General features: G+C 53.4%; 28 protein-coding genes across 53 annotated transcripts; 16 read left to right on the top strand and 12 right to left on the bottom strand.

Moving 5' to 3' along the window:
* Positions 1–2,308: 2,308 nt before the first annotated feature.
* On the bottom strand, positions 2,309–3,591 carry NDUFS5 (NADH:ubiquinone oxidoreductase subunit S5). The gene is made up of 2 exons (XM_056509293.1): positions 3,214–3,591; positions 2,309–2,536 (listed from the first exon to the last, which is right to left on the bottom strand). Exons 1-2 carry the CDS (start codon positions 3,427–3,429, stop codon positions 2,432–2,434), a joined length of 321 nt encoding a protein of 106 aa, XP_056365268.1. The 5' UTR covers positions 3,430–3,591; the 3' UTR covers positions 2,309–2,431.
* A 1,365-nt stretch (positions 3,592–4,956) lies between these two features.
* Positions 4,957–12,642, bottom strand: AZIN2 (antizyme inhibitor 2). Its single transcript, XM_056509003.1, has 11 exons — positions 12,380–12,642; positions 11,835–11,940; positions 10,578–10,738; positions 10,329–10,502; positions 9,531–9,703; positions 8,996–9,127; positions 7,905–8,070; positions 7,632–7,794; positions 7,448–7,560; positions 5,809–6,023; positions 4,957–5,501 (listed from the first exon to the last, which is right to left on the bottom strand). The coding sequence occupies exons 1-11, from the start codon at positions 12,395–12,397 to the stop codon at positions 5,360–5,362; spliced, it is 1,563 nt and encodes a 520-aa protein (XP_056364978.1). The 5' UTR covers positions 12,398–12,642; the 3' UTR covers positions 4,957–5,359.
* A 1,123-nt stretch (positions 12,643–13,765) lies between these two features.
* AK2 (adenylate kinase 2) lies at positions 13,766–20,460 on the top strand. 2 transcript variants are annotated; one of them, XM_056509002.1, is made up of 7 exons: positions 13,766–13,927; positions 14,225–14,350; positions 16,106–16,216; positions 16,319–16,413; positions 16,955–17,027; positions 17,556–17,751; positions 19,662–20,460. In XM_056509002.1, exons 1-7 carry the CDS (start codon positions 13,814–13,816, stop codon positions 19,667–19,669), a joined length of 723 nt encoding a protein of 240 aa, XP_056364977.1. In that variant the 5' UTR covers positions 13,766–13,813; the 3' UTR covers positions 19,670–20,460. The 2 variants fall into 2 exon arrangements, with proteins under 2 accessions (XP_056364977.1, XP_056364976.1); XM_056509001.1 differs by lacking the exon at positions 19,662–20,460 and having other exon boundaries at positions 13,770–13,927; positions 17,556–17,968.
* Positions 20,461–22,614: 2,154 nt separating this feature from the next.
* RNF19B (ring finger protein 19B) lies at positions 22,615–49,384 on the top strand. 2 transcript variants are annotated; one of them, XM_056509083.1, is made up of 10 exons: positions 22,615–22,632; positions 35,871–36,541; positions 41,824–42,029; positions 44,664–44,808; positions 45,550–45,712; positions 46,116–46,230; positions 46,682–46,822; positions 46,983–47,190; positions 48,096–48,227; positions 48,625–49,384. In XM_056509083.1, exons 2-10 carry the CDS (start codon positions 35,982–35,984, stop codon positions 49,085–49,087), a joined length of 2,133 nt encoding a protein of 710 aa, XP_056365058.1. In that variant the 5' UTR covers positions 22,615–22,632; positions 35,871–35,981; the 3' UTR covers positions 49,088–49,384. The 2 variants fall into 2 exon arrangements, with proteins under 2 accessions (XP_056365058.1, XP_056365057.1); XM_056509082.1 differs by lacking the exon at positions 22,615–22,632 and adding an exon at positions 31,660–31,886.
* Positions 49,385–50,477: 1,093 nt separating this feature from the next.
* Positions 50,478–52,251, top strand: TMEM54 (transmembrane protein 54). Its single transcript, XM_056508911.1, has 6 exons — positions 50,478–50,490; positions 50,992–51,185; positions 51,453–51,512; positions 51,630–51,818; positions 51,890–52,024; positions 52,159–52,251. The coding sequence occupies exons 1-6, from the start codon at positions 50,478–50,480 to the stop codon at positions 52,249–52,251; spliced, it is 684 nt and encodes a 227-aa protein (XP_056364886.1).
* Positions 52,252–52,486: 235 nt separating this feature from the next.
* HPCA (hippocalcin) lies at positions 52,487–55,677 on the bottom strand. Its single transcript, XM_056509032.1, has 4 exons — positions 55,624–55,677; positions 53,938–54,369; positions 53,287–53,392; positions 52,487–53,054 (listed from the first exon to the last, which is right to left on the bottom strand). The coding sequence occupies exons 2-4, from the start codon at positions 54,313–54,315 to the stop codon at positions 52,957–52,959; spliced, it is 582 nt and encodes a 193-aa protein (XP_056365007.1). The 5' UTR covers positions 54,316–54,369; positions 55,624–55,677; the 3' UTR covers positions 52,487–52,956.
* An 8,887-nt stretch (positions 55,678–64,564) lies between these two features.
* FNDC5 (fibronectin type III domain containing 5) lies at positions 64,565–77,712 on the top strand. Its single transcript, XM_056509031.1, has 6 exons — positions 64,565–64,647; positions 72,584–72,699; positions 73,006–73,204; positions 74,842–74,934; positions 76,871–77,004; positions 77,628–77,712. The coding sequence occupies exons 1-6, from the start codon at positions 64,569–64,571 to the stop codon at positions 77,667–77,669; spliced, it is 663 nt and encodes a 220-aa protein (XP_056365006.1). The 5' UTR covers positions 64,565–64,568; the 3' UTR covers positions 77,670–77,712.
* S100PBP (S100P binding protein) lies at positions 68,991–91,618 on the bottom strand. Of its 5 annotated transcripts, XR_008842071.1 has the most exons (6): positions 91,521–91,558; positions 88,972–90,085; positions 88,684–88,781; positions 88,016–88,120; positions 77,931–79,237; positions 77,336–77,848 (listed from the first exon to the last, which is right to left on the bottom strand). XR_008842071.1 is itself a non-coding variant. In XM_056509019.1 (5 exons), the coding sequence occupies exons 2-5, from the start codon at positions 89,989–89,991 to the stop codon at positions 69,143–69,145; spliced, it is 1,341 nt and encodes a 446-aa protein (XP_056364994.1). In that variant the 5' UTR covers positions 89,992–90,085; positions 91,521–91,618; the 3' UTR covers positions 68,991–69,142. The 5 variants fall into 5 exon arrangements, 4 of the variants coding, with proteins under 4 accessions (XP_056364994.1, XP_056364995.1, XP_056364993.1 ...); XM_056509019.1 differs by lacking the exons at positions 77,336–77,848; positions 77,931–79,237 and adding an exon at positions 68,991–69,260 and having other exon boundaries at positions 91,521–91,618; XM_056509020.1 differs by lacking the exons at positions 77,336–77,848; positions 77,931–79,237; positions 91,521–91,558 and adding exons at positions 68,991–69,260; positions 91,242–91,318 and having other exon boundaries at positions 88,972–90,129.
* YARS1 (tyrosyl-tRNA synthetase 1) lies at positions 91,387–96,536 on the top strand. Its single transcript, XM_056509011.1, has 14 exons — positions 91,387–91,713; positions 91,812–91,876; positions 92,289–92,435; positions 92,528–92,703; positions 92,829–92,958; positions 93,208–93,288; positions 93,563–93,655; positions 93,853–93,988; positions 94,148–94,233; positions 94,593–94,728; positions 95,040–95,134; positions 95,244–95,437; positions 95,579–95,720; positions 95,874–96,536. Exons 1-14 carry the CDS (start codon positions 91,698–91,700, stop codon positions 95,982–95,984), a joined length of 1,608 nt encoding a protein of 535 aa, XP_056364986.1. The 5' UTR covers positions 91,387–91,697; the 3' UTR covers positions 95,985–96,536.
* Positions 96,537–96,700: 164 nt separating this feature from the next.
* KIAA1522 (KIAA1522 ortholog) lies at positions 96,701–119,495 on the bottom strand. 2 transcript variants are annotated; one of them, XM_056509008.1, is made up of 7 exons: positions 118,780–119,495; positions 102,660–102,815; positions 102,400–102,455; positions 101,189–101,306; positions 100,620–100,736; positions 97,702–100,539; positions 96,701–97,518 (listed from the first exon to the last, which is right to left on the bottom strand). In XM_056509008.1, the coding sequence occupies exons 1-7, from the start codon at positions 119,471–119,473 to the stop codon at positions 97,397–97,399; spliced, it is 4,101 nt and encodes a 1,366-aa protein (XP_056364983.1). In that variant the 5' UTR covers positions 119,474–119,495; the 3' UTR covers positions 96,701–97,396. The 2 variants fall into 2 exon arrangements, with proteins under 2 accessions (XP_056364983.1, XP_056364984.1); XM_056509009.1 differs by lacking the exon at positions 118,780–119,495 and adding an exon at positions 111,460–111,686.
* On the top strand, positions 119,225–130,421 carry SYNC (syncoilin, intermediate filament protein). 3 transcript variants are annotated; one of them, XM_056509016.1, is made up of 7 exons: positions 119,225–119,299; positions 120,174–120,308; positions 121,365–123,684; positions 123,768–123,996; positions 126,276–127,581; positions 128,757–128,881; positions 129,874–130,421. In XM_056509016.1, the coding sequence occupies exons 5-7, from the start codon at positions 126,283–126,285 to the stop codon at positions 129,935–129,937; spliced, it is 1,488 nt and encodes a 495-aa protein (XP_056364991.1). In that variant the 5' UTR covers positions 119,225–119,299; positions 120,174–120,308; positions 121,365–123,684; positions 123,768–123,996; positions 126,276–126,282; the 3' UTR covers positions 129,938–130,421. The 3 variants fall into 3 exon arrangements, with proteins under 3 accessions (XP_056364991.1, XP_056364990.1, XP_056364989.1); XM_056509015.1 differs by having other exon boundaries at positions 120,907–123,684; XM_056509014.1 differs by lacking the exons at positions 119,225–119,299; positions 120,174–120,308; positions 121,365–123,684; positions 123,768–123,996 and adding an exon at positions 124,843–125,002.
* Positions 130,422–130,794: 373 nt separating this feature from the next.
* RBBP4 (RB binding protein 4, chromatin remodeling factor) lies at positions 130,795–138,388 on the bottom strand. 3 transcript variants are annotated; one of them, XM_056509028.1, is made up of 12 exons: positions 138,158–138,388; positions 137,010–137,157; positions 136,644–136,789; positions 135,527–135,700; positions 134,778–134,893; positions 134,514–134,674; positions 134,300–134,426; positions 134,126–134,203; positions 133,028–133,104; positions 132,860–132,917; positions 132,655–132,765; positions 130,795–131,905 (listed from the first exon to the last, which is right to left on the bottom strand). In XM_056509028.1, exons 1-12 carry the CDS (start codon positions 138,171–138,173, stop codon positions 131,840–131,842), a joined length of 1,278 nt encoding a protein of 425 aa, XP_056365003.1. In that variant the 5' UTR covers positions 138,174–138,388; the 3' UTR covers positions 130,795–131,839. The 3 variants fall into 3 exon arrangements, with proteins under 3 accessions (XP_056365003.1, XP_056365004.1, XP_056365005.1); XM_056509029.1 differs by having other exon boundaries at positions 137,010–137,154; XM_056509030.1 differs by lacking the exon at positions 138,158–138,388 and adding an exon at positions 137,836–138,060.
* A 40-nt stretch (positions 138,389–138,428) lies between these two features.
* On the top strand, positions 138,429–144,453 carry ZBTB8OS (zinc finger and BTB domain containing 8 opposite strand). Its single transcript, XM_056509033.1, has 8 exons — positions 138,429–138,753; positions 139,784–139,963; positions 141,160–141,184; positions 141,754–141,875; positions 142,051–142,133; positions 142,395–142,447; positions 142,618–142,654; positions 143,273–144,453. The coding sequence occupies exons 2-8, from the start codon at positions 139,876–139,878 to the stop codon at positions 143,357–143,359; spliced, it is 495 nt and encodes a 164-aa protein (XP_056365008.1). The 5' UTR covers positions 138,429–138,753; positions 139,784–139,875; the 3' UTR covers positions 143,360–144,453.
* Positions 144,454–145,547: 1,094 nt separating this feature from the next.
* LOC130262171 (zinc finger and BTB domain-containing protein 8A-like) lies at positions 145,548–154,172 on the bottom strand. Its single transcript, XM_056509024.1, has 4 exons — positions 152,463–154,172; positions 150,569–151,521; positions 148,582–148,751; positions 145,548–146,638 (listed from the first exon to the last, which is right to left on the bottom strand). The coding sequence occupies exons 2-4, from the start codon at positions 151,491–151,493 to the stop codon at positions 146,306–146,308; spliced, it is 1,428 nt and encodes a 475-aa protein (XP_056364999.1). The 5' UTR covers positions 151,494–151,521; positions 152,463–154,172; the 3' UTR covers positions 145,548–146,305.
* Positions 154,173–154,586: 414 nt separating this feature from the next.
* On the bottom strand, positions 154,587–162,636 carry ZBTB8A (zinc finger and BTB domain containing 8A). Of its 2 annotated transcripts, none has more exons than XM_056509021.1 (4): positions 160,497–162,636; positions 158,486–159,453; positions 157,801–157,970; positions 154,587–157,403 (listed from the first exon to the last, which is right to left on the bottom strand). In XM_056509021.1, exons 2-4 carry the CDS (start codon positions 159,423–159,425, stop codon positions 157,071–157,073), a joined length of 1,443 nt encoding a protein of 480 aa, XP_056364996.1. In that variant the 5' UTR covers positions 159,426–159,453; positions 160,497–162,636; the 3' UTR covers positions 154,587–157,070. The 2 variants fall into 2 exon arrangements, with proteins under 2 accessions (XP_056364996.1, XP_056364997.1); XM_056509022.1 differs by having other exon boundaries at positions 160,520–162,636.
* A 10-nt stretch (positions 162,637–162,646) lies between these two features.
* ZBTB8B (zinc finger and BTB domain containing 8B) lies at positions 162,647–172,317 on the bottom strand. The gene is made up of 4 exons (XM_056509027.1): positions 172,242–172,317; positions 170,657–171,511; positions 167,835–168,013; positions 162,647–167,171 (listed from the first exon to the last, which is right to left on the bottom strand). The coding sequence occupies exons 2-4, from the start codon at positions 171,507–171,509 to the stop codon at positions 166,860–166,862; spliced, it is 1,344 nt and encodes a 447-aa protein (XP_056365002.1). The 5' UTR covers positions 171,510–171,511; positions 172,242–172,317; the 3' UTR covers positions 162,647–166,859.
* On the top strand, positions 172,312–177,585 carry BSDC1 (BSD domain containing 1). 2 transcript variants are annotated; one of them, XM_056509026.1, is made up of 11 exons: positions 172,312–172,396; positions 172,954–173,014; positions 173,597–173,713; positions 174,236–174,406; positions 174,503–174,557; positions 174,828–174,943; positions 175,040–175,108; positions 175,238–175,319; positions 175,741–176,262; positions 176,758–176,861; positions 177,103–177,585. In XM_056509026.1, exons 1-11 carry the CDS (start codon positions 172,386–172,388, stop codon positions 177,133–177,135), a joined length of 1,341 nt encoding a protein of 446 aa, XP_056365001.1. In that variant the 5' UTR covers positions 172,312–172,385; the 3' UTR covers positions 177,136–177,585. The 2 variants fall into 2 exon arrangements, with proteins under 2 accessions (XP_056365001.1, XP_056365000.1); XM_056509025.1 differs by lacking the exon at positions 177,103–177,585 and having other exon boundaries at positions 172,340–172,396; positions 176,758–176,927.
* A 2,388-nt stretch (positions 177,586–179,973) lies between these two features.
* Positions 179,974–197,801, top strand: KPNA6 (karyopherin subunit alpha 6). 2 transcript variants are annotated; one of them, XM_056509012.1, is made up of 14 exons: positions 179,974–180,051; positions 187,421–187,530; positions 188,152–188,247; positions 188,915–189,014; positions 189,299–189,393; positions 190,273–190,404; positions 190,618–190,706; positions 191,588–191,687; positions 192,439–192,602; positions 193,240–193,318; positions 193,398–193,523; positions 194,047–194,174; positions 195,298–195,476; positions 196,282–197,801. In XM_056509012.1, exons 1-14 carry the CDS (start codon positions 180,048–180,050, stop codon positions 196,464–196,466), a joined length of 1,587 nt encoding a protein of 528 aa, XP_056364987.1. In that variant the 5' UTR covers positions 179,974–180,047; the 3' UTR covers positions 196,467–197,801. The 2 variants fall into 2 exon arrangements, with proteins under 2 accessions (XP_056364987.1, XP_056364988.1); XM_056509013.1 differs by lacking the exon at positions 179,974–180,051 and adding an exon at positions 180,184–180,288.
* Positions 197,802–198,307: 506 nt separating this feature from the next.
* On the top strand, positions 198,308–209,724 carry TXLNA (taxilin alpha). Of its 4 annotated transcripts, none has more exons than XR_008842102.1 (12): positions 198,308–198,535; positions 199,686–199,817; positions 201,385–201,723; positions 203,025–203,116; positions 204,787–204,957; positions 205,557–205,751; positions 205,841–205,960; positions 206,707–206,781; positions 207,054–207,146; positions 207,378–207,473; positions 207,829–208,153; positions 208,283–209,724. XR_008842102.1 is itself a non-coding variant. In XM_056509443.1 (11 exons), the coding sequence occupies exons 2-11, from the start codon at positions 199,709–199,711 to the stop codon at positions 208,099–208,101; spliced, it is 1,563 nt and encodes a 520-aa protein (XP_056365418.1). In that variant the 5' UTR covers positions 198,308–198,535; positions 199,686–199,708; the 3' UTR covers positions 208,102–209,724. The 4 variants fall into 4 exon arrangements, 1 of the variants encoding a protein (XP_056365418.1); XR_008842101.1 differs by having other exon boundaries at positions 198,308–198,557; XR_008842100.1 differs by having other exon boundaries at positions 198,308–198,557; positions 208,262–209,724.
* Positions 209,725–209,815: 91 nt separating this feature from the next.
* On the top strand, positions 209,816–212,856 carry CCDC28B (coiled-coil domain containing 28B). Of its 2 annotated transcripts, none has more exons than XM_056509449.1 (6): positions 209,816–210,231; positions 211,130–211,342; positions 211,421–211,575; positions 212,165–212,319; positions 212,398–212,420; positions 212,767–212,856. In XM_056509449.1, exons 2-6 carry the CDS (start codon positions 211,188–211,190, stop codon positions 212,816–212,818), a joined length of 540 nt encoding a protein of 179 aa, XP_056365424.1. In that variant the 5' UTR covers positions 209,816–210,231; positions 211,130–211,187; the 3' UTR covers positions 212,819–212,856. The 2 variants fall into 2 exon arrangements, with proteins under 2 accessions (XP_056365424.1, XP_056365425.1); XM_056509450.1 differs by lacking the exon at positions 209,816–210,231 and adding an exon at positions 210,247–210,714.
* A 68-nt stretch (positions 212,857–212,924) lies between these two features.
* Positions 212,925–216,185, top strand: IQCC (IQ motif containing C). 2 transcript variants are annotated; one of them, XM_056509446.1, is made up of 6 exons: positions 212,925–213,014; positions 213,115–213,258; positions 214,058–214,331; positions 214,422–214,531; positions 214,645–215,704; positions 215,866–216,185. In XM_056509446.1, exons 1-5 carry the CDS (start codon positions 212,925–212,927, stop codon positions 214,744–214,746), a joined length of 720 nt encoding a protein of 239 aa, XP_056365421.1. In that variant the 3' UTR covers positions 214,747–215,704; positions 215,866–216,185. The 2 variants fall into 2 exon arrangements, with proteins under 2 accessions (XP_056365421.1, XP_056365420.1); XM_056509445.1 differs by lacking the exon at positions 215,866–216,185 and having other exon boundaries at positions 214,422–215,865.
* TMEM234 (transmembrane protein 234) lies at positions 215,894–219,852 on the bottom strand. Of its 2 annotated transcripts, XR_008842103.1 has the most exons (6): positions 219,816–219,848; positions 219,569–219,720; positions 218,123–218,189; positions 217,882–217,974; positions 217,174–217,433; positions 215,894–216,339 (listed from the first exon to the last, which is right to left on the bottom strand). XR_008842103.1 is itself a non-coding variant. In XM_056509451.1 (5 exons), the coding sequence occupies exons 1-5, from the start codon at positions 219,826–219,828 to the stop codon at positions 217,372–217,374; spliced, it is 387 nt and encodes a 128-aa protein (XP_056365426.1). In that variant the 5' UTR covers positions 219,829–219,852; the 3' UTR covers positions 217,142–217,371. The 2 variants fall into 2 exon arrangements, 1 of the variants encoding a protein (XP_056365426.1); XM_056509451.1 differs by lacking the exon at positions 215,894–216,339 and having other exon boundaries at positions 217,142–217,433; positions 219,816–219,852.
* Positions 219,838–224,834, top strand: EIF3I (eukaryotic translation initiation factor 3 subunit I). Its single transcript, XM_056509444.1, has 11 exons — positions 219,838–219,923; positions 220,103–220,195; positions 220,287–220,374; positions 220,919–220,984; positions 222,023–222,172; positions 222,252–222,379; positions 222,970–223,080; positions 223,351–223,440; positions 223,866–223,939; positions 224,089–224,181; positions 224,478–224,834. The coding sequence occupies exons 1-11, from the start codon at positions 219,921–219,923 to the stop codon at positions 224,557–224,559; spliced, it is 978 nt and encodes a 325-aa protein (XP_056365419.1). The 5' UTR covers positions 219,838–219,920; the 3' UTR covers positions 224,560–224,834.
* Positions 224,835–225,930: 1,096 nt separating this feature from the next.
* On the bottom strand, positions 225,931–233,163 carry LOC130262358 (myotubularin-related protein 9-like). Of its 5 annotated transcripts, XM_056509437.1 has the most exons (12): positions 232,756–233,160; positions 232,132–232,324; positions 231,910–231,969; positions 231,631–231,739; positions 230,673–230,798; positions 230,114–230,287; positions 229,409–229,626; positions 227,713–227,874; positions 227,493–227,634; positions 227,196–227,416; positions 226,328–226,479; positions 225,931–226,242 (listed from the first exon to the last, which is right to left on the bottom strand). In XM_056509437.1, exons 2-12 carry the CDS (start codon positions 232,311–232,313, stop codon positions 226,088–226,090), a joined length of 1,701 nt encoding a protein of 566 aa, XP_056365412.1. In that variant the 5' UTR covers positions 232,314–232,324; positions 232,756–233,160; the 3' UTR covers positions 225,931–226,087. The 5 variants fall into 5 exon arrangements, with proteins under 5 accessions (XP_056365412.1, XP_056365410.1, XP_056365413.1 ...); XM_056509435.1 differs by having other exon boundaries at positions 231,910–232,324; positions 232,756–233,163; XM_056509438.1 differs by lacking the exon at positions 231,910–231,969 and having other exon boundaries at positions 232,756–233,159.
* Positions 233,164–233,811: 648 nt separating this feature from the next.
* FAM167B (family with sequence similarity 167 member B) lies at positions 233,812–235,424 on the top strand. The gene is made up of 2 exons (XM_056509448.1): positions 233,812–234,219; positions 234,512–235,424. Exons 1-2 carry the CDS (start codon positions 233,929–233,931, stop codon positions 234,773–234,775), a joined length of 555 nt encoding a protein of 184 aa, XP_056365423.1. The 5' UTR covers positions 233,812–233,928; the 3' UTR covers positions 234,776–235,424.
* A 489-nt stretch (positions 235,425–235,913) lies between these two features.
* LCK (LCK proto-oncogene, Src family tyrosine kinase) lies at positions 235,914–248,074 on the top strand. 2 transcript variants are annotated; one of them, XM_056509440.1, is made up of 13 exons: positions 235,914–236,492; positions 238,818–238,924; positions 239,018–239,099; positions 239,182–239,272; positions 239,359–239,457; positions 240,304–240,407; positions 240,489–240,638; positions 241,405–241,557; positions 242,843–243,022; positions 244,083–244,159; positions 244,249–244,402; positions 245,141–245,272; positions 247,458–248,074. In XM_056509440.1, the coding sequence occupies exons 2-13, from the start codon at positions 238,823–238,825 to the stop codon at positions 247,658–247,660; spliced, it is 1,527 nt and encodes a 508-aa protein (XP_056365415.1). In that variant the 5' UTR covers positions 235,914–236,492; positions 238,818–238,822; the 3' UTR covers positions 247,661–248,074. The 2 variants fall into 2 exon arrangements, with proteins under 2 accessions (XP_056365415.1, XP_056365414.1); XM_056509439.1 differs by lacking the exon at positions 235,914–236,492 and having other exon boundaries at positions 238,726–238,924.
* A 445-nt stretch (positions 248,075–248,519) lies between these two features.
* On the top strand, positions 248,520–259,039 carry HDAC1 (histone deacetylase 1). The gene is made up of 14 exons (XM_056509441.1): positions 248,520–248,641; positions 251,806–251,918; positions 252,188–252,305; positions 252,478–252,552; positions 253,475–253,613; positions 254,621–254,762; positions 255,499–255,591; positions 256,553–256,661; positions 256,747–256,887; positions 257,053–257,161; positions 257,248–257,378; positions 257,994–258,140; positions 258,227–258,293; positions 258,542–259,039. The coding sequence occupies exons 1-14, from the start codon at positions 248,593–248,595 to the stop codon at positions 258,567–258,569; spliced, it is 1,461 nt and encodes a 486-aa protein (XP_056365416.1). The 5' UTR covers positions 248,520–248,592; the 3' UTR covers positions 258,570–259,039.
* A 2,553-nt stretch (positions 259,040–261,592) lies between these two features.
* MARCKSL1 (MARCKS like 1) lies at positions 261,593–263,827 on the bottom strand. Its single transcript, XM_056509447.1, has 2 exons — positions 263,681–263,827; positions 261,593–263,102 (listed from the first exon to the last, which is right to left on the bottom strand). The coding sequence occupies exons 1-2, from the start codon at positions 263,741–263,743 to the stop codon at positions 262,527–262,529; spliced, it is 639 nt and encodes a 212-aa protein (XP_056365422.1). The 5' UTR covers positions 263,744–263,827; the 3' UTR covers positions 261,593–262,526.
* Between the last annotated feature and the right edge of the window lie 28 nt (positions 263,828–263,855).

The following is a 263,855-nucleotide window of genomic DNA, read 5'->3' as shown; positions in this document are numbered from 1 at the left end:
CCCCAGCTCCCATTCCTGGAGGATAAAGGTTGTAGGAAAATGGAAATGAGGGGCTGGGGGGAGGGATGGGGCTCTGCCCTCAGCAGCTCCTGCCCAGTCCATGGCAGAAGCAGCTCCCCATGGAGATCTCCCACCCCGGTGCCTCCCACCCAGCTGGGACGTGGCATCACCCCGTGCCAAAAAAGTACCAAAAAAGGCAAACAGCAACATATAAATTTGGAACTACAACAAGCTGGATACGGATCCTGTTCAGGGCTCTGTGGTGAGCCACACTGTGGAGCTGAGGATGCTCCAAATCCCTTTGCCCAGGGAAACTCAGGCAGGTACATCAGATCCATTTTCGATCCCTGCTGCTCAGCCAGAGCCTGGGCCTCGCTCTGCTCCCAGCAGAGCCAGGAGGTGTTTTTTTAATCTCTCATGAATTTGAGTTTTCATCAGGTCTTTGATTATTCCCTTTATTGGCTGAAATTCCTGACAGAGCTTTTAACTCCAGGGAAGGGATGCTGCTGGCTGCAGCCCTGGCTGCGATAACGCCGATCTCCGCAACAATTCCATTCTGAGCGGATCTAAAGAGCCACTCGGGAGCCACGAGCGCTCAGATGCATCCCAACATTTCCTCTGACATCTGGACAGCTCGGTGGGATGAGTCACTCTCCACACCAGCCAAGCTTTTTGCTGAGTCTGTTGGTTTTTTTTTTCCCCTCATCTCCCTGGAAAAGCAACACTTCCTAATCAGAACAGGGTTTTTTTTTCCTGGCCCGTGCTGCTCTGGGTGCCACCAGCCCTCACATCCAGCCTGGGAAAAAGTTTTGATGTCACTGGCAAAGTTTCCACCAGAAAAGTCATCCCCAAAATCTTCTCTGCATTCCTGGTGCCTCCACCAGCACACATCTCTTTGGGAAAGGGAAGGATAATTGATAATAATTAATGATCATACATAATGAGTGATTGCAAGTGTGGAAGCTTGTGAAGATTTTACCTCCTGGCTGGCTCTGCTTTCCAAATTTCCATCCATGGGAGAATGCCAGGGAGTGACCCTGGGGAACTGCAGTGTGGTTTGGTGAGGAACCAGCTCCTGGAACAGCTCAGCCCTGCTCAGACTTTCTGGGCGTTCCATGTGGGTCCCCAAATCAGCCCCACCCCCTCCCTCACTCCTCCTCCCCAAATCCCCCCAGGACAAACCACTGAGGATAAATAACTCTGATGGCTCCATGGCACCACTCCATTTCCATCCCCAGCATTATTTCTCCCTCTTTATCCATCCTTTATTTGTTCTGGCAGCTCCACAGCCTCCCCCTTTCCACCTGAAGCCATTCCCTTTTCCTCACATGGCTCTCATATTTTCCCTGTGTTTCCCTCCTCCTTGCCCACATTCACAGCTGGAGTGCTGAGATCCATGGAGCACTGATATCCTGATGCTGGTTTTCCAGAGTTTTCATATTTAAAACAGCAACCAGAATCCCTGAGGATTGTCAGACTCCATCAGCTACTGCAAGGACAGCCAGGAATTAGCCAGGGTCCAGCCAGGATGGGGTCTTGGGTCAGTTATTCCTGCTTTGGGCAGGAAACAGGAGAAAAATTAAAATAGACATTATTTATAGAGTTATCTAAAATAGAGGGAACACACATGTCAGAGTGTGAATCAGCAGTGCCAAACAAGGGAAATAACAGAGCTCTCCTGGCTCAGATCCCTGCCCTGGACACCCTGGGATGGCTCAGAGCCCCCAAAAGCAGCACCCAGCTGTGACCCCTCATGTCCAAGGGCACAGCAATGCCAGGATCTGCCTGGATCAGGGACCCATGAGACTCCTCTCCTGTGCCCACCATGGGATTCACACCCTAGGAACAGCACAGATCCCTCTGGGAGCAGGGCAGGGGTCTGGAATGTCCCCCCTGGAATGTCACATCCCTGCCCCCCAGGTCACAGCCTTTGGCATCCCAGCTGGGATTTGCTGGGATCAGGAGTCTCACAGCAAAAATCCAGTATTAACTCCACCTCCAGCAGTATTAAAAGCATGGATTAAAGCACAGAGCTGGCCACTCTCCACTTCCAGGGATTCACCTGCTTCAGTGCTGCTCCAAAACTGAGGGAATTTGGAGGGAATGGGAGGAAAAACTCTCCTTGGGAGGAACAAACATCCTGGGACTCCATGGATCCTGCTGGTTTATGGGATTTCAAAGCCCCCAGTGAGGAAATCTGCCTCCCACACACTGAAAAGCCAGGAGAGATCCCAAATCTTCCACTCTGAATCCATGTGGAAACGAGGTGTTTTCCCCAAAACAAAAAAAGACAAGACAGAGCCAAGGAGACATTCCAAAGGGATATTTACTGTCCAAGTGATGCTCCATCTCAGGTTGTTCCCCTCCAGCCACAGCAGGGCCCCTGCCCTGTGCTCTGGGGGTTTTCTTCCAAGAAGAATTCCAGTGGGAATCACGGCCTGGGCTCCTCCTTGCCCATGTGGTAGGGGGGGGGTTTGTATTTCCCTTCTTTCATCAGCTTGTCCCGCTGCTCCAAGATGGTCCGGAGCCGTTGGGCCTGGCAGGGACACAGGGGGGCTCAGGGATCCCTCAGGGGGTCCCCAAAACAGATGGCAGATGTAGAACCCACACCAACCCCACCCTAAGGCTCCTCACTCGAGTTTGAGCCTCTTCTCAAAGATTTTGGGGCTTTCAGGATGTTCTGTACTAATGATATTTGGATTTCCAGCCCAATTTTCTGAGCAGGGTTTTGTCCTGGATGTGGATGCTGCTGGAGAAGCGCTAGGGGCAGGGAAAAAATCCCGCCCCAAAACATGGAATATTTGGTTGGGAGGGAACTAAAATCCCATCCAGTCCCACCCCCACGGGCAGGGACACCTCCCACTGATCAGGCTGCTCCAACCTGGCCTGGAACACCCCCAGGAACGGGGCAGCCACAGCTTCCCGGGGCTCCTGCAGACACACAGCCTCGGGGAAGGGGCTGCTGCAGGGCAGGACCCCCCTCACACTGGGAACGACCAGGCAGCGCTCCCACCCCGGGCTGGAGCCCCCAAACCTTCCCCAGAGCGTGGCCAGGGCCCTCTGCACCCCCACCCGGAGCTGGTGTCCCCGCTCTGTCAGGATCCCCACGCCCCGTGTCCCCCCAAAGCCCCCTGTGTCCCCCCAAAGCCCCCTGTGTCCCCCCAAAGCCCCCTGTGTCCCCCCAAAGCCCCCTGTGTCCCCCCGCCCACTCACCAGCTTGGTGCGCTGCATGCACTCCACGAAATCCTCGTACTCCAGCTGGCACTCGCGGCGGGCGCGGGTCTGGCCCAGCCCGTGCCCGCACTCCACCCACTCGCGTTCGAAGGCGTGGCAGAGCGCGGCCTGCCCGTGCGGCTGCGGCATGCTCTGCCGCACCAGCCAGCTGTCCACATCGATGCCCAGCTGCTTCTGCAGGCCCCAGAACGGCATGGCTGCGCTCCTGTCGCGACACAGCCGCTGTCGCGCCGCCGACACCGCCGCCCCCCCTCACGGACCCGCCGCCGTCCTTCACGGGCCTTTCGCGACGCTCCTGCCGTCAAGCGCAACCCCCGTCGCGACAGCGCGTCGCGCTTTGCGGCTGGGCGGGGAGAGAAGAGCGGCACGAGCGGCTCCCCTGCGCTCTAGCGCCCCTGGCGGATTGGAGGACTGGCTGCGCGCCGCGCCCCAGCGCCCCCTGGCGGCCACGGTGCTTAAGGCTCCCCCAGTGCTCCCAGTGATCCCAGTGTCCTCCCTCTGTGCTCCCCCAGTGCTCCCAGTGATCCCAGTGTCCTCCCTCTGTGCTCCCCCAGTGCTCCCAGTGTCCTCCCTCTGTGCTCCCCCAGTGCTCCCAGTGCCCCAGTGTCCTCCCTCTGTGCTCCCCCAGTGCTCCCAGTGTCCTCCCAGTGTCCTCCCTCTGTGCTCCCCCAGTGCTCCCAGTGTCCTCCCAGCGTCCTCCCTCTGTGCTCCCCCAGTGCTCCCAGTGTCCTCCCAGTGTCATCCCAGTGTCCTCCATCTGTGCTCCTCCCAGTGCTCCCAGTGTCCTCCCAGTGTCCTCCCTCTGTGCTCCCCCAGTGCTCCCAGTGTCCTCCCAGTGTCCTTCCTCTGTGCTCCTCCCAGTGCTCCCAGTTCCCCAGTGTCCTCCGTCTGTGCTCCTCCCAGTGCTCCCAGTGTCCTCCCAGTGTCCTCCCTCTGTGCTCTTTCCAGTGCCCTCCCAATGCTCCCAATGTTCTCCCTGTGTGCTTCTCCCAGTGCCCAGTGTCCTCCCAGTGCTCCCAGTGTCCTCCCAGTGGCGCAGTGTCCTCCCTCCATCCTCCTCCTAGTGCTCCAGTGTCTCTCCAATGCTCCCAGTGTCCTCCCAGTATAGTCCTCCCAATTCTCCCAGTGTCCTCCCAGTGCTCTGAGTCCCCAAACCTGGAAATCAAGGGTGATCTGACCAATGCACACCCCACCCTCAGTGCTCCCAGTGTCTCCACCTCAGTGTCACCCAGTGTCCCATTACTCCTAGTGCATCCCATTCCCACGATCCAAGGTCCTCCCAGTGCCCCCCAGTTCTCCCAGTCCTGGCCTACAGGGCTGTACCCAGGGCAGGAGCCTTTGTGAGGTCTGACAGGACCTCAGGAACCAGGGAAATACCACAACACCCAGGATTTCCCCCCAGTGTCACCCACAAAACCCAAACCCACCCCCTATTTCCTATTTCCCAAAATCCCCGGGGTCCCTCTGGGTGCCTGAGCAGAGTCCGAGGTTTGGGTGAGCAGCCCCGCCCTCCCTAAGCAGCAAAGCCTCATCAAATGGTGATTGCAGAGGGATCCTGCAGCACCTCGGGCACAGGGTGGGGAGGAAGAGCCCGGGGCTCCCTCACCTGACCCCTCAAGCCATGCTGGGCTATCAATTATCACCAGCACTCCTGAAAACAGAGCCCAGACCTGCCAAACCCCTTCTGAAGGCACGCACACCACACGAGCTGGAGGAGCAGGATTTGTGGGACAGGATTTATTCCAAGGCCATGGGAACAGAGTGGGGCAATGCCAGAGGCAGGATGGCACCTTCCCCTCCCTGGCACTGCCATGGGATCCCTTCCCTCTCTGGTACCATCACAGGACCTCTCCCTTCTGCTACTACCATGGGATTTTTCCCACTATGGTACCACTGTAGGATTTTTATCCCCCCAGTACCACTGTGGGACCTTTTCCCCTGGTGCTGCCATGGGATTTTTCCCACTATGGTACCACTGTAGGATTTTTATCTCTCCAGTACCACTGTGGGACCTTTTCCCTGGTGCTGCCATGGGATTTTTCCCATCCCAATACCATTATGGGACATTTCCCCTGCCAGTACCACCACAGGACCTTTCCCACCGTGGTTCCTTCTCCCCCAGTGCTCAGATGATGCCAGCTGGAGCAAAGACAGGGGTGACACAAAGTGTCTCTGCCATCTCCCAGCCACAGGACAAGGGGGTGCAGAGGCTCTCACGGTCATCTTCTGTCTGGGGTGGCTTTTCCTGGAAGAGCTGGATGGCTTTCCTGCAAGTGGAGACACCCAAAGGGGAGCCAGGGGAAGGAGCAGCCCCTTGAGAATGGGGAAGGGGACGCTCCAGGGCTCTCCTGTCCCCCAGAACAACAGCCAGAGGTGAGCTGGCTCTCTTTATAATAATAGTAATAATATTAAAATGTTAGTAATATTAAAAATATTTTAAAAATAGGATTTTTGCCTCATTAATTTTCTATTTCTGGGACTCAGGTTTCCCCCTCTCACTTTGACCATGATGGAAGAGAAGCCAGCACCTCCCAGGGGATGCAGCCCTGCCCTCCCACCCCGCCCATCTCTTACCAGGCCATGCGGGACATGGTGTAGCTGACCCGTGGCTGGGGCCCTGTGCTGAGCAGGGGTGATGTTGGCATGCTGTAGGCTCCCATGTTCCCAAAAAGCAGCCAGTCCCCCACGTGCAGCAGGGGCAGCTCCAGCCCGTCGGCGATTCGATCCTCGCCGTGCCCCCGCGGGCCCCGCAGGCTGCAGCTGTGCCAGGGCTGCTCTGGGCAGGGTCTCTGCGGGTAAAACACCCAGCAGACACTGGTGTGATCATTGGTAAATCGTTCGTGGTCATCACAGAAGGTTTGGAGTTTGTATAAACCAGAATACTTAAAATAAGAAAAGAACGTGGACCTAAATAAAGGGAGATATATTATTAAACCCACTCTGTTTAAATCTCCCTGTTATGAATATTGTGTTTGTAAAAGAGAAAAAAAAAGGGGTTTTCTATAGTCTGAAAGGTTTTTTGCAGAATCAGATTTCCTGCCTTTGTGTAATCAATCCCAAACTATCTGCTAAAGATCAACTTCCCACTTCTGTCTTTTTCCTCCCAGATGGTTCCATGACCAATGTCCCAAGAGCTGTCCCAGGGCAGTTTGGAAGTTTCTTTGACCACCACTGCTCACCTTGCAGAATTACTACAACAAAACAATAAAAATTATTGATCACTACAAGGAAAACCAGACTATAAAAAGGGAGCTGCAAACCAAGTTCTGTGGAGCATGGAGTGGGCACTGACCCCTCACATTTTCCCCAGCGCTGCTTGCTCTGTCTATATAAAATAAACCAATCGAAATTTTGCTGAATATTGAGACTTTGTTTCTCATTTATAACACTGGGATGAGGGTGTCCCATGTGAAGAATAAATCCTTCAGAGAAAGTTTTCCTACAAAGGTGTCCACTTAGTCACTTACAGTGGTTAGTGTTGCATGTTTTGATAAATGTTCTTGGTTGACTGTTCTTTTCCTTCGAGCCTTACTTTGTGCTGGTTCTTAATTAATGTTATTTGTTAATATTAAATTATTGGCCTCACTCTGTTTTGGTCCCCAGTTGTCTCACCCATATCCCCTTCCCTTCCCATTGGGTAATTCCTCTGCTGCTTCCCTAAAGTGGCTCCTGTGACTGGGAGAGGAGTGATGTCAGAGAAAATATATGCAAAGGATGCTGGGACACTACTCAGAGTTAAAACCCCTAAAAACAATGAGCCCAAATAACATTAGGTACTGAAAATAGTGTTCCCAGTTTGAGAAAAACAGTAGAGAGCATAAATTTACCATCCCAAGCTGCTTTGTCCTGTTGCTATAAACAAACAGCACCCGGTAAAAATGACATCCCCTGACAATAATTTACTTTTTCCTGCCTTGGGATTCTCACAAAGATGGAAGCCCCAGCTCTGCCTACAGACAAAACTGCACTCCTCTTTTGATTCATTGACTGGGAGCAGCAATAGCAGTGCATGGGATTCCTCAAGCTTCCCACCCAGAGCTGATCTTTTAATTAATGCCTTACAAAGGACCTGGTCTCCTGGCCCATTCATTTCATCACAGTGACCCCCAAAGCTCAACCCAGAGGCTGGGCACAGCTTCCCTCTGTGCTGTGGGGCTGGCTGAGGTGATCCACCCGAGGTGAGGGACGTTCCCCAGGGCAGGGGAGCTCTCACCCTGTGCAGCCCAGGCCTGGGGCAGGGGCTGTCGAACAGGAGGCAGCTGAAGGCGCCGTAGACGCCGTCACTGAGGTGATACACCAGGCTCTTCTTGCTGCCACACTCTTCCTCTGCAAGGGAGAGGGCACAGGGCTCAGGGGGGCTCAGGGAGGCAGGGGACACACCCTGCTGTCACACCCACCGTCAGAGCCAGGCTGCTCCACGGGGGTCTCCTCCAGGGCAGTGATGCTGACAGCCAAGGTGAAGGCAGAGGTGACATAGTAACGCCCAGGCCTGGCAACAATGTCCACCCCACTGCCCTCAGGGAAGTACAAATCCAAGGCAGAGTTTATCCCAGCAGCAATCTGTGAGAGAAGAAAAAGAACCTTCCTCTTGTTCAGCTGGGAATTCTGCAGGGAGGCTCATTCCAAGCTCCTTCTCTGCCTGCTGAGGGCAGCTGTTGGGAGGTTTGTACCTCTTCCAGCGGGGCTCTGGTGTCCTCAGTGCCAGGGAAGCCCCCCCCGATGTCCAGGAGGTGCATGTGATGTCCCAGCTCCGTGCCCATGTCAAACACCAGCTGTGCTGCAGCCACAGCCTGGGCCAAGGCCTGGGGCTCCAGCCCACGGCTCCCAAGGTGGAAGCTGAGGGCACAGAGCCTGTCTCAGCAGGGTTTGGTCATCCCCAGGGCAGAGGGGACACAGCACTGCGATTGTCACTCACTGGGGGCAGTTTACCACACACCATCCCAAAATCTGCATGTGTCCCAACAAGGTCAAATCCCTGCCTTCACCTCCCTCCCAAGCAGAGCAGCTGGATCACTGCATTGTTCCAGCAGGGAAAAGCTCCCAGATCCCCATCCAAGGAAAAGCTCCCTAGATCCCAATCCAGGAAAAGCTCCCCAGATCCCCATTCATGAAAAGCTCCCCAGATCCCAATCCAAGGAAAAGCTCCCCAGATCTCCATCCAAGGAAAAGCTCCCCAGATCCCAATTCAGGGAAAAGCTCCCCAGATCCCCATCCAAGGAAAATCTCCCCAGATCCCCATCCATGAAAAGCTCCCCAGATCCCAATCCAAGGAAAAGCTCCCCAGATCCCAATGCATGAAAATCTCCCCAGATCCCCAATCCAGAGGGGAGAAAAGCTCCCCAGACCCCAATCCATGAAAAGCTCCCCAGATCCCAATCCAAGGAAAAGCTCCCCAGATCCCCAATTCAGAGGGGAGAAAAGCTCCCCAGATCCCAATCCAGAGAAAAGCTCCCTAGATCCCAATCCGTGAAAAGCTCCCCAGATCCCAATCCATGAAAAGCTCCCCAGATCACCATCCAAGGAAAATCTCCCCAGATCCCAATCCAGGGAAAATCTCCCCAGATCCCAATCCATGAAAAGCTCCCCAGATCCCAATCCATGAAAAGCTGCCCAGATCCCAATCCAGAGAAAAGCTCCCCAGATCCCAATCCAGAGAAAAGCTGCCCAGATCTCAATCCATGAACACCTCCCCAGATCCCAATCCATGAAAAGCTGCCCAGATCCCAATCTTCTCCCTATGGAAGAAGGCCCCTGGCTGTACCTGATGCCAACAACCTCCACTGCCTGTTCCTTTGCTGTCTCCAGCAGGTGCCGGCAGGATTTCAGCGTGGTCCCAAAAGTCATGCTCGGGTGGGCAGAAGGGATGGAGTCAGCAGTGATCCCCAACAACAGCCTGAAACAAAGTCACAATGTGTTGAGGGGTCTTGGAATAACAGGATCATGAATTGAGGGCTGGAAAAACCCTCAAAGATCGCTGAGTCCAAATATTAACACGAACTATTAAGTCCAGCACTAAACCATGTCCCTGAGCACCACACTTAAAAGGTTTTTGAATGTTTCCAGAGATGGTGATTCTATCCCTTCCCTGGGCAGGCTGTGCCACTTCCTGATCACCCCTTCAGTGAACAAATTTTTCCCCAAATTCAGTCTAACTTCCCCTGGCACAGCTTAAGGCCGTTTCCTCTTGTCCTGGCACTTGGGAAAAGAGACTGACACCCACCTTGTACAACCTCCTCTTGCCCTCCTGCCCATCCCCTCCTCCTGCTCCCACTCCAGTGGCACTGCCAGACACCCACCTGGCACGGGGGTGGCTCCTGGCCACCTTGCTCAGCTCCACCTCGTTGTCAAAGGCCATCAGCCTCACGCCGTGGGTGGCCGCGTACCTGATGTGGGCGACCTGCTTGCAGGGGCTGCTGTAGAAAATCCTGTCAGCTGGGACCCCAATGCCTTGAACCCTGCTGATCTCTGCCTGCAGGGAGAAGGGGACACCTGCAGCAGGTCCCCAGGAGCTGGGTGTGGATCAGCCACCAGCTCTGGGTCTAGTTTGTAGTGCTGAGGAGGGAAAAGTGTCAGTGTTGCAGCCTGGGCTTTTCCAGAGAAAAGGTACCAGAGCTCGAAGGGATCACAGTGGACTTTGTCCTGGCATGGACAGGTTTAAAAACATCATGAAAATGGGAGAGGAAACAAGTGGGGTTAGCAGGCCTGGGGCTGACCCCTGCTCTGAGCTGTGACAACTCTTGCACTTTCTCCTCCTGGAAAACACATCCTGTTTAATTACATAAAAGTGATTTCATTTTGCCTCCTCTCTGGAAATCTGGCTGTTGCAAATGACAAGCAGGAGGGAGCAAAATCTTTAGGCTCAGCCCTAAGGACACCAAGAGCTGGAGAGCTGTGGCAGTGCTGTGCCAGCAGCCAGGACAGCAGCTCCAGGGACAGGAATGTCATTCAAAGGGACAAGGATTTCTGGGCTGGGACAGCAGAGGGAGACTCCTGCCCCTGCAAATGTCACCTAGAGCAGAGGCTTAGGAAAGCAGGCTGAGCTCTGCCACTCCCCCACACACATTTCCCCTGGAGCTGTCCTCCCACAGCCCCACCTTGTTGGCACAGGCGAATCCTGCCCCCAGCTCTGCCAGCAGCCGGATCACCCCTTCGCTGCCGTTGCATTTCACTGGGAAATAGGGCTTCACTCGGGGCAAGGCCTTCAGGAAACGCAGGTGTTTCTTCACTATGTCCCCAAGGTCTGCCACGAAGAAGGCCTGCTGCTCGCCCTAGGGGACAGCTGGAGTGAGCAGCAGCTCCAGGAATGCCTTTTCCAGAGGCAGCAGCAGAGCAGCAGCCCTCACCTCTTGGCACAGCTCCCCCAGGAGGTTCTCCAGCAGGTCTCTGGTGGTGAAGCCTTCCTCCACCATCAGGAAATTGGATTCGTTCAAGTACCCGTTCATGGTGTGGTTTCTGAGCTCTGAAGGCTCCTGGAGTAGGGGATGGATTCTAAGGATGAGACACACTGTAAAAATGAAAGGAATATTAGAGGAAGTGTCCAGAAGCTCCATCAGCATGGACCACTCAGCCCACAGCCTGGGGTGTCACTGGTAGAGCTCTGTGCTGCTCTGCTCCAAACCAGCAGCTCAGCAGAGCCCTGCTGTGGTTACAGCATCTTCCCCGGGGGAGGAGACACATTTCTCTGCAGTTCAGAGCTCTGTTTTGGCACACAGCAGCTTTGTCTCCATCAGCAGGCACCAGCACAGTCAACAACAAAGCCAACTGCACCACAAAGAGCAGAGATGCCTTTCTAGGCCAGGACAGGCCCCTTCCTGCTCTGGAATGCAGCTGGATCTGCCGAGTGCTCAGTGGGGTGAACATCCCCTGTGGGTTCCAAATAGCTGAAGCTTCCTGGACCCACTTGCCCAGTGGGAAGCCCCAGGACAAGGGAGGCACAGCACAGGCTCCCCTGACACCATCCAACCTCAGGGCAGCCTGGGTTGGTGCTGTGGGTGCAGTTCCACAGCTCTCCCCTGACACAGGGTGTGGAACAAGGGGACAATTAAGCAGCACAAAGTTTTCTGGCTCATCCTAGCAGAGCTTTAGCTTTGAGCTCGCACCCTTAGCTTTAACAATCTCCTGCCCTGGATCCAGCCCAGCCCATAACCCAGGGAGCTGATGAACTAGCAGGGAACATTTCCACTCCAATAATCCAAATCTAGCTCCAGGGCTTTTCCAGGAGCATGGTGTCTCTGATTTGAAGTGAGCAGAAGGCAGAGGTTTCATTTCTCAGAGCTGCACACCCCCTCCTCCCCACAGAGACCTCCTGACTGCATTCCAGGGGGCACTGGGAGAAAGACCACGCTGACCCCAGAGCAGCAGGATGTTGTAATGCATTGAGCAAGCACCACCAGCAATTCCAGAGATGGGGAATGGGATGAAAAAAACATGTTTTGAAGCTCTTAGAGCTTCGTAATCAGGAAAGGAGAGCAACTCCTCCAGCTTTACCCTTCACTCCCCATCACCAAACAGCATCCAGCCCACCCTGGCTGGGCACAGAAGGGATGGATGGGTCATTCCTGCTGGAACTCGTGCCCCAGCCTGGGACATCCCCTCCTTACCACGGTCCAGTTGTCCCTCCCAGGTGTCCTGGTGTGCTGTCAGGGGGGTTCCCTGAGGAATGCTGAGCTCCTGCAGCAGCCCAAGGTGTGCCTGGGGGTCCAGGGTCTCTGGGGAGAAGCAGTGCAGGGGCTGAGAGAAGGAGAGGGGCACTGCCAGTACGATGCCCTTCACCCCCATCCCCAAATTCAGCAACCACAGGCACTCTACAGCTCCCATCTCACTGTGCCAGGCAAAACAGCCCCCCCACAGCCCTCCCAAAAATCCCCTTACCTCAGAAAGCATTTAAAGAGATTCTGCCATGGGTCTCCCAAGAGAATAAACCGGCCCCAGGGCCGGCTGCTTGTCCTGCCCCAGCTCCTTGCAGAGGATGGGGGGGCTCCGCACCCCTTCTCTTCCAGCACTGCCTCCCAACCGTAGCCATGACAACCAAACCCAGCCACCCCATTGGCTGAGCCGCCTCCGAGCATCCTTCATCCCTTTTGGAGAACGCTCCCACCCTCTCCCGGGGCTGTGGCTGCCCCGTGCGGTCACCCCGGGCTCTCACCGAGTCCCCGCAGCTCATCCCCGGCCCCGCTTCCCGCGGCTGCGCATCCCGAGCACGGGGACCCTCGCGGGGAAAGGAGCCCGGAATCCCGCGGTAAGGCTGCTGCCAGGGAAACCGGCCTTCCTGCGGATTACAGGCTGAGCGCTGTTTGGCTGGGACTCCGGAGAGGGGGAGGGAGCTGGGAAGATGTCAGGGACTGATCCTGCCCTTGCTGAGCTGCTGCTGGTGTTGGTGGGTGCCCCGGGGGCAGATCCAGCTCTGCCATCAATGCTCTGTCTGATCCGTGAGACCTGGATCTTGGAAGTGGTGCCACTGCTCCACCCCACAGACAGGATGGGCTCAGCAGGGTTTTTTAACTCTTCTTGTTAAATGTGCAGGTCCCTCTGGTGTTGCTGAGGAGCCAATGTTCTGTCTGTGGAGAGGTGGCTGTCCCCACTGAGGGGGGAGTGAGAAGGACCAACTTATCCCGGGTTTCTGTATTCAACACTGTGGTCTTGGCTTTGCCACAGACTCTCCTGGCAACCAGGGCCAAGGAAGCTCTTGTCTGCTGTGAGATCCTGGCCGGTTCTGCCTGTGCTCTGGCCCATCACCAGCGCTGGACTGTGCTGTGTGGGATGTGGGGACCATGCAGAGAGGCTGGGAGAGCAGAGAGATGCAGAGCCCTGCACTGCCAGTCCCTCCTGGATGTGCTGGGCAGTGTTGTGATGCACAGCCCACGCAGAGCAGGGCACTGAGCCCATCCCACAACGTCAGGGCAAGCACAGCTCAGAATGACAGCGGGCTGGAGAAGATCTCTGAGATCACGAAGTCCAGCTGTGACTGGACCATAGCACCAAGTGCCACGTCCAGTCTTTCCTTAAATGCTCCAAAGGTGGAGACTCCACCACCTCTCTGGGCAGCCGGTTCCAATGTCCAATCTCCCTGTGAAAAAATTCTTCCTAATGTCCAACCTAAACCTCCCCTTGCGTAGCTTTAGACTGTGTCCCCTTGTCCTGTCACTAGCTGCCTGGGAGACAAGCCCTACTCCCACCGGCTCCAAATTCCTTTCAGGAAGATGCAGAGAGCGATAAGCTCACCCCTGAACCTCCTTTTCTCCTGGCTCAGCCCCTCATCAGACTCGTAGTGCACCCCGCTGCCCTTCCCTGGACATATTCCAGTGCTCAACGTGTCCTTCTTGGACTGAGTGACACAACTGGACGCAGCACTTGGGGACAACTCGGGGCAAGCGCGGCGACACCGAGCGACCCACGTGGCGCCACAAAGCCCCGCCCACCGCACTAACCACGCCCACACCACGCATAACCACGCCCACTCAATAGAAAATAAACGTGTGGTTACATAGCCCCACCCCTCATTAGCATAGCCCCGCCCCGGCGCCGGCCCCGCCCACGAGGCGCGGCGCGGGCGCGCAGTCGGTCGGTGTCGGTGTCGGCCATGGCTCCGAGCGCGCAGGCGGGGGGCGGCCGCGGGCAGGCCCCGGCCGCGGGGATCCGCCACGGCATCCGCGCCGTGCTGCTGGGCCCGCCCGGCGCCGGCAAGGGCACGCAGGTGAGGGGATGCGAGCGGCAGCGGCAGCGGGAGCGGCCCGCCCGGCCTTCCGCACGGCCGGCGCTCCGCGTGTGACCCCCGCCTGCGGGGGCGCGGGTGTCCGGCCTCCTTTTGGGGGGTGCGGTGTGTCTGTGTGGCTCCGCGGCTTCTTTCCGCCGCGGCTCGGCCGTGTCCCGCTCGCCGGGGCTCTTTGTCCCGGCCGCGGGGAGCCGGTGTCGCCGGGGCTCTGAGCCGGCTCGTGCCACGTGCTGGCCGCTCAACGACTGTCCCCGGGCTCATCTCTGTCCTCTCCCGCAGGCCCCCAAGCTGGCCGAGACCTACTGCGTGTGCCACTTGGCTACCGGCGACATGCTGCGGGCCATGGTGGCCTCCGGGTCCGAGCTGGGCAAGCGGCTCAAGGAGACGATGGATTCGGGGAAGCTGGTGGGTCACGGGGAATGTGCTGGGAGGGGACACGGGCTGGCAGCGCCTGGAATGAGAGCAGACAAAATCCACCTCCTAATTAGAATTGTCTGATTAGTGTAGGAAGGCAGATTGCAGGGTGAAGGCAGATTGCTGGGTGAAGGTAGGGATGGGGTGGGGGCTTTCCTTATATCACCCTGCAGCAGAAGCATCCTATACAAACATCCTTCCTCTTCAAAATTACTATTTGCTTACCAGCAGCCTGTGGCCTTGGGTTGTTTTCATCTTTTAAGGGCTGCAGTCTGGCTGGTAATTTTCTGGCTCCTGAACACTGAGGTGACAGTGTATCCTTGGAGCTGCAGGTGTCTCTTCACCTGATACCTGAGCTCCAGGTATCACTTCAGAGGGTTCATCTGCATCCCAGCTCTTGCATAAACTCGATTCACCTGTAACTATAAGGTGAAAATAAACCTAAAGGTGTTGCTGTGGTAGTTACAGCAGCTGCTGTGTGAGAGAGACACTTTGGATCCCCAAGAGACACGAGTTAGAATCTCTGACATTCATTTTCTGAGGGTCTCATTATCTCATCCTGACGACTGCAATATCTCAGGGAAACTCAAGGGACCACAAATTGCAGTGACTTGCCCCAATGTGGGGCAGATCTTGAGCATCACTGTGGCTGCCACGGGCTCCTAACACCCTGGGGAGAATCTGCAGGCCCCAGATGGGGAGAGCAGTGTTATCTCACTTTTGCTCAGAGTTCATTGCAACACCAAGCCTGCAATACCCAGCTGGTTATGAAAGATAGGGACGTTATCTGGCCAGGCTGGTGGTATCTGCCACGTGTGTGTGTGTATGTGGCAGGCAGCTCCACGCAGCTCTGTGATAACTCAGCTGGGAGCACAGCAGCATTTCAGGATGGGCTTTATGCTCAGGCTCTTTTTTTCTCCAAGGGGTGTAATCAGGGAGGCACAGAAGTGACTTGTTGCTTGCCCCCCTCCACCTCCAGGGCTGTTTGTGTGTTGTCACAGTCTGGTCCCCAAATCCTGCTGGGTCCCAGCTGTGTGTGCTGGAGAAAACAGCGCTGCTGAGGAGAGCTGCTCCCAAATAAACAGCTATTGTTGGGGCTGCAGCATCTGTGAGTGCTGCAGTGTGGAAAAGGCACTAATCCCAGTGGTATGCTGAGACTGTTAGATGGGAAAAAACTACCCAGTGAAGCCAGAGCTTGTCAGCAACTACTGGGCTTTTACCTTCATGTGAGGTTTATGGGAGTCAATGAGCAACCCGCTGCTCTGCCCTTCCTGCCCGGGCCTGCCTCCCGAGGGGGATGTGTAGGTGAAGGTACAAAGTAACAGGAAATCAAGGTTGTGTTGATATTTTGTATTGTGATCTGGCTTTAAAAAAAATATCATAATCTAAGGAGTTTGAGCTGACAGTGTTCCTTGCAATGCAGCAACCTTTGTAACAGTGAGGTTGCAGAGCTGGTCCAAGTCCCTGCACAGGCTGGAGTGTCCCTGGAGTGAAATGTGGCATTGCCTATGTCCTGGTGTTGCAGGGAGTGCTGCCCTGATGTGGGCAGGTCTGAACAGGCAGCCTGAGCATTGACATGAATCATGGAATCACAGAATATCCTGAGTTGGAAGGGACACACAAGAATTATCGAGCCCTTGGCCCTGCATGGGACAACTCCAAAAATTCCACTCTGTCCACAAGGGCAGCAGCTGTGTGTAAATTCAGAGTGTCCTTCCTGACAACACACCTGTCTCATCTCTGCAGGTGAGTGATGAGATGGTGGTGGAGCTGATTGAGAACAACCTGGACTCTCCTCCCTGCAAGAACGGGTTCCTCCTGGACGGCTTCCCACGCACGGTGAAACAGGCAGAGATGGTACGGGAGCCCCTGCTGGGGGGCTGCTCCAGCACCTCCTTCCCTCAAAACCAGGGGTCCCTGCTCCCTGTGCCCCTCTGAGATGGGTGTTTGCTGTTGCAGCTGGATGAGCTCCTGGAGAAAAGGAGAGAGAAGCTTGACTCTGTCATCGAGTTCAGCATCCCCGACTCCTTGCTGATCCGGAGGATCACTGGACGGTAATTCTTCTCAGTGCACGGGTTGGGATTTCCTAGTTTATGCAACAGCATCCTAATTTCAGATCCCAGGTTGTCCTCATGATGCTTAGGCCTGGCAGTGATGCTGGTCTCTGTTTCTGCCTATTCTATGCCTGCACCAGCCTTGAGCAGAGCCCCTTCCTTGCCCTATAAATCAGGGATTTCTATAGAAAATCTCAGCTCACCCTTTTAAGTTCCTCCCTCTCCAAAGCTATTATTGCTCCCTTACACAGGACACTGACATTTGGACACTTCCTCCAGGGTCAGGAGTGTGTTCTCTTGCACTGTTGTCCAGACCTCTTTCCCAGCAGAGCAGGAAGTAAAACTCCCCTTCTCCATCTCCCAGCACAGCTGCTTTTCCAAACTGAAGAGGCCCTTGGTACAGAAATAACTGGAGAGGATTTTCTTACAAGTGACAGGCTAATGGTGCTGCTGTGGCAGATGTTTCTGTGCTGATGAATGGCAAGTTCAGGAGATCTTTTCCTGACTGGGCTGCTTTGCTGACACTTCTTTTCTGTCTCAGGCTGATTCACCCAGCGAGTGGCCGCTCGTATCACGAGGAGTTCAGACCCCCGAAAGAGCCCATGAAGGACGATGTATGTGAGCTCCCGAGGCTGCAGCTTTCCTTGCTTTGGGTTTAGCTGGTGCTTTGCAGTCTCTCCCAGGAAAAACTCATTCCTTTCCTTCTCTTGTACCTTCTTATCTTGGCTTTCTGGGGAGCGTGGGGAGCTGCTTGGGCAGCCTGAGCCGACGGCACTGCGGGGAGCGAGGCCTGGAGGGATGGATGGATGGATGGATGGAAGGATGGATGGATGGATGAAGGGCATGACCATTCTGCAGAGCCTCACAACTTGTTGAACTCTGTCCACAGCTTGAGTTGCAGTGGGTTGTGACCAGCTGTAGCTGGTGCCTGGTCCCGAGGCTCCTTTTAGCAAGCAGAGTGGTGTGTGGGGGAAAAAGACCACGGTGCTGAGCCCTTCTCTCTTCAGTGACCGCTCTGGGACTTGTTCCCTGCACACCTGGGGTCTCCTCTCCAGCACTGCCTTGGAGGAGGGGAGCAGGCAGACAAGGAGGGAACACCCCAGGCTGCAGCTGGCTGGAGAGTGTCCCCTTGCTTCTCCCAGGTCACTGGAGAGCCCCTGATCCGCCGCTCGGACGATAACGAGACGGCGCTGAAAACGCGCCTGAAGGCCTATCACACCCAGACCTCCCCCCTGGTGTCCTACTACAGCAAGAGAGGGATCCACACGGCCGTGGATGCCTCCCAGTCTCCCGACGTGGTGTTTGCCAGCATCCTGGCAGCCTTCACCAAAGCGACATGTAAAGACCTGGTTATGTTCATTTAAGGCTCCGTCCCAGGATGGGGCTCTACCTTTTTTTTACCCCTTTCTCTCTTTCTCTGTCTCTGTCTCTCTGGGGCCAAGGAGGGTGAAGAGCTGAGCAGAGTAGAAGGGGAAGGGAAGAGGTGATGCAGCCCAAGGCAGGGCTGTGCTAATTCTCTAATTTAATTAAACGAGCTGTTAACGGTCTCGATGTACATGTGAAAGTCGGTCTGTGTGTGGATGTTGGGATTTTGGCCTCTAGAGGCCGCAGCGAGCCCAGGCTCCAGCTGCCCAAAATGGGCTCTGCACTCCTTTGGGTCAAAAAAGCCTTTGTTTCGTCCTAGAAATGCACCTCCCTGGAAGGAACTGTACTTCCAGCTCCTCCTGGCTACCCCACAGGTGCCCTGGAGAAGGTTGGGGATGTGGGGGAAGGATTTCACAGGAGATGTGAAGCTGCAGGATTGAAACCTGGGGTTGCTCTGTGTGTCTGCTCAGGGCTGAGTGACAATGTGTTCTCGTATGTGTTTTATTCCCTGTGGGGTGGCAGGTTCCTGTTCTGATGGCATTTGGTGAGACAGAAAGAGGGTGGGGGGTTTCAACCTTTATTTATTTGTGGGATTTATAGCAAATTAGTGAGATGATTCTTGCTCTTTTTAGTGTGGTATCTATGGTCAGAGTGTGACAGTGTGGCAGGTTGTGATGTCCTGGGGATAAGAAAAGGACTTGGGTTTTATCTCTTTGCTCTTGCCTTGGTTTTGACCAAGGAGAGGAAGATGCATTGAGCTTCTCCTGATCCCAAAGTCTAAATATAATAAAGCCTTATTGCAAAACAAATGATTTCTCAAGGCTCGAGAGACAGCGTTATTAACCACTGGCTCCGTGTGCCCTTGAGCTAACGACCTTTGCTGTGAGCTCATGGAAATGCTCCTGTTTCTTGAGCAAATGCAGCAGCTCTGTCAGGCTGTGTTTGAGGACACTGTGTGTGCAGGGCATTGTGCTGCTGTGTGGTGACACTGCAGGGCTGGCACTGACCTTTGGCCAGGAGGGATTCCAGCCCTTCCTAGAGGACCCTGCTGTAAATATGGATTGGCCCAGATGAAACTTTGTCCTCTGGCATTCCGTGCGTGTTTACTGACTGAGTGTTACTGACTATCCTCCTCTCTCTCTCTCTTTTGGGATGTCCCTCCATCCTGTGCACTGAGCTGCTGGGAGCTCTCTGCCCAGAGCAGATGTTTAATCCTCAGGAATCCCTTGCTCTTTTCCTTGATAATTTCTCTTTTGCCTGACAATCCTCTCTCTGTCCTCATACATCCTTTCAAGGGACAGAACATCTTCCCTTCCAGCAAACTGGAAATAACACTGGGAACCAAAAGCAGTGGACTTGTTGCTCTAGAAAGCACATGACTGAGGAGAAAGGCTCTGACAGTAAACAGGGCTGGTTTTGCCAGCAGCCTGTGGTCCCCTGGGATTCCCAGACAGCACTTGCTCTGTCTCTGGGTTTCCTGTGGAAGAGTAACCTGGAGCTGGCGAGCTGGGAGGTCGGGATAGCATTTAGGATGGGACTGGTGTGCCCCAGGGAGTGGGAGAATGTGGGTTACAGCTGTCCTGGCATCTTGGTGACTAAAAAAAAGTTCTGTGTTTTATTTTGAGAGAGTCAAAGGGAGAGCTGCAGCCCTCTACACTCTGGGAAGGGTTCCCAGAGTTGGCATTCCTGGATTTGGTCAAGGTTTTACTCTACAGCAAGAGCAATGTTCCCCCACTCTCCATTCCTCTCCTCCCTTATGCTTACTTCACATCCAGCTCACCAGCCTTTTTTTTAATTATTTTTTTTTGCCATAAACCATGCTTAATTTTTTTGTTTGTTTTTCCCTAAATATTTTTTTTTCTTTCTGTTCCCATTTATTCCAGCTGAGTGACTCCATCAAGCAGATGAGACACCACCAAAGGCTGCACACTCTGCTACATCACCCATTGCAGCCCTTCCCTGAGTGCAGGGAGGGCAGCTGGGAGGGGGGTATGATTGATGGGAGGGGGGGAAGGAGGTGGTAAACAAGGGGTTGGGGGGCTGATTTGGTTGGGTTTTGGTTGGATTTCTTATTTGGCAGAATCATTGTGAAGAGGAGGTGGCCTTCTCCTTAGAAATCATGTTTGTGGAGAGGGAAATGTCTCTGAGTGACCAGCAGGTCCTTGACCTGTTGGAGGGCAGGGCTAGATGTTATTCCAGGCTTCTCCAGGACTTTCAGGGCTTGTCTCATGGGCTCTTGGTACTCTGAGACCACTGAAAGGTTTGCTGTGATTTTTTTCTAATGTTGCTTCTTATCAGCGAGGACCAAAACAAACAAATGATTCATCATGTCTGAAATGGAAAGGAAAAAGAGATTCCATGGTCTTTTCCTGGAAGTTTTGTTTTTCTTGTTCTGCTACATTCCTAAACTCTGGCATAGAGACTTCTCAAGGATTCTGTGCTGCTGAACAGAGGGGCTGTGGCTCTAGTCCAAACCTGCCTTACTTGAGAATGGGGTGGCTTTTCTGTGATCATGACCAAGCTGGAATTCACACAATGCTGAAGAAATGCAAAAGAGACTTTTCTTAATTGCCTGCAAAAATAACACTTAATTAGGGGTGGTTTTTTTGCATTTCTTTTTAGATCAAATGGTGCCTTGTCTAACCTCTGAATCAATAATAAAATAACCCCTTTACATTTGTATCTGGTGCTGTGTCCTCTTTGACCTGCAGACAGCGTGGAGGATGAGGAGGCAGATGACAGCATCAACTAACAATTGAGCTGGGTGGATCCTGGGGCCTGATCCTATCTCAAGGATGTTCTGTGCAGCTGGAAATGGGGCTTTTATCTCTTCTCCTTGCTGAGTGTGTCCAATGCTTTAGATCACCATAGCAATTCTGGTTTTTTGCTGGTTCTCTCTCCTGTTTCTTCCTGTGGGAGGCTGAAAGCACCAAGCCCCTGTGTATCCTCTCTGTCCAGAGCTCCTTGCAGTGTTTTAACTGATGTAATCCCTTTTTTCCTCCTCCCTTTGAATCTCCAGTGTGTGGAGGAGCTGATGTTATTTCCTTCTCCTGCAGCAACTGGAAGCCACATTATTGTGTCTTCTGTTTCTGCCTTTCATTCTTTGCTGCATCCCTTCCTCTCTCTAAATTCACAGGGAAAAATCTGTCCTAATGCAGGGAATGAGAACATTTCCTGGCCTCCATTTCTCCTGCCTCCACAGGGATTCTGACCCTCTGTGCTATCCCAGAGGAGGCTGTTCCTGATGGACTGATGGAGGTTTGTTGTTTATCCATGATTCTTGCAGCCCTGCATGTGCTCAGGCACCAGAAAGGGTTGGGCTGCATGTTCCCATTTCCTGCAGAAATTATTGGTTTTCCACATAATTGGGCTCTCCTGCTCCTCCACCATTCTGTCTGTGCTCAGGTGTTTTCATTACCTCTCTGTACCTCCCATTGCCATTCTTGTGCCTCTCTGGCCTTTGTGGTGTTCTTCCCTTGTTCCTTTTGGTGGTGGATATTCAACTGTGCTCTCCCTCCTTGTCTGGGATTGTGTCCTCTGCTCCTTGCCTGCTGCTGTTTTAAAAACCTGTTCTGCCTGCTCCTCCTGGCTTTCTGGTCTGTGGAATGGAGGAGTTTTGGCTCCTCTGAGCTGGGCTGCCTCTGTTTGATCCTTACCCAAGTGTGGAACATGAAATTTTTGGGGAGCTGTGGGGAGGCTGCAGTGGGGTGAGCTCAAGCCTGGATCCTCTGGAGCTGGATCTGTGCTGTGACCTTTCTCTCTCAGGCTGACCTTGAACGTTTTCCACAGCACACGATTCTCTGCAGGTGCTGTAAATTCCTTCTGCTCAACCATTTCGTTCCAGCAAGCTGCTTATCAGGCACTCTTTTGAAAACTGTGTTCATATTTCATACACACAATTATTCAGCAACTATAAAAGGGAAAATTTCCTATTTATAGCACAAGGACCAGCATCAAATAGGACACTGAATTCTCACTGATAGAGGAAGTGACCTGTTCTCTAATGCAGCAATATTTCTGCTGAAAAGAAACAGCTTCTTGAATGGGGGGAGGGATGAAAGCCCTGGGCCATCTCTTTCCATTAAAAATGTGCTGCAGTCCTAAAAATGTATCTGCCCTTCTCCCTTCCCAATGAAAGCACTGGCGACAGGGATTGCAGGAAAACCTTCCACTGTGGATTTGTGGTTAGTGCTAATGAGCCCACCGACTCCTGATGGTCTGGTTTGGAGCTGGTCTTAAGTTTCTGATCAATAACCTGATCTCTGACCTCGATGTGGGGGCGAGGAGGAGGCGCTGCAGAGATGTCTGTGGGGAGTTTGTGCCATCACACATCACACAGCCCCGAAGGAGCGAGCACGTGGGGCTGAGGAACAAAGACCTGCCTGGGAGCGGGAATGGAGGGAGTGGGAAGGTGGGAAGAGCTCGGGGGACACGGGTGAGGCGAGAGCCTGTTTGCTCTGAGCCTGGCTGCCTCTGCCCTCCCTTCCAGGTACGCTGAGCCGCATGGCCATCACTGGCCGCTCCCTGCTGCTGTCCCCTGCTGTCCCCTGCTGTCCTTCTCTTCGGGAAGAGCTGCAGTGGGTGATACCAAGCGATGCCCTGGGAGGTGGAGGAGCAGAGGATGGGATTCCCCCGCTGTCGCTGTGGCAACGCCGGGCAGGGAAGCAGCAGCAGCAGCAGCAGCGGGGTGCGCTGGGCGGCTGCGTGGCGTGGAGGGTGCGCTGGGGAGGCTGCGGGGGCCGGGCTGCGCTGACATCACGGGGGAGGTGGCGCAGAGGGAAGGGGAGTGGGAAAGGGAGAGCGGGGAGACTGCGGAGGGGACAGCACGACACCGGCACTGGGCTCCGGGGACAGGTAAGGGGTGCCCCGGGGCAGGGGGGGCTCCACGAGCTGCCTCGGCATCTCTCGGGCTGATGCGGTGCTGGGGGATGGCTCCTGGGAGTATTATACAATGCCTGAACAGCCTGGCACAGCAGGGCTTGGCCGTGGGACAGTGAGAGTAGGTCAGAGCCCAGCTGGCAGGTGCAGAAACTGGTGCAGATGCTTCTCCCCAGGATAGCAGTGTGTGTGTGTGTGTGACTGGAGCTGTACTGGGAAGAGCCACGAGTAGCTGCACTTCCAGAACGGGATAAAGGGACTGGACAGCAGCCCTGGCTGGAGAAGGGGAGCAGAGCTCTCCCAAGGGATTAGAGCATGGATCATTGATGAAATGAATCAGAAGTTTGGGACTCCATCCCCTGAGCTGCATCTATCTTAGAGGAGGCTGTGAGCAGGGCTGGTGCACTGGGACCGAGCCCAGCAGCGCGTTTGTGGTGGGAATCCTAAACTGCACTTCCCCTGCCTGAGCAGCACCAATAGTTCTGGGGAAGGCAGCCAGGTGCAGGGGTACTGCCAGGAGCTCTCTGGATGTGGATCCTGAGGATCTGCAGACCTGGAGGGCAAAATAACCAAGTCCTTGAAGCCTCTCTGGATGTGTTGCCTTTTAGCACAAGGGTTGCATAACAGGATCTGTTTTGTTAGCAGAGGGAGCAAGGGTGATGGTCACAGCAGCCCAGCAGTACCTGTGTGCTGTGCTGGCCCGTGGTCCTGGGGGGAATTTCATCTTTTTTCTTAATCCAAGAGTTGGGTTTGTTCCTTGCTGCTTGTGGGTTCCCAGCTCTGATCCCACAGCAGCAGGGTGTAGGGACTCTACACCTACACTCAGGCTACGCAGCCTTAGCAAACCAGAACATGAGTTTGTGAGCACCCCACTCACCTGTGCTGACCTGATTCTGGCCCGTCAGGATTCTCAGCGTGTACCTGACCGAGGAAAACACATTTGAGGTCAAAAGCCCAGTGTTTGTGACCCCTGTGGGTGTCTGAAACCAGTATGGGGCAGAAATGGAAGATGCAAAAAGTAGAAACCTTGCTTGAAACCCAAGAACAGGGAGAAGCCAATGCTCCTGTCACCACCATTCTGTTGAACCAACACATTTCCTGAGGCATTTAAGGGGCTGGGAGCCATGACCCCATGGAGAAATGCAGCCAGGAGTGCTTGACAGCATAATTGCAAGAAGCACAAATCTGCTTTAGTTAGGGAAATGATTGCTGTGTGATGCACAATCCTTCCCCACCAAGGCACAGATGCTGGGTCTAGTGGGACCACTTGGGAGTGGCCCAGGTGGCCATACTGCTGCTTATGGGATGGAAACTGCCAACAGCACCAGCTTGTGCTGCTCTGTGGGGCTTCTCTGGAGCAAAGGGTGGCAGCCCCGTGCCTGGAGGGTGACAGGCAGTGCTGTCACCCAGGTGGCTGCAGGGCCAGCTGCATTCCAGACCTCTGGCAGGGGCAGGCAGGGAGGGGAGAGCCCATCAGCTGCTCCGTGCCAGCCTCAGCTCTGCCCAGGGCAGCTGTGCTGGGAGGGAGCCAGCTCAGGAGGGGCCCCAGTGCTCCAACTGGGACCTCTCTGGGCACAGCCTGAGCTGGGCTCCCAGGGTCAGTTTGGGAAGGGTGCAGGGAGGAGTTAACACTGCTGTTCTGCAGTTTCATCCCTGAGATTGTGGTTCTGCATGACTAGCAGTGGGACTGCTTCAAAGTCATGTTCCAACTTGATTTTTTTTCAAGGTTATTCAAAATTCAGTGCAGGAATGGCACCAGGACCTCTCATAAACACAAAGGCCAAGCCAACCCCTCCTAGTCCTTGACCTTCTCCGTGGCTCAGCTGGCTCTCCTTGCTTTCCCCCACACTTGCCTACACTGCAAAAGGGATGATCATGTGAATATCACAAAGCCTGGCATCTGCACATCAGCTGCAGCAGCTGAGGCTCTGCCATGCTCCCTGTGCCTTGGTGTGACCCTGTCCCCTCAGCCATGCTCTGTTACCTGTGTGTTCAGTCCCCACCTCAGGCTGTCACTGCCAGAAACACAATAACACAGAAATACAACAACTGGGAACTCGTGCTCCCTCCTGGGAGAAGTGCTATGGATCTGTGAGCCTCTGCAGAGACCCAGAGCATTGGGAGGAGATGCCTTTGTGCCAGTGTCCAGAGAAGGCCCTGGAAGCTGAGCCAGGTTCTGGGAGACATTTTAATCCTTCCCATTTCACAGCCTATCTTGGCCATGACTCCACTGCAGTGAACATTTTCCCTTTCCTTTGTTAGGGGCACTCACAGGCAAACCTTGTGTTTGTTTTCACTCCTTATCTGGTGCCACTGGGAGCAGGCAGCAGTGCAGCAAGGAGACTCAAGGAGAGTGGGAATACACATCCCCACTATTGCCTGGCCACCCTGGAGACCTCTCAATCCTTTCCCTAAAGCCAGGCTGAAATTTCTTTCTGCTGAGGTAGCTGTTTGTTAAATAGTTGAGGTTTCTTGAGTAATCAATAGTTCTCTGGTTCCCAACAGAAATATTAGCTCTTTGGCCAAATCAGCTTTTCTGTCTTTGCCATAAACCTGCTCTTGACTCTCAGCTCTTGAAGGATCAAGGCACATTCCTGATTTACCTGCACAGGTAAATTTACCTCTTCTTTCCTCCTGTCAGCACCACTTTTTCTCTTTGAGGTAAAGCTGTAAAGGCTGGAAGCACACAGAGAAACTTCTGGACTCTTCAGTCTCAGCCCTTCTCTTGGCCCTGCCCCAACAGCTCCTTCTCTGTGCTTGCTTCTCTAAGGAGAGAGGTGAGAGTCAATGGGATCCTCGTGGCCAAGGGCATTGCTGACATAATTCCCAGTCCATGGACTCCAAGACAACTTGGCTCAGCTGCTGCCAGCTGAAGAAAAATTGTTCCCATCCCACAGCAGGAGCTGTATCCCAGAGAACCAGGGCTGGAAGGCAAGGCGCCCATAGTGAGGTTCCATGGCTGCACATAAATTTTCCTTGCAAACAGGCAAAGGCACCGACTCCCAGGAGCTGGATTTCTGGTTCCACCCCAGCAGCCAAAGGCTGGGCTGTGGCTCTGGGCTCCAATTTCCTGCGACTGAAGGAGGCCACGAGGTTTGTGCTGCTGCTGGGGCAGTGGAAACAGCCTTGCTGTGCATTGTGAGCATCTCTGCACATCTCTGTTCTTCCCAAACCAGAAAAGGTCACAGAGACCCAAGAGAAACCCACTTCCCTCCTTCACTGAACTCCTGCCTCGCACATGCTTTTGTTGCCATCCCTTGCTTGCCAAAGGCAGGAACAAGCCCTGGGGTTTGGCAGGGCTCAGAGCCTTGGCGTGGCGGATGGGAAAGAGGAATTCTTGGTCCTCAGCCCGGGGACAGGGCTCTGCTCCACAGCCACTGCCAGATTTTCCAGCTGCGATTTCATCCCGTGCTGAGGGCGCCGTTCTGGGGATAGGGAGCACCCCTGGGTGCTGGGCTGTGAATCCTGCAGGAGATCCATGCAGGAGGGGAGGGAATAGCTGGAGCAGGACCCAGGGCTACGTGAACCCCTGAGCCACACATCCAGAGGGAAGCGCGGGAGTCGGCGCTGCCCTGAGAGGCTTTTCCCAAAGAACGCCTGATTCCAGGGGAGCAGGGAAAGGCAGAGGGAGGCCATGTAAAGCCAGGCTGTCTCTGCTCTGGTTAAATAGGGCTGGTTTTGCTGACAGCTCCTCCTGAGAGACTGCAGGGAGGGATCCTGTAACTCAGGGGCAGCTGAGAGGCTCTTGGCAGCTACTGCTGTTTCAGTGTCAGGCACTGGACTTTTCCTGGTGCTCAGGGGAAAAGGGATGGCAGCCCAGATCAGAGATGGCAGGGCTGGGCAGATGAGAGGCTGCTGCCTCCCTGTTAGAAAGATGCTCTGGGGCAACAGCAGGGCCTGATTTCACAGAAGCATTTGAGGTCTCAGTGCACACTGATTGCCCCAGAAACCTCCCACTCAATTTTCTGCTGTGCACAGCTCAGCCTGAGGCAGCACAGGGGGCAGTTTGCTCAAACACTGGTTAAAGACAGCCCACACATGACAAGCCCCAGAGAGGCCTTCAGTGTTTCTCATGGTGGTCAAGGGCTGAGAGAGAGGAGGGAGGGAGAAGAGGAATTTCCTGGTTGTGGTAAAGTGGGTTGTGCTTAAAGTTAGAGAGAATGGGCTTATGGTCATGGCATCAGATTGGGGGAAGGAGGGTGTAGGTCAGCAGCAAAACCCAGCAGAACAGCCCAGGAATGAATGACAAACTACAGCTCCCCTCTCCCTTTGCCCACCCTGCTCTGCTGCAGAGAACAGAGCAGAGGGGGAACAGCCCTGGACTGAGCTGGGGGCAGGGGCCTGGCAGCAGCCAAGGGTCAGACTGGGGATAGATCTCAGCTGAGACAAGGGAACCCTGAGCAAGCACATGCTCAGAGTGAGAGGCTCATACATTCCCCACCTGGTTAATGCTGGCTCAGCCCTCTGGAAAATGACACACGTTTTCCTTGCTGCGGGGCCAGAGGGCTGTGCTGGGAGCTCTCTGCTGTCCCAGCCTGGCTGCAGGCGAGAGGTGCTGCTGGCAGGGTCCACAATCACTGTTCTTTCCCCTTTTCACAGCTGTTGCTGGTTATGAAAATGGGAATGTTCCCCAGGCAGTTCTCAGCAGGAACTGCCCTTTCCAGGGCTGACCGCACGGGCTCTTTCTTCCTCTTCCCATCTCCTGACAGCAGTCACAGCTTTGGGTACGTTCTAGTCTTGGCAAAGCACTGCCCTTCCCTGCTCCTCTTCCTCACATGACAGGAGAGAGAGGCTGTGGGCTGTGGAAGGGGAATGTTTGCTCCTGGACTGAGATCAATACAATTCTTGAGCCAGGTCTCCTCCAAAACCTCAAAGGGAGAAAGAAGAAAATTTGGGATCAGTCTCGTGCGGCGGGGATTTACACCCCAAAGTTCAGTCTGTGTCTAGCACAGAGATCCTGACACCAGCTCTCCTTTTCCCAGTGCAGGATGTGGGGCACAGACCAGGAACACCAGGGCATGTGGTGGAAAGTCATGATTTATTGTCACATCTGATGCAGAATGTCCACAGCACAAAGGAACACTGGGCAAAGCTTAGGGAAGGCAGGAAGGAGCCAGCAGGGCTTGCTGAGGGTACAGAGCTCAGCAGAGGGGTCAAACACCTCTGCAGGCAGAGAGACTGTGCAGGAGTTACCACAGATTCAGGGGTTGAGAGCTTAAGCCAGTTTCTAAAAGAAAAGAGCAGGACTAGCAGGGAAGGGAATGACTCCAGGCCAGCTTTCTGGCAGTGCTGGATACTCAGAGGACACTCATGGCACAGAAGGGGGTGGATTTGGGCCACATCCTAGCCAGGAACTTGGGAGTTCTGTGGAAAACCCAAATAATGCAACTGAGCTAAGTCAGAAAGAAGTGGTCTGGCTAAGGCCAAGGTCAGTCTGAATAATTCATTCCACTCTCTCTTCCGCTTTTGTGCAGTGAGGCAGGAAGCTGAAAATTCTCTGGCTGGTTTTGGGAGTCCAGAGGTCAGTGAGCAGTGATAATCCTGGTTCTGAGGAACAGATAAGTGTGGTAGCACCCAGCCCTGCACTCAGCAGCACACAGCCACAGAATTTCCTGGCTTTTTGTTTCAGAACTCAGGGAAAATTCCTGCCACCAGCACTGAGTTAAATTAAAAGTTGGTAAATTCAGGAGGCTTCTTGCAACAAGGCACTAACCTTTGGAATTGCCTCAAGAGTTGGTAAAGTCAAATAATAACTGGCTTGGAAAATCCTGATGGTTTTATGATCTTTCACAATGTCTGCACTTCTGTACCCAGACAAGGGTCACCACACTGCTCCAAGACATGGCCAGAGGGATAAAGGAAGAGTTCTCTTCCTGTCTTTCCCTGTGCTGGTGTGATGGCCATTGCTCAGGTCTGTAAAGCACAGGAATTATCCCAGGCCAGAGCAGCATGGCTGGAGTGCTGAGCCTGTTCCCATAAATCCCTCTTTGGGATGACAATTCAGGTCTCTCCACGACCTCCTGACAGTGAAGGAATGTGGATGTGGCCATTGCTGAAGGGGCTTCAGAAGACCCTGCTGAGGGCAGTTGTGCTCTCAGAAGTTCTGCTGAGACTTTTCCCTTTCCAGTTGCTTCATGGGATTGAAGCTCAAATCTCCTTGGAGGCCAAGCAGCAACAGGGAGAGGCTCCATCCACCACCTGCCCATGGCAGCAGGTCCCAGTGGTGCTCAGCTCACTGCAGCTTTCTCCCACTAGCAGGTCCCTGTGAGCAGTGGATTATGCCCTGGCAACAGGGACACTGCAACATGCAAGCCCCGAAACTGCAGCGCCTGCTCCACTACACAGCAAAATAGGTCGTGCATCAGCAAATGAAAAAGGACAGATGGTGTCTGCTAATACAGCTTAGTTTATGGCCTGCAGGATTAACTCACTAGTTGTCATGTCTGCAGAAAATAGGAAATGGGTGGGTCGGCTGGAGGAAACGTGTGGTGTGCCCAGCCCTACCTGTGCTGTGAGATGCACCAGCTGGAGAGGATGTCAGAGATCCTGTGGGGTTTTGAGATGTTGCTGAAGAGCTGTCAGTGCCTTTTGGGGGCTCTGGGCACTGGAGGTAGCTCCTTGTACCAAGCCTTCCTGTGCACCTCGGGTTCCCACAGTCCCAGTCGAAGGTCAGCGCTGCAGGGATTGACGCTGAGCTGAGCAGGGATCTCCAGCTGAGACAGGGACTCCCTCTGTGGTCTCTGCTCCAGCAGCTCTGCAGGAGGAGCCCACAGCTTCCTGTCTTCAGCCAGCTGCAGGACAGCCTCCAGTTCAGCCTTTTGAACTCCCAAGCACCCACGTGTCTGCAGGAGTAAGACCAAAAGCTGAGGCAGAAGCCTCAGGACTTTTCAATGCCTTCTCTGTGACACACTGTTCTCCTTTCCTGGAAACCAGGCCAGTGCCTCACTCTGTTCTCCTTGCAGAAATCCAAGTTCATGCCAGAGCTCTGCCTTGTGCATCTGCTCTCTGAAGGGCAGGACAAACTCTTCCTTAGCTTTCCATGAATGCTCCTCCTGAAGATTTCACCTTGATCTTGCTGCCTCTGCTGTGGCCAGGTTTGCTCATGTCCTGCAAGATGCTGAGCATCCCAAAAACCAGCTGGCATCAGGGAGGTACACCAGAGCCATGCCATGCCATCTCTGTGCCTCTTGGCCTTCTGCTGTCACAGATGTTTGTCACCACCACCTTCAAACCACAGCCAGCCATCACAGGCACTGAGGTTTTCTCCAGTGACTAATTTGCCTGTGTTTATGCCAACACCAAACACTTAATTGTCTATTTAATGACTCAGGTGAGGAGGGAGTCTCCTTCCTCCTGCTGTAGGGATCTGGCCAGCCCTATCCTGATGGCAGCACCCTACAGTGCTAAACCTTCTCAGTTATAAATCCCCCATCATTAAGGGCAGCAGGTCACTGGTGAGAGTGACTTGAGAGCGAGGATCATTGTCACTTCTATCCCCAAAGCCGTTCAGTGAGCGTGGAGGTGAATAAAGAACACAGAACAGCCTGTGCTTTTATTACAAAAGGAAATGCTGCTTTTTGTGGAGGGGAAAAGCATGTCAGATTACTATTATAAGTAATTGCTTAATGATCCCTACCTTTGCGTCACTGCTGAGGTACATCCGAGTCCCTTTTCGGGGTCTCTCCTCGCTGGCACCTGTGTCACCAACGGGGCCGAGCCCGTGGCCATCCTGGCTGTGGGAGCCCTGCAGGAGACAGGATGGGGGAGCTGTGTGGGCACGAGAGCCTCCACATCCATCCCCCTCGAAATCTCCCCACCTCCCACCTCTTTTATCAGCTGCTGACAAGACTTGCCATGTGTGTAGGCGGCTCCCAAGCTTCCAAGATGATTCCCCCCCACCTCCCATCCGTGAGAGGAGCGCTCAGGATTTCGGGGAGGGGGAGTGCCGCGTTCCTCCGGCTGCCGGCCTGTTCTGATGCTTTCAGAGAGCTCCATGTGGTAACTCTCTGCCAGGATTTCACATGACAGCCTCTTCCCCAGAAAGTCACAGCAGGGAGTGGAAGATTGCCGTGCGTGTGGGTGTTAGGAGGGAGCAGAGTGGGATGGGGAGATGGAGGGGAGAGGAGGTGTAACCACAGACTAAACCAGAACTAATCCTCTTGGAAGAGCCTTGCATTTCTGATCCCAAGGCTCCCCATCTCCTGCCTCTTCCTCTTCATTTAAAAGAAAGTCAATCCTTGTTAAACCCAGCAGAGAAAAGAGGAGTCAAGCAAAATCATCTCCTTGCTTCCCTGAACACATCTCAGGGGACCAGGAGAGGCAAACAGAACACGAACTAACTGGATAGAGGCAGAGATGTGCACACTGGGGAGAGCCCTCCCCAGCCACGGGTGTCTTCCCTGGAGAGACATGAGCGGCTGTTAATGACATCTCCATCTGACAAACGATCACAGTGCATGTCATTATGACCCAGTGCTTCCCCTGGCCCTGGCAGAAATGACCCCAATGAGCTTCAGTTCTTGCAATCACAGCTGCTCCCCTCGAACGTTCGGCGTCCCTCTCCGCACAGCTCCGGGCTCTCGGGGTTAAGCCTCCCCGAATGCCTCGGGCAAGCCGAGATTGACATCCCTGCTCTGGAGCTGGGACTCCTAAAAGAGAAGCAGGGAAGCCCTCGTGCCCCTGGCACAGCTCTCCAGGGCAGGGGGCTGAGGGGAGACCTCGCACTGCATTTCTGAGAGGTTTAAAACGATCTCTGTGCTACTTGAATCTGCCTGTCCCTCTCATCTTCCTCCAGATGCTGTGAGTGCAGCACATCTCAGCTGGGTGGGTCCTCAGCAGAGAGACCCCTAAAACTGCCATCTGCATTTTGGCATCCTGATGCACCTGGATCCCTTTTACAGACCTGGCTGTCCCACCTTAATAGGGCCAAAGGTCTCACCCTGCCCAGCAAAACCAGAGCTGAGTCATTCCTGAGTGTCCCTGTGCAAAAACAAGGAAGAATTCCTGGTGTAAAGCTGCTTCCCTCCTTCCCGCATTTCATCAGCAAGCAGCAACACGAGCTGGGTTTCCTCTGAACTCCATCTGCTCTGCAATGCAGCCTATGCCCTTTGAATAATCACCCATCCCTGCCTGGGAAAATGGGAAAAACCCTGAGGAGACCCACGGACTTCTAGAGAAGTCCATGCTGGGGAGGGGCTCACACCTCAGTGCCTGCATTCCAGAGGTCTAAGGTAGATTGGATCTTTTGTGTCCTGAAGCAGCTGTTTCAACACCCCCTGTGTCCTGCAGGCCAGGGAGGAGAGCAACAGGCAGGTATTTCCCATATCAGTGATATTTGTGTAACCAGGAGGGGGGGAAAGGTGAACAAAAGGGATGTGGTAAGAGGTGGAATTTCAATTTCATCGGCTGCAAACGCAAACCGAAGTGCCTCCTTGCCAGTGTCCCACCGCAGACACTCCCGGCCAGGCACACCCCAGTTCCTCCATGCAGTCTGAGTTTCACAATCCCTTCCCAGCAGCCCAGCCTCTGCTTTCACTCTCTGAATTACCAAGGGGAATTTTCATTACATCACCAGAGGCTCTTCCTCCTCGACAGCGACAGAGCTGTCACTCTGTTTGCAGGGGGTTTTGGGGGTGTGGGTGACGAGGGTATTTCTCTGGAAAGAAAAATACCTCCCAAAAGCAGGTCCAGCCCAGCTCAGCCTCCCCCAGTGGCTCCATCCAGGCTGGGAACGGCACTGGGCAGAGTGTGGTGGCTCCAACCGGTGTCTGGACAAAGCTTTCTCCCTGGAAGCCTTCCTGGGGGATACGGCGCTTTCAGGCAGCTTTAAAAGTCGTCTGTGCCAAATCCAGCGAGGTCGGAAGTCAGCAATCTTCCAGCTTTCTGCCAGCGTAAGCAAAAGCAAATTTTGCCTATTGGAGCTGGGATTTGCAGAATGATTCGCTGCAGCGTTTGAATCCCCCACGCCCCCGCCTTCTGTGTCTTTTTTGTTTGTTTGTTTTGGGTTTATCTTTTCAAATATCCCCCAGTTTAACGGTCAGGCTTGGTGGCAGCTTCCCCGCAGCTCCGGGGAGGGGCTGATCTCATCTCACTCCCAATCCGGTGACTTTCCAATCAGCCTCTTTCCTTTCCTCCCTGGCAGCTTGCTTTCCTGCCCTCTCCTTCCAGTTCCTGGCTGTTTGTTTTGGTTTGATTTTTTGGTTTTTTTTTTTTAAATCAAAACAAACTACCGGGTTCAAACTGCTTGTCAGGAACACGCTGAGCAGGAGCCTCTGCTCCTGGCAAGGGCTGTGGAAATTCGCCATGGAGAAACACCTCAGCCACGGAGAACTTGTTTTTAAGTAGCTGGGATGTCTGGACCACAGCAGGGTCTGGACAGTTGGAAATCTGTGTCTCAGAGCTCCATAAAAGCACTGAGTTCCCTCAAATATATAACCACTGGCAAGAGCTGTGCACAGCTTGGGAGCAGGGAAGTGGCTCTGGGATTTACCCAGCCTTGCTGGTATTGTGATTCCTCATATAAGGCAATGAAGAGTCATTTCTGCCCCATCAGCCCATCCTCTCCCAGGAGCTCCAGATGGTTTTGCTCTCTTGTCTCTCTGTCTGCACTACTGGTAATTCAGGCCTGTCTCACATTAGCTTTTGAGCTGAAACCTTCCCACAATTAGAGTTCTGTGCTTCTGTGCTGCAGAGGACGTAGGGCTGAGCTGGCAGAGCGCTGTCTGGGAGATCCGTCCCACACACGAGTCCTGTTCAGGTTTCTCTATTTCAGTCAAGAGTGTGATTTTTCTAGTGAAATCATCAAAGCAAGACAGTCTCTGCTACAGATGGGCAGCGACAGCCATTTGAACATGCCTCATACCTGGCTTGTCTCAGACAGAGTAGTTAATTTCATTATCATCTCATTTTACTCTCCCTTCTTCATCTGGCCCTCCTTTCCCAAGGAAAAGGGTCTTTTTGCTCTGGGAGCTCCACACCACAAGTGTCAGGGAAAGCTTCATGCCTGCCCAAGGACCACAGCTCAGAAAATCACTGCTCAGGAAAATGTGCTCCACAGACACCCTTGAAGCATCCCTGCTTCCCTTGGAGCAGAGCTGTTTGGCCCTTGCCAAATTAACTTGCTAATTAACAGGGTTTTTGATCCCAGGCAGAAATTTACCACTCTGAAGCCAAACCCAAGTGTGGTCCAAAACTTCCAGCTGGTCCAAAGCCCTGTGTGCTGTGGCAGGAATGTGAAGAGCTGACAAATGTCTGGGGAATGCAATCTCTGGGGAAGGACTTGGGTGTAGCAGACATCTTGGGATAAGCAGTGAGAGAGGCACAGAATTAATGGAGAAGGAGCACAGGGAAAAGCAGGATTGCTGCAGGGCGTTTAGGAGAGGAGGAAGCTTCATTTGTGCAGGTGATTTACACCTTCTGTGCCTTCATTCTCCCATCAGACAGGGAAGTGTCATCATTATCCCCGCTGTGCCCACAGATCTGGGGTCTTTGCCTACAGCAATCCAGCAGCACCAGCACAGAAATCCTGGTTCCCTGTTGCCATCCCAGCTCTTGGAAGGATCCTGGTAATAATAATCATGCAGACAGGCTTTGCTGAGAAAGACGATTTCAGGAATGGTGATAGCTGGGAGACAGTGATGGAGCTACACTTGTCACATGAATAACCACAGTCTGTCCAGCCAGAGCTGACAGTCTAAGGCAAGGCAGCTCCTTCTGTGCTGGTTTAAGAGGCTCTTCGTAGACACAGCAGATCTTTCTGCTTCACCGCCCCTACATAATAAGAAGCAGCATCTTTCCTGTTAGTTTATCTGCCTTTGGATGGGATACGAGGCTGGCAGACCCCTCTGGGCACGGGGGAACCCTGGAAGGAAGCGGAGGCTTTTAACTTTCTGCATGAGTGCAGTGAGAATGTGGGTTGTAGTTTCAGTGCCTCTAAGCCTGGCACTCGGGGAGGAGTTCCCAGCTGAGTAAATCTTTATGTGATCTTCAGAAACGTTATCAAGGAGGGACACACAGTGAGGGACAAGGTGCTCCACTGGGATGGATGAATTTAGAAGGGGTCCTGAGGTTATAGACACCCCTCTCCAACGAGAGATGTTAAAAAGCACACTGCACAGGGTTTTTTTTAAATGGAAACATTTTTTACTGCACATTTCAGCCAGAGGATTCCCCCTATTCCAGGCCTTGGGTGAGGCAGCCATGGCAGTGCTGAGGGAGGGATGTTGAGGAGAAGATGTAAAGCTGAAGGGAGAATCACAGAACAAGCTGAGTGGGAAGGGACCATCAGGATCATCGAGTCCAACTCCTGGCTCTACACAGGACACCCCAGGAATGGCACCATGGGCCTCAGAGTGTTGTCCAAAGGGAGATGGGACATGGAGGGAATCAGAGAGCTGAGGGAAACTGAGTGCTGAGAGGAGCCAAGGCGCCGAGGGGAAATGGGGAGCTGAAGGGAGACAGGGGTATTTAGGGGACATGGGGGCACTGAGGGGAGCCGGGGGTGCTGATGGAACCGGGATGCTGAGGAGAGTCAGACACTGAGGGGAGCAGGGGCTGAGGGGAGATGGAGGCACTGAGGGGAGATGGAGGTGCTGAGGGGAGATGGAGGCGCTGAGGAGAGCAGGGGTTGAGGGGAGATGGAGACACTGAGGGGAGCAATGGCGCTGAGGGGAGATGGAGGCGCTGAGGAGAGCAGGAGTTGAGGAGAGCAGGAGTTGAGGGGAGATGGAGGCGCTGAGGGGAACAATGGCGCTGAGGAGAGCAGGGGTTGAGGGGAGATGGAGGCGCTGAGGGGAGATGGAGACACTGAGGGGAACAATGGCGCTGAGGGGAGCAGTGGCGCTGAGGGGAGCAATGGCGCTGAGGGGAGCAGTGGCGCTGAGGGGAGATGGAGGCACTAAGGGCAGCAATGGCACCGAGGGGAGATGGAGACACCGATGGGAGCACAGGCTGAGGGGAGATGGAGGCGCTGAGGGGCGGGGGGCACTGATGGGAGCCCAGAAGCAGGTCGAAGCCTCAGCTCTACCTCGCTGAGACGCTTCAGAGCCACTTACAGACACCGCAGCCACGGGACGGGGACACGGGCGGGCACCGCGGGCTCCGGGGCTGCCCGGGGGCGTTGCCCACAGCCGAAATGGCGGCGGCGGCCGCGCCCGCTGCGGGGCGGGACGAGGCGGGGCCGCGCTCACCCGGCCCCGGCGCCGCTTTCGTTACAGCGCGGCCGAGGCAGCGCCCGGCGGGACGCGGCGCCCGGAGCCCCCGGACTGATCCGCTGCCTCCACCTCGGAGCCCGCCGCCGCTGACACCGCCGAGCCAACCTCGCCGCCATGGGCTCCGAGCGGGACTCCGAGTCGCCGCGATCCTCATCCATCCACTCGGCCGCCGCCAAGTGCCCCAAGCCCGGCCGCCGCCGCCGCCTCTCCTTCCAGAGCGTCTTCTCCGCCGCCGCCGCCTCAGCCGCGGGCGGCCGCCGCCGCGCCAAGGCCGAGCCACCCCCGGCCGCCCCGCCGCCGCCCCCCGCCGCCCCGCCAGCCCCGCCGCCGCCGCCGCCGCCGCCCCCCGAGGAGGCTCCGGTGGTCCCGGAGGGCGAGGAGGAGTTGGAATGCCCGCTGTGCCTGGTGCGGCAGCCGGCGGAGAACGCGCCGCGGCTGCTGTCGTGCCCGCACCGGTCGTGCGGGGCCTGCCTGCGGCAGTACCTGCGCATCGAGATCACCGAGTCCCGCGTCAACATCTGCTGCCCCGAGTGCAGCGAGCGCCTCAACCCCGCCGACATCCGCCGCCTGCTCCGCGACTCCCCGCACCTCGTCGCCAAGTACGAGGAGTTCATGCTGCGCCGCTGCCTCGCCGCCGACCCCGACTGCCGCTGGTGTCCGGCCCCCGACTGCGGGTGAGTGCTGGGGGCGACGAGGGGTGGCGGTGGGATGCTGGCACTCCGTCCTGGGGCAGCTCGGGCAGCGGGGGATCTGCTGGTCCCTCCATCCTGGGACACCTTGGGGAGTGAGGAACCCAGAGGATGCTGTCCCCTCCATCCTAAGACTCCTTGGGGAGTGAGCAACCCGCAGGATGCTGTCCCTTCCATCCTGGGACACCTTGGGGAGTGAGGAACCCGGAGGATGCTGTCCCCTCCATCCTGGGACACCTTGGAGAGTGAGGAACCCGGAGGATGCTGTCCCCTCCATCCTAAGACTCCTTGGGGAGTGGGGAACCCGCTGTCCCCTCCATCCTGGGACAGCTAAACCTGCTGTCTCCTTAGGCTGCTGCTCCATGTGTCTGTCCTGTCTTGGGGAAGGTGGAACCGCACCCTGCGGGGATGCTGCCTGTCCCCACCACGTGCTGGGATAGCTGGGTGAAGTGGAACCCACCGTGGCTTGCTGCCCAGCCCCAGCAGCTCCTGCGGGTTGCATCCCTGCAGGGATGTCCCTGGCACTCGTTGTCCTGCCCGTCCCCACGTGGGGTGGCACAGGGAGGGGTGGCTCGCTCTCTGTAGGTGCTGCTGCTACACTTCTGGTCCTGCTGTGTCCCATGAAGAGCCCTCGCTGCAGGGGTTCTTTGCTTATCTACAGCCTGTTCAGGATAGCTGATAGGCCTTGGGTGCCACAATTCCATCTATCCCTATTATCTCTCCAGAGCACCAGGATTTGACCTTGGGGATTGTGAAAACACAGACAAATTATGTAGGAGTGATATGACTTGAAGGGGGTTTTAGCAGAGCCATTGCTTCCCTGATTTAACAGAAACCTTTTTTTTTTTTTCTGCACCAATGGTAAGTGTGGACTTTCCCAGCTGTGTGTTTCACTGCCAGTCCTGGGGACAGTGCATGGGGACAACGCTGCAGCCTCCAGTAGTGGGAAAGAAGGAACCATAACCAGTCACTTTTTCCCAGTGAGGACGTGAATATATGGCAGAGAGGAGTGATGTTGACTCACTGTCCATTGCCCAAGTGAGGAAACGTCTGTCTGTCCAGAAGTCAGCCCAGCCAAGCCTGATGACTGTGTAGTTATGAACAGTTGCTTTCATTTTCTCTTCCCTTTTCTTGTAAACGAATTCTGTTAGGTTTCTGTTTTGGGTGTGAGCCAAAGCTGCCTGGAAAAGGGCTTTGTCGGGGAACTTAAGAGAAGTGCTGTGAAGTTGAGCTACAGCTCAGCTTGGATGGCAATTCTGGGTAGCAAAAACATGAAAGGAAAGTCTGACCTAGCAGTCGGAATGGAAAAGGTGGTGGGAGGACTGTGAAGATTTAATCAGAGCCTTGTAATAGGCATCCTATGCAAATCAGTGAACCTGGCTCAGGTTACCCGTTTCACGCCTCTTGAGCATCCTGTATGAGGGCTTGTTCCTTCAGAGGGTGAAGTTAGCAGCAAACAACACCTTTGCTCCTTTCTGAAGCCAAATCAAGTGCAGGATCTCGACATTTCAGCAGCGCTGGGGATAAGATCAGGGAGATAGAGCAGGTTGTGCTGCCACGGAGGGAATGCCTCAGCTGCTAACTGGCTGGAGAAAATCCGGTTCCTGCTCACCGAATCTCAGCTCCTTGGCTGTTGTGATGTTATCTGTGCCCAGAATAAGGTGTACAAACAGCGACGTCACCCGGGCTGGCTGGTTGGAAGGAGCCAGCTCCAGAGCGGAGGGCGTTGCCTCTGTGACAGCCGAGCCTGATCCCTTCTCTGGGGGGGTTCTGGCAGGCTGGTGTCACACACGGCTCTTTCTCCGAGCTAAAACCTCCTCCCTGGTTAGTCCGGGAGCAGGATGAGCCAGGTGACTTGCTGGCAGCCTCCTCCCAGCTGCCCAGAAGAGCAAGAAGCAACCCCGGGGGGCAGTTGGAGATGTTGGAGACAGCTCTGGTGGACCAGCGCTGCTGGTGTGTCTGTAGCGCTCGAACAAAGGCTGTTGGAATCAGCCCTCCGGCAGGGAGAGGAATTAATCACCCTATTCATTCTTCCCAGCAGAGCTTGTGTGGCTGTGCTTATGTAAAATCAGGCTATGAATTATTTACAGCGGGCTTTCCCCGCTGTAGTAGTGCTGGAGTACGGGATGCTGGGGGCATGGCAGAGTGATGCTCGGCACTGAATGTCACCCACCGCTGTCACCCAGACTGAGACTCTCCAGCAACATCATTTCAGTGTCAGAGAATCAAGGCATTACTTTATTCTGGCCAGAACGTGCAACAGAAATCATTTTATCCACACGTGCCCGGCTTGTGCAGTGAAAATCCTTCCATCCCACCTGGTTCTTCACCAGGCTTTTCATGTATTTATACAATGAAAACCCCAAAGAAATTAATGTTCATTAGTCCTAAATTGCACAATGATTTGATCCCCTTGATGCTAATTCAGCCCTCATTCTTTAATTCTCTTATTGATCATTTCCCAGACCAGGTATCTCCAGCCTCACCAGGGGTGATAGTTGTTAATGTCTGTTTATTTCCTCTGCATTTTCTGGCTCCTCCCAATCTGTTGATGTCCAGCTTTTGAAGAGAAACTTCAATTCCCCTCCCCCTGGGCAAAGTCGAGCAAAACCCCTGAGTGAAGTTACAACAAAAATCCTAAAAATTGTATCGTTTCCAAAACCACCAAGGTGGTGGCATCACCCTGGGTATCATCCCTACCGAGGTGGTGGCATCAAGGCTCTGCAGGGCTGTGACAGGACCCTAAAAACATCCTGTGCCTTCCTCACATCCCTCAGTGTTTCCTAAATGAAAGAGCCTGGCTGTGCTGCCCAGGAGAGGAGGAGGAGGAGGAGGAGAACACAAACACCGATGCGTGTTGCCATGGAAACCCTGGTCAATTGATGCGCCATCAATTGCAAAACAAATCATTTTCTGTGTTTGCAGCTTCGGGTTTTTGTTGTTGTTTTTTTTTTTTTCTTCTTTTTCCCAATTGCTACAATCAGGTGGTATCACTGTCTAGTGTTTGTCAGCCTTCCCAAAAGCTTGGGAGAAAAACAGAACCTTTAAAGAGAACGGAGCTGTGTGGGCTGGGATCCGTGAATGGGCAGGAGGAGGGACAGAGGAAACTCGTGGGGGGCTGGAAGAGGAGCTGTGCAGTTCCTGGGGGCTCAGGAAAACACTCACACTGCTTTGTGAGGAAAACTCAGGGAGGAGAACTCAGGTTTCCCTTCTTACCTGCTGGGATTGAGCCTGAAAATGGCCATTTAAGCCAGCAATATGTTAGAGGTCAGTGGAAGAGCAGAACCAGGTCCTGCCATGACTATTCCTCAGCATTTCACTTCAAAACCCGTTTTCTCATTGACCTTGATGTGGAGATGTGTTATATCTTTCCCCACTAGACAGTCCTGGAACTTCTTTCCCCACAGCTGTGGGCTTGTGCATGATATTTGTCATTTCAGCTCCAGCAATAAAATATAAATGCTGATGATTTTAATTTCTTGAGTGTTTAAAAAAAACCCCAACATTTTGAGCGAGGAGTTAATTTAGAGTGTGGGGTTTCTTAATATATTACACTGAGCTCTCCCAGGCTGCTGGTGTGGTTTGAAATAGCAGTGTCACAACACAGCTGGGCAGATGAAGCTTTTCCTTTCTGTTTTGCCAAGGGCAGGCTGGAGGGTAGTAGCAGAGGAAATTTAGTGGGATATTCCTTAGACAAGGTACACAGGAATCAAATCCATCCCTCCCAGCTCTCTGGGCCGTCTGCATCACAGAATTATCATATAAGGACAGAGTGGTTTGAGTTGGAAGGGACCTTAAAATTCATCCAGTTGTGGGGCTGGGGACACTTGCAGGGATGGGGTTTTCCCTTCTCTCCCCCTGCTGGGCTCAGGGGCAGGCGTGTGGATGCACAGGTAGAGCTGCAGTCGTGCCTGGCAGCCCTCAGATGTTGTTTCTCTGGCGATGCTGGCGTAGCCTGGCAGGATGAAGTGGCTCAGAACTCCCACGGGATGTGAATCATTGTGGTGTGACACATTCAGCCGTTCTCACGCTGCTGCTCGGAGAAGAAGAGGCAAATACAACTCCAGCCACACGAGCTCTAAATATGAAACCTCAAATAGGAGCTATTTTCCTCTGACCACTAACAAAAATACTGAGGATGAGCAACAAAAATACCCTTTTGCCATATGGGTGTTGCAGGACTGGGAAGGCACTTGTGGAATTGCTCATGTCAGCCCCTGCCAATGGAAACAGCTTTATCCTCAGTGGCTGTCAGTCAGATTTCTGCAGCACTGCTTGCTGCTGCTGCTTAGGCTTCTGTGTACACAAGACACTTCCTTCTGGGAGTGTCACACTGTTGTCACAGTGGGCTGCTTGAGCTTGGCCTCTCTGTCTTGCACAGTTGATTATTTTGCTCCAATTTTGGCTTGTTCCAAATGCAGGGCATTGTTCTTCACCACTCTTTGGAAAAGGAAGCTCTGTGGAGATTGTTGGGAGCTGACTTGTTGACTTAGCTACATATGGAACTGTTATTCCACCTTTTTTAGAATAGAAGTGCCCAGGACAAGCTCAGCTTTCCTCTGGACCACACAGCATCCACCCATAGATCTGTCCTAAGGAAATGAGGAGTGTGTGTGCCTGGAAAGAGCAGCCAGAGCCCATCCTGGGAGGAAACAGCAAGGAGTTAGCTGGGCACACTGGGCCAGACAAGTGAATTGCCAGTGAGAACTGCCAGCAGTTACTGAGGAGAGAACAGCTCAGCATCTCAAGCTGCCTGCATGAAAGGTCCCTGCCCTGAGTAACCCAATTAGCAGTGCTTAATTTCAGGCCCTGCAGAGCACAGGAATGTGTCTGGAGTGGAGGCTGCAGTCCCAGTGGTCAGGAATGAGATGGAGGAGCTGGGCTGGTGGCTCTGTTTGCAGAGAGTGGCAAATAATAACAATTTCAAAAGAAGCACTTTCTTGAAAACCCAATCTGTATTTATAGGATGGTTCCCAAATCTCAAGTGGGACAATAGGAGAAAACATCCCCTGTCATGTACATCACACGCTGTCCTACAGTCAACACCAGGTGCTAATCTCTATTTATTAATTCCTTTCTATTTACAAGAAAGCTGTCACCCTGGGAAAGATTCAGGCTGGAGCGGGGAAAGTGTCTGTGAGAAAAATCCTTGGAACCTGAGAGAGAGAAAAAGACTCAGAGAGAAAGACTCAGAATGTGAGAAAAGGCCTGGCTGACCCAAAGCCCCCTCCCTCGGTGACCCGTGTTTCAATTCTCCCTCCCCCCAGGTACGCGGTGATCGCCTACGGCTGCGCCAGCTGCCCCAAGCTGACCTGCGAGAGGGACGGCTGCCAGACAGAGTTCTGCTACCACTGCAAGCAGATCTGGCACCCCAACCAGACCTGCGACATGGCGCGGCAGCAGCGGGCGCAGGCCCTGCGCGTGCGCACCAAGCACACCTCGGGGCTCAGCTACGGCCAGGAGTCCGGCCCAGGTATGGCTTTGCCCACTTTCAGCAACCAGCCCCAGCTGGGATGTTGGCAAGGATGAATCAGGAAAACCTTCTAAATATGGTTGCCTGGCAAAAGATTTTGGGAATGTGGAAACTGTGAGATTGAAATGAAAGCCATCTTTGAGATACCAAAGCTTTGTTACTAAAGAACTAGAAGACAATAGTAATCCCCTCTTGATAGAACAATGGTCCAAAGGTCAGAGAAGACCCTGCTAGCTTGGCAGAAGGGGTCCAAAGAGTAGTTTTCAGGGTTTAAAGTATAACACATTATGGTAATGTAGTAATTCTTATAGGCTGTATGTAAATGCTATAGGATTTGTATCTTGTATTAGGTTGGTTAGTGGAAATTAGAATATTCAACATAGAAGATTTATTGGATTGTAAATGACAAAATCACTCTCTTACTTCCCTCTCTTACCACTCTCTTACCTCTTAGAACGCTTACTACCCCCCACTTTCTTTTTGTCCTGCTCCAAGCTGCTGCAGGGCCCTTTTTGTCCACATCCTATGCAATAAGCCACAAGTTTCAAGACCTGGTTATAGAGATCTCTCTGTCTGTCACAACCATCCTGATCACTGTCACATGGAACAGTCTCCTACACTGGGACAGACCCACTAGGCTCCAGCTCTTTGCCCTGCACAGGACAGCCCCAAGAGTCACACCCTGATTTTTTGGTTACTCAGCTCTGTGTGCTGAGAAGGAGGTACCTCTGCAAACCTCCTCCCCTCAAAGCCCTGAGAAACTCAGAGTCATTTTCCCTCCTCCTGTGTGTTAGAGCACATCTGATCTCTTCCAGCAGCACCAAACAGATCAGTAGGTGATGATGTGTTTTGTGTCACAGCAGCTCCCCTCATCCGCCCCAGCTCTGCCTGTGGCTCTTTTGATCTTGGATGTTCAGCTTTTTTGCTGATCTAAACCCTGAACAAGCAATCACTTTTTTACTGTTGCAGCTTCACAGTTGCCTGGTGCTGTTGTGAAGAGCAGCATTTATGGCCAGCTGAGTGTGGGGAGCTCTGCTCTGTGCACTCTTAGGTCTTGCTAATGGCAGGTACTAAAAAAATGCCAACCCACAGAACTCCTCCTCTGCCTGGTAGGAGCTGCTGTGTCTGCTGAGTTTGTGTTCCTTAAAAATAACTGTATTGACTCTGGAAGTGGGCAGTGAGGCTGTTTTTTAAAGCCCCAAACAAAATACCTTGTTTTTCCTTCTGTGTGAGGAGTTTAAATATTAATTCACTCTGTATGAAGCTGTTGTGGGTGGTTCTGGAGTGGCTTAGTGGTGTGTTGATGTCCAGCATGCCCCAGTTTAGAGAACCATAAGAACAGGCAGCATAGATATCTGCCCCAGCCAGCAGAAAAACCCAGTGCATGAATTCTCCTATCCTGTTAAACAGATCCCTGCCAGGAAGGGCACTTAGCCACGGGAAGGGAGGTTTTTGAGACAGTGGTTTCTCCCCACCCCGCCGTGCTGGATCCAGCCTGGTGATTAATAAGGTGTGAGCTGGGCTCACAGCTGGATTTCATCTTGCTGAGCTTTGCAGGGGCCAGCAGAGCCCTGAACCACGGCACAGCCATTGCATAACCACGGTCAGATGATGCCTAAATGAAGGAAGGGATAAAAGCCCCTTATCCTGCTCTGCCAGCAGCAGGCTGGGGCCTGGGCAGCCTGTGCAGCTGTGTGGCTGCAGCCCCTGCTCCCCTAAAGGCCAGGCTGGGGCTTTCTCCAGTGCCTGTTCTCCCTGTTGTTGTGTTGTTCTTGGCCCATGAATCACCTCCGTGGAGCAATTCAGTAATGGCTCCTTGTGCTGGGCAGGTATGACTTGTTCCTTGTGTTTAAGCATGAATTCTGGAATATATCCCATTCAAGCTTTTAAAAGTGGCTGTTGTTCCCAGTCCCTGCTGTTTGCTGGGGTTTGTCACATCAAAATTACCTTCTCTGAGATGAAATTAAAGACACACCACCCCGTGTGAGCAGCAAAGGTGTTCTGCTGAAGGATTTCAATCCTTGGTGAGAATGCCCTGGCTGATTCCTCACTTGTTGGGAAAGATGTAACAGGAAAGCTTTAATTACTGAATTACTATAAGACAATAGGATGGCCTGCTGAAGGTAATCCTCTCTTGATAGAACAATGCCCTCTGCCAGAGAGCAAGCCCAAAGGTCCAAAAACTAATTTTTTTTAAAGTTGAAAGTGTAACACTCTATAGTAATACAAGAATTCCTATAGGCTGTATGTAAATGCTACAGAATTTGTATCTTGTATTACATTAGTTAGTGGAAATTAAAATATTCATCATGGAAGAAGATTTCTTGTATTGTAAATGGGAAATCACCCCTTTTACTCTCCCTCCTGCCTTTGCTCTCTCTCCCTCTCACCTCTGTCTCTCTTACCCTCTTTACTCTCTCTCCTATTACCCCACCACCCTTTTATCCCATTGCTCTTTCTCTTCCCCCTTTTATCTCTTTGTCCTGCTCTGGGCTGCACTGGCAGCTCTTAGCATGGCTTTTACAATAACCTGCAAGTGTAACTTTTAGCTTATACAACGAATTTAGTCCCTGGCAACCTGCACTCAGTCTGAGAGCAGAGATCCCACCTGCCCTGCTGGTTTCCTCCCCTCAGCTGATGACATCAAGCCGTGCCCTCGCTGCAGCGCTTACATCATCAAGATGAACGACGGCAGCTGCAACCACATGACGTGTGCTGTGTGTGGCTGCGAGTTCTGCTGGCTCTGCATGAAGGAGATCTCAGATCTGCATTACCTCAGGTGAGCAGGGCAGCCTCCCTCAGGCTGCCTGCAGGAGTTCACTGCCCCTCTTGGACTTTCACCCTCCTCCTCCTCCAGCGATCAGCCAGCGAAATTTTATAGTTTCTGACCCAAAGAGTGAACTCTGCTCCCACTTTACAGCATTCAGGTGTTCTTCCCACACCAAATAATAATTACTTTTGAGAGCTCTTGGAGTATTAAACATAGACCCAATAGTGTGATATTCACCTTTGAGGGAAAAAAAGATAGAAAATTTATCTGTGTGCTTACTGAGTTTTGGGTTTTATTCATGTGCAAGTTGAACTTGGGGTTTTCAGAGCTTATAGGAATTGCTGGAGTGCTAATGGATTTTTTTCCCTCCCATGAAGCCCCTCAGGCTGCCTGCAGGAGTTCACTACCCCTGTTGGACTTTCACCCTCCTCCTCCTCCAGCGATCAGCCAGGGAAATTTTATACTTTCTGACCCAAAGAGTGAACTCTGCTCCCACTTTACAGCATTCAGATGTTCTTCCCACACCAAACAAAGCTCCTGATATAATTACTTTTGAGAGCTCTTGGAGTATTAAACATAGACCCAATAGTGTGATATTCACCTTTCAGGGAAAAAAAGATAGAAAATTTATCTGTGTTGTCTACCTGCTTCCTGAGTTTTGAGTTTTATTCATGTGCAAGTTGAACTTGGGGTTTTCAGAGCTTATAGGAATTGCTGGAGTGCTAATGGATTTTTTTCCCTCCCATGAAGCCCCTCTGGCTGTACATTCTGGGGAAAAAAGCCATGGAGTCGTAAAAAGAAGATTCTCTGGCAGCTGGGCACGTTGATTGGAGCTCCTGTGGGCATTTCCCTCATTGCTGGCATTGCCATTCCTGCCATGGTCATTGGTATCCCTGTGTATGTTGGGAGGAAGGTGAGTGTGGGGAGCACAAGGGTTTGGGGTGTTCTCTGTGCTGAGCAGAAATTTGGAGCAGATAGGAAGGGTGGATCTTGTCACAGAACCCAAATTCAGTTTTCTCTTCTAAAGCTTCTCTTATCTGCTGGGCTTTGTGTGGGCAGGGGGAAGGTGGTGCCTGATAGCCCTGGTAGCCCTTCAGGCTCAAGTCCTCCCAAATGCATTTTGTATTTCTCTTTTGCCTCTGCCTTGACCCAGGAGCACCCAGGGGGTCCCTTTTGATTGTCCCTGTGATTGTGGTTGCTTCTTTTTGCTCTATGAGGAGATCTGTGTTCAAAATGAGTTTCTGCAGCTGGCAAGGCTGTAAAATCACTTTTTTAATGTGGCTGCTGTGCTCACCTGGTGCTTTTTCTTTCATCAGATCCACAGCAGGTATGAGGGGAAGAAAACCTCCAAGCACAAGAGGAACTTGGCCATTACTGGTGGAGTCACCTTGTCTGTCATTGCCTCCCCAGTCATTGCTGCTGTCAGTGTTGGTGAGTGGGCTCAGCCCTGTCCCTTCTGCTGCCCCAGTAGCCACTGACACAAGCAGGTAGCCCAGCCCTGTGCCATGGGGGTGGCCAAAGGCAATTTGCAGTTTGTGTGGGTTTGGGCTCAATGCTCTGTCTCACATCCTGATGTGCTGGAGCTGGCCCAGAGCCAGCACAGGGCTTGTCTGGAGCAGCAGCTGGCTGTGCCACAGCCCACCCTGGAGTCCCTTGTCACACAGAGCTGTCTCCTGTCATCATTTACTGGCTGATGTCCTGGGGGTTCAGTGCTCTTGGGGCTCCCCCACTCAGCACAAAGGGCTCCTCCACTATCTGCAAAATTATGAACTGGGACCTTTAAAAGCTACAAAAACATGACTGAGAGAGTCCCTAAAAAATCTTTTCTGTCTGCCCAACACATCTTTAAGCTCCTCCTAACCCACCTCATCCTCCTCTCCAGGAATTGGGGTCCCCATCATGCTGGCCTACGTCTATGGGGTCGTGCCCATCTCGCTGTGCCGGGGTGGTGGCTGTGGGGTCAGCACAGCCAATGGAAAGGGGGTGAAAATCGAGTTTGATGAAGATGATGGACCCATCACAGGTAATAACTGGTGATGGGAAGGGGGTGAAGCAAAATGCTCTTGTTGTTGCCTCTTGCAATGAGATGGTTTGAGGTCCTGATGTCTCCCAAATCCAGACGAGACATCACAGCCGAGCGCTCCCACTGCCAATTCCAACCCCTGTGCTCTCCTTCCCTGCAGTGGCCGATGCCTGGAGAGCCCTGAAGAACCCCAGCATTGGGGAGAGCAGCATTGAGGGGCTGACCAGTGTGCTGAGCACCAGTGGCAGCCCCACAGACGGGCTCAGTGTCATCCAGGGCAACTACAGCGAGACCGCCAGCTTCGCTGCCCTGTCCGGGGGCACCCTGAGTGGGGGGGTCCTCTCGGGGAGCAAGGGCAAGTACAGCAGGTAACTGGGCTGGGGGAACAGCAGACAGCTTCCCAAGGCCTCTCTGGGTTCAGTGGGTTTGTCCTGGGGAGCTTTCCAGGAGTGTGAGTGAAGCTGCTTTGATCTAGGAGTTGTGTCGTGGAACCCAGAGCCACCCCAGGGTGGGGAGACACTGGCACAGGTTGCTTTGAGGGTTGTGGGATCCTCCCAATCATTGGAGATGTTCCAAGACCAGGTTGGATGGGGCTCTGAGCAGCCTGGTCTAGGGCAAAGTGTCCCTGCCTGTGGCAGGAGGTTGGAACTGGATGATCTTTAAGCTCCTTTCCAACCCAAACCATTCCATGATTCTGTTTCTGGACTCAGTGCCAGTCTAGTTCTTTCAAGGAGGACAGATCCCTACTGAGCTCCTTGAGACCACAGAGCTGATGCTTCAGTTTAATTTGGAACAGCATAGAGCTCCTGCCTGCCCTGCTTAAAGCTATTCCAGCCCTGTTATCCCAGCCTGGAGGCTTTGATGCTTCCTGTTCTGCAAGCAGAACATGGTTCTCCAAGTCAGGAGGTTACACCACAGTTTTCCTCCTAACTTGCCTGTGAGTCAGTTTACTGGGTAATTAGAGCCACGTGTTGATGTGGCAGCCAGGATGTAATCAGGGCTCTGTGCGAGATCCATGGAAATCAGCTCTTCACAGGAATCGTGTGAGTCATGGATGTAAACACTGCTTCACCTTCGTCATGGAAAACTCAATGGATTTGCCTGAATGGAGCCAAAACTGAGCCCAAAAGAGAGCAAGCACTGGGGTTAAACTGCTGTCACGCTGAGCTGTGCCAGCTCACGGGGATTCTTGCTTCCCCATGAGGAGCAGGGATGGTTGCTGCTGCTTGGGGGCCATCTGAAGCGTTTCTGAGGCTCCTCCTCTTCCCTGCAGGCTGGAAGTCCAGGCAGATGTGCAGAAGGAGATTTTCCCCAAAGACTCGGTGAGTTTGGGGGCGATCAGCGACAACGCCAGCACCCGAGCCATGGCTGGTTCCATCATCAGCTCCTACAACCCCCAGGACAGGTAGGAGGAGGTGGAGTGCTGAGAAGAGCCTTGGTGGAGGCAGTCCTGGAGAAGTGCACACTCTGCTGTGGGTGGTGGGATGGCTGTGTTTGCACCAGGGGTCCTTCTCCTGGCAGGGGAGGAGGGCTGGGGATGGTTTGGGAGCCACCTCCATGTGTGGTGTGGAGGCTGGGGAGGGGATGTGCAGCCCAGCAGCCTCAGGGACTGTTCTGGCAGTTTGAGGGGACTCTGGAGCTTTCCCAGCTCAGCCCCTGGCTCAGCCTGGGGTTGATCTTGGCTCTGTTAGGAGGATTCAAGCTGTGGGGTGATGAGCAGCATTTTGCTCATTTTTGGGAGGTGTGATCCTCCCAGTACAGCCCAGCTGAACCCAGTAACATGAGGGTGGTTGTTCCTGCAGGGAGTGCAATAACATGGAGATCCAGGTGGACATTGAAGCCAAGCCCAGTCAGTACCAGCTGACCAGCGGCAGCAGCACCGAGGATTCCCTGCACGTCCACACCCAGATGGCAGAGAACGAGGAAGAGGAGGAGGAGGAAGAGGAGGAGGAGGAGCAGAGGTGCAAACACCAAAGCTGTGAGCAGAAGGACTGCATTGCCAGCCAGACGTGGGACATCAGCCTGGCCCAGCCCGAGAGCATCCGCAGCGACCTGGAGAGCTCGGACAGCCAGTCGGACGGCGTGCCCGACATCCCCTCGGACGAGTGCGAGTCCCCGCTCTGTCAGACTGCAGCAGGCTGCCCACACACCCCCAGGGCAAGGGCTGCCCAGAGCCCAAGTGCCCACCTGAGCCACTGTGCCCCAGCCGAGGGCTGCAGGCTGGATGAGATGCTCCAGCTGGAATGCATCGAAGCCAGAGTGTGAGCTCAGCACACTCCCTGTCACTGCAGCTTCTGGGCCGGGGTCGTGTCCCTGTTGGCTTCTGTTTGCCATCCTCCAGTTGGCTCCCCCAGCCTTGCCTTGGGGCTGTTTCTTACATGACAGAAAAAAAGCCCAACAAAGGAAAAAAAAAAGAAACCCCCCCTGCCCTCTTTTTGTTTTAATTTATTGGTTCAAACTCTGTGAGGTGTGTAAGAGTGTAAATATGTACGTGTGTCTGTATGTCTGCAACCATCCTAAGGGACTCTTGGAATAAAGACTCTGGTTGTCATTCGACCTGAATCCAGCTCATCCTTTCCAAAGCTGCAGGGAAATCTTCCTGGAAAGCTGCCTTTGCCTACGTGAATGCTGTTCCCAAAGGCTGGGGAAGAGGGGAGGTCTCTCTTCTCCCTCTCCTTGTGCAGCAGGGCTGGGTACAGGTGAAAGGAGGGGAAGAATAGGGGAAAAAAGCAAATTTCCAGCACTTCTGGGTGTGTAGGAGCTGAGGCTCAGGTGGGACATTGGGGTCAGTGCCTTTCCCCAGAGCAGTCCCAGGAACCAGGACTGTCCCTGTCATTAAACTGTTGGATCCCCAGCCCCTCGGTGTGAGCTGAGCTGGGGGCTCCTTCCACAGCCACCCCAGCAAGGCCCTGTCCCCATCCTATCCCCTGGAACTTCCCTGGAAGCTTCCTGAGGGCGATGGCCACCAACCCTGCTCCTCTGAGTCACCGTTTGGCCAGGCCACCACCCGCCCTGACCCCCCTGCTGTGCCCTGTCCCTGCAGGTCAGTGCTGCTCAGTGTCCCACCCCCAGGGGCTGCCCCTTCCCAGCCCCTCATCCCACATCCATGGCTGGATCCCACCCTGCTGCTGCGGCTTTGGGCTGTGCTGGGGGCGTGGGGATGGATGGGGAGGGGGATGAGGAAGCAGGGGATGGTGAATTGGCACGGCATGGCACGGCTCAGCATGTCCCGGCACGGCTGCTGGCTTGGCAGCGAGGGGAGGGCAGGGGTGGGACACGAGAGAAGGTGGAGTCATCCCTTTGTCCCGGGGAGCTGGTCTGGCCGGAATTGGAGCGGCAGGAGGGCGGCTCTGGGTGGCTCTGGGCGGCTCTGGGTGGCTCTGGGTGGCTCTGGGCGGCTCTGGGTGGCCCTGGGTGGATCTGGGTGGCCCTGGGTGGCTCTGGGCGGCTCTGGGCGGCTCTGGGTGGCCCTGGGTGGCCCTGGGTGGCTCTGGGTGGCCCTGGGTGGCTCTGGGCGGCTCCGGTGTCCTGGTCCTGCCCCTTCCCAGCCCTGCTCCCTCCCAGACCCCGATGGATCCTCAGCCCGGGGGCTCAGGGCAGGGCAGGGCCCCGGGGCATCGAGGGGCTCGGGTGGTCTGATCCCGGCTCGGTGAAGATGTGCCAAGGGGGTGAGTCCGGCTCTGGCGTGGGGATCACAACAGGAGGGCTCCATCTCTGCCCTCCTGCAGGGGAAACTGAGGCAGGGAGGGAGGGAGGGGAGCTGAGGGGCTGGGATGGGGCCAGGGAAGGAGCTGGGAGGGGCACTGGGTGGTGATGGGGGTGTGAGGGGGGTTCAGAGCGGGAACAGCTCCACAGTCACTCCTCGAAGCGCTGGTGCCAGAGCCCAGCCCTGGAGCTGCCGTTCGGGGACAGCTCTCCCAGAGCTTCCTCTCACTCCGAGGAGCCCCACAGGGACCCTGCCCCATGGCCACTGGCCCCACACCTTTGCTCCAGTCCAGGAGAGCTGCCTGGACCGGTGGTTTACATACCTGGGCTACCGGTGGCTTCCACATCACCTCCTGCCTCATTGCCCTGCCAGCTCTGGGCACGTCTTCTGTGTCCAGCCCCAAATTCCTGTGCCAGGCAGGGACAGCCCGGCCACCCCACACCCTCCTCTCCCCTCGTCTCAGGCCGCCTCGACCCCGGCAGCCACCGAAAGGTGCTGATGAAAACGGGGCTCATCCTCCTCATCGTCGGGCACCTCAGCTTCATCACCGGGTCCCTCGTCCACGGCACCGTCCTGCGCTTCGTGCTCGCTGCCCGCGATGCCACCTCCCTGCACTACGGGGTCACCAACAGCGCCTCTGTCATCGCTGCGCTGCTGGTACCGCTGGGAGGGGGCTGGGGACACGGCGGGGACGTGGGGAGGGGCTGGGGGGAGGGATGGGCACTGCTCTGTCTCCCCTTCCCCACTCTAAACAAACCTTTCCAGCACAAACCCAGGGAATTCAACACTCCGGGGGTTGTTACTGGGTGAGGCTGCGGGAGATGGAGCGCTGCCCCTGGATGAGCTCCCAGGGACAATGGCAGCAGGGAGAGGGGACCTGGGGCAGGGGCTGCTCCTCGCTGAGCTCGCTGTGCTCCCTCGCAGACCATCTCCTGCGGAGTCTCTGCTCTGCTGCTGTCCCGTTTCCTCGGCCCTGCCGCCCTCGTAAGCACCCCCAGCCCCTTCCCCAGCACCCAGGGGGCTGCAGCCCCCAAAACCCCTCTCCGGGCTCCGTCCTGGGGAGGGGACATCCCCGCGCTGCCTCTTCTCTCCCTCCTGCAGCAATGGGCGCTGCTCGCCCTGAGCGCCTGCAGCAGCCTCTGCTGCCTCTGCTGCCTGCTGGGGCTGCTCGTGGCCATCGGGCTGACCCTGGGCAACCAGGGCCGGGTGTTGCTGGCCCCCTGCTCCATCGCCAACACCGCCCTCGCCCCGCTGTCCCGCGAGTGCCCCTTCGATCCCACCCGCGTCTATGTGAGTGCCCGCGGGCTGGGGGTGGATGAGCCGGGGATGGGCAGGGAGCTGATGCTCCCCCTGTCTCCCAGAGCTCCACGCTGTCCCTCTGGGCCATCTCCCTCCTGCTCGAGGCCGTGGCGATCTTCTTCAGCACCCGCTGCTTCCTGCTCAGCCTCGACCTCCTCCGCCTCGGCCGCTGCTGCCGAGGGATGCTCCGGGTGAAGGTGATTCCTGATTTCTGGGCTCAGCTCCAACCCCTCCCCTGCAGGGCTGGGACAGGCCCGGCTGGGCTCAGGGCTGACTTGTGGATGCAAAGCTTCCACCCCTCTGGTCCCTCATCATCCTCTCCGGCTTCCAGGTCTCCCTGCAGGCGGCCCCTGCTCAGAGCCCCGGCCCCGGGCAGTGCCTGGCCTTGCTGAGACTGGACAGCGTGGAAATCGCCCGGCTCTGAGCAGGGCCCGCGGGATAAATGACCCTGTGGATGTGTCCCGGCCGTTCCTGCCCCATTCCAGAGCCCCGTGAGGACTCTGCCTCCTCCCAGGATGTGTGGACACATCCCCTGGAACACGAGCCCATCCCATGGCCTTGGGTTGTCTGGGGCTGCAGCGAGGGATGAAACCGGGCTGGATCCCGACCCTAAAGGGAGGAACTTTCCCCGAGGGTTCCGTGTCCCCTTTCCCAGCACGGACTGCACTGACACAAACTTTATTTTGCAGATATTAAAGATCAGAAGCAGGGCCCCCTCGGCCCCACCCCCTGCACTGGCCGTGGGGAGGGGGCTGCCCCAGCCCTGCCCCTGGCAGTGTCTTCATGCGGGGCTGGGCGCTGGGGACCCCGCGGCCACCGGGGCTTTGTCCCCTGGGCCGGAGATGCAGCGGTGGCTTGGCCACCAGCCTGTCCCACTTGGGCTGTCCCCCGCTCCAAGCCCCGTGCTGGGGGCACTGTCCTGGCTCAGGGCAGAGCCTGCCTCCATCCTCCCACCAGTCAAACCAGTGCAGGAGCCCCCCGGGGATGGGGACTGTCCCCTGGTATCGGCCGGGCTCCAGCTCTCATCCCACGAGGGGCTGTGGGGGCGCACGGGGACCGCAGGGCAGGGGACAGTGGCCATCTGCAGGGTCGGGGGTGGCGGGGGGAGCTGCGGGGGTCCGTGGGGCTCTCAGAACTGCATGGGCCCGCTGGGGTCGCACTGCAGCAGGCGCACGATGGACGGGTCGCTCTTGGCGCCTGTGATGAATTCCTCCAGCGAGAGCTTCCCTGCGGGGAAGGGGACACGGCTCAGCCACTTCCCAGGAGCAGAGACCGCCCACGGACACCCCCCCAACCCGGGAGGAGCACCCCGGGGTGCCCAGCACCCTGAGCCCCTCCGGCCAGCGGGGCCACGCCAGCGGGCATGAGCCATTTAATCAGCGTGCGTGCCGCTCCTTCTAAGAGCCCCGGATTTAGCCATGAGACCTTTCCCTAATCCCCTCCGGCTCCTCTCATTTACCGTCGTTATTAGTATCCATCTGTCGGAAGATTTTGTCCGTCCTTTTCTCCGGAGTGGATTCGTCTTCAGGCATGTTCATCACAGAGGAGACCATTTTGTAGATGGCCTGGGAGAAGGAGAGGGGGTGAGGGTGTGTGCGGGGTTGGCATTGCCCGCCAGGGACAGGGACAGAGCTCCGGGCTTTGCCTCCCTGGGAACGGGGCTGGCGTTTCACACCCTTGCCATGGGATCAGGCTCTGGGGGGCTTCAGCTCCCAGCACAGCCAGGGCTGGAGCTGCTCCTGCAGGGAGGATTTGACCACTGGGGTGCCACTGCAGTGGCCATGAGAATCCCAGGGCTGGGATTTGGGCAAGCAGAGCGATTCTTGCCCATTTTCCAACACCACCAGGCGCGCTGGGGGACACCTGGAAGCACGGGAAGAGTCGCGGGATGGGGTGACAAAGGGACAATCCTCAGGCAGGGAAAGACTCGGGATGCTCCAGCATAAAATCATCCCCGCAGCCACATCTGCAGCAGCAGCGAGTTCATCCCTGGTTCTGAAAAACCCCATCCCGGGGGTCGCACGGGGTGAAATCCCCAACCCACCCTCACCCCGGGAGGCGACAGCGGGGACAGCCGGGGACACGGCGGGGCGGGCGGGGCGCCCGGTACCTTCACGATCTCCAGCATCTCCTCCCGGCTGATGTAGCCGTTGCCATCCAGGTCGTACATGCTGAAGGCCCACATGAGCTTCTGCTCCAGCTTGCCGCGGGAGGTGACGCTCAGGGCGATGATGAACTCCCTGAAATCGATGGTGCCGTCGCCGTTGGTGTCGAAGGTGCGGAAAACGTGCTCGGCGAACTTGGAGGCGTCTCCGTAGGGGAAGAAGTTGGCGTAGATCTTCTTGAACTCCTCCACGTTGAGCATCCCCGAGGGACAGTCCTTCAGGAAACCTTTGTACCAGCCCTGCAGCTCCAGCTCGGAGAACTCCGTGTTTTCCCGCAGGTCCTGGAGCATCTCCGGGCGCAGTTTGCTGTTCTGCTTCCCCATCCCGCTGGGACGAGCGCTGCAGGGGTCTGGGGGGGCTCGGGGGGTCCCTGTGCGCTACAGGAGGGGAGAGGGACCGGGCAGCGCTCCCTGGCAGCCCCCGGACACCCGGCCGGACGCCGATGCTGCTCCCTCCATCCCCGCTGGCCGCTCTGAGCCGTCGGGGCCAGCCCCGGGGACCACCCAGCGCCAGGCAGCGCCAGCCCCCTCCTGTTTGCGTAATAAGCCCTTAGAGCTCATTTGCATAATATATAGGTGATATATAGGTGGGATCAGCGGGGCAGAGCGGCCCCGAGGAGGGGAGGGGCTGGGTTCAGAGCGCTGCCTGCGGTTCTGGGTCCAGCCCAGCTTCGGGCTGGCCGGATCTGGGTCAGATCCCTCGGAGCAGGGTTATTTTCAGCTCCTCCGCAGTCTCCGTTAATATTTGATGCCTCCGGCGGGCACTGGAGCCCCAGGAAGGGCTGGGGGCGGCAGCTCCGGGCTCGGGGCTCTCTCCCTGCCCCAGGGTCCCCAGCCCGGGGGTCCCAGCGCAGCCCAGCCCCGAGGAGCTCACAAGGGAGGGTGTCCAGCACCCGGTGCCCACCCTGGACGCTCTGTGGTGACCTTGACCCGCTGGGGTGTCCCCCAGGCTGTGTCATGACCCCTCCATGGGAGAGGATGAGCTCGGGGGCTCCAGGGCTGCAGTGGGGGCTTCAGTGCCTGAAGCTGGCCCCAGACTCCCCAAAGATTCCTTTGGATCCCAGGGCAAACAGGACTCCCCAAGAGGAGCAGCCAGGTAGGGCTGGACCCCCCAGTTACGGGGGATGGGACCCCGCAGAGTCTCCCCATCAATCCCCCAACACGGCTCCAGCCCCGCTCCAGCAGCCCGAGGAAGGATCTGCGTGTCCCCACCCCACTCAGGGGTCCCCGGGGCTGGCACGACCCCCACCCCAGTGCTCGGGGTTTGTGACCCCTCCCCACTGCCCGCCGCTGAGGAGGGGACCCGTGGGGGGCTCAGCACCCCGAGAGGGCTCTGCAAGGACCCCCCTAAAGCCGTGGGGGGCTACAGGGGATTCCCCCCAAACCGGACACTGGGATTGCCGGGGACACACCCAAGGGAAGGTCCCTCCCGTGGAGAGGCATTACCGAGCACCCCCGAAAGAAGCGTCGGGAGCGCGGGGGACACCGAGCACCCCCGAAATCCGCGGTGGGGCGGGGGGGGCTCCGCGGGGGCTGGGTCCGTGCGGGTGCCGCGGGCTCTGCGCTTCCTCAGTGCCCCCCGCTCGTCTGTGTGCGTGTCCCCCCGGTCCCCTTGTCCCCGCCGCCTCCTACCTGCCCGGACGCGGCCGCTGCCGCCGCCGCCGCCGCAGCCCCGGAGCGCCCGCCGGGAGCGGCCGCAGCAGCGGCGGGCGGCGGGGGGGCACCGGCACCGGGGGCAGCAGCGGCAGCGTCCCCCGGGACCACCCACCCGCCCCGGGACATCCCCACGGGGAGGAGAGCTCGGGGTGCAGCCCCTGGTACCCCCGGAGAAGGGTCTGGGGGGGCTCTGGGAGCACTGGGAGCACTGGGAACATTGTGAGAACAGGAAGGTCTTGGGGAATGGGAAGACTGAGAGCACTGGGAACACTGGGTGGACTGGGAGGTCTTTGGGCACTGGGAGCACTGGAAGCACTGAGAACTCTTGGGGGACTGAGAGCTCTGGGAGAACTGGGAGCTCTGGGAGCACTGGGAGCACTGGGAACATTGTGAGAACAGGAAGATCTTGGGGAATGGGAAGACTGAGAGCACTGGGAACACTGGGAGGGAGCACTGGGTGGACTGGGAGGTCTTTGGGCACTGGGAGCACTGGAAACACTGAGAACTCTTGGGGGACTGAGAGTTCTGGGAGATCTTGGGGCACTGGGAGCTCTGGGATCACAGGGAGCTCTGGGAGCACTGGGAGCACTGGGAGCACTGGACATGCTGTCTCCACTGGCCCCCAGAAGGTGCTAAGCCAGGATTTTGGGGCTAGAAAGGGACATTTTGGGTTGATCGTCCCCAGGACTCAGATGAGGGTAGCAAAGCATCCCCAGTCACCCCAGCGAGGAGCCGAGTGGCTTTCAGAGCACTGGGAAAAGCCTCCAGAGGGGACAGATGCTCTCCAGAAGGAGGTGCCGCTCCCAGCAGGTTCCCCAGGGTCCCTGCACCAGCTCCCTCCGTTTGCATCCCCGTGGGGAGCAGATGGCAGGGGCAGATGGGAGCGAGAGCCACTCCCCCGGAATTACACAAACAAAAATGCATCAAGTGATTAAATCCTCGGCCCCACCGCTGGCCTGGGGGGAACAGGAATGTGCTGGGGTGGCTGATCCAGGATGGGGAGCTGGGGGAAGGAGCCAGCCCGGGGATAATTCAGCCCAAAATCTCCTGGGTGTTAAAAAACTGTGGCTGCCCCCTCCCTGGAAGTGTTCAAGGCCGGTGGACGGGGCTTGGAGCAGCCTGGGAGAGCAGAAGGTGGCTCTGCCCATGGCAGGGGTGGCACTGGGAGGGTTTAAAGTCCCTTTCAACCCAAACCTGTCCATGACCAGTGAGACCAAGGAGCTTTGGGCACCCACTGAGGGAGACCTGGCACCTCCAAGCCTAAAAGTCCAGGCTGAAGCAGGGCAGGAGACAGGGACCAGTCCTGGCAAAGCATCCAAAATCCAGAGGTGTGTTCTGGAACACTCTTGACCAAACAGAGGTCGAGAACAGGAGCAGCCCAGGCCCTGAGGACCACAGGGATTTGACACACCACAAGAATTAATAATTCCTTCTAATTAACCTGGGAATCCTCGCTGAGCTCCAGGTAGAGGGTTGAGCACTGGTATCAAGCCCAGTGGAGTGTGTTGGGAATGGGATTGGGCTGGAAACACCTGAACAGGAGAGGGGAGATGCTGCAGGGATGTTTTCTCCTCTCCTGTTTCAGAAAGAGATTTGGAAAGGGGGTGAGATGGGATATGAGAAGAAAGGTGAGGAAAAAGGAGACGTTTGTGCAGTTGGGAAGAAACCCTGGAGGGCTGGAGCAGAGCACCCCAGAGGCAGCAGTGCCAGGGCTGGGGGACAGTGGAGCCCCCAAGGTGGGGGTGCCACCTCCCCTCGGATAATCTTCATATCTATTTTAATCCTCCAGGGCATGAGTGACAAAGGCACAACTGACGCAGGCTGATTTGAAAGCATCCCATTTCCGACTCCAACCCGACCCTAAACCCACCTAATCCCCACGCTGGAAGGGATTGCAGGAGGAGAGGGAGGATAATGCCCAGGAGGGGGGCACAGGCAGGGACATCAAACCCCCAGGGATGAACAGGGTCCCTGCACTGGGGGCAAACCCACAGCTCATCCTGCCTGTCCCCCACCCTAAAATATCGGGGTTTTGTGGCCTCCAGCACCCCTTGTCCGGGGATGGGCAGCACAGCTCGTGCTGCTCAGGTGTCCTGGGGGTGCCAGGGCTGGTCCGGGGCGGGTCCCGCTGGCCCTTGGTGCTGCCAGGAGGATTCTGAAATAGCCACGAGCGCCGCTGTGGCATCTTCCCAAAGCTGCTGGGCACAGGCGTGGGGTGCTGGTGATGCCTGGCTGGGAGTTCCTCCTCGTTTTCTTTCCTCGTTTTCCTTCTCCTCCTCCCTGCAGGGATTTCTGTGGGAATTTCCTGCGTTGTCATGGCAGCCGTGAAGCCCCCGAGGCTTCGCTGCTGCAGAGAGGGGTGGGGTGGGGCTGCGGGGACACCCCGGGAGGGGACACCGCGGTGTCCCTGTGCCCCAGGGCTCCCAGGGTGTCACCTCTGGGTGTCCCGGGCACTGTGTGATGGTCTTGGCTGTGGTCCCCAGGCTGATGGGGCTCCATGGTGCCCAGAGCTCTGTGATTTTGGGGTCCAGCATCAGCCCCGAGTGCCCACGGGAGCATCCTCGTGGGTGCCCACACAGCCAGGGTGGCACTGAAGGAGCCCAGGTGTGTCCAGGATGGCTTTGGGTGTGTTCAGGGATGCTCAGCACACATCAGACACCATCCCCCGAAGCTTCTGGGATACTGGGGCAAACTGGGAGAAGGCAAAGCAAGAGGGGCTCAGCCCCTCGAGGTACCTGTGAACACAACCAGGGTGTCCCCAAAACCCCACAGACCTCTCCCTGCTGGCCCACGCTGTCCCCAGAGGGTGTCCCTGTCCCCAAAGCGTGTCCCTGTCCCCAGAGCGTGTCCCTGTCCCAAAGCGTGTCCCTGTCCCCACGCCCTGGCCCGGTGGAGGACACGGGAAAGGTAAACGGGGCAGGGTGGGGCAGGGGCTGCGAGAATAGCCAGGGATTAAAAACAAATACCCAGATAATGAGGATCTTTGGTAAAAAGCCCATTTGTATAATTTAAACCTCTAATAGGCTTCCTGGAAAACAAAGCCCTTTGTGATGCCCCATCTCATCTGGATCAGGAGCCGCTCTCTCGCTAAACCTTGACTTAGCGCCGCGGGGATGCGGGGACGTTTCATAACATTTCATAACGGAGCGGCTCCATCCCACGTCCCCGTGTCCCCACGTGTGTCCCCGTGTCCCCACGTGTGTCCCCGTGTCCCGCGGTGCCGCCCCGCAGCACGTCCCGCTCACCTCTCCCAGCCGGCCCAAGGTCGGGGCTCCTGGGGACACCGTGCCGGTGCTGGCACCGGAACACGTGCGCTCAGCAGCGCCGTGACACCGGCCTGGGGCGGGTTTTGGGGTGCTTTGGGCACAGGAGTGTCCCTGACCCCAGCCAGGGGTAGCCCCAGCTCCCCCAGCTCCCCCAGTTCCCCCAGTTCCCCCAGTTTGGCTCTGCTGGAGGGTCAGGACATGCCCAGGGCTGGCTGGAGGCTGCAGCTCGTCCCTGTGGTGTCCCAACCTGGGGGCTGAGGGCTGAGGAGGTGGCACTGCCATGCCGGGAATGGATGGTGACATTGCCATCCCATGCAGGAATGGATGGTGACACTGCTATGCTTTGCAGGAGTGGTGGCACTGCCACCCCGGGATGGATGGTGACATTGCCACCCCGGGAATGGATGGTGACATTGCCATCCCATGCAGGAATGGTGACACTGCCACCCCGGGAATGGATGGTGGCACTGCCATGCCGGGAATGGATGGTGACTCTGCCACCCCGGGAATGGATGGTGACATTGCCACCCCGGGAATGGATGGTGACATTGCCACCCCGGGAATGGATGGTGACATTGCCATCCCATGCAGGAATGGTGACACTGCCATGCCATGCAGGAATGGTGACACTGCCACCCCGGGAATGGATGGTGACATTGCCACCCCATGCAGGAATGGGTGACACTGGGGGGATCTGGAGCTGGGAGAGAACCCAGACGGGTCTGACTCAGACTTGTCCCTTGTACCCCTGCTCTCCTCAAGGAACAGAGCGGTTAAACGTCATCGCCAGTGCCACCAGCGCCACCAGCGCCACCAGTGGCAATAGCGCCACCACTGCTCCCAGTGCCACGGCCACGCGCGGGCCCCGGGCTCCCTCTCGTGGCTTCTTTCCCCATCTCGTGGGGTCAGCGAGGGACCCTGGGGGACGCGGCAGGCGGGACAGCGGGGCCGGGGGGCCTGGCCGGGGGTCTCCGAGCCGGGGGGCTCCGAGCGGGGAGACCCCAGTCCCCTCCTGGCCGACCCCGGCTGCCCCCAGCCCCCTGCGGCAGAACCCCCGGGACGCGCCCGGGCGGGGGCCGGAGTGCGGCTCCTGTCCCGGGGGTGCCGGGGGGATGTTGGGGGGTCCCGGCTGTGCCCCCCATCCTCGCCCGGAGCTCCGCGGGCCGGACCCGGCGCGGTGTCGGCAGATGGCAGCAGCGGCTTTCGGCAGCGCCGGGATGCGGGGGCTCCCCGCGCCTCCTGCAGCTCCTGAACCCCCTGAACCCCCTGAACCCCCTGTATCCCGCACCCCTTGTACCCCCTGAACCTCCTGGAGCTCCTGAACCCCCTGAACCCCCTGAATCCCGCACCCCTTGTACCCCCTGAACCCCCTGGACCCCCTGAACCCCCTGTATCCTGTACCCCTTGTACCTTCTGTATCCCCTGAGCCCCCTGCATCCCGCACCTCCTGCAACCCCTGCACCCCTTGCATCTCCTGTACCTCCTGAACACCTTGAAGCCCCTTGAACCCCCTGTATCCCACACCCCGTGAACCCCCTGCACCCCCTGTGTCCCGCACCCCCTGAACCTCCTAAACACCTTGACCCCCCTGTATCCCCTGTATCCAGCACCTTCTGTATCCTGCACCCCCTGTACCCCCTGACCCTCCTGCACCCCCTGTATTCAGCACCTTTGCACCCCTTGAACCCCCTGCACCCCCTGTATTCCGCACCTTTGGCACCCCTTGAACCCCCTGCTCACTCCACACCCTACATCCCCCACATTCCCTGTATCCTGCACCCCCTGCACCCCACACCGCCCTCAGGATGGCACCCAGCACCCCCGGAGCCCCTGGGGCAGGACCCCACACCCAGCACCAGGATTTGGGGGGGGGACCAAGACCCCAGAGAAATTCCCAGTGGGAGCCCACACAGGTGATGAGCTGCGGGCGGGCTCTGCGTGGGGTGCAGGGAGCCTCCCCCCCGAGGGTTTGGGGTGCCCCGGGGAGGTGCAGGTGAGAGATGGGGCCAGAGGGGCAGAGTTACACCTGGGGAGCAGCAGCAGAGTCCCCCCAGATCCGCCAAATCCCTCTGTGCCACCATAATCCGCAGGGCTGGGACTGTCCCTCCTGGGGGACATCCAGAGCAGCTCTGCACGCACCCCTTTCCCTCGTGGGCTGCACAGAAAGCCCCTCGCACCACGACACTGATTTAGGGACAATTTTTTGGTGTCGCAGGGCTGCGGGGCCGGTGCCGGGCTCTGTCAGAGCCCAGCCCAGTGAGGGTGAATGGGACAGGACGGGCTGGGTGCGAGCGCTGCGCTCTCCCAGGTGTCCGTCTGGTGCCGGGAGAGGGAAGAGGAGCGTCTGCGGAGCCTGAGTGCGTAATTAGAGCTGTGACTTAATTGGCAGACGGGGGACGCGTGACGGGCGTCGTGTGACTTGAATAGTGATGGGCTGGGGAGGTGCGGGAGGCTCCGCGCTGCACGGGGAGCCCACAGGGGACCAGGGGGACAGGAACACCTCAAATAAAGCTTTGCCCAGTGGTGGGAAAGGAGAGGGGAAGGGAAAGGACAAGCACAGCACGGGCTGTCCCATGGACCCCGGGGGACCTCAGGGCAGTGGTGACATCCCAGGGCACCCCCTGAGAATGGCAGACGTCATGGGAAAAGAGCAACGTTCCTCCTTTATTTGGAAAGGGGGAGAGGAAAAAGCCAAGGAATCGTGGTGTTAGCTGGGATCAGCCTCTGGAAAAATACCAGGACACATCAAAACCCTCCAGTGCGAGCCTGGGAGGCAGCGGGATGACAGGGACCAGCCTTGTCACATCTGCCAGGAGCCCTGGGGGAGAACACTGCCCATCCCATGTGCTTGGCTACCTGTGTGCCCAGGATGGGATCCAGCCAGGCAGGGAATCCTTGGATTTGTGTGCCAACCCCTGCATCTCACTGCTGGGGGACTTGGAATTCCCTCTGCAGAGACGGGGAAGTGCTGCTGCTGCTGCTGCTGCTGCTGCTGCTGCTGCTGCTGCTGCTGGCACAGAGGCACATCCTGCTGGGACCTTGGCTATGCCTTCCTGGAGCTGTTCTGGAATCACTGGTATCAGAACTCGGGGTTTGTGATGCTGCTCCAGGTGTGCAGGCCAAGGAGGAAGCGCCATCAGGAGCCTGAGCCTGGGAATGTCTCCTGCCCAGCCTCGTGTTCCGAGGAAGGAAGGCCCAGGGGAAGCAGCAGCCTGGCCTGGAGCCACCTCCCTGCAGGGCTGTGCCCAAATCCTGCTCCCTCCAGCCCATCCACCCCTGCAGGGCTGTGCCCAAATCCTGCTCCCTCCAGCCCATCCATCCCTGCATGGCACTGCCCAAATCCTGCTCCCTCCAGCCCATCCATCCCTGCATGGCTGTGCCTAAATCCTGCTCCCTCCAGCCCATCCATCCCTGCATGGCTGTGCCCAAATCTTGCTCCCTCCAGCCCATACACCCCTGCATGGCACTGCCCAAATCCTGCTCCCTCCAGCCCATACACCCCTGCAGGGCTGTGCCCAAATCCTGCTCCCTCCAGCCCATCCATCCCTGCATGGCACTGCCCAAATCCTGCTCCCTCCAGCCCATCCATCCCTGCATGGCTGTGCCCAAATCCTGCTCCCTCCAGCCCATCCATCCCTGCAGGGCTGTGCCCAAATCCTGCTCCCTCCAGCCCATCCATCCCTGCATGGCACTGCCCAAATCCTGCTCCCTCCAGCCCATCCATCCCTGCAGGGCTGTGCCCAAATCCTGCTCCCTCCAGCCCATCCATCCCTGCATGGCTGTGCCCAAATCCTGCTCCCTCCAGCCCATCCATCCCTGCATGGCACTGCCCAAATCCTGCTCCCTCCAGCCCATCCACCCCTGCATGGCACTGCCCAAATCCTGCTCCCTCCAGCCCGTCCATCCCTGCAGGGCTGTGCCCAAATCCTGCTCCCTCCAGCCCATACACCCCTGCAGGGCTGTGCCCAAATTCTGCTCCCTCCAGCCCAGCCACGTGTGGCTGAATTTGGGGTCCCCCAAGCTCAGTGCAGGCAGCTCCAGCAAGGGGCTGCACCTCTCTCTCCATCCTGGGGCTCCTGCTCCTCGCCTGCACCTTCTCCAGCACTGAAGTGATGAAATTTTAATCTGCTGCCAGGCAGGAGATGAAAGGGAGGCACCACAGGCATTTCCCTGGGATGCAGCACGGACACCGTGCTGGGAATTGTCATCACCAGGCTCAGGAAAGTGGAGGAAAGGTTTATGGTTCTCCCTTGGGTGCCTGTCATTTGTCCAGGAGATCTTTGGGGATGTCCTTGGCACGAGGGGACTCCTCAGCTGGGGGGTCTCTCACTGTGCCCCCCAAGAACTGCTGTGGCCTTGTATGGCCAAGGGAGGGTGGCAAGGGGATGGTGGCACAGGCTGCCAAAGCCCCTCACACCTGAGTCGCTCCCCTCTTCAGGATGAGCAGAGAAAAATCATCAGTCCATGAACCAAACCATAGGATTGCTAGAAATGTGGGGACCCCACAGATGCTCCTGGGAATCCCCAGCACAGGTGGCAGAGGAATACCTGGGGCAGACAGACAGTGAAGGACACACAGCCCCTCACTGGCCCCAGATGTCCCTGGGTCCCACCCCATGCCCAGCCCCTCTCAGGGCCAGGACACCCCACTGCTGGTGGGCAGCAGCACAGGGGTCCCACAGGATCGCATGATTTGGATGATTTGGGGACTTGGATTCTATTCCCATCACCAGCGAGCATCAACCAGAGGGTGCAGTTTAATTAACCGGTTAATTCCGGAGACTCTTCCCGCGGAATTTAGCGCTGGTGCCATGTCCCCTCTGCTGTGCCACAGGGCTGCTCCTGGCTGGGAGTGGGAGCCCGGGTGGTCCGAGCAGCCCCCGGGAGGGCGGGACGGGGAAACTGAGGCAGAGAGCGGGGCCGCGCTGAGCGAGGGGCCCGAGGCGCCCCCGGGGCCGGGGGAGGGACCGGAGCGGGGCTGCCCGGCGCTGCAGCGGGCGGAGCCGGGGCTCGGCGGGGCCGCCTCCCGGTCGAACCCAGCCGAGCCGAGCCGAGCCGAGCCGAGCCGAGCCGAGCCGAGCCGAGCCGAGCCGGGCGCTGCCGGGCTGAGCGGAGCCCCGCCGTGCCGCGCCGCACCGGCGGCACCGGGCGGCACTGGGAGGCACCGGGCGGTACCGGGCAGCACCGGCGGTACCGGGCAGCAGCGGGCAGCAGCGGGAGGCACCGGGCAGCACCGGCGGTACCGGGCGGCACTGGGAGGCACCGGGCGGCACCGGGCACTACCAGCGGTACCGGGAGGCATCGGGCGGCACCGAGAGGTACCAGCGGTAACGGGAGGCACCGGCGACACCGCGCAGCACCGGGAGGCACCGGGAGGTACCGGGAGGCACCGGGAGGCACCGGCGGTCCCAGCGGTACCGGGCAGCACCGGGAGGCACCGGCGGTACCAGCGGTACCGGGAGGCACCGGCGGCACCGGGCAGCACCGGGAGGCACCGGCGGTACCAGCGGTACCGGGAGGCACCGGCGGTACCGGCAGCCCCGGCGCTCTCCGCGGTGCTGAAGGGCTCCGCAGAGCCCGCAGGACGCGCCGCCGGCGGGGCCCGGCCCGGCCCGGCCCGGAGCGGCTCGGCCCGGCCCCGAGCGGCCCCGGGGGATGGAGCCCTTCCTCGGCTGCACCGGCGCCGCGCTCCTGCTCTGCTTCAGCTACGCCGGTCTGCGCCCGGTGGAGGCAGGTACGGGCCCCGGGAGCGGCTACCGGGGATGTGGGGAGGGGGTTCGGTGCCAGGAGAGACCCCCGGGGGGAGCAGCTGAGGGGATGGAGTTTGGGGCGCCGGGACTTTGCCGGGATGGAATTGGGTGCGGAAGAGGCGGCGATTTGGGACACGCAGCCCCGCGGCACCGGGCTCGGGCAGCGTCCCAGCGTGGGCGAGCGCAGCGGGGCATCCCCGGGGAGGGCGGCTCGGGGAGGTGTGGAACGGGCAGAGGGAGAGGAGCCCCTCGCCCTGCGCTGGGCAGGGACACGGGGAGGTTCTGGGCACCTGAGCAGCGGCCCTGGTTTGTCTCACTGGCTAAAGCAGAGTTGAGGGGGCAAAGCCGGCTCTGCTCTGCCTTCCCGGCTGTCCAGGGCCCAGCTGGGCTCTGCTGGGAGCCCTGTGAACTCTGGGGAAGCCCGGTGGTCCCAGAGGAACCACATCTCCAGGGGCACTGCACATCCCAGCCACAAAAACCAGGCCCCTCTGAGCTGAGCAGGTCACCTGGGCTGGGGGATCTTGTGTGAAGGCAGCGATCCCTTGAGCTGGAGCTAATTTTGGAGCTACCAGGATGGACCCAAGTCCACTCTTGCCTTCATTGGCCCAGCACTCCCTGTGTGGGTGCACAGTGGGCAGAGCTGGTGGAGCTCCCCAGCACAAGCCAGTCACCCTCCCAAGCAGTTGAGGGCTGTCTCCTTTGCTGGTGGAACAGCTGCTTTGATTCACAGGCTGCTGATTGCCAGGACATCTCACATTCCAGGAGGCTGGGGGTGATTATTAGGGATGCAGAGCTCCAGGGAGTGGAAATTCCTTGGCTCCAGCCATCCCTGGAAGTTGCTGGAGTTACATTTGGCCTGTCAGGGCTGCAGCAAGCCCCGGATGCCTTCAGCTCTGCCACCCGTCCTTGGGCAGGCATTGCCTCCTGAAGTTGCTGTTTCACAACTGCCAGATCCGGGGAGATTAATGAAACATTCCCAAAGGGAGGGAGCGACGAGGAAAACACCGCGGCACAATGTCTGCAATCGTGACAGCACTCGGGGCTCTCTGTAAACTAGGCCACTTCCCTGCTCCTCCTTATCCTTGGGTCACCTCCCTTGGCATCCCAGAGTAAACAGGGACTTGTGTCCCTGCCCATAAACACCCCCTGCTGCTGCCACGTTCTGGGAGCTCATGGTGTGACTTTGGTGTGGTGCCACTGCCTCTCCTTCTGTGCCACCCGTGCCAAGGTCCTGACGAGCTCTCTGTGCACCCAGGTGAGGCACAGAACTTGTGCTGTCCCTGTTTTCCAGAGCAGGAACAGAGGGGTGAGAGCGCAGAGTGATTTTCCCAAGGTCACACAGAGGTAGCTGCAGTGTCACCACCAGCTCTGTGTCCCCAGCCCTGCCTGATGGTGTGGCCACAAGGCCACCAAGGCATGCAAGCCAAGAGTCATTGGGAAAGTCTGTGGGGAGGAAATCATTCCCAGGCAGGGATGGGGGCTTCAGGGTCCATCCAGAGCTTGTGTGAGTGGGTTTGAAATAATTCCTGTCATGAAAGATCTAAGCTGTCATTCCCAGGAAGGGACTGGTGCACATTCCCCCCTGGCAATGCCAGGGCAAGGGCTGGTGAGTGGCACCAAGCACAGGCCCTGCTCTGAATTCAGGGATTTTGGCCAGGCAGAACCATTTTTTGCCAAGGTGATGCCAAGGTGAGAGAGGAGGGGCAGCAGGAGCAGGAGGACAAGGTGGCTGAGCAATAACCTTCACACCAACCCCCAAACCCCACCTGGGTGGGTCATGCCATCCCATCATTCCAGTGCTCCAGAAGGTCCCTGAGGAAACACTTGGGAAGTTTGGCAAGTCAGGAAAAGGATTTAATTTTGCCCTTGCTCTGCCAGCAGTCCTCTCCTCGTTAGGCTGAGCTAATGAAGAGAGGGGGGCTGGGCTGGGCTCAGGGCACTGCTCAGGGCTCAGAGAGCAGCAGGGTGATGATGGAAGACAACAAAATGAAGGGTGAAGGAAGGCCACAGCCTCACTGCCAGATGCCAGCCTGTAGAGCAGCTCAGGCCAGGTTTATCTTTGTGAGGTGGAGAGCAGAGGTGACAAACTGCTCAGGTAAAACCTGCCCTGCCAACACAGCTCTGGGCCAGCTCTCAAACCTGCACAAGCTCTAGTTTGAGGAGCCCCTTCACAGCTCCCCCACCTCAGCTGCCCAAAAAGGTGCCAAACCCTCCTGGCTGGTCTCTGCTCAGCTCTGAAGTGTGTCCTCACCCTCTGAGCCACTGCAAAGCAGCTTCACCCCCTCCCCAGGCAGCCCCCCAGCCTCGTGGGGGGAAGGAGAGCAAAGCCAAGGTGACAACCTGACCCCAGGTGCTGACTCTGAGCTGGATGTGCTCCCCTGAGCCCGGGGAGCTGGGATCACCCGTGGGTCAAGAGAGGTCTCTGAGCTCTTTGGAAACAACAAACCAACCCATTGCAGCCCTTTCCCTGCACGCCAGGGCCGGGGAGATTCCTGGCTGGCTGATGGGTGGCGTCAGCACTTTATTGATTTCTGCCTTGGGCGTGGGAGGGATTTAATTGGGATGTGGAGGTTTCTCACCCCTGGTGTCAGGCTCTCAGCAGGGATGGTGCTGTGAGAGGCAGCCAGGGTTGAGCCATCCTCTTCCAAATGCTGTTTTCCTGCTGGGAATATGCTTGTGGAAAAGGGAGATTCCTCACAGAGAGATGTGCTTGCAGTTACTAACCACGCACTCCAGGCCAGTGCCATCCATGTGCTGGTCCTGGATCCATCCTCACCCTTTGGATGTTCATTGCTAAACAAACTCTTGCTGGTTTATGAAGTGCCCAGAGGCTGATTTAGGGCCTGGATCGAGTATAATTCAGTTAAAAGCAGAAATGTATTGAGCAATGGAGCTGCAAATCTTTATGTGTGCAGTAAAAAGCAAGACATGAGCAGAGCTGGGCTGGGAGCAGGCAGCAAAATCCCAGGAGAGGGCTGGTGTCAGCATCCAGGAAATCCCCAGCCTTCCTCACCCCCTCTGACACTACAGAGGTGTGGGATAAGAGGATCTAGAAAAGCCCTTGGCACCCAGTTCTCTGTGGATATTTGGATCTTGGATAAAACATGTAATGAGGGGAACGACTCTGCTCTGAGTTGGCAGCATTTAAACCCAAATTGTGGCATTGGGGAGGCCTGAGAGAATCCTGTCTGTCTCTGGGACTCTCCAGGGTAGAAATATTCCTTCCTTCTGCCCTGAGGAATTCTCAATGCCTGGCTGGCCACAGTCTCTGTGCTCCCTGAAAAGGCTCCACGCTCTCTGGCAGCATTTCCAGCACGTTTGGGCAGCTGCTCCCTGAGGAATCAGCCACAGAGCCAAGAGGTGGGCAGGAGGGGGCTGGTGGCCTATTAATATCCCATTTTTACAGGCAAGTGAGAGGTCAGCAGGAAATAATTGCCTCTTTCCCAGCTGAAGAACCACCAGTTGGCCTTTTTGCTCTTTGAAATCGCTGGATCTTAGCAAACAGAGCAGGAATGATCCCTGCTCCCACACATTCCCCTGGGGCTCCCTTCATTAAAACCCTTGGGAATGCTGAACAATGTGCCCATGTTCCTACACACCCCATAAAACCCACAAGCAATTACATCCAGGGATGGGATCCATGCTGGGAGAGCAGAGAGAGGCAGCAAAAGCAGCTCTGTGTGAATCCACACTCAGGGAAAGGGCAGCAGGGCTGGCAGGAAACATCACATGGATTTTAGGGAAGCTCCTTTCAGGTTGTGTCCTTTCATCTCCTGCATCCCCAGGGAAGGATGTAGTGCAGAAATCAAGAGTTAAGGCTGGGATTCACTGCTTCCTGCAGGAAAGGGCAGCTGGAAAGCAGGGAATGAGCTGCTTCAGAGCCTCAGCTCACCAGCCCATGTCCCTGGGGCTCTGAGGCAGCTCAAGCCCTCCCCAGCAGGGAAGGAGCAGCTTGGGAGAGGAGCTGAGTGAACTGGAAAATGCTGGGAATACAGCACAGCCTCAGGAAGGATGCAATTCCAAGCACCTCCATGGGAGAGGTGAATTCAGGAGGTTTTGGGGATCCCTTGGCTGGAGAGATAAATCCAGAAATACACTTTAACTCCAGACCTATGGCCTGGACTTGGCCTGAGGTGACCCCAAGGGTGTGATATTTCCTTCAGTGATACCTGCCTGATCCTACAAGACACCCCAGGGTTTGGACACCCCAATATTCAGCATCCCTCCCCCATTCCCTGGTGACAGCAGCAGTGGGATGGAACAAAGCTTTTCCCTGCTCTTTTTCCCACCCTCCCATCCATACCACAGGAATCCAACTCACAGCAGGCAGGTGGGCTCCTCTTCCTCGTGCCAAATTGTAAAACGTGTGGGGAGTTCCTCTCTCTCCAATTAAAGTCCAACAATAACGAGGAAAACATTTAATGGAAGGCTGGGAGGGGTTCTCAGCATCAGGAAGGGATTAAGGATCATCTCCAGGGCTCAGGATTTCTTGGTGCACAGAGGAGGCTCCGACCTGCTCCTGCCAAAAGGGCCCCAGGTGCGGCGGAAGCGGGGAGGGCTGGGACACACAGGCCTGGGGGATGGCAGATTTCGGAGCCTGTGGGGAGGAAATGAGATGGGGTTTTAGAAATCTTCAGTTTTTAAGTTGTTATTCATGTTTAAAAGTCCCAATTTCAGTTTAAATCATTAGGGTTTCTCTTAATGAGGAGTGGGGAAGTGACATGAAAATGAGAATGTTTTTCCATCCCAATTTGGGTAAATACTCACAGGGATTTGCTCCAGCATCCTGCACTGGGATGAAGTTAAAGTGCTAAAGCAGGAATCTTGCACCATCCCCTTACTGAGCACATAGGGAATGTGCTGCCCTCAGCAGCTCTGGAGTAAACAGGCACAAAAAATCCTTGATCCACTAAAAACCCATTCCCTGCTGTCCCTGCAGCATTCCCACCCTCTCCCAGAACACCAGCAGCTTTCCTGGCTGCCACAGGCACAGAAGCAAAGTTTCCAGGAGTTGCACATGACTCTAGAAGGAATCAAAAATTTGGATTTGGCACCTTGGTGCCCTGCTCGAGCTGCTGACCCCCTGCAGGCAGCTGGGAAATGACAGGAATTGCACCTTTTCCTCCTGATCTCAGCCAGGTTGGCACTCACAAGGAGCTGCAACAGGGCCAGGGTGCCAAAAGTCTTGTGGAATATCTTGGAACAGTGTTTTAGGTCTTAGGAAGTCATGATCTCATCACTTCATCTCCTGGGAACGGGGAGAAAAGCAACCTCATGGATGAAAATTTTGGTTCCAAATTACTCCTGCAACTCTGGGAGCAGGAAATTAATTTTCCTGGATTTGTATTTCTGTCAAACATGGTTTAATTCTCTTGTTAGTGTTTTTATGCTGGTTTGACACCACTGATTTGGGTGTAGCAGTGCAAGGGAAGGCACATTGGGATCTGCTGTCCTGGATTCCTGGATTTTAGAGCTGCTGACTTCACTACCCCATCCCTCTCTCAGATATTCCTACAAAGAAAGGTTCTAGAATGTTCCTGACCACCCAGTCCAGGGGATTTCTCCTTCACCTCCATCCAGATTCCAGTTTTGGAGCCTTCAAACTCTGGGTTTCAGTTTTGCTGAGTGCTTCCCTCCTGCCTCACAGCTCTCCACCCTCTCCCACCACTTCCCAGGAGAGTTTTTTGCTCTCCTCCAGCTCTTCAAGGTCTTCCCAACTCCCCCACATCTTATGCCATCAGAAAACTCGGACACTTTTTATGCTGTGCCTCCCTCAAGGTCACAAATTTCAAAGGGGACCTGAACACTCCGAGAGCTGTTCCCTTTTCCCAGCTTTTTTTCCGTGATCTCTGCTCTCTGTTCCTGTGGGGTTAATTCATCTCTTTTTCCAACTGAAGCTAGCTAAGTCAGTGGTAGCTTTTTTAAAAAAAATAAAAAATTTAGCTCCTAAAAATACCCAGGGAGGCCGGGATTGAGCGGTGCAGCCGGGAAGGGCGAAGTGCTCTCTGCAGCTGGAGACTGTTTTGTCTCCCATCCCTCAACTCCGTCATGTCCTCCGTATGTTCCAGCAAAAATTCATCAGGCATGACTCACAGACCTTCCCCGTGCACATTCCTGTCTGCTGACTGCCCCTTCCTAAAATTAGACTCGACTTTTGTTGGTTCAGTCACGGGGGAAGGTGAAGAGCTGCAGACCCACGTCCCTTCCTCGTGGCACAGTTTGGGAGGGACTTTTATTCCAGGATGGGGAGGATGATTTGTTTCCCTCCTCAGATTGCAGGGAGGGTGAGGATGATGAAGGATCTCATCCTCCAAGAGGATTCCTGGGGATTCTGCCTCATTCCATGAAGGCCAGGCCCTGACAGATGAGAATGCCCTGGATCAACACCAGCTCCAATGTTACTCCAGAGAGGAATGACATCCCTCTGTGGAATCACAGACTTGCTGCTCCTCTTAAAGTCACAAATTTGTGTGAATTCAGCTATTCAGTGACTTTTTCTCTTATTGAGAATCAAATGGCTTCTGCAGACATTTTATTCCTAAGGGTCTACCTGCTGGCTGTGAAAGGAATGAGGGATCACTGTGCCAAGTGACCTTCAGCTGGGGAATTCTGTGCTCCTGTTATTCCTCTGTTCCCAGGGGAACATTCACCAGGAGTGATGTCAGACACTGACACTACAGCTTGAATATTTTCAGCCCCATCAGGCGGCTGGGAATGATCATAAATCCAACAAGTGTCACTGGAGATAGGCACAAGTGCACTCTTCTTGTACTGGTGACCTGTCCCAGCCCCAGAGGGGTGGTTATAATGAAATAAAAGTATTAATTTCTCATAAAAGTTGGAATAAAATGACTCTTCCTCACCCTACTGACCTCCTGAGGCTACTCAGAGTTTTCACTGCTTTGGGTTCAGAGCAAAGCTGGAGATTGTGAATTAAATTTGAGCAGAGGAGTAGGAACAGAATCCAGCTGGAAGAACTGTGCCAAGCCTAGGAGGTAAAACCTTCCCTGGAGATGCCAGGACTGGGCAGCTCCCTTGGGAAGAGGCTCCTGGGGAGGTTGTGCAGCAGCCCAGCTCTCCTTGGCAAGGCTGGCAGGATCCTGCTGGCAATTCAGCTGTGCTCTGGAACTGGGAATAAACACAGAGTTTATTCAGTTAATAAACATAGTGCCTCAGGCTCCTGCTTTGCTGGCCTGTCCTTTCCACATTACAACATCCACTGTGTCCTGGCAGTTCCAAGTGGATGCTCACTGGATGTGCTCTGACATCAGCCACAAAACATTGTAAGAAATATTTTCTACCAGGGAAAAGCAAAAGAAACTCTCCCAGCTACTCCACTCCTGTGTTTCAAACCTCGGGAATGCTCATCTGAGCATTTAGTGTGCACACTCCCATGGCAGAGCTGGAATTTCCTCCCAGCTGTCACTGTCAGGCTGGAATAGGGAACAGGGAAAAATGTGGCTGGGGAGGATGGGATGAATGAGCTGCTCAGGGCTTGGCTGTGGTATTCAAGAAGTCAAACAAGGGTTGGGTATTTCACACATGGAGTTGTGGAATGGTTTGGGTTGAATGGACAGGAAGATCAGCCAGTTCTACCCCTTGCCATGGGCAGGGACACTTTGAACTGTCCTGGTTTGCTACAACCTGGCTTTGGACACTTCCAGGGATGGGACAGCTTCTCTGGGCAATCTCCACCACCCCCCCAGGAAAGGATTTCTTCCCTATATTTAACTTTAATTTCCCCTCTATCAGTTTGAACCGTGTTGAATGTAACTCAGGTGACAACTCCTAGCTCCACCCTGGGAACTGAGACGTGGAGTACCTGCAATTTCCAGGTCACATATCCAAAACAGATCCTGAGGAAGATCCTTTCCCACTCCTTGCCTGCCCCTGTAAAGGCTCTGCTCTCCCTCCTTGCAGACAGCCCGTCGGCTCCAGTAAATGTCACAGTCAAACACCTGAAAGCCAACTCAGCTGTTGTCACCTGGGATGTCCTAGAAGATGAAGTTGTCATTGGATTTGCAATTTCCCAACAGGTACCGTGCCTAGAATCCCCCAGTTCCAGCCATGTCCATCTCCCCTCCAGGTCCCCTTGGTCCCCAGATCCTCTTGCTGCAGTTGAAGCCCATTTCTTCTCGTCCTGTCCCTCGCGGTCCCGGAGGGGATTTGGCTCCTCCCTCCCCTTTGCAGCGGCGCTTTGCACATTGGTGGCTGCAGAGAGGGAAGGATCCCGATGGTTTCTCCACATCCACCTGGTGGGCAGGGCAGGAATCAGTGGCCTTAGGTGACAGCACACGGGCGGGTCTCTCCACCACTCTGTGCTCTCCTCTCTCGGCTTCCAGAAGAAGGACGTGCGGATGCTGCGCTTCATCCAGGAGGTGAACACCACCACCCGCTCCTGTGCCCTCTGGGACCTAGAGGAGGACACTGAGTACATTGTGCATGTCCAGTCCATCAGCATCCAAGGCCAGAGCCCTGCCAGTGAGCCAGTCCTCTTCAAGACCCCCAGGGAAGCTGAGAAACTAGCCTCTAAAAATAAAGGCAAGTGTGGGTGAGTTCCTACGTGGCCCCTGGGACACAGGGCTCTGCAGAGAGGAACCAGGATCCTGTGTGGTGAGAGGAGATGGGACAAACCCTGTGGGAGAAATAGGAGAAACTGTGGGAGAAACAGGAGAAACCTTGTGGAATAAACAGGAGAAACCCAGTGGGATAAACAGGAGAAACCTTGTGGAATAAACAGGAGAAACCCAGTGGGAGAAATAGGAGAAACTCTGTGGGATAAACAGGAGAAACCCTGTGTGATAAATAATATAAAACACAGTGGGATCAACAGGAGAAACCCAGTGGGATAAAAATGGAGAAACCCTGTGTGATAAGCACTCACGGGGCTGAGTGTCCTCTCAGGATGTGCTGAGAGGCACAAGGTGACAGGGAGATGCTGCTGGAGGTGGCTGCTCCTTCTCCAGTTTCAGATGAGATTTAATGGAGTGAGGATGAAGTTGGCAGCTCTGTTCTGCTCCCTACAAGTGGAGGATGCCAGGGGAAACTCCTGCTCAGCCTGTGAACTCATGTGGAATCGGCCCCCCTGGGCACACCACTGTGCTCACAGGGCACTTGTGGGATCCACAGGGCTTCCTGTGCTTGGATTTCAGGGAAAATAGTACCCAGAGGCTCCTACATTTTCAACATTTCTGCCAAATCACAGAGAGCTGAGGTTGGAAGGGACCTCTTGAGATCACCCAGGCAGGGTCAAGCAGAGCAGGTTGTCCAGGATCACACCCAGCTGAGTTTTCAACATCTCCACAGAGAAAATCAGGCACTTCCTCACTGACAACTCCTTCACTTGCTCCTCTTTAGCCAAACCAGGCTGAGGGTTTTCTGTCAGCAAGAATCCTGCTCCAAAGAGGCCCTGGCAAAGAGGTCCCTCCCTGCCCATTCCAGGGCTTCTGGCTGTGGTTCTGAGCATGCAAGTCCTTGACTTTATTTATTAAACTGATTTGGAGGCTGTAAATGCTGAATTGCTGTTTATCTGGAAGCACTAAGAGGAGCACTGCTGCTTTCCTGTGGGCCTGAACTGTAATCTCCTTAATGCTTTGAAGCCAAGGAGGCGAATTACGCCCTGCAAAAATGCTCTTGCTCTTTTCTGAATCCCAGGGCTCTGCTGAAAAATATCCTGCCAGGCTCTCCATGCTCCTGAGCTGGAACTGCTGGAGCATGCAAGGCTTTGTGACAGGTGCAGATGGCACTAGCAGGGACAGGGACAGCAGAAAGAGCAGCCACGGGGACAGATAACACTGCCCTGTCCCACTGCTCCTCCCTCTGCATGTCACAGGATGAATCCTGGAATCCCAGAATGGTTTGGGTTGGAAGGGACATAAAATTCATCCTGTTCCATCCCCTGCCATGGGCAGGGACAATTCCACTAGCCCAGGTTGCTCCAAGCCTCACCCGAGCTGGCTTGGACACTTCCAGGGATGCAGCAGGAAAATCCATTCCAGCCTCTCCCCACCCTCACAGGGAGGAATTCCTTCCTAAATCCTAATTTAGTGCCTTAAGGAGCCTCAGGACTCTCTCCCTGCTGGCTCTGCCCCTGACACACCGACTGGGGTCGGGGGCACTCCTAAGCCAGGCTCTGAGCTGGGTTTTGGGTCTCACAGTATCTCTTTGCCCTTGTGCAGATGAGGTGACAATGAAGGAGATGGCAAAGAAAAACCAACAGCTGCGAGCTGGGGAAATCCTCATCATTGTTGTGGTGCTGTTCATGTGGGCAGGTCAGTCCTAATGGGGAAATCCTCATCATTGTTGTGGTGTTGTTCATGTGGGCAGGTCAGTCCTAACTCTGTCAAAAGTCATATATCTGTGGGATATCCTCAGGAATGCCTGGCTGCATGTGGAACCATGGAAAAAAATCTTCCTCCCACAAAAAGTATGGAGCTCTCATATCTAAGGTGCCTTAGGTTGTGATTTGCTCGAGTTTGGAAGCAGAAAATGGATTTGATGGAAGCAGCTCCCTATGGCTAATCCTGTAATCTCATTTTTTTCCAGACTGCCCTGATTATGATGCCCTCAGCCACAGAATCATGGAATGGTTTGGGCTGGAAGGGACATAAAAGATCATTTTGTTCCATCCCAACCTTCCACCAGAGCAGGTTGCTCCAAGCCCTGTCCTGGAATGTTTCCAGGGATCCAAATATCCCACAGGATATGCCTTGAGTCCTTCAGATATTACAGGTTGCAGTGATTTTCTGGATATTTTATGACTCCAATGCTCAGGCTAAACAGAGATTTAAATCTTGCTCTCCACACCTACTAATTTAGATTCAGATTTAGATTTAGATTTAGCTTTAGATATAAATTTTACACAGAAATTTCCCCATCACAGAAATTTCCCCATCACAGAAGGGGATGGAGGAATCCAGGTGACACTGAATCAGATCCATGTAGAATATTTTTTTCCCCCAGAAACTGGACAGCAATTATTCCTAAAGCCAACAATCACATGAAAACCAAAATGAATTAAAAAGATTTCCAGAACCTCTAGGCTATTATTTTTTCAGCATTTATGCCATGTCTTAGTTGTGCACATCCCAGTTTCAATGCCCTGCCAGGGAAAATAATCATGAATAATTACATGGGGTTACTGAACAACTGATTCATCTCCCGCTGTAGAATAATCTGAGACTTGATCAGCTGGGAACAAAGAATTTGCTAATCCCACAATTTCCCTTCCAGACAAATTACTTACATTTAAAAAAGCAAAAGGGGTGTGGGGAGAATGTCTCTACATCAAATGGGTTCTTTGAGAAGTCTCAATACACACAAATCTCTTTCTTTTAACCAGCTTTTAACCTGTCCTGTACCACAATATTTGGGAAAATCCAAACAGAACTAGTCTGTGCCCTCTGGAGTGAGCCAAGCCCCAGCTCTTGTGTTTCTGGAATTTTTCATGGCATTTTCCTTCTTTGTGTGTCAGTTTTACCCACAGAAATCACACAAGGAGTGGCTGTGGCAGATGTTAACGCTTTTTCTCCTGGAATCAGCCATTTACCCACATTCCCAAAGAAAGAATTTGGGCCACTGTGTTTATCAATAAAGCCTGGGGGCAAGTGCCACACTGCTTTTATAGAGCAGTTCCCGATGTGATGCTGAAAGATTTAAACATATTTGGCTATTAAGGAAGATTTTTTCAGAGAGGGGAAAAGCAGCATCTGCCTGGATCCACTTCACCTACGTGTCTGGAATCCAGAGGCAGTGATGTTATTTGGTGGAAACATCACATAAAAGCTTCTCAGACAGACATTTGCAGTCATCTTACGTGCCACGGCTGCCCCTGCTTCCCTCTCCACGTGCCTGGCTGGGTGGGGGAGGAAATTTCCACTCGCAGCTTGTGCCGGTGCCCATTTGCAGGTGCTGGCAGGTTCAGAAACTCCTCTGCCAGCTCCAGCTCCAGAGGACAGAGGACACATTTTCACCAGGCACAAATTCCAGGAGCTCCAGGGCTCGCTGAACCGCGGGGTTGCTGTTGGTTGAGATCCAAACGCAGGGTTTAAAACACTTCAGAACGGGGAGGTTGGGATATAATGAATCTTCTGTCGTCCTGCCTAAGTAGTTGAGCATGGAAGTAAGGGAAGAGGCAGAGGTGCTGCCCGGCTGTGCTTTGGGAGGATCTGTGCTCGCTGGGGTGATGCTGATGCTCTCTCCCCGCAGGGGTGATCGCCCTGTTCTGCAGGCAGTACGACATCATCAAAGACAACGAGCCCAACAACAGCAAGGAGAAAGCCAAGAGCCCCTCGGAGAACAGCACACCCGAGCACCAGGGCGGGGGCCTCCTGCGCAGCAAGGTGAGCTTTTTTTGTGCTAAATCACCCTCTAAAAAAATGCTGTTGAAAATCCTCCCCCTCAGCAGGGATGAGGGAAGGGAACACCCTGCACACCCACGGCTCTGCTGATCAGGACAGCAGCGCTTCACTCCCACCTCCTGCATCCTGCGTGGCCGCCAGAAATCAGATTTCATGCCACATTTCTGGATGATCTGAGCATCTCTGGAGGAAAAAAAAAAAATGAGTTCCTTGGGTCCTCCCACAGCAGCACGTGGCAGAGAGGACACAGTTCCTGCAATTAACTGGAAAGTTAATCAGCAGGAGAAAAGATGGTAACACAATGTCGAAGTGTAAATAGGTTAAGCCTTTAATTTATCCAAACTTATTTCAGTTAATTTAACTTCTTCGTGTTTCTTTTTACATCTCCACCGCATTTATTTAGTGTTTTAAATAGTTGACTGATTTATGATGGTTCAGAAGCAGTGATGACCCCCACAAGCCCAAAACCTCAACTCTGACTCTTTTTCATCATAATGAAGAGGTGGGAATGAGAATATTCACAAAACACGACCTGCAGACTGCGCTGAGCTCTGATGTCATTTTTCCATTCCATACATCCGTTTTTCCTTTGTTTTCTCTCCTAGTTTCCAAAAAACAAGCCCTCAGTGAACATCATTGAAGCATGACAGGCTGACACCTGAGAGATGGACTCCATCCCTCACTCTCACTCTGCCTCTGAGCCCTGATGACTGGGGAGGTGAAACATTGTCGGAGCGATTTGCAAAACAAGATCTCGTGATTGTCACTCGCTGGCATCCACCTCCTCATCCATGTTCTGCAAAACATCTGGCCAGGAAGGGAAATCCTGCAAAAAAAAGATAAAATAAACCCTGACACCCAAACAAAGAAGATGGAGAAGAATCAGTGATGCTGGATCCGTGAATCACCTGGGTTGGAGCAATGTCTCCCACGCTCCTTTCCGCCCTCACACTCCATCTTCTGGGAGTTTTCCTGTTTTTTGGGAATGCACAAGGTTCTGTTGTGTCTTTCTCTGGTCTCACTGTCACTCCATCCTGGCAGTATTCCCAGGCACGTCCCTCTCTGAGCAGGAATGGAGGGAAGCTCATGGCAAACGCCAGATTTTGGCTGCTGAGCGCTCGGGCCTCGCTTCGTTCATCGATGTGTGTCGTGTAACACGTCTTGCAGGTGGGTTTGTCAAACACACACACACATAAAAAAGGTATCCCCCAGTTTCCATTCCAGCAGGAGAATTTCCCTGGTTGTTCTCCAGCCAGGCTGCAGCACATTCTCCACTGCTGCTGTCTCTCCTCTCTCACACTGGTGCTCTTCACCTCAGAAAAGTCGGGGAACACTGAGGCACAGACCAACAGGAGGGGACACCAGAAGCTGTTATTTAGCTTCCAGGATAGTTTCAACCATTTTCCTTGTGGTATTTTCAGCTGGGCCTGACTCCACCACCATGGGATAAAAGGTCCATAAAAATGTAGCCAGTCAGCAAAAAAAAAAAACCAACAAAAAAACAAAGGAAAAAACAAAATACCTGATGATACCGGTTGCTATGCAAGGTCTCCGGGGGCAGGAGCTGTTTATTGTGGAAGGCTCTGGCCTGAGGGGCCTTTTTCTGAGGGCTTAAGTTCTTAAAATGCTTCTTTTAGTAAAGTTGCTATGTGGGAAGGGCTGGTTCTTACACATTCTGCCTTTGGAATGGCAGGAGTCTGCTGGAGACAGCCCTTCCCAAAAAGGGATGAGGATGGATGGGGAAAGGGCTGGGCTTCTCCTCTCTCTTAGGAAGTTTGGAAGCTGACAGGATCCCTGGGGATTGCTGGTGCTCTGGAAAGCTGGGAGATGCAGGACCATGACATGAAAAAGATTTACTTTTTGTAGTGTGCCATGGGGTATCTGTAGTTGTTTAATTCCTCCACAAGATCACTCCATATGCACTTAGGGGATGAGGCAGGATCCGACTTTGATCCAGCAAATGCCAACAGAGGCTGGCCTGAGGAAGGTTTGGAGGAGCCTGGGTTGGGAATTCCTGCAAAGGAACAGCCTGGCAGTGAGAAGCTGCCATCTCTCCTCTTCCCCTGTCACCAGCTTTTCCCAAAAGTTTGGGAAAAAGGCACTGGGAAGTTCTCCTGCAGGTGTGCCGGTTCCAGCCAGGCCAACCCCAAAAGTGTCTCCAGGATCCTTTGCCTGAACATATTCTTCCATCACCAAGAAGGAGAGGTCACCACCTCTGATACAGACAGAGCAATAAACATTTTATAATGTACAATAAAAGATTAAAGGCATCTCTTGTGTCCTTGTAATGCCTGAATTTAATTATTTCATTCAGCAGCACTGAATCCCCTAGAACCGGGGGATTTTGTATTTCCCAGACCTAAAACCTAAACAGATCTAGAACCTAAAATATTTTCTCAGTGTCTGGGTGGAGAAACCCAGGGAGGTTCAGAGTTGGTTCTGGCTGCAGGACAAAAAAAACCTTGCACCATAAATAACACCCCAACCCTACCTAGCAAAATCCTTCAGCCACGTCTGTTATCTCCCAAGGAAGAAATAGAATTTGGAACCCAGAGCCTTACAAAGGGAGATTTAGGACAGATGGTACAGCATGTGCAAAATGATAAGGGAGATGCTCTCTCCTAATCCTGGAGCAGACAGCCAAGCAAGCAGCCCTTGGAGAGCTGCTCCAGAGGAAATCCAGCCTGGTCATTTGGCAGCTTGGGGGGTTGTTTTTAAAGCCACTTGTCCCTGGAAATTCAGACCATATCCCTATTTTTTCCCACAGTTGTTGTTCCCTAGGGACAGGTTTAAGCTATTTCTTTCCTGACAGAGATGTGATCACTCATTTGGTAGAACTGAATAAAATTTCAAGTGTCAGTGTGGGGCAGAGTTCAATATTCACATGTGGCAGGGTTATTTTGATAACCTGCATCTGATAACCCATAACCACAGGCTTGGAAAGTAAGTAAATGTTGTTTGTTAGGAGAGACAAATGTGAGCTGGCAGAATTCAGAATTCAGGGACTCCAAACCACTCAGTTCAAGAGATTCCCTTCAAGGAAACTTTTCAGCCACTCTGAAGTGATGGAGTAAATCCACACTTCAGGAAAAGGTTATGGAAAAAGAAAGTTATTTAAAATGCTGCTGTTCTGAGGGTCATAAACATCAAAGCTTTAACTGCTGTGTGGGTATTAAATTCCACTGTAACCCACGAGAGTCAGCCCAGTGTGAGTTCAGTCCTAAACCCATCTTTAGAACAGAGGCCTCGTTTTCATCAGCAGCTGCCAAAAAATACTCCTGAGGTGCTTTACAGTCAATAAAGGCAAGAGATCAAGCAAAAATAAACCCAAGACACACTGAGGGAAGTCATGCTGGGCCACAGCACAACACACCCTCCAGACCACCCACGTCCCCCCACGTGTTTTTTTGCCCTGACTGCTGATTTTGACTCATTGTTGGGAGCTGCAAAAAGGAGGTTTCAATAAATACTAAAAAGCAGGGAGTGGGAGTGGGCTGCTGTGCCAGGGATCCCAGAGAGGCTCATTCCCTGCTGATGTCTCAAAGCAAAGCTCTCCCAGCTGGCTCGGGATGAATCCCGGTGATTTCCAAGAACCAACCGAGCAGAGATTCAGGGGCACAATAGGAGCAAGGGAGCTGCAAACAAAACCCTTTGCCAGCACACCCAGGGCGTGTTTCGAGTTAAGCAGCGCTCTCCTCCCTCCTTCCCAGCACTGAAATATTATGCCTACAAGTACAATTTAGCCAATAGATTCCTCCCCCACGAGTTTAGCAAAGAGGAGCCGAGGGAGGAAGTGTGGAGCAAACAATCCTGCACAGCGTGTCCTTCCCAACTCACAACACAGCCCCAGCCACTTGTCACCCCCTCCCCCGGGCCACCAGGCACCGAGGGAATAAAAAAAAACCGGGAACACGAGGCTTTTGGATTCAATAGAAAGCGAGGAGGAAACACCTACACGGAGGAAAAGTGTTAGCACAATCTCAGCTGGTAATGGAGATGCCAAGGGAAAGGAGAAGGAGAGGATGGCAGTGTTTGCCAAAAGACGTGAAAGGTGACATCGCTCCAAAGCCAATGTCACAGCTGCACATCCATTTTTCCCCCACCTCTTCGAGGTCTGTGCTTCCCGAGGAGAGAGCTGAAGATGACACCATATGTTCCACCAAATGTAATTTCCCCCAGATTTGCAGCAAAAAAAGAAAAAAATTAAAAAAAAAAAAGGAAAGCTTCCTAACGACGCGTAATGAGCTATTACCGCCTCGTCTGGAAGCAGAGCTGACCAAATTCCATCAGCTTTTCCAGCGTTTGTTAAAAAGCTGCCTGATCAACGCGCTTGTTATGCAAAAATATCTTCTGTTTCCTCCACAAATCTGGTGTCTATTGAATTGTCTGGTGACCTCAGGCATTCAAATGATGCTGTTCCCCCTTGGTGGTGCTGCAGCCCACACGTCTGGAGGAAAAAAGGAGCTGGATTCTCCTTCAGCCTCAATTTTTGGTTAAGTAAGTTCCAAATGAAGAATCTTCATTATTAGTGACAGAGCCGGGGAAGGCACAGCTTGAATTTCAGATTCCCAGATGGAGGCAGCAAAGCTGGCAGCCAGGAAAAAAAAAAACCAAAAATCTCTTTTTCCTTGGAATCTGGATGCAGAACCATTGAGTGACAATAATGACAGAGCCCCATGATGCCGTTTGACACTTTGCAGCATCCTTGTCCTTTTGAACTCACAAACCCCCCCACCTTTAATGCCACCAACTGCTAAATAAAATCTATTTATGCCATCCAGACCTGTTCTGCACCTAAATATCCTCCCAAACCAAAGGGACAATATTATCAGCTTTCACTATTTCCCATTTCAGGATGGAATTTCTTCCTCCTTACTGGTTAGTTTGAGAGGAAGGCAGGAAAAAAATAAAAAAAAACACAACAAAAAACCACACAGTGATTTCATTTCAGCCTCACTGTTTTCCAGCTGCTGTTGGCTGGCTGCAATACATTGATGAACACTATTAAATTTTTAATTGTGAGGCATTTCATCAGGGCTTGCACAAAGCCAGTTTTATTGCAGTTTTTATTGATATCACTGGGTTCTACTACAGCAAAAATAATCAGCAGGGCCCTTGGCTGATCTCTAACAGCAAACACACTCTGTCCTTCCATGCTGGCTTAATCCACAATTTCTCCTTCCTCTCTCCACCATTCAGATGTGAATCATTTGCAATGTCAAAGAAGGAAATTTGCAGCACTAAAGCTGCAAATTTAGAAGCTTAAATCCTTCCCAAAGGGCAGAGCTGCTTCATGGCAGAGTTTTACACTCCCAAAGAACACAAATCCCCTCCTGCCCTGCTGCTGCTCCACCATCAGCACCTCCCTGACAGTTGAAATTGTCCCCAGACCACAGGTAAATTATTCCTTTTTTCAATAAATTAATTGGTGAGGTTCACTGGTTTAAAAGCCATGAATCTTTATGTGCTTCCAAGGGATTTCTCCTCCTCACTCAGTGCAAAGCTCTCTGTAAATACAAATTACAGAGGGAAAAGTCACCTGAGAGGCTCTGGTGGCACCAAGGACCTGACACATCACAGAACCCTGGCACTGGCCATGCCCCAACCCCAAAAGTTCTGTCCATGGGCTCCTTCCTGCCTGGATCTGGGATATCTGGGAGTTTGTGCAGCCAGGCTCTGCTCCAAGCTTCACTGCTGATCCTTTGGATAAATAATTTCCATTCTCAGTCACTGCACATTCAGGGCAGAGAGAAACTTTACCTGTTTTCTTGTGCCACTCTGGGTGCCACAGAATAAAATCTATGAAGCACAATGTTAAAAACCATCAGTACTGAGCCAAAATTTTGGTTTCTTTAAGATCACACGAGCCAAAAGCAGCTCCAAAAATAATCAGTTTTGATGATAAAAATATGAGATGATTTGCTGCCTGAATAAACTTAATTTGCTCTCCAAAATTCCACCTATAAATACCTAAAGGAGTCACAAGGCTCTGCTGGCACCCCTGGGAAGATCAACCTATTCACCTCCAGCTCATTTGGAGTTGCTCAGTAGCACAAGAAAGAAGAAAATGATGAAAATCTAAAAGCTGCAAAATATTTATAAACTCAAGTGCAAATCTTGTGAAATGCTTTTGCAGAAGAAGTTACAAATGGAACTTAAAACCACTGAAAATCCAGACCAATTAACACCTCTAAATGCAGAACAAGAACCAGAACAGCCCCTCAGCAGCAAAATCCAATGGGGTTACACTGGAAGTGTTCAGGAATTCTCTGGAAATTTTGGTGCTTGGCCAAGTTCTTGTTCACCCATTGGATATGAATTGGAATTTGGGGAATTTCTGCCAAAAAAAAGTCGGTCAAAAATTAAAATAAACATGAGAGGAGCTTTTGGATGAGGCTGGATCACTGAGAACAAATCTCCATTTCCTTGCTGCTCATGATTTTCTTGGTAGGAGGTTTTCAAAGTGAAACCACATCCTAAGAAGGCACCTTGAGAAGTGAGAACATCAAAGTTCCTTTCAGGAATTCTGCCTGGTGCTTCATCCCCTTCTTTGCAAAGCTCCTTTTCCCTGGCCCACCAAAAAGGCTGAAGGTTCAACTTCAAACAAAAAGGAAATTTTCCTCACCAGTGCTGCACCCACCTTAAATCCTCTCATTTGCACCTTCTGAAATAGCAAGACAAAACCCCACAAACTTTAGGCAGCCTCAGAAAAGCAAAATTAAAAGCCAAACTACTTCAAGGGGCTTGGTTATCTGCAGGCTTCAGAGTGCTACAAAGCTTTGCTCCATCTGTGTTTTGAAAAAAAAAAAAAAAAAAAACAACAAAAAAAAACCAAAACAAAACAAATTTTCTGCCTTATTTTGATCTTATTTATGCACAGGGATGAGCCTAACTCAGGAAATCACGTTTTTAAACTGCAAAACCACCTGGTTTTCAAAGCAAAAACCAACCATGGGGGTCACTCCTGCAAAAAACATCTGGTTTGGAGCAGGAACATCTGCCTGGCACTTGGGTTGTTTTATTTTCAGTGCTCAGCAAGAACAGGCAATGACCTGAAGGGCTCCAGCCAAAGCTGGATTGCACTCAGAGCTCAGGGAAATTCCCTGGAATTTTGCCCTTCCCAGGGGCTCTCTCAGCACAGAGTGTGTCCTTGCCCAGTCCAAACTCCAAGGATTTTCCATGCTGCAGTCACTGCTCCTTCCCAGGGAACTCCTTCCCAGCAATCCCTTCAGAAAGTGCAGGGTCAGCTCCTATTTACCCAAAGGAACAACTCCTTGCCACAAATTGGTTCTTCTAGGAGGGATTTTTAGAAGTTTTTCTGGAGAAACCCACGGGTTGTTTGGGAGGGAGGGAGGTTCTCCAAGACAAGCTCTCACTTGTTCCCATTGTCTGCAGTGAGGGTAGAAGAAATCAAGACTTTTTTTACAGATTTGGAGCCTTCTTACATCTCAGTTCCCTCCTTGACCTTCTGAGTCAGAGGTGAAACAGGTGATAAAAACAGAGGGAACATTTCCTACTGCCAAGGATGCACTTTTCACCCCTGAGGAGAAACAAGGACTTGGACAAACTCACCCTGACTCACTCCAGGAAAAGACTGGAGCTCCTCTCCAAGAGGGGAAGTCCCAGGGGCAGATTAATCCCAATAAATATTTGGAGGAATTTATCCCAGTGCCTGACCATCCACCCCAGGGCTCCTTTTGGCCTGAGGAAAGGGAGTTGGATAAACTCAGGAACATTGTTTAAAACCTTTGGAGCTCTTTCTTCTTGGGCACATCCTCATTCCTTCCACAACAGTCAAGACCCAACCACAGATTTGGGATGAGGTTTTCAGGCAAGTTTAACTCCTTTAGAAATGAGGAGCTCTGATTATTTCAGCTTTGCCACTCCTGGACCTGGAGTATCACAGTCTGAACCCAGGGAACTTCTCACTCCCCTCACCATAAACTTAGAAATCCAATTTATCAATTCCTACCCCATCCCATATCTCTTGAAATTTAGGGTTTGGAGGTGGATTTCATTTGCTCTGAAGTGAAATCTCCCTCCTGAGCTCAGACACTAAATGGAATTCTTCCTTCATGTCAGCACAGCCCCAGCCCTGCACTCTCCCTGCCTGCTCTCCATCCAAGCAAAATTAATTTGGGCAGGTAAAAACTGCTTCAAGATTAAGTTGGTTTTTTTCCCCTCAGCCAGTTCAGCATCAATCAAGAGCCCAGAGTCTTTCAAGGCAGAATCTGCTAGCAAAGAGTTCATTTGTATTTCACAGATTTGTTTCTCCATCTGTTCCCTGACACTGCTCTCCCTTTCCATCACCTTAAACACACTGTCTGTTTTTTTTTAAGATATTGATCTTTGTTATTACAGTAAAACCAGATGGTTTGTGCCTCTTTATAAGGTATTTCCTCCTCCTCTCCCTTTGATTCCGGGGAGATCCAAGGAAATAATTTATCAGGTTTCTACCAGGTTGTGAGATGTCTGATAGAATTTTTAAAAAGCATCAAAAACCTCTAGCAAGCACATTCCTGATTGGGAAAAACAAATGGATGGAGGTCAGACAGGAGCCAGCTCAGCCTCCCAGAGGTGCCTGGAGCAGTGGAAGGTTCCTGCTCATGGCAGGGGTTGGAACAGGACGATCTTTAAAGTCCCTTCCAACCCAGCCCATTCTGTGCTTCTGCTCCAAATTACACAGTTTTAGGAGCCTCATTATTTGTGTAGCTGATCCAGCCCCAGAATTGCTAAGGAGGATCTCATCAGGAAGGAAATAATTCCATTTACTGCAGGATAAAGGGCAATAACAAAGTGCAAACCCTGACAAATGGTCAGCTGGCAGAAATCTTGTGTGGTCAATTATCAGCCCCCCATTGCCAAGCAGATGCTCAAATCACAGCTCATTTTTACATCTGCTCCAGCACAGCTTCAGCAGCATTTAAATTCTTAGGGGAAGCTGCAAATAAATGAATATATTAGGATTTAATAACATCTAGAAAGCAGAATGAGGAAGCACAAGTGGGTTGTCTCCAACACTGGAGATGGCTCAATGTGAGAAGTTTATTCTGAATATAAAAGCATTTTTTTCCAACTAGTCAGTGTGACTTTTAGCACTCAATCACCCAATATAAGAATATCAATCACTCAGTAGAAGAATATATATGAGACATATGCAGATATAAAAGGTATATATGAAAAATGGATTTTTTTATATATTGAAGTTGTATTTAAATATATGAAAGTTGTATTTCCTGCAAGTGCAAGCCACCATGCAGATAAAGGAAAAGACAAAATCTGTCATGCAGCCAGCCTGGAATTCCCTCAGACAGCACAGCAGCAAGAGCCAGAATCCAAGGAAGAACAGACAGATTATGTAAAAGATGGGATAGCAAAGCAAACATTACCCTGAGACAAATGCCAGGAGATTTGCAACTCAAAACAGAGCTGAAGATTTGCAGCAGCAATATATTAGTTCCTTCCCAGAAGGAATTCCCTTGCTGGCTCTAAATCTGCTGATTTTTTCCTTCATGAATTCCTTGGGATCACTCAGCATTTCCTATGCAAATGGCACAGGCAGGGCTCTGCTGCAGCACCCAGGTCACAGCCAGGAGCTCCTCACCTGGGACAACTGGCAGAACCCACGCTCTCTGTTGGGCTGAATTCCAAGCCTACAGCTATTTGGAATAAGAAAGCTTTGCACTAATAAGAAAATCAAATTGTGTGCATCACAGACAATGTTCTTCCCCAGCAGAAGAAAGCTCCATTTCACTCCTCAGCCTGGCTCCTTTAGAGCTCCTGCCTGATTTTTTGTGACTCACGACATACGTCTTGCATTTTTAATTTGAAAGCAAGAGAAAACAAGGCCATTTTAGCTCTGCCTGCCTCGTCCCCTCTGCATTACTTATGCTGGATTCATCCTCTGAAGCAGCCCTGTGGCTATGCAGCTGTTCCTGCTGCCTGCCTGAGTGCAGGCTCCACACACACCACTGCCAGCTCCTTGTGCCTCACAAGAAATGGCAATTATTGCACCCATGGACACTCAAAATAACCACAGGGAGCCGTGGCTGGAAGCTACCAGAATATTTTGTCTCTCAGAAGATCCCAGTCCTACCCATCAGCTGCCACCCATGAGCTGAAATCCAAACCTGCTCTTTGCAACACCTTCCTTTGCAAACCCACACAGTCGGTGGCTCTTGGATGACACCACTGAGGCAACACAGAGAAAGTGTCAGAAATAAACTCAAATCTCAGCAGTTGAGTTCAAGATTCCCCCAGAGTGGGAAAAATCTCAGCAGTTGAGCTCAAGATTCTTCCAGTCTGAGCCCAAATCTCAGCATTTGAGCTCAAGATTCCCCCAGTCTGGGACCAAATCTCAATATTTGAGCTCAAGATTTACCCAGCCTGATCCCAAATCTCAGTACTTGAGCTCAAGATTGCTCCAGTCTGATCCCAAGTCCCAACACTTGAGCTCAAGATTTCCCCAGAGCACAAGATTTCCCCAGTCTGAGCCCAAATCTCAGCATTTGAGCTCAAGATTGCCCCAGTTCACAGGTTTCAGGGAGGTGGTGGAGTCCTGGAGGCGTCCAAGGAAGGACTGGACTCAGTGATCTGGGCTGGTGATCAGGTGGGAATTTGATGTTTTTGGAGGTTTTTTTCCCAATGTTGATGATTTTGGGATAGTTGTGAACTCACAGGACCAAGTTAATACCCAACAGAACAAGCCAAAGCTCAGCTCTGCTTTTCTCAGGGAATACAAACCTGCTTTAGGAGCATTCCCACACCAAAACCCTTCCAAATATTTCCCAGATATTTCTAAAACTCCTCTGAGCCAGCCCTAGAGCCAGGCTGATTCCTGTGCAGGAAATTTGTGCATGGCAGTGCACAAAAATGCCCCAGGTACTTTTTTTTCCCCTCTGAAAACACACTCCAAACAAAGAATTCAAGTCCAGCCAGCCAGGAGATCAATTTTTCCTCCCCACCAGCCTCATCCCATCCCACCTGGGGTTACCTGAGGTAATAGCCACACTTTTCCTCACTTGGATTGGCACAGCCTGGAGAGAAACGTTTCTTTTGCTCAGGCTGTGCTTCTGAAATGCAGATCCGTTGTTTCAACCTTGAAAATAATAAATTGTGTTAATTTTTTTTTTAGGTTATTTGTTAAATTAGGTTACATAGAGGGCAAAGAGCCCGGCAGAATTGTGGCAGACATTATATTCTCGGGATTGAAAAAATAAAAGTATTTATTTGAGTAAAGCTGCAAAGATCAAACATGCAGCCGGTCACTGCCCTGCTGACCACAGGGAGCTCTCAAAAGCAGCTTTTTCACACTTTTTCACGGAGAAAAGCCCCGATGTGCCACCTCCAGGAGCGGGGGAGAGCAGGAGCAACATCCCGAGCCGCTCTGCTGCTGCCACCTGCAGGGAGCAGCTCCGGGAGCAGCAGCCAGAGCGACACAAACATCTCCTCTCCTGCCTGCAGATCACGGCTCTAAACTGCCTGACCCACCTCCTTCCCCATTTCCCGATGTTCTTCCCCCTCTTCTAGTATCGGGGTGAAATATTTATTGTTTCCTCACTGTTTCGTTTTATTTAAAAATAAAAATAAACCCACGGGCAACAGAGTGATGGAGGAAAGAGCTGGGGTGGTTTCTAAAGTACAGATTTCCTAAGAAATTACCTTTCTTCCTCCTTCTGTGGGATAAGAATTAATTTGCCACTTTTTTTCCCTCTGAGTGGCTCTTCCTGCCCAGTCTGGCCTACAGTTGTGTCACTTAACTGGAAAGGGAAGGAAAAAGGGGATGAATGTGTAATAAAACACTTCCATGTAAGTTTTGCTTTTAGAGCTATATAAAAATCTACTTGAAAAACCTCCCCTGTATAAACAAAGCACTTATGTGCAAATGGACAAATCTAAAGGGATGGGATTACAACAATTCAAGTTACAAAAATGAAGATGTGAGTTTACTTTAGTGCTGCCTGGTGGCTGCTCAGCTCCTGTGGGTTCCCCTTCAGCATCCTCTGGAGAGCCTGATTTCCTTGAGAAACAGCTCGTTGCTGCTTTGGGAAGTTCTTTTTTTGGTGGCAACACAGATGCTGGACTCTCATCCCCTGTGCTCTGGCCACAGGGAAGGTCAGATGAGGGCACAGAACTTCCTGGGCAATCCTGAGCCAGGCTTTCCTGGCCTTTAGGCATCACCCCTTCTGAGGATTTCTCAGGAATGCACCTCCCAGCAGCAGAGGAATATCCCAAGCAATCATCTATCATTGCATCCAAAGTTTCTCTTTCCAGGTTATTTTCTTCCAGAGCCTCATCAGAGCAGGCGGCAGCGAATGGGCTCAGGCTCAGCAGCTCCTGCAGGTCAAGGTCCAGCTCCTGCTGCAGCTGGGCCCCATCCAGAGCAGTCAGAAAGGCAGGATCACAGCCAGAGCTGCCTGAGGAATGCCCCTGAGGTTCCTTTGGCTCCTCTGTGACCTCACTGACCGATGTCCCCACGGTGCTCTCAGCCTTGTCGCTCTCCCCGCTCCCACTTTGGCTTTTACCAGCGAGGTGCTGCTGCTGCTCAGCTTCCATGGAATCATCTGCCAGCATTTCCTGGATCTCTTCCTCGGTGTAATCAAAGGGAGAATTCCCTTTCTCGCTGCCTGACAGCTCCAGCAGGGAATCATCCAGCTCGCTGTCGTCGAAACACCTGCTGATGTCCAGGGAAATGGCCACGTCGTCGTACTTGGAGACAGAGAAACTGGCACCGAGCTCATCCTGGCCACTCTCATCCTGAAAAAGGGAGCAGCCAGAGCCTGGGGAAGGGAGCAGAAGATTCCCTGCTGGATCTGGAGTGCTGCAGCCACGGCTCAGCACGCAGGCTTTCTTAGCTGACTGCAGGGCCTGCACCTGCACCGCAGAATCCGACAGCCGCTTGCTCCTGGGGACTGGCTCCTGCCTGAATCCCTGACTGAGCCCAGGGGAAGGAGGGCAACTGTCTCCCATGGCTTCCTGCAGCTCTGCTTCCAGCTCTAGAGGTGCTGCTGGTGGCCTTTGGTCAGCCCTTGCAGAGGGGGAACCAGCAGGAGTCAGCTCCAACCTGCCAGCAAAAGCGACATCCTCAGTGACAGGATCCTCAAAATGCTGGAATTTAACAGGGATTTCTCACAATTTGATCTCTGTTTTCATCCCTGAGTGTTCCCTCATGCAGCACCAGCGGAAATCCCAATGATTGAAAACCCCCTCTTTTCCCAAACTGCTGTCAGTCCTTCACAGCAGACCCCAGGAATCCCAAATTACAGCCTTAAACTGCAAAACATTAAATAAAACCTCCAGATGTCTCAACTCCCCACCTCTGCCCTTCAGAGATAAATAAACACATTTTTTAAAATCTTTTTTTGGGTTGGGAAAAGCTGAGCAAAGGAAGAGGAACCCTGTCAGGGAATTAGTCACTGAGACACTCACACAAAATCCTCATTATAATCCAAGATCATCAGATAAAGAACCTTCCTGTAAAATTCAATAGTTCCAAAGTATTCACAAACAAACCCTGTTTCCCCTCAGAGTGAGGACTCATCCCAAAAGGAATCTTTGGACCTGAAAGCCCTGCACTTGACTCTCACCCAGCAGGGGAATTTGGACTAAGGAAAGGTATTTCCTGCCCTCTTTGAGCAAGGATTTAAAGGAATGTCTTTTGTCTTGACTGCTGTTTAAAAAAAGGGAGGGTTACACACTCCAGGAATGAAACCTGGGCAATTCTGCTGCTTCCTCTTGTCATTCTGCCTAAATAATGAAAATGGACACTTCCAGAATTGTGCTGTAGGAAAAAAACACCTCAGCAATCAGCTGTGTGTGCACAAAACCCACACAAGAACACGTCTGGATTGAGTCCTATGGAGTGTGGTAGTGTGATAATTCAGCTCCTAAAGATGGAATCCCAGAATGGTTTGGGTTGGAAGGGACAGAAAGTGTGACACCAGGGCAGGGACATCTTCCACTGTCCCAGGTTGCTCCAACCTGACCTTGGACACTTCCAGCCACAAATTCCCTGAGAATTACATTTAAGGGCCTCACCACCCTCACAGAGAGGAATTTTTTCCCCTGGCAGTGGGAAGCCATTCCCCCTTGTCCCACATCCCTTTCCAGCTCTCCTGGAGCCCCTTTAGGCACTAAAAACCTGCACTTGGGTCACGGTGGAGCCTTTCCCTGCCCAGATAAAAACCTCAGCAGGCTCTAATCTGCACTTTTCCCCTCACCGAGGGTGAAGCCAACACCGCCCCCGCCTCTCTCCCTCACGGACCCGCCCGTCCCTCAGCGGGCACCGCCCAACCGGCGCCTCAACGGCACCGCCCCAAGGCGGGGCCAAACCCGCCCCGCCCCCGGCTCCTCCTCCCGGCCCACCCGATGACAGAGAGCCCCCCGATCCTTGAAAAAAAAAGGGGTAAAACCCCCTAAAATAAACGAAAACAAATTAAGTTTCGCTGAGACAAAGCAGCGCCCGCGGCTCGGCCGGGCCTGGCGGGAACGGCGCTCACCCGCCGCCATCTTAACGGCGCCAAGGCCACGCCCCCACGGGCGCGAGGCGCGCTCTGATTGGCGGAGCGCGGGGTCCGCGCCGCGCGAGGCGCGCTCTGATTGGAGGAGCGCTCGCTGCATGGGCAGCTCGGCGCTCGGCGGGCCCAGGCGCGGCAGTCGAGCGCCGAGCGGGGCTGATGCAACCCGGGGCAGGTCGGTGGGAGCGGCCGGGGAACCGGGGGGGAACCGGGGGGATTCGGGGGAACCGGGGATCCCGGGGGGCTCTGATAATGGTGTGTCCTGCCCTGCAGCCGCCGCTATGGAGCCCGCACCCGGCCCGCAGGAGAAGTATCAGCTCATCACGCGGAATCTGCAGGTACCGGGAGGCGGATGGGCCGAGGGGACGAGCGGGGACATCTGAGGGGCGAGCGGGGCTGGATGGGGGTCGGGCGGAGGAATTGTGGCTGGGGTGATTGAGGCTGGGTTAATTGGGGTTGGGTTGATTGAGGCTGGGTTGATTTGGGCTGAATTGATTGAGGGTGGGCTGATTGATTCTGGATCGGGGCGGGGGCGATTGGGGCAGGATGGGGTCCGGGTGCCGGGGCTGGATCGAGGGGAATACGGCAGGATTGGGGTCCAGGAGGGAGGAACGGGGTAGGATCAGGGCGTAGGGGGATCTGAGGCAGAGCAAACCCCGGGATGGACACGCCGTGTGCGGAGCCCGGGCACCCAGCGGGGTTTGTCCCTGCGTGCCCAGCCCTGAGCTGGGTGTGTTTGGCCTCTGACAGGAGGTGCTGGGCGAGGACAAGCTCATGGCCATCCTGAAGGAGCGAGAGCTGAAGATCTACTGGGGGACAGCCACCACCGGCAAGCCCCACGTGGCCTATTTCGTGCCCATGTCCAAAATCGCAGATTTCCTGAAGGCTGGCTGTGAGGTGGGGCATTGTCACCGCATTGTCACCGTGCTGTCACCATCAGCAGGGGCGGTTCCCCTGACCCAGGTGACACCTCCTGTCCCCTGTGCTAGGTGACAATCCTCTTTGCCGACCTCCACGCCTACCTGGACAACATGAAAGCTCCGTGGGAGCTGCTGGAGCTGCGCACCCGCTACTACGAGCACGTCATCAAAGCCATGCTGGAGAGCATCGGGGTGCCCCTGGAGAAGCTCAGATTTGTGCGGGGCACTGATTACCAGCTCAGCAAGTGAGTCCAGGGAGAGCCTCACCTGCAGCTCTGCTGATGCTGAGTGTCTGGAGGTCCCTTCTCAGCTCTCAGAGCTGTCCCCGTGCCCAGTGGTGACAGTGCTGTCCCTTGCTGTCCCCCCACAGGGAGTACACGCTGGACGTGTACCGCCTCTCCTCTGTGGTGACGCAGCACGATGCCAAAAAGGCAGGGGCAGAGGTGGTGAAGCAGGTGGAGCATCCCTTGCTGAGTGGTTTGCTCTACCCAGGCCTGCAGGTGAGGCAGGTGTGGTGTGCAGGGGGGTGCTGGCAGAGCCAGAGCCACAGGGGTGTTTGGGGCTGAGTGTCAAGGTCACCAATGTCACACCTGGCGGTGGCACAAAGCCTGGCCTGAGCACAGGGCTGCTGTTCAGCAAACAGTCTGGAATGTTCTCGTCCTTCCCTGGCTGGGAGTGGCCCAGGAGAGGCTGAGGGACAGGCCAGGACTGTTTTGGGTCTGGCCTCAAGGCTCTGTGTCTCTCCACAGGCGCTGGATGAGGAATATCTCAAGGTGGACGCACAGTTTGGAGGGGTGGATCAGAGGAAGATCTTCACCTTCGCAGAGAAGGTCAGGAATGGGGGGATTTCTGCCAGACTGGTGCCTGAGGGAGGGCTTGGCCCCTCCCAGATCCACTGGGAGAAGTGTGTGGGATTTTGGTTGATGTCACAGCTCTCTCTGCTGCTGCTCCTGTGCTCTGTGCAGCCACACATCCCTGTGCGACTCTGCCCTTCCTGGGTCCTGTTATCCCAGATCCCAAAGTTCTGGAGCCAGGAGCAAACAGGGATTGTGAGTTAAAGCTGAATTAGGGTTGTCTCTGATTTACCTCCTTGTGTTTTCCCAGTACCTCCCTTCCCTGGGCTATGCCAAGCGCATCCATTTGATGAACCCAATGGTTCCTGGGCTGACAGGCAGTAAAATGAGCTCGTCAGAAGAGGTTGGTCCTGGGTTTGGCTGTGCTCAGGGGGCTCTGGGGGGACAGCTTGGTGGCTGAGGGCTGAGAGGGAACCACCCCAGACAAGGTGAGCTCTCCCTCCACACTCAGGAGGTTCTAAGTAGGTGCAGCAATTCCAGCATGAATTTTCTGGGCCAAAGCTTGGGTGGAGGGCTGAGGAAGTAAATCTCTTGCTGCAGGACTCCAAGATTGATCTTCTGGACCGCAAGGAGGATGTGAAGAAGAAGCTGAAGAAGGCTTTCTGTGAGCCAGGGAACGTGGAGAACAACGGTGTCCTGTCCTTCATCAAGCACGTTCTCTTCCCCCTCAAGTCAGGTGAGGGGCTCACCACACTGGGGCATGGGTGAGGGGAGGGGACAGGAGTGTGTCCCCTGAAACAAGGCTGCCCCTCAGTGCCACCTCCCCTGTCCCTGCTCTTGGGTGGTTTATCTGAGCCTTGAGTTCATCTGAGCTTTAAAACCTGTTTTTTCCCAGAGTTTGTGGTCCTGCGAGAGGAAAAATGGGGAGGAAACAAAACCTACACTGCCTACGAGGCCCTGGAGAAGGACTTTGCTGAGCAGGTGAGTGCTGGGAGGGACTGAACCTTCTGCCTGAGGTTCCTGGGAGTCATCTGGGAGTGCTGGGAGATGGAAATCTGTGCTGGGAAGAGTTGTGGAGTGTGGCCTGCTGATGTGGGATGCTCCCAGCCAGGAGAGCCTGGGGAAGAAAAGATGAGTGAAGGGTGTGAGGTCAGGACAGCACCACATCAGCCACATCCTGGAGCAGAGCAGCAGTTTAACCCTTCCCAGCTCTTCCCAGCAGAGGCTGGAGGCAGAAGTGTCCAGAAACTTCTCATCTCCAAGGGGAATCAGGTCAAGGGTTTGGGATTCATCTTCCCACCCCCGTGGCCTCAGACAGGAACATCTTTGTCCTGACACAGGTTGTGCACCCTGGAGACCTGAAGAACTCCGTAGAAGTGGCCCTGAACAAACTGCTTGACCCCATCAGAGAGAAATTCAACTGCCCAGAGCTGAAGAAGCTGAGCAGCGCCGCTTATCCCACCCCATCCAAAGCCAGTAAGGAGGGGCTGGGAGCCTGGGAAGTGGGGCCTTGGGAGCTCAGGGAAGAGGAGCCCTGGCCATGCAGGGCTGAGTGGGACAGAGTCCCTCCAGGAGTTGAGATCAGAGAAAAGTTCTGAAGCTCCAGGCTCAAAAACAGCTGTGGAGAGCATTGGGAAAGGTGAGGAAAGGCAGCACAGGAGGGACTGCTCTCTGGGATAGGGACAAACATGGAATTCCCTGCAGGGAATTTCCCCCCAGGGCCTGCGTTTGGGGCTGAACACCTCCCTGGCTTTGTGCTGAGTGTTGTGACCCTTCTCACCCTGCAGAGCCTGGAGAGAAGGGCACCAAGAACTCCGAGCCAGAGGACGTGATCCCATCCCGGCTGGACATCCGTGTGGGCAAAGTGATCAGCGTGGAGAAGGTATGGGGAGAGAGGGGAGGAACCTTCCCACGTGGTGACATTTGGGGTGTGCCTGGGGGGGACTGCCACCCTCTGTGCCACCCCATTCCCACCCTGCTCCCCCTGGCAGCACCCAGATGCCGACAGCCTGTACGTGGAGAAGATCGACGTGGGCGAGGCCGAGCCCCGCACGGTGGTCAGTGGCCTGGTGCACTTTGTCCCCAAGGAGGAGCTGCAGGACAGGCTGGTGGTGCTGCTCTGCAACCTCAAACCCCAGAAGATGAGGGGGGTGGAGTCTCAGGGCATGGTGCTGTGTGCCTCCAGGTACAGAGGGACAGAGGGGACAGCAGGGATGGAGCACCCCTCGTGCCTCGGGGTGCAGAGGGGCAGCTGGGGTGACTCTGGGTGACTGGGGTGACTCTTGGTGACTCTGGGTGACCCTGCTGTCTCCACACCTCTCCTCAGCATGGGGGAGCCCCGTCAGGTGGAACCCCTGGACCCCCCAGCCGGGTGCTGCGCCGGGGAACGCATCTACGTGGAGGGCTACGAGGGTGGGGAGCCTGATGAGGAGCTTAAACCCAAGAAAAAAGTCTTTGAGAAGCTGCAGGTGAGGACTGGGAAGAGCTGGGAGTTCCATCCAGCACGGCCACACTGTCCCTACCTCTGAGTGACCCCAGATGGGCTGTTTGCCTCCTCAGCAAAGCTGTGGAGGAGATGGACCCTCCCAGGGCTGACCCTGCCTCCTTGTTGTGCTCCCCAGGCTGATTTCCACATCTCTGAGGATTGTGTCGCACAGTGGAAGCAGAGAAACTTCCTGACCAAGCTGGGGACAGTGTCCTGTAAAAGCCTGAAGGGTGGCAGCATCAGCTAACAAGTGCCAGGGCTGCTCTGGTGCCTCCTGCCTGACTCCTGCACCTCAGCCAGGCTCCTCCCAACCATCTCCCACCAGTGCCCCGAGTCGGGGGGCTCAGCCCAGGGGGCTCAGGGACTGAACTTGCAGCTTCTCACCCTGGGAGCTGCTTCCAGCATCCCCCTGGGCCTCAGCTGTGCCAGCACTGGGGACTGGAGGTGCCACCACCCCCAAGGGCCCCATGTGCCTCATCCCCCTGGCCTTGGGGCCACTGCTGCCAGCTGTGCCATGGACTGGCCTCCCTGCCCGCTGGGGTGGCATGTGTGGGTGCTGTGGCGAGGGCAGAAGGGAAAAGCTGCTTCTCCAACCTTGTGTTGCTGCTACCAGAGCTGGGGACAGCCCTGTCCCCTGCTCCACCCCAGCCCACCCAGCGCTGTGGCCACTGGTGCTGCTCTTTGGCCAGGAGCCCAGGCAGCACCCGTGGGGCTGGCCCGAGCCCGTGGGGGGCGTGGGCCTCGAACGCTGACTCGGGAACCATCTGTGTGTCATAAACCCAATAAAATGTCGAGCTGACCGCGCGTGGCTGTGCCCATCTGTCCAGGGGAGCTGGCAGCCAGTCTGCACTGCAGTTTTACTGGCCAGTGGTGCTGGGAGCCAGCCCAAGGGTGTTCTTGGAGCTCAGCAGCACCCAGAAGAGACCTGCAACCATAAACCAGGAAGAACAGGAGGCAGCAAGCTTCGGTCATCATTTTTACCAGCCAGGTACAGAGCTCTGAGCAGCTACTCGGCGGCAGAGGGTCAGTTGCTTTTGGTTTGGTTTAGTTTGGTTTGGTTGGGTTTGTTTAGTTTGGTTTTTGTTTTGTTTTTGTTTGTTTTTTTTTTTTACAATCAAAGAAATCAAAATGTGACCCGAGTTTACAGAAACAGAATCAAGGCTCTACCCAGAGCCCAGGGCCAGCTCAAGGGGCAGCCAGGCCCTTCCTCCTGCTGGGCAGTGGTGAGTGGCCGGAGCTGGTGCTGGCCACGAGCCCCTCTTGCATTTCCATCAAGAGCCAAAGCCCTGGTCCCTCCCAGCCAGCACCTCCCTCCCCTCCTGCTCCTATTTGCATCCCCCCAGGCGCTGTTGTGGCCAAATCCTTCTCATTCCCTTGTCCAAAGTGCTTCCATTCCTCGTGGGCCTGTCTGGCCAGCAGCAGTGGCTCCAGCTCCGGTGTCTTCAGCCCCCAAACTCTTCTGGGTGTGGCTGCTCAACTCCACACACCCACACCAAGCATCAGCTTGGCAAGGAGGAGGTGCTGGCTCTGGGCACAGGCCTTGAGTCCAGTAAAAAAAAAAAGCAAAATAAAGCTGTAGTACTTAGGAAAGTGAAACCAACACCATTTTTGCATAAATATCATCAAGGCCGTGGAGGCTAAGGCTGTTTGCTTCCTGTATTAAGTTAGTTGCCAGTTCCACACTCGTCCGTTGACCTGCCCAGGTCCCTGAGAGATTTGGATTCCTGTCCTTGGGGGCTCCAGTCCTGCAGTGTCATCCTTCAGGCCGTCTCCCCGTCCATCTGCAAGGCAGGAGGGAAAAGCCCGTGAGCCACCCTGAACCCCAGCTCCCCACAGCCCTGCCAGGCTCTGTCCCTGCTGTGACAGCCCAGGAGCCGTGCTGGGTGTGTGCAAATTGGGGATTTATCACTTGGGAACGCAGAGCTCAGCGTCCTGAACCTCCAGCGTGGCTCCCACCCACGTACCTTGTGCAGGGAGGCTCTCAGCCGGCGGCTCCGCGGCGTTCCTGCCCTCTGTCCCCACCAGCTCGCTCTTAGTCCTGCTCTCCTCCACCTTGGCATCCCCGTCCAGCACCGGGGAGCCCAAAGCCTCTGCCCCCGGTGCCTTGGGGGAAGGAGCCGGCCCCGAGCCAAGCGAAGGCTTCTTGGCTACCGGCGGGGGGATCTTGCTCGGTTTTCTCTGGGTCTGTGCCTTGGCAGGGCCGTGCAGGGCGGCAGCAGCCGGGGCTGCCGAGCGCTGCCCCGAGAAATTCATCAGCTCGGCCACCAAGTTCCTCTTCAGGTCGGCCTGCGCCTCGGGGGACGAGGCCGTCTCGATCACCAGCTTCCTGGAGCTCTTGGCGAAGATGAAGCTGGCGGTGGAGGCCGGCGATTTGTTCCTGGGGGACAGCTGCCCATCGCCGGGGGGCCCCTCGGGGCCGGGCTGTGCCGCCGGCGGCTTCTCCACAACCTCTCCGCCGGCCAAGGCGGCGGCTTTGAGCTGCACGGCGTGCTGCAGCTGCTTGGAAGGCACCGTGTCCTGGGCAGGAGGCGGCTGCCGCGTGGACAGCGAGCGGCGGACGGGCTTCTGAGGGGCCGGGCGCTCCTCGGCCCCGGCCCCGGCCCCGGCCCCGGCCCCGGCCCCGGCCGGCGGCTCCACGCTGACGGAGCGCAGCCTCACCATCTGCAGCAGCGAGGGCGTGACGATGGGCAGGCTGGCGTCCTCCTTGGCCGCAGGGCCGCTCTTGCTCCGGGACACCGGCTCCTTCTTGGCCTCTGCCCGCGGGCCGTTGGCCGCCTTCTTAAGGCTGATGTGGGGCGGCAGGGCCGGAGCTGAGGGCGGCGGGAGAGGCGGCGGTGGTGGGGGCACAGAGGCTGTGGGAAGGGGCTCGGTGGAGCATTGAGGCTGTGGAGCCCCACTGGGGGGGATTTGCTGTTGAGATGATGGAGATGCAGCCCCCGGGCTCGGTGTTGCTGTCTGCCCGTTCACCGAGGCTGTGGCGGCATCAGGCAGGCCCGAGAGATAGGATTCATCCGGAGGGGGGAAGTCTGCCATGGACAGGTCGTGCTCCTCGGGGGCTGGCGGTGGTGGCGGGGGCCAGGCGGTGTCAGAGGGGGGCTCGCTGCTGCTCTGGGGGCTCCCCTCCACCTTCTTGGCCGGCGGGGGAGGTGGGTGGTAGGCAGGCGGCGGCGACGGCGGTGGGGACTTGCTGCTGGGCTTGGCCAAGGGCTCCTGGCCGGCAGTGCTGGGCGCTGGGGGGGTTTGTGAGGGCTGGAGGGACCCAGCAGGGCCTGGGGGCTGCTGGGGCTTGGTGGGTGGTGGGGAGAAGGGAGCGGGAACCTTGGGGTGCGGGGGGATGATGAACCTGTCTGAGCGACCGGTCAGCGCCTCGGAGGGGGCCGGGTCTGAGGCTGAGGAGGAGATGGAGGTGAGGGAGGAGGACACAGAGAGCGCAGGCGACTGCAGGGAGCAGACCCTGTCCGGCTTCTGGGGCTGAGACTTGCCCGGGGACACAGCTGGGGGTCCCAAGCCCTTGGTGGGCAGTGTGGGCGTCCCGCTCTGGCTGGAGTAGCCGCTGGAAGGGGACATGGTGCGGTCAGACCCGTCGGGGCAGCTCCACTTGGCCTGAGCTTGGGGCTCCCTCAGCAGCACGGTCACCCCGGGGCGGCCCCGAGAGGCCTCGGGGGAGCTGGTGCCAGCCAGGCTCTCGGAGCGGAGGCTGCTGCTCTCGCTCGGCGATGGGGAGAACACCTCATCCTCGCCCGTGGGGCTGAAGGGCTCGGGGCGCGGGGACCAGGGCGCGCTGCTCTCCCTCTGGGGCCGCCGGTCAGGCCTGGGGGGCAGCCCCAGCACCTTGGGCTCCCCATCAGCCTTCTGGTGCAGCGAGTAGGTCCTGCGGGGAGGGGCCGGGGGCTTCTTCATCTTCCTGAGGGACACGCTGCGGGTGGAGGAGCGGTCGCTGGCCAGGCTGGCTGTGTCCGAGCCGTCTGCCTGGCTGCTCGTGCTGTAGGCAGGGGATGTGCGGCCACTGCCCACGGCCAGGAGCCCGGGGGCCGCAGGAGCGAGGCTGGCAGCGGGTTTGGAGCAGGAGCTGGCGAAGCTGGCGGAGCTGTAGATGCTGATTTGGTCGGTGTCGGAGCGAGCCGCCGCGTCCACCTCGCCGTGCGGCCCCGCCTCGGGCTGCCGGTGGTCGCAGCCGCCCTGGGAGGAGATGGTGGAGCTGTTGGACACGATGGTCTCCGTGGACTGCGAGTGGCTCCAGTTGTCGCTGGAGGAGGAGGGCTCGCGGCTGCGGGCGCTGCGCTCCGAGAAGCGCGACAGGGAGCGCACCGAGGCCGGGCTGGACGACACCAGGCTGCAGCGGCTCAGCGTCCGCACGCTGCTCCTCGACAGGGCCACCACGTCCACCATGGGCGGCAGGATGGCGTTGGGGATGATCTTGGACATGTAGGTGCCTTGGGGCGAGATGGACATGACGGGGCCCACCAGCATCTCCGGCGGGTTGGCGTAGGTGGTCATGCCCGGCACGGCCAGCGACTTCGGCCTCACCATGGGTGACAGCTTGGCCGCCGTCTTCCTCCCCAGCAAGCTGTCATCGTAGTAAACCTTGTTGATGTGCTTCTGCAGGGCTGCATCCGCCTCCTCCAGAGCCCCCAGGCAGACGCGGGCGCCGCCGGCCGCGGGCACAGGCTGCAGCTTCCCGTCGATGGTGGGGATGCGGACGGCATCGCCGGACACCTGCCCCCCGTTCAGCAGGGGCTGCGCTGCCTGGCTGTCCCCGCGGCCCTCGGGGTGTCCCCGGGCTCCGTGGCTGTTCCTGAGAGCTGGGAGCAGGGAGAGGTGACCTCAGCGTGATCCCAAGGCAAAGAGATCCTAAAAATCCCTCCTTGCCCCTGAAGCTTACCCAGCTCTTTATGGACGTGCTGGGGGATGCCCAGCACTGTCGTCCTCCTCTCCTTCCTCTTCTTGCCAGCCCTCTCTGAGGATTTGGGAAAGGAGTCGTGTGGTCGGAAAGTGGAACCTGCAAGAGGTGTGAGAGGGTCCAGCCAGTGTGAGGGCAGCCCTGGCCAGGGTGTCCCCAGAATGTCCCCATTTTGTTACTGCCATAACTGCCTAATGTAAAAGGAGTGTATGAATACTGTTACATTAAAATTTCCAAAAGAGAAGGTCTCAAAGCTGCCAGTAGTTTGTTGCTGCTGCCTTCCCCAGCACTTCCCACTGCCAGAGATGCTCTGGGATAAGCCAGGCTCTGGAACAGCCCAGAGAGGCACCAACCGAACAGTCTGAGCAGGGAGGAGACGCTGTCTGTCTGTCTGTCTGTCCATCCCCCTCGCCCAGCCCCAACGCTCTGACTCAGCCAGAGCCGCTCTCATCTCTCCCAAGGGCCCCCAAATCCCTGTGCTGGCTGGTAGCCACACCAACGCAGAGCCCATCTCCCTGCCACTCTCCACCCCCCTGGCAAGCCCCCGGTACCTTTGCGCTGGATCATCTCGGAGCGGATGGACAGCGCATCCTCAGAGGTGCTGTCCGTGGCACAGGAGGCTGCCCGGCTCCGGAAGGACAGGCTGTCATCCTCCGAGGATGCACAGGACTGTGGGGACACCGTGGGCTCAGCAGACCCGGGCTGTGGGGAGGGAGCTGCCCCAGCCCCAGGCCCCTTCCCCGCCGCGCTGTGAGCTGCGCTGTGAGCTGACTGAGCCGAGACAAAAGCTCTTCCGAGGGCCAAAGGCTGAGTCAGCCACGCCGGCATCCAGAGTCCTCCCACCCGGAGCAGGGCTGGGAGCAGCCCCTGGGACCCTGCATGGCTCTGCAGCCCCCCGGAGAGCAGCAGAGATGAGGTCTGGGGGGTGCAAGGAGCACCTGAAGGAACTGCCAGGCTCACCCCCATGCCAAGCCCTAAATGACTCCATGGGTGTTCCCAGCCCTGCTGTGCCCCAGAGCCCAGGGCTGGAGGGCTGCCATGGCTGGGAGAGGGGTGTGGGACAGGGACAGGGACAGGCAGAACCCCCAGCAATCCCTGGACATGGCTGTTGGTGTCCCCATCCCTCCAAACCGTCCCTGGCACAGGCAGAGGTTGGGATGAGACACTTCAGAATTAACCCGACCCCTCCACCTCACTCCCCCCATGGCTCTGCCCATCCTGGGGTTTCCAGTCCCCCACTTCCAAGGGGTTAAAGGGACTGAGAGCCAACGAGAGGCAACAGCTTGAGCAAACACAGGTGGGTGAGGCACTGGCAGCAGGGTCAGAGCCCAGGGATTGCCAAAGCTCAGCTTGGCCAAAAGAGGGGGAGTTTCTCCTCATCAGCAGCCGGGGAGGGGCACAGGCACCGGGCTGGATATGGCCACCACGTCACCCCTCCTCAGTCAGGGCTCCCAAGGGACACCAGTGGGGTTAGGACAGGGGGACAGAGGGATGCAGGCACAGGGGGGTCCCAGCAGAGCCCCACAGGGCAGAGCAGGACCTGCTAAGGCTGAGGATTGGGGAGAACAGCTTGTTGTGGGGCAAAGGGGACAACACCGAGGGAGACACGGTCAGTTCCAGCCCCACAACCCCCCTGGACATGGTCCTGCCACCTTGGCTGGTGGCCTGTCTGCCCCCAGACACCACCCAGAGAGGACAGAAGAACCACCCTGTGTCTCCTCACCCCCAGGACACCCCAAAAGCACCACCTGGCAGGGCTCACCTGGAGGCTGCTGGTGTCCCCGTGGTCCCAGGCACTTTTGGTCTGTTTCTGCTTCTCTGTGGAGGGAAGACAGGAGGTAAATCCCTCCAGGGGAGCTGGAGGAAGCAGCTGCTGAGCTGCCAGTGGCCCCTGCACAGCCTGGCCACCAGCACTGGACTCCGGTCAGCCCCGTGCGCCGCCCACACCGCCCGGCCAGCCAGGAGCTGGGGACAGCCCTTCCACCGTGTCCCCAAGGCCACCCTGGGGTTGGGGACACCTACCCTGGTGCTGCAGGGACTTCAGCCCCTGCTGGGCCTGGTTGTGCAGCTCCTCCAGGTGCGGGGGCCGCGTGCTGGGGAAGAAGACGTTGTCGGGACATTCCTCGCCCGCCGTGTACTGCACGCTCAGCCGCTTCTCGCCCTCGCCCTTGGCAGCGCCTGCGGGGACAGCGGGGTCAGCTGGGCTGGGGGACACGGCCACGCTGCCACCAGTGCGTCCCAGCCCACAGGGCATGAGTGCTGGGTGCTGACAGCCACCTCAGGATGATGTTATCCCGCTCAGCTCCAAACCACCGAGAGAAATCGGATGCCAGGCCCTGCCCGGCCGGTCGATATTTCAGAGTCAGGATGTCTCCAGTGGTTTTTTCCCCACCACCAGGGTGGTGCTGGAATGTGGGACCACCCTCCTTCCCCAGGTGAATTGTGTGGGGCTGGGGGCAGCTGAGCAGGGAAGGGGCAGCACAAGGGGGGATTAAATGTGGATGGAACAAGGATGTCTTTCCCTTCCCTTCTGAGCATTGCATCATTCCCAGGCCTTGTTCATCACCCCATGCCCAGCCAGGCAGAGAAGAGGGAAACTGAGGCACATCCAGCAGCAGAGATCCCAGAGGACACAAATCCCTGCTCTGAACCTTTCTGGATGCTGAACTCCCCATCTGCCACGCCTGGGGCAGCACGGAGCCTTCACTGTCCCCTCCCCACAGCCACCAGCAGCACCCCGAGGTGCCCATGGCCAGGGGCATCACCCAGCCCTGGCACTGCAGCACAGCCCTGCCTGCTCCTGAGTGAAGCCTCAAACTCTTCCTGCTCAGAAAATAAAAAAACAATTTTGAGGAAGGGAAGGGTGAGCACAGAAAACCGTCGGGGCTGGCAGCAGCACCCCGGGGCCACGGGCACCTGCTGCTCAGCACTCCAGCACCACACACACAGCACCCTTGTCCCCTGTTTCCCCGTGTCCCTGGTCCCCTCAGGGCCAGCCCAGCCAGGCAGAGAGGCAGCCGAGCTCGACTCCAGCACACAAAGGAGCAGGCCTGGAACAATGGAGCCTCCCGCCCTGCCGCCATGCCGGCCTCTGCCTCCGCCAGCACCGGCGGTGGGAGCGGGCACGGGGGCACGGCCACACGGCTGCTGCCACACGGCTCCCCTGTGCTGCTGTAAAACCCCTGCAGGGGACACAAGACAACCACAGGCCCCCCACCATCATGTCCCTCATCCGCTTTTCTCCCACAATTTCGGCAGCCCCTCGCCTGACACCCCCCAAACACGCTCGGAGCTGCCTTGCGGGGAGAGGAGCGCAGTGATTTATTCCCGTAACTTCGCGGCGGGAGGGGCCAGGGCTGCGGTGACCTTCCCTGCCCTCCCCCGGGGATGGAAGCCCCCCCTGCCCCCTGCGGGTGGGCGAGCACCCCGGGCTGGGAGGGGGTCCCGGTGGGCAGGGGTTGTGTAAGGACAAGGCTCTGCCCTCTGCACCCTCCCCGCCCGCTGCTCACTCACCCTTCTTCTTGAAGAAAGCCAGAAGCGAGGAGAGGTTCCTGCCCATAAAAACCACCATGGTGGCCGGGGAGAGGGTCTGGTCCCCGGGGAAGGGGGGCTCTGCAGCCCCCCCGGGAGGCTCAGCCTTGTGCCGAGGCTGCTCTCAGCCGTGCGCCGGCGGGGCGGATGCCGGGAGCCCCCCGCTCCCTCCCTCCGTCCTCATCCGCACGGGCAGCAGCGGAGGATGCTCGGCCAGGCGAAGACGCTCCGGCGCAGCTGCTTGCGAGCAGGGAGCAGCCGGAGCCGGGGACGGCTGCGCGGTGGCAGGAGGGGACAGTCCGGGAGGGGACAGACAGTCCGGGAGGGGACAGACAGTCCGGGAGGGGACAGTCCCAGCTGCGCCCACCGCGCTCCTCCGCGGCAGAAGGAAAGAGGGGGCCCCTCCTCTGGCCTCCAGCTCGCTCCCCCGGCCCTCCCGCCTCCTCCCACGCACAGCACAGACCACAGGGATCTGTTCTTCCAGGCTCGGGGCCAGCATTTCCCCTACTCCTCCCTCTTGGACCCCTGGGAACCCCCCCCAGTACCCTTCTGGGTACAGCAAAGCTGCGAACCAGTTGCTCCCTTCCACAACTGGAGGGTGGAACTGGGAGGTTCTTGCACCTTGGGCTATGACACAGCAGTGTCACATTCCCCATCCCAGCGTGTCCCCAGTGCCCCTCCAGGACCTTGCCAGGAGAGCCCCATTCCCAGCAGGGAACAGGAGCCAGCACGGGGCAAAGGGACAGGGCTACGTCACGGTCACAAGGGCTGGCAGCACTGGGGGAAAACCAGGTCTGGGACCAGTCTAACCAGTAGCTCCAGCTGCTGCAGGCAGGTGAAAGCAGGGGCAGAAATGCCAGGCGGTCACACAGGGGCACTGCCCCCACTGTCCCCACCACGGAGGTGCCCAGCACCTCTGGGAGCTCCATGCCCCCCATTTACAGGTGTTTTACCCCAAAAGGTGAACAGCACCCAGTGTTTACCCAGCAGGCAGCCGTGTCCTTGTGCCAAACCCTCTGCCCCCTGCCCTGCAGCTCCCCAGGGGCTGTGCCCAGGGTTTATTCCAGCACACACAGCGTGGGCTGCAGACAGAGCAGCATCACCCAGCACAGGGTCCCAGCAGGCCCCAGGCAGTGGCTGTGCAGCCCAAGGGACAGTTTGACCTTGTGAAGGACATCTCTGTGTCCCCAGCCAGGCAGCTCTGGGCTCAGCAGGGATTTCTTCCCTGGAATTCCAACACGGCCGTGGCTCCCAACACCAGCAGCTCCCCGGCTGTGCCCGACCCAGCAGCTGCTCCAGCAGGGGCAGGATGGGCCCTGCTGCCCTCACTCTCCCCAAGAAAGTGCTGGTGGCCATGGACAGACATTCCCCAGCTCTTTCCACAGCAAAAGTGGGAAAGGGACATAATTAAAGGGCTGAGGATGCACAAAGCAGGCAGCCATGTGCTGGGCTGAGCACTGTCATGAGCCAGAGAGGGCCACAGGCAGTGGCAGCTCAGAGGGACACTGCTCTCAGATCCACAGGGAAGGGTCCAGCCTTCCAGCTCTGCCCACAGAGATGGGACTGCAGCAGGACCTTCCTTCATGGCACCAGGAGCTCCCCCAGCAAAGGGAGACAGCCCCTCCACGCACAGCAGAGCTTCTGATGCTGATGGCAGCACACGTGGAAGCTGCTCCCAGGGCTGTGAGGACATTCCCAGGTGCTGGCAGACAGCCTGGCCCTGCTCCACCTTCCTGCCTGTGGCCCATTGCCCGCAGAGAGGACCTGGAGAACATCCCTCATTGCCAGAGACGTGTCCCTCTCCCAGTGTGACACGGCTGAGGAGGAGCTCAGGCTGCAATCTCCCGAGGGATAATCCAGGGCTGAGCCAGGGCGCTGCCCAGCCACGGAGGAGCCTCCGCTTCTCCCACTCCCTGTGACCTTCGCTACCTCATCACCCTCACCCAGCCAGCCTCACTCTGTCAACACACAGTGAAACCTGCTGGAAACGGGGGGGGGAATCCAGGGAAAGAGCCCCGATCCTGCCGCAGCGGCTGCAGGTCCCGCTGGGCTGGGGAAGCCGCCGCAGCTGCAGCCGCTGCCGGTAGCAACACGCCCGGTTGGAGCCGGTGTCCCGGCCCCGGTGCATTCCTCGCGGTGCAGCCTGGATCACCCCGTGCCCTCCGGGCCCTGCTGACACACGTGCCTTGGCCACACGTGGCAGCGGGATTCTCCCAGATAAGGAGACGGGAACCCTCTCAAGGATGGGCTGCACACGGAGCTGCTGCCAGTGTCAGGGATGGTCTGGAGGGGCAAAGCATCCCTGGAGCAAGGACAGGAACCCTCAGGAACTCTGCCTTCAGCTCTGCCTGAGACGGGCTGGAGGTACCAGAGTGGGAAAGGGGAGCTCTGCACAAGGGCTGAGACCCCACAGAACACGGCCAGAGTACCCAGCCCCATGCTGCAAACAGAACTCGGCGCTGGCCCAGCTCTCACCCTGCTGCTCTTCACCTGGAGAGAGCCAGGAGAGAAAATCCCAGCTCCTGTCCCCCTCCTCTCCAGGCCTGAGCCTCCTGCGAGCAGCAGGTTTGGCCGGGCTGGGCTGCAAACACCCCTGTGTGCCTGCTCGGCACTGCCCCGACTTGCCTGCTCCGCGCACCGCGCGGGTCCTGCGGCGGCAGCAGCAACAGGCGGCGGCTCCTGCCCGCCCCTCCACCGCCACTGACTCACGGCAAAAGCACGGGGAGGAGGGGGAGCTGCCAGGCGGGCGGGAAGGGGCTGCGAGTCCCCCGGGGAGCTCCCCGTGTCCTGCTGCTCAGCGGGATGGAGCCTTTGGCTCCCTTCTCCCGGCAGCCAGCGCACAGGGCAGTGAGAAGCCCCCCTGTCCCATGGGGTTGATGCTCTCCCACCACTCTGGGGTCCCTCCCATCCCCATCCAGGCCTGGGCACTGCTCTGCTTCCCAGCTGCCTGCAGTGGGATGCACATGAACCCCATTCCTGAGAGCTCCATGGAGCTGTCAGGACATGGACGGGCCCCAATAGAGCTGTGCTCCAGTATCAGAATATTCTGATTTGGAAAGGACCCCATCCAGCCCCTCTGCTCCAGCATCCTGTCCCTCTGCTCCCTTTGGAACCTTCAGCTCTTTAGGGTGTCTGGGAGCTCCTAAAGACAGCCAGCCCATTGCCCAAATCCTTGTCTCAGCACAGGATCCACACCCTGGGACTCGCTGCGGGGCCCTGAGCACTCCAGGCAGGCTGAGAGCACAACAATATTTACAGTGGCTCTGGCCACACAGCCCCTGCTGCCAGCCTGCCCTGGGCCACACCTGGGGGGCTGCTCCAGCCAGGAAAACATCTCCACCAAGCAAATAAACACCACCCAATCCACGCTGCTGCCTCGGCTCTCAAACCCGATCCCACGCAGAGGCTGAACTAAAATTAATTTTAACTGGGAAAACAAACTTGGATTGTTTTTTTCTTCCTCTAAGTCACAGTGGAGAAAGCTGCCTGGTGTCACCCCGGTGAGCCTGCAGGCCCTGGTGAAGGAGCTGGTGCAGGTTAAATCCCACTTGGAGCAGAGCTGTGGCTCCAGTCACCTCCAGACACGGCTGCTGTCATGACATGGGGTTGTGCAAGGGCCCTGACCTCTCTGCTGTCCCACACTCGCCCCACAGCCAGCCCCGAGGTGACACCGGGTGTCTCCTGAGTTATCCCAGATCCGGGTGGGGGGCTGGCAGCAGACCAGAGGGGTCCCAGGGCAGGAGCACCCCAGTGCCTGGCTGTGCCTCATTCCCAGCCCCTGACACAGCCCAGCGAGCCTCCATCCCACCACGTCCCCACCCGCGCTCGTCCCCTCCCCGGAGAAGCCACCAAACAGGTTTGAAGGTAAATAACAATTTCCCCAGCCAGGAGCCGGATCCGGGCGGGAACATCCCAGATGGGGAGTGCGGGGCGGGAGAGCCGCGGGCAGAGCCTGGAAAGACACAGGGGCCTCAGAGACAGCGGAGGCACGAATGACCAGGGCTGGGCCACCAACGCCTCCTCCTCCCACACTCCACAGCTTTGTCACCCCCTCGGTGTCCCCCAGCTCCCGCGGTGCTCCGGGCTGGCTGTCCCCTGTCCCCTGCCCGTGTGCGTGCCCGGCGCTGTTTGCAGGGCACCCAGGTGCTCCTGCCACGGCAGAGGCGTTGCCTGTCACAGCAGGCACCTGGCTGCACGCAGGAGCGAACCCAGCAGTCGGATTAAGGACAAGACGTTGCAGGTTTTTTTTTTTCCCCCGTACTTGCAAGCAGCGCCCAACCCGCGGGGCTTTTCCAAGGAAACACTGCGGAGGTGCCGATCCTCCCATGGGGATGGACACGGCGATGTGGGAGCAGGGAGAGGAGCTGCCACCGAGATGGGGTGGGGGACAACCCAGAGCCACAGGGCAGGTCCCAGCCCTGCCTCCCGCTGACGGGACCGTGCCAAGCGGGCTCGGCACGGCACGGCACGGCACGGCAGAGCCGAGCTGAGCAGCTGCCTGCCGGGGATCGCCTCCTCCCCGGCTCCAGGAGCAGGAGGGGGCACCGGGAAGCGCTCGGAAGTCCCGGGCGCAGCGGGATGCTGGCGGGTGCGCCGGGCTGGCGGTGCCTGCAGAAAGCGCCTGTGTAAATCTCGCTGTGTCCCCCGCCGGGTTCGGCTCCTGCCCTCATCCGCACCCCCCGGGTGTTTGCGGAGCCGGCCCAGCGTGGGGCTGGCACGGAGAGAGGCTGCGAAGGAGATAAAGCTCGGAGCTGCTCAGCCCGCACTGGAGCTGCCCCGCAGGAGTCGGGGCTGCCGAGGGGCTCCGTGGCTGCTGCTGCTGCTGCTGCTGCTGCTGGGGACGCTCACAGCCACAAGTCACCCCTGTGCCATTTGGACACCCCATCCCTGCAAGTGTCCCAGGCCAGGTTGGAGCAAACTGGGGCAGTGAAAGATGTCCCTGCCTATGCTGGGGAATGGAAAGCGATGAGCGCTTCAAGGTCCCTTCCCAATCAAACCATTCAATGATTATTTTTTTTCCCCCGAGGGGGATGAGGGTGACCCCGCACCCAGAGCTCCGCGGCGGCCGCAGCCGCGTCCCCGCTGACTCCGCGGGGCGCAGCCTGGCCAGCAGCCACGTTCCTGCGCCCTGACTCAGCAGGGCCCGGCGGGGAGTCCCGATAAGGAGGCGATAAGAGGCTCCGGGCTCCCTGGGGCTCAAGGACCTTCCCCAGCATGGACGAGCCCTGGGACGAGAGGCTGGGGATGCCCCTGGAGCAAGCCAGGGAGCGGGCACGGGGTGCGTGGGTTGGGCACGGTGGGGCAGAGCGGGTGGGCTCAGGCGGGGAGCAGCGGCAGAGCCACCCCGGAGCCCCCGGCTGTGCCCACCCTGCCCCTGGGGACCCCTGTCTGTCCCCTCAGCACCCAAAGGCGGTGCCCACACACGGCACAAGCACAGAACCATCTCCCGGTGCCTGCCCGGGCTCGATGCACCAACAACGGGCACGGCAGGACCAAATAAACCTTCCAATCACCAAAGAGACAGGAACTGGGGACACTGGTCCAGCCGCCCGCCATATGCAATTATTGCCCAGCCCAAAATCCGGAGGCACCCGGGGTCTTGCAGGGGGAGCCGGCAGCGCCCGGGGGCCCGTCCGGAGGGTGCCGGCACACCCTGCCCCCAGCCGGTGATCCCGGCTGCGCCCTCCGAAATGCTGAAGCGACACAATGCAAATTCTTTGGCTTTGTGGCCGCCGCGCCGTTGCCATGGAGCCGTGGCAGAGAACAAACACAACTCGCCCCATGTTTTCTCAGCACCTTCCACCCCACGGCCTTCGGCCCCAGCGCCACGCAGGGTCTGCCCCGGCTCTATCATCCCACATCCCGCCCATTCCAGGGCACCCGAGATGGAGCAGAGCTGCTTCCAGCCAGCCCTGGGGAAGGGTGGCACGGCCCTGGCTCAGGGATTGACAAGGGACACCCAAAGCTGGCAGGGAACGGAGTGGAGATGGAGATTTGGATAGGAACGCCACAAGGAAAGGGTGAGGATGTGCCGGGGATTGCAGCTACAGCCCAGCCTGGCAATGGCACCCAGCCCTTCCTGCAAGAGGACAAGAGAGGACCTGCAGCCATCCCGTGAGGATGAGAAGTGCATGGTGGAGTGAAGGAGACGCTGTCCCAGCAGGGACACGGGTGACGTGGGACCCTCCTGCCTCAGTTTCCCCGAGCACCGAGCAGATGTTCTCAGCCAGGACATTCCAGCTCTCTCTGCCTGTGCACCTGCGGGGTCTCCCCATCCCGGGCCCCACCTCTGGGGTGGTTTTGCTCCGAGTACAGTCCCCGAGCCTGTGCAGAGCTGACTCCAGACCCTGTTTACCCCGAGGACAGCTGGGCTCACACATCTGGGTGGCTGCTGCCTGTAAAGAGTGAGGGAAACAGGGCAGGAAGGACAGCGGGGATCCCTCAGGGCTGGTGGGGGAAAACCACACAGTTGCCACCCCTTGGTTCTGCTAGCCCTGCTCCTGTGATCCTGCCCATGCGACTGCCAAGGCTCCTCCTCGGCTCAGGCTGGGCTGGGGACAAGGGGACACTTTAATGCCACCACTGGGGGAGTCAGCAACCCCGGGACGGGGACGATGTCACTGCGAGAGACCTTCCCTGCCGGCATCACCCTGCTCCGATGGAGGAACCACGGAGGGAGCTCAGCAGGCACCCCACGGGTTCGCTGTGGGTCCAGGCTGCCGTGGGACCCTTTCCCTGCTCCTCGTCCCTGCAGGAAAGACCTCGGCCCTTTCTTCCTCCTGGCCTTTCCTCTGGCATCCATGGAGATGGAGCAGAGAGCAGCGGAGCAGTCGGTGTGTGGACAGACAGATGGACAGACAGACAGTCGGGCAGGGGACGGCGACGGGGGAGCAGCCCCTGCAAACACTCCCAGATGCGCCGCTCCCCGCGGCACAGCGAGGGAAACCGAGGCACGGGATGGGAGCGGGGGGCCGGGGAGGAAGGCGACGCTGGCAGCGCTGGGACCTCACTTGGAAAACAAATCAGTAACTCATTCAGCTGATCCCGTCCTGATAGCGCCGCGAGCTCCCCGGCGCGTCAGCACAGCCCTGCCCGCAGCCAGGGGGGCTCCCCCAGCTCCCACCCTGCGCTCGGGGGCTGCTCCTGCCCCTCAGCTCAGCGAGGGCACAGCCAAGCCTCCCCCTCACCCCCCACTCCAGCAGAACACAAGTGGCGAACTTTCCCTTAAAACACCCCAAAGCGGGGAACTCCCCCAAAAACCCGCCATCCCCAGGTATCCCCACGGTCCTACCTGCCCTGGGCTTCCCGGCGCGGCCGAAGGGCCAGGAGGAGCCGGGCTTGCTGCCCGCCGGGCTCCTCTTGCGGTGCGCGTTGCCCATGAGGCCGCTGCCGCCTCCACCGCGGCCGGGTGGAGGGCACCGCGGTGCTACATGGCCGAGCTTGGGGCTCCGGCACGGCCCCGGCGCACGGCGGCTTCAGCCGCCCGCTCCCATCGCTCCGAGCCCCGCGGAGCCGAGCGCTCGCAGGCGGCCGCGCCGGAGCCAATGGTACGGGCAGAGAGGAGGGGCCTGCCGGGATCGCCCGGCGGATCCCACAGCACCCTCCCAGCCCCATCCCTCCGGCGGGGATGCCTGGGTGATAGCGAGAGGCTGAGAGGGCTGGAGGGAGACGCCCCGGTGGCCAAACACCCCCGAGCGCTGCGAGAGCAGGGCTGGGATTTCTCCTCCCTTCTACTCCTGGCTGTCCCCAGCGCAAACAACCGCGGGTACAAACCTCTCCCTTTTGTAGATTTTGGGGAGGGGGACACCTCACCAAGGCTAGGACAGCACGGCCAAGGCTGGAGTAAAGCGCCCGAGGCCACGGGCTGGGTCCGGCCGCTGCCCAAAAACCAGGGCGAGCACCCACATGCCAGCGCCCACGCAGCCCGGGGTGGGTGGGAACCCCCTCTCTGCCCTCCCCACGGCCACTCCTGCCTCTGGGGCAAGTCACGAGCACGTTGCTCACACTGCCGGCACCTTCCCGTGCACCTCGGCCCCACTCCCTGCTCCACCAGCAGCCAGGGCTGGCAGGGGACAGAGCAGGGGAATTGCTGCTCCAAAATCTGCCCACACCGCCTGGACGAGCCCCTCCACGGCCCCTTCCCGAAGGCCACTTTTCCCTCCTGAGTTTTAATTAGAACATTAAATGCTGCGAGGGCAGGGAGGGGTCAGCCAGGCAGGCAGTGGTGGGCAATTCCTGCTGGCAATGTTTATGTTCCTTAGGTGATTCATCAAAGGCTGGGATAAATAGGAAGGAGGGTTTTGTGGGAAAGGCACAAAACCGGGGAGGTGGTGCAAGAAAGAAGGGAAAAAATTAAATATCAACCAGTAGCTTTGTCCTGACCTCTCAAGGTGATCAGCACCGAATTAATCTTTGGACTTCAGTCTTCTCAGCCATGGAAATATTGATGGTTCAGCTTCTCACCAGCTTGGCTGGGTGTGCAGGGCACGCTCAGCTGGGCAAGGACTGTCCGTGGGTTTGCTGCCCCATGTGCTGTGGGAGCTGATAAGGAGATGAGGGATGAAAACATTCCCTGTTTCCATCCCTGTACAGGACAGCCCTTCCACCTTGGGGCAGCGGGGATGGAACAAGGTCATGGTCACAAGGGCAGCAGAGCAGGAGTCTCTGCCCGGTGCCTGTGGGACGAGATTTCTCCTCTGGTCAGCCAGGAGCATCTCCAGGCTGGGACGAGGCTTCCTCGCAGTGCCCAGCACATCCCAGCATCCATCCCAAAACACGGGACCCCCCCTATGCCACTCAAACCCCTCTCCAGCGCCCCAGGGAGCTGCTCTGCAGCCACACGGAGCAAATCTCGCAGCTCAGCTCTCAGAAACTGAGAGGCTGCCCCAGATCCAGGGAGACACTTCCCCCTCCACTCCCAAAACAGGCGCCCTCCGTGCCAGCACTTGCTCAGGGAACGCGGCCACCGAGGCGTCACCGCCCCCAGGCACAGCCCGGGATGTGCCGGCAGAGCTCCGGGAGGGAGCCGAGCCCCGGGCACCCCGCGGAGCCCACGTGTGCCAAAAATACCGAGTGGCTTCTCTGAGCTGGAGCAGCTGCGATGGGGTAACAGCCGCGGGGAGCCAAGCTCCAGCTCCTCCCGAGCCTCGTGGTGCAGTCCCTGCTGAATTTGGGGGGCTGAGAGCAGCACGGGGGGCTCCAGCATCCCCACAGACCCCAGTGAGCTGCACCATTGCTGCTCCAGGCCACAAACCCCCTGAAATCTGTGGGCAGGGCTGCTCTCATCCTGCATGCCAGACCTGGCTGATGCTGCTGTGAACAGAAATCTGGCTCAGGGAGCCTGGGGAGTGGGGACAGCTGAGCACCCCAGTTCCTTGCTTGTTGTCAAAACCTCAGTGCAGCCCAAAGGGGAGGGAAGGAAAAGCAGGGGAAGCATTTGCATCCTCCTCAGCACTGTGTGAGAATAGGGAACTGGGGGTCAGAGGTGATAATTCCAGACAGAATCTCTTCTCCAGGCCAGAATTACCCAGTTTTATTCACTGAGAGAACTCTGATAAGAGCCTGGAGCAGCAGAGAAGCTGATCCTGAGATACAGATCTGGTCAGCACAGCGTGGCTGCCCCAAGCACATCTGATCTTCCCAAAGTCACACATTCCCTTGGTCAGAGCAGCCAGTCCAGGCATGGGGACCCCTCTGTGCTGTCACAGGAGACAGATCTGTCCCCCCTGGTGCTCTATCCATCCCCCCTGGTGTTTCACCCACTCCTTCTGGTGTTTTCTAAACCTGATCCCATCTCCAAGCAAACACAGAGCAGGAGCTGAGCTGCCTGAATGAGAAAGGAATTCAGCCCTTGTTCCCTTCACGGGGAAGTAAAGCTCAGCGAGGCAAAGGTAACACAAAAACCCCACTTGAGATCCCCAATCATTAACAGAAATACATAACCAGAAGGGTTTCAGATGATTTCCTGCTCCAGCCGGAGTCCAGGCCGGCTCTGCCGATGACAGGTCCAGCTCCAGCCCTCAGAGGAGCCCAGCTCCCTGCTCAGGGTGAGGTGGATTTGATCCATGCACAGCAGGACCAGCCCAAGGCTCCTGCTTGGCAGGGAAATGTTTTTTCACTTCATCCTTGCCCAGCTCTTCACCTTGCAGCGGGTTCTGTTCCCATCGCTGCCGGAGTCAGAGTCAATGATGATATTGTCTTATGAAACCAGAGCTCCCTTCCAGGGGGAAACATGACCCTGCTGAAATCGTTTTATCGGATCTCATGGAACGTTATTCTCAGGGGTAATTCTCCCAGTTGTCTCCAGGTGGAATAGCTGTGGTTGCAGACACACCTCTCTTTGTTCGCCCAGCCGGTGCCAGGCCAGGCCAGCCAGGGGATTCCTGCTGCTCACATTTTCTGAAGTGTCACTCTGTGCCTCTGGCAGATTAACAAACTCATTCCCACACACACACACACTCGGGAACAATCCCCACGCCTCTCCCCTCTCCTTTGAGCTGAGGAGCTCAGGGCTAAACACAAGCCCTGTGTTTACACCAAACCCTGCATGGCAGCAGAGGATGGAGGAAATAATCGTCCAGGGAGATTCCACAGCTCAGCCCCACATTTCCTTGAGGGCTCACATGCACCCTGTGGCATCAAAAGCCATCAGCACAGAATCACAGAATTATTAAGGTTGGAAAAACCCTCCAAGATCATCAAGGCCAACCTGTGATCAACCAGCCCAGAGCACTGACTGCCACGTCCAGTTGTTTCTTGAACACCTTCCAGTGCTTAAAACCCCTTTCCTCAAAGGAACTGAGCACAATCCCCACCACAGCCCAGCCCCTCCACCCTCTGCTCACCCCACACACAGCAAATCCCCAGTCCCAACAAGCACTTGCTGCTGTTACAAAGCAGCTGTGAGCACTGAAAGCTTTATTTTTAACATCACTATCCTCTGCCTCAGTCAGGAAATCATTGCTGCTGGACTAAGCTGGCATCAAAAAGGAAAATTAAAAAAAAAAAAAAAAAAAAAAAAAAGAGCCAATCCTAATTTAATATTTCTGGAACATCGATTCCTTTACTTCATCAAGGAATTAAGAAGAATGTTGCGAAAGCCGGATAAAGCAGCAGCCAAAAAAACAGACTAAAGCCCCTGGACCCCAGCAGCAGCTCATCCTTCATCCCAGAGCTGTGTTTACATCTGTGCACCCAGAAATCCAGCCCAGGGAGTGGGAATAGCCAGGCACCCCAAATCCTTGCTCTGTGTTTGACCCTTGGCACAGCCCAGCTGCTCTCCCCGCCTCAGCCCCCACCCCGGGGCTTAATCACTCCTCTGCCTCCAAAGGTTATTGTGGAAATAACCACAGCTGGAACGGTGAGGTGCTGGGATCCCACCTCCATCCACCAAACTGGGCAGAGCATCCCCAGGATGCAATTCCAGCTGGGATGGAGCCATCCCCCACTGCCAGAGCCGCTGGTGTCCCCCAGAGAGGCGCTGGTGATTGCCCAGGAGTGGGATTAGAGAGCCTTTCCTCTTCACAGCTCAGCTGTTTGGGCAGCCAGAGATGGGATGGCTGATAGCTGGACCCAGGGATTGATCCCAAGTGGAAATGCTCTCAGTGATTTCAGTGCTGAGCCATGCCAGCCTCACCAGCACCCGCAGCAGAGCGGGCAGGTGCCCAGGAATGAGCCCTGATCCACGAGCCCTGTGATAAATCCCCTCTCTCCCATCCCTCGGGGCCATCCTCCCCACCTCCAGCATGGTCAGGGATGCCCTGTCCCAAATCCATGACCAAACCCACCTGTGGGAAGGGGGGGTGATGGGGAACTGCTGGGTCACTGGTCTGATCCAAAATCCCCCCAGCACCACACAGACACAGGGAAAGCTGAGAGCACCCTGAGCCTGCAAGGCCCTGCTGCACCTCTCCCCCTCCCACAGCTCCCAGCTGATGTCTGGAACAATTCCCAGCTGGTCCTGCTGCACCAAGGCTCGTGATGGCAGCGGCGGGGCCAGCGCTGCCTCCGGGCAGGTCAGAGCAGTGTGTGGCACAGCCAACCCCAGAAAACACCCGGGGCTAACCCTCCTTCCCTTCCCACAGCTCATCCCAGGATCCTGAGGCATCCTGCCCCCCATCCTGCAGGGCTGGGTTATCCCCATCCCACAGGGATGGATGCTGCCAGCCCCGAGGAGCAGGGAGGGGCTCCTGGCTGCTCTCCCTGCTGGGATTGCACGGGGAGGGTGATTCAGTCACACAGGCAAAGCTGCAACTGCTGCACATCCTCGCTCCTGATCCCAGAATTTGGGGCAGCTCCCATCCCAAAGCACAGCCCAGAGGGGAAAGTCCCCAGGGTTGAGGGCACTGAATGGCCCCTCCATCAGCAGGGGCTGTGGGGACTCAGGACAGCTCTCCTGGACATATCTGAGGGGACAGCAGGGTGGCACTGCAGTGACAGAGCCCTGGCTGGCACAATCTGTGAGGGAGCAGCACAGTGAGCAGGCAGGAGGTCCCCAAGCTGTGACCCTGACAGGCCGTGACTTGGCATTTTGAGGATTAGCTGGTGAACGGTACAACTTCAGGATGGGGAAAAAAAAAAAAAAAAAAAAAAATATGGAAAAAAAGGGTTGGCAGAGCTGCTGGGGGCGTTTCTGCCGTGAAGAGGAACATCACATGTTCCAGCACATCTCGTTTTTTCTGCTCAGGTTTCAGTGCTGGGCTGTGGCAGCAGCATCCACACACGGAGAGCCGGGAAGGAGCATCTGATGGATCAGCCCAGCAGAGAGCTCAGCTCTTCCCAAGCTTCTTTTCCCTTTCCACAGCCACTCCTGTCCTGTCACAGATCCCTGTGTTCTTCTCCATGCAGCAAACGTGCCTGCATGCAGGCTTGGGTGCCTGGAAATTCACTCCCTGGAGCAAACTGAGGAGGAAAGTGGCAGCTGACGGCATCCTGCTGCACTTGGGTGCACAGAACAGGCCTCTCCCTTGGCAAAAGAGCCAAAACATCCCTGCCAGAGGTGCCTGCAGGGAGGGCAGGGTGTGACACAGACAGTGTCCCCGACAGTGTGGGGTGGGAGAGGATTTTGGGGTGATACCTCCCTTGTTGGGACATCTACTGCTGCCAAAAAAGGGCTGAGGAGAGGAGCGTGACCAGACAAGCCAGCACCCATCGCTCTGCCAAAGCTCCCTGGCTGAGCCCGTGGATCCCCAAAAAACAGCTCCAGGATGGTGAAGAGTGGGGACCCAGAGCAGCTTCCCCTGTGGGATTGTCCTGTGGAGGTGGCAGGGACGTGACTGAGCCACGGAGCCATGGCCATGGGTGAGGGCCATATCTGGGACAGGAAGGGCCACACCTGGAGCAGGCAAACACCCTGCCCAGGAGGAGGAGGAGGAGGAGGAGGAGGTGGCAGTGGCTGGCACCCCTCCAGATTTCCCTCAGCCCCGGTGACCTTCTGACTCAGCGCAGGGAGAACTTACCCAGTGAACCGGCACCAGCCCTCGGGGCGAGATTGTGCCAGGGACTGCCGGATCCATCCTGCTGCCACCACGGCCCCACGGCCCATGGGCACTGCCACCACTGCCACCACAGCCCATGGACACTGCCACCAGTGCTGCCACCACGGCCCATGGACACTGCCACCAGTGCTGCCACCACGGCCCCATGGGCACTGCCACCACGGCTGCCACCACGGCCACCATGGGCACTGCCACCAGTGCTGCCACCACGGCCCGATGGACACTGCCACCAGTGCTGCCACCACGGCCACCATGGGCACTGCCACCACGGCCCCACGGCCCATGGGCACTGCCACCACTGCTGCCACCACGGCCCCATGGGCACTGCCACCACTGCTGCCACCACGGCCCCATGGGCACTGCCACCACGGCTGCCACCTCCTCCTCCTGCTGCTGCCACCACGGCCCCATGGGCACTGCCACCACGGCTGCCACCTCCTCCTCCTGCTGCTGCCACCACGGCCACCATGGGCACTGCCACCACAGCTGCCACCTCCTCCTCCTGCTGCTGCCACCACGGCCAGCAGCTCCACCCCACCTGGCCACCACCACAGCCAGCAGCTTTGCCCCTCTGGTGTCCCCTCCTTAGCCACGTCCATGGTCACCACCTCAACTCCTGTCCTGCCACCATGCTGACCCCTCTTTGGCCACCTCCAGGGTCAGCACCCTGACCCTCCTTGGCTTCCACTGGAACACCTCCTCAGCCTCCATGGCCACCACCTTGACCTCTCCTTCACCACCTCCATGGTCACTGCTGTGACTCCTCCTTGGCCACTGCCACCACCCTGAGCCCTCCACAGCCACTAACTCGGTCCCTCCTTGCCTTGGCCACCTTGGCCACCATCCTGAACGCCACCCCAACACCTCCTTGCCCACTCCCACAGCCACCACTCAACGCGTTGCCATCCCACCACCGTGGCCACCACTGTGACCCCTCCTCAGCCACCACCGTGGCCACCACTGTGACCCCTCCTCAGCCACCACCGTGGCCACCACCTCGACACCTCTTCGAGCATCTCCCTCCAACAGGGAATCTCCTTGCCCACCTCCCCTGCGGCCACCACTGTGACCCCTCCTTAAGTGCCACCGTGGCCACCTCCCCGCCCGCTCCTCACCTGCTCCCTCCGTCCCTCCCGAGCTGCTGCCGTCCTTGGGCTGCCGCCGCCGGCCCCGGATCCAGCTGAGCGCCCTGCGCAGCGATCCCGCCCGGGCCTTCTTCCTCCGGGGGGGAGCCCCGGGTGCGCCCCCCGAGCCGCCGCCGCCGCCGCCCCGCTCCGGGTCCCGCTGGCCGCCCGCAGGTGCAGCCCCGGCGGACATGGCCGCGGCGGGCAGCGCCCCGCACCGCCCCGCACCGCCGGCAGCCGCTGCCCATAGGGCCGGGCCCGCCCGGCTCGGCTCGGCTCGGCTCCGCTCGCAGCCCCGGCCCCGCTCCGGGCTCCCGCCGAGCGCCCGCCGCCGACGGAAAGTTTCAGTGCGAGGCGGGGCCGGGCTGCGGGAGCTCCGCCCGCACCGGCTCCCGCCCCACTCGCCCGCAGGTGGCCCCGGGGGCGTGGGGACCGGGGACCCTCCCCTTGGTGCCACCCGAGTCACTCCCGCCGCTGCCGGGGCTCCCCGAGAGGTTCTTCCCGTTCTCCGGTGGGTCCCGGCTTTGTCCCCGCGGGGGGCGGTGCGGGGACAGCGGGGGGCGATCCCAGCCCTTGGGACCCTCTGCTCTGCTGGCCCGAGGTGCTGAGCAGCAGCGGCAGAACGGCGGAGAAAAACGGGGAAAACACCGAGAGGGAGCGGAGCGCGGAATTCCAGCATCGTCATCCCCGGGGCGGCGTCCCGAACATCCCCGGGGGGGCTGTCCCTGTCCCCGTCCCTGTCCCTGTCCGTGTCCCTGTCCCTGTCCCTGTCCCTGTCCCTGTCCCTGTCCGTGTCCCTGTCCCTGTCCCTGTCCCTGTCCCTGTCCCTGTCCCTGTCCGTGTCCCTGTCCCTGTCCGTGTCCCTGTCCCTGTCCCTGTCCCTGTCCCTGTGTCCCTGTGTCCCTGTCCGTGTCCCTGTCCCTGTCCGTGTCCCTGTGTCCCTGCTGTCCCTGTCCCTGTCCCTGTCGCTGTCCCTCTCCCAGTCCCTGTCCCTCTCCCTGTCCCTGTCCCTGTCCCCGTCCCCCGGAGCTGGCAGCCGTGTCCTGCCCTTCCCTTCCCATCCCGCAGCCACCTCACCTGACGGCCCCGGGGGTGGCACTCGCCCTGTCACAGCCCATGGCAGCCCCCAGGGGGACACGGAGGCCACCAAGGCGCTGCCTGCAGCCTGTGCCACGCTGCTGCTTGTTGCTGATGATAAATCAGCTCCTGAAAACGGAATGGCACAGGTCAGGAAGGGAATTCAGCTCCTGGTGTGGCTCTCCCAGGCTCTGCCTGAGGCCAGGAGAGCAGCAGGAGCTGCCTGGGAAAGGCAGCAGCTCTCGGGAAGGATTTCACCGTGCAGGACAAGCTGGCATTGCTCAGGAGCATGGCCTGATCTGATTTAGATTAGATTTCAGGATGAAATCCTTCCCTGTGAGGGTGGGAGGCCCTGGCACAGGACGCCCAGAGAAACTGTGACTGCCCCTGGATCCCTGGAAGTGTCCAAGGATGGGGCTTGGAGCAACCTGGGATGGTGGAAGGTGAGTTTTAAGTTCCCTTCCAACAAAATCCATTCCATGATTGTGAGAGGGGACAACAGGGCACAGAGGGACTGGGTTGGAGCAGCAGCAGTTTGGTGACAAAGCCAAGGGAGTGATCCTAAGGAGAACACAGGTGGTTTCTGCTGCATTTCCATGCTCCTGGCTCCGAGGGTTTGGGTCTGAGTTTCCTGCTGGTTTTGTGGGAGCCTCGTCCTTCCCTGATGCTCACAGGGCCTGGCCACATGCCCAGGAGTTTGCCAGCTGCTGGAAATGGCTGGAAGGATTTCTAAAGCAAGAAGCCTGTGCATCCCTCAGGCTTCCCAGCACATCAGCATCTCCTGTGGGATTCAGCCACTGTGGGCTGTGCAACCTGAGCATCCTGCTGCTTCCCAGGGATGGGGATTCAGCTCCAAACCTGTGCTGACACCTGTGGAAAGGACGGGATTTGCTGTGCTTTTGTGTTTCTGCCTCACATCCCCCCCCTTTCACCCATCTGAACCCAAACTCAAGACTGAAATGAGCACTGGAAAGAGTTGGGCAGAAATTTCCTGGCACCTCTGTGCCCCTCAGTGATCCCAGGAGTTTGATTCCTTTCCAGGATGAAGGTTGAGCATGTCACTGCTCCCCTGGGCTTTGCTGACCCACGTCGAGTTGAACTGCACTGAGGAGATCCTAATCCCCAATTAGGACGTTTGTGTTGACTTTCTGCTGCTGGCTCTGACTTCCGAGTCATTAGCCTCCAAAAAAAAAAAAAAAAAAAAATTCCCATTTTTCATCTTTCCCCTCTTTGTGTGGCAGCAGAACCAGTTTGAAAAATATTTCTACACAGAGTAATGGAGCATTGTCCAAATAATCACAGTGAGAGAGGAGGAGAGTATTGGTTGTGCTGTGGGGAGAGCTCCCATCAGAGGGGGAGGGAAGCAGAGGAGGAAGGTGAGGAGGAAGGAAATTCCAGGAGCTCCTTAAAGCACCAGCACATCGTGGAGGGACCCAGAAAACTCCCAGAGAGCTTCAGGGCCAGCAGCGTGCGGGGTCCCCACACATTTCCACTTGCAGGGCCAGGATGATCACAGGATATCGGGATTTCCCTGGGGACAGCAGGTCAAACTCTGCCAGGAGCCCCTTCCCCGTGCCTGATCCCGGGAAGGGAAACCCAAAATAAAGAAGCCAAACCGTGGTCTGCCAGCCGTGGCATCACACAAGGTCCTCCCGCATCCCTTCGAGCCCCGTGGGTGCCGCTTCCCACCCCGAGTAGGAGCTGCTGGCCCCCAACCCCGTCTGCAGGAGGAAGCGGCTCCTGCTCCCATTTCTTGCCCCAGGGGATGGAAAAAGCCGCGGTGACCCCGCTGGAGATCGTTGGGACGCGGGGACTGTTGAAAATCAGCTCAGTTGAAAATGGGTTTTGAATGGGAAGAGGGAGGCGCTGATCTCCTCGCTCAGGTGCGGGGCACATGGAATGGGGTGGATAAATAGTGATGTGTGTCCCTTCCCAGATCCCTAGCGCTGTCACAGCCCGGGAGCATCACCCGTGTGGTGACAGGGACAGGAGGCATCTCCTGCTCCTGTGTGAGCATCCTGAACCTTTCCTGAAAGAGAAGAGCCTGTGGGAATGTCAGCACAGCCTCGGTGCCATGTGGGATGTCACGGACACATCAGAGCCGCCCCCCAGGGCTGACAGCGAGTGCCAGCCCCGGCCCTGGGGTGTGAAATCCCCCCGGGTGTGACACAGGTGACACCTCGGGGAGCTGCCAGGACACGCAGCCTTGAGGCAGATGTTTGATCCCAACATCTGGGCTGAGCAGCGATAGCGCCGGAGGAGCGGGGTGTGGGAGCAGAGAAATCCCCGCGGCTGGAACCGCCCCTCAGCCCCTCAGTCCCCCGGCTGGGCCGGTGCCTCCCTCAGGAGCTGCTGGGATGTTTCCTCATCCCGTCCCCGCAGGAAAAGCGGGACCCAGCGCCCAGATAAGCGGAGCCGCTGGCGCCTGTGGCACCGGGACACGGGCTGGCCCTGCTCCCGGGGAGCTCCCGAGGTCCCTGCGGGGCAGACGGAGCCTTCAGCTCCCCTTTCATCCCTGCCCCAGCCGGGCACCTGCCCACGTTTCACTCTTCTTCTTCTTCCTCCTCCTCCTCCCCCATCCCTGCTGGGCAACCTCCCCTCCCTCTCCAGGAGCCACCCCAGCTCTCAGCTGGGGAAACTGAGGCAGGAGGCGAAGCAAACCAGGTTGTTCCCAAGGGGACAGCGGCATCCAATCCCCCAAACCTGGCTGAAACCCCCCAGGTGCAGTTTGGGAACCACCCAGGGACCCTTCACCCGGGCCGGGCCGGGCAGGGCAGGGCAGGGTGGGCGCACGGTGCCCTCGGAGCCAGCAGCCTCCTCTGGAAGCGCTCCCAGCTCCAGGGATGAATCACATTTTCCCCTGGGATCAGATTGCAGCTCCCACACCCGAGGGGCCGGCTCTGGCAGCCGGACCCCGCGCCCTCGGCAAACACAGCGAGCGAGGGCACAGCCATCCTAAATCCTCCCGAATCCCATCCACGCTGCAATTCCTTTGGACACGCCGTGGAGCTGCCGGCGCTGCCACAGCCCTGGAGTCGGGCTGGCACTTCCAGCCTGTCCCTGAAGATCGGGCGGGCACAGCCGCAGTGGCAGTGGCAGTGCCAGGCTGGTGGTGGCAGTGCCAGCTGGGTCCCTGCCCTTGGGGCAGGTCTGCCGTGCTTGACGGGAAAAAAAAAAATCCACCAGGAAGGGAAACAAAGCCCCAGGGCAGCAGAGAGGGGGTGAAGCGCCCCACGGCTGCTCTTTGCTCCCCACAGCCGGCGGATCCCGCTGCCACTCATCCCAACAGCCGCATCTCAAACTCTCCGTCTCTCCAGCTCTCTCCTGCCTTTTCCTCGCCTCTGGCAGCGCCGGTAACACCCTCCAGCTCTATTTACCGGAGCAAAGTCCACGCTGTTGGCTGCCGGCGGCGTCTCCCTGCACCGCCCGGCCCCAGCGTTGTGCCCGCGGCTCTGCCGGGGACACCGGGGACACCGGAGCCGCCTGTTGCTTGGTTATATCCACAAAACATCCCCGTGCCGGGGCCTGGCTGGGGTATCCGCTTACGCAGGGGGAACAGCTGAGCCTCCTCACTCCCCACCCTGCCCTTGGCAGCTCATCAGATAAAGCCCAGCCCGGACTCGCCGCTGTCATTGTCCCCTCCAGGCCCTACAAGGGTTGTTGGACTCAGCCCGTGTGATCCGCAGGTTTTTCCCCTTGGCAGTCGCAGCTCTAGATAGATATTTATACACCCAACTTGTGCGAATTAGCAGCATTCCTCTCCGACTGAGTCAAAAATAAAGGCGCTTCATGGAAAAAAAAAAGAGAGAGAAAAAGAAGGTGTGTCACGCTGAAAAAAGCAACGGGGTCCAAAAAAAGAGAAAAAAAAAAAACCCACTCAAATCTCCCTTTTCCTTTTAAAGCTCTGTTCCCGAAGGATGGACCAGCGCTGTTATTTTAAACTCGATTTCTGCAGCCCCGTGGCCAGCGAGCCATGGGCAAGGTGGCGGTGACAGTGACGGGGCGGTGGCACCGGGCGATGTCGCAGGCTGCGGTGCGCGCTGCTGGCTCCTTTCGGGGCACGTAAAGCCGAGACTTCCTGAGAGGCGAGTGGCGACTTCCTGGGCACGGCAGGAGCCCGAGCGGGCAGAGGTAGGCACGGGGGGCACCTCCACCAGGGCAAAGGGTGACCCCGGGATGATGCACCCACGCCTCAAAATAGATCTAAAATTGGAATTTTAGGTAAATATTTGTTGGTGATGTGATGGAGAAAGGGTGGGTTTAGGATCCGCAGAGTGGGGAGAACGTGGATGGGCAGCGTGGGAGGGAAGAGCTGTGCGTGGGCAGAGGTGGGAAACCAAGCGGGCGAGGGCAGTGTCGCTGTTGGACGCCCAGGAGTGTGACCACGGCCACCACGGGGCCTCGCAGGGAGAGACGCCGCCTTCTGCACCCCCAAAACAGAGGGAAAAGGGTGGCAGGGATCGGGTATGGGCGGAAGAGGAAGCAGAGGCTGCGCTCTGCCATTACTGGGGTTTGTGGGTTTGTGGGGCGTAGAAAAGACCCCGAGACATCGGTATTTAATCCATCGATAATCAATAGCCGGGGAGAGCAAGACCAGCACCCTCATAAATCTCATTCTACCCTCGGCATTTGGGGGCCACGAGCTGCATCCTCTGGCATTTCCCCTCCCACCACAGCCAAACCCCACAGCCCCAGGGGACCCCATTATCCCCATCCCAGCCCTGCCCAGCACCCAGCGGGTTGGGGACCTGCGGATTCAGGGAAGGATCCGCCAGTGGCAGGCACGGCAAGGGGCCACAAAGCCGAGCTCGCCCATAAATCAAGGCTGGGAACAGCCGGGGCGGGGTGGGGGCTGCCAGGGCTGCTCTCCGGGGATGCGGGCTGGCTGCAGCCCGTCCCTGCGGCTGCCTCTGCCAGGGATGCAGCCAGCCGGGCCTTCCCCGCCCTCCTCCTCCTCCTCCTCCTCCTCCTCCTCCTCCCGGGGCGGAGGAAGGCAGCGCCCGCAGCTGGCACTGCTGGGGAAGCGGCTGCTCCGGGGAGTCTGATTTCCAGCTCTGTTTATTAATAACCCCTCTCCGCCCCATGCTAAGCCCATGTACAGCGCAGAGCCGGCAGCGCTGGGCTCCAGGGGAGGAAGGTAAGAGCCCACCCGGGCAAGCAGGGCTGGGAATAAAGGCAGGAAAGGGCCGGGGTCCCCCGGAGGGTCCCGTGGGTGCGGGATCCTCAGCACGATGGGGCAGGAGAGGGGCAGGGATGGGGTGGGGGGATCTGAGGTTCAGCGTTCCCGGACCCTCAGGAATAATCAGGTAGTGGGGGAAGGTCCCTGTGGGGCACGCAGGAGTTCTGGGGGGCCCTGGGATGAAGGGGGATGAGAGGGAGAGAACCCCCCGCCCCGCTGGGAAGGCAGGACGGAGCCTTCCCCTCCCGTCCTGCCCGTGAGAAGCGGATCCAAGAACTTTGAAAAACAAGCGCTGGCAGCGGGGAGGGCAAGGAAAAACGGGGCAGGGGAGCCTTTTCCCACCTTTGCAGCTGCTGCCCTTTCTCCAGCCTCCGGCCGTTCAGTCCGAGGCTGCGATGTGTCAGCAGTGCCGAAAAACTGCCTTATTAGGAGAGAAAGTATCGCTGAAAATCAGTTCTTTGCTCAAAGCCGTTGCTCCCAGCTCAGTGCCTGAGAGTGCCAGCCTGTGCTCATTCCTTCGGGAATGACTAGACATGAGCTCAGCGGCGTGGCCGAGAGGTGAGAGCATCCTCCCACCCATCCCACCGGCTCCTGGCAGCAGCAGGAAAAAACCCCTGCTCGTCCCCGAGCCTTGTTGTCTCCATCCTACCCCAAATAGCAGCCGGGAGAATGCGAGAGCCGGGGCTCGGGGGTGGCAGCTGCAGGTGCCGTGCCTGGGGACAATGCCGGGATCGGATGACTCTGCAAAGCGCGGAGCTCGCCGGCTCCTGCTGCAGACGCTGCCGCTCGCCCGGGGCTCTGCGTGGGGGGTTCTCTCCATCTCAGTCATCCCGGAGCCTGCCCGTGCTTCCAGCAGCGCATTCCCTTGCCGTGAGGTTATCCACACCGCTAAAAGCCCCGGCGGGTTTTCCAGGGAGTGCTCACACGGCTCAGGTCGGTGCAGCCCTAATGGGTTGGCACTGGAGCAGCTCTTGGGGTTGGGGTCTGGGTTTGCACCCCTCACTCCTCCTCCATGGCAGTCAGACACTTTAATAGGGTTTTAACTGGATTTTCTTTCATTATTTTGGACAGTCTGGGCTCAGGTTGTCACCACAGCGTTGAGCCCAGCCCTGTGGGTGACACAGCAGGGACATGGTGGGATCCCCCTGGTTTTGGGGTCTCACCGGGTGCGGAGGAAAGGCTGGGACCTGTTACACTCATTGCTCTGGATCACATCCCCTCTCCTTTCCAGGGACCTGATGGCACAGCCCGAGCCCCCTCCAGAGCTGCAGCTGGATGAAGCCAGAGCACCCTCAGCCCCACAGGGAGCAGCTGAAGGAGGTGCTCCACACCCACAGTGTCCTCACACCCCGCTGGATCCAGCAGGGAACGGATCCAAACCCCTGCACAGGGGCAGCCCAGACTCCAACCAGGAGCTGCAAGCTCCCAGCAGAGATCCTCCCTCGGAGCAAAATGCAGCAGGGACCCAGCTGGATGAGGATGCAGCCAGGGCTGGGATCCCACTGGATGTGGACGTGGCAGGAGTCCCGCTGGACGTGGATGCAGGTGGGGCAGGAATCCCACTGGACATGGATGCAGACGGAGTAGAGATTCCACTGGACGTGGATGCAAGTGAGACAGGGACCCCAGGGGATGCGGATGCAGCAGGAATTCTGCTGGATGTGGATGAAGGTGGGACAGGGATCCCGCTGGCCATGGACACAGACAGGGCAGGGATCCCAGACAACGCAGACGGGGCAGGGATCCCGCTGGACATGGACACAGAGGGAGCAGGCAACCCTCTGGATGCTGATGCCACAGAGCACCAGTGCCTGACCCTGGAAGAGCTGGGGAATTATTTCCAGGAGTGCATCGAGATCGTGGAGCAGCTGGAGAGGGAGAGGGACAGGCTGATCGCCGAGCTGGCGCAGCTCCGCGAGCCGGCGCTGCAGGAGATCCGCCATGCCCACGAGGAGATCCAGGCAGCCTGCAGGCTGCTGGCCAAGGTGGAGCTGGAGAGGGACAACCTGCGGGATGAGATCCGCCAGATCAAGCAGAAACTCTTCAAGGTGACCAAGGAATGCGTGGCCTGCCAGTACCAGCTGGAGAGCCGCCGGCACGACCTCTCCCAGCACGCCGCCTACCAGGGCGAGCTGGAGAGCCAGGCTGGGCAGCTCTCGGGGGAACTGTCCCAGCTGAAGGAAACCTGCGAGAAGGAGAAGGAAGTTCTGAGGCAGCGCCTGGAGGCTCCGCCCTGCCGGCAGGACAACCTGTACCTCCAGGAGAGCCGCCGGCTTTCCGTGGAATTCGAGAGTTTCGTGGCCGAGAGCCGGCGGGGGCTGGAGGAGCACTACGAGCCTCAGCTGCTGCGGCTGCTGGAGCGGCGTGAGGCCGGGGCCAGGGCGCTGCAGGAGATGCAGGGAGAGATCCAGGGCATGAAGGAAGCCCTGAGGCCCTTGCAGGGTGAGGTCAGCAGGCTGAGGCTGCAGAACCGCAGCCTGGAGGAGCAGATTGTCCTGGTCAAGCAGAAAAGGGATGAGGAGGTCGGGCAGTACCGGGTACGTGCCCCAAAGGGCAGCACTCCATCCTCTTTCTGAGAGTGGGAGTGGTGCTTTGCATCCAGGGAAATGTGGATGCTGCAGGATTTGCTTGTAGGGCCCAGGGAAGGAGTGGGGTGGGTGAGGATGGGGAGGATGTGGAATAGCTCCTGCTGGTTGGAAATAAAATTATCCCACACCCTGGCATGGGCCAGGTGAAACAGCAGCCCCCGGGCATAAAGCAAACCCAGAGATGTAGTGGGAAAGCTTGGGGCTTCACCCAGCTTGGAAAATAGGTTTCTTCTGAATATATTCACTTGGTTTTGGCCCCTCAGAAATGGCTCCAGAGATGAGGTGGAAGGGATGGGGGATTTCCTTCCCAAAGCTGAGTGATGCTGCTGAGCACAGGCACCATACACTTGCTGTATCTCCTCCAAGCACTGGACTGAGCCAAAACACTTGAAAAAGCCAGTTTTAAATAAAGGTGGCTTTTCTTTCAAATCCCTCTGCTGGTGGGGCAGGTTCTGCCAGGAAGGGTCTCACCTGTGTCCCCACAGCCCTGGGGCCAGGCTGCCTCCTGGGAGGGTTATTTCTGGCAGGGCCAGGCATCCCCTCGGCCTGAGGGACAAGGCAATTCAATCTCTTCAAGAGCACATTTGGCAAAGAGGCTCCACAATTAATCTCCCCCCTTTCAACACTCTCTGTTCTCAGCTGGCAATCGCTGCCTCCTCCCAGCAGTTTCTGGAAGCTGCCATTCCCCTCCCATCACAGCTCCACCCTGCTGGGATGGGGATCAGAACCACCAGCACCCACTCCATGGCTTGTCCTGGATTTTCAGGGTCCCTTGGACCCCTGGAGTGCCTCCACATTTTCCTTTTACCAAATTCCTAATTCATCTCCTTTTGACTCATGGGTTTATACAGCTCTGGCAGCTTCTCAAAACACACACTAAATTGTTTAGGGGACAAAACCAAGCAGCCAGGAGAAGCCTAAGGACAAAGCACAGCCCAGCCCAAATTCCCACTTTTGTATTAAAACCAAGCTTTTTTTGCAGAGGTTTTTAAAGGGTGTGGCTGGGCAGGGGCAGCGTGGCTGTGCTTGTCCCGAGCAGGATCCACAGGAGATCCTGAGGAGAGAAGGAAGCAGTGCAGCACTGCTGCTCCTCCCTCAGCTGATCCCCTCCTTTTGTCCCCCAGGAGCAGGTGGAGGAGCTGGAGGACAGGCTGAAGGAGCTCAAGAACGGGGTGCAGCTCCAGCAGCGCAAGAACCAGGAGCTGGAGGAGCTCAGGACCAGCCTCCACCGGGAGCTCTCCATCTACAAGTGAGTTTGGGTCTCATCCCAAAGCGGGGATCAGCCCAAAGAGGGGCTGGGAGGAGGAAAGGGATGGTGGGGAAGAGCTCCCAGTGGGGGACAGCACAGCCCCTTTTTCCAAAGGAATCCCAAAGGAATTCCAGCCCCTTTACCCAACAGCAAAGAGGGATTTGTTGGAAACCCCCACAGAGGAGTGGAGTGGCTTCCCAAGAAGCAGGTGTGGCAATTTAAGTGGTGGTTTCCTTGGAAGATGTGGAAAGGAGCTGAGGTTTGGCTTTGGGATGCAGAACTCCTGGTTTCACTCAGATCTTCACTGCACAGGAATTTCTAAAGCTCTGTGAGTTTGTGGATTGTTTCACTCACCCAGCTTAGAGCTGTTGTTATTCCAGCCTCAGCTGGACACTCTGAACCATTTTCTGCAGCCTCACTGCTCCTTCAGCATTCCTTTTCCCCCCTTCTGAACCCAAACCTCCTCATTCAAACACACCACAGGGGGACATTCCCACCCCCAAAGTTTTTTTTATGATGAGCTCTCTCAGCCTGTGCTGTCACCAGCCATTCCCAAGGGGACAAACTGCATTCAGGGTTCAGCCCTGTCCTTGCAGCCTGGGCTTCTCCTAAATCACAGCCCAGCATTTAATCCCAAGTACAGCAGGGGAGTCTCTGAACTCCTGGGATGTACAAACTGCCATCCCTGGAAGTGACACCTTCAAATGAGCTTTCACATTTGCTCTGAGGTGCTGAGAGTTAAGTGCAGCTCTGAGCTGCCTTTTCCAGCAGCTCCCCCCCAAAAATGACATTCCCTTCTGTAAATCCTGTTTGCCAAGGGCTCTGGAACTCTCAAGTTCCCACACACTCTCAAGACCATGGACTGAGCCTCTTGAAGTGTTTCCCAACTCCTTTTTCTTCCATACTATGAAAAGAACCGTTTTTCCCCTTTTCTCCAGCCAAAGCATTGATGTAAATATTCCATAACCTAAATTTCCTTTCTCTCCTCACAGGAGCTGCTTAGAAATCTACGGCCACCTCTGCAAATCAGAGGAAAAAGCAGAGCAGGACTGTTAAAACCATGGAATTTTCCTCTTTGTAGCAAAAACCTGTGGACAGAGGATACAAGGGATGTCTCCTCATGCTGCTTTACCCTGCCTGATGTGCAGCAGCTGCCTGGAGCCAGGAATACCAGACAATCCTTTCCCTGGGTATTTCCCCAGGTACTGCTGCTGCTTGTGTTACAAAACTGCTTTTCCCCAGAGGAGCTGAACAATGGATATGGATGAGGAAAAACTGATTGTTTTGCTGTGTTTGAGAAAATGTTGTCTTGGCCCAGATTGTTTAAGCTTGTACAGAAGGTTCTGGAAGCTGGTGTTAAGGGGGGTTGATTTTTAAAGTTTACATGCAAGAGAAGCTTTCTCCTTTGAAGGGGATTTTCTTTTGTATTTCAAAAGTTTCTGCTGTATTGGGACATGCTCCACAGAAATGAGGTGGTGGGGAAGAGATTTCCACTTTATATCAAGTCTCACACTGAAAATAAAAGGTCAGAATTTAAGGAGCCTTTTCACTCTCAGAGCTGCATCTCAAAAACCCAAATTTGTTTGTCAAACCAAGGTGTTTGTATCAAATTTGTGCTGCAGGATAACAAAAAACAAGGGGCTAAAGGCAGAGTTAAAATGCAGACAGCAGCAGGACTTGAGGGGAAGAACAATTCAGTGATTTGGTGGCTGCTCAGGGGTTCAAGTGCCCATTAATTTATTTCACAAAGCAGCAGGAATAAGAAGGGGAGAAATATCCAATTTGATGTCTTAAAAATTAAAAAAATAGCTCTACCAGCAACCTCATGGACACACACAGGTACAGACCACATCCAGCTCTCTGAAAACACCCTTAAATCAGGAAAAGCAGAAACAGCACAAAACTGCCCAAACTTTGCAGCGTTTACGTAGAAAAACTTTATTCCAACTGAAGGACTTACATGGAATTAGTCATGAGGAGATGGAGAGTAACAGGCTGCTGGTGGCACTGGACACCCAAGTGGAAGACGTGCAGACCTTGTGCTCAAGGACTAAACTCCTAAAAAAAGTAGTTTTCATCCACATTTCATTTGTTTTCCACCAGCTGCCAAGGCTGTTGAGGGCACCGGGGTCATCCGTTGGTACAAACAAACACCTTTTACAACTTGAGGGCTCCCCCAAGTTTTAAAAACCATTTCACAGAAAGGAAAGAAATATTATGTGAAAACACAGCTCAAGAAACACACAACAGAGCAAAAAAAAAAAAACAAAAAAAACATGGGAGGTGAAGGAGGTTCTGCAGGAATAGCTAATGAATCCAAACCGCTGGTGCCCAGCAGGAGGGAGGAAAGGGAAAGGAAGGAATGAAAATCCCAGAATTGCCAGGAGAGAGGAAAAAAAAAAAAAAGAAATTTCAGTTCAAGTCAGAACTTGCAAGTCTTGTATCTGCAAAGGCAGAAAAAGCCACAAGGTACAGATAACTAAAGGAATTCCAAGGTTTCTGAGTTGTACTGAGGAGGACAAGACCTTCCACACCATTTCTGAGCTGTCAGGGGATTAACACTTGGATCATCTCTGTTGGCTCCAGCCCACTCAGGCAGCTCTGCCAACTTAACTTTTGTTTAAATTAGGCAAAAGCCTGTGGCTGGAGCAAGCAAAAGAGAGAGAAAAAAACCCTAATCCCAAGCTTGCAGTGTGATGAAGGCAGTTAAAAAGAGACAGCCAGACAAAGGAGGCTGCTGGAGGGATTCTGGTCAAGGAGCCACAGCCTCTGGCTAAGGGGGCTGAGCCCTTTTCTTTTTTGTGTTCTCAGGGTGTGGGTGGAAAAGGCTGTGATGGGATCTACAGGAGGATGGCTGAACACAAAATCTACGTGTGTGTCTCAAAACCAGTGTTAAGTCAATATCAGGGCTGAGAGGGAAGAGAAGGAGAAAGACTAAAAAGAGGGAGAAGCTTCCATCTAGGATCCTTGACCTTCTGGATCCACACTTCCTTCAGGATCTTCATCATTGTAGATGTTCTCTGCCTGCAAGACAGGGATGGAGACACTGAGGGAGCATTTCCCACCCCTTTGGACAGGATTGCAGAGAATTCTGCTCATTTTTTTATTTGCAGATATGGATCACCCATCTCTGATCCCATTAACATCAAAGCAGCAACACAAACAACCTTATCCATAAATCTCAAAAAATGTCCTGTAAAAAGGAATCTGCTAAAGGAAAGTCCATTGCAGGACTTTAAAAGTGTTTCAAGTATTTATTTTTTAGATCCTTTACTCTGCAGCACTTTCTAAAAGAACTACACAGAAAGCTGCCAAGAACAAAATTTAGAGATAAACAAAAAAAAAAAATTAGGAAAATGGTCTTGTTGAAGGTCAAGATTGCTTTTTAAAACCTTCAACAACTGGGAATGTAGAGCCCAGCAAACTGTTCCTGTTCACCAGCACCCTTTTCATCTTTGGAGAATGAAATCTCAAATATTCTTTAAGACAATAATAGAGAAACCTCAATTTCATCCTTGGTTCTCACACACTGGTTTCATTCAAACACAGAAGGGAAAAATTTCCTTCTGCACCAATATTTTCTTTTTTTTAAACACAAAACATCTCCTGAGTATTTGGAAACCATTGCTCTGGCCAAAGCTAAAGGGGATTTCACTGCCCCTTTGAGATGTCAGCAGTGCTACAAACTGGATCATTCTGTAAATAAAAGCAGGAATGCTGAAATCCAGGAATTTCAACAGCATCACCCACCTGCACCTTCCCAAAGAACTCACCATTTGCCAGACTTGCATGATATTATCTTCTGATACAGAACAAATGACCCAGGGCTCATTGGGATTCCAGGAGAAATCTGAGATCTTTGCAGTATGACCACCATGGATAAACTGGGATTGGGGAAACAAAAAGGGGAATGGTTTGAAATTTGCACTGCAGGGTGAGTGATAGGTGAAAAGCATTAATGAAAGTGAAAAGACTCACCAACAGCTCTGGGGGACCATCCTCAGCATCTTCAGGGGATTGCTCCTCTCCAATTTTACTGAAAAAAAAATAGGGAAGAAAAAAAAAAAAAAGGTGAGGGTTATTTTGGGTGTTTTTTTTAGATATGATGAAATTAATTAATAATATTCTGAGGAATTTGGGATTTACCTCAAGTCCCAAACATTTAGCCTGCGGTCTGTGCCACTGGAGGCCAGGATGGTTTCATTATGGGGAGACCACTGAACCTGCAGACAGGGATAAATTCAAAAGTGAATTTTGAGAAGCTGTAACATTCTCCAACACTTCATTTTGTACCCTGAAAACTCTACAAGAACTCAAACTGATAATAACACAAATATGTGTGAATAACATTTATCTGAATATTCACACACACACACAAAAAAAAGACATTTCACCCAAAAGGTGCCACCTGGAACTTTTCCTCTAAAAAACCCCAATTTGTTTCCAAGTGCAAACAGCTCCCAAGGGTATTGGCTGCTCCTTATCTTAATAAGGATTGCACAAACAGAACCCAGGGATTCCTTCAGCAGCAGGCACAGCTCTCACATGAAAAGAAATCACTGTAATGAAGCTTAACTGCCCAAAAGCTCACATTTAGTGCTTCTGCTGGAGATAAAGCTCTCCAGAACACACCACTCATAATAGGATCACAGGATTAGGAAGGAACACAGAATTCTGCACATTAATGTGGCATTTCAGGATTCTGTAATTTTATTTAGACATAACACAGTCTGAACTGATAATCCCTCCACCAAAAAAAAACCCTCTCTACATATTTTTCCTCTGATTAAGGCACGAGTTGGAAATATTTAATCTGCTAAGCAGGTGCTGCCCATGATGTGAACATTCTCAATTTACAGCAGCAAAATCAGCAATTATCTTTTGTCAGAGAGTGTTGAAGCTTCCTGCAGGACCAGGCTGAGGAGATGGAAACACTGCAGCCATTTCCCTGGGCCTCCTGCTTCAATCTGCTGCCATGAATAATTTAATGGACTCTGCACTGCTACCATTTCATCCTTGTGCTGTGGTTAAAGCTTCAGAGAATTTCCCTGATCCCTTTCTGGGCACTCCTACTGTACTGGAGCTCTGCAGCTCCACAACAACACCCAGAGAAGTATAAGCAGATAAAAAAATAGAATATGAGTTTTTAAGTGCAAAAACATTGTGGAAAAACTACTTTTCTTTTCCAAGCTGCTGAGTAGAACTAAGTCTGTGAGGATAAAAGATAAAGACTTTTTTTTATACCTGGAATATTTCATCTTTATGTGATTCAAAGGAGTGCAGCTTCAGTTTTAGGTTCCTCAAGTCCCATAGAGCAACAGTCTAGAGGGGGAAAAAAAAATATTTTGTTGAAGTAACCAGCATGTACATGCACACCAGAAAGTGAGCAAGGATGTTTCAAGATTCAGGCAGAAGTACCTTATCAGCTGATCCTGTGGCCAGGATAAACTCACTGTAGGGGTTGAAGGAGAGGCAGTTCACCTCAGCTGTGTGAGCATCCACAGAGTGACTGGGTTTGGAGGTGTTGTTTGACCGGGTGTCCCAGCTGAGAAGGGAAAACACAGAATTAACAAAGGTTTGTGTCCCATTTCACTGAGTATGGGACAATTTGTGAAGGGGTTCCCTCACTTACATCATGAGCTTCTGGTCATCAGCAACAGATCCAAACAGGGACTCATGGAGCAGGTGCCAGGACACATCCTCCACCACTGCTGTGTGTCCTGTGAAGATGGTCTTGGCATCCACCACTTTGCCTTCTTTGGGAACAGCACTGATATCCCACAAGCAAATGGTCTTTAAAACAACAAAAATGTATAAAATGTATATCTTTAGGCTCTCTTTCCCTCCTCCCCCTCCAACCCAGGATGTTTTTAGCCCAGCTGTGGCCAGCACTCACATGATCATCAGAAGCACTCAGCAGGTGCCCACTGAGGTTGGGGTTCCAGGACAGCCCGTACCCCTCCTTCTGGTGCCCTCGGAGGCGCAGGTCGGGGTTGCACTCTCCAGAAGGATCTGCAACAAGGCAGGGTGAGGATTCCAGTGCCTGGAATCACTCCCAGCACATCCTGGAATACCTGGCATTAAGTTTATTATTTACTTTAACCCAGCAGTCACCTCCATGTTTTGGCCTGAGTTCCAGCTGGAGGGAGAAGCAGCAGCTCAGCTGTTACTGCTCAAAAAACTCCTCCTGAACACTCAGAAATACAAGGTGAGATATTTTTTTTCCTCTCACCATCTCCAGCTCTACTTTTAAAGTGAGGAAGGCACTTTTGATCCTCCCCACAAGTGGCAGAAGGAGTTACTTTAAACAATCTTACTGAGTTAATAGCTAAATGACTGTTAATATATTTACAGGATATCAGGGGAACAGCTCAGCTACCCACCAAATCACAGATTCCAAAAAATCCACCTTCTACCACCTCAAATACCTCACAGTGAGGTGACAAAACAAGCAGTGGAAGTGCGGGAAAATGTTTCCTTTTCTGAGGATACACTTGGATACACATGTTTAAACTTCATACAAAATAACCTCCTGAATAAACACCCACTCTGCCCTAAAATCCCAAATAAGGGGTGACCCAAATAATTTTTAAAGCTCATTTTTCAGCCCTGGGGGATGAGCTGGCTGCTCTCTGAAGCACAGACCTGGTTTGGAGGGGTGTTTGGTGTAATCAAAGACCAGGACATCACTGGAGGGAGTCTTGGTGGCAATGATGCAGGGGTTCTGGGGCATGTACCGGGCTCTGTTCACCTCCCCCTCGTGGTTGATCTTGATTTCAATCTCAATTTTTCCACTTACTGAGCCAAAGCCTCCAAATTCTAGGAATAAAAGAGTTGTGAATATAAACCAGTTTTAAAACAAGGCATAAAGAGTTGAATCAAGCTTTGCTATCAAGCTCTCAGAATAGAAACAGCTGTGGTAAAAACAAATCATATTTTTAGGACTGTGATACAACTCCCTTATCTTTATACATAAAACAACTTAGCAATTCATAAAATTGTGAACTTTGTGAAAAAATAATTGAGTTGTGGATTATTTTAAAATTAATTTTAAATATTTTTGAGAAATACTAAAATAGAATAGAAACAAGTATTTATGAGACAACCCCGTGTTCATAAACAACTTTAAAAAGCCCAAAGATCAAAATACTCATTGCACAATCCAAACTTCCTGTGAAAAGAGCAAACATTGGATCATGAAGGACTTTCACCAGGTGGAAAGATTGATTCAGCCAAGCAAACAGGAGAAATGTCTAACTTGGGCCAGCCACAAAGGTTACAAAGCATCCAATTCACATCTGATACATGGAATAAACACAATTTCACTCCAGAGGGGCTGGGATAACAATCAGGCAGCAGAATTCTCAGACAAATGAAGGAACTTTGAAATGTTACACTTGCCTGATATAAGAAACATTATTTTACACGAGTTTGTGTAAAAATTTTTTGCATGACTTTACAAATGTGGTAATAAAAACACCAATTAAAAGCACTGCATGGGGTTCAAGGTCAGCTCCTGAGAAATAGGGAAGGGAGAGGTTTTCCCACATAAATACTTTTGCAATTAACCTTCTGTTTCCATCATTAGATTATTAACACACTCAAGAAATAGAGTATTTGCTTATTAAGGAGGCACCACTTAAAAATACATTTTTTTTAGAAGAAAAATCTGAATTTTGCTGCCTGATTTTTAGGGAAAGACATATCTTATATTGAGAAAAAAAGGGGAAAAATGTTAAAATCCCTGTTTTTGGGCTCTTACCTCCTTTCTCACTGTCATAGTGGGAAGCATCAAACTGGGCATCATCATTGGGCAGCTGCACACTGGCAATCACCAGGTGGTTTTGCTCATCTGAGGTGTGGGTGCCCAGCACCAACCTGTGGATGCTGAAATCTTTGCCTTCAGGTCTGCAGAGGAAGAGAAACAAAACAAGGATGACAAAATCTCTTCCCTGTGAGGATGGGGAGGTCCTGGCACAGAAGATGTGGCTGCTCCATCCCTAGAAGTGCTTTAAGGTCCCTTAAATCCCAATTTGGGATTCTGTGATCTCAGCCTAAAAGTCTCTCAGCACAACCCCGGATTTGCTGTTTATTCTGCTTTAAGAAGAGAGCAGAAGGGTCCCTTTACCTTGTGACATCAGGAAGCCACTGAGCAGTCAAGCTGGGCCACTCCAGGGCATGGGTCATCACCAGATCATACAGGAAAGGGGTGTTCTTTTTCCATATCTTATACTCCTCGTTGATCACACGCTCTTCCACTGCATCATCAAAGGCTGCTGAAGTGTTTTTTCAAGAAATACATAAAATTAATTATTTATAAATTGATTTATAGACACACAATGCTGTGGGCAGGCAATGGATTAGAGTCAAGTACATCAATCACACCCTATTTTGCTATTTGCTCTATTGGAGTAGTTACTAAATGGTTAAAAATCCCCTGTTGCACATGCTAATCCTTTTTTTCTGGATATATAGCTGGGAATTAATATGTCAAGTTTAATCCCAGGGCAGGCTGGACAGGGCTTGGAGCAAGCTGGGACAGTGGAAGCTGTCCCTGCCATGGCAGGGGTGGGATGGGATGAGTTTACAGTCCCTTCCAACCCAATAAATTCTGGCATTATTTGATGATGATGGTGTTAAAGCAGCACAATAAAACTCTGAGACTCAGCGCACAGGAAGGCCAAACCCAGACTGGTAACAATGTTTTAAGAGCAGCAACTGCTGTTTAACAGGTCTGGGTGCAGCCTTGAACTACTCGTTCCCAAAATCCAGTTTTCCAAGCCTCCTGTTGCTTTGTCGCTCTCGGACACTTTCTCGGCCCATCTGTCACCAGCCTCCGGTGTAGAGATGGCGACGGGCAGATCTGAGGGAGCTGAGCCGCGGAAAGGGGGCACCCCCATGGAAAAGGGGGGACTCCAAATGGACCGGAGCTCGTCCTCGGAACGGGAGCTCACCCATGAAACGGAGGCACCCCCAGGGCACCTGAGGCACCTCTTTGTCTGCCCGCTCCCCTCGCAGGGCACAGCCCGGCCCTCCCGGCCTCACAACCCCCTCCTAGGGGCACAGGGGCGGGCAGAGGGTGCCGGCCCGGGCCGCTCTCCCCGGTTGGTGCCGCGGGCGTGGGGAGGCAGCGGCGGCCATGACCGTGAGGGGAGCCCCTCAGGCCCCGCCCCCGCGCGCCCCCTGGCGGCACCGCCCCGCTCCCCTCACGCCGTAACGGGGGGGGGCACCGCGCGCCTCACGGCGGAGGCCGCGCCGCCCATACGGAGCCTTTACCTTCCTTGTCGGCCATGGCGCGGCGGGGGGAGCGCGGCGGCCGCGGTGCTCGAGGCGGGGCAGGCTGAGCGAGGCGGGCGGGCGGTTCCTGCGCTCGCTGCTCCGACCCCTCCGGCCGCGGCTCCGTCTATTGTTTCCTGCCCCCGCTGCGTGCGGCTCCCGGCGCCGCGCAGCCCTTCGCGCGCCAAGTCCGACCAATCAGCGCCCGCCGCCGGGAGGCGCCGACCAATCAGAGGCGAGCAAGGGGCGGGGACGGGAGCGCGCGCGGCGGTCACGTGGGCGGTCTGCCCGCTGGGAGCCGCCATTTTCCGGAGCGCCCTCAGCGCGCTCTTAAAGGGGCCGCGCCCCACGCTGAGGGGCGGCGGGTTCGGGTTTTAATCCCGGTCCTTGATCCCGGTCCCCGATTTAGAACGAACCGGTGGCTGCGGCTTCTCCGGTCACCACAGCCGTAGGCAGAGCGTATCGGGGCGGGACCGAGAGCTGTGTGGGCCGAGGCCTCCCTCCAGGGCCGCCCTGTCACCATCGGGTATCCTCGGCGTGTTATTAATTCTCTGTAATCATGAATATATTCCATTTTTCCACAGTGCAGTGCCGCGGTGAGTTTTAGAAATAGAAATATTTGTTAGTTCTGCTCGGCTGCTGAGGGTAACCTGGGACCGGAGTGTCCACAGCTGAGGCTTAACAGGTTTAAAATCAAATATTAAATCAATATCTGGGTTTATTCCTCAAGAGATACCCCGTGTTCTCATTTTCAAACTTCTCTTTCCAACACACCTAGATGTTTACCTGAAATTAGAAATTGGAAATCCTATATCTTGTTTCTAAGCCTTAGAGTTTAGAAGCAACTCCTGTGTAAAAGTTAAGGGATTTTTTTATTTTTGGATTGTTTGGGGAAGTGTTGGGTTCAGCTGTGGATAAATCTTGTAACGCACAAAAATATTAAAGAAGTCTGGAAATCTGGGGAGGAAAATTAATTAGCCCGAAGTTAATGAGGTTCTTCAGTTTATGTCTGTTGGATTTACAAATGAGCAGGAAAACAGCAAATTATGAGATCAGGTGTGAGAATCTGACTTTTAAATGGGGGAGGTGATACAGTTATTTTTAAAATTTATTTTATTTTAAAAATGAGCCAGAAAAGGAGCACAGGAAGCCCCTTGCAGTGGGTGACCTCTGGATTTGCCACACACGTGCTTTGAGGTTTAAATGTAATCCTTGTCTTAAGAAAACACAATTTTTTTTCCTCTGTAAGGGGTTTTTTTGAAGTCAGTGACACTTCAGGTGTGTGTGATGTACAATGGGCTGAGCACCCTCAAAAGAATTAATTAGAAAATTAAAATTAAGCTAAAAAGCGTGGAAGCTTAATTCACTTTAGAGCTGTTCCCATCAGGGCTGTGTTTTATTATTTGTGAATTCATTAAATGCTGATTGTACACAGGCAAGAAGAAACACAACTCCTTCCAGAAAAGCCAAAAATCCACAATTCCCATAAAGAATATTTCCCCTTGGCTGAACAAACATCACTCCATGGGTGTGGGGTTGAACTCCCAACTTTTTCATCTCCTATTTTAACAGAAAAAAACTGAAATGACACTGAATTAAACACTGAATCCTCCCTGTTCTCCACAGGTTGAATCACTGGACAGAAAGCAGGAAGTGAAGGAGGATTCCTGGACTTCCCCAGCAGCAGGAGGGGAGGGATTCCCCTGGAGCTCTCAGCCATGGCAGCTGAGGACAGGGATTACAACCTGACCGAGGAGCAGAAGGCTGTGAAAGCCAAGTACCCCCCTCTCTGCAAGAAATATGAATGTGAGTATTTTTAAAATATATTTTTTTTTAATATTATCGTGGTGAGGTGTGGGTGTGTCCGTGCTGAAGGGCAAGGAAGATAAGAGGAAATACAAAAACCAGAAATTTTCTTCATCCTGTTTTTCTTGTTACTTGCACTGAAAAAAAAAAAAAAATTAAATTAAAATAATTAATTTAAAGTAATTTATTTTTTTCTTCTGAACCATTTCTTAGCAATTTTTCTACCTCTCATGTAGGAAGAGACTTTCAAAATTGTGCTGGTCTTGTGTGTGGTGTTTTTACTCTACTTAAAGATGATTATCTCTACCTTTCCCCACCCTGGAATATCTCCTAAGGATGTGGGTGGCAGCCCCAGGGCCAGCTGAAGGCAGGGAACCATTCCCTGCCTGTTTTCTGTGTCTGTCTGGGGTGACTGTTTCTGTTATCTCTGTTAGAATTGATATTTTTAGTTCTTTATTTGATAGAAGTGTAGGAATACAGTGACACATCCCAACAGCCATGCAGTTTCCATAACTGGAGGAGTTTTTATCCCTCCTTTGCATCCAAAGGAATTTGTTTGCTTTAGAGACTGTTGTTGAGAACCCTTTAATAGTGTGTAATCTCTTTAAACAGCACCAGAACAATTTTTTAATTGAACATTTATCTCACATCCCAACTTAGTTCTGCTGCAATTTTGCATTTCTTTCATTCCTCTGAATAAATATAAATGAGGTTCATGTCCAACTGGATGTTAATCATGCTTCATGAGTGAAGTTTGCCTTCTATTTTATATCCCATCCTATGGGTTAAATTCTTCTCTTTGCATAATGGCTGCTTTTGGGTGTGGACAGGTAGATTTCCTCACTGAGCTGGAAATATTTGCAAATCTTATCCTCTGCATGAATAATTTTTAGTCCTGTAGACTTCAGCATAAACTCTTTACTGCTGGTGAAAGTTTCTTTTTATTGCAGTTAACTTATGGAAGCCTCTTGGGTTACACCAGCCAAACCCTTCACTGACATAATCACATTAAACAGGTTTTTTTTGGCAGAAAAAATCCAAAATTCCACCTGTGCTAAGTTTATCTAATATACTACAAAATAGTTTTATCACATGTGCAGATGAATGTTTTGTTAAAAAATCAGATATTATTATTTTTTTTAATCCTCGTGTTATAAATACTTTTGGTGACAACATTTCTTTTCTCTTCCCCTCAGATTTGGATCACACAGCAGATGTGCAGTAAGTGTGGGCAGCTGGGATTTCTCAGGGTGACAAATTGATTATTTTTCACACTGCTTTAAGCCAAGGGCAGTTTGCAGATGTAACACTTGTGGAGCTCTGAAATGTCACTCACTGGGTGCTTTGATGATCAATTTTATTCCTGCTTTTGGGACACCACAGAATCATGTTTGGTTTCTTTTCCTGAGAGTCTATGGTGCTTCTGACTAAGCCCCTGTGTTATTTGGAAATGTGCTTTGAAATCTTTTAATCCCCTCCTTTTAAACAAAATTTCTCCTGTGTGATTTACTTTTATAGACACCAATTAGCCACATTAGGAAAGAACTTTCTTGGTGGCTGGTAAACATTTATTTTCAACATTCTCCCACAAAACTCTCCTGACAAACTTCTCCTTCTAGAAAATCCAGGTGTTTTTTTGCTGATTCACCTCCTCTACCTGAACTCCCATGTTCTGATTGCTCTCCTGCATGTGACTTTGGGGCTGTTTCTTCTTGTTGTGACCCACTATTATATTCCAGTGATGACTCCATGTGTTTTTAGGTTCCAGTGATTATTCCATGTGTTTTTAGGCTCCATGCCTGGGGAGACACTTTGGAAGAAGCCTTTGAGCAGTGTGCCATGGCCATGTTTGGCTACATGACAGACACAGGCACTGTGGAACCTGTGGATACAGTGGAGGTACAGGCAGAAGGTGAGGATTGCACTTCTTATCTGGAGAGTTATGAGAGAGAGAAAGGTACCAGAAATCTCAATCTTCACACATAGTTAATTAAAATACAATTAAACATTGTTATCTGAATCTCCTGTACAGCTGAGGTGCTCTTAAAAATGTTTTTGCTGAGACAATCTCTGTTTCAACCACACAGGGCATGACCTGTTGTCTCTTCTCTTCCACTTCCTGGATGAATGGCTGTATAAATTCAGTGCTGATGAGTTTTTTATACCCAGGGTAAGTGTTCTGGCTTCAGATTTTTCCATTTGTAGAGCAAAGCTCTTTCCTGATAATCCCAGCTCTGAATGCAATGGTATTTTAGGGGGGAAAAGGAACACAAAAAATACAAGTCCTTGTCTTGGAGAGGATCTCGGGCAAGCTGGGCTGGTGGAAGGTGTCTAAACAGTGGGAAATAACCTTTGTAAATGGGATTTACTGGGAATTTCTGCCTGAAAGTGGAAGGTGTGACTGACACATTTCTCCTCCCACTCTCTGCAGGAAGTGAAAGTGCTTCACATTGACAGAATGCAGTTCAAAATAAGATCAATTGGGTGAGTTTAAACCATTGTCTGAAAATGGGTTGTGCACTTTTCTTGCTTATTTTGAGGCTTGAAATGAAAATCTCACTGTTCTGTGCTCATCACTGAAACTAATCATAGCATTTGGTAAATGTTACCAAAATTACAACCTCTCTCTTCTATTTTGTTTTTTGCCTTTACAGGTGGGGAGAAGAGTTCTCTTTAGACAAACACCCACAGGTAGGCATTGATTCCTCTTTTCCATTTTAGGAGGAGATGTGGTGTCCTTTAAATCAGAGATCAAAATATAAATGTGGCTGAACTCAAGATCTCACTTTCTGCATGGTTTTGTGACTGTGTCCCTGAAACTGTTGACATTTCCTCAGCACAAGCAAAACTCAACAAATTAACTCATTTGGCTTCTTTTTTGTGATGTAGATAACACAGAAAATCAATCTATATTCAGACCTTATGTGTTTGGGTTTCACACTATTGGTACAGATTTCTGCTTAGACAGTTCTTGTTTTCTGTTTTCTTTGGTTTTTTTTTCTAAAGAATTGTTAGAAGCAAAATGAGGTGTCTTGATCTGTGTAATTTTTAGCATAGTAAATGTTGATGGTCTGTCAGAGGTAAGAGGAGGAATTTGTGGTATTAAGAGGACAAAAAATAAGGAAAGAGTTCCCTTTTCATTATTTGGCCTGGCCATTATTGTGGCAACTTCTTTATTAATCAGAACAAATATAGTTACAAATATAGTAACTTTTTTGGGGAAGAAAATGGATAGCATTTGAGGAAAGTGATGAGAACTGATAAAAGGGATATAATTTAGAAAATGTATGGTTTGTGTCTCTTTTCTAGGGCACAGAGGTCAAAGCCATAACTTACTCAGCAATGCAGATCTGTGAAGATGAAAAGCCAGAAGTCTTTGTCATCATTGATATTTAAAGCAAGAAGAGTGTGGTGTGTGGATTTTGGTCATCATCTGGCAGAAGCCCCCTAAAACTGTAATCCCTGTGGGAAAAAAACTAAGAATTGGCCAGTTAAAATCAGAAATGTAAGGGACTAATTGCAGAGAGTGTCAGACTGTTTTCACTGAGAGAATAAGAAGAATTAATTGAGCTTTGGGGGATATGGGGAAGGAGAGGTTTGTACAGGTTAGAAGTCTCCAAGGAATGCTGGCAGTCAGCTTTTAAGGCTAATCCATGAAATACAGAAATTGGTGGAGCTGATAACTAAAATACTCCCTTTTTGCAGCTTGGCAGGAGATGATGTTCATCTAGATTGATTCCATTTGCATATTTCATGTTCTAATTCAGAGCTGATGTTCCTCCTCCATATTACATAAATCCAAAATAGCTGCAGTGGCTCAGATGTAATGTGGGCAAAAATAGGAGTGTTTAAAATTAGACACCTAAAAAAATGATGCCAATTAAACAAGCAAACCACCACATCTTTTAAACTACTTTAAAAAAAGAAGTCATGCCAGCAGGTGGTGCTGAATTGCTGTAAATAAATTGCCACATGAAATCCTAAAGCATGTGACTGTACCTGGAATCCTCTTATCACCTCTAAAAAGTTGGCAGCTGTGGGAGAAGGGAATGGAAATGGATGTCCCAGGTTCCCCCTGGGTTCACTCCCACCTGTATCTTGTGAAAACTGACTTTTTAAAAAAGCATAGTTTGGATCAGCCTAATTGTCTTTAAAAGAACAGTACAGACAATCTATAAACATCAAAGGATTATGGATTTGACTGAATCAAAATTAATCAAAAATAATCAAAAGTATGGGGTGGGTTGTTTTTTTTTTAAATCACTGGATGGCAAATGTGCATTACTTGCTGTTTTAATTTAATTTAAATATGAGGAGCATAGGCCTGGCCTGCTCTTTTGCCATAAACACTCCAAGTGCCTCACTGTGGTGTTTTACCTTATAAAGTCATCTTAAATAGTTCTGGTTTTATTTCCATGCTGTAAAGACAAAGGGATAAAAACCCTCTTATTTTTTAATAAAACCTCAATGCTGAAACATGCAAAAATAAATCTATGTTAAATTTTAACTTTGCAGACAAAGGCTGAGGTGCCCCAAGATCAGTCTCAGGCTATAATAACACACTGAAGTGCTCTACTTATTGAAATGCTGACAGGAGCTTGCTAGGAAAACATTTGGAATTAACTAAGTAAGTGCTATTCATCTAGTTTTGGTTGTTTTGGGGTTTTTTTTCAATATTTATTAAGTACTTGCTATAAAACATGCCTTAAGTTCACCTTGTTCCATTTGCACAGCTGTGGCAGTGGCAGGTTTCAGTTCACAGTGCTGCTCTCCCAGGGCTTTACAGTTAAAAAACATCCTCAGACTGCAAACCCTTCTGGGGGTGCCAAAAAAAATCCTGTAGATGTAGGAAATTTAAGGATAGAGTTGTGAACTACCTGGAAAAGACCTGCATTGATGGTTGTTAAATTTACAAATCTCAAGGAGAACTGGAAAAGGCTGGAGATTGGGAGAGCATTAGGGAATTATTGCAGAATTTGCCCCATTCTCATTTTTGCTGAGTTTATTGCAGCTGTTGGAGGCAGAACCTGGATGTGGATCAATATGGCTGTTCTCAGATTCTCTGTAGGGAATTTCTGCTTTCTTGGCAGGAACCTCAGGCTACAGATGCTGCTGACAGGAAAGGAAACACAGCATCAAATGAGACATGAGACCAAACAGTGGCTCTTTATCAGGAGTACCATGGGAATGCCATTCTCTGCTCTCAGCAGAAGGTTTCTTCTGTGCACTCCTTGAGCTTTTCTTTTTTAATCATTTAATACTGAGCATTTTTAGTTTCTCTGCTCCAAGTGGCTGGGGGAATAAATATAACTACAAAAGCTTAAGAAACTCCAGAACTGCAAAGGTTGCTTAACCTCTGAGGGAAATTGTGCTTATAAAAAATGTTTTTATGCTGTCAAGTACCCTAAAGTTATATAAACAGAAGAACCTTTCTAAAGTAGCTCTATGATCTTAAGTCACAAATGTCCCACTGAAATTCAGGGCACTTGGCCTCTTTATTCCTAGAGTAAGGTAGATGTGTTTAAGCAAATCTTGCATAAGTCCTGGAAAAAAAAAAAATGGAAAAAAACCCTGACAACTGTACTTCCAGTGATTGCACTTTTATTTCCTTGGAACCACGTGGGTGTATCTTTCTATAAAATTCACAGTACAAAAAAAAAAAAAGGCAAATTCATACTATCCAAGTGCACTACAGACCTCTGGTCACCTATTCTACTCTGGCTGGGGGAGTTCCTAAATCATGCTTTTCTCAACTCTAAGTTCACTGAGAAAACAAAGCTCTGGTAAAAAGATTCTTCAGCATGAAGAACTCCACTTGTTTCCTTCTCTCCTTTCTTAGGAAGTTTCTGATGTGTTATGTACAAATTAATTACAGTATCAGGAAAAAAAAAAAAGTGGTTTAACATTTTTCAGCTGCTCACCTCAGTAAGAGTTTTTCCAAAGCATGTTAGCAATATTTGGTTTTTAAAAACCTGTATCGTGCAGAACCTTTGTAGAACTGTAAACTGGTTCACACTTTCATGAGGAGCAGGAGCTCTGAGCTTTTTTTTATCTTTGTTGAAATATAAAACAATTCTCCTAAATAGTTTCCAGATAATAAATGAGCAGCTGGACTTTGATGTTCCTTGTGGGTCCCTTCCAACTGAGGCTATTTTATGATCCTCAGTATGACATTTAGAAGCAACTACACTGTCCCATGTCTGCTGAACAACTTTAGTCCAAATTTTTGCTTCTCAGAACAGAATTTTAGCAATCCATTTTATTAAAAGTAGTAAACCAGTATTAGTTGGTAGGACATGAGTCATTTAATCTTGAACACAACAATAACAAATACACCAAGATCTACCTAAGATTTGGCTTCACCTTTTCCTTTACCTCATCCGGAATATCATCATTATTATGTCTGACCACCAAATTATAAGGCTCCTCCTCTACTGTCTCTTCATCTGATTTCTGCTCCTCCTCCAAAGCCCATTTGGGGTTTTTATTTCCCTTGGAGGAGACAGGGGAATGTTCAGGTGCATTGAAATCCTCAGCAATGCTGTCGAAGGTGGCTCCTGCCAAGCACTTGTGGCACAGTCTGTAGCGCCGCGTCCCTTGCTGCACCACGCAGCCCGTCAGCTCCGTCACCTGCCTCTTGCACTTCCTGCAGATCAGTTTGCCAGCTTGGTGTATCTGAAAGGATTTCAAATTTAGAAATATTCAGCCTTCATCTTCTTCTTTTTTTCCTTTTTTTTTTTTTTTTAGACAATGAAAATGTGCCCAATCACGCTAAAAAAAATCAAAATTTCAATACAGTTTGCTGTGTTAAATAATGAATAATTCAAGTTGATATTCTGCTTTTCTGGGTTTGGAGATACCTACACAGCTGCCACCAGTGAAGTGGTTCACACTTTCACAACCAGCAGGAGCTTTTTATTATTTTATTCTTTTTTTTTTTTTTTTTTTTGCCAGGGTTGGGATTGAATGCACAAGAGATGGAATTTCTTGCTCAGACTCAGATGTTTATTAATTCTTATCTATGTTACAGTGAGTTCTACAGCACTTCTAGCTAACAAGCTAAAATTTGAGATGTATCTCTCTCTCTCTACAAGATCTTTTAAGGCTAAGTGGTCCAATTAAGAAACACCACCTAAATTATTTTTACTTTTAACCCAATAACTAATCACCCGTGGCCCACAGTGTGAGTTTTTCTATTCAATTACAAAACATCACCCAAACCCATGAAGGAGAAGGTGAAGAAGAAAGACCCTAAAAACTCCATCTTCCTTTCTATATATTACTATGTTCTAAGAGTTTAAATTCTAAATTTTTCACCGTGTGATGTTCACTTCTATTGAAATACACACCCATGATCTTAGTTCTATCACTCAATTTTGGAAGCCTTCTTCATGGCCTCAGGTCAAAAGTAGTGTTCTCTTCAAGGTCAGCAAAGAAAGTTCAAAACTCTCAGTTTCTAGGGATCCAGCATCAAACCAATTCTTCTCTTCCTACCATCCCCAACCCTGGTGGGTTTTCCTATAGTCCACTAACAATTTCCTATTGTCCACCCACTGGTGGGTTTTCCATCCCCAACTCTGATGGGTTTTCCTGCCATCCCTAACCCTGGTGGATTTTCCTCCCATCCCCAACCCTGATGGGTTTTTCTCCTGTCCTCAACTCTGGTTCTTTTTCCTCCCAACCCAGGTGGGTTTTCCTACCATCTGCCAACCCTGGTGTGTTTTCCTATCATCCCCAACCGTGGTGGGTTTTCCATCCATCAACCCTGGTGGTTTTTCCTCCCATTCCCAACCCTGGTGTGTTTTCCTACCTTCCCCAGCCTTGATGGGTGTCCCCAGCCCTGGTGGGTTTTCCATCCATCAACCCTGGTGGCTTTTCTTACCATCTCCAACCCTGGTGTGTTTTCCTACCCTCCTCAGCCTTGATGGGTTTCTTACTGTCCCCAACCCTGGTGGCTTTTCCATCCATCAGCTCTGATGTGTTTTCCTGCTGTCCCCAACCCTGGTGTGTTTCCCTCCCATCCCCAGCCCTGGTTTGTTTCCCTCCCATCCCCAGCCCTGGTGTGTTCCCCATCCCCAGCCCTGGTGTGTTTCCCTCCCCTCCCCAGCCCAGGTGTGTTTCCCTCCCATCCCCAGCCCAGCTGTGTTCCCCCATCCCCAGCCCAGGTGTGTTTCCCTCCCATCCCCAACCCTGGTGTGTTTTCCTACCCTCCCCAGCCTTGATTGGTTTCTTACTGTCCCCAACCCTGGTGGCTTTTCCATCCATCAGCTGTGGTGTGTTTCCCTCCCATCCCCAGCCCTGGTGTGTTTCCCTCCCATCCCCAGTGTTTCCCCCATCCCCAGCCTAGGTGTGTTCCCCCATCCCAGCCCTGGTTTGTTTCCCTCCCATCCCCAACCCTGGTGTGTTTCCTTCCCATCCCCAGTGTTTCCCCCCTGCCCAGCCCGGGGTTGTTCCCCTCCCCAGCCCGGGTGTGTTCCCCTCCCCAGCCCGGCTGTGTTCCCCCTGCCCATCCCGGGTGTGTTCCCCTGCCCATCCCAGCTGTGTTCCCCTCCCCAGCCCAGCTGTGTTCCCCTCCCCATCCCAGCTGTGTTCCCCTGCCCAGCCCGGGTGTGTGTTACCGTCTGGAAGTGGTTGCGCAGGTGCTCCAGGCGGGTGAATCTCTTCCCGCACGCCTCGCAGGGGTACGGCCGCTCCCCCGTGTGGCAGCGCAGGTGGCGCTTCAGGTCCGCCCGCCGCTTCACCGTGTGGCTGCAGAACGGGCACTTGAACCTCATCCTGGGCAGGTCACCTGGCAGGGTGTCGTGGGGGTTTGTTAGTCATTGCACCCAGGAAATGAGGAATTCATCATGCCTCCCTGGAGGTTTTAATACCATTCTGCTCCTTATGCTTATTTTTTTATCTGAAGATGCTCCAGTATTGTCCCTAACACGTTGTTTTTACAGTAGGTGGTCACAGATTAGAAAATAAACCTAGAGAGCAGAAAGGTATTAAAACCTAAAAACAAACCCTTGGGACCAGAAACACATGAAGGCTTCCTGAGAGACATGATGAATTCTGAAAATAAGCCTAAGGACCAGAAAGGTATTAAAAAAAAAACAAACTAGGTTCCAGAAACACATGAAGACCTCTTGAAAGAAATTATGAATTCTGAAAATAAGCCTATGGACCAGAAAGGTATTAAAAAAAAAACAAACTAGGTTCCAGAAACACATGAAGGCCTCTTGAGAGAAATTATGAATTCTGAAAATAAGTATGAATTCTGAAAATAAGCCTATGGACCAGAAAGGTATTAAAAAAAAACCAAACAAACTAGGTTCCAGAAACACATGAAGACCTCTTGAGAGAAATTATGAATTCTGAAAATAAGTATGAATTCTGAAAATAAGCCTATGGACCAGAAAGGTATTAAAAAAAAACAAACAAACTAGGTTCCAGAAACACGTGAAGGCCTCTTGAGAGAAATTATGAATTCTGAAAATAAGTATGAATTCTGAAAATAAGCCTAAGGACCAGAAAGGCATTAAAACCTCAAAATAAAACTAGGTTCCACAGACACATGAAGGCCTCCACCCCAAGAGACATGATGAATTCTTCCCTTCTTCACTCTCAGAACCAGTCTTAAAGGTGCAGGACTTAATATCCAGCATAAACAGAACAGATAATTGAAGATACAAGCATCATAAAGTCACCCCAAGACACAGGGACAGGGCACACAGCAGACATTTCTTGCTGTACATTCATCTGTTTTCAGTCTAAAATATGTGACAGCTCGAGTTTTCTTTAAATAGGAAAAATCCCCAATATTTGGGATATTTGGATGCTTAAATAAGTATATATTTTATATAAGTATATAATAATACATAAAATACAGGCTTTGAGGGATATAGATTTGTTAAATTTATATATATATATATGTAAAATATCCCCCAGATTTTATTTTTATTCTTATTTAACATGTTAATTGACCACTTGACAGTGTTTTTTTACTGACAACATTCATTTTTTTATATGAAGGTGATCATAAATATGCAGTTATTTATATATAGCCATCCTATCTCTTCCACCACTTAATGGTTCATAGCTTTGACAACTATAATCACTGTGTGATATATAAAGATGTTTATAGAATATGCAGTTATGATCTACAGCTATGTTCATTTCCAAAGGAATGCACATGGAAATAAACCTGTCAGCTTGGCAGCTGATGTCAGAAGTTTGGGCTGGCTGGATCCCAAAATGCAACATCCCAGCAAGGCCAGGACCTCTCGTGAAGAACTTGGATTGAGCTGAGGTTGAACACCTCTCTTATAGCCAGGTACTGGAGAAACTCAGTCCTTCAGGTCCCAATTACAGCCCTTGAAGCTTCATTAAACTCCACCTGGACCCAAATAATCAGGCATGTTTTGGCTGAATTTACAGAATATTTGGGTTAGTCCCAATCTAATTCCCATGCCCTGTTCTGGCTTCAAAATTTCAGTGTTAGCACTGAAATTGAGTAGATAAAATCACCTATAATTCCAGGCACTTTTTTGGTTTCCATACAAATTCCATCCAAATCATCTCCTAAATACAACCAAACTTTCCCAAGCAGTTTCTATTGTTTACCTTCATTCCAGCTACTCATTACCCCTAAAATTGTGGGCATTGAGGTGTACAGTTCTTCTGCCTTTAACTCCATGAACTCAGGAGTTCTGGAAAGTTCTTGTTCTAGCTGAGTAACCGACCACCTCTTGGCTCCATCTGCTCCGGGATGATATTCAAAATCATCCCGATCCACGTCGTTCTCGGCATCGAACTCTGCGTCCTCTCCCTGGCGGGAGATGTGAGCGGGGTCCGAGGCTCCGGCTCGCTCCGCCCTGTCCGATTTGCACCCTCCCAGCCCCAGGTGCTTGCGGCGCTTCCTCGTGGAGTTCTGTTTCCTGCCCCTTTTGGACAGCTGGGTCTCTGCCCGCTGCAGGATCACCTGTGAGGATAGGTAGCTGCTGTAGCTGCTCCAGTTTTCATTCCCGTTGGGTTTTTCATCCGGGATGGAGTAGGAACGCCGGGGGTTGCTCTTTGCTTTCCTTCTGGAGCGATAAAGAGCCGGGCGGGCGGGGGTGGGTTCAGTGCTCGCACTTTTGGCCGAGAGGCTGAGGTAATGATCCTTTTCCTTCTCATTAATATCCAGTGAGGACTTAATGAAGGTCTTGCAGACATTGAGGATTTCTGTCATCTGTAAATAGCTGGCGGCTGACATGACTTCGATCACATTCTGACCCGTTAAAGACAATTTCCCTGAATACACAAAGTCCAGGATAACCATGAACGTCTCTGGAGAAAAGACCTCGAACGTGGCTATCGTTGGCTGACTCGTCTCCTTCGAGCTCTGCGAAAGGAGCATTTTGAAGTAGCCACTGCTGGCGAACAGCACATTGCGATGGGCTTTGAAGACCTTGCCCTCCACCAGGATGTTGCAGTCACAGAACAAGTCCTGCTTCCGCTGCTCATTCAGCTGCTCCAGGAGGTGAGACTGGTGGGAAGAAATCTCCATTCCAGACAGGGAGTAAGAGGAAGGTTTGCTGTAAAGGAAAAAACATCATCATGACAATCTAAATCAATGATGCTGAATCCTAATTTAAAGAGATGAGCTCTCGTTTAAAAAAAAAGCGCTATCGCATTCCCAATGTAACTCCAATAGCCCTGCGGCTGCCATCTGCATAACAAGAGAGAAGAAACTTAACAACTCCAAAAGAGGTGAAAAGATGTCACAGCGGGATTACTCTGTATCCCAAAAGAATGAAAACCACCACATCGACCAAGCCACGATGGTTCTCAGACTCAGAATTTGGCCCTCCCGCCGCGGGCAGAGCAGCGGGTCCGCGATGGGCGCAGCCTCCGCCCCGGCGCATCGGGGCCGCTCGAATGCGGCGGCAGCGCCCCGGGGCCGCCGCCCTCCCTGCCCGGGCCCCCGGCATTGGCCGCGGCCGCCGTCACTCACCGGCCCGCCCGACCGAATTGGCAATTCGGGACACCCGACGGCACCGGAGCGGCTCCGCCAGCGCGGAGGAGCCTCCCGGTCCCGCTCCCGCCGCAGCGCCCGCCAGCCCCGGCCGGCCAGCACGGAGCGCCCCGAGCCGGGCGTGCCGCCCGCCGGAACGGAGCTGCGGCTGCCGCTCCGCCACAGCCCCCCGTGCCCGTGTCCGTGCCCCCCGTGTCTGTGTCCGCGTCCGTGCCCGTGTCCGTGCCCGCCCGCAGCCGCCCGTGCTCACCCCGGCCGCTCCCGGTGCCGCTCCCGTCCCCCCTCCGCCGGCACCGAGCCCCCGCCGCCCCCTCTCGCCGCCGCCCGCCCCGCGCAGCCCTTTGTGTCCGCGCCCGGGGCTGCAAATGGCGCCCGCCGGGGCCGCGGCAGCGCCGGCACCGAGCGGCACCGGGAGGCACCGGGAGGCACCGAAACACCCGCGCCCTCCTCGCTGCCGCCCGCCCCGACGCCCGCCCGCTCCTTCCCACGGCCGCCACTCACCGGCGGGAGCTGCGGGCCGAGCCGGGGGGAGCGGGCGGTGGCTGCGGGATCCCCGGCTCCGCCTCGGGGCTCGCCGTGCCTGGAGGCGACGCGCCGCTGCTCCCGCAGCCCCCGAGCCCTGCGAGCCCGAACGGGAGAGAAACAAAAGGTATTTGCTGACGTGGGCGTTGGACAGAGACGCCCGAGGGCTGGGGACACAATTAAAGGGGCAACGCACCGATTGCAGCCGCAGCCCGGCGCCTGCCTCGCCCCGCACGCCGGCCCGAGCCTCGCACAAGGCTTTGTTGTCGCTACCTTTGTGTGTGTGCGCAGGGAAGGCGCCACCTGAACGGTGAACGGCAAAGATCCGGAGCTCCGCCGTGTAGGATTAATGATATCAACTCGATATCGCCTCATTTTTATAACGGGATTTTTGTAATTCGAACAATGAGGATAATCCCAAAGCAAGGCGCTGCACGTAGGAGTGTAATGCACAGATTGTCCTCTTTTCCCTTCGGGGTGGAAAATGGATTCAGGATGCCTGTTAGAAGACGCTTGGAAATTCATGCTTGTTACATGAGATTCTTTCAGTCTTTTTCCTCGAGATCATGGAATAATTTTGAGAAGGAAACTCTGCAGTCATCGGTCCTCAGAGCAGGCTGCAAGAACCTGGCAAAGACAGTTCCCATTTCCACAGTCAAGCGTCGGGTGAGATCTTCAGAAGTGTTTAATTTATTCCAGCAGCTAAGCCAAGATAGGGAAGGCTCTTTCCAGCCACTCCTCCCAATTTTCCTTACAAAATCTCTTGTTCTGTGTTCGTGCTCTGTTCGAAATTCTCCATGCACTGAATAAGCCTCCTCTTTGCATTTCATGAGTTAAATAGGATGAAAGGTTATGCCTCCAGTGTGGAAAGGTTTTAAGTTAAACAGTATAGAAAATATTTCACTAAATGCTATTATAAGCTTTTCTTAGTAGCTTATCAACTTATACCCATCACTCAACAGACAGTGTTGGCACGAATTTGGTACCTAATGGAAAATTTCTGCAGGCAAGGGCTGGAGGATTAGAACATCCTTTTCTTCAAAACTCAATCTTTTGGGTAGAATTAGAGATTTTTTTCTTCTATTTCATTTTTGTACTTGTTGCCTCCAACCAACAGTAATTAAAATATAAGAAAGGTAGACATTGGCATGGCTCTGTAATGGGATAACTCTGACAGTGACCGGTTGCTTCAGGGAGGAAATGTGTATCCCATCATTTTATATCCAACAGTGTTTTGTGATTTTTTTTCCCTTAAGTTGTCATTAAAAACTTGAGATGGATTCCAAAATCCTGGAGGATGGAACATTCTGCAGAGCCAGGAGGAAGGGAAGGATACCTGTAGCAGTCAGTCAGCCCTCTGGGAGATCTGTGGGTTTCCAGGTATTTTCAAAGCCACCCTAAATCAATATTTTTGCTTTTTTTCTTATGTCAATCTTTAGAACTAGAATAGAATCCAAACTACAAAAGGCTGGAGATTCATTCTGAGGTCAGTTTTTGGGGACTTGATTTTTTTTTTTTTTTAAGGGGGGTTACCCAACTGTTTAACCTTTAAGATAAGGCCAAGTGACATTTTTTAGATAGTAAATATAGATGCTTAAGTAATTTAATGGCAAAAAAAAAAAAAAAAAAAGGGAAATGATGTGAAACAACTAACCAAGCATCACACAAGTCATAGATTTTTTGGGGCAGAGAGAATTCTGTAAGAAACACCTGAAAAGGGGGAGAGAGAATTTTTAAATTCAGTATTTCAGCCTTTGAAAGGATGGGAAGATATTGTCAGAAAATAAGGATAATTAAGAGGTGAGACATTAATCAGAGGATGATGAACTTTGTCTCCACTCTTCACTGTGGTTGTGTGAACACAAACCAAGCAAAAATAATCACAAAATTCTTGGGAAAGACCTTTAAGATCAAGTCAAGCACTAAACCTTATCACTAAGCGACACAAAGATGAAAGAAATACAAGGAAATAAATAAATTCAGTGGGAACATCCCTATGTGGTCTTTACTTTCCTCCTTGAAAGGAAAGGAAATGTTCCTTGTGCTGATGAGGGCATGTGATCCTCACAGAAATATGAAGAAGACAATCAGAGGCAATGGAAGGAGACAAAAAGAAAACAAATACTTTCATTTAGAGAAAAAAAAAAAAAAAAAAAAGCAAAATACATGAGTGTAAAATGAAGGATGTTGAAAACAGAAGGCACTTAACATTTATCTTGTCTTGCAATACAAAAATAAGGAAACAACGACCAAAATTAAGGTAACAAATGTAAAAATGGCAACTTTTGAAAAACAGAAAAACATCATTGACCTGTGGGAACTGCAGCCTTGACTAAACCTCCAAGCTTAAAAAGATACTTTAAAAATTACAGATATCTAGTTATACTACTGAGAATAACAACATATAAATCCAGAAAAAAAAAAAAAAGCCCTTATTTGCCCAGCAAATCAACAATTAATCTGCCTGTGTTTAAAAAGTAAAATCTTCCTATGGATAGATTGTTCCATTTGCCCATTTGGAGCCACTTCAGAAGCATCTGGTCCTCAGTACTGTTAGATTGATGATCTCTAATTAAATTGAGTATTGATCCAAAAATCCCTTTGCTTCTAAAAACACCCCCACTATTAAGAAACACTTAATAGTCTGACCTTTGCAGCTGGCAGTTAAGATTTCAGACCTGGAGAGAACAATTTATTTTTCCCCTCCCCTTCATGCATCCCCAAACACACACAAACCAATTCCAGTCACTTTTTATCCTGGGACAGCAGGCACTGATACCTGGGATTTGTTGTCAAACTCTTTAATGGAAAGGGAAAGGGAAACATCTATGAAATTTGAGCAAAGTTACTCCATATTCATATAAATATTTCTTGTTCTGTGTATTTGATTTAATCCAGGTTGCTCAGGAATATTTCTTAGCCACTTCATAACAGGCATTTTAGGAGTTTAAAAGCTCCAAGAGATTAAATGTCTATTTCCACATCAAATCCATTTTTGGGGCTGCTGATCAAGTGTCCCATAATATCACAAAGATTTTTAAGTCACCCCCTCCCCAAACCTAAACCAATAAATTATAATTTTTGTAGGAACAATAAAACACCATTTCTTGTGTCCTTGGGATGCTTCCCATGGAGAGGAGGGTGCTTAATGCTTACACTGAATTTTGCATGAAGTTCTCAAGTTGGCATTTGTTGGTCACCTGCAGCCTGGAATGAAAATGCTGCACTCTGTGGTCATGATGATACAAGAAAGTTATACAGTTTTTACACAACTAAAAATAAAATAGTGACTTTTTAACTGTCCCTGGGAAAGATTATATAGTATAGATATATATATATACATATATGGGATTGTTGTGTAAGAAACTCTGGGGTTCAGCCAAACATGCTTACAAAGCTGTAAAAAAAGAAAAAAAAATATAATTTTCTAAGTCTACAGCCATTGAGTCCCATGATCCCAAGAATTGGAATAACTCAGATCTGTCCAAGGAATGCAGAGCAGCAGGAGCCCAGGAGCATCTCCTGCTCCTCTGCTGTTGACAGTGCTGGGTAAGAGAAACTCACTAAGCAACAAAACCAAGTAGAAATAAAATTTCATCATCATTACTCATCTCTGGGTGAAATGACACAAATATGGTGTCTAGAACTTCCAGTACATCTTGGTCTCACTGGTACAGACTGGAGAAGCTGCACAGAATTCAATATCCATCCATATCAATATTCAATATCAATATGAGCTGGAGGGGACCCACAAGGATCATCCAAGTCCAACACCTGGCCCTGCACCCCAACAATCCCACCATGTCTGGGCACTTTTGAGAGGTTTCAAAATATTAAAAAAAAAAAAAAAAAAAAAGAGTATTTTTATAGTGCTTATTAAAACAGCCCAGTCTGAGATTCTGATTTTGAGACTAAAACAGCTACTGGCATCAATTAATGATCCAAATTTTTAATTTTAATGTGTTAAGCATTTATGTGCTTATTTTCTTTTAAAGAAATAAGTCTTGAACATAGGATTTACTAAAGATTCACCTCATCCTAATACATTTTACAGAAGTCCTTTTCCAGACAAAAGTGCCAAAACATTTTAAATGCTCTTTCTTAATTAGCTGCCTTTTTCCTTATCATAACATGAAGATTTCATGAAATTTCATGGAAGATTCTCTTCACTTCTAAGCACTCAAGAGAGGTTGTCTGGTGTGGGGGGTCCTTATTGCCAAATGATATAAACCCCACCTCTCTGCAAGTGTAAAAAATGGGCAATTTACAATAATCTGTGACTTTTTAAAAGTATTTCAACCTAATTTCCTTTGCAAGAGGCTTTGAGACATTCCCCATTGCCTGCTATAAAAATTATCCACCTAATATTGCAGTTTCCTTGTTCATCCAGAACTTCAGGATGGATTTTTTTTAAACCAAAACAACACATGGTGGGGGTTTCTGCTAACAAACCAGCACGGCCTCAATGACGTGTCCATAAATTCATGCAACCACTTGTCTCTGCAGGATCACCACCAGCTGGCAGAGGGCAATTTGCTCACAGTACATTCTCCCTCTTCCACAGAATTCCCAATCCTTGATTTCCAACTACCTAATATTTGGTTTCACATCCTTCTCCTCTGCTTCATCCTCGCTGTCATCCACTTGCTGGATAACCAAGTCGGTCGAGCCGTCCTCCACGATTTCCACATCAGACCTGTTGTCCTCCCCATAATGCCACCTGGAATCTTTGTCCCCATCCTGTGGGAACTCCAGAGGAGCCTCAGCCTCCAAGTCAATGCGGATGCTGTCGATTCCAGCCTCAGCCAGGCACTCATTGCAGAGTCTGTAGCGCCGGGTCCCCTCCTGCACCACCTGTCCCGTCAGCTCGGTGACGTGGCGCTTGCATTTCCTGCAGATGGGCTTGCACGCCTGGTGGATCTGGGAAAAGGGAAGGGATGGATTTGTAAAGCATCCACAAAGAGGAGGTGACAAAAAGCAGAGTCAAATGGCAGCGTTGCCTCAGTTTGAGACATCGAACACTGAACTGCACCAGCCCACTGGAGCTACCACAGGCTGCAGAGAGCAGAACTCTGCAAACCATCAACTACCCAACAAATTCCACCCCTTTCCTGCAAATCATCCTTCAAATCATCCTTCAATTCAACTGCAACCAAACCAAATGAATCATTCTATTCCCCTCTTCTCTACCAGAAGAGTGACTTCTTGAGTGACTTCTTTCCAGGAGTCACTAGATCAACCAGATACACTCACAGCGTGCTTAATTAGCCAGATTTACATTTTTAAATAAATCATGGCAGTTGCTAAAAATACTCACAGTTCGAAAATGGCTGCTGAGGTGATCCAGCCTGCTGAATCTCTTGCCACACGCCTCGCAGGGGTACGGCCGCTCTCCCGTGTGGCACCGAAGGTGACGCTTCAGGTCAGCTTTTCTCTTCACCACGTGGCTGCAGAATGGGCACTTGAACCTCATCCTGGACAGGTCATCTGTCAGAAAATAAAAAAGGATTTAAAAAAATAAAAAAAAGCAAAGTCATGTCATGGAATGTTGTAGGAAAAGGTGTTTTATGAGAATCGCTTTTATTAAAATAGTGTTCACTGGTTGTTTCAAGCATAAGGATTTTGTGTTTTCCTGTAGATTACACAGGAAATCAGCAAGAGGAGTGAAACATTAGCTGTGTTAACATAGATCTGGCAAAGTCAGCTTGGACAGGGACTGGATAGTGGGATATATCCCTGGAGCAAAATGAGTTTTAAGGTCCTTTCCAACCCAAACCATTCTGTGATTTCATGAAAAGAAGCTTATATTTATTTTTAATTCCTCAGGTATTTCAAGAACTCAAAATTATTTAAAAATCAAGAGTTCAGCTTTCCAAACATATATTCCTGGACAATACACCTGTCTTTTTGGCAGTTGTGCTTTACTATTGAGCAAAGTATTTTCTCAGGGCTGGAAGAGAGGATTCCCAGGAGTCTGTGTACAAGCACGAAACCCCACTCACCTTCAGCCCAGTTCCCCATGACTCCCAGGATGGAGGGCATGTTCCCATACTGCTCCTCAGCTTTGGAGGACTTGGATTTACTGGAGGAGCGGGCTGACTCGTGCTCCTGCTGAGGCACAGCCAAGCCCCTGGGCATCACCTCAGCCCCTTGGCCAAACTGGTAGCCCACGTGAGGAGCTTCAACCTCGGTGTCAATGTGGACTTGCTCCTCTGCTGGTGCAGCGTGGCTGGCAGGCTCAGCAGCCCTGTCCTCCAGCTTGCTTGATTTATAGTGGGGGATGTCAGAAGGTTGCTGCAGCCCCAAGTGCCGGGATTTCTTGATGGAATCCTGTCGCTGCTCATGTTTGGGCAGCTGCTGTTGGGCGTTTCTTTGAGAGGTGGGGTAATAGTTGAAATTGCTCCAAGTGTTTCCACCCATCATACAAGTCCCAGGGTCTGGGCTGGAGTGGGAATGTGGGGGGCTGCTCTCTGCCCTCCAGCCTCCACTGTACACACAGGATCTGTCCACGCCGTTGGAACTCACATCTTTGTCTGACAGGCTGAAGTAGCGATCCTTCTCCTTCTCACTGATGTCCAGCGACGACTTGATGAAGGTTTTGCACACGCTGATCACATCTGTCATCTGCAGATAGCTGGCAGCTGACATGACTTCGATCACATTCTGACCAGTGAGGGACAATTTGCCTGAATACACAAAATCTAGGATAACTGTGAAGGTGTCAGGAGAAAAGGCCTGGAAAGTGGCAGTCGTGGACTGACTCGTCTCCTTCGAGCTCTGCGAAAGGAGCATTTTGAAGTAGCCACTGCTGGCGAACAGCACATTGCGATGGGCTTTGAAGACCTTGCCCTCCACCAGGATGTTGCAGTCACAGAACAAGTCCTGCCTGCGCTGCTCATTTAGTTGCTCCAAGAGGTGAAACTGGTGAGACGAAATCTCCATCCCAGAAAAGGTGAAATGAAACGTTGCTCTAAAAAAATGAAGAAAATTATTAAACTCTTGACTTCGATACTGTGTAACTCAGCCAAAAATTAGCCCAAATTTTACGGCTATCTTTACAAATAATCTCATTTTTTATAAATCTATAAATATATTTAAACCACGATATGCTCATTTTCCAACAGGACAAGAGGGATGACAAAGCCAAGACCGCGTTATTTGGCAGAGACGGGTGTGCTACAGCCGGCAGCATCTCCGTGCCCAGGATGCGGGCTGGATGCGGGGCTGGACTCGTGCCGCCCGCTGGAGCCGCGCAGCCTTCAGGCAGCTCCGGAAAAACGAGGAGCCAAGAGCAGCTGCGGCTGCGACCGCGGCCGTGCCTCGAACCGGCGGTTCCGCCTCGCCGGGCTCCAGCCCCGCCGCCGCCGAAGGTTCCGGGAGCGCGGCTCGGCGGCAGCGCCCCGGCCCCCCGGCATTGGCCGCGGCCGCCGTCACTCACCCGCCCGCCCGCTCCGGCAGCCCGGAACGCCCGACGGCAACGGAGCCGCCCGGTCGCGGTCCCGATCCCTGTCCCGGTCCCGGTCCCGGTCCCAGCCCCGGCCCAGCCGCGGGGGCCGCAGCGCCCGCCAGCCCCGGCTGCGCTCTGCCCTCCGCCCGCACGGAGCGCCCCGAGCCGGGCGTGCCGCCCGCAGCCGCCTGCGGGAACGGTGCCACGGCTGCCGCTCCGCCACAGCCCCCCGTGCCCGTGCCCGTGCCCGTGCCCGTGCCCGTGCCGGTGCCCAGCGCCCGCTGCCGCTGCCGCCCCGCCGCCCCTTCCCCGGCAGCGCCGCGCCCGCCCCGCGCAGCCCTTTGTGTCCGCGCCCGGGGCTGCAAATGGCGCCCGCCGGGGCCGCGGCAGCGCCGGCACCGAGCGGCACCGGGCGGCACCGGGCGGCACCGGGAGGTTCCCGGAGGCACCGAGAGGCCCGAAACACCCGCGGTCACCGCGGAGCCCCGCGCCCTCCTCGCCGCCCTCGCAGCCGGGCTGGCGGCGGGGCCCGTTCCGCCCCGAGCCCAGCGCCCTGCCCGGCCTACCGGCGTGCGGAGCCGCCGCTCACCGGCGGGAGCTGCGGGCCGAGCCGGGGGGAGCGGGCGGTGGCTGCGGGATCCCCGGCTCCGCCTCGGGGCTCGCCGTGCCTGGAGGCGACGCGCCGCTGCTCCCGCAGCCCCCGAGCCCTGCGAGCCCGAACGGGAGAGAAACAAAAGGTATTTGCTGACGTGGGCGTTGGACAGAGACGCCCGAGGGCTGGGGACACAATTAAAGGGGCAACGCACCGATTGCAGCCGCAGCCCGGCGCCTGCCTCGCCCCGCACGCCGGCCCGGGAGGGGATGCGGTGCCCCAGATGCCTCCTTTTCACACCTTTATCTACAGCACAGGCCTCGATGACCCAAATCCTTCTCCTTTCTCTTGCAGCGTCTTCCAAAGGAGATGTGACATCTTCTTTTCTCTGTTGGTAGCTGTTATCTTCTGAAGAATTCATGGCTGAAAGTGAAACCTGAACCTCTCACCTTCTCTCCCTCCAAGTTTAGTGTCTTTCTCCTTCCTTTTCTTACCACCAGGGTCTTTTCTGTGATTTTGACGCCCCAGTTATTTTTCATAAATATTTATTTTCCCATGGAAACCATTCTTCCTTAACCGAGCCCTTTGTGGCACTTTTGGCCTTCCCTTCTGTAACTTCAGACGTTCCACCTTGAAACAATTTATCTTCCTTTCCCCAGAGTAGCAAAATTTACTAAATACTTTATCTAAAAGATAACAATCCAAAGACTCTCTCCTTTGATCATTAGAACCATTTCCTCACTAATTCATATACATTTATCCATCCCCAATTTATATTCATTCATGTTTTGTATATATAGATGTATATGTAACAATATCCTTTCCCAGCATAATTCCCAATTTTTCATAAACTTTCTTAGTTTTGTAGATTTTCCTTTCAAACCTAGGCCATGCCCTTAAAATCTTCATGAGATCCATTCTGCTCTAAATTAATCATTTTTTAAACATGAAACAACTGGAATTCACACCAGCTTCTCACAGCTCTTACCACTGAGAAATAAAGAATAAAACCAACAAAACAATCAGATTGTTTAATATAAAGCAGAACATTTATTTGTTGTATCAGGTTTTAATATCTCTTAAATTGATTCCTTTCATGTTTATTTTTCCCTGTCAAGCCAACTAAGTAGCACCTTTTTTTATTTAACATGGAATCACAGAATCCTAGGATGGTTTGGGCAGGAAAGAACCTTCTTGCTCAATATTCTACTTATTTTTTTCCACATTTCTGCCCATATTATTTCATCAGCTGAAAGCTTCCCTTGGAAAATAATTATCTGGAAGTATTTGTTCTGTTTAACTTGCCTGGTGCTTTCACTCTACTATCAGTGGGGTTTTGTATCAATGTCAACAGGAGCTTGAGGGTTCTCCATGTGCAAGAGAATTTCAAAAATATGAGGAAAAAATTCAGTGATATCTAGAGTAGCTTAATTAGAAATTTCAAAGATGCTACAAGTGCTTTTCTCAGCACTTCCTGCTCACTGCTCTGTGCTGGGGGTCCAAAACAGCCACAGAGCAAACCTGGAATTTCTCATTATGGGGTTGATTTCATCCTGTTGTGCTCAAAATTCATCCCAAATAATCCCAGACATGCAGAGAGGGGTTTTTTTGGGTTGTGTTTTAAATTTTAGAGCCAATTTCAACTGAGAAATTCCACTTGAGATGCTGTTTGGAGAGTTTATCCAGAGGGAATGTGCTTGGCAGCTGTGTGAAGGAGGTGAAGGAGCTGCTGCTCAGCCTGAGTGTAAAGAGTCTGCTCTTCAGAAAATTACACTAAAAAAAAAATTATATTTTTCTTGCTCATAGAAAAATTAACATAATTTCCTCCTTGGGTTTGCTAACCAAATAGGATTAACAGTAATAATATATAATGGTGTAGTATTATTGTATTATATTATAATAGATTAATTAACAGTGCCACCAGTTAAAAGATTTCAGTTTTTCTCAACATAAATGTTCCTGAGGAATCATAGCCTTTAGTGATGGTGAATTTTCTAACTTTAATTATCCAGTTTTTTTGGTTTGTTTTTTTTTTTTTTTTTACCAGAGCCTATACTAAAACAACTTAAGGAACTGTTCAAACCTAGAAATTAATGAGGAATGAGATGACAATTTTCATGGATTTGAGTTTTCTTCCTTTGCATCATCATTCCTGTTCTCAGCTTTCCCAAGGACCAAACCAGGAGAGTTAAATCACCCAGGATTCCAGCTCCACCTTCGTGTTCAAGCACAAATCCCAATCTCTGAGCACAACCCCAAATCTCCCAAATCCCAATTCCTTGAAGCCTCCAGGGCACCAGGAGATCACTTCCTTTTTCAAAATGAGCAGAAAATCAGAAATCCAGACCTAAACCCCTGACTCCAGGCAGGAATCTTCCCTCTGGCAGCAATCTCCAATAATTTAGGAAAAATCTGAGATTTGGGAATCCTAATCCTGTTCCAGCAGGATAATTAAAACCCTCATTAAACTCTTATCTTCACCCATTTTCCCACAACAGCCAAATGTCCCAAAAATTGGACAAAAATTTGTCCCAAATATGGATTTGCATACAGCTCATGTTGATGATTTAGGGCAAGATCCAAATAATTCTCCCCAAATCATTCCAGAGTTCTTTAACACCTTCTTGACTTCCCTGCTTTCCTCTTTCCCCCACAAAAAATCTTTATCACCAAGGGTGGAGATCTCCTCATCTCCTCTGACTTTTTCAGCATCTCACATCTTTCATGAAAAAAAAAAAAAAAAAAATTGTGTACTTGCAGTGAGATTTTTTGTGAAATATTCTATAGAATTCAAAATTTCTTGGAAAGGATATTTGGGATTCTGTCCTCCCCATTCCCACAAGCATTTCCTCCTACTGAGATCAGTATCTGATTCCCAGCAAGAAAAAATGAGAAGTTTTAAAAAGCTGAATTAACATAAAGCTACAAAGACACTTAAAAAAACCAAGTCAGTGTTAAAATAAAAAAAAAAAAATCTAAAAATCTCACTTGGCTGGGGTTTAAGTGAACAGGATCCTTTTAGTTCTTTCCTTCCAAAAACCTGATTTTTCTTGCAAACTAGCTGTCCCCAAAAATGGACATATTATTTTTTTAACCAAATTAATGAAAATGAAATATTAATTATTTCATTTTAATGCCAGAAACTGAAACGTGAGCCTCAATCAAGACACTCTCAGGTTTACTCAGTCAACATTTGAATGGTAAAAAAAATCAAAGCAACCCTCTCAGAGAGTTTTATTTTCTAGACAATCAAAAAACTCCAGAATGCTCCAAGATCCACAAATATAGTTGAGTCACTTCCACAAATAAGGTTCAGTTTATAAGAATTTGTCATCATTACTGGACTAAAGGACTTCAGTTATGAAACTGTCTTACAAAACATCAGGAAATTCAACCACCACATTTGGAAGATTTACAAGGGCTTTGCACCAAGAGGTTAAATGCACCACAATTACCAGTGCAGCATGTATTTCTTCAGTGAAATACATTTCTGTGCAAAAAAAAAAGACATTAAAATGTGTATTCCTAAACAAAGTCAAGTACAACCAGCTAAGTTTGAAGATGTGTCGTGTTCATGGCCTTTAAAAACCTTGGAGAAAGAGATTCTCTTAGAAAGAACTCCCCTAAAAACATGATTTTTGATTCTTCATCAAGCACCACAGGAAGGTTTTTAAACAGCCAACATCATTTTCTTGGAGAGGCTGGATCTACAAATGGAAGATTTCGGGAGAAAAACATCCAGAAAATGAAGTGGAAAGCACAAGCAAAAGGGATTCACATGAACACAAGAACGTGGGGGAAAACTCCATCCTCTTCTACATCCAAAGGTTGAAAAGACTGCACAGAAAAAACAAAACAAAGCAGCACAAAGTGACAATTGAACAGGAAACCCCCAGTTTGGTGGGATTTTCCCTGTGGAAAAGCCTCCCCCCCACCCCAGCCCCCTGACAGCTCCATTCTCTAGGCACAAACACACAAGGACAATCTCTAAGAGCAAAAAAGGCTGAAGGAAAAGCTCTCTGCAGCCATTCCTGCAAGGTTCATTTTCTCTGCTCCAAGTGTTTCCACAGGCTCAGAGTCAGCTCAGCCACTCCAGGAACTTCCCAGGCTCAGCTTAGTGGCTTCCACCAATATTCACAATCAGGTGGAATCTTCATGACCAGAGATCACTAAATATTAATTAGATCCCTATTTACATTCCTCCTCCACTTCCATCAGCAAGTCTCCCAAAAAATTCAGATTATCCACAGCTCTGAAGGCAGAAATCCCTCCTTTATCACCATTATCATCCTTTGGATTTGGGTGGACTCAGCAAAAATCCAGCCCTGGGAGGCTGGAAAATGCTTTTCCAAACAGATTTACTCAGGTTTTCAAGGAGCCAAAACCACAGCAGGATTTTCTCAGGGGAGCTCAACTCCAAAGGTGGCACCTCCTTGAGCTGTCCCTTCAACATCCCTAAATTCAGATTGACTAAAACAGAAGCTCTAGAGCAGGAATTCTGTAAATTCCTGTCCTGTGTCCCAGCTCCCACAAACTCAAAATTCCAGCTGACCTGGAACAGGGATGACTGAAACTCACCCAAATTAAGGGACAGAAAATAAAATCAGCACATTATGGTGACAACTCATCAAGAACTTGGACCAGACCACTCCAAAAGAAGTTTCATCACCTTCTGCCCTTTCCAGCAGCCATCACTAAAGTGAATTATTGAAAATGAACTTTGTTTCTTCTTTCCTCATCCTACCTGGTGTGGCAATGAAGCCTTGGCTGCACTTGTGAGAGCAGAATCACCTCTCACAAATAAATCTGACCTGACAGTGGGACTGTTTCACTGCTGGGTGAAGCAGAGGGAGAAGCTGAATTGCTCTTTTTCAACAAAAAAAAAACCCTGGTTAAATCACAGGGTTCTTGGGTTTTTTAGATTTGCCAAGTGGAAAATCTTTACACCAAAACCCTCAGCAAACAGCACCAAGTGGGAGGAACTCTTTGTCAGCCAAATCTGTCCACAGAATTCTGCTGCAGCCAAAAAGACTCATCAAATTTGCCTTTTCATGAAACACTTAGGAACAGCAGAGTGAAGAAGCATTAACAGTCTCATTTCACAGTATATTCCAGTTTTTTTTCCCTTTGTCAGGGAACAAGAGGTCACCCCTAAGCAAAGAGGCTTTCTGGTGGTGCTGGGTTTTCTTCTAAAGATTCCCAGCCTGAGTTTTCATAGTTCTTAAAAACTTGCTGCTGGAATGGTGACAAAATCTCACCTCCTTTGAAAAGCTTTAGCTGCCCCAGCAAAGAAACAGGAGGTCCACAGTGGAGGTTTTTTAAAAAAAAATAAATATTGGATAAAGTCACAAAACATAAACCATGAGAGGATCCCCAAATTTTAAAAGAAAAAGAGAAAGAAAATTATTCTAAAAGGGCATTAGAGCTCTTTTATAGCATAGCTCAGACATTTCACTGCTCCTCAGCTACAGCAGGTGTGGATCTGGTTATTTAATCTGCCACAGTCAGAACTCCCAAGGAACCTGCTTGACAGCTTTCAACTCCTGTTGGAAAAAGCTGAAAAGAATTTGGGCTTTTCTCTTAGTCCTGGCCACTAAAACATCATTATTTGTGTTAAATATTTAAGCCAAGACTACTGATATCTGACATTAAAGACACAGGTGAAGATCTAAAAGTCTTAGGAGAGGAGGATGCAGTAAAAATTCAGAAAGAGAAGCTTGATCTCTAAATTCCTGCAATTAATTATGTGAAATAGATTTATTCTTCCTGTCTATCCTTCCAGCAGCAGCATATTTTTGTTGGTTTATTTTATTTTATATTATTTTTTTTTTTGTTATCCTGGTTTTTCTGCCCTGGTTTCCAGGTCAAATCCAGTCTCAGCAAACATTTATGGTTCATAAATTGGACAACACTGTCCTAAGACAGAAGGATCACAGATTAACATGGAAAAATCCCAAGGGAAGAGTTGAAAACCACATTTCATGTCATTTCAGAGAAAAGGTGGTGTCCCTTTCAGATCAGGGCTTAAGGACCATGACTCATTATTTGAAGAAACCTGTCCCCAAAACAACCCAGGGGATGTTCCACCTGCAAAACCAAAACCAGGAAGCAGAAAAACTGCTCAAGTCCAACCTCTGGGAGCCCCAGACAGAAAATTCTTCCCAGATTTCTGGTGCACAGCACTGAAAACTTAAAAAGGATTAAAAATCCCAATTCTCCTTGCAATTTAATTTAAAAAAAAAACCAGAATAATAAAAACCAGCACAGTGTCACTGATGGAGCAAATGTGCAGTTTTCTGCCAGGGAACCTCTCAGTGCTCCCCCTCTGCTCTCACTGCTACATCAAAGTCTCTCTGTCTGACAAACTCCTGTGGATTTCCTGCTTGTCATCACCATCCTCATCCTCAGCTGCCTCATTTTCCTCTCCAGACTCCACATAGATGGGCCAATCATTGTCAGCATCTCCTTTCTCCTGCCCTTCTGAGGCTGTTTCCACCAGGCTGAGGTTGATGGGCATGGAGTCCTCGTGGGTGGTGGTGACACAGGTGCAGCTGTCACAGAGCCCGAAGCGCCTCAGCCCCTGGGACAGGCTGTTGGTGAAGGTTCTCCTGCAGCCCTTGCAGATGATGGGCTTGTTGGAGCGATGCACCTGCAGGAGAAACAGCAAATTTGGGGCAAAAATGGAATTTGGTGGTTTGGAGGGATTGTCAGAACAGGGAAACCACATTGCAGCTGAATTGGGTCACATCGTGATTCTGGCCACAAAGATTTGGGCTACCCAAGTACAAAAATCATTGATGGTTTGAGCTGGAAAGGACTTGGAACAGACTTGCCAAACAGGGAAACAACCAAACTTCAGCTGAAGTGATTCTGGCCACAAAGATTTGGGCTACCCAAGTACAAAAATCATTGATGGTTTGAGCTGGAAAGGACTTGGAACAGACTTGCCAGAACAGGGAAACAGCCAAACTTCAGCTGAATTGGGTCACATCGTGATTCTGGCCACAAAGATTTGGGCTACCCAAGTGTAAGAATTATGAAATCATGGAATGGTTTGGAAGGGACTTAGAGCTTGGACACCTTCCACAATTCCAGGTTGCTCCAAACCTGGCCTGGGACACTTCTAGCAACGAGAAATCCACAACCTCCAAGGCAGAATCCAACCTAACAACCCAAAAAAAAACCCAGAACACCCACATCCTTATCCCCCCCGGCTGAAACCCCACCCATCCTCTGTCACTGCCAGACCCATCTCGGGACGGCAGCGGGGCTGGGGCCGGATTTTGGGGCCGGATTTTGGGGCGGGACTCACGCTGAGGGCGTGGCTGCGCAGGTGCTCCTGCCGGGTGAAGCGCTTCCCGCAGGTGTCGCAGGGGTACGGCCGCTCCCCGGTGTGCGAGCGGATGTGCCTCTTCAGGATCCCCTTCTGCTTGGCCGTGTAGGGGCAGAAGGGACACTTGTGCAGCTTGATGGGCACCACCAGCACGTCACCTTGAGGGGGAAAACACTCTGGGTTAGCTCAGGTGCACGGGGGTTTTGTCGTCAGGAGAGATCAGCAGCTCTCTGTGTTCTGGGCTTGGAGTTTGTTGTTTTTGTTAGGGAATTTGAGGCAGAGAATAGAGGTGTAAGAAGGCAATTTCCCATTTACAATACAATAACTATTCTTTTATTATGAATATTCTAATTTCCATTAACCAATCTTCTACAAAATACTAATTTCTTCATATTTGCATGCAACCTATAGGAATCACTAAATCACCATGTTTTATGGCTTTCTTATCTATAAACCTTATCTCTAAACCTTTCCTGCCATACTTGGAACAAGATGTCTGTTGGTTCTTTGGTATTTGTGACATTTGGCATCATCTAAACCAAGGAAGAGGTCCTAAACCTTCACATGGCTGCTTTCAGCCTCACAATCAAAAATTGCTATCATTTCTACCTCACTTCTGCTTTCAGAACTTTTTGCTAAGCACTCATATCTATAAGATTTTTCTATCTCCTCCCCAACACTCAGGGACCTGCTGAGTGCTGCTCCTGCTGCCTGGGAATGTGAGTGAGCTCTGTTTTCCTTCTCTTGCCTTACCTCAGTTTGCTCAGCTTGTGCCCTTGCAGAATTCATGCAGCCAGTCTGTTGTTCATTCATTTTATTTTAGGAAGCCTTTTCATTAAATACCAAAAATCTGCTTTTAGTCAAGTGGGGTGTCTGCTCCATCTCAGCCATTTCCTTTCTTTTAATTATTAAACCATTAGCATTAAACAGCACCAGAAACTAAAACCTTTAACACAAACTGCAGGCAGGAGCAGCACATTTTGTCCATGTGCTTTCATATTTAGATATGAAAATATGACTCTGCTTCTACTGCCTTCCTGTTGGGAATAATGAGATGAAGGACTCCAATACATTTCCTGACAATATTTTCCTGCTCCTAAAACCAAACCACAAATTTATGGAGTCAGGTGCAAGAACAGAATTCAATTTGAAGATCACATTTTACAGAAATGTGGACACTGCCAAGTGTCAGCACCAGCCCAGCTTCCCTTCCAGCAGAAAGGTGGGGATGTGATGCCAAAGGATTAATTTTCCCTGTTCCAGGCCCTGATTCAGGGAAATATTTTGTATGTCAAGCAGGTGAGGCTGCAGAGCATCCTTTGTATTGAAGTTTATCCAACCCACTATCAAAAAAGGTGTGTCTGCTATTAATGATGTGAGTGAGAGTCAGCTCACCCCAATTTGGAGCTTCCCAAGGGATTGCAAATCCCTGCTGGGCATTTAGAGCTCCATTAAAACTCCAACCAACCCAGTTCTCAGCCCTGCCTTGCTTCCAGTGCTCTACAGGTGCCTGTTTCCCCTCCTTCAGCTGTGAACAGACACTTGAAAAGAAGTGAGATTTGTCTCATCTCTTAACCTGAGTGCTCCATTCTTTTATCAGGACTTGGTATTTCTCATTTCTGGTGCCTTGTGAAGAAGCTGAGGCAGCAGCACCACTGAAAGCTGAGAAACTCCCACTCTCCTCACTGCTACAAAATCCTGTTTTAGCACAGAAACAGAAGGAATGGAAGTTTTGGTTTCTTTTCCCTCACTCCCACTCAAAGCTCATCTCCCCCTAACATTTCTGATACATTGTCAGGGCTCCTGATGTTCCCTATCAAATCCTGGAAGCATTTCCCTTTTAATGATTCATGAACAGCCTGAAGATGTTGAGAAAGGAAAAAGAGAAGTTAAATTTGTGTGTAAGATATTCTTGCCTTGCCACATGTCAAAAAGCACCAGCGTGAGTGCACTGAGAGTAAAACTCTGGATTTGGGATTTTATCAGTGCCCTGTTTGAAAGCAGGGAGAGGATTTGTCACTTTTATTGGCTTTAAAGTCACCCAGGCAGCTTGAGCTGGAGATGACATGAAAAGAAATTTGCTGGCTACAGTCAGTGGCATTTGTCACATCCTCAGCACCTGTGGCACTCACAGTTTGTCACAGCCACCTCCTGCCCTCACAAGGCACTTACCAAAACCCTGATAAAATGCCCAAATCTTTACTGTCCACATCAGGAGAAATGCACATGGACATGATTTTCTTCTTTTTCAAGAGCCTGACAGCACTGCCAGGAAATATTCCTGAGATATTCCAACTGGTGCTGGGCTTGGGGCAGCTGGAAAGTGAAAAAAGCCTCATTTTTCTGCCACACCACAGAGTTGAAAGATTTCAGTGCTCCTAAAGGACTTGCAGGAATCCCTCAGTGTTGGATAAAACTAATTCCTGCCCTCTGAAGTTCCAAGTGATGGGATGAGCTCCTCCTGCTACACCAGATCCCTCCTGTGGCAGCTCAGCTCCTCTTTATGACCAACAGGAGGGAAAAATTCTTTTTTAAAATCACACCTGCCATTCAGCAAGGTCCCAGTGAGTTTGTTTATTAAAGAAGAATCACCCTAAGTGGAGTTTGGGGGTGATCTGCTCCAAAGGGAATACTCACCTGCCAGGGGCTGCACCAAACAAACAAGTACAGCTGCTTTAACAGTGCACAACAAGAGTTTATTTCACCGTGCCAGAATTTTTCAGCAAAATATTCTTGAACAAGAGTAACAAAAGAAGAAGCCCAACAAAGCTGCTCCTTCCTCCACCCCTGAGTCCTCTCACCTGTGTCCTCACCATACCAGTCGCTGTGAATGTCCATCATGGAGCTCATGGCTACTCCTGCATCCTCAGCCCTACCCTCAAATCCCCGGACAAAGTGATGCACCACGTCCTCCTTCCTCGGGGCCGAGCTGTTTCTCAGCAGAGCCTCCAGGAAGTGCTTCATGTGGTAATTATTGCAGGCCAGCTCCACGGGCTGCCCCTCTTCCATCTGCTCCAGCGGCACCGCGGGGAACTGCGGCAGCCGCTCGCCCACCTCCACCTCCACCTCGTCGGGGTCAAATTCCACCTTGGGTTCCACCCCTTTGGAGCCGTCGGGGGAGTCGCTGCTCGGCTGCTCCCCGCAGGGCGTTTCCCGCTGGCACTCCGGGATCCTCTCCTCCTGCGCGGAGCAGGCGGGGGCAGAGCTCCTGGAGGTGCCTTCCCTGGCCGAGCTGCCGCTGTCAGCCTGGTAAAAAGCCGCCTCCCTCTCGATCTTCCTGCAGATATCCAAGGAGGACCTGATGTAGGTTTTGCAGAAGTTGACCACGTCGGTCATCTGCAGGTAGCTGGCGGCGGACATCACCTCGATCACGTTCTCCCCGCACAGATCCAGCTTGCCCGAGTAGAGGAAATCCAGGATGATGGAGAAAGCCTCGGAGGTGACGATGTCCAGCGAGGCCGTGCTGTGGCGGCCGCTGTCCTGGATGTAGTGGATGAGCAGCGCTCGGAAGTAGCCGCTGTTGGCGAACAGGATGTTCTTGTGGGCTTTGAAGATCCTGCCCTCCACGATGATGCTGCAGTCGCAGAAGAAATCCCGCTTGCGCTGCTCGTTCAGCTCCCCCAGCAGTTTGGTGTAGTACGACTGCACCTCCATGGCTGTGCCGGGAACGGAGAGAGGCGTCAGCAGCGCGGGGACACCGGGAGCGAGGGGACACCGGGAGCGAGGGGACACCGGGAGCGAGGGGACACCGACACCCAGGGGACACCGGGAGCGAGGGGACACCGACACCCAGGGGACACCGGGAGCGACGGGACACCGACACCCAGGGGACACCGAGGGGATACCGGGAGCGAGGGGACACCGCCACTGCCACCCCCTCCCAGCGCTGCGGGGACACCGGGGATACCGGGACAGCGCCCCGGAGACACATCCAAGGATTGTCCTGCCCGAATCCCGGGGGTCTGTCCCGCCCGGGTACCGGGAGTTTCACACCCCTGCAAGGACCGTCCCGCCCGGTACCGGGAGTTTCACACCCCTGCAAGGACCGTCCCGCCCGGTACCGGGGGTTTCACACCCTGCAAGGACCGTCCCGCCCGGTACCGGGGGTTTCACACCTGCCGGTACACAGCGGATGTCCCGGAACACCAAGGACCGTCCTTCACAGACCAGCATCCCCTAGAACGCCAAGGATCACCCTGCCCGGTACCGGGACCCGTCCCTGCTCCAAGCACCGGCCTGCCCGGTACCGGGACCCGTCCCTGCTCCAAGCACCGCCCTGCCCGGTACCGGGACCCCTCCCTGCTCCAAGCACCGCCCTGCCAGCCCGCGGGGTGCCCCGGAACGCGTCCCCGCCCGCCCCCGGGAGCGCTCGCTGCCATCGCTCACCTCCGCCCGGTCCCGCTCCCGGTCCCGCCCGGCCGCCGTACCCGGGGGTGGGCGGGGCAGGAAGTGACGTCAGAGAGGCACGGCTCCGGGGCGGGGTCAGAGGGGTGAGGGGTCGGTAAATATTGGTGACGTCACACCGCCAAGATGGCGGAGGGGTGAGCGGGGCACGGCCGAGAGGCGGCGGGACCGGGACGGGACCGGGACGGGACCGCGACCGCGGGGGGGATGGAGGGCAGAGAGATGGGGCCGGGAAGCGGGACTGGGGTTTGGGGGTGGGATCTGGGATCGGGGTCTGGGTCTGGGGTTGGGATCTGGGGTCGGGATCTGGATCTAGGGTCGGGATCTGGGTCTGGGATCTGGGCTCGGGGTCTGGGTCTGGCTCTGGCTCGGGGGTTGGGATCTGGGATCTGGGCTCGGGATCTGGGTCTGCAGTTGGGATCTGGGTCTGGGATTATGATCTGGGGTTGGGGTCTGGATTTGGGGTCGGGATCTGGATCTGGGTCTGGCTCGGGGCTTGGGATCTGGGATCGGAGTGTAGGATTGAGGTCTGAGATCGGGCTCTGTCATCTGCGGTCGAGGTTTGGATCTGGGATCGGAGCTTTGGGATCTATGTATGGGTTCGGGATCTGGGATCTGGGGTCGGGATCTGGCTCTGGGCTCGGGCTCTGTGTGTGTGTGGCCGTGTCCTGACGCCGTGTCCGGTCCCGCGCAGGGAGGACGGCGGCTGGTGGCGGAGCTGGCTGCAGCAGAGCTACCAGGCTGTCAAGGAGAAGGTGGGAACCGCCGGCACCGGGACCGGCACCGGGACCGGGACTGGGATCAGCCGGGATCGGGCGGCCCCGGGCGGGACCGGCATCAGCCGGGACTGGGATCAGCCGGGACCAGGACTGGGCGGGACCTGCCGGGCGGGACCTGCGGGGCGGCGCTGGGAGCCCCGGGGAGGCTGGAGCACAGCCCAGGAGAATCTCCCCAGATCAGGATTGGGATTTTTGGATGAACAAACTCTGGGTCCTGTTGGGCTCTATCTGTGAGAATCACCCCCTGAGCAGAGGGGGCTGTGCTTCCAGCATGGCTTCGTGGTGTGTAATTTCCTGCTTGTGTTAATTACACACAGAGCTTAAACCCAGTTTTTCCCATCCTGTGTTTTTTCTAGTCTTGGCATAAAACCTCCTGGAATGTGTTTTGGGCATAGCAGGTGCTGTTGTTATTCAGGTTATTCTGGTTTTACTCATTGCCCAGGTTGGGCTGAGGGCTCAGCTAGGCTAAACTCTCCCACTTGAATTTTTGTAACGTGCTGGGAATGGCTTTGTTGGGGAACCACAAGCCTGGAGAATCCATCTGCTGTCTCCTTGCAGTCCTCAGAGGCTCTGGAGTTCATGAAGAGGGACCTGGCTGAGTTCACCCAGGTGGTGCAGCACGACACCGCCTGCACCATCGCCGCCACGGCCAGCGTGGTCAAGGACAAGCTGGCAGTGAGTAGGGGCTGGGAGAGCTTCACCATCACCCCTGCCATGGGCAGGGACACCTTCCACCATCCCAGGGTGCTCCAAGCTGTCCAATCTGACCTGGGGTAGTTCCAGAGATGCCACAGCTTCTCTGGGAATTTCATCCCACCGCCCTCACAGGGAAGAATTCCTTCTCAATAACCCCCTAACCCACCTTCCTTCAGCTGAAGGCCAGTCCCCCATGTCCTGTCACTCTGTGTCCTTGTGGGTGAGCACAGGAAGGTTCCTGTGGTTCTCTCTGCACTGTGCTGAGCAAGGGGGACAGTGGCTGTCACTGTAGGGTGACACACCAGCTGTGAGCCTCAGCCCTGCTGGGACAGTCCCAGGCAGCCCCAAACCTGCCTGTGTCCTTCCCACAAAGCCTCAGCTCAGGAAGGTGCCTCCCACCACACCCTCCCAGCCCTGTCTCCCAAGAGAGATCCTCCTTCCTTAAGGACCCCACCAGAAATTCTGGCTGTTACTGACACTGTGCTGCCTCTTGCCTTGAAGAGGGCAGAAGGCTCCTCAGGTGCCACTGAGAAGGTGAGGAAGGGGCTCTCTGATTTCCTGGGGGTCATCTCGGACACCTTTGCCCCCTCCCCGGACAAGACCATTGACTGTGACGTTATCACACTGATGGCAACACCCTCAGGAACCACTGAGCCCTATGACAGTGCCAAGGTGAGTGTCCCATTCTGGGGTGTGCCATCCTGAGCCCTGTCCCCTGGCTCTGCTGCTGGCCCTGCCCTCACTGCTGTCCCTGTGTGTCTCCTCCAGGCTCGTCTCTACAGCCTCCAGTCCGACCCAGCCACCTACTGCAACGAGCCTGATGGTATGGGAGGCTGCAGGGGTCCAGGGTGCTGCCCCTAGGGGGTCTGGGGGCCAGCTGGAATTCCTTGAAGCCTTTGGCCAGCAGGGTTTGGGGCCAGCTATGAAGAGCAGATTTGGCTCTTACCTCAAGGACCAGCTTAGGCTGAATTTGCTGGCCCAGTTTAAATTGGTAGAGGAGTTCTGTGTCTCCCTCCTGCTTTGCCCCTGCAATAAAACTTCTCCAAACTCTGGTTTGTGCCGAGGATTTTCATCCCTGTGCTTTCCCAAACAGGCCCTGCTGAGCTGCTGGAGGCCTGGCTCGCTCAGTTCAGCCTGGAGGAGAGGAAAGGGGAGATTGCAGAGCTGCTGGCAACCAGCCCTTCCATCCGGGCACTCTACACCAAAATGGTGAGGCCCTGCCTGGGCAATTCCTGCCTTGGGGAATGCTGCAGGAAAGCCCTGAGCTGTTTGTCCCCTGCAGCTCATCCCTGATTCCTTCCCCAGGTCCCTGTGGCTGTTTCCCACTTGGAGTTTTGGCAGCGCTACTTCTACAAACTGCATCGCCTGGAGCAGGTGGGTCAGGCTGGGGGCTCCTGGGAGAACAGGGAGCTGGGCTGGCTGCTTGGACTCAGTGATCCCAAAATGCCTGGGAGGGGAAGGGGTTGGGGATGTGAGAGGCTGCTGATGTTGAATCCCCTGCAGGATGAAGCCCGCAGGGAGGCTCTGAAGCAGCGAGCGGAGCAGAGCGTGCACCAAGAGGAGCCAGGCTGGGAGGAGGATGAAGGTGGGACAGGTTTTGGGGCTCTGGGAGGCTTTGTGGAGAACTTTTCACTCCTCAAATGGGCAGCAAGGGGGCAGCTCTGATCTCTGCTCTGTGACCAGTGATGGGATCTGAAGGAATGCCTGGAGCTGGGCCAGGGTGGGTTAGGTTGGGTATCAGGAAAATGCTCTTCACCCTGAGGGTGCTGGGCACTGCCCAGGGAATGGGCACAGCCCCAAAGCTGCCAGAGCTCCAGGACAATGCTCCCAGGGATGCACAGGGTGGGGTTGGTGGGATGTCTGTGCAGGGCCAGGGGTTGGACTGGTTGATTCCTGTGGCTCCTCCCCAGCTCAGGACATTCTGTGGTTCTGTGAAATGCAGCTCCCAGCCCAGCTGCTGCTGCACTTGCTGAAACATCTCTCACTTCTCTTCTGCCTCCCTACAGAGGAGTTCTTGGGGATGTCCCCCCTGCCTTGTGCAAACATCACATTTCCAGGAGCAGCACAGAAAGAACCCACCCCAACAGCCCCAGAGGGAAACCCCCCTGCTGGGGAGAGCTGGGCTGTGCTGCCCCCAGAGCTGGTCCCAGTGGAGCAGAGCCCCTCAGAGAGCAGCGAGAGCGTGTCCCTTGTGACTCAGATTGCAAACCCTGCCTCTGTGCCTGCCACCCAGCTACAGACTGCAGCTCCTCCCCTGGGCACCGGCCACCTCTCCCAGAGGCTGGTGGAGGCCACCTTGGAAGAGCAGAGCTCCCTGCCAAAACCCCCAGAAGCTGCTCAGCCTTCTGCACCTGCCCAGGAATCAGCAGCATCCTCAGAGGCAGCAGCTGGAACAGAGCTCAGAGAGCTGGAGAGCAGAGGCCAGGGCAGGACAGAGACTCTGAGAGAGGAAGGGCCCACAGATCTGCGAGTCTTCGAGCTCAACTCGGACAGTGGCAAATCCACCCCCTCCAACAACGGCAAGAAAGGTTTGTGTGGGGCCTGGAACCCCCCTGGGAGGGACAGCTCCTGGGGAAAGGGCTCTGGGTTTAGGGGTGAGGGAGAGGAAGGGGAAAGAAATCAAAAAGATCTGCTGGCTGAGCAGAACAGGGCTTTGGTGCCAGGAAAGGCTGTGCTCTGTGGAGGGAGTGTGGTGATTCCTTCCCTGTGCCTGTCATCCCTAAGAGTGTTCCCATATCTGAGTCCCTCCTGTCATTCCTTATCTGCTGCACTTTCTGTGTGACTGGAGCTCAACACATCCCAGCTCTCCCAGACCAGAGGAGAAAATGTTTCAGCATTCCCCTCTCCCACTTGTTCTGCAGTGAGGGAAGCAAGCTCAGTCCATCCCATCTCTGTCAGGGAGCTGTTTCATGGGAATGTGGAGGCTTTCCCTCCCCAGGCAGGCTGTGGTAGCTCTAATTCTTGGGAATTCCAGGGCTTTGGAGGCAGCTCTGATGGCTCAGTGGGGATGTTTGTGCTTCCAGGCTCCAGCACGGATATCAGCGAGGACTGGGAGAAGGACTTTGATCTGGACATGACAGAGGAGGAGGTGCAGCTGGCACTGTCCAAGGTGGAAATGTCTGGGGAGGTGAGTCAGGGGAGACAAAACTGCCCCCCAAAAGCATCACCCAGCCCTCAGGGTGCTGCTGCATGAGCAGAGAGGGGCTGGTGGGTTTGGGAAACAGAGCAGGCAAATCCCTGCTGGGAAGGTGTGGGAGTGTGAGGATCCATCAGGCTTTGTGCTGCCTCGGGTGCCCTGGGCTGGAGGAGCTGTTGAGTTACAGACAGGGTTGAAAACAGCTCAAAAATGAATTTCCTCTTATTTGCAGCTGGAAGATGAAGAGTGGGAAGACTGGGAATAAAGCAGCTGCTTCCAGTGTGTGTCACAGGCTCATTTCCACCATCGAATGTGAATTCAATCACGGACGGCTGTTCCTTTGTGTGTGACTGTGCTGGGGGTTGCAGCTCCAGCCTGGAGGAGTTCCATTCCTGCTAAAACCTGTGGGCAGCTCAAGTGACCCCCTCAGGTCCAGGAGGAAGAAGCAGGAGGTCACTGGCACACAGGAGCCTGACTTCTCCATAGGTCCTAGAGACTGGCCAAGCCAAAACTGACCCTGACGTGTTGGGAAGAGGCAGAGTGAGGGGTGCCTGGGCCAGCTGGGCACTCAGAGCCCTGCCAGCTGTGCTGGGTGCTGCCAGGCTGCCAGCTGGCTCCTTCCTTGCTTGTGTGTGCACGTGTAACCTGCAGCTGAGAGGCTCCTGGATGTGGCTGTGCCTGCTCTGCTCGCTGCTCTGCAATTCCCAGCCAGAAAGCAGCACCCAGGGAGGGCCTGAGGGCTGGAGGTGCTGCAGAAAAAGGCACTTGGCTCGTGGCTTTGACCCTGGAAGGAGCCAAACCCCCTGCCAAACCCTGAGCTTCTGCCTGGCTTTTTGTCTTGGAAGCTTTTTCTCATGGAAACTCTCAGTTTCCAGCAGTTCCTGGAAGAGCCAAGGCCTGTTGCTCCCCCCCTTTGCAGCTGCACCACCTTCCTGCACTGGGTTTTGTGTCTTTCTAGTTAAATTCTCTAAGCAAAATCCTCGTGGCTTGCTCCTACTCGAGCCCTGCTGGGCTGGCAGTGGTTTGGGTCACCTGGGAGCAGAACCCCTCGTGTTGGTGCCCAGTTCAGCCCTTTCAGAGGCCCAGCCTGACCCACTGACCACTTCAACCTCTGCTTGGCCAGCCTGGGCAGAGAGAGGCTCCCAAATGTGGGTGGTCCCTGCTGGCTGTGTCCCCATCTGACCCCTGTCCCACCCACAGCACACCCTGCAGCCACCACCAGCTTTGCTGTGCTCACTTGGGTTCCTTCACTTCAGCCCCTGTGACTGCTTGCCACATTTTCTTCAGCCCCACAGCTTCTTTTTGGGGCAGTTTCCTTGTGAGGACACGAGATGTTGCTCATGCACAGTTATCCCCAGGGGACAGTGCCCTCACTGCTCTCCCTGGCCTTTGGGGTGGTGGGGTGACACTTTCTGCCTTTGTTCTGCCCCCTCCACTGGGACTGGGGATTTCCTGCTGGGTTTGGACAGCACTAAACGAGATGCACTTGGAAGAGTTGGGATTTTGGGGTTGGGTTTTCCTCCTTTGGGGTGGCTCCTGTCCTGCCAAAGCTCTGGGGACAGCTCTGCTCCTGCCTGGGGTGTCCAGCAGAGCCTCACCTCGACCTGGCTCAGGCTGTGGTGGGCAGGGGACACAGGGGACACCAGTGGGGACCTGGGGCTGCTGAGAGTCCCAGCTGATCCCACAGCTGGGGGGTGCAGCATCTGTGTCACTTTCTTTTCTTCTTTAGTGGAATTAACCGTTGGGTTGGTTGTGCAATATTCTCTGTTCTTGAACTATTCCACATCTCCTGAGCCTTTTCTAGCTGGGGTGACAAACCAGGAACAATTCTAACAGCTGGTAGTTTTGTAACGATGACTTTCTCCAAACCTTTTACAGACTTGCAGTTAACAGCAATTAAAGGAGTTCTCAGAGTCTCTGCCTGTCCTGGGTGTTCTCATTTCCTCTAGGGTGGGGATGACACAATTTTTCTTTTCTCTCATCTCCCTCAGGAGAGGGAGAGGAGCCCTCAGGCTCCTCAAACTCTGTCCCCCACTTTTCTGAGTGACTCCATAAAACCACCCAGTGTTTGTCTGTGGAACATCACCCACGAGCCTGGAGAGATGGAAAACACCATCCAGCAGTCCCTTCCAGTGGGGATATTCACAATTCCATCACACCACAGGGCACCAGAGGGATTTTATCCCAAGGATTCCTTACAGCCTGGCACCATTCCTGGGGGATGCTGCCTGTGGGGAAATGCTGGGCTCAGGCAGCTCCTTTCCCTTCTTGCAGCCAAGGGAATGGGGCGTGAATGAGGGTACAGAACCTGAGTGACAGGACAGAGAGGACAGGACAGAGGGGACAGGACAGAGGGGACAGGACACGAGTGACAGGATGAATGGCAGGACAGAGGTGACAGAATGAATGACGGGACACGAGTGACAGGACAAATGGGACAGAACCCGAGTGATGGGACACTAGTGACAGGACAGAGGCTACAGGAAAGAAGTTGACAAGGTGAATGACAGGACAGACGAGACAGAACCTGAGTGAGAGAACCCGAGTGACAGAATCTGAGTGACAGGACACGAGGGACAGGACAGAGGGGACAGGATGAATGACTGGACACGAGTGACAGGAGAGAGGGGACAGGATGAATGACAGGACACGAGTGACACGACACGAGTGACAGGACAGGGGACAGGATGAATGACTGGACACGAGTGACACAACACGAGTGACAGGAGAGAGGGGACAGGATGAATGACAGGACACGAGTGACAGGACTGAGGGGACAGGATGAATGACACGACACGAGTGGCAGGACACGAATGACCGGACACGAGTGACAGGACAGGGGACAAGATGAATGACTGGACACGAGTGACACAACATGAGTGACAGGACAGGGGAAAGGATGAATGACAGGACACGAGTGACATGACACGAGTGACAGGACACGAGTGACAGGACTGAGGGGACAGGATGAATGACACGACACGAGTGACAGGACGCCACCGCCGGCGCAGTTCCGCCCCCGCTCGCTGGGGGCGCCCGAGCGCCGCTGCCGCGCCCGCCGCGCTCCGCGCGCACAGGTTTGGCCCCGCGCGGCCGCCGTCCGGCCCGCGCCCCGCCCGCTGCCGCCATATTTTGGCCGCCGCCGCCACCACCGGAGCCGCCGCCGCAGCCGCCGCGATGGGTGAGGGCCCTGAGGGGCGGGCGCGGCCCGGGGCGCTCCGGGCACGGCCGAGGGGATGGGGTGGAGCCGGAGCAGCCGCTCCGAGGAGCCGGGCAGCGCGCACAGCCCGTCCGCCCCGCGCTGCCGCCGCCCTCGCCGCTCACCGGCGTCCCGGGCGCTCCCGGGGCTGAGGGCGGCGGGCGCGGCGCGGCCGCTGAGTCATCCCGGGGGTCGCGGGGCGGCCTCAGGGGGCTCTCGGTGAGGGGCTGCGACCCTTTGGGGCGCTGCGGGGCGTGAATGGTGAAATGCGCCCGGTTTGGGGTGCCCGGGCTGCGAGAGCCCGAGCTCTGCCGTGAGAGCTGCAGGAGCCCGGCTTGGGTGTCGGTGCCGTAACTTTGGGGTGTCGGTGCCGTAACTTTGGGGTGTCGGTGCCGTAACTTTGGGGTGTCGGTGCCCGGTTTGGGGTGTCGGTGCTGTAACTTTGGGGTCCCAGTGCCTGGTTTGGGGGTGTCAATGCTGTAACTTTGGGGTGCCAGTGCCCACTTTGGGGTGTCGGTGCCGTAACTTTGGGGTGTCGGTGCTGTAACTTTGGGGTCCCAGTGCCTGGTTTGGGGGTGTCAATGCTGTAACTTTGGGGTGTCGGTGCCCAGTTTGGGATGTCAGTGCTGTAACTTTGGGGTGCCACTGTCCGGTTTTGGGGTGTCGGTGCTGTAACTTTGGGGTGTCGGTGCCCGGTTTGGGGGTGCCGGTGCTGCAAGAGCCCGAGTTCTGTTGTGAGAGCTGCAAGAGCCCGGTTTTGGGGTGCCAGCGCCCGGTTTGGAGGTGTGAATGCTGTAACTTTGGGGTGCCAGTGCCCATTTAGGGTGTCAGTGCCCGGTTTTGGGATGCCAGCGCTGTAACTCTGGGGTGCCAGTGCCCATTTGGGGTGCCAGCGCCCGGTTTGGAGGTGTGAATGCTGTAACTTTGGGGTGCCAGTGCCCGGTTGGGGTGCCAGTGCCCAATTTTAGGGTGCCAGTGCCCGGTTTTGGGGTGCCAGCGCTGTAACTCTGGGCTGTTTGGGGCTGTTCTCGCTGCTGTTGAACCCTCCCCAGAGCTGTCAGATCTCTGCTCCGTTTAAATTCACGCACAACCGCTCGATTTAAATCCAGAGCTCAGGGTTCAAGTGAGAATCCCACAAACCTCTCGGCAGTTCTGAGCACCCAGCAGGGCTCTGGTTGTTGTGACTTTAATTAAAATAAAGCTTCAGTGTCGCTGTGCACGTGCTGGGCTGTCCCTGTGTCACCGTGGGTGCCACACTCTGCTGGGCAGGAGTGGAACCTGCAAATAAATCCCAGCTCTGTGTTGACCCTTCAAAAAGTGCTTTGATTCCAGCAGCTGCCTCATGTGGGAGGTCCCCAGCTTGGGGAGGAGAGGTGGCTTTTTATTTTTATTATTTTTGAGGATTCCTATAGGAAGGTAAGATTTGAAAAAGCCAAGCCTGTAGCAGCTGCGTTTTCCTTAAAATTGAGTGAGGATCATCTGGAAATAAGGATTAATATATTTCTATTTTCCACCTGTCTTTTTACCAGAGCTGCTTCAGAAGCTTAATGGCTTTAAAGGTGGCAAGTTCAGGTTGGATATTGGGAAGAAATTCTTCCCTGAGAGGGGAACTGTGGCTGCCCCATCCCTGGAATTATCCCAGTCCAGGTTGGAACAGCCTGGGATAGTGGAAGATGTCAGGGGTGGGACTGGATGAATTTTCAGCTCCTTCCAAACCAGGGATTCAGTGAAGCTTCTGAAATTCCCTGTGAGGTGTGATCTTGCTTGTTGGGATCTCCTCAGGACCTTTTCTGCTGCCTCCAAACCCTCCTGTGGTGTCAGTGACCACATCTGTGCGTGGCTGCTGCACCTCCCAGCCCTCACCAGCTTTGGAATCTTCATTTATGGCTTGAGATGTAAAACCTGGACTGGCAGCTCTGAGGAAAAAATGTCCTGGGGCAGTGGGATAGGCTGGAAATTCTTTGGGGCAGTTTTGTGTGGAGCTGAGAAATTTGTGCAAAGGAGCTTCTCCTTCTTCCCACCACTGCAAGAGTTTAATATCCCCCTTGTTTGAATTATCTTCATGTAACTTTATTATTTTTAAACAAGCCAAAGCTGTTTTTTTGTCATTGTTTTAGGTTCATTATATTGTTAGAAATTGTCATGATTTTGTTCCTTGTTTGCCATGCAAATGAGATTTTTAAATGCCTTTTTTAGTGCTGTTTAACCCATGGAGCAGTATCAATGCTCAATTCTAAATAAAACTCCCGTGGCTGATGAATTTAACAGTTAATTGGCTGTTTTGCTTTGTTTGCTTTAGTTCAGGAGAGCAAACATGAACTTTGTCAAGGGGGAAGAGTTTGATCATTAAAATCCTGTGAGAGTGAAAGTTCTGATTCCTTCAGGCTTTCAGTTCTGAGGTCCAGATAAATCTGCTTAGCAAATCACACAGTCCTGTTTGTTTCTGAGGCAAAGCACATGTTGGAAGGGATGGATTTATTGGAATTTTATATCCCTCTGTAATTATCTCTGAGTGTTTCTGGTCAGTTTTAATCTGTAACTCTCCTGGGTGAATTTGAGTGAATTCAAGTTTTTTCCCTGTTTTAGGGACTGTTCTAAGCTGACACTTGTGCTTGATCAGTCAAATCTGAATTTCCAGAATGGATAAATCAGCTTGAAGAGGAATTAAAGCCTTTAAATTTTGGGATGAAAAGACCAAATCAGGAGGAGGAAGGATTGAGAACTGGATTGAGGAGTTGGTGTGTTCTTTTTCCACCAGGGCAAGGACATTCCAAAACGATTCCTAATCTTGCCCTGACCCTCGGGAATGAGAAGCCAACTCTCCCCGACAGTGAATTTCCCCCAAAGAGAATTTTTGCCTCTCCCTTCCCCCTCTCAGCGCCGCACATTCCAGCGGTGATGTCACACCCGGAGCACTGCGGGATCGGGGATTTACCAGCACAGCGTGTCCTGGGGACAGCGACAGCTCTGCCAGAGCCTCTGGGGAATTCTGGTGGTGGGAGAACAAACCAGACCTGCCCAGTTCTGCTGGGGGATTCCAGGGACAGCCCAACTTGGGATTTTTTTTTTTTTTTCTCTAATTGTTCTCCTGTTTAGCTTCTGTCTTCTGAGCAAGCAAAGTGATTTTACTTCTATTTTTTTTACTACTTCACTCCAAAACTATCAGATTTTTAGTAAAAAAAAGTGTGTTTGACTGATTTTTTTTTGGTAGCAGCTCAGTGCTGTCCTTTTACACATGAGTTCAACTACTTTTATGTATTTATTCATTTGATTTGTATTTAAGTAGTACAGATGATTTAATCTGATTTTTCTAGGGTTTCAATTCACTTAATGAAGTTGTCCTGGACACATTTCTTTTCTAGGAGAGTCCTCTGGAGATGTTAATTATGTTAGGAAGAGATGGAAGGATCCTCAGGGATTTCAGGGAAGTGGAGAAATATGAGGAATGAGGTTTGTCCTATGAAACTCAGCAGCTCTCTCCATTTATTTTGCTGCAATTTGTCTAATTTAGAAGAGTTTAAATTATAAATCACCAACTTGATCCCATCCTAGGGAAAACTTGGGTGAAAAGGGCCTTTGGAGGTCACCTGAGAGCTGGGAATGTCCCCAGCAGGCACTAATTGGCAGATTAGTGCTGATGAAGTTCCTTAAGTGTATTTATTTCCACTTGCATAATTGCCCAGCCCTTCCCCACTGCAAGGAGCAGCTGTCAGCCCCTCCTGTGTGTTCCCAGCCACTTTGGGAAGATTCCCTGTGGGAAAGGGAATTTTGGCTCCAGAAGAGCCGTGTCAGGTCTGGCAGTGTGAGCTCGGTGCCTTCAGCCTGACTCAGCAGCACAGCCCTGCAGTGACTCAGCTCCCAGCTGAATAAAGGGATGGCAGCAAATCCTCCTTCTGCAGGGAGCTGGGAGAGGCAGGCTTGGATTTCTGATCCAGAACAGCTCTGGGATTACACTTTCCTGTTACAGATCCTTCACTCTTTTCCTTTCCTTTAAGTGGAAAATACCTTCCCATCCTCCAATTTGTGACTGTGGCAACTTGGATTTGTAATTCCTTGACAGCTGGAGGATTTTTTTTCCCCTCAGTGAAGCCAAGCTCTCCTTTGCTCAAGAAATTGGGAAGATGTTGTTCAGTTTTATCCTAAAATTTGAAAAGCAAATACTGATTTTTGATATATTTTTTTTTTTTTCTGGAGTTATAAATGAACTTCACTAATCCAGGCAGATACAAAAGTTGGGGAAATGTGGGATTCCTAAAGCAGAAAGGATTTTTTTTATCCAAGCTGGATCAAAAAATTTTTAAATGGAATGAATATTGCAAGATTTGTTTTCTCAAATGACCTCTCTGAAGTTCTGAGTTCAGTGTCCACTGGCACTTCTGTAAAAGCAAATCTTTCCAGAGTAAAATTAAAATCTGTGGCTGAAATCTCTTCCTTAGGAGCAGAAGATTCCTTCCCCAGATACTCCCAGATCCTGATTAATGATTCCCAGAGATGGAACTGGAGTTTAGAATGAACACAAATTAACTGAAATATTCCAAACACAGAATTTGTCCTGCTGTGTTTTATTCCATCAGTTTGGTCCTGCTGCAGTCTGGAGCTCACTGTGAGGTCCTGATCCTGCATTTCTCACCCCTGTTGCCATGGAAATGGGCTGGAATGTCCCAAATCAGCATTTTTTGTGTCATTAAAGCATTGCCAGAGATGATGGGCTGGGAGAAATCAATGGAAATCATCTGCAGGGATAAATTGTGGGAGAAAAACCAGGGAATTTTGTGACTGAGCCCTGAAGAGTTTTCTTTGGGGTGACAGTTCTTGATGCTCTGGGACAAAAAAAAAAAAAAATCAACTTAAAGGATGAGGTGCTGAGTGTTCCTGAGTCTGGCACAGCTGAACTGTCATGTGGCACTTGGCTATTTCTGTGACTGCCTGGTAATCCTGTGTATCCTCACTTTTCCTTCCTCTTTTCCTTCAAAACCACCTTTGAACTGGAGCTTTTGCTTTCCAAAAAAAAGAGGATTAAAGTTCTTAAATTGTTTGGAGAACTAAGCTGTCAACTCTTCTGTGTAGCTGCATGGGGTGGAAATACAAATAAAAACAACAGTGGTGCTTAAATACATTTTCTGAATTAAAATATATCTAGGTGACACTTGGCTGTTGTATTCTCAGATATAAACCCCTAAAGCCTGTAGATTTATTTCTTTTTTTGTGTCTTTTTAGCTGGTTTTGGGAAATCAGAGAACTGAAAGTATTTTGTTTCCTCTCCTATTAAAACATTCATTTTTTTCCCCAGTTGTTTTGTCTCTCCTTAGTAACGAAAAGCTGGATAATTCTATTTAGTAGATATTTTTTCTTAGTTTGGCTGTGGACTTTTAGATCTGACACTTCTCCAGCTGATTTTGGAAGGGCTCCAGAGTGGCTGGAGGTTGTTGATAAGTGGGACTGAAACTTTGTGTGAGCCACAGGGCTGAGGGTGCCTCAGGCTTGAAATGAGGAGGAGATAAAACTGCAAACTTCCACCAACTCCCACCACAGCAGCTGGGGAACAAAAAAAACCAACAAAAAAACCCAAAAACATTAGTTTTCACATGAGTTCTGAGGGAGTAACTTGGTTCAGGGCTCCAGAGAAAAGCACAGATGTGGAAAAAAAGTCAGAAATGGGAGAATTTGGGGAGTTTTTGCCATGTTCCAAGCAGGGGAGCAGAGAGGGGTTTCCATTCTTCCCTAATTCAGTTCCAGATTTATCCTGGTACCTGTGCCAGGTATTGCAGTGTCCCTTCCCTGGCTGGGAGGGAAATTCTCAAAGAATCAGAATTGCTGCATTTTCAGCTCTGAAGCAGCAGCAGGAAAAGATCCTGGGTTTTTCTTTTTTATTTCCCACCTTGTTTTTTGTATTTAATTATTTATTTATTTATTTATTTATTTATTTATTTTTAATTTTTTTTTTTTTTTACCTCGGGGTTTTTTTTTGTTTTGTTTTGTTTTTTGTTTGTTTTTTTTTTTTTTTACCTCCTTGGGATTTTTTTTGGTTTTTTTTACCTCCTTGGGGCTTTTTTGGTGTTTTTTTTTTTACCTCCTTGGGTTTTTTTTTTTGTTTTTTTCCCCCCCTCCTTGTGGTTTTTAGGGTTTTTTTTTTTCCCCCCCCTCCTTGGGGTTTTTTAGGGTTTTTTTTTTTCCCCCCCCTCCTTGGGGTTTTTAGGTTTTTTTTTTTTTTTTCCCCCCCTCCTTGGGGTTTTTAGTTGTTTTTTTTTTTTCCCCCATCCTTGGGGTTTTTAGGGGTTTTTTTTTTTTCCCCCCTCCTTGGGGTTTTTTTGGGGTTTTTTCTCCCCCTCCTTGGGTTTTGGTTGTTTTTTTCCCCCCTCCTAGGGTTTTGGTTGTTTTCTTTCCCCCCTCCTTGGGGTTTTTATTTTGTTTTTTTTTTCCCCCCTCCTTGGGGTTTTTATTTTGGTTTTTTTTTCCCCCCTCCTTGGGGTTTTTAGTTTGGTTTTTTTTTCCCCCCTCCTTGGGGTTTTTAGTTTGGTTTTTTTTTCCCCCCTCCTTGGGGTTTTTAGTTTGGTTTTTTTTTTCCCCCCTCCTTGGGGTTTTTAGGGGTTCTTTTTTTCTCCCTCCTTGGGGTTTTTAGTTTGTTTTTTTTCCCCCCCCTCCTTGGGGTTTTTAGGGGTTCTTTTTTTCCTCCCTTCCTTGGGGTTTTTAGTGGTTTTTTTCCCTCCTCCTTGGGGTTTTTAGGTTTTTTTTTTCCCCTCTCCTTGGGGTTTTTAGGTTTTTTTTTCCTCTCCTTGGGGTTTTTAGGTTTTTTTTTTCCTCTCCTTGGGGTTTTTAGGTTTTTTTTTCCTCTCCTTGGGGTTTTTAGTTTGTTTTTTTTCCCCCCCTCCTTGGGGTTTTTAGGCGGTTTTTTTCCCTCCTTGGGGTTTTTAGGCGGTTTTTTTCCCCTCTCCTTGGGGTTTTTAGGTGGTTTTTTTTCCCTCTCCTTGGGGTTTTTAGGTGTTTTTTTTTTTCCTCTCCTTGGGGTTTTTAGGGGTTCTTTTTTTCTCCCTCCTTGGGGTTTTTTAGGGGTTTTTTTTTTTCCTCTCCTTGGGGGTTTTTAGGCGGTTTTTTTCCTCTCCTTGGGGGTTTTTAGGTGGTTTTTTTCCTCTCCTTGGGGGTTTTTAGGTGGTTTTTTTCCTCTCTGCTCTGTTGTTATTAACTCAATGCCTTCATTCTGTTGTGTTTGGGGAATAAAAAAAAACCACCGTGCCGATAAGAGAAAAATAAAAATTCCTGCTAAAAACCGAAGGCACTGGAATAAACAAACACATTTCAGGACACACAGTAGCAGTGACAAGAACCCTGAGGCAGAATTGCTCTGTTTTCACAGAAAACTATCGAATGAAGAGCTACAAGAACAAAGCCCTGAATCCCGAGGAGATGCGCCGGAGGAGGGAGGAGGAGGGGATCCAGCTCCGCAAACAGAAACGGGAGCAGCAGGTACCTGTCACCCCAGGAGCCTCTGCCCAGCCTCCCTGCAGCCTTCAAGGATCTGTGCATTAAAGTTAGGCAGTCCTGATTTTTTTTTTTTCTGTTCTAACTTGATTTTTTTCACTTTTTTCTCTTTATTTTGTGAAAAGCTTTCCAAGCGTTTTGTTTTTTGGGCTGTTCAAGGTTGGTTGTTGGTTTTTTGTTTTTTTTTTTCTGTTGGCAGATCATTGATTTTAAAGGTGATGGTGGTTTTTTTAAGATATAATTAGTGAATGAGATTATTTCCTGGAGAAACAAGAAGAGCAAGTGAAAGTATGACCTGAGTTTATTGCTTTTTTTGGAAGCACGAGGTGCTTTATTAGCACTTTATCCAAGCTGGCTTTTTCCTGATTTTGGTGAAATTCTGCACTTTCCTGCCTGGGTGGCTGAGTGATTTGGGCATTTGCACATCTGAGAGAAGGCTTTGTGTGCCAGACCAGCCCTGGGAGTGCAGAGCTGCTATTAATGACACTTTTTACTCGGGTTACTGCACTCCAGGGGGGATCTGGCTTGAGGAACAAGAATGTCCAGTTGTGGAGCCTGTTCATCTTTGCTTTCTAATGACAGTTCCTGTGTTTTGGTCCCCACCAGCTCTTCAAAAGAAGGAATGTGGAGTTGATCAATGAAGATGACTCCATGTTTGACAGTCTCCTGGTGGATTCCTACGTCACTTCCACAACGTGTGGGGTGAGGTGCCTTCAGACAGGTTTTATATTTTGGGAGGTGGTGAAGCCCTGCAGAGATTCCCAGAGAAGCTGTGGCTGCCCCATCCCTGGAATTATCCCAGATTGATGGGGTTTGAGCACCCTGGGGTAGTGGAAGGGGTCCCTTTCCTGGAACTGGGTGATCTTTAAGCTCCTTCCAACCCAAACCATCTGTGATTGCATGGAACTCCCAATCTCCAATATTTTTATTATCTTCCCTTCAAGAATGTTTGTGTAAGTGCAGCTGGAACAGCCACAAAGCTTTGGCTGAAATACAAAGAGGAAATTTATTCCTGAGGGGAAAAAAAAGATTCCTGGGGGATCCAGAGGGACCCCAGAGGAGCCATGAGCCCTGCAAAGCTCAGCCCATGCCAGGGAATCCCCATCCTGCTGCCCACTCTGCTTTGTCCAGGGTTGTTCCCAGCTGCATGTTCAGAATCCTCCTCCAGTGTCCTCCCCTTTTATCTCACACCCCATTCCCAAATGTGAACTGGAAGAGTCTGCCAGGAAATCAAAGCTCTGCTGGGATTCCCAGTTTTGAATCCTTGGATTTCTGGCTAAACCCAAAATCATAGGATGTCATGTGTGTGCCTGGAATCATCTCAGTCTGAAATTGAACCATTTCTCTTTTCTCCTCTGCATCTTTTCAGGAGGGATTGATCACAGGAGAGATGGTAGAGATGCTTTTCTCAGATGACCCTGACCTACAGCTAGCAACCACTCAGAAATTCAGGAAATTACTCTCCAAAGGTAAAAATAACTCATCTCTGCCCCAGGATCCAACAGAACCTGCCTTTTTACAAGGCTTTGTGCACAAAAGCTTTGCAGGTTGGGGGAAAAATATCCATAATCTAGAAATGTGATAATCTCTTGTATTGCTGATGATTGGCAGTTGTGTGAATTGTACAGAAAATTATTTTGCCAAGCTGCCTCAATGAGTTCAGTCCAGTTTGAGATAATTTAATTAACCCTTCAGGCTTGTTATTCCCCTCTCTGAAGTCTGTTCACTCCCTGACACTGCCTTGCTGTTTCAGAGCCAAATCCTCCAATAGATGAGGTGATAAACACTCAGGGAGTGGTGGAGAGATTCGTGGAATTCCTGAAAAGAAGTGAAAATTGCACCTTACAGGTAAAGGAGATTGTGTTATCAATTCTTCAGGGCTGTTTAAACTGTGAACCCACAGGTGCTATCAAGAGAAAATATTTTGAACCCCAAAAATGCAGGTTATGTGATCTATAGGAGAAGAAAAAACTAGTCTGTAATGCTCAGGCAAAAAAAATAAATAAATTGTGAATTGCTCTGAATTAAATTCCTAGAAAAATACTGGCAAAAATCACCTAATTCAGCTGCAGCACAGGAGTTTGGCCTTCCTGTAGCTGATATTTCTGCTGGAGGCTTTTAAGCAGAGGCCAAGAAATGTTAGAAATGGGTTTGGCCAGTGCTGATCCTGCCTGGGGCACAGGGAAGGCCTGGGTGGCTTCCTGAGATTCCTTCCAGCTTGGTAATAAGCCCTGGTTTCTTTGGAGGGGTTAAAGAATCTTCCATACATGGAATTTAATCCAAGTTGATGATTGCTTTCCTCTTTGTCCCTGCCCTCTGGCCCAGGCCATGGACCAGAGGGGCTTAATTTGCTGAAAAACTGGATGGAAATCTGGTTTTAAACCAAAAAAAAGAGAAGCAAAAGCAGGGAATTTCTGCTCAGCTTCACTTGAAATCACAGCATTTTTAGGATGTTGGATGAAATATAGAAAATTTTCTATTTTGTGTGTTTGTGCACTGTGTCTCTTCACTTTTCTTGCTGGGAAAAATGATTGTGGAAAAGGAATGATGTGATGGTGACATCTGCTCATGCTTTGAACACTTTCTATTGCTCAAGAAAATAAAATCCTTTGAGCACTGAGGTGTTCTCTTCCTTTCTCTCTTTGTAGCAAAATTGTAGCCAGAATGTAATGAGAGCTGTTGTGTGGAAGCAGGGTGTTTTTTATTCCTGTTTCTCACTTGTTTCAGTTTGAGGCTGCCTGGGCCCTGACCAACATTGCCTCGGGGACTTCCCAACAAACCAAAATTGTCATCGAGGCTGGGGCAGTTCCCATATTTATAGAGCTCTTAAATTCTGACTTTGAGGATGTTCAGGAGCAGGTAAGGATCACTCCTTACTTTGGGATTTTTGGGTTAAAAGTGTTAAATGTTAAAAATGTTAATGCTAAAAATGCAGTGTTTAAATGGAATTATCCCAGCTGGCTGCAGAGCACAGATTGTTGCTTGGAATTACAGAAAAACTGTTTTCTCAGCACACTGGTTATTTCTCCCTGTTAAAAACTGGGTGCTGAAACTGTTGCTGTTTCCTTTCAGGCTGTCTGGGCATTGGGGAACATTGCTGGAGACAGCTCTGTGTGCAGAGATTATGTCCTCAACTGTGCCATTCTTCCTCCCTTATTAATGTGAGTAGCCAGGAGCAGTTCTGGGAGTCCCATTGTACCAGGGCAGCAGTGCTGGAGCTGTGCCCACAGATTCCCTGGGAATCAAAGCTCTGCTTCACACTGGGAATCTGTGGATAAAATTCCTTCCAGATTCCCTGGTAGTTCTGGGACCCCTGGCAATCAAATCTCTGGTTCAGAGGAGTGGGAATCTGTAAAATTCCCTCCAGATTCTCTGGCAGTGTTGGGATCCCTGTGAATCAAACCTCTGGTTCAAAGTGGGAATCTGTGGATAAGATTCCTTCCAGATTTCCTGGCAGTGCTGGGATCCCTGGGAATCAAATATTTGGTTCAGAGTAGGAATTTGTGGACAACATTCCTTACAGATTCCCTGAGAATCAAACCTCTGGTTCAGAGAGGGAATCTGTAAAATTCCCTCCAGATTCCTTGGTAGTTCTGGGATCCCTGGGAATCAAACCTCTGGTTCAGAGTGAGAATCTGTGGATAAAATCCCTTCACTCTGCTCTGGGGGTGAGGCAGGGGCTGCTCCTTCTGGAGTCACAGGGAGTCCCTCAGCTCCTGCTCTCTGCTTGGGCTGTGGATTTTTTTTTTGGGGGGGTTGGAGTAGGATCAGGTCTCACACCACCTCCCTCAGTGTGGTGGTAACATATCTGTCAGGTCTGGGCTCTTGCTGCTCTGTCAAGAATTAATCTTTATTAAAGATTAGATGGAAATGGAAAAGTGAGGCTTTGTCCCCAGTGGAGCTCAGACAGGGCAGTTCCTGTCCCTTGGTCTCTGCTGATGGCTGGGAGTGTTGAATTGGAACTAAATATTTTAGTTTGAATTCTTTTGGTTCCCTCTGCTCCCACAGCAAGGACAATAATCCCTGGTAATTCTCTGTTCAGGCTCCTCACCACATCCACCAGGCTGACAATGACAAGAAATGCTGTCTGGGCCTTGTCAAACCTGTGCAGAGGGAAGAGCCCCCCTCCTGAATTTGAGAAGGTGAGGAGAAATGCCTTGTAGGCAGTCAGGGCCTGGGGACACACACAGTTCAGGTGTTTGTCTGGGTTCTTTTGGGCTGTTGAATTCCAGGAAGGCACAGGGTGAGGATTTTTGTGCTGAGCTTGATCTGGATGTTTAATTTTTCCCAACCTTTCTGCTGGACCCTTCAAATAAGGGACAGGCCCAGTCTTCCCTAGAAACTTCCTCTAAACCATTTCCTTATGAACTTAGGAATTTTGAGACTTCAGTTATGACCAACAACTATTCTGAGACCTGGAAATGCTAAAAACCAGGACTCCTGTGAGCTGTGGTATCTTCCCTTTCCCTCTCCAGGGAACCTAACTAAAGGTCCTGCTGGCTTTTTGGGTATCTCACCCTCCTTTGGCAACACAAAAATGTTGTAAACCAGCACTTTAGAGTGTTCTCACTTTAAAATAGTGAAAGCTCACATACCAAAGCTGGGAAACCTGTGGTGAAGGGGTGAAATCTGAATTGAGTGTCAATATAAACCTGCTGATAAATGATTGAGGTGAACTTGGTCTGAATATTAAGGGTCAGAAATGGAGCAGAGCTCTGTTACAGAAACTCCCAAAGCTCATTGTGGCTGCTCAGTGTAATCTGAGGTGTCCTTGGAGCTGCTGAGTGGGAGAAGGGATCCAGGATTTACCTGAGCAGTGAGCAGGAGGTGTTTTCCTGCAGGTGTGCTGCTCCTGGCCTGGTGACTAACCCTGGCTGGTGGCTGTTGTTGCAGGTGTCTCCCTGCCTGCCAGTGTTGTCCCGATTGTTGTTCAACAGTGACTCTGACCTGCTGGCAGACGCGTGCTGGGCTCTGTCCTACCTGTCCGATGGTCCCAACGAGAAGATCCAGGCTGTGGTGGACTCAGGGGTGTGCAGGAGGCTGGTGGAGCTCTTGATGTGAGTATCTGTCAGGAGACTGAGTGAGAATCCAGCTAAATCCCATCAGAGCACTCCAAACTTCCCGTGCTTCAGGCACCTGAGCTGACCTGGGGTGATGTGAGCTGGAGCATCTGGAGCTGGAATTTTCTGGCTTCTCTTCCTGAGCTGAAGATTTTCCAGTTCTAGGAAAAGACACCTGTGTTGGTCTCAACATCTGCCCCAAAAGTTACAAACTGACTGATAAAAGAAACATTATCCCTCTAAATTTCTGAAATTCAACCGATTTTTTCCCAGACAACTGGGAAGAACTTTCTCCTTTCCCAGATTTCCTTAGTGTTATAGAGTGTTTATGCTCTCAAACTTCAAATGGAAGCCTGAATATGAGGCAAATCAAATTAAAATGGTTAGGAGAAATCAGCTTGGCTTTATTTCTCCAAAATCTGAATGGAAAAGGGGATGGAGTGAGGATGCCAAGGATCAAACTGTGCTGCAGCTTTGTTTTCAGTGGCAATATGCTCAGCTTACCCTGTGTTCTGTATGGCAGGGGATGGAATCCTATGGAAATCATGCAGGTGGGATGATGGGGAGGGAACATTGTGAATATCCCACGATGATCTGATGGAGCTGGATTTGTCTCTGCACCATTTTCCTGCAGGCACAACGATTACAAAGTGGCCTCTCCAGCTCTGAGAGCAGTTGGCAACATCGTAACAGGAGACGACATCCAGACCCAGGTGAGAGGACAGGAATTTCCTGCAGGGAATGCAGTGCCTGGCCTGGTGACCTCACTTTGTGCTTCCTTTTCCCCCAAAGGTGATTCTAAACTGCTCAGCCCTGCCTTGCCTCCTCCATTTACTGAGCAGTCCCAAGGAATCCATCAGGAAAGAGGCGTGCTGGACCATATCCAACATCACAGCAGGGAACAGAGCACAAATCCAGGTACAGTGTTCTCCAGCCTGCCTGCAGTGATCCCAGATTCCAGCTCAGCATTAAGGATTTGCAGCTTTTTTTCTTACCCTGACCCTTAGAGGGTGCATTGGTTCACATCTCTTATTCTGCAGTATTTTGCCAATTTTCTGCTAAAAACTGGGGATGGAAATTGGGAATGGCAGCAGCACATGGACTGAATCCCAGAGTCTGGAATAATTGGGATTAGAGGAGATATAGCCCCCATTTCCCCATCCTCAGTCCTTTTGAAGAGCTGGAGCTTGTTGAGGTTTAATTATCCTTTTCCTGACCTACATAGGGAAGCAGAGCTTTCATCATTCCCATCATTATTGCTGCAATTCCAGGGATTGTCTGCTGTGCTGGTTAGGGAATATCTGCTTTTAATAGGATTTGGCTGAGGAATAAACCACAGGAATCACTGCAGGCTGCAGCTTGGGAAGTTGGGATGTGGAAGTGAAGCTTTTTTGGGAAGTGCTGCCAATGCCAAGCCCCTCTCCCTGCCCTCTCTTCCCAGGCAGTGATAGATGCCAACATTTTCCCAGTGCTGATTGAAATCCTGCAGAAAGCAGAATTCCGCACGAGGAAAGAGGCAGCGTGGGCCATCACCAACGCCACCTCAGGAGGCACCCCTGAGCAGATCAGGTACTCCTGCTCCCCCTGCAGCAGCTCCTGGGAGCTTGGGAATTTCCAGGCAAAATTTGGAGAAATTCTGGAGTGTGACTGAGACAGAATTGTAATTTGTAATTTTTTTTGTGTGAGGATAATCGAATCTCGGATTTTCTCCATCTCTCTTTGGATAGTTGAGGCTAAGTGACAGATTAAATTCCAGTGTGGACTTAATTTGAGCATCACCTGCATTTCAAAGCTTTAATTTGAGCTTTGCCTTGAGGGAAATTTCAAGAATTCCAGGCCAAATTTGGAGGAATTCTGGAGTGTGACTGAGGAAAGGATTGTAATTTGTAATTTCTGTGTGAGGATAATCGAATCCCAAACTTTCTCCATCTTTCTTTGGCTGGTTCAGGCTAAATGTCCAAACTTAATGGCAAGATCAAATTTCAGTGTGGGCTTGAGCAGCACTTGGACTTCAAAACTTAAATTTGAGCTTTGCCTTGAGGGAAATTTCAAGAATTCCAGACAAAATTTGGAGAAATTCTGGAGAGTAACTGAGACGAGCAGAGCTGCATTGTAATTGTAATTTCCTTCTGTGTGAGGATAATCTAATCCCAAATTTTCTCCATCTCCCTCTGGATAGTTGAGGCTAAATGTCCAAACTTAATGACAGATTAAATTCCAGTGTGGGTTTAGTTTGAGCAGCACCTGGATTTCAAAACTTTAATTTGAGCTTTGCCTTGAGGGGAAATTTCAAAAATTTCAGGCCAATTTGGAGAAATTCTGGAGTAACTGAGAGAGGATTGTAATTTGTAATGTCCTTCTGGACTAGGATAATCTAATCCCAGATTTTCTCAATCTCTCTTTGGATAGTTAAATCTAAATGTCCAAACTGTCATTAGACAGATTAAATTCCAGTGTAGACTTAATTTGAGCAGCACCTGGATTTCAAAAATGGCTCTTAAAAAAAAAAAGAGATTTCTGAAAATAGGGCTGTGCACAAATGCAAATAAATGGATCAAAGTAAACCTTGCAGATCTGTAAATGTATATTTTAAGGTGAATTTCTGGATTTCAGTTGGATTTATCCCCTTTCCAAGGGAGCAAAGGTGATGCTGCCCAGCTCCTGAGTGATGTTGGTGCTCCTCTCTCTGCAGGTACCTGGTGAATTTGGGTTGTATCAAACCTCTGTGTGACCTGCTGACTGTCATGGACTCCAAGATTGTTCTGGTGGCATTGAATGGGCTGGAAAACATCCTGAGGCTGGGAGAGCAGGAAGCCAACCAGAGTGGGACTGGGATCAACCCCTACTGCAGCCTGATTGAGGAGGCCTATGGTAGGTGGGGGTCTCTGGGCTGCTGCTCTGCTCTGTTGAAGGGTTTATTCTATTCCAAAACAGTCTATATGTGTTCCAGAATCTTTTCAAACTCGTTTAGTGGGTGATGAAAAAATACTTGGAAGTAAAAACCCTGACCTGGAGTCCAAGCTAAAAATCGTGGCTTGCACCAGGTGGGGGATATTAACCAGGAATGAGCTGAGCTGAGTAAAAAGTGACAGTTTTGGGTCTAAAATTGCTGTGACTGTACCCAGTTTTACACTGGAAATCCAGGGAGACTTTGCTTTTCCCTGGAGTGACTTAATTTGGTGCTGATGGAGTTTTTTATTTTTTTTTTTTTTTAATTTTTTTTTGTCCTGCTTTGAGGAGGAGCAAATTCCTATTTTGGTTTGAAACTCCCTGTGAGCTGCCAGTGTCTGCTTTGCCCTCTCATTACTCTGAGTGTCCTGATTCTCCCTGGAAGGATAATTCCTGGAATTCCTGAGGGTGTGTTGTGCATGGATGCTTTCTGTGCAGCACTGGATTTAACTGGGGCAGCGAGAGCTGGAGGCTCCTGGGACAGGCCCTGCTCCTGCAGCTACCAAATTCCTCATTCTTAATCCCACTGGAATCTGGGCTTAGCCTGCAGCTGGGAGCACATCTGGATGAGCTCAACCTGCCTGGCAGGGCTGAGCTCAGGGAGCAGCTTTGGAATAGTTGGATTTCAATGTCAATTCTCACAGAATCCTTTTGAGGACGGAGAGTGGATATCTTTGTTTCATCCCACTTTTTTTTTTTTTTTTTTTTTCTCTTTTTTCTTCCAAAGGTTTGGATAAAATAGAATTCCTGCAGAGCCATGAGAACCAGGAGATTTACCAGAAAGCCTTTGATTTGATTGAGCACTACTTTGGGGTGGAGGACGACACGGGCGTGGCTCCCCAGGTGGACGAGAACCAGCAGCAATACATCTTCCAGCAACCCGAGGCTCCCATGGAAGGATTCCAGCTATAATCCTGGGGGAAAAAAAAAAAACAAAAAACAAACCCAACAACCCCAAATAAACCACCACAGACTTTCTGGGAAGTTTGGGAGAGCAGCTGCTGGTCCTGGCTGGGAAGGTTGGACACCCACTGCACCTGTTTAGGAAAACTCGACAAATTCAACAGCGCTCCCGGAGAGAAGGGGAATTGTTCTGCTCCTTGTTCCTTTGGGCTGCTGCTCACGTTGGTTTTTGGAGGCAGGAAGGACACAGAGGTGACAGGTGGCACCTCTTGGTGGCTCTTTTTTTGTGGTGGTGTCTCCCCAATGCAGTTTTTACCTCGGGTACTCCAGCCTTGGGTTGGGTGAGGACACAGAGAGGAGGGAGCTGTTGTGGCCACAGTAATTCTGCAAAACGTGGGTTGATCTATTTAAATTTTTTTTTTCTTTTTTTTTTTTTTTTTTTGCACATGTTACTCTTTATTAAAGACTCTTTAATATGCCAAGAGCAAAGTTTATCCCTGGCCTTCCTCCTTCAGGTGAACAGTCCTGGTGAACCCAGGACCAGTTCCCTGATGAAAAATACTGAAAATGGACAGAAAAATGCAAAGTTCTCTCACTGCTGGGAAGTTTTTGTTTGTTTTTTTTCCTGCTGCTTCCCTTTGTCTAGATTTTTTTTTTCATTTGTTTGTTTTGAAGAACTGCTAGTGCTATTTCCAAGGATTAAAAACAAAAAAAAAAAAAGCAACAAGAGCCCAAAGATGGGAACTGGGGTGGATTTTTTTGGAGCAGGAAGCACAGCTGCTGTTGCACAGGTTTGGTTTGCATTGTACTGACTGATCTCAGAGCTCTGAAATGCTGAAACCCACCTTCATCTTTACTTGAAATACTTTATTTGCCATGAGAAACATGGGCTGAATTCTGGGGTTTTTCCTGCCTTGGGGTGGTTTGGGGTGGAGGAAGCTTTGGCTCCACCTGCCAGCGGTGATGGGAGCTCCAACAGCACCAGGTTTTCAGGTTTACCTCCTGCTCACAGTCGGATAATGCACATTTTACTTCCAAAAAATGGCAAATCTCTGTATTTTTTATATTCTAGATAGGGAGACATTTATCTAATTGGGCCACAGAGCAAACTCTATATGGAATTTCTGTAATAACTATGAAATGAGCACTGTGAGGCAGGCACACCTGGAAACCCCCGGGCTGCTCCTGCCCTGCCCCGCGGGTGAGCGCGGAGCTCTCGGCGCCTTCTGAGTGACTTTGCCGCTGTTTCAGTGAAACCCAGAGAGGAGCAAACACCGAGTTCGGGGGTGCGGGGGGCGAGCTGAGCCCTTGTTGTGGAACGAATAAACTCCACCTGTGCAGGTGCCCGGCTGTGCTGTCGTGGGGGCGATCGGTGACCTTGGGAGGGACCCCGGTGCCCGCGCGCGGGGCGTGCTGGGAGTTGTAGTCTCCAGTGTGGCCACACGCGGGGCATGCTGGGAGATGTAGGCCACAGGTTTCTAATCCCTTTCCGCCTCCTTATTTGCTTTTTCCCCGCCTCCAGAGGGGCAGGGCGGGAATTATAGTCCCCGGGGAATGCCGGGAGTTGTAGGCCGCGATTTCTCGCCTTTCTCGTTCTCCATCCCTAACCCCGGGGCAGAGCGGTAGTTGTAGGATTCAGTTTCCTTTCCCCTTCCCTTTTACCTCCTCCTCCACCTCCGAGCAGGCCGGGAGCTGTAGTTCTTGTGCCGACCTCGCGCCGAGCATGCCGGGAGCTGTAGTTTCTGCGGCCGCTCTCTCGCGGAGCACGCCGGGAGTTGTAGTCCCCTCAGCGCCTCCCGCCGCGGTTGCCGCGTCTCCCCGGTGCTTCCCGGCAGCCCCCGCGCGGCGGGCGCTGATTGGTCGGCGCTGCGGGCGGGCGCACGCGCGGCCGTTGGAGGCCCCGGGCCGAGCCGCTCCCTCAGCGCCGGTACCGCCGGAACCGCCGCCACACCGGCACCGCCCGGGCACCGGCACCCACCCCCCCTCGCCGATGCGCCGGGCCGCCGCCGGGCCCTGCGCGCCCGTGGGCTGAGGAACGAGGCGACACTGCGTCAGACCGCCGGCGCTGACGTCACGGGGTGCGCGCGTGACGTCACCGCGGTGCGGAGAGGGGGGGCTGCTTTAACGGGGGGGGTCAGCGGGGGGTGAGGGCGGAGGCTGCACCGGGGGCTGGGCCGCGCCCGGGGCCATAACGGGGCTGGTGGGGGGGGGCAGTTCCCGGTGTAACGGGGGCACCGCGGGCGGCTCGGGCCGTGCTGCGGCGGGGATGGACCGGCCGGGAGCGCGGGGCCGGTTGTACCTCCCGTGTCCCGGTTATCACCTCCCGTGTCCCGGTTATCCCCCACCGAGCCCCGGTTATCACTCCGAACCTCGATTATCGCCCCCAAACCCGTTTTCTCCCCCGAGTCCCAGTTGTCGCCCCGGAGCTCTGGTTATCGCTCCTGAGCCCCGGTTCTCGCACCCGAGCCCGGTTATCAGCCCTCGAACCCTGGTTATTACCCCGGTTATCACCCTCCAAGTCCCGGTTATTACCCCGGTTATCACCCTCCAAGTCCCGGTTCTTGCCCCCGAGCCCGGTTATCACCCCTCGAGTCCCGGTTATTATTCCAGTTCTCACCCTCTGAGCCCCGGTTATCACCCCCAGCCCCGGTTCTCTCCCCAGCCCGGTTCTCGCCGGGAGCCGCTGTTGCAGCAGCAGCAGCGGAAAGCAGCGCCCGGGGCGCGGGGCGGCTGCCGCTGCCGCTGCCGTGACCCGCAGCTCCCGTCCCGCACGTGGCTGCGGACACACGGGCTCTGCTCCGCTCTTCACTCGGGTTTTCCTTCCAGGAGGGATCAGGGAACAGCCCCTTCCTCCCTCTGCACCAGCAATCGGCTCCTGTGATAGCCTGAGAACATCCAAACCCCTCGGAGGTGGAGGGGGAGGATGAGGAGCTGGGATTTCAGCCTCTCCTTAGCCGGGGAATTCAGCAGGAATTGATCTTTGTGCTGTGCAGGCTCTGATTTCAAGAATTAGGAAGGGCTGAGGGGGTTGTGCCCAGTGGGAAAATGTTGTTATCTGTGGGTTGGGAGGTGCTGCCTTGCTCCAGGAGGGGATTGCAGTGGGAATTATCCAGGCACAAACCGAGTCAAGAGATGCTTTCCTCAGCACAGGCTCCTTCCTTCCCAAGCCTGGCTGATCCCAAAAATCCTCCAGATGTCCTTAAAGCCTCTCCCTTTCTGTTTCTGCAGTCTGAGAGGGTGGAAAGGCTGTGATGAAGAACCAGGGAGTGGAGACCAAAGCAGCTCCACGTCCTTCCAGAACAAGCAGCGGGATGGGGCTGGAAGAGGGAGACTCACCTGAGGCTGCAGCTCCCCCAGAAGGTGGGGGGACCCCTGGGGGCTGGGGGGGTTCTGGGGAACTGCTGGAAGGTGGGTTGGAGCCTGGGAAGAGCCAGGGAGTTGCTTTTTCTGTGTGAGACTGAGCAGCTCTTTGTAGGGACAGAAAATCTTGGAGTTTTTTCCATTTCTCTGTGTGTGTGCAGTCCTGGAGGATTTCCCCTTTTCTGCCTGCTCCATCCCTGTTTGATCCCAAAGACCCAGCTGCTCTTACCCAGGTTTAAAACCCATTGTCATGCTAAAAAACCCAGCCCTGGAGCTGCCAGTTCCTCTAGGGAGGAAAAAAAAATCTCACACACAACCTGCTTTCCTTAAAAAAAAAAAAAAAAAAAAAGGGAAGAGGGGGGAATTTTCCCTCTTGACATGTCAGGAGTTTGGTCATGCTCTGCTGATCAAAGGCTGTTGGGAATGCCCTGCTATTGTCAGGGTAGGGAACAAAGCAGCTCATCCAGCCAGGAAAAAAAACAGGAAAAAACCCCAATTCTTTGTGTTTTCCCCCTCAGCTCCTCTGACACAAGAGGATCCCAAACCCCAATTGTTTGTGTTTTTTCCCCCAGCTCCTCTGACTCAGGAGGATCCCAAACCCCAATTCTCTGTGTTTTTCCAGCTCCCCTGTCTCAGGAGGATCCAAACCCCAATTCTCTGTGTTTTCCCAGCTCCCCTGACTCAGGAGGATCCCAAACCCCAATTCTCTGTGTTTTTCCAGCTCCCCTGACTCAGGAGGATCCCAAATCCCAATTCTCTGTGTTTTTCCAGCTCCCCTGACTCAGGAGGATCCCAAACCCAATTCTCTGTGTTTTTCCAGCTCCCCTGACTCAGGAGGATCCCAAACCCCAATTCTCTGTGTTTTTCCAGCTCCCCTGACTCAGGAGGATCCCAAACCCCAATTCTCTGTGTTTTCCCAGCTCCCCTGACTCAGGAGGATCCCAAACCCCAATTCTCTGTGTTTTTCCAGTTCCCCTGACTCAGGAGGATCCCAAACCCCAATTCTCTGTGTTTTCCCAGCTCCCCTGACTCAGGAGGATCCCAAACCCCAATTCTCTGTGTTTTTCCAGCTCCCCTGACTCAGGAGGATCCCAAACCCCAATTCTCTGTGTTTTTCCAGCTCCCCTGACTCAGGAGGATCCCAATCCCAATTCTCTGTGTTTTTCCAGCTCCCCTGACTCAGGAGGATCCCAAACCCCAATTCTCTGTGTTTTTCCAGCTCCCCTGACTCAGGAGGATCCCAAACCCCAATTCTCTGTGTTTCTCCAGCTCCCCTGACTCAGGAGGATCCAAACCCCAATTCTCTGTGTTTTTCCAGCTCCCCTGACTCAGGAGGATCCCAAACCCCAATTCTCTGTGTTTTCCCAGCTCCCCTGACTCAGGAGGATCCCAAACCCCAATTCTCTGTGTTTTTCCAGCTCCTCTGACTCAGGAGGATCCCAAACCCCAATTCTCTGTGTTTTTCCAGCTCCCCTGACTCAGGAGGATCCCAATCCCAATTCTCTGTGTTTTTCCAGCTCCCCTGACTCAGGAGGATCCCAAACCCCAATTGTTTGTGTTTTCCCAGCTCCCCTGACTCAGGAGGATCCCAAGCCCTCCCGGCCCTCGGTGCGCGATGTCTCGGAGGAGCTGAGCCGGCAGCTGGAGGACATCCTCAACACCTACTGTGTGGATGCCAGCCAGGAGAGCCAGGGGGAGCCCCCCGAGCCTGGGGAGCCCCCCGAGGCTGAGGAGCCCGAGAAGGGCCGCAGTGAATCCCCCAGGAACGGGGAGCAGGAGCCTGGAGGCCCCGAGATGAACGGGGAGAAGGAGAACAGCAAAGGGAACGAGGAGTTCCGGCCCGGAGAGGAGGGAGGAGAGCGGGATCAGAAGAAAGCTCAGGAGAAGAAGAAAGCCAAGGGTTTAGGTGAGGGGTTCCCTGCTCCCTGAGAGTTTTGGTGTGGGATTCTGTGTCCCACAAAGGTTTAGGGAAGGGGTTCTGTGTCCCACAAGGGTTTAAGTGTGGGGTTCTGTGTCCCATAAGGGTTTAGGTGAAGGATTTCCTGCTCCCTGAGGGTTTTGGTAAGGGGTTCTGTGTCCCATAAGACTTTAGGTGAGGGGTTCTGTGTCCCATAAGGGTTTAGTTGAAGGATTCTGTGTCCCATAAGGGTTTAGGTGAAGGGGTTCTGTGTCCCATAAGGGTTTAGGTGAAGGATTCTGTGTCCCACAAGGGTTTAGGGAAGGGGTTCTGTGTCCCATAAGGGTTTAGGTGAAGGAGTTCTGTGTCCCACAAAGGTTTAGGGAAGGGATTCCCTGCTACCCAAAGGTTTAAGTAAGGGGTTCTGTGTCCCACAAAGGTTTAGGTGAAAGGTTCTGTGTCCCCCAAGGGCTTAGGGCAGGATTCTCTGCTCCCCAAGGATTTAGGTAAAGGATTCTGTGTCCCACAAGGGTTTAGATGAGGGGTTCTGTGTCCCCCAAAGGTTTAACTGTGGGGTTCTGTGTCCCACAAGGGTTTAGGTGAGGGGTTCTGTGTCCCACAAGGGTTTAGGGACAGGATTCCCTGTTCCCCAAAGGTTTAAGTAAGGGGTTCTGTGTCCCATAAAGGTTTAGATGAGGGGTTCTGTGTCCCCCAAGGGTTTAGGGACAGGATTCCCTGTTCCCCAAAGGTTTAAGTAAGGGGTTCTGTGTCCCATAAAGGTTTAGATGAGGGGTTCTATGTCCCAAAAGGGTTTAGGGCAGGATTCCCTACTCCCCAAGGGTTTAGATGAAGGATTCTGTGCCCCCCAAAAGTTTAGGTGAGGGACTCCTTGTCCCCCAAAGGTTTAGGGAAGGATTCCCTGCTCCCCAAGGGTTTAGGGCAGGATTCCCTGCTCCAGCTGTGCCCAAGGCTCTCAGTGCATGGATTTTATCCCACACTAATCATCCTCAGGGAAATCACAGCCTTGGATGTGTTTGGGAGCACCTCCTGTTCTCTGGGGGTGAGGAATGCTCCCAGTGCAGCCTCTGGATTCTGTGGGTTTCTCTTCTGCTGGGCACAGCTGGCTGCAGCCAGCCCAGGGATGGTTTTCCCCTCCAAAATCCAGCTGCTCCAGCTGTTCTCCCACCATGGGGAAATCCTGGGAGTGCACCTGCTCAGTCCCTCCTTTTTTCACTTCTCCAAACCAGAACTCTGTGTCAAGCCATTTTATCCTATTTATTGCATCATTCCCACTCCATGTCTCATGCCAGGCAAGGAGATCACTTTGCTGATGCAGACCCTGAACACCCTGAGCACGTCAGAGGAGAAACTGGCAGCACTCTGCAAGAAATATGCAGAGCTGGTGAGTCCTGGGGCTCAGAGGGACATTCCAGGGACACTCTGGAGCTCTCTGCTGTCCTGGGGTCTCTGCATAGGACAGGGTGGGTCCAGCCTGGTGGTGTTTGTGATGTGTGGACAGAAGGAAATCTGAGTTCAAGAGGAGCTCAGATCTGTTTTCACACACACACAAAGCCTGATCCCACCTTTAATCAGAGCCAAGGTGGAGTTTCAAGCATGGATCTGGAACTGGAGGGGGTTTGGGGCTGCCTGTGCATGTCCAAAGTGTCCTTGGGTGGATTTTCCCTGTGCTGGGGGAACTTGGAGCTCCTTCCAACTCCAGCAGGATGGGAATTCAGGAAGAGAAAGGTCCTTGTGCTCTGTCACTCCTGTGTGCTCAGCAGTGTCACAGAGCTGTCCTTGTGCTCTGTGTCACCCCTGTGTGCTCAGCAGTGTCACAGAGCTGTCCTTGGGGCACAGTGAGCTTGTGTCCCCTGTCCCTGTGCTCTGTGTCACTCCTGTGTGCTCAGCAGTGTCACAGAGCTGTCCTTGTGCTCTGTGTCACCCCTCAGTGGTGCTCAGCAGTGTCACAGAACTGTCCCTGTGCTCTGTGTCACTCCTGTGTGCTCAGCAGTGTCACAGAGCTGTCCTTGTGCTCTGTGTCACCCCTGTGTGCTCAGCAGTGTCACAGAGCTGTCCTTGGGGCACACTGAGCTTGTGTCCCCTGTCCTTGTGCTCTGTGTCACCCCTGTGTGCTCAGCAGTGTCACAGAGCTGTCCTTGGGGCACAGTGAGCTCCTGTCCCCTGTCCCTGTGCTCTGTGTCACCCCTGTGTGCTCAGCAGTGTCACAGAGCTGTCCTTGTGCTCTGTGTCACCCCTGTGTGCTCAGCAGTGTCACAGAGCTGTCCTTGTGCTCTGTGTCACCCCTGTGTGCTCAGCAGTGTCACAGAGCTGTCCTTGTGCTCTGTGTCACCCCTGTGTGCTCAGCAGTGTCACAGAGCTGTCCTTGGGGCACAGTGAGCTCCTGTCCCCTGTCCCTTTGCTCTGTGTCACTCCTGTGTGCTCAGCAGTGTCACAGAGCTGTCCTTGGGGCACACTGAGCTTGTGTCCCCTGTCCTTGTGCTCTGTGTCACCCCTGTGTGCTCAGCAGTGTCACAGAGCTGTCCTTGGGGCACAGTGAGCTCCTGTCCCCTGTCCCTGTGCTCTGTGTCACCCCTGTGTGCTCAGCAGTGTCACAGAGCTGTCCTTGTGCTCTGTGTCACCCCTGTGTGCTCAGCAGTGTCACAGAGCTGTCCTTGTGCTCTGTGTCACCCCTGTGTGCTCAGCAGTGTCACAGAGCTGTCCTTGTGCTCTGTGTCACCCCTGTGTGCTCAGCAGTGTCACAGAGCTGTCCTTGGGGCACACTGAGCTTGTGTCCCCTGTCCTTGTGCTCTGTGTCACTCCTGTGTGCTCAGCAGTGTCACAGAGCTGTCCTTGTGCTCTGTCACTCCTGTGTGCTCAGCAGTGTCACAGAGCTGTCCTTGGGGCATGGTGAGCTCCTGTCCCCTGTCCTTGTGCTCTGTGTCACCCCGGTGTGCTCAGCAGTGTCACAGAACTGTCCTTGTGCTCTGTGTCACCCCGGTGTGCTCAGAAGGGCACAGCCAGCTCGTGTCCCCTCAGTGGGGCTCAGCCCTGCCCTGTTCTGCTCTCTCCCAGCTGGAGGAGCACAGGAACTCCCAGAAGCAGATGAAGATCCTGCAGAAGAAGCAGAGCCAGCTGGTGCAGGAGAAGGATCACCTGCAGAGCGAGCACAGCAAGGCCATCCTGGCCCGCAGCAAGCTGGAGAGTCTGTGCCGGGAGCTGCAGAGGCACAACAGAACCCTCAAGGTGATTTCTGCTCCTTCCCCAGCTCCTGGAGCCCTCTCATGGCTCCCCATGAGCCATTTGGGCACACTCACCTTTCCCAGCCATCAGGGCACTGCTGTAATTTTGGTGTTGAGCCATCCTGCAGTGTCCCTGTTGTTATTTCAGGCTCCCATCAAATGCCAGGGTTCATAGCAGTGGTCAGCATTGGTGGTTAGGTCTGATTTTCTTAAAAACTTGCAGGAAAATTTCATTGTGAAGCTTCACACCCTCACTAATCCCTGGGGCACAGTTTAGGGTGTCTCCACAGAATGCAATTCAGCCCATGTGATGCTGTTTGAAGTTGCAGAAAAAGAAAATACAATAGTCTTCAGACAGATCTTCTGTCAAATTAATCATGGATTGTTGGTTCAGGGATACCAAATGTCAAAGATTTCTTTTCATTTTTTTATAGCCCAGGTATGTACAAGCATTTCTGTTAAAGCTTGTTTATCTCTGAGGAGAATAGAGAATTTTGGAAGGAAGGGAAGGGGGAAAGCCCTTTTGATGGATGTAAGGAATAACAGGAGGCTGGATGTGTTGGCAACATCATTTTGGGAAGTTTCCTCCTTTCCCCCATGCAGGAGGAGGGTGTCCAGCGTGCCAGGGAGGAGGAGGAGAAGAGGAAGGAGGTGACCTCACACTTCCAGGTGACTCTGAATGACATCCAGCTGCAGATGGAGCAGCACAACGAGAGGAACTCCAAACTGCGCCAGGAGAACATGGAGCTGGCTGAGAGGCTCAAGAAGCTGATTGAGCAGTATGAGCTGAGGGAGGAGGTGGGTCAGCACAGGGACAGGCTGCTCCTGCTGCCCCAGGGGAGGGGGAAGCCCTGGAGCCCCCCTGAGCCCTGCTCTTCCCCCCACAGCACATTGACAAGGTGTTCAAGCACAAGGAGCTGCAGCAGCAGCTGGTGGATGCCAAACTGCAGCAGGCCCAGGAGATGCTGAAGGAGGCAGAGGAGAGGCACCAGAGGGAGAAGGACTTTGTGAGTTGTGGGAGAAACAGGACTTTTGGACAGCAAATTAATAGGATTATGCAGAAATTGATTTATTGTTTATTTTTTAGCTTTCATTACATATTGTAAGACTACTGTTTATGTGATTATGCATTTTTTGATTGGTGCTTCTATGCTTTGCATGAGCCTTTCAGGTACAATGATTGGTGACTGTTTAGAACTTTACTGCTTATTTTCATTTTGTTTTTTTTTTTAATTTTGGTATTTTGTTTGTTAGATTATTATTATTATTATTATTATTATTATTATTATTATTATTATTATTATTATTATTATTATTATTATTATTATTATTTAGTACAATTTATTTTTCAGTGGCTTTGAAGGGTTTTAACAAGTTGCAGAAAAACACTTAAAAATGGCTGATTTTGTGCACTTGTTATAAACATTGGTTTAAATTAAGAAATGTACAGAAAGAGCAACTAAGCATATGAAGAAACAGCAAAATATGCAGAAAAACAACTAGGCAGCAAAATATGGAAAAAAACAGTTAAATATAGTTTGGCTGGTGAATACAATACAGACTAAGGTTTGGGCTTTTTCAGACATGATTATTGTGGCTTAAACTTGTTCAGTGTTACTACAGTAAGTCTTGGAGCAGTTGCTTGGGACACTTTTTGCCTCTTCCTGTGGATCCCTGGGTGTTATCCCAGATTTTGGCATGTCCAGGCTGTGCTCCTCGTGCATTCCCAGGTAACTGCTTTGCTCTTCCCCAGCTGCTGAAGGAAGCTGTGGAATCCCAGAGGATGTGTGAGCTGATGAAGCAGCAGGAGACTCACCTCAAGCAGCAGGTGAGCTGCTGCCCTGTGCTCAGCCTGGTCTGTTTGGGGGTTTCCCTCCCTCCCTGGGCAGCAGAGGGGCAGGATCCCTCCTGGGTTTGGATTTGGTGAGCTCAGGGATTGTTTGCCAGCACTGGGAGCAGCCATGGGATCAGCCAGGAGGTGTTTGTAGAACACTCTGCTCTGAGGAAGTTTCCCCAGGACAGAATTTTCCTTTGGCAGAGCAGCTGCTGCTGTTTGTCCGTGTCCCAGGGCAGCAGCTGAGCTCCCTTCTCTCCCCACAGCTGGCTCTGTACACAGAGAAGTTTGAGGAATTCCAGAACACCCTTTCCAAAAGCAGTGAAGTGTTCACAACGTTTAAACAGGAGATGGAGAAGGTGGGTGACATTTTTTCCTTTGTGCTGCTGGGAGCTGGAAGAGCCCCAGCTCCATAATTCCAGTTAATTTTGGGTCTACACCCAAAATTCGGGGTGTAGGTCACTGCAATGTTCTCCCTGAGGTTTGTTTATTTTGGGGTGAGCTGAGCAGGGCCAGGAGTTGGACTTTGATCCCTGTGGGTCCCTTCCAACTCTTGTGAATGGATTTGTGTCTTTTCTGGGATTCTGCAGATGACCAAGAAAATCAAGAAGCTGGAGAAGGAGACCACCATGTACCGTTCCCGCTGGGAGAGCAGCAACAAGGCCCTGCTGGAGATGGCAGAGGAGGTGAGGGGAGCTCAGCAGCAGCTGGGAGGGCTGGGGTGGGGACAGGACAGTCCTGCCTTGGTGCTCTGGGGGGGAAAAGGGAGCTTTGGGTGCTGAAGGTTTGCTTGGTCACCTCAGGCTTCCCTAGAATCAGTCATGCAATGGTTTGGGTTTAAAGAGACCTTAAAGTTCATCCATGGACAGGGACACCTCCCATTATCCCAAATTTCTCCTTGGACACTTGCAGGGATCCAGGGGCAGCCACAGCTTCTCCTCCTGCCTGGGAGGAATTTCATCCCAATATCCCCTCTAACCCTGCCCTCCCTGCATTGCAAACCATCCCCGCTGGGGTTTCACCTTTCTGTCTGTCGTGCAGAAAACGCTGCGGGACAAGGAGCTGGAGGGGCTGCAGCTGAAGATCCAGCGGCTGGAGAAGCTGTGCCGGGCGCTGCAGACGGAGCGCAACGACCTCAACAAGAAAGTGCAGGACCTGTGCGCCCACACGGAGCTGCTGGAGCCTCTGAAGGAGCCGCCCCGCCACAGCTCCGAGGCTGCTCCGGATCCCCCGAGCTCGGGAAAGGCCCCGCAGAGCCCGGATCCCGCGGGGAGCGCGGCGGAACTGAGCACGGCAGGGGCGGGGACTGACTGAGCCCCGGGCACAGGGAGGGCGTGACCCGGGAGCTGCTCTGGATTCCTCGCAGGTGGGAAAGGACAGCAGCCCTCCCGGGGATGGCAGGTTTCCTAGGTTAGGGTTTTTTGGAGGGTTTTTTTAAGGTTTTATATATATATACATATATATATATATATAGGAGATATATGGAAATGTGCAGGGCAACTCTTGGTGGATATCCATGAGAAGCAGAAGGGCCCAGCCAGCTCCCTGCCTGTGTGAAAATTGAAATTATGGAGCCTCAGCTGCTCGTCCCTCTGACTGAAGGACCTTCACTGGCAGGCTCAGGAGAGGCACAGGGACAAGGGATGCTCCTCCACCCTCACAACGACTCCACCCTGGACTGAAAGCAGAGCTGGGAGGATTCCAGAGCATTCCCAGCACTGGCTTCTCCCTCTTCCCTCTGCCAGGCAGGAGGGAGCTCCTGGACTGGCTCTTGCTGGCAGCTCGTGTGTGAGCTGAGGGCACAAGAGGCTGCTCCCCTCCTCCCCGTGGGATCTGTGTCTGCAATGGGCACAAGGAGAAGCAGGAAAGGGGGTGCCTGCTCCCACCCCCGGGAATTTTTTGCTCTTCCCAGGCCCTGCCAATGTCTCAAAACCGCCTTACGATTCACAGTTGCCTCTTTGCTGAACGCACACGTGCACAAAGTGTATTAAACAGTTAATCCAAAGGTCTAATTCCCAAGTGTTTTTGCATCGTTGTGCACAGGGATTGGGGAGGTGCCCCCGAGCCCCTCTGCCCAGCCCCGGAGGCACCCAGGGAGCCGGGAGCGAGGAGGATCAGCCCTCAGGGCTGTGTGTGCTCCAGGAGCTGCGGGATCGCCGGGATCGGCTCCGGGCTGCTCCTTCCTGCCTGGGCGTGCCTGTGCTGGCCCAGCCCCTCTGCTGCTTCCCCTCTCTGCTCGGGAGGAATCTCCCCAGTGCTGCCTCAGCCTGGATGTGCTGAGAGGGAGTTTAGGGACAGACGTGGGACCTGCTGGCACCGGGTTTTGGGATTTTCCAAGTGTCTCAAGACTTTGTCATTTCGCTGTTGTTTTGGAAAGCTCGACTCGCTTCAAACCTCGCTGCAGCTTCTGTTTGTGACAGACTTTATTCCCAGCATTGCCTTCCTTGTGCTGGAAGCTGGAGACGTTCCCCGCCGTGGATGTATCCAGTGGATCCGTTTGGGATTCTCTTCTGGCACCACAGCTGCTCTCACATCCTCTCTCCATGAAGGACCTGCCTCCTCCGTGTCCCCTGTTCCTCCAGGGGAATCCAGATCTGAGGAACGCAGCAGGGACAGGCTCCGAGGCTGCACAGAGCCGTGGCTGGACATGACTGGGACAATCCCTGGAGCTGAGGTGGCTTTGTCTTCCAGCCCCTTGCTGTCAGCGCGGTTCCTCCGGGATGATCCGTGAATGTAGGCACCGCCCCGTTCCCGCCCCGGCAGCCGGGCTGGGCGAGGGCTGCTGCCGGGATCTGGACTTCAGCAAAAGGAAAACCCCTTAGAAATTCACCAACCCCCCTTTTTTTTCCCGTCTTTTCCCTGTTACGGTACAGAAACCCCCGCGGGGGCTGTCGTGTGTATCCTGTATCCAATAGAAACACTCCCGACCTCGCTGCTGCCTCTGCTGTCTCTCGTTCTTTACCATGGGGGGAGTGAAGATTTTGGGCTGTGGGGTGTCCACATCAGCTTCCCTGTGTCCCTGCTCCTGCATTCCCGGTGGGAATGAGGTGGGGGAGGCTGGGAGGGACGTTTTGTGCAGTGGAGATGGGGTGTCCCCGCTCAGGGGGAGACATCGGGGTGTCCCCAGCACCTGGCTCAGCGTGGCTCTCCCTCCCTGGGGTGCTGCAGCCACCAAGAGCCACCAGCCCTGAGGGTCCTGGCCCTGGGGGATCAACCCCTCCCCTCCCGGCTGCTCCTTGTGCCCCCGTCGGCTCCAAAATGTCCGAGCTCGGTTTAAAATCCAGCCGGGATTTACAGGAGCAGCCGCGCTCGGCCTGGAAGCGGGGGGAGGACGGGACTTGTTTAATCCCGTCCCTGCGCCAGGGCTGGAGGCCCTGCCCGGCTCCTTCCAGCAGGGACGGATCCTGCGACCGCGACACCGCGGGGACACCGAGGGGACTCGCGGTAAAGCGGGGAGGGGGCGGGAGGGGATGGCAGGAACGACCCGGGGCTTCGGGGGCCGGATCGCGCCCCATTCCCGATCCTGCGGCCGGGGCAGGGCCGGGGATCCTGGAGGAAGTTCCCTTTCCCTTTAAATGCAAATCCCGGGCTGAGCGGACCGTGTCCGGGGGGATCCGGGTGTCCGGCGGGATCGGGGTGTCCATCGGGATCGGGGTGTCCGGAGGGATCCGGGTGTCCATCGGGATCGGGGTGTCCGGGGGGATCGGGGTGTCCGCTGGGATCCGGGTGTCCGCCGGGATCGGGGTGTCCATCAGGTCCCGGAGGCCGGAGCGGGCCCGGCTCAGGTCAGTCCCGGCCGTGGCGCTCCGGACAGCGGCCGGAGGCTGCGGACAAAGGGGACAAAAGGGACAAAGCGGCTCCGCAGCCCCCGGAGCTGCCCCGTCCCGGCGCCGCGCGGGTCCCGGGCGGGCTCGGCGGGACAAAGGGGTGGGTGACAGTCCCCACGCGGTCCCGCTCTCGCCGGGGTGATTCGGGCCCCAAATCCTCTTTCCCATCGAGAGCCGGGGCCCGGCCGGAGCTGCGGCTGCGGTTCAGGCCCCGGCCGAGTTCCCGCGGGGATGCTGCGGGCGCGGGGAGAGCGGAGCCCCCCGGAATGGGGGACCGAGCTCCTGCTCCTGCTCCCTTCCTCCCGCTCCACCGAGCCCTGATCCGGATTGGGGTGCCCGTGGCTGTCCCCCCTTTATCTCGGGGATCCTTGAGCCCCTCCGTTCTCCCCCTTTATCCCGTGGGTCCCTGAGCCCCTACGCTGTCCCCCCCTGTTCCCGGGGATCCCGGTGTCCCCCCCTTTGTCCCGGGGGTCCCCGGGCAGCCCGTCCTGCCCCCAGCCATCCTCTCCGTGCAGGGCAGGACGCTCCCAGCGCCGTGCCGGTGTCTCGCCGGGTGCCGGTCCCGCAGCCCCCATGGAGGAGCGCAGGAAGAAGCGCAGCCCCAAGCCCTGCCTGGCTCAGCCGCCGCCCCCCGGAGCCCCGCGGCCGCTGCCCCCGAGCAAGAGCGCGTCCTTCGCGCTGCCGCTGCCCGCGCTGCCCTCGCCCCGGCAGCGGCCGCGGCCCCGCCGGTCAGTGCGGCCCGGGGGGAGCCGGGGCACCCCGAAAGGAGCGGCCGGGGCGATGCCAACGCCGTGTTCCCCGCGCAGGACGAGCAAGGAGCGGGCGCGGGCGGGCGCGGGCGGGTCCCGGGGGGCCCCGCTGCAGCACAGCTTCCTCACCGACGTGTCCGATGTGTGCGAGATGGAGGGGGGGCTGCTCGGCCTCCTCAGCGACTTCCACTCGGGAAAACTGCAGGCGTTCGGTGAGGAGCGGGATCGGGGGATCCACGGGCAAGGAGGGAGGCGATGGGATTTTGGGATGGGAGCGAGGAAGGAACGGGCTGGGGAATTTTGAGGTTGAGGAATTTTGAATTCACGGGGAAAAGGTGGGATGGGGAAAATGTTGGATCCGTAGGGAAGGAATGGGTTGGGAGATGGATGGATCCTTTCCACAGGCACAGGGAAGTTGTGGGATGGGGGAATGTTCTGGATCCAAGGGGAGGAACGAGCTGGGATGGATGGATGGATGGATGGATGGATGGATGGATGGATGGATGGATGGATGGATGGATGGATGGATCCATATAGAAGGACGGATAGTCTGAGGGTTGGGATTGATCCATAGGGAAGGAATGAGCTTGGGCTGTGATGATCTCTGCTGGAGCAGGGTGGGATGTTCTGATCCCCAGGGAAGGAGTGCTCTGGAGCGGGATGGGATGGGATGGGATGGGATGGGATGGGATGGGATGGGATGGGATGGGATGGGATGGGATGGGATGGGATGGGATGGGATGGGATGGGATGGGATGGGATGGGATGGGATGGGATGGGATGGGATGTTGTGCTCCCCAGGGAAGGAGTGCTCCTTCGAGCAGCTGGAGCACGTGCGGGAGATGCAGGAGAAGCTGGCGCGGCTGCACTTCGGGCTGGACGTGTGCGTGGAGGAGCTGCCCCAGGAGCAGAAGAAGGCGGCGGCCGACAGGAACCTGGACCAGCTGCTGGCACACGTGAGTGTCACCCGTGTCCCCTGCCCGGGACACCCCCGGGGTCCCACAGCCCCTCAGCCTCTGCCTTTGCTCCCACAGCTGGAAGAGCTCAGCAGCTCCATGTATCCTTGGCTGTGACAGTGACAGCAATGGCAGTGACAATGGTGGGGGTGGCAGTGACAATGGTGGGGGTGGCAGTGACAATGGTGGGGGTGGCGGTGACAATGGTGGGGGTGGCAGTGGCAATGGTGGGGTTGGCAGTGACAATGGTGGCAGTAATGGAGGTGGCAGTGGAGGCAGTGGTGATGTTGATGACAATGATGGCAGTGACAGCGATGGCAGCGCTGATGGTGGCAGTGGCAATGATGGGAGCGCTGATGGTGGCAGTGACAGTGGCGACAGCGGCAGAAATGACAATGACAGTGGTGACAGTGACGGTGCTGGCGCTTCTCCTTGACCCGCTCTCAGACAGAAGCTGCACCTGGCCGAGAGCTCGGACCCCGAGGACGCTGCGCCCTGACCCTGTCCCCGCTCCTGTCCCCGCTCCTGTCCCTGTCCCCGTCCCCGCGCCCCCCCGCCAGGCCCGGCCGGGCTCCCCCCGCCATGGCGGCGCGGGTCGCGGCCCGATGACGTCAGCAGGCGGCGCCGCTGCCATGGCGGCCGCGGCTGAGGGCGAGGAGCGGCGGCGGCTCCTCCGCGCCGTGACCCGGCTGCAGGTACCGGAAAGGGCCGGGAAACGGGAGGGGAGGGGAGGGAAAAGGAAGGGAAAAGGGAAGGGAAGGCCGGCCCGGTGCCAGCGCTGCCCCGCCGTGCCAGGCCGCTGCCAGGGGGTTCCTGCTGCGGAAGCGGCTCCGGGGGCTGCGGGAGGAGTTCGAGGCCGCCGTGCTGGAGATCGAGGGGAGCCTGGGGCAGCTGCGCTGGAGCGGCCGCGTCCTGCAGACACCGAGCTTCGGGCCCCAGGTGCGCGGGCAGCGGGCGGCGGGCCGGGAACGGGGAACACTCCTGGGAAACCGGGGAGCGAGCCGGGAACGGGGACCGGGAGCGAGCCGGGAAACCGGGGGAACACTCCTGGGAAACGGGGGAGCGAGCTGGGAACGGGACCGGGACCGGGAACGGGACCGGGGAACGGGAGCGAGCCGGGAAACCGGGGAGCGAGCCGGGAACGGGGACCGGGAGCGAGCCGGGAAACCGGGGAACATTCCTGGGAAACCGGGGAGCGAGCCGGGAATGGGGAATGGAGCGAGCCGGGGAACATTCCCGGGAACGGGAACGGGGAGTGATCCCGGGAACCGGGGAACGCTCCAGGGAAACTGGGGAGCGTGCCGAGAATGGGGATGGGGAGCGATCCTGGGAAACCGGGGAACACTCCAGGGAAACCGGGGAGCACTCCCGGGAACGCAGCAGGGGAATACCCCCGGGAATCGGGAATTTCAGCCCATTGAATGTGCCGAGTTCGTGCCCCTGCCCTATCCCGACCCTGCCCAGGTGATTCCCCTTTCCCTGCTCCTACCTGTCCTGGTCAAGACCTTTGTGTTTTCTTTTCTAGATTTTCTTTTGTGCATTTAATATTTGCTTTGATATTTCTTTATATTTTCTCTATTTTTTTTCCCTATTCATTTTCATATTTTCTTCATATTTTCTAATATTTTTATAATATTTTTACAATATTTTATTTTAGGCTTTCTTGCTTTTTAAAATATTTTCTTCATGTTTTTTTTTCTTCATTGTATTGTTTGTTTTCCTGTTTTTCTTTGGGCAGCCCTCCCCAGGAAAGGCCTTGGATCCAGGGGATGCTGTAAAGAATGAGACCATTCCCAAAAAAACCCTGAAGAAGCCGGATCCCCCTGGAGCAGAACGGGCTGGGAGCTTTGGGAACATCCCCTCCTCAGCCCCTCTGCCCAGTGGGACAACCCCAAAACCCCCAAATTTGGGGTCTGGTGCTGATAAAAACCTGGAAAAGGAGAGAAGAGCCCCGGCAGGGAGCCAGGAGTGGGACAAGAAATGGGACAGCAGCCACCTCAGAGCCAGCCCAGGTAAGGGACACAAAACATCAGGAATATTTTGGGGAAGCTGGAACAGCTCCCACAATCAGGATTTTTTGTTTTTCTCTCATTTTTTGGCAGAAATCCCAGCAGACCTGCAGGGCCTTTCCCGCTCGGAGCTGCAATCCCACAGGAAGCACCTGCTGATGGAGCTGCTGTGGATCCAACAGGCCATTGCCAGCAGGAAACACGTGAGGGCTGCTCCTGCCCCTTCCCAAACACCTCTGGCAGGGCCTGAGTTCACTTTTCCAGGGATTTGTGGCAGGGATTTCATCACCCACGCTTGGTTTTCTCCCCCTCGCAGTTCCTGATGCTGAAACAGAAGCTGGGAATTCCCAACCACTCTGGAATTCCTGAGTTTTTGGATTGGTGTGGAGAAGCTCTGGAGCAGCAGCACAAGTCCTGATGTGACAGTGGCAGCTCCAGCTCCCTGGGATGTTTCTGACTCCAGAAAAACGTGGGAAGAAAAATCCTTTTTGTGGATTTTTGGTGCAAGCAGGATGAATCATCAGCCAGGGGGTGGTGGAGTGTCCTGCAGGGATCCATCCATGAGATCCCTGTTTTTCCTTGGCTGAGCTGGATGATCCAAGTGGGAAATGGAGCATTTTCACTTCCAGCTGGTGCTTTTGGTGCTGGAGTGGCTGAAGGCAGCAGGGAGCTGCAGGAAGGAGCTCCTCCCACAGAACTGTGTGGATTCCACGTGGGATGTATTTGGGATGGCTCTGCAATATCCAGCATCTCCACAGGGGGGATTTTTGGGAACACTGAAGTGCTGAGTGGGGAGGAGTCCCTGTGCAGGTGGGGAGGGAGGGATGAGGATCATTCCTTCTGATCCCTGGGATGAGAATTATTCCTGTCTGATCCCTGGGATGAGACTCATTCCTGTCTGATCCCTGGGATGAGGATCATTCCTTCTGATCCCTGGGATGAGGCTCATTCCTTCTGATCCCTGGGATGAGATTCATTCCTTCTGATCCCTGGGATGAGGCTCATTCCTTCTGATCCCTGGGATGAGGCTCATTCCTGTCTGATCCCTGGGATGAGGCTCATTCCTTCTGATCCTTGGGATGAGGCTCATTCCTTCTGATCCCTGGGATGAGATTCATTCCTTCTGATCCCTGGGATGAGATTCATTCCTTCTGATCCCTGGGATGAGGATCATTCCTTCTGATCCTTGGGATGAGGCTCATTCCTGCCTGATCCCTGGGATGAGACTCATTCCTTCTGATCCCTGGGATGAGACTCATTCCTTCTGATCCCTGGGATGAGGCTCATTCCTTCAGATCCCTGGGATGAGGATCATTCCTTCAGATCCCTGGGATGAGACTCATTCCTGTCTGATCCCTGGGATGAGACTCATTCCTGTCTAATCCCTGGGATGAGGATCATTCCTGCCTGATCCCTGGGATGAGACTCATTCCTTCTGATCCCTGGGATGAGACTCATTCCTTCTGATCCCTGGGATGAGGCTCATTCCTGTCTGATCCCTGGGATGAGGCTCATTCCTTCTGATCCCTGGGATGAGGCTCATCCCTGGGATGAGGCTCATTCCTTCTGATCCTTGGGATGAGGCTCATTCCTGTCTGATCCTTGGGATGAGGATCACTCCTCCCTTTCCTCTGGCTCTGGGAATTTTCTCCTGGGGCAGAGCCAGGAAAGGACCTGGTGCTTTGTCAATTCCTTCAGCTCAGGGATGTTCCAGGTCCCTCAGAAAGGGATTTCCCACGTGGTGCTGTGGTTCCCTGCCCTGACCCTTGTGTGGACACAAGATGTGAATCCTTCTGTTCTGGAATTATTTTTATTGTTTGGAAATAAAAAAATACAACAGCTTTTCCTGATGTTGAACCTGTTCCTGCCTGGCTTCCTGATTTCTCCTGGGCAGAACCAGGTGGGTCCATGGCTGAGGTGTCCAGTGGGTTTCTCCAGGACAGGACCTTTGGGATTTCCCAAATGATGCCAGGTGGAGTCACAATGCTGATCCATAAATCCTGGTGGGAACCTGCTGGATCAAATCCTGGAGGATCAAATCCTGGAGGATTAAAGAACCCTGTGGTTCCTGATGCTCTGAGGGTGTTGGATGTGGCCACAACTTCCTGCAGCTGGGTTTGCATCCATGGAAACTGGGCTGGGCTCAGGAGGGAGGGTTTGGGGTGGTCAGGAGGGTTTGGGGTGGTCAGAAGGGTTTGGGGTGGTCAGGAGACTGCTCAGGAGGATTTAGGGTGGTCAGAAGGGTTTGGGGTGGTCAGGAGGATTTAGGGTGGTCAAGAGACTGCTCAGGAGGATTTAGGGTGGTCAGGAGGATTTAGGGTGGTCAGAAGGTTGCTCAAGAGGATTTGGGGTGATCAGGAGGGTGCTCAGGAGGGTTTGGGGTGGTCAGGAGGGTTTGGGATGATCAGGAGGATTTGGGATGGTCAGGAGGGTGCTCAGGAGGGTTTGGGGTGCTCAGGAGGGTTTGGGGTGCTCAGAAGGGTGATCAGGTGGGTTTGGGATGGTCAGGAGGATTTGGGATGATCAGGAGGGTTTGGGATGCTCAGGAGGGTTTGGGGTGGTTGGAAGGGTTTGGGATGATCAGGAGGGTTTGGGATGCTCAGGAGGGTTTGGGATGATCAGGATTTGGGATGATCAGGAGGGTTTGGGATGCTCAGGAGGGTTTGGGATGATCAGGATTTGGGATGGTCAGGAGGGTGCTCAGGAGGGTTTGGGGTGCTTGGAAGGGCTTGGGCTCAGTAAGGGGCTGCTTGAAGAGTTTTGGGGTGCTCAGAGGCTTTAGGGATAATCAAAAACCCATCAGTGCCAGCAGGTCACACTGGATAATTTATTAACCATTTCTTACCCCTCCAGTGCTGAATGAGACAATTTAACCATGGTGGTCCTGAAACCAAAAATCCCTTTGGGCACAGAGCTGCTGCCCTTGGCCTGTGCCCCCCTGGAGCTCAGGGAATGCAATCCATGGATTTTGCCATCCCATAACTGAGCCTGGAGCACGATCAGAGGCAGAACTTGGGTCAGGTTCTGCTGCTCTGCTTCTCCTTCAGGCCCCAGCCACACACAGGGACACTCCCAGCAGGGTGAGCAGCATTCCTGCCACAGCTCCTGGGGGAGAAATGGGACAAACTGGGAATGAGAATCCCTAAAACACCCTCAGGCTGCTCTCCCAGCTCCTGGAGTTTGGAACTTCCCAATTTCCTCATTTTTTGGGGGATTTTGGGTCACTCTTTTTCCATGCTGGGCATTTTATTCAGTGTTTCTTTCCTGCTTAAATATCTCCTGAGGGAAAAGCTCAAACCTATCAACTCTTTTAATTTAATTTAATTTAACTCTTTTAGTTTAAATCAGGCTTTAAATTGATCAGCCCAGCCCAAAAATCTGTTTCAATTCCTTTTCAAATCCTGCAGCCAAAGCTTTGTGGTGTGTTCAGACCAGAGCTCCCACATCATAAATCAAATAAAAACATTTAAATCAAATCAAATCAAATCAAATCAAATCAAATCAAATCAAACCCAAGCTGATTTCTTGAGGAAATGCTGCCAGTGGGACTCACTTTTCCCACCAATGTCCTCTCCCAGGATTTTCCCAGTCACCAAGGTCACCACCAAAGCCAGGGAGTTGCAGAGTGGGACTGCCAGGGACAGGTCTGAAATGCAAGTTTCAAGTGGAGAAATTGGATTTATTTCTGATTATTCCAAAGCAGCTGCTCAGTGTTTGGCTCAGTCACCGACCCACAGAGCTGATCCTGCCCAAAATCCCATCAAGCCACCCCAAAAAAAGCAGCAGGAGCTGACCTGTGGAGGCCAAGGTGAGGTAGAAGAGGAGGGACCCAGCCTGGTTCAGCAGGAAGGGCACCAGGTACTGCAGGAAAACACAAATTTGGGTGAGGATTGTTAAAAACAACTTTGTAATCATTGGCTTTCCCTGTTATATATTAGTTCTTGCACGTTATTATTCATCATTTTAATTTTTTTATTTTGTATAATCCAGTTGTAATCACTTTTAACTGCTTTAATATGGAATAATCTATATATATTTAATATAGGATAATCTAGTTTTTGTAGCCAATGCCTTGTGGAGCTTATATAGATATAAATAGATAGTATATATAAAAAATATATAAATATATAGTGTATATACATATTTATATATTTACACATTTATATATTTATACATTTATTTTAGTATTATGCTAGAGCTTAATCTATATTTATCACAGTATTATTTATATATAAATTATACAGTGCATACATAAACTGATGGATTACATTATATAAAAAAGCAGATAAAAGAGAATTATAAATTGTGCCATACCAAAATGGCATGGTATTAATTATTAATAATAATTATTATGGTATTAATTTTTTGTGATTAATAACAACATACAAGAACCAATACTATATTTTAATTTATAACACTCTCTATTTTAATATTATGCTAATGCCTATGATATATATATATGTTTTATTTATTTATTTATTTATTACACTACTATTCAGATATAATCTACATGGTATATACATAAACTGATTATATTATATAAAAATGCAATTTAAAGGGAATTATAAATTGTGCCACAGCAAAATCTTTGTGATTAATAACAACATGCAAAAACTAATGTAAAAGCCAATGCTATATTTTAATTTATAACACTGTCTATTTTAATATTATGCTAAGGCTTATGACACAATATATTTATCACTCTATTACATATATATACATATATATATACACTATATATATATTATACACTATATACTATATACATATTATATACTATATACTATATACTATATACTATATACTATATATTATATACTAGATATATACTATGTACTATATATTATTTACTATATACATATTATATATTATATACTATATACAATATACTACATACACTATATACAATATACTATATACTATATATAATATATATGCTGTACACTATATACTATATATATACTATATATTATATACTATACACTATATACACTATATACTAACACTGTATAGTATATATTATATACATATTATATACTATATACTAGATCCTATATACTATATATTATATACTATATATATACAATATACTATATATATAATCTACACGGTGCACACATAAATTAATTCTATTATACCAGCAAGGCAATTATAAATGGTGCCATGGCAAACCCTTTGTGACTAATAACCCCACGATACACCAATAATGAATTTATTTCTGATAAAAAACCGGCTCTCACCTGGCGGTTGAGGCTGAGGAAGCGCAGCTCTGCCAGCAGCCGGCCCAGGCGGCCGCGGCCCCGCAGCTGCTCCACGCCCGCCGCTGCCGCCCGCAGGAAGGGGCCGCTGCCGCCCCACAGCGCGGCCACCGCCACCAGAGCCGCGGCCTGTGCTGCGAACAGTGTCCAAGCGCGCTCGCCATTATCCCTCAGCGCCACCTTCCCCCTTCCCGACAAACCCTCCCCGCCGCCATCGCTCTCCCCTCACCCGCGGTCGCCATGGCAACGCCGCAGCGCTTCCTGCTTTACCCGGAAGTTGCCGTGACGCATTTCCGCTCCAACCCGGAAGCGGCGCTCCCCTCACGCGGCCGCCATGGTGAGAGCGGCGCCGCCGCGGGCGCGGGGGTCGCGGTTTGATCGCCAGCGGTGATTTAGCGGCTCCATCCCCCGGGCTGGTGGCTTGGCCGCTCCCCCGTGTCCCGGGAATCCCCCCCCGGCGTCACCCCCGCTTCCCTCGCGTCGCTCATTAATTAATTATTTCATCATTAATTGCAGAAGCCGATCCTGCTGCAGGGCCATGAGCGCTCCATCACTCAGATCAAATACAACCGCGAGGGAGATCTGCTCTTCACCGTGGCCAAGGATCCTGTGAGTGCTCCCCACCCTCCCGGAATTAACGCGCTGATCGTTAATTAAATTTTTTATTTTTTATTTTATTTTATTTTTTTTCTCCTCGCAGATTGTCAATGTTTGGTATTCGGTGAATGGGGAGAGGTTGGGGACCTACAATGGGCACACGGGAGCTGTGTGGTGTGTGGATGCCGACTGTATCCTTTGATCCCAAAAACCGGTTTAATCCCATATTTAATCTCGTTTTTATCTATAATAATCTCAAAAAGGAGCATTTCACTCTTCTGCTGCTCCATCTTTCCCCATCTTTTGGGTGGTTTTCCTGCCTTGCTGCTATTTGGGGTAACATCCCAATGGATATTTGGATTTTTTGTGCTTTGTGCTGCTTTCCTGGATGATTGGGAAGATTTTCCACTGACCAAAGTGTGGAAAAGTTGTTTAAATGCAAGAAACTGAGCCTGTGCTTTTGAATTTCCTGGGGAATTTGTGGGAGTTTACAATGAGAACTTCTTGCCTTTCTTGGGGTGAATTTTGCCAAAAAATCCCTTTTTAAAACTGAGCATTTTCTCTCAAATTTCATGGGAAAATGATGGGATTTTGCAGTGGCAACACTTGTGCTCTGCATTGCCTTTCCTGGGATGGATTTTCCTCCCAAAATCCCTTTTTAATCTGGTGCAGAAACACCCCCAGGGTGGGCAGCCAGTGGAGTTTGGGGCTGATATTCCCTAACTGGTGGCCCAGGGGACACCAGGCACGTCCTCACCGGCTCTGCAGACAACAGCTGTCGCCTCTGGGACTGTGAGACAGGTGAGGCAATCCCAAATTCCCCCTGGGGCGTTCCCACAGAGCCAGGCTGGGCAGTCCAGGAGGGACAGGACACAGGGAATGGCTCCTGCTGGGGGTTGGGTGGGTGTTGGAAGGAATTCTTCCCTGGGATGGAATTCCCAGAGAATCTGTGGCTGCCTCATCCTTGGAAGTGTCCCAGGCCAGGCTGGAGCCACCTGGGATAGTGGGAGGTGTCCCTGCCCAGGGTTGGGAGAGTTTTAAATCTCTTTTTGAATCATTCCAACCCAACCCATTCCATGAGAAAAGCTGAAAAACCATTCCAGTCTTCCAACCCAACCCATTCCACTCTTCAAACCCAAACCATTCCACTTTTCCAAACCATTCCATGGGAAAAGCTGGAAAAACATTCCACTCTTCCAATCAAACCCAACCTATTCCATGAGAAAAGCTGGAAAACCATTCCATTCCTCCAACCCAACCCATTCAATTCTCCCAACACAAACCCAGCCCATTCCACTCTTCCAACCCAAATTGTTCCACTCTTCCAACCAAAACCCATTCCTTTCTTCCAACCCAAACCCAAACCATTCCTCTTTTCCAAACCAGCCCATTCCATGGGAAAAGCTGGAAAACCATTCCACTCTTCCAAACTGAACCATTCCACTGTTCTAGCTCAACCCATTCCACTCTTCCAACCCAAACCCAAACCATTCAATTCTTCCAAACCATTCCATGGGAAAAGCTGGAAAAACATTCCATTCCTCCAACCCAACCCATTCTATTCTCCCAGCCCATTCCACTCTTCCAACCCAGGCTATTCCATGATAAAAGCTGGAAAACTATTCCATTCTTTCAACCCAAACCATTCAATTCTCCCAGCCCATTCCACTCTTCCAACCCAGCCCGTTCCATTCCTCCAACCCAGCCCGTCCCACGCTAAACTCTGGTCGAGCCTGGGAATTCCTGAGTGGCTCAGCAGTGACTCCCAGCCCCTCCTGCTGTCCCTGCCCTCCTTTCCCACCCTTTCCCAGCCACCCCTGAGGTGTGTGCTGCCCCCAGGGAAGCAGCTGGCCCTGGTGAAGACCAGCTCGGCCGTGAGGACGTGCGGCTTCGACTTTGGGGGGAACATCATCATGTTCTCCACGGACAAGCAGATGGGGTACCAGTGCTTCGTCAGCTTCTTCGACCTGCGGGACCCCAGCCAGATTGGTGAGCCTCCCCTGCCTCCAGGGGGCTGGGAATGCTGCCTGCAACCCCTCTGGGCTGCCTGATTCCCTCCTTCCCACAGAGAACAACGAGCCCTACATGAAGATTCCCTGCAGCGACTCCAAGATCACCAGCGCCGTGTGGGGCCCGCTCGGGGAGTTCATCATTGCTGGCCACGAGAACGGGGAGCTCAACCAGTTCAGTGCCAAGGTCAGGGCCTGGGGGGAGCCTGGGGCTGGGCTGGGGGGGTTGGGGCTGCAAACAGCAGCTTCAGCAAGGGGAATTTAAAATATTTGTTTTAATATTCGGGAGGATCCACTGAGCGAGGCTGGAATTGGCACAGCACAGTGATGTGGAACTGAATCCATTCCTAAATTCCCTTCCAGCCCAAAGCATTCCAGGATTCTATTTCATGTTGTTTTGAATGTGGGAATCACTTCCCAGCTCCCTGGAAATTCCTCTTCCCCACTCCTGTTGAAATATGAGGCTCCCCTGAGCAAGGCTGGAAATGGCACAGCACAGTGATGTGGAACTGAATCCATTCCTAAATTCCCTTTCTACCCAAAGCATTTCAGGATTCCATTCCATGTTATTTTTAATGAGGAAATCACTTCCCAGCTCTCTGAAAATTCTTCTTCCCCAGACTCCCCCAAGCAAGGCTGGAAGTGACACAGAGCAGGGACACAGAACCGAATCCATTCCTGAATTCCCTTCCCACCCAAATCATCCAGGATTCTATTCCATGTTGTTTTTCATGAGGGAATCATTCCCAGCTCTCTGAAAACTCCTTTTCCCCCCAGTCAGGGGAGCAGCTGTCCAATATCAAGGAGCACACCAAGCAAATCAATGACATCCAGACCTCCCGGGACATGACCATGTTCATCACTGCTTCCAAGGACAACACAGCCAAGGTGAGCTTTTCCAGCAGCCTCTGCAGATTTCCTGGCAGGATCCCTGCTCTGAGGGGCTTTTGGGAATGTTCAGTGAGAAAGGAGAAGTGCTAAGTGAACAGCCAGGCATCGAAAATTAAATTTTATTTAAGGTGAAAGAAGGTGAAAGATTTCCCTTTCTGGGGGAATATTTTGGGGATTTGAGCTTGCAAAAAGAACATCCATCCAGATAAGGCCCAGCAGCTGGAGCAGTGTGAGTTAATTGCTGAATTTCTCCCTTTTCCCTCATAGCTCTTTGACTGCACATCCCTGGAGCACCTGAAGACGTTCCGGACGGAGCGCCCCGTGAATTCTGCTGCCCTTTCCCCCATTTTTGACCATGTAAGGATGAGTTTCCTCACCTCAGTCTAACCCAAACTACTCCTGGGATTCCTGCAGTGGGGGTTTTCCCAGTCCAGCCTAAAACCAGGACTGTGGAATGAGCCTGGGGAGTTCTGCTGGGTCTGGGAACAAAGTTTTGTGTTTTCTGATCGAATGTGTCAGGGAGGTGGGAATTCCTCTGAGGGTTGGAGGGCTGCTGATGGATTTGTGGGATTAGTGGGAGGTGCTGGAGGCACTCACCACCCCTGGAGGTGTCCAGGGAACCTCTGGACCTGGCACTCACTGCTCTAAACTGGTTTCAAAGTGGGGATCAATGCTGGGCTCGATCTTGGAGGTTTTTTCCAGCCTCAGTGATCCCAGGATTCCCTAAATCCCAGAGGGAAGCACTGAAGGGTTGGGATTTCTCTGCTTTCTCTGCCCTGCAGGTGGTGCTGGGTGGAGGCCAGGAGGCCATGGATGTGACCACAACCTCCACCAGGATTGGCAAATTCGAGGCCAGGTTGGTCTGAATCCCTGAGCACTCCTGACATCCCAGGGATTGCATTTCCCTTTCTTTGGGGAAGTTGGCAGTGCTGCAGAAGGGTTTTCTTGGTTTTATTTTTTGAGGATTCTGTGGTTTTGTGACAATTTAAATCTTCCTCCTGCCAGGTTCTTCCACTTGGCTTTTGAGGAGGAGTTTGGCAGAGTCAAGGGGCACTTTGGGCCCATCAACAGCGTCGCCTTCCACCCTGATGGCAAGAGGTGAGAGGCTCCCTGGGGATCCTGCAGTGTCCCCAATCCACCCAATCCCACTTTTTTAATTGGGATATGACCAAACTCACAGGAATTCTGTGGTGGGAATGAAACCAACCCCTGAATTCCCCCATTTTGACCATCCCAGGGGATCACTCACACCCCGCCCCACACTTAGGCCACATCACTGATATTTTTTTTCCCCCTTTGTGATTGCTGTAAGAGTTTCAGGAGGGGGTGGTGAGGCCAGACCTGCCATTCCTTGCTCCCAGCAGCATTCCTGACTTTCCCTTTGCTCCCTGCAGCTACAGCAGTGGGGGTGAGGATGGCTACGTCCGCATCCACTACTTCGATCCCCAGTACTTCGAGTTCGAGTTTGAAGCCTGAAGGAGAATTTCCCTCTCCTCTCCTCTTCTTTTCCCTTCTCCAAGCCCTTGCCCAGTCCATGGGCTCCACCACAGGACTGTTGGAAAAGCCTGAAGTTGTTCTTGGCAGTGATTTTTGTGGGGAACTCAAGCAGCTCCAAAGGGCAGGAATGGCTTTTACTGGAATAAAGGTGAAGGGAACTGGGTTGGCTGCCTGCCCTGCTGGGCATATTTATAAATCAGGGGAGGGGAAAAAAAGAGGAAATAAATAAAAATCTTTTCTAAACACAAGGAAAACCACCTCTGTGGGGTTTTTTAGTTGTTTTTTTTTTTCCCCATCTGAACCAAAATTAACCCAAGGACTTTGTTTTCCCAGCTCAGTGCTTTGTTCCACACCCATGGAGCAGTGCTGCTCCTCCTGGGACCTCTGCCCATCCATGAACTCCATCCCAGGGAGGCTCCACAGCCTCAGCCCAGCCCTGAAGTGTGAAAAGGGTGGAAGTTCAGCAGCCAGGGATTGTTTTCCAGCTGCCAGGCACACGCCCTTTGTTTATCTGCTGTGCTGACCCCGAGCCAGCTTTCCTCATGGAACAGCCATTTCCTGCCCCAGCAGCTCCTGCTGCAGATCCTCACCCTCCTGTCTCTCCAAAAAGGTGTTTTTTGGGTTTTTTTTTCCTCTTTCCTTCCTCAAAACTGGGCTCAAGGGCAGAATTCCCAGGCTGGCTCCCAGCTCAGATCTGCTGACACGACACTGAGGCTGCAGCCTGTGAGATTGTGGGGGGTGTTGGTTTGCTGTGTCCTGTTGGGGTTTTTTTTGTGATCCACTGGGGTTTTGTGTGATCTGGGGTATTTTTTTTTGTGATCCACTGGGGTTTTTTTTGTGATCTGGGGTTTTGTGTGATCCACTGGGGGTTTTGTGTGATCTGGTTGGTTTTTTTGTGTGATCTGGGTTTTTTTGTGTCATCTGCTGGGGTTTTTTTGTGATTTGCTGGATTTTTTTTGGTGTGATCTGCTGGGGGTTTTGTGTGATCTGCTGAGTTTTTTTGTGTGATCTGCTGGGGTTCTTTTTGTGTGATCTGGTTTTTTTTCTGTGATCTGCTGGATTTTTTGTGTGATCTGTTGGGGTTTTGTGTGATCTGGGAGTTGTGTGATCTGTTGGGGGGTTTGTGTGATCTGCTGGTTTCTTTTTTTTTTTGTGTCATCTGCTGGGTTTTTTTGTGTCATCTGCTGGGATTTTGTGTGTGATCTGCTGGGTTTTTTTGGGATCTGCTGAGGGTTTTTTTTGTGTAATCTCCTGCCCTTTACCTCCAGAGCCATCCACAGGCACAGCTGAGAGCCCAGAGGGAAGGAGCAGCTTCCCTGTGGAAGAGCAGGACTCAGGCAAGGGCTGGGAGAGGATTACTGAATTTACTGAAGGAGCTCAGGCTGGGCTGAAGGCAGAGAAGGGGGATCTGTGCCCTGTCCCAGAGCTGCCCATGGGCTCTGTGTCCTGCACAGTTCCCATGGGAGGACCCAGTGTCACCTTGTCCCAAACCCCAGCTGTCCACGCTTCATCTCCTGCTCTCTGTCCCAGCAGGGGGCTCAGGGAGGGACTGGCTCAGCCTTTTCTCCTTGATGGAGGAATTGTTTCCCTTCACCAACCTCTGGATCTCCTCCCAGGCCTCATCCAGGTGCTGGGAAGGACGAATCCAACGAAGGAATAAACCTGGGAGAGAAGGGGCTGGGATGTTGTTGCAGCTTCCCCTGAACCAGCCCAGCTGGGAGCTGAATTTTGGGAGGTTCCTGCTCACCCTGCCAGAGCTGGATGCTCTGGGGCTCCACAGAGGGCCAGATCACCAGGGGGTTGTGTGAGTAGAGGGGGTTCAGGTACTTGTGCCTCTCCTCAGGCTGGTTCAGCCAGTCCCACAGCGAGTGGGTGCTCTCCTTCACCTTACACAGGCTCCTGGTGGGGACAGGAGGGACAAATCTCAGCCCCCAGCAGGGTTTGGTGTCACCTGAGCTGTGGCCAGCAGGGGTTTGCAGGGTGGTGGCCCTTGGGAAGGATGAATCAGGAAAACCTTATAAATATGAGTGCTCAGCAAAAACCATAAGCAAAATAGAAATTATAGCAGTTTTCCACTGTGTGGCTGAGCCACAATGTGAATGTTTGAAGGCTTCTTTTCCTTGTTTAGATAATGCCAAATGCCACAAATACCAAAAAAGCAGCAGAGACCCTCTCCAAGTATGACAGGAAGGATCAGAGATAAGGTTTAGAGATAAGAAAACAGTAAAACACAGTAATGTAGTGATTCCTATAGGCTGCATGCAAACGTTAGAAAATTTGTATCTCGTGTTAGAGGGGTTAGTGGAAATCAGAATATTCAGCATAGGAGAAGATTTATTATGTTGTAAATGGGAAAATCTCTTACTTGTCTCTCTTACCTCTCCCACCACTCTCTTACATCATTCTCTCACTTCCCTCTCTTAACTCTTAGGACTCCTACCCCACTCTCTCTTTCCATCCTGCTCAGAGCTGCAGCTGGCAGCTCCCAGCAGAGCCCTTTATACCCATTCTCTCCACAATAAACTGCAAACTTACAGCCCAGAATGCAGAGAGAGCCCGAGTTTGCCCCCCCAGAGGAGTCCCCCGGGTCCCCCAGAGGAGTCCCCCGGTCCCACCTCTCCTTCTCGCTGTTGCACAGGAAGGTTCCGTAGCTCGAGGCGTAGGCGTTGTCGAAGAGGGCGAGGAGCAGCTGCTCCCCGAACTCCAGGGAGAAGGGGAACTGGCGGCTCAGCTGCCACACGCAGTCCAGGAAGAGCAGGAAGAGCGGCGCCTCCTGCTTGCCCCGGCCGTGGGAGGCGGCGGAGCGGGCACAGCGCAGGTGGAAGGGGTGCCCAGCCTGGGGGGACACCCCAGGGGGGTGAGGACACCCAGCCAGGCTTCCATCCCCCCCTGCCCAGCCCTGCAGCTCTCACCTCGATCCACTCCCGCTGCAGCAGCGCCTGGAACCCCTCCAGGCTGCGGCAGGACGGGTCCAGGATGAGCTGGGCCAGCGCCGTCACCAGCAGCGTGGTGTCCGTCCCCTCCGCCCCGTGCACCAGCACCTTGGAATCCTCCCTGCCGGGTGACACCCACATTTTGGGCAGCGCTGGGGGCTTGGGAAAGGGGAAAGGTGAAGGTGCAGCCCCTCCTCACCTGTCCAGGCACTGGGCAGCCAGGCAGGCCGTGCTCAGGGCAGCTTTGACGTGGCCGAGCCAGCGGCTGCTGTCCAGCCGGGCCAGCCAGCGGTCCATGCCCAGCGAGGGGTCACTGCACGCCTCCACCAGCCTGGTGAAGCTCTCCTGCAGTGGGCGGCCCCTAAAACAGGTCACAGATGTGTGAGGAGCTCGCTGGCACCGTCCCCACGTTGGTGGCTGTGATATATGTGATTCCTGCTAATTAAATTGTATTAGCCAAATGGTTGCTTTGTAATCAATAGAAAAATTGTGCTCAATTGTTACAGAGCAAAAAGGGATAAAGGAAATGGTTAAACAAAGCAGATAGAGTCACTCTCCAGGTGTTTGATGGGAGTCAAGGATAGTAAGGGTGTAGGTCTGGTAACAGCAGCTAGAAACAGGTTTTTGACCTTGAACTGGGCCAGATTGGGATGATTCCAGGCATTGGACAAGACTTGTTGTGTAATTATATAACCCTGAGCTCAGTCTACCTGCAAGGTCAAACAGCAAACACTGAGGAAGACCCAGAGCCTTCATCAGAAACAAGACCCCAGAAAAGATGAGAGACCCTTAATTACAGTGGAGCACATGCAACACAACAAAGTGAGGCAGATTTTAGGATAGGAACTAGGAGGAGCTCTCCAGAACATTCTGTATTAATATGTATTAGTAAACAATATAAAAGTGAGATTTTTAGCTTGATTTGGTATGGTGTGGGAGGAAGGGCCCTACCCATACCCCCAGTCAGTTTTGCTTATGCTTTATTCAAACCAAACCTCAATTACACTAAATTACTCACTGCTAAATTTTGTATTCACTTAAATCTATGTAACTAATATATTTTTATTGTATCCATTTATATACAATTACTGTTATTAATAAATTGCTGCTAAATTTGACCTTGTTATTTTGATTAATTGGACAAATTGAAGGTATCCACTTATAGCATGGCACACTGTCTTGAGTTGCAATACAGGATGTGGCCAGAAATGTGGATTCTGTGCCCATCTGTTAACCCAGCTGGGGCAGTGACCCTGATCTCCATGGAGATATCCTCTGCTCATGGGCCATCTTTAACCCAGCTGGGCAATCATCTTTATCTTCCCACAGCCCATCCTCCCTCCAGGAGATATCTCCTGTTAATGGCCAGTGAGTCCCAGGGCATGACTGATAAAATTCCATCATCCCACTGGGAGATGCTCCAGCCAGGGGAGGAGCCAAACATTTCCTACCCAGAGAAAAACTGAGATTTTGGACACCAAGGAACCTTCTTCCCACTGGATTCCAGAGGAAAGCCAGACCTTTGCACATCATCCCTGGAGCTTCAGAGGAAACTGCACCTTCTCCAGGAGCACTGCTCCAGCTGAACCACATCTGCCCCTGCAGGAGGATGCAGCCACCATTGAATGGGACTGTGCCAACACCCTGACTGACTGACGGGTGTCAGCTTGGATTCTGACTCTGGCAGGGTTGGGATTGTTCTGTGTAATACTGCATTTCTATTTTAATTTTCCTGGTAAAGAACTGTTATTCCTAATTCCCATATCTTTACCTGAGAGATGCTTAACTTCCAAATTATAATAATTTGGAGGGAGGGGGTTTACATTCTCCATTTCTGCCTTTATTGGCAGACACCTGTCCTCCAAACCGGGACACACACAGGGCACAGCCCTCACCTGTCCAGGGCTCGGTGCAGCCTCCTCCACTGCGGGTAGCAGGATTTGGGCTCGGTGCCGCCCCCGCCCATCCGCGCCTGCTTGGCCGCCTGGGCGGAGCGAGTGTCGATGATGAAACCGCGCTCACCCTCGTCCAGGATCGTCCCCAGCAGCTTCTCGTCCTCGCGGCACCGCCGGCGGTTGGGCCCCGTCAGGGGCTGGCTGCTGCGGAGGAGAGCCTGGGGAGAGGGGGAACAGCTGGGGATGTCCAGCCTGGAGAAGGGAGAGCCCCAAGGTGACCTTAAGGGGCTCCAGGAGAGCTGGAGAGGGAATGGGGACAAGGGGTGGAGGGACAGGACACAGGGAATGGCTTCTCACTGGATGGGATATTGGGATGGAGGTACAGGACAGGGAATGGCTTCTCACTGGATGGGATATTGGGATGGAATTGTTCCCTGAGAGGTTGGGGAAGGGCTGGGATAGAATTCCCAGAGAAGCTGTGGCTGCCTCTGGATTCCTGGAAGTGTCCCCGGCCAGGTTGGAGCAGCCTGGGACAGTGGAAGGTGACCCTGCCATGGCAGGAGTGGCGCTGGATGATCTCCAAGACCCCTCCCAACCCAATTCTGGAGTTCTATGAAGATGGAATTCCTCCTCCTACACGGAGCCACACGGACACGAGGGGCTCCCAGTCCCCTGCAGAGGGGCCGAGGGGCGGGATGGACTCACGGTGCCGTTTTTGGGGTGGAAGTAGCTGAGAACGGGAAATCTCCCGCCCTGCCGGAACCGAGCAGCCTTGGCCACGGTGTCATCGCCCACGGCCGCCGGCACGATCACGGCGGGAGGGTACGAGGGGCAGGCGCTGAAATCCCGGTTCACCGTGCTCAGCCGCCACTGGCTCGTCTGGGGGAGAGGCGACATCAGAGCCCGGCCCGGGGAAGGCTCGGATCCCCCCGGGCCGGGGAAGGTTCGGATCCCCCGGGCCGGGGAAGGTTCGGGTCCCCTCGGGGAAGGTTCGGGTTCCCCCGGGCCGGGGAAGGTTCGGATCCTCTCGGGCCGGGGAAGGTTCGGGTCCCCTCGGGGAAAGTTCGGGTCCCCCGGGCCGGGGAAGGTTCGGGTCCCTCCGGGGAGGGCTCGGATCCCCTCGGGCCGGGGAAGGCTCGGATCCCCCCTGGCCGGGGAAGGTTCGGGTGCCCCCGGGCCGGGGAAGGTTCGGATCCCCCGGGCCGGGGAAGGTTCGGGTGCCCCCGGGCCGGGGAAGGTTCGGGTGCCCCCGGGCCAGGCTCACCTGCGAGCAGAGCTGCTGGAAGAAGCTCTCGAGGGTGAAGCGGTGCCAGCCGTGCTGCAGGCGCAGGCTCGCCGGGCGGTAGAAGAACGGGTACATCATCATCACCGAGTCCACCGAGGAGAGCGCCTGCGGCGGGGCACGGGCGGGGCGGCTCAGGGACACCGGGCACGGGCGGAGGGTGGCACCGGCCCCGTGTGCCAGCCCCGTGTCACCGGGCAGGGACAGAGCTCTGGCAATGTCCTCATGTGCCAGCCCCGTGTCACCGGGCACGGACAGAGCGATGGCACCGGCCCCGTGTGCCAATCCCGTGTCACCGGGCAGGGACAGAACCCTGGCAATATCCCCGTGTGCCAGCCCCGTGTCAGGGACACCGGGCACGGACGGAGCCGTGGCACTGTCCCCGTGTGCCAGTCTCGTGTCACCAGCAGGGACAGAGCTCTGGCAATGTCCTCGTGTGCCAGGCCCGTGTCACCGGGCACTGACAGAGCTCTACAATGTCCCCGTGTGCCAGCCCCGTGTCACCGGGCAGGGACAGAGCGGTGGCACTGTCCCCGTGTGCCAGTCCCGTGTCAGGGACACCCGGCACGGACAGAGCCGTGGCACTGTCCCCGTGTGCCAGCCCCGTGTCACCGGGCACGGATGGAGCACTGGCACTGTCCCCGTGTGCCAGCCCCGTGTCAGGGACACCGGGCAGGGACAGAGCGCTGGCAATGTCCCCGTGTGCCAGCCCCGTGTCAGGGACACCGGGCAGGGACAGAGCGCTGGCACTGTCCCCGTGTGCCAGCCCCGTGTCACCGGCAGGGACAGAGCGCTGGCACTGTCCCCGTGTGCCAGCCCCGTGTCCCAGCCGGTGGCAGCGCAGCCGGAGCTGCGTGTTTACCCAGTTAATGCCGGAGCCAGAGCAAACACAGCCGCGCTTTTTCCCCCGGCCAAGCCTTTGCTGGCGGGCCGGGCTCACCTCGATGGAGCTGGCGATGTTCAGACATTCCTCCATGCCCGGGATCTCCAGCTGCAGCACCTGCAGGTCCTTGCAGCGCAGGGTGATGGTGCCGGAGGAGCCGCAGAACCTGCGGGGGGCGGGACGGGGGGTCAGGGCTGCCTGGAGGGGACACACGGGGACACACAGACAGCACCGAGCTGCCAAGGGCTGTGCCGGACTCGAGGCTCTCATCTGCCACCGCAGCCGGGACCGGGCGCGGTGGGGACAGGATAGGCAGGAGAGCCAAAAAAGCCACACCTGGTGTCCCGCAGGGAGCCGCCAGTCCGGGGGGGCTGGTACCAGCCCAAATTGTGCACTCTGAGGAGGAGAGGAGGTCGATGGAAGAGGAAGAGGAAGGCCACGGCTGGGCGGGGCAGCGGGGTGCCCGCGGGGTGCCCAGCGGGGGAACGGGGGGGATCCTCCAGCTCGGGAAGGGGTGACAGGGCTGGCAGGAGGGGACAGCCCTGGGGACAGCCGCACCTTTTCTCCACCGCGTCCACGTTGCGGATGAGCAGCCAGAGCTCCAGGTCGCCGCGGGGGCAGGAGGAGAGCAGCAGGTGGTGGCTGGTGATGCACAGGGTGCCGCGGACCGCGGGCTGCCCCTGTCGCGACAGCAGCACGTTCTCCACTGTCGCCGTCTTGATCAGCTCCGAGAACTCCATGGGCGCTGCCTCTGCCCGGCGGGGGAGGGAGCGGAGGGAGAAAGGGGAAATCCTGCGGCTCTCGGCCCGCCTGGAAACCCCTTCCCTTCCCTGCCCTGCGCGTCACGCGGGCTGTCCCCTCTCCGCGCTGGCGCTGTCACCTCCAGGGCGACATTTCCTCCACCAGGCATTGGGGAAACTGAGGCACAGGGGGCTGAGCTGGCTCCTGTCTCCCCTGTACCGGCTGTGCTGGAGGGTTTTTGGGGGCAATGGGGTTGCGGGGAGCAGCTGCCGGTCCTTCCCTGCCGCGCTGGGGCTGCACCCCGTTACCGGCCCGGCTGCCGCGTCCCCACGGGCTCTGCTGTCCCCAAAGCCACCCCCGGGCTGGGGACCGGGAAGGAGGAGGAGGAGGAGGAAGGTGGGTGGGTGGCGATGATCCTGCCCCGACCACCCCTCTGCTTACCTGGTCGGGCTGGGGGCAGGTGGGGACCTCGGGGGACACGCGGGGTGCAAGCAGGGGACCTCAGAGTGCCATAAGGAGAGGATTTTTGGGGTGCAAAGCGGGAATTTTGGGGGTGCAAGCAGAGAACCTTGAGGCACAAGGAAGAGTCTCGGGGTGCAAGGAGGGGATTGGGGAGGGCACCGGGAGTCTTGGGGTGCAAAGAGGGGACCCCGGGGTGCCAGCGGGGGAGCTCGGGGTGCTCGGGGAGGGGGTTTGGGGGTGCAGGAGGGGGAGTTCGGGGCGCTCGGGGTGGAAGCGGCGATGTCCCCGCACAGCCCGGCCCGGCCCGGCCGGCGGATGTCGGGTTTAAGGTGGCCCCGCTCCGGAGGGACGCGGCGGTGCCGGGGTTGGGTTTTGGGGGGAACGGGGGGGTCACTGCGTGCGGTGCGACAGCGAGGGGACACGGGGGACCCGCGCCGAGGGACACGAGAGGGGACAGCGGGACTCGAGAACAGCACGGGGAGAGGAAGAGGAGAATTTGGGGCTGCTCAAGGGGGGGCTGGAGGGGACAGGAGCGGGGCAGGTGACACTCGGGGGACACAGGTGAGACCCCTGAGCCACCTCCGCTGTCCCTGGACCCCTCCGGGCAGGGAGGGGGTGGCACAGAACAGATCCGGACGCGGTTCCACCTTAAGGTCCCGTCCGGGTGCGGGACCCCGGCTGCCCCCCGTGGGCACCCCCCCATCCCCCCCGGTTTCTTTTTCCTTCCTTGGGCTTTTTTGGGCCCCCCCAAAGGGAGGGGGAGCGGCTGAGCCCGGGGATAAATCAATTCCCGCTCCTCCGTCCGGGAACGGCGAGTCTCCTCCCAGGCGGAGACAATGCTGTTAAAATAGAAGAGAAACGGAAAAAAAAACCAAAACAAAACTGAAAAAACCCAACACAACAAGCAAAAAAAAAAAAAAAAAAAAAAAAAAAATTAAGAAACTCCTCCTTTGCACTCCTCTGGATGAGGAAATCCCTGCCCATCGGTCTTGTCCTCGTGGATAAATAACCGGGAACCGGGTGCAGCTTGGGCACGGGGTGGGTGGGTGGCCGTGATCAGGGTGGGGGCTTCACTTTTCCGGGAGGAAGGAGGTGCTGAGGGGCCAGAGATCAGCGGGGATTTTTGGGGGGGGGGGCTCTGTTTGTCCCAGCATGGCCTTCAGCCAGCTGAAATTCAAGGAGCTGGGCGAGGAGGAGCCCACCTGGGAGGAGGAGAGCCTGGACAGCGTGAAGGCGCTGACGGCCAAGCTGAAGCTGCAGACGCGCAGACCCTCGTACCTGGAGTGGGAAGCGCGGGTGAGGGGGCAGCGCTGGGGGGCTCGGACCCCCGGGGGCACCCGGGGGGCACCGCAGAGCCCCGGGCACCCCGAGGAGCAGCAGGACGGTGGCGTTTGTGGCTTTGCCACCATGGAGGCGGCTCTGGAGTGGCTGAGGACGGAGCTGGTGAGTAGGACGCGGTCACGACCTGAGCTCCTCTGCGCGCCTTGCTGCTTGTACACGGATTTTTCAAAGATTTTTTTCGCGGCTCTGCGGTGCCACAGCTCTGTCCCCGACCGGGGGTCGTGGTTTTGCGGGGGTCAGCGCTTGTCACCCGCTCCTGCTGCTCTGGGGGTGGCACAGCCAGCACAACCCGAGCTGTCCCCGCGCTGTCACCGTGCCCACGCTGGCGCCACGCGGGGTTTGTGCCCTGTCCGAGCTCCATCCCCGCTGCATCCCGGTTCCCTTCTCCCCCCAGCGGGACATGCAGGCGCTGGACCAGCGGCTGGCGCAGCAGCTGATGCGGCTGCGGGCGCGGCTGCACCGGCTGAAGGTGGAGCAGGCCTGCCACCAGCACAAGGAGATGCTGGACGACGCCACCTTCGGCCTCGAGGGCTGCGAGGAAGACTCGGATCTGCTCTGCACCATCCCCCCCAAGGCCGCCTTCCTGCTCTCCACGCCGCTCAAGCACATCGGCGTCACCCGCATGAACATCAACTCCCGGCGCTTCTCCCTCTGCTGAGCCAGCCCCGCCGCAGCCCGGCGGCTTTCGGGGCTCAAAGATCCCTCCCCAAATCTGTCAGGGCTCGGGAATGGCACGGGAATGGAGCGGGAATGGAGCGGGAATGGAATGGGAATGTCACTGGAATGATATGGGAACGGCACGGGAATGACACGGGAATGGCACAAGAATAGCACAGGAATGACATGGGAGTGGCAAGGGGATGACACGGGAATGGAATGGGAATGGCACGGGAATGGCACAAGAATAGCACGGGAATGGAACGGGAATGGCACAGGAATAGAACGGGAATAGCACTGGAATTATATGGGAACGGCACGGGAATGGCACAAGAATAGCACGGGAATGGAACGGAAATAGCACTGGAATGATATGGGAATGACACAGGAATGGCACGGGAATGGCACAGGAATGACATGGGAATGGAACGGGAATGGCACGGGAATGGCACAGGAATTACATGGGAATGGAACGGGAATGGCACGGGAATGACATGGGAATGGCACGGGAATGTCACAGGAACGTCACCGTCCCCACGGGGCCCGGGGCAGTTTTGGGGCCCGGCCCTGAGCCTGGTGGGACCAATCGCAGTGGGAACCGTGGGGAGCCGCCCTGCAGGTGCAATAAAAGGAGTGAGGAGAGGACGGCAGCTGCGGCTTTTTCCTTCCACGTGCGGCTCCCGGCCTTTCCTGGCGCCGCTTGGGAATTCACCTTCCACAGAGCCCGGGTGCGAACAGCGCCGGGGAAGCTGCGGGTGACTCAGGGATCATTTTTGGGGGGCTGTTTCTCCTTGCCAGGACCGAATGTGCCCCCCAAGCTGCCACATCCCCCCCCAGCGACACCTCGGGGCTTCCTGCCCGAGCCTCGCCGAGCTCGCTGCGGCTTCTCGCTCCATCAAAGCAGCCAACACAATGCTGCTGTGGTTGTGCGCCCCGAGCTGCCTCCGGAGCGCGGCAGGGGCGCCGCGTGTCCCCTGGGCTCCAGCGGCTTCCAAATTGTGCGGTGACACGGCGGTGACACTGCGGTGACACGGCGGTGACACTGCGGTGACACGGCGGTGGCAGCCACAGCGGGGCTGGGGGCTGCGGGATGTGTCCGGAGGGGACATTGGGGTGCGAGGAGGGGACACCGAGGGGACAGCAGGGACACAAGGTGTGGCACGGCAGCGCCAGCCCGGGGAGGGGACAGCGCCGGGGACAGAGCGGGGCTGGCAGCCGGTGCCAACCCCCCGCTCGCCACTCTGAGCGTCCCCTCGCCCACCCTCGCCAGGCCCGGGGATGGCAGGAAGCCGTCGGGGTTTGTCACTCGCTCTTTGCGGTCGGGAGCCGAGCTGAGAACCGGCTCCTCTTGAGTTTGCTCATGAGGCAGGAAACCGGGGCAAGGCGGGGAGAGCGGGAGCGGGCGGCAGCGCAGCCGGGCTCGGGGGGCTCCTCTGCGCACCCCGGGGTCCCTCCAGAGCTCGGGGGGCTCCTCTGAGAACCCCAGAGCTCGGGGGGCTCCTCTGGACACCCCAGAATCCAACTAGATTTCGGGGAGCTCCTCTGCGCACCCCAGAGTTCGGAGGGTTCTCTCTGCGCACCCCAAATTCCCACCAGAGCTCGGGGGGCTCCTCTGCGCACCCCAAAAGCTCTCGGGGGGATGGGGAGGACGTGACGGGCACGGCCCCATCGCGACATGGAACTCTGAGCGCGGCCGCTCCTCCCCTCGCTGCCACCAGGTGAGAGCTGCGGGTCCAGCTGGGATTTGGGGGCAATTTTGGGGTTAAGGGTGTGAACTGGCAGGGATGGAAATTTGGGGTTCGGGGCGGTTCTTGCGGGGATGAGAGCCCGGGTGGGGATGGGGAGAACCAGGGTGGGCTCCCCAAATCTCTCTGGGGTCTGTCAGGTTGGGGAAGGCGCTGTCCCCATGTCCCCTGCCCGCCCGGGGGTCCTGCCGGGGGTGACAATTCCCCAAATCCTCATTTCCAGGACAAAGCAGGAGTTTTGTCCCCAGGGCAAAGCAGAAATTCAGTTTTGTCCCCAGCTCGGTGCCTGTTCCTCAAGGTTTGCGCCCAATTTTGGGGGTTCAGGCGCTGAGAAATTCCCAATTTTCGGCGCTGGCTCAGGGACAGTTTTGGGGACCCGGCGCGGGGTGTCCATCCACAGCTGGCTCACAGCTGGCTCACAGCTGGCTCACGGACACTGGAGGAGCATCAGCAACGGGCTCAGCCCCGATTTCAGCGCTCCTCACACCCAGCGTGGTGACAAACCCACGGCAGGGCCACGCGGGAGGAAGGGACAGCACAGGACAGGGAGCCGGGGGCTCCAAATCCAATAAAAACCCCAAAAACACGGAGAGGGGTGACACACCTGGCAAGGACACCTGAACAACTCCCTCCCTGCCAGGCCCCTTCACACAAAGAAATTCGGTTGCACAGATGCAGCCACCAAAAAAAAAAGCCGATTTCAAACCCTTCAAACGCCTTTTTTTCTTTCTTTTTTTTTTTTTTTTTTTTTTTTTCCCTCCTGGCCCTGGCAGAACGCAGGTGAAATGAAACGGCTGCTGCTGCTCGGTGGAAATTACGCTGTGGCTTGGGGTTGTAAGAGAAAAAAAAAAAAAAAGCACAATAGCAGCACCTCCCTCCTCACTCACCCCGGGAGGAAAAAACAGCTCTGGCACTGGGGGCTGGCAGAGCACCCTGGGGACCCCAAAACTTCCTTAGGGACCCCAAAACTTCCTTAGAGACCCCAAATCTTCTTTAGGGACCCCAAACCCTCCTTGGGGACCCCAAACCCTCCTTAGGGACCCCCTGCAAGGCTCAAACCGAGCCCCCACCGCTGTGTCCCCCTTGTCGCCGTGGGAAAAGATAAATTTTTAAATTTTTAAAATTTTTTAATTTTTGCATTTTTGCATTTTTGCATTTTTGATTTTTTTATTTTTTCCATTTTTGAATTTTTGCAGTTTTAAATTTTTTTAATTTTTGCATTTTTGCATTTTTGAATTTTTGAGTTTTTGAATTTTTGAAGTTTTGAAGTTTTGACTTTTTGAAGTTTTGAGCGTGCTGCTGAAAACCCAGACTCCCAGATAGAAAAAAAAAACCCGATGCCAGCACATCTCCAGGGGACCTTGGCACATCCTGGCTGTGGGGGTGACACACCTGGGCTGGCTCATGGTGACAAAACCACCCCAAAAACCACAGCTGGGTCCCCAAAAAGGGGTTTGGGGACGGATCCTGGCGCCGTGGGCGGGGGTTCTGCTCTTTTCCGGGGTTGTGCCAAGCTCAGCATTTTCGGGAAGGTCGGAGGTGGTGACATCAGCAGCGACAGGGACAGGTGCCACCCATTTGGGGGTATTCCAATTTTGGGGATTTATATTTCAGTATATTGGGGGTTTAGGAATGTCCCTGGGGGGTGGGTGATGGGAATTTGTAGGAAAAAAAATTTGGAATTTGGAGAGGATTTTGGATTGAGGGGGTTCTTGCCTAGCCAAGCCTCGTTAAAGCTGAGCTGTGGGAGTTAATTAATTGCTAATTAATTAAGTCCCCGCAGGCTGGGGATTAATTGCCTTGAGTGGTTTTAATTAATGAAGGCAGGAAAAATGAGGAAGTAATGACAGAGAGTCAGGGAATGTCCCAGAGCAGCTGAGGAGTGGATGGATGGATGGATGGATGGATGGATGATGGATGGATGGATGGATGGATGGATGGATGGATGGATGGATGGATGGATGGATGGATGGATGCAGGGATGGATGGATGGATGGATGGATGCAGGGATGGATGGATGGATGGATGCAGGGATGGATGGATGCAGGGATGGATGGATGGATGCAGGGATGGATGGAGGATGGATGGATGATGGATGCAGGGATGATGGATGAAGGGATGATGGATGCAGGGATGATGGATGCAGGGATGATGGATGAAGGGATGATGGATGAATGGATGATGGATGGATGCAGGGATGGATGGATGGATGGATGGATGCAAGGATGGGGATGCACTGCAGCAGGAGGACAGGCAGGGATGGAGGTGCCATCCCCAGTGTCACCTCTGTCCCCTCAGCCACCATGGGCTGCTGCTGCAGCTCGGACTACGACGAGGACTGGATCGAGAACATCGACATCTGCGAGCGCTGCAACTACCCCATCGAGCCGGGCAGCAAGCGCCAGGTGAGGGCACAGACCCCCCCACGGGTGGCCAGACCCCCCCAGGGGTGCCAGACCCCACGAGCTGAGGGCTCACGGGGTTCCTGTCCCCGGCAGAGGCTGATCCGCACCGGCTCCGAGGTTCAGGACCCCCTGGTGTCCTACGAGCCCTCGTCACCTCCGCGCTCCCCCATGCAAGGTGAGGCCCGGCTGCGGCCTGGGGGGGCTGTGACACCCCCAAACTGCTCACTGCCACCCTGCCCCTCCTCTTGTCCCCCCAGAAAAGCTGGTGGTGGCCCTGTACAACTACGAGCCCAAGCACGACGGGGACCTGGGGCTGCGGAAGGGGGAGAAGCTCCGTGTCCTGGAGGAGTGAGCAGATAAATCCCGGCGGGGTCCCAGCGCCCCCGGGGCCCCTGCAGGGTCTGGGCGGGTCTCACTGCGCTGTGTCCCCGCAGGAACGGGGAGTGGTGGAAGGCGCAGTCGCTCACCACGGGCCAGGAGGGGCTGATCCCGCACAACTTCGTGGCTTTGGTGAACAGCCTGGAGCCCGAGCCGTGAGTAGGGAGCGAGCGGCGGCGGCGGGATCTGAGCTCCGGGAAGGAGCCAAAAAACCCCCCAAGGGATCCTCTGAGCCTTGCCCCAAACCCCCAAGGGATCCCCCAAACACCCCAAGGGATCCTCTGAGCCCTGCCCCAAACACCCCAAGGGATCCCCTGAGCCCTGCCCCAAAACATACCAAGGGATCCCCCCAAAACCCCAAAGGGATCCCCTGAGCCCTGCCCCAAACACCCCAAGGGATCCCCTGAGCCCTGCCCCATGTCCCCTGAGCCCTACCCTAAACTCCCCAAGGGATCTCCCCAAAACCCCTCAAGGGATCCCTTGAGTCCTGCCCCAAACCCTCCAAGGGATCCCCTCAAAACCCCAAAGGGATCCCCTGATCCCTGTCCCAAAACTCCCCAAGGGATCCCCTGAGCCCTGCCCCAAAACCCCAAGGGATCCCCCCAAAACCCCAAGGGATCCCCTGAGCCCTGCCCCAAAACATCCCAAGGGATCCCCCCAAAACCCCAAAGGGATCCCCTGAGCCCTGCCCCAAAACAACTCAAGGGGATCCCCCCAAAACCTCAAAGGGATCCCCTGAGCCCTGCCCCAAACCGCCAGAGGGATCGCCCCAAATCCCCGAGGGATCCCCCGACCCTGCCCCGTGTCCCCAGGGGATCCCCCTGACCCTGCCCCGTGTCCCCCTGACCCTGCCCCCTGCCCCCTGACCCTGCCCCGTGTCCCCGAGGGATCCCCTGACCCTGACCCGTGTCCCCCGCCCCGTGTCCCCTGACCCTGCCCCGTGTCCCCGAGGGATCCCCTGACCCTGCCCCTGCCCCGTGTCCCCCGCCCCGTGTCCCCAGGTGGTTTTTCAGGAACATCAGCCGCAAGGACGCCGAGCGGCAGCTCCTGGCCTCGGGGAACACCCACGGCTCCTTCCTCATCCGCGAGAGCGAGACCTCCAAAGGTGCCACCCGCGGCTCCCCCGGGGGTTCGGGGGGCACGGGGGGGTCTGGGGTCCCACGGGTGTCCCTGTCGCTGTCCCCAGGCTCGTACTCGCTGTCCGTGCGGGACCTGGACGAGAGCCAGGGAGAGACGGTGAAGCACTACAAGATCCGGAACCTGGACAGCGGCGGCTTCTACATCTCCCCCCGCAGCCCCTTCGGCAGCCTCAGGGAACTGGTGCAGCACTACACACGTGCGGGATGGGAATGGGAGTGGGAATGGGAATGGGGCGGGAGTGGGAATGGGAATGGGAGTGGGAATGGGAATGGGGCGGGAATTGGGGTGGGGCGGGAATGGGATGGCATGGGATTGGTGAGAATGGGAATGGGACCGGGAATGGGGTGGGAATAGGATGGAAACGGGGCGGGAATGGAATGGGAATAAGATGGAATGGGATGGGAAGGGGCGGGAATGGAGCAGGAATGGGGTGGGAATGGGGCGGGAATGGGATGGCATGGGATGGGAATGGGAATGGGGCTGGGAATGGGAGTGGGAATAGGATGGAAATGGGGCGGGAATGGAGTGGGAGTAAGACGGGAATGGGATGGGAAGGGGGTGGGATGTGGCGGGAATGCGGCGGGATGGGCTGGAACGGGAGAGAAGTGGATGGGATGGGAACGGAAATGGAAATGGGGCGGGAATTGGGATGGAGTGGGAATAGGATGGGAATGGGGCGGGATGGGCGGGAAAGGTAATGGGGAGGGATGGAGTGGGATGGGGTGGGAATGGGGCGGGAAGGGGTGGAAAGGGAGAGAAATGGACGGGACGGGAATGGGGATGGGACGGGAAGGGATGGGATGGGACGGGATGGGATGGGATGGGACGGGATGGGATGGGATGGGATGGGACGGGATGGGATGGGATGGGATGGGATGGACCCGCTGCTCCCAGTGCCCAGCCCAGCCCTGGCTCGTGCCGGGCGCCCCGCGCTGGCCCAGCTCTGGCTCCCCCCGGCCCAGGCAGCTCCGACGGGCTCTGCTGCCGCCTGGGGAAGCCCTGCCGGACGCAGAAGCCGCAGAAGCCGTGGTGGCAGGACGAGTGGGAGGTGCCGCGGGAGTCGCTGAAGCTGGTGGAGAAGCTGGGAGCGGGGCAGTTCGGAGAGGTCTGGATGGGTGAGTCAGGGTGAGACCGGGGCACGGAGCGAGCAGCAGGATCCTCCAGCCGGGAAAGATCCAGCTGGGATCTCACACGGAGCAGTCAGCACAGCCCAAGGGTGGGACTGGAGCTTGCAGGATCCTGGAGAAATAGAGAACCCAGCCCAAATTTGCCTTTTCCCCCATCCCGGGGTCCCTGCTCCGCTGCTGGGGACAGGGGGACATGTGGCATCACGGAGCTGCAGAGCTGCTGGCTCTGTCCCCTCTTGGGAGTGTCCCTTGTGCCTGGAGTGCTGGAGCAGCTGTGGGGGCTTGGAGGCAGATCCAGCCACAAAAAGCACAAAAACTTCTCCTGGTCCCCGAGTGCCACAGGGGCTGTCCTGCTTCCCTCCATCCCTTCCCTCCATCCCTCCATCCCTCCCTGTTCCCCTCCACCCCTTCCCTTCATCCAGAATTCACAGAATCACAGAATCACTGGGTGGGAAGAGACCTTGAAGATCATCAAATCCAACCCATGCCCTAACACCTCAACTAGACCATGGCACCCAGTGCCACATCAAGGCTTTTTTTAAACACATCCATTCCATCCCTCCCCTCCTTCCTTTCCCTCCCTGTTCCCCTCCATCCCTCCTTCCTTTCTCTCCATCTCCCCTCCATCTCCCCTCCACTCTCCTCCATCCCTCCTTGCTTCCCTCCATCCGTCCTTCCTTTCCCTCCCTGTTCTCCTGCATTCTTCCATCCATCCTTCTCATCATCCCTCTTTCCTTTCCCTCCATCCCTCCCTGTTCCCCTCCATCTTTCCTTCCTTTCTCTCCATCCCCCCCTCCACTCTCCTCCATCCCTCCCTGCTTCTCTCAATCCCTTCCATCCTTTCTCTCCATCCCTCCCTGTTCTCCTGCATTCTTCCATCCACCGTCCATCACTCCTTGCTTCCCTCCATCCCTCCCTGTTCCCCTCCATCCCTCCTTCCTTTCTCTCCATCTCCCCCTCGACTCTCCTCCATCCCTCCTTGCTTCCCTCCATCCCTCCTTCCTTTCTCTCCATCTCCCCTCCACTCTCCTCCATCCCTCCTTGCTTCCCTCCATCCCTCCTTCCTTTCCCTCCATCCCTCCATCCCACAACAACATTTTGACGCCTCAAACCCCACCTCCATCCAACCTTCACAACTCCCACCCAACTTTTAGAACCTCCAGCACCTCCTCCTTCCCTTGGGCTGCTCCTGCACCCTCCCATTTTGCCGGCACCACCATTACCACCTGCCCCGTGCCTGGATCTGTTTTTTCTCTGTTTTTTTCCCCCCCAGGATTGTACAACGGGCACACGAAGGTGGCAGTGAAGAGCCTCAAGGCTGGCAGCATGTCCCCCAGCGCCTTCCTGGCCGAGGCCAACCTGATGAAGAAGCTGCAGCACCGGCGGCTGGTGCGGCTCTACGCCGTGGTCACCAAGGAGCCCATCTACATCATCACCGAGTTCATGGAGAAGGGTGAGACCCCCGGGGCTCCAGGGTGTGCTGCTTTGGGGACAGGTGTCTGACAATAAAGGCAGGAGCTTCTCTGAAATTATAAATTATTATCATTTGGAAATTAAGCATCTCTCAGGTAAAGATATGGGAATTAGGAATAACAGTTCTTTACCAGGAAAATTAAAATAGAAATGCAGTATTACACAGAACAATCCCAACCCTGCCAGAGTCAGAATCCAAGCTGACACCCGTCAGTCAGTCAGGGTGTTGGCACAGTCCCATTCAATGGTGGCTGCATCCTCCTGCAGGGGCAGATGTGGTTCAGCTGGAGCAGTGCTCCTGGAGAAGGTGCAGTTTCCTCTGAAGCTCCAGGGATGATGTGCAAAGGTCTGGTTTTCCTCTGGAATCCAGAGACGGAATAATTTGCTGTTCCAAATCTCAGTTTTTACCTAATTAGGAAATGTTTGGCTGCTCCCCTGGCTGGAGCATCTCCCAGTGGGATGATGGAATTTTATCAGTCATGCCCTGGGACTCAGTGGCCATGAACAGGAGATATCTCCTGGAGGGAGGATGGGCTGTGGGAAGATAAAGATGATTGCCCAGCTGGTTTAAAGATGGCCCATGAGCAGAGGATATCTCCATGGAGATCAGGGTCACTGCCCCAGCTGGTTTAACAGATGGTGACAGAATTCACATTTCTGGCCACATCAACCCGGCACAATGGGGACGAGGCCACAGAATTCCCTGGAATTTTAAGGCTGGAAGAGATTTTCAGTGTAGAGTTCAAGCTAAATAGGCCCAGAGCTTAAACTGGCCCCTAAAACTCCTGCAGGGGTGTGACTGCAGCACCTCCCAGTGCAGGCTCCAAAAACAGAAAAAATAAAAGATTGGCCATGTGGAAATTCGTTAATTTTAGAGATTCTTTTGCCTCCAGCCCTGTTTGTTCTCTACCACCTCCAGCTTGGGGAAAAAATTATTTTCTGTATTCTGCCCACACTCCCAGAGGTTTTTTTGGGGGGGACAGTGCCCTTGTGACCCCCCCTTGACCCCCAGGAGCTGAGAATTGCTGCTTCCATCACAGGCAGCCTCGTGGACTTCCTCAAAACCTCGGAAGGAGTCAAGCTCAGCATCAACAAACTGCTGGACATGGCAGCACAGGTGAGGGGGGGAGCAGAGAAATTTGGGATTGAACTGGGAGAGCTCTGGCTGGAGCTGTTAATTAACAATTAATCCGTTAATAATTACAGATCGCTGAAGGCATGGCCTTCATCGAGGCCAAGAATTACATCCACAGGGACCTGAGGGCCGCCAACATCCTGGTCTCAGACACTTTGTGCTGCAAAATCGCCGATTTTGGGTTGGCACGGCTCATCGAGGATAACGAGTACACGGCTCGGGAGGGTGAGCCCAGCCCCGGGGGGGTCACAGGGCTTGGGGACATCGGGACATCGGGACAGGGATGAGGATTTTAGGGATGACGAGGACACGGCTCGAGAGGGTCAGCTCAGCCCGGGGGTCACAGAGCTTGGGGACATGGGGACAGGGATCTCTGGGATAACGAGGACACGGCTCGGGAGGGTGAGCACAGCCCGGGTGTCACAGGGCTTGGGAACATCGGGACAGGGATCTCTGGGATAACGAGGACATGGCTCGGGAGGGTCAGCCCAGCCCAGCCCGGGTGTCACAGAGCTTGGGGACATCGGGACAGGGATGAGGATTTTAGGGATAATGAGGACACGGCTCGGGAGAGTCAGCCCAACTCCGGGGTCACAGAGCTTGGGGACATGGGGACATGGGGACATGGGGACAGGGATCTCTGGGATAACGAGGACACGGCTCGGGAGGGTCAGCCCAACTCCGGGGTCACAGAGCTTGGGGACATGGGGACAGGGGTGGGGATCTCCGGGAGCTGCAGCAGCGGGTGTTTTCCCCGTTTTCCATCTCTGTCCCCGCAGCTGGAGGGGGATGCGGGGCTCCTGCTTTGCGTGGCTACCGCAGGCTCGGGGGGGCTCAGCCAGCTCGCCCCCGGGCAGCCACCGAGCCCGGCTGGGGGTTGTCACATCGGCTTAAACCCAGCGCGGTGATTCCAGCTCAGCCAGCGCGTTTTATCCCCTCCCCTCTCCTCCCGCCGCTCTCCAGGGGCGAAATTCCCGATTAAATGGACCGCACCCGAGGCCATCAACTACGGCACGTTCACCATCAAGTCGGACGTGTGGTCTTTTGGGATCCTGCTCACCGAGATCGTCACCTACGGCCGGATCCCGTATCCAGGTCAGGATTTTGGGGCGGCTGCGGGGCTGGCACGCCCACGAGTGTATGTGTGCATGCAGCGCCGCACGCACGCCGCTGCCAGCCTGGCTCGCTGCCTGCGCCGGGCACGGCCCGGGGCCGCCGCCAGGGGGATGCGGGTGGGAGGTGCCCCCTCGGTGGGGTGGTACCTGAGACCCCAGAGTGGGTCCTGGGTATTGTCCTGGTAAGGGTGACTAACCCTAGACTGGTCCCTAAAATCTGGGGGTGACCCTAAGTATGTCCTTAGTGTTGTCCTGGCAAGGGTGACAAAGGTTGGGATGGTACCTGAGACCCCAAAGTGAGTCCTGGGTATTGTCCTGGTAAGGGTGACAAAGGCTGGGGTGGTACCTGAGACCCCAAAGTGGGTTATGGGTGTAGTCCTGGTAAGGGTGACTAACCCTAGACTGATCCCTAAAACCTAGGGGCGACCCTAAGTAGGTCCTGGTAAGGGTGACAAAGCCTGGGGTGGTACCTGAGACCCTAAATTGGGTCCTGGGTATTGTCCTGATAAGGGTGACAAAGGCTGGGGTGGTACCTGAGACCCCAAAGTGGGTCCTGGGTGTTGTCCTGGCAGGAATGACCAAGCCTAGAGTGGTCCCTAAAATCTGGGGGTGACCCTAAGTAGGTCCTGGTAAGGGTGACCAAGCCTGGGGTGGTCCCTGCCACCCAAATTGGGTCCTGGGCTTTGTCCTGGCAGGAATGGCCAACCCTAGACTGGACCCTAAAACTTGAGGGTGACCCAAAGTGTGTCCTGGGCATTGTCCTGGCAAGGGTGACTAACCTTAGACTGGTCCCTAAAATCTGGGGGTGACCCTAAGTATGTCCTTAGTGTTGTCCTGGCAAGGGTGACAAAGGCTGGGGTGGTCCCTGAGACCCCAAAGTGGGTCCTGGGTATTGTCCTGGTAAGGGTGACAAAGGCTGGGGTGGTACCTGAGACCTTAAAGTGGGTTATGGGTGTAGTCCTGGTAAGGGTGACTAACCCTAGACTGGTCCCTAAAACCTGGGGGTGACCCTAAGTAGGTCCTGGTAAGGGTGACAAAGGCTGGGGTGGTACCTGAGACCCCAAAGTGGGTTCTGGGTGTTGTCCTGGCAGGAATGACCAACCCCAGGATGGCACCTGTGACATGGGGGTGACCCAATGTCTTGGTTTGGAGGACAGGTGTTTGCTAAGAAAGGCAGGAGCTTCTCTTTGAAATAGAGAATGTAAACCCCCTCCTTCCAAATTATTATAATTTTGAAATTAAGGAGCTCTCAGGCAAAGATATGAGAATTAGGAATAACAGCTCTTTACTAGGAAAATTAAAAAAGAAATACAGTATTACAAAGAACAATCCCAAACTGGGTCCTGGCAGGGAAAACCAATCCTGGGGTGGTTCCTGTGACCCAAACTGAGTCCTGGGCATTATCCTGGCAGGGATGACCATCCCTGGGGTGGTTCCTGTGACCCAAACTGAGTCCTGTGCATTATCCTGGCAGGGATGACCATCCCTGGGGTGGTTCCTGTGTCCCAAACTGGGTCCTGTGCATTTTCCTGATAGGGCTGACCATCCCTGGGGTGGTTCCTGTGACCCAAACTGAGTCCTGGGCATTATCCTGGCAGGGATGACCAACCCTGGGGTGGTTCCTGTGACCCAAACTGGGTCCTGTGCATTGTCCTGGCAGGGATGACCATCCCTGGGGTGGCTCCTGTGCATTATCCTGGCAGGGATGACCATCCCTGGGGTGGTTCCTGTGTCCCAAACTGGGTCCTGTGCATTTTCCTGATAGGGCTGACCATCCCTGGAGTGGTTCCTGTGACCCAAACTGAGTCCTGGGCATTATCCTGGCAGGGATGACCATCCCTGGGGTGGTTCCTGTGACCCAAACTGAGTCCTGGGCATTATCCTGGCAGGGATGACCATCCCTGGGGTGGTTCCTGTGTCCCAAACTGGGTCCTGTGCATTTTCCTGATAGGGCTGACCATCCCTGGGGTGGCTCCTGTGACCCAAACTGAGTCCTGGGCATTTTCCTGATAGGGCTGACCATCCCTGGGGTGGTTCCTGTGCATTATCCTGGCAGGGCTGACCATCCCTGGAGTGGTTCCTGTGCATTATCCTGGCAGGGATGACCAACCCCAGGGTGGTACCCACACCCAAACTGAGCCCCACAGGTGTTTCCCTTTTTCCAGGGATGACCAACCCCGAGGTGATCCAGAACCTGGAGCGGGGCTACCGGATGCCCCAGCCCGACAACTGCCCCGAGGAGCTGTACGAGCTGATGAGGCAGTGCTGGAAGGAGAGCCCCGAGGAGCGCCCCACCTTCGACTTCTTGAAGAGCGTGCTCGAGGATTTCTTCACTGCCACCGAGGGCCAGTACCAGCAGCAGCCCTGAGGTGCCTGCAGCTGGCACAGCTGGTTTGGGGTGCTGGGGGTGCCCCACATCCCCATGGACATCACCCCAGGAACCGGCAGGGAAGATTTGAAGCGCTGCAGAGCTTGGCAGCTGCCCCCTTCAGATGGGGATGGACCAAATCAGCCCCTCAAAAGGATGGCCCAGGGAACTCTGCTGGTGCCCAGAGGGTGCCCACCCTGCTGTCCCTGCGTTTTCCAGGGGGCACATCCAGGCTCCAGCCCCTCAGGAGCTGCCCGGGGGTCACCTCACCCCACTCTGGCTGTGCCCCCTGCGCCCCCCGGTGATGGCCACTGCACCCCTTGGCCGTGGGACGCTCCTTCTCTCCCCTCAGGCGTTTGCAGGACCCGTCCCACAATTATTTTGAGGAAATAAAAACCTTTTTAGCGGCTGGGACCTCACAGCTCCAGGCTGCCATGGGATGGGGTTTGCGGGGTGATACTCACCACACATGGACCCCACTGGCACCAACCCACCCCGAGGAGCCCCTGGGACCCCCCTGACCCGCCCCAGCCCTGTGAGCCCCCCCTGCTCTTCTCTCGCCCACGCGTGGGTCAGCCCTGCCCTGGGGACCCCCCTCCCCTGGGATGGTTCAGCCCCACCTGCCCCCCCCCCCACCAGGGAATGGTTCCTCCCCGCCCACCTGGACCCTCTCCTCTTTTGCCCCCCCCCTCAGCGATGGTACAGCCACCCCCCCGTCCCCCACCACAGTGGTACAGCCCAAGCGCCCCCGGCGCGCAGCCTAACCTGCTAGGTGCCGCTGCGGCTTGTGATTGGTCAATGGGCGGGAGGGGGCGGAACGGAGAGCTATGATTGGACAGAACGGCGCGGGAGGCGGAGCCGCGGGCCCGGGGCGGGCAGGGTTGGTTGCGCGGCACGGCGGCGGATCGGGCGCTGTGAGGGGAGGCAGGAAAATGGCGCTGACGCAGGGGACGAAGCGCAAAGTCTGCTATTACTACGATGGTGAGGGGCTGCGGGCACCCGGCGGGGCTGCCGGGCCGCGGGGGAGCCGTCCCGGGGCTGGGGGGCGTGAGGGGCTGAGGGGGCATCGGTGACGGGGGGGGGGGTGGGAAGAGGCGGGGTTGAGGGGAGGGGGCGAGGGGTGAGGGGAGAATGGGGGGGGATGGAGATTACTGGGGGTGAGGGGCCACTGGGGGTAATGGGGTCACCGGGGGGTATCCCTGAGGGGGGATGAGGGTGGGATGAGAGGTTGGGAATGGGGGATCTGTGGAGGAGATGGCGGTGAGGGGGTTTAAAGGTTGTGAGGGGTCACTGGGGACAATGAGGGGGCTGTGGGGGTCCCTGAGGGGATGGAATCAGAGGTTGGGAATGGGGGAATCACTGGAGGAGATGGTGAGGGGGTTTAAAGGTTGTGAGGGGTCACTGGGGAGGGATTTGGGGGTCCCTGAGGGGGGATGAGAGTGGGATGAGAGGTTGGGAATGGGGGATCTGTGGAGGAGATGGCGGTGAGGGGGTTTAAAGGTTGTGAGGGGTCACTGGGGAGGAATTTGGGGGTCCCTGAGGGGATGGGATCAGAGGCTGGGAATGGGGGAATCACTGGAGGAGATGGTGAGGGGGTTTAAAGGTTGTGAGGGGTCACTGGGGAGGGATTTGGGGGTCCCTGAGGGGGGATGAGGGGTTGGTAATGGGGGAATCACTGGAGGAGATGGAGCTGGGGGGGTTTAAAGGTATTGAGGGGTCCCAGGGATGGATGTGAGGGCACTGATGGATCAGGGCATGGGGATCCAGGATTTTGTGGGGTTTTTAATGGGGTTGAGGGCCACAGGAAACATGGCAGCACTGGGGAGGAGAAGGGGAAGATCAGAGGGATGGGGATTTGGGAGATGGGAAAGGGGAAGGGGCAGGAGCTGGGAGAGGCTTTGGATGCTGAGATGCTGGAGGAGGATTTTGGGGAGCTCTGAGGAGGAAGAGTCACTCCTGGGATGGTGATTTTGGGTCAGGAGGGAATAAAAAAAAAAGCTCTGGGAGCCTGCATGGCTGCTTGCAGGGAGCTGCTGTGCAGGATCATCCCTCACTTGTGAATTTTGGTTTTTTGTGGATTTTGGTCCCAGTTCTGCCCCTCTCCCCTTCCCTTTAAAGGGCTGACTTGGTGCCTTGGCTCGTTTTCTGTTGTGCAATTCTCTGTTCCATCATGTTTTTTAGCCCAAAATCAAATAAAAACTTGTTCTTGCAACTTTTTCCCCTCTCAAAGGATGTACCCAGTGCTGGAGGCTCTTCCAAATCCTGTGCTGAAGGCTTTTCTTTTCCCCTCTAAAAATGTGACTTTTTTTTTTCCTCAAATGTGAGGTTTGCAGCCCTGCTGGGTTATAATTTTTGAAGGCACTTAATTATATGTGAAATACAAAATAAGCAGTTGTTTTGTTTGAAGTGCTGCTGCCCTGCAGGTCTTTGCTGTGCAGGAATTTCACAAATTTAGGTTCCATACTCTGTGGTGAGGTTTCAGTGCCTTTTTTTTTTATTAAATATTTTTCTTTTTCACCGTTCTTTTCTGAGCAGCTCTCAAACATCCACAGCTGAGGAGTAAAAAGCTGCTTTTACTGAGGGGAAAATAAATAATTTGTTTATTTGAGCCTTTTATTTTCCATGCTGGGAGGTTGAAACAACCCAACCTGGTGTGGGAATTCCCTGAATTTCATGAGATGAAGGAATTTTATGGAATCCTGAGGGGCTGGATGGAACTTCTCTGAAAGGATTTATTTAACCCCAGCAGAACCTGCTAAATTCACACTCCTTAATCTGCTCTGACGTCCAGGAGCAGCTGATCCATGGATCCCCAGGGCTTGGGATGTGCTCAGCAAAGGAACAGGAGCTCAGGGTTGGCCCAGGGCATTCCCTGGACAGCTGATGGTGATTTTTTAAAACCTTCACACAATTCTGTGCTGGTATTTTCTAAGCAGAGCCTCAAACATCTCTTCCAAGTTCCCCAAACTTTGATTTAGAGAGAATAAAATCCATCAGGATGGGAAAACACCGTCATGGATTTCCAAAATTTCAGAAAAGAGAATTATTTTCACTGAGCTAAAAAAAAAAAAAATTAACTGCAAATAATTCTATTTATTGAAAGAATATTTCCCCCAGAGCTCTACAGACAGGTAAATTCCAGCCTGGATGTGGGATTTACACCTTTTCCTGCCTGAAAATAGATCCATGTCCACAGGAGGAAAAAACTGCAGAGTGGTGATGAAATTTTAATTCTCCCCCTGAGTCACCGGCCAGACCAGATTGCATCTCCTGCTTCCCAAAAGGAGCAGCAGTTCTTCAACCCCAAGAACAACCTGGTCTGGTTTCCCAGGAAAATGAGGCTTGCAGCCAAATGAGGCAGCAGGCAGAAATCTGAAAGTGAAATCCCTCTGAATTTCAGGGAAATGAGTCCCCCTGGGAAAGGAGGCGCAAGCAAAACCCCAATTTTTATTAAAGTTAGCAGTGAGGTGTGAGCTCAGTTTGGGGCAGAAATTCCACGTGGGGAGGTGACTTTGTTTCCACAAAATCATTCCTGGGGGTGGCTGGGAATGCTCTGGAGGATTTCAAGGAATAAAAAGGGGTGCAGACAAGGTGGAGCTGTGAGAGCAGAGCTGGGTGGTGCTTGTTGAGTTCAGAGTTTCCCTTGGGTAAACAGGAGGAAAGTGAGGCACAGGCTGGGTGCTGTGGGCTGAGTCACTGTCTGAGCTGGGATTAACTCCCCTGAACCCTGGGGCTCCTGCTCCCAGCCCTCCCTGAAACCTGGGACACATTCCTGGCACTCAGCCCTCAGCTCCTCTGGCCCAAAAATCTTCTGTGTGCTGGCAGAACCCTGGTTTGGCTTGGGAGATGATCCAGCACCAATTCCAGCCCCTTCCACTGGTGCCATTCCAAATTCCCTGCCTCACCTTCCCTGAACTTCCAAACCTTATTTGAGAATGAATCCCTGTGCCAGGAAGGTGAAGAAATAAATCCCAGAGAGGGCTGCAATTCCCTCTCCAGGAATGCTGAATTTATCAGCAATTTGTTTTCTATTTTCTGAATTTCTTTCCTGCTTTCTGAATTTCTTTCCTGCTTTCTGAATTTCTTTCCTGCTTTCTGAATTTCTTTCCTGCTTTCTGAATTTCTTTTCTGTTTTCTGCTTCCAGGGGATGTTGGGAATTATTATTATGGCCAAGGACATCCCATGAAACCCCACAGGATCCGCATGACCCACAACCTCCTGCTCAACTATGGGCTCTACAGGAAGATGGAGATTTATGTAAGTGTGGGGCTGCTCATTAGTAAATGGCATAATTTATGTTTCAGGCTTTAATTGTGGAGCTTTTCTCCAAGAGGAAAGGAATAAACCTCAGTTTGGGGTATTGTATTCCTGGTTTCTGCTCAGTGTTGGAGTGAGGGGTTCTGCCATTCCTGCCTTTCAAATTCAATTTTTCTTACTCAATGCTGCCAGTTTGATACTTCATTCAGTTCCTTGGGTTAAATGTGGGATTGGGGATGATTGCAGAGCTCTCCTTGCTGTCCTTGCAGCGTCCTCACAAGGCCAATGCAGAGGAGATGACCAAGTACCACAGTGATGATTACATCAAATTCCTGAGGTCCATCCGCCCTGACAACATGTCTGAGTACAGCAAGCAGATGCAGAGATGTGAGTCTTAGAATGGCACAGCTTCCACATTTATAGCTCCATTTTTATTATATATTTTGTAATAGAAATTGTGTTTTGTTTAACACTTCTGGCCACTTTTCAAATCCAGACAGTGGTGTAAGATTTGGATTTTATTCCTGGTTTTATTGCAATGGTTCTTCTCTTCTTCCAGTTAATGTTGGGGAGGACTGCCCTGTGTTTGATGGGCTCTTTGAGTTCTGTCAGCTCTCTGCTGGAGGCTCTGTTGGTAAGATCATAAATCCTGTCTATTTTTTATTGTGTTTTATGTAGTTCTGTCTCTGAACCTGTTGCTGATTTAACAATGAAATCCAGATTTCTCCAAGCTTTGCCTGTTGAATCCCTCTCCATTTGTTAATCACTAATTTGAGTTGCCTCTCTGAATGGCTCTGTTACATCACCAGTGACAGAGTTCAAACAAAACCACAACAGCACAGTTTGAATAAAAAAAAATATCAACCTGAGCTTTACATAAAAATAAAAATTCTAAAAGTCTTGCACTGTAAAGAAAAGCCCAAAGTGACTTAGCTGCTGTTTTTAAAAAGCCACCAACTCTGGACATGAGGCAAAGCAGAAACTGAAAGGTTTGAGAGCTGGAACATTAAAATGTATTTTTATTTTCTCATCATTGACAGAAAAGCTGCTGGAGCTGTTTGTGTGCACAGCCTGAGAGCTCTGTGGCTGCTGCTGCCACAGTGACACCTCCAGTGTGGATTTCCTGTGCCACAGCAGCTTTTGAAGCAGCTCTGTGCTCTCTCTGCTCCCAGGGCTGGAGAATTCCACAGAATTTAGGATTTATTTGGATCCTGGGAGATTCCAGGAGGTGCAGAAAGTTGATGGAAGGAGCTGAGAGAGGAGAAATTTTTTTTTTGCCTCAATGACCTGAATTTATCTCAGATAAAACCTTGAGAAATCCAGCTTGCCTTCAGTGTGACCCCAGCTGTGTGCTGGGGACTGATTTGTGGGGATTTTTCTACTCTGAATCAAAAACAAGAAAGGATTAGAAATATTTCCCATTTCCCCTTGATTTGTGGGGAACTGGAGCTTCGTGGAACCCCCAAAAACCCCGGGGAGGAGCTTCAGCTTCACTCCAAGCTCCACCTCAGAGTTTTTCACTCCTGTTTTAACCTCTTTGTGCTTCCCTCCCCCAGCCAGTGCTGTGAAGCTGAACAAGCAGCAGACAGACATTGCAGTCAACTGGGCAGGGGGGCTCCACCATGCCAAAAAATCAGAAGCTTCAGGATTCTGCTACGTCAACGACATCGTCCTGGCCATCCTGGAGCTCCTCAAGTATGGGCAGCACCCCTCACTGCTTTCTCCTCTGCTTTTTTAGTTTATTCCCTCTTTTCTTTTTCTCCTCAAAATTATTATTTTGAGCTCTGCTGTCCTCTCCTCCTAAAAGGGGTTTTGGAGTTTTTTTTGGATGTTGTGTTTTTTGCTGTTGCACTTTGTCCCTTCCCTCTGCCACAGCTTCTGGCTCCAGGCAAACCTCGCTGGGGAGGGCATCAAAAACTGAATAAAAACTGCATCAAAAACTGCATTAAAACTGCATAAAAACTACACTAAAACTGCATCAAAAACTGCATCAAAAACTGCATTAAAACTGCATAAAAACTACACTAAAACTACATTAAAAACTGCATCAAAAACTGCATTAAAACTGCATAAAAACTACACTAAAACTACATTAAAAACTGCATCAAAAACTGCATTAAAACTGCATAAAAACTACACTAAAACTACATTAAAAACTGCATCAAAAACTGAATAAAAACTGCATCAAAAACTACACTAAAACTACATTAAAAACTGCATTAAAATCTGCATTAAAAACTGCATAAAAACTACACTAAAACTACATTAAAACTACATAAAAAGTGCATTAAAAACTGCATAAAACTGCATGAAAAACTGCATAAAAACTACATAAAAACTGCATCAAAATCTGCATCAAAAACTGAATAAAAACTGCATAAAAACTACATAAAAACTGCATTTAAAAACTACATAAAAACTGCATCAAAAACGGCATCAAAACTACATGAAAACTGCATAAAAACTGCATTTAAAAACTGCATAAAAATGCATCAAAAACTGCATAAAAACGTGCATAAAATGCACCTTATGGGCTGAATCTGACCAAAACTCAGCAGCAAAAATCACTTTATTTTCTGTTCCTTCCCTGCAGCTCCTTCCCCTAGAAATCCTGGCTGGAATTCATTCTCTCCTCTCAGTTTCCTTTGCTCTGGATGCACTTTTTCCTGGGAATAATTACAATATTCTGATTTTTTTTCCAGGTACCACCAGCGAGTGCTGTACATTGACATTGACATCCACCATGGGGATGGGGTGGAGGAAGCTTTTTACACCACAGACAGGGTCATGACTGTGTCCTTCCACAAATATGGAGAATATTTCCCAGGAACTGGGGACCTGAGGGTGAGAACCACAAAATTCCCATGAAATTTGTTTTTTTTTTTTTCCAGCTTTTCTGCCTGTCCCTGTGTAACACTCATTTTCTAAGGGTAAAAGTGTGGATGGGAAGCTCACTGATCATTTATTCAACCCCAAATCTTTGCTCTCAGTCTCTCTGGTGGGGTTGTGCTCCCAAAAAATGACATTTGGGTCACCTTGGTGCCACAAACTCTGAGGTGAAGGTTTCTGAGGGAGTGGAATTTTATTGGCTTTTCCTGCAGTGTCTCATTTCTGTGTCACTCAAAGTGTCACCTGTGGCTTGTGACATTGCCAGAACTTCTGTTCTCAGGGGTGAAAAATTCTTTACTTATTTTTCTGGGATTTTTACCAGAACTGTGGTTTTTTTTTATTTAAATCCTCTCATCTCTCACTCAGGATTTGTATTTTTTCAGCCCTGCACCATAAATGCAACAGCTATTTTTAATAAACCCCTTGGATGTGAGAGTGATAAAACAAATATTAAAATATATATTATTTCAGAATAAAATATTTTTATTTAAATTAGAATTTGGTGACTGAACAGATTCACTGCTCTGGCCAGCCCAGCCCGCCGCTGTACATCCCTACAGCAAATATTTAACAACATAAATACCATTAAATATTTGCTTGACGTGGAATCCAACCTTCCCTTGCCAGTTTGGAGCAGGATTTGTGTTTCTGGTGAAATCCTTGGTGAGCTCAGGTGTTTTTGTCACTGCAGGACATCGGGGCAGGCAAAGGGAAATACTACGCTGTGAATTACCCGCTGCGGGACGGCATCGACGACGAGTCCTACGAGGCCATTTTCAAACCTGTGAGTGAATCCCTGCAGCATCCTCTGGGCTGCTCTGGGGACAGCTGTCTGACAATACAGGCAGGAGCTTCTCTGAAATGGAGAATAAACCCCCTCCCTCCAAATTATCATAATTTGGAAGTTAAGCATCTCTCAGGTAAAGATATGGGAATAGGAATAACAGTTCTTTACTAGGGAAATTAAAATAGAAATGCAGTATTACACAGAACAATCCCAGCCCTGCCAGAGTCAGAATCCAAGCTGACACCCGTCAGTCAGTTAGGGTGTTGGCACAGTCCCATTCAATGGTGGCTGCATCCTCCTGCAGTGGCAGATGTGGTTCAGCTGGAGCAGTGCTCCTGGAGAAGGTGCAGTTTCCTCTGAAGCTCCAGGGATGATGTGGAAAGGTCTGGTTTTCCTCTGGAATCCAGTGGGAAGAAGGTTCCTTGGTGTCCAAAATCTCAGTTTTTATCTGGGTAGGAAATGTTTGGCTCCTCCCCTGGCTGGAGCATCTCCCAGTGGGATGATGGAATTTTATCAGTCATGCCCTGGGACTCAGTGGCCATGAACAGGAGATATCTCCTGGAGGGAGGATGGGCTGTGGGAAGATAAAGATGATTGCCCAGCTGGTTTAAAGATGGCCCATGAGCAGAGGATATCTCCATGGAGATCAGGGTCACTGCCCCACCTGGGTTAACAGATGGGGACAGAATCCACATTTCTGGCCACATGAACCCAACACACTCAGTTTGTCCTTAAGGCCTTTCTTTGTGGTTTTATTGAGTTGTTTTCTGTGGTGGGGCTCACCAAGGGCTCTGTTCCCCCTTAACAATCGGGGTCTGTGCTGGAGCTCCTGGGTGTGAGAGCCCCAGTGTTAGAGGGCAGCTGTGGCAGCACCAGGGATGGCTTCCCATCCCTGGCTGTCACTGTGCTGTGTGACAGTGGCCTGTGGGCAGGGGCTGACAAGGCTTTTGTTGTTTAGGTGATCTCCAAAGTGATGGAGACGTTCCAGCCCAGCGCTGTTGTCCTGCAGTGTGGCTCTGATTCCCTGTCTGGGGACAGGCTGGGCTGCTTCAACCTCACCATCAAAGGTAGGAGCTGAACCAGGCACAGCAGGACATTCCCTGGCAGCCTGGGGTGTGTGCCACCAGTGTGACCCTTTTTTTGGCACTGCAGGCCATGCCAAGTGTGTGGAGTTTGTGAAGAGCTTCAACCTGCCCATGCTGATGCTGGGAGGAGGGGGGTACACGATCCGAAACGTGGCTCGCTGCTGGACCTACGAGACTGCTGTGGCCCTGGACACTGAGATCCCCAATGGTAATTCCCCCTGAGCCCCCACAGGGCTGGGGATCACTGACACCCTGAGAGCTCAGGGAAATGCTGCTCCTGGGGTTCCCTCACCTCTGGGTGATGCCTTTTGGATGCCCTTTTGGATGCCCCTGCTGATAATTTAGTGTTAATTATCCTTAATTCCCCCCTCAGAACTTCCATACAACGACTACTTTGAGTACTTTGGGCCAGACTTCAAGCTCCACATCAGCCCCTCCAACATGACCAACCAGAACACCAACGAATACCTGGAGAAAATCAAGTGAGTGTGAAGGGAGCAACCCTCCCAGGGGGGCTGGTGGCCTTGGGGGTGGCCCTTGGTGACAAAGTGTCCTTCCCTGGCTGCAGGCAGAGGCTCTTTGAGAACCTGAGGATGCTCCCCCACGCTCCTGGGGTACAGATGCAGCCAATTCCTGAGGATGCTGTGCAGGAGGACAGTGGGGATGAGGAGGAGGATGATCCTGAGAAACGCATTTCTGGTGAGTGCTGGGAGTTGGGAATTGTGCTGGGAAAAGCTCAAAGCTGAGCAGGATCCATGAACTCCTCATGAGGAGGATGGAGGGTTTAGATCCAATTCTGACTCCAGGATTTCACCCCCTTGCTTTGTGGGGATATCAAAATCAAATCCAGAAACCCTGGGGAGGAGCTGGAGCTTCACCTGTCCCAGGATTTTCACTCCTGTTTAACCTCTCTGATTTGAATCCATTCCCACCTCCCTGCTGGATTTTCCTGGGACAGGATCTCTCCTGCCAGGTGATTTCCAGAATGGGAAAAAATTTGATTTTTTAAAGGAAGAATTCCAGCAGTTGCAGAGTGCTGGGACAGAACCCTTGGCAGAATCCTGGTGTGATCCCAGCAGTGAAAAAAATGGAATTTTCTCTCCAGCTTGGCCCTTAGGATCTGGCAGACAGATTTGGCAGGTCTAGACATCCCACTGTTCCTAATCCAAGCTGTGATCCTGCAGCACTTGAAAGGGGATCAGCTCAAAAATTAAAACAAAAATCCTGATTGATGTGAGCTCCACTCTGAGAATCCACACTGGGAACCTGCTGATTGTGAAAAAGAGCTCAGCCAAGCTCTGTTTCCTCTGGCAGTCCGAAATTCCAACAAGAGGATCTCCTGTGATGAGGAATTCTCAGATTCTGAGGACGAGGGCGAGGGGGGGCGCAAGAACGTCGCCAACTTCAAAAAAACCAAACGTGTGAAAGCAGAGGAGGAGAAGGAGGAGGAGGAGAAAAAAGGTGAGCACACAGCTGGCACAGCTCAATTCTTTCCTCCTGCACTGCTCTGTGCCTTTCATTTCATTTTTATATTTTTTTTTTTCCAGAGGAGAAGGAAGAGGAAAAAGCAAAAGAGGAAAAAGCAGCAGCAGCAGCAGCAGCAGAACCCAAAGGGTGAGTCTGGCTCCTGCCATGCCCAGGGAGCTCTGGGAGGCTTCAGGGGTTCTTGTCACAATTTGGGTGACACTTTTTTGTCACAAGAAGAAATTTTCAGGTGTTGAAAGAGCTTTTTCCTTCAGCAGTACATTAAATTTTAGCTGAAAATGAACCAGATAAGCAACACTTTAAAACCTCATTGTTTAATGCAAATTGTTGATTTAAGCCAAATCTGTTTTTTTATTTTTTTTTTTTTGTTTCCCCAGGGTGAAGGAAGAGACAAAATCCACCTGAGTGGCTGCAGCTGGCCAGGTGTTGTAGGTTTAGCTCCTGGGTTTCCTCCTCCCCACAGGATTTCTATTTTATATATGTTTTCTGTATATATTTCTATATAATTGTATAAAATGACTGGAGAACTGTAAATTATTCCTTGCTGCACTCCACTGGGAGCAGGCAGGGGAGGATTCTGCTGAGCAGCCCAGGTTTGGTGACCAGGGGAGTTTCACTCTTTGCCTTCCACTGCCCCTCCTTGGTGTGGCTCTAAAAACCACAAAAATCACTTCCTCCCCTCTGAAATAACCTTGGAAAAAAAATAATTTAAGTAGAAGTAGTGTCTGCATTTCAGGTTAGGTGGAAAGATGGCCATCAATTCTTGGTTTTCCTCGATTTTTTTTTTTTTTTGGGTGTTGTTTTTAATGGGAGAATTCCCAAAGAGACCTTTGTGCTCTGCACTTGGATTCCACCACGACAAAAAGAAACAAAAACCTGTGAGCTGGTGCCACTTCTCAGGGTCAAAATTGTGCAGTTCTTGAATTGAGTTGGCTCCTCCCTGCAGCAAACTTGGGGAAAGAGATGAAGCAGCTGAAAAGAAACCTGAAAAATCCTTTTTTTTTTCCTTTTTTTTTTTTTATTTTGGTGGTTTTTTTAAGTGACTCAGCCCCAGAGCCCAGATCTGGGAAATGTAAAATTAAAATCACTCTTGAGTGGTTCAGTTTTCCAAGATCTCTTGGATCCAGGGAGTGTGGCAGCATTTGATTCACCTCCAGGATTTTTTTACCTGTTTTTGTTTTTTTATTCCCCTCTCTGGGTGGAGAAAAAATTTTTCCCCTTTGGCTTCATTTTTCTGCTAAAACCCCAAAAATTCCCTCAAATCCAGCCCAGAGCTTGGCTGACAGCTTTTCTTGATGTGCATCCTTAAAAAAAATCCAATTTTTCTTTATTTTTAAGCCAAGTTTTCCCACTGAACTTCCCTCCCCAGGCCAGTAAATCCCATTTTTTAATTTTTTTTTTTTCTCCTGTTGCCTTGCTGAGGAAACAGCAGATGGGGCTCTGAGCATTTTTCCCAGATTTCTTTTGTGACCTTTTTGCCTCTCCTTTTGTACAGCTTTGAGGGGAAAACAAATAATAAATTTTTTTTTTTTTTTTTTTTTTTGGAGGGGGGAGAAATTAGGAATTTTTTCAATTTTAATTTTTTTTCTGGCTGCTCTCCTTTCTCAGGGGAATCCCTCTAGAATTCCAGGGAGCTGAGGGTTTCAACTCCAATAATGCTGCTAAAACTTCACACAGGTTCTTTTTTAGGATTTATTTTTTTAACTCCTTTTTTTTTTTTTTTTTCCCTCTTCTTTTTTTTTATTTTTCCTCCTCACCGTGGAATTTTTTAAGTCTCTTTGGGGTCCGAGTGAGGTTTTCACTCTGATTTTCAGTGTTTTTATGTGAAACAAAGAGAGAGATCAGTGTAACTTTGTGTCTGGGGAATGTGGGAGGGGCGGGAGGGGAGGGGAAAATCTATTGTGGTTTTTTAAAGATGCGTTTATTTTGAATTTTCAGAACCTTTGTAATAAAACTGCTCCATTTCTATGGTTGGTGTGAGCCTGGCCTGATTTTTTGCACAATTAATTCATTTTCAGAGCTGTTCTTGCATCCAATGGACATCCCAACAAAATAAAAGAGGTGGAATTAAGATTTGAGAAGAAAAATAAGGCATTAATTCCTTTCTTCTTTCAGTTGATTTAATTCCATCCCCCAAAACATTTAATTTATTTAATTATCCTACAATGAAAAACTGCCTGAATCTCTTTTACAAATAATTTCCTTTGTAATTTTTTTTTTTTTTTTAAACAACACAGCCTTGAGATTCTCCCTCTCTGGAAAAAAAGGACTCAAAACATGATGATTTTATGGATTTTTTTTTTTGCTCACTTTGGGTGGTTTAATTCCCAAATTCCAGCTGGGTTCTCATCCCTGATTCTGAGCTGCTTTTGTGGTTGGAGTGGAACAATAAAATGATGGCAAGGGATGGACTTAATTCATCTTTGGGCTGAATTTAAGTGGTTTTATCCAAAATCCAAGCGCATGAAAATTTAATTTAATTAATTTAATTGAATTAAGAGCAGCTCCAGGGTGGAGCTGAGTGCTGATCACACCTGAAACAGCCACAAAACCCCAAATCTGATATTTTTAGAGGCAGAAAAAAGCAGCTTTGTGTGTGTGCTCAGCCTTTGGGTGCTGGGAGCAGCTCCATCCTCCCTCCCCCGGTGCAATCCTCCTTTTTTTGGAACAAAACCCCTGGAATTCCAATGGGATCACACTCAATTCCCTTCCCCAGGATTCCTAAAATGGCTGCCAGGCTGCAGCTCCACCGATGCTCCCATTTTTCCTTCCAGTTTGGGTTAAAAAAAAACCCCATTCATTTCACACCCTCTGCTTAAAGAAATGAATCCTGATTTTGGTTTTTTTGGCATAAAAATCGGAATTTTGGCTATTCCCACCTACCTGGATGCTCCTTGCCCTTGCCTGGGTGGTTCCTGTTGGGCAAACAATGCTTTGGGGTTTTATTTAATTTTTTTTTTTTTTTAATTTTTTTTCTGCTCTTCTCCAGCCAAAACAGCTGGGAAAATTGGGGAGGAAGGCCACGAAATGGAGGAGCTGCAGGAGCAGCTTCCAGGGAAAAACCAGTGACAGGAGCAGAGAAAAATCGGGAAAATCCATCCCAGTGCAGGTGACAGGAGCGAGGCTCCATTGTCGCCTCCTTGTCCCTTTGTTCAGCAAATCTTCGCTCCTTTTGTGCTGCTTCCAGCACAGAGGAGCTAATCCTACTCTAAAAAAAAAATAATTTAAATAAATTTAAAAAAAAAAAACAACTAATCTTCAAATCAGGAAGGTTTTTAGCAGGAAAAAAAGGTCCGGAGGTGGGGATGGGAAAGTCCTTTGTGGCCGGGGCGCTGCATCTGCTGCGAGTCAATTAACAGCGAGCGCTGATTAAACGCAGCAGCTGTTGGGCTAAAGAAGCAACTGCCATGTTCCATCCAGCACAAGAATTACTCAGCTCTCCCATAAAGGGCTCACCATTTATTCCTTTCAAATGTTACAGCTTTTGTTGGGTGGTTTGCTTGGGTTTGGGGTTTTTTTTTTTTTTTTTTACAAGTTAGAAAATTGCGATCCAAGTGTTTTTTTTTTTTTTTTTTTTGGTTTCTTTTTGGCCATTAAAAAATTATTTACAGAGAGAGAAAAAAAAAAGAAAAAAACAAAACAAGGTTGGCTTCACATTATACAGCTGGTAGGGCCCCCTCTCTCCACCCCACACCCTAAAAGTTATCCCTTAAAGCAGAATTAAACACAGCGGACTTACAAGCTTTATGGTTTTAAGCCAATAGAAGACATTATAAAAAACTAACCAGATTAGCTTTTTAAACCATCGATTTCTATATAAAAAGCACGAAATACTTGAAATGAAAAGTCAGAACCAGGAATGTAAACTGAGAAATAAAGAAAAAAAAAACAAAAAAACAAACAAAACCCGAGGAAAAAAAAAAATCAAAAATTCCATTGAACAGTCAGTGGGACGGGGAGGAGAGTCTGGAGGTTGGAGAGATCCAGAGCAGGATTTGGGATCCGGGTTCTTACAAACTGTAAACTCCAGTGATGTCCGGGACAAATCTTCCTCCCCAGTTTTATTTCATTTATTGTCGTTGCTGTTATTTTTATTTTTTTATTTTTTTTTTCCCAAGGAATTCAGCTCAGACTGCTCCAAGTGGCGGCGGTGGGAATCCAAACCAGCTTTTTTAGCGGGCTGGGGGCGAGCGATGCCTGCGGGGCTGGGGGGGTGCGGGGCGTGCAGTCAGTCCTGGGGGGCCGGGGCGGTGCGGGCGAGTCCGTGGCGATCGGGGCGAGTCCGTGGCGACCGGGGCAGGGCTGGGAGGGGCGGGGGGCGCGGTGCGACACCCCCCGGTGGGGACGGTGCCCGAGCGGCCTCTACTCTTCCTTCTGCTCCGGGCTCGTTGTGGGCTCCGCGGCTTTCGAGGCTTCCTCGGGTTTGGCTGTGTCTCCCTGGCTCTCCCCTCCCTGCTGCTGTTTCTCCTCCTCCTCCTGCTGCTGCTCCTCCTGGCTCCCCGCGGCTTCTCCTCCATCCCCGGGCTCAGCCCCGGCGCCGCTCGGCTCCTCCGCCGCTCCCTCCTCGGGGGGAGCCGAGGGCTGCAGCCCCCCCGGCGGGGTCTCCTCGCTCCTGCCCTGCTCCTCGCTGGGCGAGGAGCCGGAGGAGTCCCCGGCTTCTTTCTTGTTCTTGCGAAAGGAGATCCCGCTCAGCTTGAAGGATTTCTTGAACGAGAACTTCTTCTTCTTCTTCGGGGCGTCCTTAGCGGCCGCGGCCCCTTCGCTTTTGGGGTCTCCGCTGTCGGCGGCGGCCGGGGCGGGCTCGATGCTGTCCGCACCGCCCGCTTCGCCCTCGCTCTCCTCCCTGGGGGGTTCCGCCGAGCCGTTCCCGTTCTGGGGGGCCACCTCGACCCCCGCTTTGGGCGTCGTGTCCCCGTTGTAGATCACATGGCCGTTCTCCTGCGGGGGGAGCGCGTTAAGCATCGCCGGCACCCCAAAACCCCCGCACCCCACAAAGGGCTCCCCGCCGGGAAAACGGGGTGGGGGGGGGGGAAAGGACACGGGAGTGGGGGGCAGCACGACGGGGAGAGAAGGGGGGTTTGCCCCCGGTGGAAACGGGGAGCACCGGGCACAGAGCGGGGCTTCCCCCGAGGGAAAGCAGCCGGAAAAAAGGCAAAACCCCCCAAAAAGGGGGTGCAGCCGGCCTGGGTTAGGGTCTCACGGGGGGATCCGCTCGGTGTGGGGGGGCCCAGCCCGTTACCACCGGGCGGCGCCCGCGCTCCACTCCCGGTACCGGGGCGCGGCGGCGAACGGGACCCGCCCGGTGCCGGGGGGAGCCCGGGGCGCGGCGCGGGCGGTGCCGCATCCCCCGGTGCCCACCGGGCAGGAGAATCCCCCTTGGGGGGCAAAGAAATCCCCCCTCGAGGCAAGGAAACCTCCATCACCGCGCCCTGCCCGCCGCGCCTTTGTCCGCGCTGCCGCCCGCCCCGGCGGGGCGCACGGAGCCCCCGGTGCCCCCCGGTACCCCCCGGACCCACCTGCCCGTTGGCCTTGGCGGTGTCGGGGTCTCCGCCCGCCGCCTTGGAGCCCTGGCTGCCCATGGTGCGGCACTTCGGGAGGTGCCGGCCCCGCCGCGGCGGCTGCGCTGGGCGGGAGTGGGGCGAGCCCCCCGCCGGCCGCTGATAAGGCGAGGGGCGGGGGCGGGACGGGGCC

This window comes from Oenanthe melanoleuca, chromosome 23 (assembly GCF_029582105.1).
Source record: "Oenanthe melanoleuca isolate GR-GAL-2019-014 chromosome 23, OMel1.0, whole genome shotgun sequence".
Classification (NCBI taxonomy): domain Eukaryota; kingdom Metazoa; phylum Chordata; class Aves; order Passeriformes; family Muscicapidae; genus Oenanthe; species Oenanthe melanoleuca.
This window is presented reverse-complemented; position numbering and strand designations above follow the sequence as displayed.

Bases quoted from the DNA above. Each gene is read 5' to 3' on its own strand.
- TMEM234 (XM_056509451.1), bottom strand. The intron at 218,190-219,568 runs GTGAGAGCCGGT...GTTTTCCTGCAG, and splicing joins TCCTCAGCCTCAACCGCCAG to TACCTGGTGCCCTTCCTGCT. The intron at 217,975-218,122 runs GTCAGCTCCTGC...CTTGCATTTCAG, and splicing joins CCTCACCTTGGCCTCCACAG to ACCTGTCCCTGGCAGTCCCA.
- HDAC1 (XM_056509441.1), top strand. From the start codon at position 248,593: ATGGCGCTGACGCAGGGGACGAAGCGCAAAGTCTGCTATTACTACGAT. The intron at 248,642-251,805 runs GTGAGGGGCTGC...TTCTGCTTCCAG, and splicing joins AGTCTGCTATTACTACGATG to GGGATGTTGGGAATTATTAT. The intron at 251,919-252,187 runs GTAAGTGTGGGG...CTGTCCTTGCAG, and splicing joins ACAGGAAGATGGAGATTTAT to CGTCCTCACAAGGCCAATGC.
- IQCC (XM_056509445.1), top strand. From the start codon at position 212,925: ATGACGTCAGCAGGCGGCGCCGCTGCCATGGCGGCCGCGGCTGAGGGC. The intron at 213,015-213,114 runs GTACCGGAAAGG...CCGCCGTGCCAG, and splicing joins GCGCCGTGACCCGGCTGCAG to GCCGCTGCCAGGGGGTTCCT. The intron at 213,259-214,057 runs GTGCGCGGGCAG...TTCTTTGGGCAG, and splicing joins CACCGAGCTTCGGGCCCCAG to CCCTCCCCAGGAAAGGCCTT.
- BSDC1 (XM_056509025.1), top strand. The intron at 174,407-174,502 runs GTGAGTGTCCCA...TGTCTCCTCCAG, and splicing joins AGCCCTATGACAGTGCCAAG to GCTCGTCTCTACAGCCTCCA. The intron at 174,558-174,827 runs GTATGGGAGGCT...TTTCCCAAACAG, and splicing joins CTACTGCAACGAGCCTGATG to GCCCTGCTGAGCTGCTGGAG.
- ZBTB8B (XM_056509027.1), bottom strand. From the start codon at position 171,509: ATGGAGGTGCAGTCGTACTACACCAAACTGCTGGGGGAGCTGAACGAG. The intron at 168,014-170,656 runs GTGAGAGGACTC...TTCCCCCTCAAG, and splicing joins CTGGTATGGTGAGGACACAG to GTGACGTGCTGGTGGTGCCC. The intron at 167,172-167,834 runs GTGAGTCCCGCC...TTTCTCCTGCAG, and splicing joins TGCGCAGCCACGCCCTCAGC to GTGCATCGCTCCAACAAGCC.
- FNDC5 (XM_056509031.1), top strand. From the start codon at position 64,569: ATGGAGCCCTTCCTCGGCTGCACCGGCGCCGCGCTCCTGCTCTGCTTC. The intron at 74,935-76,870 runs GTCAGTCCTAAT...CTCTCCCCGCAG, and splicing joins GGTGCTGTTCATGTGGGCAG to GGGTGATCGCCCTGTTCTGC. The intron at 77,005-77,627 runs GTGAGCTTTTTT...TTTCTCTCCTAG, and splicing joins GGGGCCTCCTGCGCAGCAAG to TTTCCAAAAAACAAGCCCTC.
- YARS1 (XM_056509011.1), top strand. The intron at 92,959-93,207 runs GTGAGGCAGGTG...GTCTCTCCACAG, and splicing joins TGCTCTACCCAGGCCTGCAG to GCGCTGGATGAGGAATATCT. The intron at 93,289-93,562 runs GTCAGGAATGGG...GTGTTTTCCCAG, and splicing joins TCTTCACCTTCGCAGAGAAG to TACCTCCCTTCCCTGGGCTA.
- NDUFS5 (XM_056509293.1), bottom strand. From the start codon at position 3,429: ATGCCGTTCTGGGGCCTGCAGAAGCAGCTGGGCATCGATGTGGACAGC. The intron at 2,537-3,213 runs GTGAGTGGGCGG...TGTCCCTGCCAG, and splicing joins GCATGCAGCGCACCAAGCTG to GCCCAACGGCTCCGGACCAT.
- HPCA (XM_056509032.1), bottom strand. From the start codon at position 54,315: ATGGGGAAGCAGAACAGCAAACTGCGCCCGGAGATGCTCCAGGACCTG. The intron at 53,393-53,937 runs GTACCGGGCGCC...TCCTTCTCCCAG, and splicing joins AGATGCTGGAGATCGTGAAG to GCCATCTACAAAATGGTCTC. The intron at 53,055-53,286 runs GTAAATGAGAGG...CCTTCCCCGCAG, and splicing joins GATGGATACTAATAACGACG to GGAAGCTCTCGCTGGAGGAA.
- LCK (XM_056509439.1), top strand. From the start codon at position 238,733: ATGGATGCAAGGATGGGGATGCACTGCAGCAGGAGGACAGGCAGGGAT. The intron at 238,925-239,017 runs GTGAGGGCACAG...TGTCCCCGGCAG, and splicing joins AGCCGGGCAGCAAGCGCCAG to AGGCTGATCCGCACCGGCTC. The intron at 239,100-239,181 runs GTGAGGCCCGGC...TTGTCCCCCCAG, and splicing joins TCCGCGCTCCCCCATGCAAG to AAAAGCTGGTGGTGGCCCTG.
- FAM167B (XM_056509448.1), top strand. From the start codon at position 233,929: ATGGCCTTCAGCCAGCTGAAATTCAAGGAGCTGGGCGAGGAGGAGCCC. The intron at 234,220-234,511 runs GTGAGTAGGACG...TTCTCCCCCCAG, and splicing joins AGTGGCTGAGGACGGAGCTG to CGGGACATGCAGGCGCTGGA.
- CCDC28B (XM_056509449.1), top strand. From the start codon at position 211,188: ATGGAGGAGCGCAGGAAGAAGCGCAGCCCCAAGCCCTGCCTGGCTCAG. The intron at 211,576-212,164 runs GTGAGGAGCGGG...TGTGCTCCCCAG, and splicing joins GGGAAAACTGCAGGCGTTCG to GGAAGGAGTGCTCCTTCGAG. The intron at 212,320-212,397 runs GTGAGTGTCACC...TTGCTCCCACAG, and splicing joins TGGACCAGCTGCTGGCACAC to CTGGAAGAGCTCAGCAGCTC.
- LOC130262358 (XM_056509435.1), bottom strand. From the start codon at position 232,313: ATGGAGTTCTCGGAGCTGATCAAGACGGCGACAGTGGAGAACGTGCTG. The intron at 230,799-231,630 runs GTGAGCCCGGCC...GCCCCGCCGCAG, and splicing joins ACATCGCCAGCTCCATCGAG to GCGCTCTCCTCGGTGGACTC. The intron at 227,875-229,408 runs GTGAGGGCTGTG...GACCTGTTTTAG, and splicing joins CTGCACCGAGCCCTGGACAG to GGGCCGCCCACTGCAGGAGA.
- TXLNA (XM_056509443.1), top strand. From the start codon at position 199,709: ATGAAGAACCAGGGAGTGGAGACCAAAGCAGCTCCACGTCCTTCCAGA. The intron at 205,961-206,706 runs GTGAGTTGTGGG...GCTCTTCCCCAG, and splicing joins ACCAGAGGGAGAAGGACTTT to CTGCTGAAGGAAGCTGTGGA. The intron at 206,782-207,053 runs GTGAGCTGCTGC...CTCTCCCCACAG, and splicing joins AGACTCACCTCAAGCAGCAG to CTGGCTCTGTACACAGAGAA.
- RBBP4 (XM_056509028.1), bottom strand. The intron at 135,701-136,643 runs GTAAGAGCCCAA...TTTTATTCCTAG, and splicing joins CTATGACAGTGAGAAAGGAG to AATTTGGAGGCTTTGGCTCA. The intron at 134,675-134,777 runs GTGAGTGCTGGC...GTTGTTTTAAAG, and splicing joins TGAGTGCTTCTGATGATCAT to ACCATTTGCTTGTGGGATAT.
- AZIN2 (XM_056509003.1), bottom strand. The intron at 7,561-7,631 runs GTGGGTGTGACA...TCTCCCTTGCAG, and splicing joins GGAGCAGCCTGGCTCTGACG to AGGAAGAGTGTGGCAGCAAG. The intron at 5,502-5,808 runs GTAAGAGATGGG...CTCCACTTGCAG, and splicing joins ACCATGTCCCGCATGGCCTG to GAAAGCCATCCAGCTCTTCC.
- RNF19B (XM_056509083.1), top strand. From the start codon at position 35,982: ATGGGCTCCGAGCGGGACTCCGAGTCGCCGCGATCCTCATCCATCCAC. The intron at 36,542-41,823 runs GTGAGTGCTGGG...CCCTCCCCCCAG, and splicing joins TGTCCGGCCCCCGACTGCGG to GTACGCGGTGATCGCCTACG. The intron at 47,191-48,095 runs GTAACTGGGCTG...TCTTCCCTGCAG, and splicing joins AGCAAGGGCAAGTACAGCAG to GCTGGAAGTCCAGGCAGATG.
- AK2 (XM_056509001.1), top strand. From the start codon at position 13,814: ATGGCTCCGAGCGCGCAGGCGGGGGGCGGCCGCGGGCAGGCCCCGGCC. The intron at 14,351-16,105 runs GTGGGTCACGGG...TCATCTCTGCAG, and splicing joins CGATGGATTCGGGGAAGCTG to GTGAGTGATGAGATGGTGGT. The intron at 17,028-17,555 runs GTATGTGAGCTC...TGCTTCTCCCAG, and splicing joins AAGAGCCCATGAAGGACGAT to GTCACTGGAGAGCCCCTGAT.
- MARCKSL1 (XM_056509447.1), bottom strand. From the start codon at position 263,743: ATGGGCAGCCAGGGCTCCAAGGCGGCGGGCGGAGACCCCGACACCGCC. The intron at 263,103-263,680 runs GTGGGTCCGGGG...CTCCCCCCGCAG, and splicing joins CCGCCAAGGCCAACGGGCAG to GAGAACGGCCATGTGATCTA.
- ZBTB8A (XM_056509021.1), bottom strand. From the start codon at position 159,425: ATGGAGATTTCGTCTCACCAGTTTCACCTCTTGGAGCAACTAAATGAG. The intron at 157,971-158,485 runs GTGAGTGGGGTT...ATTTTCTGACAG, and splicing joins CATGGGGAACTGGGCTGAAG to ATGACCTGTCCAGGATGAGG. The intron at 157,404-157,800 runs GTGAGTATTTTT...CCCTTTTCCCAG, and splicing joins TCAGCAGCCATTTTCGAACT to ATCCACCAGGCGTGCAAGCC.
- S100PBP (XM_056509017.1), bottom strand. From the start codon at position 89,991: ATGGGAGACAGTTGCCCTCCTTCCCCTGGGCTCAGTCAGGGATTCAGG. The intron at 88,121-88,683 runs GTAATTTCTTAG...ATTATTTTCAAG, and splicing joins CCACAGAAGGAGGAAGAAAG to GTTGAAACAACGGATCTGCA. The intron at 79,238-88,015 runs GTAACCCCAGGT...TGTCTGTATCAG, and splicing joins AAGTGTGGCTATTACCTCAG to AGGTGGTGACCTCTCCTTCT.
- TMEM54 (XM_056508911.1), top strand. The intron at 51,513-51,629 runs GTAAGCACCCCC...TCCCTCCTGCAG, and splicing joins TCCTCGGCCCTGCCGCCCTC to CAATGGGCGCTGCTCGCCCT. The intron at 52,025-52,158 runs GTGATTCCTGAT...TCCGGCTTCCAG, and splicing joins GAGGGATGCTCCGGGTGAAG to GTCTCCCTGCAGGCGGCCCC.
- ZBTB8OS (XM_056509033.1), top strand. From the start codon at position 139,876: ATGGCAGCTGAGGACAGGGATTACAACCTGACCGAGGAGCAGAAGGCT. The intron at 141,876-142,050 runs GTGAGGATTGCA...TCAACCACACAG, and splicing joins AGTGGAGGTACAGGCAGAAG to GGCATGACCTGTTGTCTCTT. The intron at 142,134-142,394 runs GTAAGTGTTCTG...CACTCTCTGCAG, and splicing joins ATGAGTTTTTTATACCCAGG to GAAGTGAAAGTGCTTCACAT.
- KIAA1522 (XM_056509008.1), bottom strand. From the start codon at position 119,473: ATGACGATGCTGGAATTCCGCGCTCCGCTCCCTCTCGGTGTTTTCCCC. The intron at 102,816-118,779 runs GTGAGGAGCGGG...CTGTCCCCGCAG, and splicing joins GGGAGGGACGGAGGGAGCAG to GCGCTGCCAAGGGCGAGGGC. The intron at 100,737-101,188 runs GTACCGGGGGCT...CACCTCTTGCAG, and splicing joins CGAGATGATCCAGCGCAAAG to GTTCCACTTTCCGACCACAC.
- EIF3I (XM_056509444.1), top strand. The intron at 222,380-222,969 runs GTCAGGGCCTGG...TTTTCCCCCCAG, and splicing joins TCAACCAGTTCAGTGCCAAG to TCAGGGGAGCAGCTGTCCAA. The intron at 224,182-224,477 runs GTGAGAGGCTCC...TGCTCCCTGCAG, and splicing joins TTCCACCCTGATGGCAAGAG to CTACAGCAGTGGGGGTGAGG.
- LOC130262171 (XM_056509024.1), bottom strand. From the start codon at position 151,493: ATGGAGATTTCTTCCCACCAGTCTCACCTCCTGGAGCAGCTGAATGAG. The intron at 148,752-150,568 runs GTAAACAATAGA...ACACCCTGCCAG, and splicing joins AATGAGTAGCTGGAATGAAG to GTGACCTGCCCAGGATGAGG. The intron at 146,639-148,581 runs GTAACACACACC...AAATCCTTTCAG, and splicing joins TGCGCAACCACTTCCAGACG to ATACACCAAGCTGGCAAACT.
- SYNC (XM_056509014.1), top strand. From the start codon at position 124,959: ATGTACAGCGCAGAGCCGGCAGCGCTGGGCTCCAGGGGAGGAAG. The intron at 125,003-126,275 runs GTAAGAGCCCAC...TCTCCTTTCCAG, and splicing joins CTGGGCTCCAGGGGAGGAAG to GGACCTGATGGCACAGCCCG. The intron at 128,882-129,873 runs GTGAGTTTGGGT...CTCTCCTCACAG, and splicing joins CGGGAGCTCTCCATCTACAA to GAGCTGCTTAGAAATCTACG.
- KPNA6 (XM_056509012.1), top strand. The intron at 189,015-189,298 runs GTAAAAATAACT...TTGCTGTTTCAG, and splicing joins CAGGAAATTACTCTCCAAAG to AGCCAAATCCTCCAATAGAT. The intron at 192,603-193,239 runs GTGAGTATCTGT...ATTTTCCTGCAG, and splicing joins AGGCTGGTGGAGCTCTTGAT to GCACAACGATTACAAAGTGG.